Source organism: Schistocerca serialis, chromosome 5 (assembly GCF_023864345.2).
Source record: "Schistocerca serialis cubense isolate TAMUIC-IGC-003099 chromosome 5, iqSchSeri2.2, whole genome shotgun sequence".
NCBI lineage: Eukaryota > Metazoa > Arthropoda > Insecta > Orthoptera > Acrididae > Schistocerca > Schistocerca serialis.
This window is the reverse complement of record NC_064642.1, coordinates 600060448-600348805: the sequence shown is the minus strand read 5'-3', so window position 1 is coordinate 600348805 and position 288358 is coordinate 600060448. Positions and strand designations below refer to the sequence as shown.

General features: G+C 42.5%; 2 protein-coding genes across 2 annotated transcripts; one reads left to right on the top strand and one right to left on the bottom strand.

Moving 5' to 3' along the window:
* Positions 1-15483: 15483 nt before the first annotated feature.
* On the top strand, positions 15484-104710 carry LOC126482126 (clavesin-2-like). Its single transcript, XM_050106102.1, has 6 exons — positions 15484-15631; positions 43132-43291; positions 51701-51947; positions 65573-65683; positions 65816-65921; positions 104580-104710. The coding sequence occupies exons 1-6, from the start codon at positions 15484-15486 to the stop codon at positions 104708-104710; spliced, it is 903 nt and encodes a 300-aa protein (XP_049962059.1).
* A 54484-nt stretch (positions 104711-159194) lies between these two features.
* On the bottom strand, positions 159195-287148 carry LOC126480921 (alpha-tocopherol transfer protein-like). Its single transcript, XM_050104330.1, has 7 exons — positions 287085-287148; positions 234116-234315; positions 213213-213372; positions 188974-189223; positions 182470-182580; positions 177042-177147; positions 159195-160344 (listed from the first exon to the last, which is right to left on the bottom strand). The coding sequence occupies exons 2-7, from the start codon at positions 234252-234254 to the stop codon at positions 160193-160195; spliced, it is 918 nt and encodes a 305-aa protein (XP_049960287.1). The 5' UTR covers positions 234255-234315; positions 287085-287148; the 3' UTR covers positions 159195-160192.
* Positions 287149-288358: the final 1210 nt, after the last annotated feature.

Genomic DNA, 288358 nt, shown 5'->3' with positions numbered 1-288358 from the left:
GAACAATGTCTACACAATTTACAGAAAAAATGTTCAAATTTGTGTGAAATCTTATGGTACTTAACTGCTAAGGTCATCAGACCCTAAGCTTACACACTACTTAACCTAAATTATCCTAAGGACAAACACACACACCCATGCCCGAGATAGGATTCGAACCTCCGCCGGGATCAGCCGCACAGTCCAGGACTGCAGCGGCTAAGACCGCTCGGCTAATCCCGTGCGGCACACAATTTACAGACAGATGGCTCACTAGGCTTCCCTCCTAGACTTACCTCTCTTAGATTAACTTGACGACTGTGGCGTCCACAAGAGCCTCCAAATTAATTTTACATATTTCCAACGCCTGAAAAAGCAAACCCATTCTCGACGGAATAAATGCTAGAGAAAAGACAGAAAGACCAGTTGTACCAGATTCGAAAGATTATTCAAAACTTCTCCTAAGCGGTTTCTACGTACACAAGAATATCCACAAGTGTAGCTAATGCTAGGTGACAAGACAACTGAAGTTCACAATAAATTTATGATATTTCTCAGTACAGGCGAATAATGAATATGTTTATAAGAGACGCATATGTGTGGAATAGGTACCTAACTGAATTTTTGTCCTGTTATAGAAATATCAACAATTCATATACATCCCACACTAAGGGACATGACTGGGAAGAGTTCACCGTAGAGTTGATAGTTATATTATACTATTATAACAGTCCACTTCACCAAACCAGTCTGCTGTAATCGTCATAAAACAAATTAGGATCAGGTTCTAAAATCTACTTGACAACAGCTTCCTGAACGTTAGCATCGGTTTTGAAGTGAAGGCAGACTAGGTGCATCTTTAACAGCTCGAAGACGCGATAAACGTTTGGAAGGAGATCTGGGCTGTGTGGAGGTACTACAATACAGTTCATCGGAAAACACAGTACCAAATCGCACGTACCGAGGCACCATGCGGTCAGGTGCTTTGGCGGAATACGACCCCTGTCGAAAGCAGTCTCAGTCGTTTCCTCCTGATCGCCTTTTGTAGCGGGATGTATGAAAAGTGGTGAAATTTGCACCTAATCAGGAATCTGTGAAATTTACGACATGTTTACCAGAAAACTACCTGCTAACTACGAAGCAGCCCACCTGCACACCCACTCCACGCTCACCCACTCCCTCCGGTCGCAGTGGGGTGTTAAGAGGCCCTGTCCGAGCTACGCAAACGACCAACGTAAACAAAATATCCTACTGCCGGCAGAAGTGCAAAAGCGCGACCAGTTGTCTCCATAACGCTCTATTTTATTCCCCCTTGCTTACGCTTGTGACACTGGTTCTGCTTGCTTTAACGTTTATACGGGTATTTTCATGTCCTTTTATGATGCATATTGCATGGGAGCTTAATTATATAAATATGAAATACAAATTCTTCTTAAATTTTTAGTAGCTGTATGTCCGATTACGAAGTCTCTTAAACGGTTGGCCCTGACTAGTTTTTGTACGCAATCTGACTGCATGGAACAACAACAAAGAATGAAATGAAAATTTTCGTTAACACAATTAATTAATTAATTAAGTCCCCAGCAACTATAAAACCTACGAAACCAAAGCACAAGTCTAACTGTTCTGTGTGTGGAAGTATGACTCAACGTACACATCTGGCACGGTTCTTCTTCAATAAGACAAGAAATTTCAAATACCATTTATACTGACGTGATAAAAAAAATTAGAAATGCTATAATTGCCCAAGAAAACCAGAATTACACTCTAATACAAGAACACAAGCCAGATGCTTTGTTGACTGAACCTGTAATGACGCATTATTCAGGACATTGAAATAACGAGAAAAAAAAGAAAATTAGTTCGTTACCTTCATTTATATTGATGAAAAGCACTCTAATCATTACAATATCTCCACACCGACTCGCTACTACCACATCTCAACAAGAACTCCCTACTACGACCTCTCGACAAGAACTCTTCACTACATCTCAGCAAGCACTCTCTACTACGAGTTCTCAACAAGCACTGCCCTCCGCTACTTCTCAATAATCACTGCCAGTGGAGGCGGCGAAACAAAACTCTCTGGCGCTGTGGCTCAGTGTAGCCACCTTTCAATATTTACACACACAACAGTGCTCTGCAATTCACTCTTGCCGGCTTCTGTGACCGAGCGGTTCTAGGCACTTCAGCCCGGAACCGCGCTGCTGCTACGATCGCAGGTTCGAATCCTGCCTTGGGCATGGGTGTGTGTGATGTCCTTAGGTTTGTTAGGTTTAAGTAGTTCTACGTCTATGGGACTGATGACCTCAGATGTTACCTCCCATTGTGCTTAGAGCCATGTGAACCATTTGAAGTCACTCTTAAGTGACTGTCAGAGGGTTCATTGATCCACTTTCACACTGTTTCTGTATCGTTCCACTTTCGATAAAAGCGCAGGAGACAACACCTAAGTATTTCCGTACAAGCTATTATTTCTCTTATTTCTATTATTAAGATCACTTCTTCCTACGTAGGCGTTTCGTATCGGGAGAGAAAGTAGGAGATTGAGATTTGGTGAAAATATCTCGCCGCAACAAAGAACGCCTTTGTCTTAATGATGGCCACTCCAACACGCGTATCATGTCCGTGACACACCCTCCCTTATGTCACTTTAATACAAAACAACTTGCCGTTACATGGAGTTTTTAGATGTCCACTGACAATACTGTCTGCTATGAATCGCATACCGCACAGCTATACTTTATGTAGGGAGTCTCTTTAGTAGACCTGCTGCATCTTCTGTTCTGCCAATAAAACGTCGTCTTCTGTTTGCTTTCCCCACGAGATTATCAATGTGATCGTTCCAATTGATGTTGTTTGTAACACTTATTCCTGTCCACTTAGACGAACTGAGAGCAATTGGATTTGTGCGGTTTATCGTATAACTGAATATAACCGAACTCCTTTTAGTAGTAGTGTGAACGACATCACACTTTTCCTTATGTAGCGCCACAATTGTAACTTTTAGTATCTTACAGACATTTGTGTAAATCATATTGCAGTTGGTTTTCATACTGTGTTGACTTTCCCAGAAGATGACAGCATCACTTGCAAACATTCTAACATTCTACCCAGATTTTCTCATAAACAATTTGTATATATTAGGAACAGCAGAGGATCTATAATGCTTCCTTGGGCAGCGCCAGAATCACACCCATTTTAAAGGATGACTCTCCATCATTTACTACGAACCGTGACCTTCCTGACAGGAAATCGCGAATCCAGTCGAACAACTGAGACGATAATCCATAGGTATGCAATCTGATTAGAAGCCCAGAATGAAATTTTCACACTGCAGCGTCGCAGAAGTCGCTTGTGGGAAACGGTATCTAAAGTCTACTGGAAATCTGTAAAAATGGAGTCAATTTGAGATCCCTTGTCGATAGCGCTCATTACTTGATGAGAAGAGAGAGCTAGTTGTGTTTCGCAAGAACCATTATACTGCAGCCATGCTATGTGTCAATGGATCGTTTTCTTGGAGGTAATTCACGATGTTCGAAAACACTATAATTATGTTCCAAAGTTATACCGAAAATCGACGTCCGCAACATGAGTCTGTAATCCGGCGCATTAATCCTATTTCCTTTCTTAAGGATTGGTGTGACCTGTGTAACTTACTCTTTTTTGGTACAGATATTTCGTCAAGCGAGTGGTTGTATATGATCGCTAAATATAGAGCTATTACATCAGCGTACTCTGAAAGGGACCTAACTGGTATGCAGGCGGATCATAAGACTTGTCTCTATTAATAGATCTGAGTTTTTTCGCCACTTCGACGCTACCTATTTCTGAGTTAGTTGGCAGCAGTTCATGATTCGAAATACAGATAACTGACTTCGTCTTATTTGACGAAGGAATTTCAGAAAACTGAATTTAGTAACTCCCCTTTAGCGGCACTGTCGTAGGTAGCATTACGTGCATACTCCGTCTTAGTGTGAAAAATCGTTATTCATTGTCACCTCAAAAATTTTGGTTCCTTTGCTACGTAAGTTGTAATGACACGTAAGTGGTAATGGATACGTTGTTCTTTGAAAACGTATCTTACTTCTAAAACAGTTTTATAATGATCATTTATCTTCCTTTCTGCAGTAACGACAATTATATGCAGAATTATTCCTACATAATTCTGGTACCACCGAAAAGAGAAGTGATGCAGATATTCAGGACTCGATGGGATTCCTATCAGATTTTGTACCAGATTTCCGTCCGATTTAGCCCCAGTTTAACCATCATCTATCATAGATCCCAAGAACAAAAAACAGTGCCCAATGGTTGGAAGGTAGCATTGGTCACAACCTTATGCAAGAAGCGTATCAGAAGTGAACCATAAGGCAAATGTCCAATATCCTTCAGATCCATTTGTTGTAGAATCTTAGAACATATTTTGAGCTCAAACGTAACGCGATATCTCCTTCACTCAGACAGCATGTATTCCGGAAACATCAAAAAAAGAAGTATTCCGTCGTCAGACCACGAGTGGCCTACCGGGACCATCCGACCGCCGTGTCATCCTCAGAGGAGGATGTGGATAGGAGGGGCATGGGGTCAGCACACCGCTCTCCCGGTCGTTGTGATGGTAAGCTTCACCGAAGCCGCTACTATTCGGTCGAGTAGCTCCTCAATTGGCATTACGAGGCTGAGTGCACCCCGAAAAATGGCAACAGCGCATGGCGGCTGGATGGTCACCCATCCAAGTGCCCGCCACGCCCAACAGCGTTTAACTTCGGTGATCTCACGCGAACCGGTGTATCCACTGTGGCAAGGCCGTTGCCCCAATTCCGGAAACATCAACCATATCAAACCCAATTCTGCAGCCTTTTCACATGACATCCAGATAGCCATGGATCAGGACAGTTAGGTAGACGCATAATTTCTTCATTTCCAGAAATCATGAGAATATGTATCACATCTAAACTTATTATCACAAGTACGATCGTGTGGAGTATCAGGCGAAATTTGTCACTGGACTGAGGAACTTTTGGTAGGGAGGAAGCAGCAAGTTAAAAAATGTTCAAATGTGTGTGAAATCTTATTGGACTTAACTGCTAAGGTCATCAGTCCCTAAGCTTACACACTACTTAACCTAAATTATCCTAATGACAAACACACACACACACACACCCATGCCCGAGGGAGGACTCGAACCTTCGCCAGGACCAGCCGCACAGTCCATGACTGCAGCGCCTAGACCGCTCGGCTAATCCCTCGCGGCAAGCAGCAAGTTATCTTGGGTGGAGAGTCGTCACCGTCAGATATAGAAGTACCATCGTGTGTGCCTCAAGTAAGTGTGCTGGGACTCCTGTTGTTAACGAAGAAATGATCTTGCGGACAATGTTCTAGCAACAAATTTTCTTAGATGATGTAGTCATATATAATGCAGTACTATCTTAAAAAAAGTTGCACAAATTTTCAGTTAGATCTTGATAATATTTTAAAGTGCTAAAAGGCTGATAACTTGCTTAAATGTTCAGAAATGTGACACTGTACACTTCACAAAATAAAAACAATGTGGTACACTTCGCCTACAATAATACCGCGTCATGGTCGAAATCGGTCAACCAATACGAATACCAGCGCCCAACATTTCGCAGGGATGTGAAATGAAGTGATCACATAGGCTCAGATATAGGTAAAACAGGCGGCAGCCTTTGGTTCATTGGTAAGATACTGGGGAAATGCAAATGGTATACAAATAGACCATACAGGCACTCGTTCGACCCATCCTAGAATATTGCTCAACTGTGTGGGAGCCGTACCAAATAGGATTGCCATGTGTCATTCAACGAAAAAGAGAAAACTGGCATTAAAGGCCACAGGTTTGATTGACCAGTGGGAGAGTGTCACAGAGATGCTGATGAAACTGAACTGGCATACGCTTCAAGGTGGAATAAACCTATCCAGAGTTTCTTCAGAGTTTGTTCAGATATAGTTTCTGAGTGGTTTCGTTTGAGTACCCGTAGCCTCCGATGGTTCGTTGCAGAGTAATAATGTAATTATGGGTTAATAGGATTACATGCCGACGTCGCAAGCTGAAGATGAACAGATAGAGAAAGTGTATGAGGATATTGAAAGGGTAATGCAGTATGTAAAGGAGGAGGAAAATCTAATAGTCATGGGCGACTGGAATGCAGTTGTAGGGGAAGGAGTAGAAGAAAAGGTTACAGGAGAATATGGGCTTGGGACAAGGGATGAAAGAGGAGAAAGACTAATTGAGTTCTGTAACAAGTTTCAGCTAGTAATAGCGAATACTCTGTTCAAGAATCACAAGAGGAGGAGGTATACTTGGAAAAGGCCGGGAGATACGGGAAGTTTTCAATTAGATTATATCATGGTCAGACAGAGATTCCGAAATCAGATACTGGATTGTAAGGCGTACCCAGGAGCAGATATAGACTCAGATCACAATATAGTAGTGATGAAGAGTAGGCTGAAGTTCAAGACATTAGTCAGGAAGAATCAATCCGCAAAGAAGTGGGATACGGAAGTACTAAGGACTGACGAGATACGATTGAAGTTCTCTAACGCTATAGATACAGCAATAAGGAATAGCGCAGTAGGCAATACAGTTGAAGAGAAATGGACATCTCTAAAAAGGGCCATCACGGAAGTTGGGAAGGAAAACATCGGTACAAAGAAGGTAGCTGCGAAGAAACTATGGGTAACAGAAGAAATACTTCAGTTGATTGATGAAAGGAGGAAGTACAAACATGTTCCGGGAAAAACAGGAATACAGAAATACAAGTCGTTGAGGAATGAAATAAATAGGAAGTGCAGGGAAGCTAAGACGAAATGGCTGCAGGAAAAATGTGAAGACATCGAAAAAGATATGATTGTCGGAAGGACCGACTCAGCATACAGGAAAGTCAAAACAACCTTTGGTGACATTAAAAGCAACGGTGGTAACATTAAGAGTGCAACGGGAATGCAGGGGAGAGAGCAGATAGGTGGAAAGAATACATTGAAAGCCTCCATGAGGGTGAAGATTTGTCTGATGTGATAGAAGAAGAAACAGGAGTCGATTTAGAAGAGATAGGGGATCCAGTAGTAGAATCGGAATTTAAAAGAGCTTTGGAGGACTTACGGTCAAATAGGGCAGAAGGGATAGATAACATTCCATCAGAATTTCTAAAATCATTGGGGGAAGTGGCAGCAAAACGACTATTCACGTTGGTGTGTAGAATATATGAGTCTGGCGATATACCATCTGAGTTTCGGAAAAGCATCATCCACACAATTCCGAAGACAGCAAGAGCTGACAAGTGCGAGAATTATCGCACAATCAGCTTAACAGCTCATGCATCTAAGCTGCTTACAAGAATAATATACAGAAGAATGGAAAAGAAAATTGAGAATGCGCTAGGTGACGATCAGTTTGGCTTTAGGAAAAGTAAAGGGACGAAAGAGGCAAATCTGACGTTACGGCTAATAATGGAAGCAAGGCTAAAGAAAAATCAAGACACTTTCATAGGATTTGTCGACCTGGAAAAAGCGTTCGACAATATAAAATGGTGCAAGCTGTTCGAGATTCGATTCTGAAAAAAGTAGGGGTAAGCTATAGGGAGAGACGGGTCATATACAATATGTACAACAACAAAGAGGGAATAATAAGAGTGGACGATCAAGAACGAAGTGCTCGTATTAAGAAGGGTGTAAGACATGACTGTATCCTTTCACCCCTACTCTTCAATCTGTACATCGAGGAAGCAATGATGGAAATAAAAGAAAGGCTTAGGAGTGGAATTAAAATACAAGGTGAAAGGATATCAATGATACGATTCGCTGATGACATTGCTATCCTGAGTGAAAGTGAAGAAGAATTAAATGATCTGCTGAACGGAATGAACAGTCTAATGAGTCCACAGTATGATTTGAGAGTAAATCGGAGAAAGACGAAGGTAATGAGAAGTAGTAGAAATGAGAACAGCGAGAAACTTAACATCAGGATTGATGGCCACGAAGTCAATGAAGTTAAGGAATTCTGCTACCTAGGCAGTAAAATAACCAATGACGGACGGAGCAAGGAGGACATCAAAAGCAGACTCGCTATGGCAAAAAAGGCATTTCTGGCCAAGAGAAGTCTACTAATATCAAATACCGGCCTTAATTTGAGGATGAAATTTCTGAGGATGTACGTCTGGAGTACAGCATTGTATGGTAGTGAAACATGGAATGTGGGAAAACCGGAACAGAAGAGAATCGAAGCAGATGAGATGTGATGCTATAGACGAATGTTGAAAATTAGGTGGACTGATAAGGTAGGGAATGAGGAGGTTCTACGCAGAATCGGAGAGGAAAGGAATATGTGGAAAACACTGATAAGGAGAAGGAACAGGATGATAGGACATCTGCTAAGACACGAGGGAATGACTTCCATGGTACTAGAGGGAGCTGTAGAGGGCAAAAACTGTAGAGGAAGACAGAGATTGGAATACGTCAAGCAAATAATTGAGGACGTAGGTTGCAAGTGCTACTCTGAGATGAAGAGGTTAGCACAGGAAAGGAATTTGTGGCGGGCCGCATCAAACCAGTCAGTAGACTGATGACCAAAAAAAAAAAAAAAAAGCTTTGTTAAGACGATTATCTTTGCTTCTGTGAAGATAGTTTCACAGCAGTGAAAAAGGTTGTAATACGCAACCACGAAAATGTAATACCAAAAAAGGATCGGGTTACTGTTTGGCGCCTGTGTACAGATGCAAAACTGCTGTTTGGGGTTGCCTTCGCTGTGGGAAGAACTGAGCATATCGTTGTCGCGCCGTTTCCCCACTGCTTTCGGTGAACCCGTAGACGAGATACGTAGCGGCCGAGTCTTCGTCAGTAAAACTATCCATAATGATGTGTGTCAGTCTTAACGTAAAGCTAACGATGCTGGAAAAATCATCTAGACCGAGCAGTACTAGCTGCAATTTAGAACATCAAAACTAAAGGGGGTCTTACTCTTGTCTACAGGATGTGCCGTAAGTGAAAGGAGCAAGTTTGTTTCCGAACAAGACACACAAAGCATTTCCATCGACATTTTCACTGCTGTTTTCAGTACAATAGCGAAATAACGGGTAACAACGCAAACTAATTGCAATTACACTGTAACGAACCACTACAGACCCCAAGTCCCTTACTTCAAAACATTAAGAAAATATCCCTGAACATTCTCGAAAATTTTGTCAGTGAAGTTCTGGTTCACCCAGTATACATATGAAATCGCTTTTTCGTTAAAACGACAACGCCTCTTATGCACATTATATGTACCATATGCTGACTCAATGGTACAGGCCGTATTTTATTTTATAGCAAGCTTTGTCTAGTAGAAGAGATACGATATTTAATATCTGTTATCAATTCGCTTTTAATATTGTCCATAGTGTTTTCTGGAAATTCGATAGTTCAAAATGGTTCAAATGGCTCTGAGCACTATGGGACTTAACATCTTTGGTTATCAGTCCCCTAGAACTTAGAACTACTTAAACCTAACTGACCCAAGGACATCACACACAACCATGCCTGAGGCAGGATTCGAACCTGCGACCGGAGCGGTCACGCAGTTCCAGACTGAAGCGCCTAGACCACACGGCCACACCGGCCGGCAAATTTGATAGTACGTAAATAAAATTACGAGGATTATTGGGTCTGAGAGAAAAAAAAACTGTGTTCAGTTTTGATTCTAAAAATTTAGGCATTACAGTTATTAGTTGAGCACTTTCAGTCCCTTTCAACAGCGCTCCGCGTGAAGGGCCGGCCGGGGACAGCCCTCGGCGCTTGAACCCGCCGGGAAAGTCTCGGAGTTGGGACGAAGGTATTAGTGGTTCCTTCATCGACCTTTCCTATGTGATAATTTCACTGGGTGGAAATTCCACTGGGTGCTATTTACAGGACACCGTTACCACAATATCTAGAAGTATTCCCCGTCTGTTCATGGATAAGGAAACCGACCTCACGCAAAAGTTGGTGGCCATAACTTTCTTCGTGGATGTCATTGTTTAGAACTTTTTGTGGGACACAGACAATGGGTGTTGCTATGATCTTGATACTTTCTCCATCTCAAATACCACATGATGCTCCCTCGTCTTATCCTCTGTAACAAACGTTGCAGAAACGGAACGCCCATTGCCTGATACTGCATTAAGCTTTGGAAAGAGTAGCCCATTCGCTTGGCTCCCCATTGCAGAACAGCCTCAGTCGCTAGCGACACCATTTCTTCAGACCGCCCAGTGTACTGTGCACGATGACCACTACTCTGCCAATGGAGATGTTGAGTTCGTGTACAATGTGCCTCCAAAGATTGGACAACTAAAGGTATGCCACCGTACGTAAGTAATTGTATGGCTATATGTAATAGAACGTAATTGATGGTGTGGCCATGTGACACGTAAGTCCGATAAAAGAATATCTCGGAAACTGTGGAAGCCGAAATCGAAATACAACTACGAAGGAATGGAATTTTGGAATTTTTGAGCTCATATAGAAAGGAATGCTGACAGAATATTCGTGTACAGATGCAGAGCTGTGGATATTAGCTTGCGGAACTGGTCAACAAAGTTCTAATTAACCAGTGCCATAAAAAATACGGTTTCTATGAAGAGAAGTGTGTGTCAGATTCAGTTATGTACAAGCAACGAAGCAGCAAGGGATAGATACACTGAACGGAAAAAAATCGCCGGCCGGAGTAGCCACGCGGTTCTAGGCGCTACAGTCTGGAACCGCGCGACCGTTACGATCGCAGGCTCGAATCCTGCCACGGGCATGGATGTGTGTGATCTCCTTAGGTTATTTAGGTTTAAGTACTTCTAAGTTCTAGGGGGCTGATGACCTCGGAAGTCCCATAGTGCTCAGAGCGATTTGGATTTTGGATTTGGAAAAAAATCGTGAATCCAATGCATAATAAATGTTAAGTAAGGTAATTTTGGGAATATGTATGTGTAGGTAATGTATTTAAATGATAAAAAATGCACGGTCACAGCTTAATGTAAGCGCGGAATAAGTCATTGTAAATGTGAAATGCTGATACATTAACAACAGGTGTAAGAACCGGCGCAAGTATTCATATGTGCATGCGTTGTTTAGTAGACGCTGGATGTCAGTTTTTGGAATGGAACTGCTCTTGATCTGTCAATACGGGGACGGTTAAAGATGGTTGTGAACTTCACTGTAGTTGTCATCCGATGATGTTCCATATGTGCTAGATTGGAGTCAGATGTGATGACCAAGGAAGTCAAGGCAACACGTCGATATTCTGTATCTTGGGTACAACAGCGGTACGTGGGCGAGCGATAGTCTGTTGAGAACACCCCTTAAATGGCAGCACAACAGGTCACATGATTAGACGTACAAATTAGCAGTCACGGTGCGCGGGATAACCACGAAAATGCTCCTGTTCTTGTATCAAATCGCACCCCAGACCATAACTCCAGATGTAGGTCCAGCGTGTCTAGCACGTAGACGGGTTGTGCAGGCCGTCAACTCCTCCTTACCAACACGCAGCCATCAATCGCTCCCAGGCAGAAACAGCTTTCATCAGAAAACGCTACAGACCTCCGTGATGTCCAGGACGTCCGGATCGGAGCTGTCCTTGAAGTATCCGATTTGCAACAGATCGTTGTGTCACTGTGGTGCCAACTGCTGCTCGGATTGCTGTTGCAGCGGCCGAACGGTGAGCCAGAGCCATTTGCCGAACAGGATGGTCTTTCGTCTCGGTGGTGCAATTTGGCCGTCCACAGCCCAGTCTTTCTGCGGCTATAAATTTTCGAGTTCACCACTGCCAGCAATTATGTACAGTGATTACATTCCTGCCAAGTCTTCCTGGAGTTCCACAGAAGGAACGTCCAGCTTCTAGAAACCCTGTTACACGGCATCGCTTAAACTGAGTGAGGTACTGATAACAGCGTCTTTGTCGTCTTGAAGGCAATCTTGACTGACATCAACTCAACACGTCCAACCTCAAAGGTAACTAACGCTAACGACCGTTACAGCGCGTATTTAAGGCAAACCTCATTTGGAACCTCGTAGTAGCGTTGCTGGCGCCACTCTTTTGTGACTGGCCCGAAATTTGAATTGACAAGAACTTTCAGATGTAGAAATGTGCCACACAACTTTGGTTTATGTCGCACAACTCCTTCTTGGTGTTGCGATTTTTTGCCGTCTTTGTATGTAGACTATGAAAAAAGCTCACCATGAAGAGGTCGCAATCATCGTAGATGAGACCGAACCGGAGACAATGTCTTGTCTATTATGGTAACGTATATTGTCGAAAATGTAACATAACTCCTAACACAATGAATGAAAACATTTTTTTTACAAAATTTGAAATGTGAATAAGAAGTGAATGCAACGGCCAAATAACCACGACCCGGATAATGTAACGGCGAAAAGCAAGCAGCAAGCTTTAAGAAGACAAAAATAATCATGGACGGATTTCAGTTCATTTACTTAAGCTTAGTTAGTCCTTTACGTACATGAATTACTAACCATAATGTGCGACGGAAACCTCAAGCAAAGGTTCGAATTACCAGTTTTATGGACACTAGTACTGATAGAAAAGAAGAACCGCAAAATAAGTTCAGATGAAACGTTTTACAAGGCACAACAAATTATATGATCCAGACTAAACTAAAAGAGGTAAAAGAGTAGGTAGCTTTATAAAGGAATAACAATGTTTTCGTAATAAATATAAAGGGGGAGCATCAAGAAAGAAATACTGGAACTTTACAGGCTTCATAGACATAGGGAGGGTATACGAGACTGAAACACGAATAAAGATAAGATATTGCACTTTAATGTGGAATATAAATATTGGGAAGTTTCTTAGGCCAACCATGTAATGCCTCAGAAAATGGGTAAGCTCATACTGAATAATTTGAATGAAGGGACGCTATAGGTTTAATTACACTACTGGCCATTAAAATTGTTACAGTAACAAGAAATGGAGATGATAAACCGGTATTCATTGGACAAATATATTATACTAGAACTGACATGTGATTACATTTTCACGCAATTTGGGTGCATACACCCTGAGAAATCAATACCCAGAACAACCACCTCTGACCGTAATAACGGCCTCGATACACCTGAGCTTGGATGGCGTGTACATGTACAGCTTCAACACGATACCACAGTTCATCAGGAGTAGTGACTGGCGTATTGTGGCGAACCAATTGCTCGGCCACCATTGACCAGACGTTTTCAATTGGTGAGAGATCTGGAGAATGTGCTGGACACGCCAGCAGTCGAACATTTTATGTATCCAGAAAGGCCCGTACAGGATCTGCAACATGCGGTCGTGCATTATCCTGCTGAAATGTAGGTTTTCGCAGGGATCGAATGAAAGGTAGAGCCACGGGTCTTAACACATCTGAAATGTAAGGTCCACTTTTCAAAGTGCCGTCAATGCGAACAAGAGGTGACCGAGATGTGTAACCAATGGTACCCCATACCATCTCGCCGGGTGATACGCCAGTATGGCGATGACGAATACACGCTTCCAATGTGCGTTAACCGCGATGTCGCCAAACACGGATGAGACCATCATGATCCTGTAAACAGAACCTGGATTAATCCGAAAAAATTACGTAAGGTTCGTCGTTGAGTGCACCATTGCAGGCGCTCCTGTCTGTGATGCAGCGTCAAGGGTACCCGCAGCCATGGTCTCCGAGCTGATAGTCCATGCTGCTGCAAACGTCGTCGAACTGTTCGTGCAGATGGTTGATGTCTTGCAAACGTCCCCATCTGTTGACTCAGGGATTGAGACGTGGCTGCACGATCCGTTACAGCCATGCGGATAAGATGCCTGTCATCTCGACTGCTATTGATGCGAGGCCGTTGGGATCCAGCACGTCGTTCCGTATTACCCTCCTGAACTACCGATTCCATATTCTGCTAACAGTCATTGGATTTCGACCAACGCGAGCAGCAATGTCGCGATACGATAAACCGTAATCGCGATAGACTACAATCCGACCTTTATCAAAGTTGGAAACGTGATGGTACGCATTTCTTCTCCTTACACGAGGCATTACAACAACGTTTCACCAGGCAACGCCGGTCAACTGCTGTTTGTTTATGAGAAATCGGTTGGAAACTTTCCTCATGTCAGTACGTTGTAGGTGTCGCCACCGGTGCCAACATTGTGTGAATTCTCTGAAACGCTAATCATTTGCATATCACAGCATCTTCTTCCTGTCGGTTATATTTCGCGTTTGTAGCAGGTCATCGTCGTGGTGTAGCAATTTTAATGGCCAATAGTGTTTTTAAAATGCGTATGTTATTTGATTTTAGGAACAGGGCACAGAAATTGTTGAACAGTGTCCCTGCAAATGGACGGGCCATATGTATACATACTTCTCATTGATATACCGACAGCAATCACAAGAAACTTTGTGTCCACGGTAATACGACAATAAATCTTGCAGGAGGTGTGGTAAATTTGGTTTAGAAAGAACATCTTATCTATGTGGACCATTTAAATATTGAAAGAAGCTAATATCAAGCTGCAACGAGGAATGAAATAACCAAAGTTTTTTTTTATAATAAAGGATCGAGGTGCGAAATGTAAATTGAATATATAGATAAGCAGAAACGAAATGTCAGGCGGCAAGTCAATAGCAGCTGGCTGCCCAAAGCCTGAAAAAATACGCCAGTTAATATTAAGAGTAATATTTAAACAATTCAGAACTGTAGTGTCATAGGTAAAAATAAGAGAAAAGAGGGAAAAACTTAGCGATGCGTGCGACAGAGAGAATTTGCAAATTCATCAGTCTAGAAGATGTATAACAAATTGGATCGTTATGTACAGAATGAAGATGATGGTCAGTCGTTAGCGGAAAAGAAAGAGAATGACTGATTTGGTACGGACACCAGACGAAAATTGGTGAGAGACGAACATCCTGAATAGCAATGAACTGGAATCTCCTATGAAGAGAAAAATGTTAGCTACTGTCAAACAGCCGAGGAAGAGCAATGCAGGAAGTAATGACGCAAATAATGGAACAGCAGAATGCTTGGCATTTTGTTCAGATGCATGAATCGAGAACGACGTCATCCGCTTCCATACAAATGTGCTGTCCTCTGTTTTTCAGTAAAGAAATGACTCAAAACCTGCAACTTTCTCTCACATTTCATGACGGAAAAGACAACAGATATTTTGGAAGCCTAATTACATGAAATCTGATGCAACAATACATTGCACTCTGTCTGTGACCTGTGCCAACAGTTCACAGAAAATACCAACCAAATGTATGGCATGAGTGGAATTTTCTTACATGTGCTTTCCGCAGGACGTTTTCGTAAAGGGAATTCACACGCAGCCTTTTAACATTTTTAAGAATAGGATGCACCTGTTGCGAACTAGCCCTGGAGCTTTGTGCTCAGACTTTGAATAGTAATCGCGTGACACGTGTGTAAAAGTAAGTCGCTCTCACTGCAAATGACATTAATCACGATCGGTGTTTCAGGAGGTGAACTGCGCAGGGCACCATGGAAGCCGACCCATACAGGCCTACTCGCAGCCAGATAGAGTTCGTACGCCAGCAGCTGGGCACCAGCGAGGAGGCCCTCAAGAGTGACGTCACAGCACTGAGGGAGTGGCTACGCGACCAGCCCCACCTGCCGACGGATGGCATGGGTCAGTCAGCTTAAAGCGAGCCATGATAGCGGCAGCTTGGTCCCTTTGCAGCAGTGAATAAGAAAACAACATGTGTGTTTCATCCACTGAACTTACCGTAAAGTAATCGAGTTGATTATGAACGAAATATTATCTGCGATAGTGTGCTGTTAGTTGGTTTTGTAGAAATGATGTCTTCTTAACTTTGCATCTGACTATTTGCAATAATTTATGATGGTCGTAACCTTGTAATTTGTACACTGTAAGTATAACTCTTGCGTAAACAAGAGAATTATTAGCTAATTATCACTCACTGTAATGCACATCCCCTGGTTTTAACGTTCCAGGAAACAGTTCTTACTATGTATTAGAGAATCTTCCTGCAGAATAATGATGTGTGTTAGAGTGTGACTCGAGCCCGAAACCCAGCCTTTCGGTTGCATTGCTCCAGTCACAACCCACGACCCTCCCTCACAGTATTTCTCTCCTAGATTCCGGGTTCGAGTCCCAGTACAGTAAACGGTTTTAATTCTCCAGGAAGTTAAAAAAAACCACTCTCTTGCATGTGTAATGCAAGATCATTTTAGAGGTATTTCTCTTTCCGTCCATTTTAGCCACCTAGGAACGAGCTGAAAACTTCAGTAACATTGGAGTCGATGTTTTCTTTCTTTCATACATCTATCATTGAACGACGTCGTTCCCTTTCTTCCTTCAGGCCACTTATCATCTGTTGTGTTACTGCTTCTACGTTGGAATTCTTGCTTCTAAAAATATCGTTTTTTGCTGCTCATCCTGCTTTCTGTATTCTGTAATTCTAAATCTTTGTCAACTTCCCAGATTCAGTTTGTTAATTTTTTTTCCTAGATATATATGACCATGTGTCGAACTATTGCCATTCATGCTGTACAAATGTCTAAAATGTATGTCTTCTTTCCCTGACGGTGTGTACAATTTTTTCTACGTTTTTATAATTGATTACTTATTTCCAGGCTTTTGTGTTTTTAATTTCTTACTTATGTAATTCATAGCAGAGAGCGAGGCATTCACCAGCCGCAGAGCCATTCTGATTTCACTACCGCGATATAAAGCATTATTTTTTGCATTTCTCAACGTTAAACGTTTGTATTGTCGTTCTTTTCTTATTTCATATGTTTTTTCGATTTTATGAACATTTAATTTATGGCAGATTTTTCTAACCCATTTATTGAGTTATTTCTCCAAGATACTTGAACTTTTCGACCTTTATTGATCTATGCTTGTCTGCCAAATATTTGTTTTTTTATTCATAAATTTGGTTCTCTCTGCACAGATTCAAACACCTCCTTTAGGATCCGTTCCAACAGGGTGATTCTATTTCTGCATTTGCCAAATTTTTAGATAGTAGAGCAAATCGTCTGCAAATGCCAGACCATTTACTTGAAAACACTGTTTCTCTCTTGCGACTGTATAAGTGATACTTGGTATTCCTTAAATTTTTTATTGCATATTCTTGCTTTTTTCTGTCATACAATTTAAGAGCACTGGAAGTAAGCCATCACCTTGTCTTACACCAGAATTTATTTTAAAGAACTTAGGAAAATCACTCATCATTTTTCAGAATTAGATTGCCCAACTCTTGGATTTTCCTACTAACATAGTCAAGGCCCTTATCTGAATCTACAAATCTTACAACTGTGTCGTTACAGTCTACTAACCAGTGAAATATTATAGGTCTGACATTGAATGTCAGTTCTGAGCAGGATCTGCCTTTTCAAAAGCCCGCTTGACAATCGTTTGGTTGTCTATCGAGATATCTTTTTTTACTTCTGTTAGTAGAATTGTTAAGCAACTGGTAGGAGACGTATTCCTTTGTAGCTTTTGACGTCTTTCTGTGACCTTTCACGTGAAAAGGAGGCGCTAGGGCGGCTTTCCATTTTCATGGACTCTACATCTACATCAACATCAATAATCCGCGAGCCACCATACGGTGTGGCGGTGGGTTCTTTTGCTACCACTATCTGATCTCCACATCCTTGTTCCATTCGCTACCAGCGCGTGCGACGAATGATTCAGTTCTGAGTAGGTTACTTTCTAGTTATAGAAAGTGTGTGATCTATTTACCGTCACATATTTTGGGACTATATTATACCATTATGAAGTTCAATACAACGAACAAACGCAAATCGTTACATCACGTTTGCCATGCAGTGTAACACGCATTAAAATTAATATGTGACTATGCAACGTCAAAGGTAAAAAGCAAGCAGCAAACAGACACTGTTAAACATATAAAACTCTTCCTCGACATGTCACGTTGGCGGACAGCACTCTCACAACGACCGCTTATTAATTAAGAGCCGCCCAACTGTGCTGCTGCTTACAGTAAAGATACGTGTATAGGAGGAAGCAATAGTCAGCTTGATTCTTTCTGGAACGTACTATTTAGGTATTTCAATCATCCTTTCCGTCATGCATAACTGCCTCTGGATATCCTCCGTAACACACTCGCACTGACTTAAAGAGCCCATGATGGAACGCGCTGCTCACCGTTCTATCTAGTCTATCTCTTCTGGTAAGGGTCCTAGACTGGTGCGCAATAGTCAAGATTCGAACAAGTGTTTTGTAAGCCACATCTTTTTTTGGAAGAATTAAATATTTTTCCAAAGATTCTCCGGCGGGCTTCTGTTTTCCCTGCAATTTCTTTTGTGTCATCATTCCACTTCAGGTCGCTCCGGATGGTTACTGATCTATATTTTACGGTACTTACTCTTTGCAACGACACTTCACCAACTGTGTAATAGTTAAGCAGTGAGTTTCTTCGCCTATTTGTGTGCAATGCCTTACATTTATTTACGTTCAAGATCAACAGTCAGTTCTTTCACCAATTTACGTTCATGCCATATTTTCTTCTTGATGCGATTGTCTGAGAATTTTTATTTATGGCTTGGTTCTGAGCAATTTAACAGTTCATCAAACTATTTTACAAGTATTTCGCAAATTTCAGTATTATTTATGCCAACTGTACAGCATTTATTCTTGAATCAAAAAGTTTGTTGAAGCTAATTTCTGTTGAAGGTCTGACAAAAATCTCCATTTCAGGAAGTTGTGATTTAATTGATGATACTTTAATCTTCCATATTTTCATGGGTGTTTCTATTTTTTGTTCTTTAAATTGCTTACAATATTCAATTTTTCCGGAGCCGCGCGGGATTAGCCGGCGGTCTAAGGCGCTGCAGTCATGGACTGTGCGGCTGGTCCCGGCGGAGGTTCGAGTCCTCCCTCGGGCATGGGTGTATGTGTTTGTCCTTCGGATAATTTAGGTTAAGTAGTGTGTAAGCTTAGGGACTGATGACCTTAGCAGTTAAGTCCCATAAGATTTCACACGCATTTTTAGCAATTTTTCCGGAACTTTTCATTTCTCCAGTTTAATGACATTTGTGTTAGAACTTTTAAACACTTCTCATTCCACCAAATTCAATTTTTTATTTGTGAGCGAACCAGGAGGTTTTCTTACTGCGGTGTTGGTTTGACTATACAACTCTGCTAGTTGGCAGGCTTAGTTATTGTTACCCCATCTTGGGATTTTTAAGTGTTTATTGTATAACAACCAATTAATTTGTGTTATCTTGTATTAATTTCTATTGCGTTTCCTAGTGTTTTAAAACGGAAAGGAGGTATTTTGTTGTTATTCTGGCGGGAATGTCACACTGAAGCACACTAAAGAAGTAACTTCAAAGCATCTTCGATAATCTCTGCTTTTCCTAAGTTCTTCTCATCATAAATCGTACTCAGCAATTGCTTTCTCGGCCGCACCACTTTCTCCGAACCGGCTTTCTCGTTTCGATGCGCTTTGAAAAATGTATGAAATTGCCTGTGGTTCGGCAGTGAAATGTAGGCACTGGAAACCGTTAAAAAGCGACGACGAACCGATTGAGCTGAATATTTTAGAGAATCCGTCTACCGACACGGCAGACTGCAGAACCAGCACCCGAGTCTCTGTCTTCTGTCGAGTGTGTTCACTACGCCGAAAACAAAATAGTTTGTTCACTGGTACTCTGGGCGCACGGTGGCTTCACTATTTGTCTATATGGTTAAGCCTGTGCGATAGGTCACTGCTACAGACGTAAGTCACGCCTATAAAATGTCCCATCTACGCAACCGATTATTTCTGCTGCTGATTTTTACGCCTAACTTCCCATCTGCCATTAAGCATACTGCCGGAATTTCTTACCGTGTATTATTTAATCCTGCTAGATACGTCGTAATCTCAGTACTACTTCGACATTTCACCAGATGATCTATTCCCCCTTTCCACCCTTTTGTATATATTTCGTGTCGGTTTGTTAAAAAACATTTTTTTCCTAAGTGATGGTGCCGCAATACTCGCACTTACCAGCACACTCTTCCTTTGGTGTGGGGATTATTATATTTTCACTGATGTCTGACGGCTTTTCACCCTATTCCGCATACCGAAGTCGAAAAGCTAGTTCATATTTGGTTCTCCCTAGTATCTTAATAATTATAATAGAATTTTGTCGACCTCAGTGCCTTGTTTCAACATAGATCTTCATAGCTTTGTCTGATTTCTCTCACAGTATTGTCAAATTTGTTTTACAGTGTTGTATCACCCATCTTGTCTTCATCCACATCCATACTGACGATATTGTTGTCAAGTTTATTTCCTTTAAATAACCCTTCTATATATTCTTTACGTTTTACACCTTTCAGTTCGTTCCTGGTTTGCCATCGGAGCTCTCGAATTCATACAGATGCCCCTCTCTTTTCCGCAGCTGCCTACTATTGTCCTACAAAAATTATCTACCTTTTATTCTACAGCTTTATCCGACGTATTTGATAGTGTATGACTTTTAGTAGAAGACCAAGAACTGAGTGCTCGAATTAAAAACGGTTTAAGACAGGGTTGTAGTCTTTCGCCGGGACTGTTCGGTATACGTATCGAATAAGCAGTGAAGGAAATAAAAGAAATGCTCAAGAGTAGGATTAAAATTCAAGGTGAAAGGGTATCAGTGATAAGATTCGCTGATCACTTGGTATCCTCAGTGAAAATGAAAAATGTCATGACCTATTGAACTGAATGAACAATCTATTGAGTACAGAATATGGACCGTGAGCAAAGAAACCCGAAATTGTGCAGTACCAGATACGTCAATAGCGAGAACATCAGAATTAGGATCACGAAGTGGATGAAGTTAAGGAATCCTTCTCCCTAGGATGCACGACAACCTACGTTCGGCGGAGCAACGAGGACATTAAAAGCAGACTAGCAGTGCAAAAAGAGCATTCCTGGCCAACAGAAGCCTACTAGTATCAAACATAGGCCTTCAGTGGAGGGAGATTTTTCTTAGAACGCACGTTTGGAGCACAGTATTGTATTACAGAAAAACATGGACTGCGGAAAAACTGAATCAGAAGAGAATCGATGCATCTAAATGTGGTGCTACAGAAGAATGTTGAAAATTAGGTAGACCGATAAGATAAGGAATGAGGAGGCGAGGAAAGAAACATATGGGAAACACTGACAAGACGAAGGGACGGGATGACAGGACATGTGTTAAGACATCGGGGAATAACGTTCATGCTACCGGAGGGGGCTGCAGAGGTAGAAATTATAGAGGAAAACAGAGATCAGAACACGTCCAGCAAATAACTAAGGACGTGGTTTGCACATATAGGAGAAGAATTCGTGGCGGGCCGCATCACATCAGTCAGAAGACTTATCACGTGCACACACACACACACACACACACACACACACACACACACACACACACACACACAGAACTCTGACTGTTTAGATGCGTCCTGCCACGATTTTCTCTTCTATGTCAAAATGTTCTTCTGAGAGTACCACTAACACCCAACGTCCTCTATTATTTGGGTTCTACGTACTCCAAACACTGTCTTCCCCTGCAAAAATTAACCCTCCACAACCTATAATAGTACAGTGGGAGTTATTACCTGATGCCTCAACATATGAACATAGCACTATGTATGTGGAACGTTCACGGTCGAAAATAGTCGGTGTTGAATAAGGAGGACCGCTGCGACTATTTAAAATACGTATTCAAAGACACTACCGGTTTCGCAAAATGTTTGCATCATCAGGCGTTTATAATCAATACATGAAAGCTATCTATTTAAAAGCTGCTAGAAGCACATTACCCAACATTAGATCAGATTAGATTAATAGATGTGCAATAGATCATGAATACGACACTTCGTAATGATGTGGAACGTTTCAGGTTAATAAAAGATGTCTGTACAAGATATTACTTTACATACAATACTGCATGACTCTAATGTTTAAGTTGTTGTTTTTTCCCTTAATTTATATCTAAAAATTCAGCCAATGAGTAGTAGGAGTTGTCATCTAGAAATTCTTTTAATTTATTTTTAAATGTTAGTTGGCTGTCTGTCAGGTTTTTTATGCTGTTTGGTAGGTGACCAATGACTTTTATGACAGCATAATTTACCCCTTTCCGTGCCAAAGTCAGATTTAACCCGGCATAGTGAAGATCATCCTTTCTCCTGGTGTTATAGCTAAGCACACTGCTATTACTTTTGAACTTGGTTGGATTATTAACAACAAATTTCATAAGTGAACATATATACTGTGAGGTTACCGTGATGATTCCTAGATCCTTAAATAGATGTCTTCAGGATGACCGTGGGTGGGCTCCAGCAGTTATTCTGATTACACGTTTTTGAGCAATAAATACTTTTCTACTCAACGATGAATTACCCCAGAATATGATGCCATACGAAAGCAGTGAATGAAAGTAGGCATAGTAAGCTAATTTACTGAGATTCCCATCAAGCCATTCAAAATTTCTGACTCGCAGATGTGGGAACGTCCAAATATAAAAATATTAGGGCAAAGGCCATTGCGAACCCTTCAATGTAGGCAGCCTGGGGAGTATTAAACTCACTATTTCCTATTCCTTTTTGTCTATCAACGCTCGCACATTCGCGAGCTAGAAATTTTAGATACCCTGATGAAAGTGTTAAGACAGATGGGTTTTACGGACTGACTATAAACACTTGATGAGGCAAATACAGTTTGAGAAACCAGTTGTGTCTTTAATAAAAATTTTAAACTGTCGCAGCGATCCTTCTTATTCAGCATGGTCTCAAAATATATTCTGTCACTATGTCCCTCTTCTTCTCATTGCTTTCCATATATTTATGCACTAGATCTGTGGGGAGTCTTATTTCTTGTGTTAGTAGCCCAGATAATTTTAACCATCCTTCTGTACCCTCAGATCTCAAATGATCTGGTTCCTATTTTTGCCCGTTTTCCCATAGTCAACTATTTACTTCCGTACAAAACAGCGCTTCAAACATACATACTTAAACATTCGTTTATTAAATTATGCCCTATATTTGGTACCACTAGACTTCTTTGTCCTTCCTTATCTCCTTCCATCTATAAAAATTCAACACCCAATGTTTTATCCAAGAAATTTCATCTGCTTCTTGCCCCTCTGCATAATTTTACATCTGCTACCTTCACTTCTCAAAGCTACTCAAACTTTTACTACTTTATTACTTTCATAGTCTCCACAACCTGTGACTGTTGAACTTTATTCAGCTTTTGCCTCCTTTATTTTATAACGATTTACAATGTCTTCATAGCTATTCTTCACGTCACATAATATAATAAAGACGTACGTAAGAGTCGACAATTTTTCATCGAAAAGTTTTGCAAATTTCAAGCCTAGCTTCTAAATCTATGTCTTGAATTATGGAAGTAGTCGTTAATCTACTACCATGCAGAGAAGTACCTGTTTTTCTGAAATCTCACGATACATTGAAACAGTGGAAAATCATGAGACGTATATCGCGTTCAAACACTAAAGCTAATCTGAATTCATGCAGAAACTCGTTATCTTCAAACTATTCTCGGTGACGTATGTTGAAAAAAAAAAAAAGCGGCGCAACCAGTCACGTGAGCAGCTCCTTTCCCCTGTTCGAAATCGTGACCGGAATTTCACACACCGGCAGAAAATGTTGCCTTGAAGCATGTGGTGTACACGTTGTCTGACGGCTTCTACTTCAAAAGCTGAAGCGGTAACCTTTCGCCACAGACCAGACTCGTTTTGGAGACCTCAGGGTCAAAGCAGCTGGTGAGGGCATTGAATAACCGCGACAGATCGCAATGCAGCAGCGTCGGGAAAGTACCAGTCTATTCCACTCTGCTACCGCACAGGTGGACGCAACTGTAGAGGTACGCACACGCACACGCACACGTTGCCATAGACACAAATACGCTTGCTTCCTTCATTTCAGTTTGAGATGCCGCGTGCAAATACTGATTCAGATGAAGTAGTATCGCCTATAGTCGAAATTCGACTAAGTGTGTTTATAAAGTAACGCAAGTCCATTATGTTATATAATTAACTGGAATTTATTCGTCTGCAGATTCTTCCTTCTTAGCCGAACACAGTCTCACAAAACAACAGTAGATTAAGCATCATCAGCGTCCACATTGCTCATGTTCTCTCTAGCTCTTCGTCTTTCAGTCCGACCCGTTAGTGTTCTTCTTCGAGGCATAGCCTAAAACACAATAAGGAAAGTCGTAGCCATTGAAAATGAAGAAACTGAAACTTAGGAGCTTACTTCAATTTTCATAAGTAGAACGTTAGTTCCGTTTACTCTCAGACAATGTCAAAAACAACGTTATGTACTGTCTATGTTGCCCCGATAGCTTCGTTACTGTGTTTTGCTTCCCGTTGCTGCCAACAGCAACAATCCAGCAATTGTGGTATGGTAGATGCCCGCTGTGCGTGTTTACTGTAAATAAACAATGTAAACGCGTACGTCTCTAGAATGCGATTTCACGAAATCTTCTTTCTTTCGTCTGTCATTTTTATATAAATGAAATATTTTTTATGTTATTGAAATAATTCTTTGATTTATGTTCAATTCTTGGGTCGTTTGAATGTGTCCTTAATAGCACACGTTGAAAAATAAATTTTATGTTAACGCAGACAAATTAAATTTTCCCTTATGACAACGCAACAACGTGAATGCCGTTGTATCACGTACAGTATCCTCTGATACTAAATGTTTTGCATTACAAAATCTGCATTGTAAATCCAACAAATGGCAATTGTCACTGTCAAAATTATGTGAAGTTGCCTTCAGTGCACAATGAAATACATCGTTCAATAAAACAGGTGCATTATCACTACGAATCTTCACATTCCTCTTACTTTCTCTGCGACAAAACTGAGTCTGTCTAGTTCTGCTTCTGTCTGTGAGATCCGTTGGCGTTCTTCTTCTAGGCATAGCCTAATATAAGTATGTCCGAACAACATCGCTTTGGACGCTTCTCTTGTAGAGAGCCCTTCCTGGCACAAAGTAAGAATCCGGACGCGATCGAACGGCGGTATGGACCGTCTAGGCATGGTTGAACTACAGACGACACGAGCCGTGTACCTCCTTCATGCTGAAATGACAGGATCTGATCAGGGGTCGGACCCCCTCCGTCTAATAGGCGACGCTCAACATCGTTGTTTACATCTTTGGGAGGCTTTAGTGACATCTCTGAACAGTCAAAGGGATCTTCAGGAGTTCTGGGAGCCGGGGTGATAAAAAAAATTTTTTTATGTGTGTAGTTTCCGTCTAATACGGGGAGCCAGAAGGCGTAGACATTCAGAATGGAGAAATTAAATATTAGGTCTCACTTCAAATTTCTGGTGGCAGACGACTACAATGTTGCTGTTACAAGAAACTAAGTGAAGTAACGACGCCAGTATACAATGGTATTCACATACTTCATCACTACGACATTTTGATTTCCACTGCTGACAACATTATCGACCTAACAGTCGTCGTATTGTAGAGGTCTGGTGTGCATGCGTTAACTGCAAATGAATCATGTAAGCAAGAACGTCTCCAGAATGCGATTTCACGAAACGTTGTTAGTTCCCGTATTATTTCTATCAAGGCACCAGATCGGTACATATGACAGAATTTGGTAGAACTTCAATTTTTGATGTTCACATACTGGAGATTTTGATGTGTGGTGGAGAAGGTACAATCAGAGTTACGAATATGAAAGCATCTACTTCTGTTATACCACTCTTAACGACTAAGTACACAGAAAATTTTTTTCTTTGTGCACTTCTATGGCAAAATGTTTCGATGTGTATAAGTTTCATTGGCCTTCTTTGCTTTTTAATGCCCAACATCGGTATAAGATTACGTGTTCAAGTAGCAAAAATAATGTCGTGTGAAGTTCTCATATTTCCTGCGGTAAATGATGTACTACGCTTCAGAGTAACACACACACACACACACACACACACACACACACACACACACACGGTCCATTGATCATGACCGGGCCAAATGTCTCACAAAATAAGCGTTTAACGAAAAAACTACAAAGGACGAAACTTGTCTAGCTTGAAGGGGGAAACCACATGGCCCGCTAGATGGCACTGCCATTGGTCAAATGGATATCAATGCTTTTTTTAAATAGGAACCTCCATTTTTATTGCCGTGTAGTACGTAAAGAAATACGAATGTTTAAGCTGGACCACTTTTTTCGCTTTGTGATAGATGGTGCTGTAATAGTCACAAACATAAGGCTCACAATTTTAGACGAACAGTTGGTAACAGGTAGGTTTTTAACTTAAAATACAGAACATAGGTACGTCTGAACATTTTATTTCGGTTGTTCCAATGTGATACATGCACCTTTGTGATCTTATCATTTCTGAGAACGCATGCTGTTACAGCGTGATTACCTGTAAATACCATATTAATACAAAATGATTTCCGTCAACCTCAGTGCATTTGGCAATACGTGTAACGACATTCCTATCAACAGCGAGTACTTCGCCTTCCGTAATGTTCGCACATGCATTGACAATGCACAGAAGCAGGTTGTGAGGCGTTGTTGGTGGATCACGATAGCAAATATCCTTCAACGTTCCCCACAGAAAGAAATCCGGGGACTTCGGATCCGGTGAACGTGTGGCCCGTGCTACGATGACTAATCCACCTGTCATGAAATATGCTATTCAGTACCGCTTCAACCGCATGCGAGCTATGTGCCGGACATCCCTCATGTTGGAAGTACGTCGCCATTCTGTCATGCAGTGAAACATCTTGTAGTAACATCGGTAGAACATTACGTTGGAAAACAGCATACATTGCACCATTTAGATTGCCATCAATAAAATGGGCGCCAATTATCTTTCCTCCCATAGTGCCGCATCATATAATAACCCGCCAAGGTCGCCTACATTCCACTTGTCTCAGCCATCGTTGAATTTCCGTTGCCCAATAATACATATTGTGCCGGTTTACGTTATCGCTGTTGGTGAACGACGCTTCGTCGCTAAATAGAACGCGTGCAAAAAATCTAGCACCGTCCCGTAATTTCTCTTGTAGCCAGTGGCAGAACTGTACACGACGTTCAAAGTCGTCGCCATGCAATTCCTGGTGCATAGAAATATGGTACGTGTGCAATCGATGTTGGTGTAGCATTCTCAACACCGACGATTATGAGATTCCCGTTTCTCTCGCAATTTGTCTGCTACTGATGTGCGGATTAGCCGCGACAGCAGCGAAAACACCTACTTGGGCATCATCATTTATTGCAGGTCGTGATGGACGTTTCACATGTGCATGAACACTTCCTGTTTCCTTAAATAAAGTAACTATCCGGCGAACGGTCCGGACACTTGGATGATATCGTCCAGGATACCGAGCAGCATACATAGCACACGCCCGTTGGTCATTTTGATCACAATATACAGCAACACGATATCGACGCTTTCTGCAATTAATAAACGGTCCATTTTAACATGGATATTGTATCACGAAGCAAATACCGTCCGCACTGGCGGTATATTACGTGATACCACGTACTTACACGTTTGTGACTATTACAGCGCGGTCTATCACAAAGCGAAACCAGTCGTCCAACTAAAATTACATACTACACGAATATGTAATAAAATATGGGAGTTCCCATTTTAAAAAACCCATTTGATGTCCGTTTGACCTCTGGTAGCGCCATCTTGCGGGCCAACCACAGCGCCATCTGTTTTCCCCCTTGAAGTTAAACGAGTTTCGTTATTTGTAGTTTCTTCGTTTGATGCCTATTTCGTGAGATATATGGTCCGGTCACTATCAATGGACCACCCTGTATGTATTGTGATGGATTATTCTTGCAAAGTCTCTGCAGCTAGAAAAATGTACTTATAATCAGAAACAAATCGTAAGGAGATTGGATGTCTGACAGTTTCGTGAAAAAGCAGAGCACCAACAATAAGAAATCACAATAACTTCTAGGGTCTGCCCTGTACGACAAGTGGAGAACCGTCACAGTGCCAGTCCAGAACCGCTGTGTGAAGAACATTGTCATCGTTGAAAAACATCTTTGCTTCCATATATTCTTACCTGATTGCCTGAGCTCTGTGGTTTGTGGTCGATCTCTATGGCCTTCCAACCAGTCCAGCATCGGCCACGTCTGTGAGGCCTGGGGCCAAGTTGTTGACAGAATTTCACTGCTGCTGGACGCAAGGTTGCACTTTGTGCGTGTATCACCCGAATTTTGCTGTGAATCTATGCGTAGTTTGTACTTTTAGCCTACAAGAATCGTACTGACCTGCGTGCTTCAGTTATGGATAAAGTTCCCAGTTGATGGGCCGCTCCACTCCCACACTGTGGTGCACCTGTTAGCCGTACCGCAGCAGAATTGTGTCTGCTGGAAATCCATAACATCTACCCTCTTCTTACAGTGCACCGCTCTTTTATTTAACAACGGAATTCGCCAGACAGCAGTGCGAACTGAGAAGTTATTTTATTTTGTTTTCGTTACCAGTTTCGGCAATTCAGTATGTCATTTTCAGGCCCCATCTGCAGCTCTCAGAAATTATCGATACTAGCATACAGGGGCCACCTGTTCCTGAATGTCGTAAATTTGTACCCCAGGTCCTTCCTTTCGAAAACTTGACTGCATCCAAGCACACCTGCAGTCCAAGAATGTGGTCAAAGGTATTTGACCATGCTCTTGGACTGCAGATGTAATCAGTTGCAGTCAAGTTTTCGAAAGGAAGGACTTAGGGTACAAATTTACAACATTCAGGAACAGGTGGCCCCTGTATGCTAGTATCTACAATTTTTGAGAGTGCAGATGGGGCCTGAAAATTTTGAAATGTCCCTGATGGATTTGTTACTCAGATGACTGTCAGTGTCTAGTCCACCTCAGAACTCATTGAGATCACCTGACCATTCTGCTGTTACTGCTTCTCTACTGACAGCAAAATATTCCCCACCACCTTTTGTAGTGGCGAGTCCACTTATCGAGATATCCAATTATCCAATTTTCGATACTGCTTTGAGGGTTGCCAAGTACTGTTGATTTTATTTTGATTTTATACACACACAGGTGAACAGTGACCACACCACATACTAATAATGTCTGCTAATACACGTCCAGATACTTTTGGTATGGCTCTGTTAAAAGACGAAATGCCTGCTCCCATACAGAAACCACTGGTATCATCGTTTAGGGTGAGCTATGACGTCAATTTCGGTCCACACCCCAGCGCTCAACATCACTGTGCCTCTTCCGGTTTTACGGAGGAAAAATGGGCTGACATGCAGACACATCATTGAACGTGTCTCAGACAGAGTTCAATCCTGCATTGAGACAGTCACGGCGAACGTCGCAGATGCGAAAGGAGGAAAAGCCGTGTACCTGGCGTGTTTACGCCAACTTCAGTGGTTCCTGCTCATGACAGGTGTTTTCATTTACCTATTCTGACCCATACAGCGCCATCTACTGATCAATTTTCACACTACTTTTTTCTTCCGCCATACGTTTTCTCCCTTCTCTGAAAATATTCCGTTGCAATTTGATGTCACTCTGACCAGTGGTGTTATTTCTACAGCGCTTTGAAAGTTCAACTTAAATTGTAATCACCCTTTATATAAATATTGTAAAACACATCCAAGCGATGAATGAATTTTGTGTGTGATAATCTTCTCACTGCCGAGGTGTGAATTCGCAGTCGGTGCATAGTTACGTAAGTATTGTTATCACAATAAATATTATGAAGTGATTCTCCATACATTTTGAATTTCCTTGCCTGAAACTGGCCACTTATCATGAATTCAGGAGAAAAGTAGTTATTTTTCATTGACATATTTTTTTCGCGAGATCAAAAGTAAGCAATACGGCCCGTGGTGTAGGTGTAGCGTCTTCGACTATTAATCGAAACATAACTGGCCCGGGTTAGAACCCCACCACCGTTGATGTTTTCAATATAAATCACCAGCAATGGCGGCCGAAGATCTCTGGAGTAAGAAGGCACCCTCAGTCTGCCAAGGCCCTTGTCAAAGAGAGCGGAGGAGCGGTCAGGGGGTCAGGGCACTCTCTTGCCTTCTGGTTGAAAACTGCCCCTGAACGCGGAAGAATCACCAATTATCAACGGCATCAGGATCCAGAAGGCAACGGAAACCATTGCATTAAAGACAATTAATGTGTAACAATAGGACATGTGGCCTGTTGTTGAAAAAGTGTCATGATGATTTCTCTATTGGCAGAAATATTCGGAATAGACCCCCATTTGGATCTCCGGGACCAGAGAGGCAAGGCGAAGGTGACCATGAGAAAAAGTGTGAGCAACCAACGAAAGGATAACGTTCTAAGAGATGGGGTGTGAAATGTTAGAAGTTTGAACGTGTTTGGGAAGCTAGAAAAACTTAAGGGAGAAATGTTAAGGTTCACTCTATATACAGGGTGTTACAAAAAGGTACGGCCAAACTTTCAGGACACATTCCTCACACACAAATAAAGAAAAGATGTTATGTGGACATGTGTCCGGAAACGCTTAATTTGTCCACATAACATATTTTCTTTCTTTTTGTGTGAGGAATGTTTCCTGAGAGTTTGGCCGTACCTTTTTGTAACACCCTGTATAATGCTAGTCAGTCAACTGAAATGGAAAGAAGACAAGGATTTCTGGTCAGATGAATACGAGGTAATGTCATCAGCAGCATAGAATCGTACAACGGGAGTAGGATTCGATATGAATAGGACGGTGGGGCAGAGAGTGTATTACTGTCAACGGTTCAGTGATCAAGTTGTCATCAGAATGGAAAGCAAACAAAATGAAGATGAAGATATAGATAAAGTGTATGAGGATACTGAACGAGTAGTTAAGTACGTAAAGGGAGATGAAAAACTAAGAGTCATGGGGAAATAGAATTCTGTTGGGGGGGGGGGGGGGAGGGAGAGGGTAGAAGAAAGGTCGCATGACAATATGGGCTTGGTACTATGAATGATAAATGAGGAAGACTAATTGGGTTCTGCAATAATTTTCAGCTTTAATAGCGAATACTTTGTTCAAGAATCGCCAGAGAAGGAGCTACACTTGTAAAAGCTCGGGAGATAAGGAGAGACTTCAGTTAGTTTCATCACCTCACGGTCAGGCAGATAATCCGAAATAAAATACTGGATTATAAGTGGTGCCCAGGAGCAGGTACAGATTCGGATCACAATTTGGTAGTGACGAACAGTATTCTGAAGTTTATAAGAGACTAATCAGGAAGAATCAGTGCACAAATAAGTTGGATACGTAAGTGGTAATGAATGAAGAGATATGATTTAGATTCTCTGCGGCTACAGATACCGCGATAAGGAATAGATCAGTAGAAATTTCAGTTGCGCAGGAATGGACATCTCTAAAAAGGGCGATCACAGATGTTAGAAACAAAAACATAGGCACAAAGAAGGTAGCTGAGAAGATATAACGGGTAGCAGAAGAAATATTTCAGTTCATCGATGAAAGAAGAAAGTACAAAAAAGTTCGGGGAAATTCAGGAAAACAGAAATATAAGTCGCTTAGGAATGAAATCAACAAAAAGTGTATGAAAGCTAAAATGAAATGGCTGCGTGAAAAATGTGAACATATTGAACAAATGACAATCGGAAGGACTGACTGAACATATAAAAAAGTCAAAATAACCTTCTGTGAAATTAAAAGCAACGATGGTTACATTAAGAGTGAAATGGGAATCACACTGTTAAGTGCAGCGGAGAGAGAGGATAGTTAGAAAGAGTACATTAAAAGTCTTTGTAAGGGGAAGACTTGTCTGATGTGACAGAAGAAGAAACATGAGTCTACTTGGAAATGGTAGGGGATTCGTTATTAGAATCAGGATTTAAGAGAGCCTTGGAGAACTTAAGGTGAAATAAGGCAAAGAAGATTTATACCACTCCATCAGAATATCTAAAATCATTGAGGCTAATGACAAAAATCTAATGTTTATGGTGGTGCATCCAATGTATGAGTCTGACTATATATCATCTGACTTTCGGAAAAATATGATCCACACAATTCGGAAAACAGCAAGAGCTGACAACTACGAGAATTATCGCTTAACAGCTCATGCATCCATGCTGGGTACAGTAGTAATACGCAGAAGAATGGAAAAGAAAATTGAGGATACGTTAGATGACGATCAGTTTCACCTTAGGAAAAGCAAAGGCTCGAAACAGACAGTTCTGAAGTTGCGGCTGATAATGGAAGCGAGACTAAACGTAAATCAAAACACGTTCTTAGCATTCGTCGAAGTGGCAAAAGCGTTCGACAATTTCAAGCAGTTCAAGATATTCCAAATTGTGAGGAACACGGAGAGACGGGTAATGTACAACACGTACAAAAGCAAAGAGAGAACAATAGGAGTGGAAGACCAAAACGGAGTGCTCGGACTGGTTCAAATGGTTCAAATGGCTCGGAGCACTATGGGACTTAACATCTGTGGTCATCAGTCCCCTAGAACTTAGAACTACTTAAACCTAACTAACCTAAGGACATCACACACATCCATGCCGGAGGCAGGATTCGAACCTGCGACCGTAGCGGTCACGCGGTTCCAGACTGAAGCGCATAGAACCGCATGCCCACACGGGCCGGCGGAGTGCTCGGACTAAAAAGGGTGTTACACACGGATATAGTCTTTCGCCCCTACCGTTCAGTCTATACACTGAAGAAGCGATGATGGAAATAAAAGATAATTGGCATTGTGGAGTTTCCAGGTGAGAAGATATCAATAATAAGATTGGCGAATGACATTGCTATCCGCAGTGAAAGTGAGGAAGAATTACAGAATGGGTTCAATGGGATGAACATTCTCATGAGTACAGAATATGGACTGAGAGTATATAAAAAAAATGACAAAAGCAATGAGAAGCAGCAGAAATGAGAACATCGATAAACTTAACATCAGGACCGATGGTCACGGTGTGGAGGAAGCTAAGGAATTCTGCTACCTAGGCAGTAAAATAACGCATCATGGGGAAAGAGGACATCAAAAGCAGACTAGCAATGGCAGAAACGGAATTCTTGGCGTAGAAATGTCTTCTAGTATCGGTCATAGGCCTTTGTTTCAGGAAGAAATTTCTGAGAATGTACGTTTGGAGTATAGCATTGTATGGTAGTGAATCATGGACTACGGGAAAATCGGTAAAGAAGAAAAACGAAGCCTTTGAGACAGACGAATGTTGACAATTAGGTGGACTGATAAGACAAGGAATGAGGATGCTCTGCGCAGATTCGGAGAGGAAAGGAATATATGGAAAACACTGACACGCATAATGGACAGGATGATGGAAATCGGCTAAGATATCAAGGAATAACTTTCATGGCTATAAAGGGATCTGTAGAGGGTAAAAAACTCTCGAGAAAGAAAGAGATTAGAACACATCTAGCAAATAATTTAGGACGAAGGCTGCAAGTGCTACTTTGAGATGAAGAGACTGGCACAGGAGAAGAATTCTTGGCGGACCGCATCAAACCAATCTAAATAGCAAGCACGCATTCGCTTCTCAGTCCTTTCTCATATTTATTAACTGTGTGACGAAGATAGAGCTTCTGTCTGACTTTCTGCAGACATAAATGTGTAGAAATTTAAATTCTGTGTGTCGTGTCTAACGCTGCTTTACTTGAAATAAGTAATGATTATGTATCGTCTGTCGATCCAATTAAGAAATTTAATTCACAGCACTAGGGAAATATCATGTCACATCGAGTTCGTGGTTACGTAATGTGATCCTGAAGCAGCTCATTTCGGTGCTTGAAAATTTCAGTATTGATGTTCACCTACGTAAACTCAGCGGACTGGTCCATAATCCTGATGCCCTTCGCTGTACCTGACCGGTTTGTATTGTGAGTTCTTCCTGCTTATACCGGATTTAGGAATGCTGTACGAAAATATGTGCAGGGCTGTTGTCCACATACCCCTTCACGTATAGGACATAGAGTATTACTGCTATTACTGTTGTTTAGACGAGTAATTTACTGTATTCTTGTTTCTACATCTACGTTTCTCGTACGAATCTCTCCAATAGTACTGTCGTGCTAGTGAACTGCCTATTGGTAATTGTTTTTCTGTAGTATTTATTATTCCTAAGGATACTTGGAAGGCATTCGTTCAATAAGTTTGTCTTATTTTATCCAACACTGACATATATTCTTTGTTTTATTGTTTAATCTGAGGTTGCTCCCACTAGTCAACACTTCAGGCTTTTTGATTTTCCTCATTACATTTCATCAGCTTGCTCATTGAAGACATTTTGTACAGTTAGATGTATTTTGTTACCGGTTTCCAAATAGTTTTTGAGCGACCTCTCGCGTCTAGATGACTCAATGTTCTTTGTTCCTTTCGAAGTTAGTGTTCTTTGCTCAATGTGGACACGTAGTACACAAATTTCTTGCGTTTCTTAATAATGTTAACTTCAGTCCATAGGTTTTCTCTATGATATCGGAAGACCTTATATTCTTTCCATCTCTTCATCCCTTCTAAACGTGCCGGCCGAAGTGGCCGTGCGGTTAAAGGCGCTGCAGTCTGGAACCGCAAGACCGCTACGGTCGCAGGTTCGAATCCTGCCTCGGGCATGGATGTTTGTGATGTCCTTAGGTTAGTTAGGTTTAACTAGTTCTAAGTTCTAGGGGACTAATGACCTCAGCAGTTGAGTCCCATAGTGCTCAGAGCCATTTGAACCTTCTAAACGTAATTTTCCATATTCGTTTAAGGGTTTCACACGCTAATATTATCAGAATCATGATGGTCTAATATCTGACATTAATGCGTGGAAATTTAAGTTCTATTGCCAGATTTCACGTGTATAGAAACACAAAAGCCTTACGCGTCATACTGTGTTCAACAATAATAGCTTTACAGCAACTGATTTACAGTTCTAAGGTTTATGCAAGTAACGTTACCCGACTTTTGTAGGAAACGGCGGCACTGCGTTCACGAGACAGTCAGACAAAGTTGTTACCTGTAGTTCCCCATAAGTATGTGTTCTATGCTAACGCAAAAGCTTCCGTGTCTTCTGCTTAGGCCACCATAGATGTACTGAACACCGTGCGTGATCTTACACGGCTCCTCTCCCGTTTATGATATTCGCTACCGATCTATCTGTCTACTTTGTACGTATTTCGCAATTTCAAAACCTAATCGGTTTTATTCATTTTCTCCTACGAATCTATTTTTAAATTCATTTTATACAGAGTGTTTATTTTTTACGCATTATCATCCATGATATTTAAAAGTCATGAGACTTTCGTTTATGAGACCCTCGAAGACTGCCGCGAAAGTGGGTCATACACTTTATTACATAACCTTAACCGGACAATATTCATGATGAGATACGAGAAAATTTACACTACGAAGGAGATATACTAGCCCAAATGATACCAATCTCTGTTGCTTAGTTTGAAGTGAAGGGATTGAAGACCGATCAACTGATTAATGACGGCAGGGGGGTGGCAGTCTTTTCATAGCAACTTTTTTCTATGTGGTGGTAATAGCGAGATTGCCAAACTTTCCCGTGTAAGGGCACGAGTTACAATGTGACATACGTTGGTACTCGCTGATTTTCGGCGCTTCCAAATTACTCGTGTCTTCGTCCTTTGTCTACTGAGAAAGCCCGTATTTGGTAGATCTGGCCTTGTATCTGTAATATAATATATATTTCTCAAGGTTGCTCACCTACCTCTAACCGTAACGACAATAAGCTGATATCACCTAAAAACCAGTTAGCAAAGAAAATGTATGCAGAAGGGCATTAAGAGCTAATTTTTTTCCATACGAAATTCTTCTACAAATTCTTTCAAATGCTTCACATTACATTCCTACATATTCGTAGTAATCATTATTCTAGAGATGTATCACTGGAGATAATGATCCATTCCGTTTTATGATATTGTAATTCTGTACAAATTAATCTCAGTGTGGTTGCAAACAGATGTAACTGTTCTGCACTACGATTTCATATAGCTTTGGGACTTGTTCTTAAATTGCATATTATGTTAATGTTTTAATTTCTGTTGAGGTTTTATCTCAGTAATTACGTGGCAGCGGGCTATGGTCACATAAATGGATGATAATGAGTAACCTTACCCATTACCGATGTTGAAGAACTGTGACTGTTTATTTAAAATAAATTCAGGAATCAGTCTAAAATTTTACTATAAAAACAAGCTTAGTACACTACTGGCCATTAAAATTGCTACACCACGAAGATGACGTGCTACAGACGCGAAATTTAACCAACAGGAAGAAGATGCTGTGATGTGCAAATGATTAGCTTTTCAGAGCATTCACACAAGGTTGGCGCCGGTGGCGACACCTACAACGTGCTGACATGAGGAAAGTTTCCAACCGATTTCTCATATAAAAACAGCAGTTGACTGACGTTGCCTGGTGAAACGCTGTTGTGATACGTCGTGTAAAGGAGGAGAAATGATTACCATCTCGTTTCCGACTTTGATAAAGGTCGGATTGTAGCCTATCGCGATTGCGGTTTATCGTATCGCGACATTGCTGCTCGCGTTTGTCGTGATCCAATGACTCTTAAAGAATATGGAATCGGTGAGGACAGGAGGGTAATACGGAAAGCCGTGCTGGATTCCAACGGCCTCGTATCACTAGCAATGGAGATGGCAGACATCTTTTTTTTTTTTTTTATGTGCATGGCTGTAACGGATCGTGCAGCCACGTCTCGATCCTTGAGTCAACATATGGGGACGTTTGCAAGACAACAACCATCTGAACGAACAGTTCGACGACGTTTAAAGCACCATGGACTATCAGCTCGGAGACGATGCCTGCGGTTACCCTTGACGCTGCATCCCAGACAGGAGCGCCTGCGATGGTGTACTCAACGACGAACCTAGGTGCACGAATGGCAAAACGTCGTTTTTCCGGATGAATCCACGTTCTGTTTACAACTTCATGATGGACGCATCCATGTTTGGCGACATCGCGGTGAACGCACATGGGAAGCGTGTATTCGTCATCGTCATACTGGCGTATCACCCGGCGTGATGGTATGGGGTGTCATTGTTTACAGTCTCGGTCACGTCTTGTTGGCATTGACGGAACAGTAGTCGTTACATTTCAGATGTGTTACGACCCGTGGCTCTACCCTTCAATCGATCACTGCGAAACCCTACATTTCAGCAGGATAATGCACGACCGCATGTTGCAGATCCTGTACTGGCCTTTCTGGATACAGAAAATGTTCGAGATCTCCACTGGCCAACTCATTCTCCAGATCTCTCACCAGTTGAAAACGTCTGGTCAAAGGTAACAGAGCAATGTGCTCGTCACAATACGCCATTCACTACTCTTGATCAACTGTGGTATCGTGTTGAAGCTGCATGGGCAGCTGTACCCGTACACGCCTTCCAAGCTCTGTTTGACTCAATGCCCAGGAGTATCAAGGCCGTTATTACGGCCAGAGGTGGTTGTTCTGGGTACTGATTTCTCAGGCTCTATGCACCTAAATTGCGTGAAAATTTAATCACATGTCAGTTCTAGTATAATATTGCGTGAAAATTTAATCACATGTCAGTTCTAGGACAATATATTTGTCCAATGAATACCCGTTTACCATCTTTATTTCTTCTAGGTGTAGCGAGTTTAATGGACAGTAGTGTATTAAGGATAGGAAAGGAAATTGGACATGTCTGTTTAAAGGAACCATCCCTGCACTTGCCTGGAGCGATTTATGGAAATCACGGAAAACCTAAATCTTGAAGACTGGACGTGAATTTGAACCTTCGTCCTCCCGAGTACAAGTCTAGTGTGCTAAACACTGCGCCACCTCGCTCGGTATCGGTTTGTGACAGGGGACAGGAAAGGCTTGGGGATGGAGGAGGCAGAGTGCATGTGATTAAATCATCGGGTGTTGGTCAAGTTCAGGGTCGAAGGTCGTTTCTTCTTGGTGTGACACTTTTAATGGCCAGTAGTGTATAGAATCTAGCCTTGTCACACATCCTGCCCAAAACAGTTACTCTATAAACAGCATAGGAAGGAACCTCCAAATATTTCATATAGCCAAAAAAGGCACGACACTTGACATTCTTGCAGAAACTGAAATATTGATCAACACACAGCATCTGGCTACCTACTCTATGAACAGCAGGCTTAAGAAACAAATTTTTCCTTCAGAATTTTGAAGACTTAATAGTTTAAAACAGCTAATTAGTCAACCAACTACCCTCCCCCCCCCCCCCCCCCTCTGGCCCACACACCCAAATCTCCCCGCCTCTCTCCCTCTCTTTACATACTAACTACTAGACTTTCATCTCCCTTTTCCGTACAGTCTCAACGTAAATAACTTTAAATATCCTACCATAGAATACATCCTGTACTGTATGTCTAAATGTCCCAGCACTCTACTAAAAATAAATAAGTACCTGTATACGTATTACCTTTAGCTGCTATAAAAAGAATGTGCTTTTACTGATATTCTAGATATAATGTTAATGTAAGAACAGACATAAGTCAGCAGATTTTCTACTGTTGTCTTTCAAGTTTAAGTACAAACAGCTGCAGTTCTCTACAAATAGTATAACTTCATTTTATTTTATTTTATTTTATATTTGAGCATTCGTGTTACCGCCAGCTTTGATTGAAGTATTTGTCCACACATTAACTGTATTATACACTGAAGGCCAAAGAAACTGGTATAGGAATGCCCATTCAAATACAGAGATATGTAAACAGGCAGAATACGGTGCGGTCGTTTACTGCTGCTATAATGGCAGATTATCAAGATTTAAGTGAGCTTGATCGTGTTACAAACCCCGCACGAGCGATGGGACACAGCACCTCCGGGTTAGCGACTAAGTGGAATTTTCCCGTACGACAATTTCAAGAGTGTACGGTGAATATCAGGATTCCGGTAAAGCAACAAATCTCCGACATCACTGGGGCCGGAAAAAGATCCTGGAAGAATAGGGCCAAGATGGCTGAAGAGAATGGTTCAACGTGACACAACAGCTACTCTTCCGCAGATTGCAGCTGAATTCAATGCTGGGCCATTAACAAGTGTCAGCGTGCGAATCATTCAACGAAACACCATCGATACGGGCTTTCGGAGCCGAAGGCCCAGTCATATACCGTTGATGACTGCACGACACAAGGTCCCGTCAACGCCGACATTGGACTGTTGATGACTGGGAATATGTTGTCTGATCGGACGAGTCTCGTTTCAAATTATATCGAGCGGATGGACGTGTACGGGTACGGAGACTGCCTCAATACCCATGGACCCCGCACGTCACCAGGGTACTGTTCAAGCTGGCAGAGGCTTGATAATGGTGTGGGGCGTTTGCAGTTGGAGTGATGTGGGACCGCTGATACAGACGATGAGACCATGACAGGTGACACGAACATAAGCATCCCGTCTGATCACCTGCATCCAGTCATGCCCATTGCGTATTCCGACGGACATGGGAAATTCCAGCAGGACAATGTGACACCCCAACACGATCGGAATTGCTACAGAATGGCTCCAGGCACACAATTCAACTGGCCATCAAATTCCTCCGACATTAACATTATGGAGGATATTTGGGATGTCTTGCAACGTACTGTCCTCCACCCCTTCGTATTCTTACGGGTTTGTGGACAGTCCTACAGGATTCATAGAGTCACTTCCCTCCAGCAGTAGTTCAGACATAGTCGTGTCCATGCCACGTCGTGTTGCGGCATTTCTGGGTGCTCGCGGATGTCATACACGATAAAATGCAGGTGTTTCAGTTTCTTTGGTTCTTCAGAGTATGTTAATGTAAGAATAGAAATAAGACACCAGATCAGCTGAAGTTTGTTCTTTTAGTTTTTTAATGATTTATTCTATTTTTGGGCATTGATGTTAATGACAGTTTTGATTAAAATATTTCCCCTCACATTGATCTTATTAGATGAAAACAGAAACATATAACGTCTCTGCGTAAATTACGTTATATTTTCGTATGAAGTCCTTTGTAACGAGCGCAGGTTGTACTACACGTACTGGACGCTGCCAAAGTTTCGTAACTACGGTATATATGTGAGTAATGTGATACCAGCTGTCCATTACAGTGGAAGCTGATTCGGGGGTTTTGACAACCAAGCAGCCCATAGAGCCGCAGTAAATACAGATCTCATTTTCGGATCTTAATCGCCATATAAACAGTATACATGGCGATACATTGAAGCATTTTCCATCTCCTCGTTAGAGAGCCAGCCCCAAGAGTTGTGCTTTAAAACAGTCTTGTAACCTGCTGTGCACCATCTGAAGAAAAGCCTGAAAAAGTTCGAAAACCGGTTAATGAAATAAATATCTACTTAAAAACAGTGACTGGTTGCAGTTTTCTATATTTATGTTATGTTGGACGATTCCTCATCACGAAGACCTTGAATGGATTGGGTTAAACTTGATCTACATCTACATCTACATCCACACTCCGCAAGCTACCTGACGGTGTGTGGCGGAGGGTACCTTGAGTGTCGGTTTTCCCTTCTATTCCAGTCTCGTATCGTTCGTGGAAACAAAGTTTGTCGGTATGCCTCCGTGTGGGCCCTAATCTCTCTGATCTTAACCTCATGGTCTCTTCGCGAGATATACGTAGGAGGGAGCAATATACTGCTTGACTCCTCGGTGAAGGTATGTTCTCGAAACTTCAACAAAAGCTCGTACCGAGCTACTGAGCGTCTCTCTTGCAGAGTCTTCCACTGGAGTTTCTCTATCATCTCCGTAACGCTTTCACGATTACTAAATGATCCTGTAACGAAGCGCGCTGCTCTCCGTTGGATCTTATCTATCTCTTCTATCAGCCCTACCGGGTACGGATCCTACACCGGTGAACAGTATTCAAGCAGTGGGCGAACAAGTGTACTGTAACCTACTTCCTTTGTTTTCGGACTACATTTCCTTAGGATTCTTCCAATGAATCTGTCTGGCATCTGCTTTACCGGCGATTAATTTTATATGGTCATTCCATTTTAAATCACAGCTAATGCCTACTCCGAGATATTTCATGGAACTAACTGCTTCCAGTTGCTGATCTGCTATATTGTAGCTAAAGGATAAAGGACATTTCTTCCTATGTATTTGCAGCACATTACATTTGTCTACATTGAGATTCATGTGCCATTCCCTGCACCAAGCGTCAATTCGTTGCAGATCCTCCTGCATTTCAGTACAATTTTCCATTGTTACAACCTCTCGATATACTACAGCATCATCCGCAAATAGCCTCAGTGAAAATGGCTCTGAGCACTATCGGACTTAACTTCTGAGGTCATCAGTCCCCTAGAACTTAGAACTACTTAAACCTAAATAACCTAAGGACGTCACACACATCCATGCCCAAGGCAGGATTCGAACTTGCGACAGTAATGGTCACGCGGTTCCATACTGAAGCTCCTAGAACCACTCGGCCACTTCGGCCAGCTAGCATCAGTGAAAGTCCGATGTTATCCAAAAGATCATTTATATACACTCCTGGAAATTGAAATAAGAACACCGTGAATTCATTGTCCCAGGAAGGGGAAACTTTATTGACACATTCCTGGGGTCAGATACATCACATGATCACACTGACAGAACCACAGGCACATAGACACAGGCTACAGGGCATGCACAATGTCGGCACTAGTACAGTGTATATCCACCTTTCGCAGCAATGCAGGCTGCTATTCTCCCATGGAGACGATCGTAGAGATGCTGGATGTAGTCCTGTGGAACGGCTTGCCATGCCATTTCCACCTGGCGCCTCAGTTGGACCAGCGTTCGTGCTGGACGTGCAGACCGCGTGAGACGACGCTTCATCCAGTCCCAAACATGCTCAATGGGGGACAGATCCGGAGATCTTGCTGGCCAGGGTAGTTGACTTACACCTTCTAGAGCACGTTGGGTGGCACGAGATACATGCGGACGTGCATTGTCCTGTTGGAACAGCAAGTTCCCTTGCCGGTCTAGGAATGGTAGAACGATGGGTTCGATGACGGTTTGGATGTACCGTGCACTATTCAGTGTCCCCTCGACGATCACCAGTGGTGTACGGCCAGTGTAGGAGATCGCTCCCCACACCATGATGCCGGGTGTTGGCCCTGTGTGCCTCGGTCGTATGCAGTCCTGATTGTGGCGCTCACCTGCACGGCGCCAAACACGCATACGACCATCATTGGCACCAAGGCAGAAGCGACTCTCATCGCTGAAGACGACACGTCTCCATTCGTCCCTCCATTCACGCCTGTCGCGACACCACTGGAGGCGGGCTGCACGATGTTGGGGCGTGAGCGGAAGACGGCCTAACGGTGTGCGGGACCGTAGCCCAGCTTCATGGAGACGGTTGCGAATGGTCCTCGCCGATACCCCAGGAGCAACAGTGTCCCTAATTTGCTGGGAAGTGGCGGTGCGGTCCCCTACGGCACTGCGTAGGATCCTACGGTCTTGGCGTGCATCCGTGCGTCGCTGCGGTCCGGTTCCAGGTCGACGGGCACGTGCACCTTCCGCCGACCACTGGCGACAACATCGATGTACTGTGGAGACCTCACGCCCCACGTGTTGAGCAATTCGGCGGTACGTCCACCCGGCCTCCCGCATGCCCACTATACGCCCTCGCTCAAAGTCCGTCAACTGCACATACGGTTCACGTCCACGCTGTCGCGGCATGCTACCAGTGTTAAAGACTGCGATGGAGCTCCGTATGCCACGGCAAACTGGCTGACACTGACGGCGGCGGTGCACAAATGCTGCGCAGCTAGCGCCATTCGACGGCCAACACCGCGGTTCCTGGTGTGTCCGCTGTGCCGTGCGTGTGATCATTGCTTGTACAGCCCTCTCGCAGTGTCCGGAGCAAGTATGGTGGGTCTGACACACCGGTGTCAATGTGTTCTTTTTTCCATTTCCAGGAGTGTATATTGTTGACAGCAACGGTCCTACGACACTCCCATGCGTCACACCTGAAGTCACTCTTACTTCGGAAGACTTCTCTCCATTGAGAATGACATGCTGCGTTCTGTTATCTAGAAACTCTTCAATCCAATCACACAATCGGTCTGATCATCTATGTGCCCTTACTTTGTTCGTGAGGTTGTTGGCCTGAGAGTAAAGACGAATGATGGTAAAACTCAAAATACTCTCTAGTCGTATTGCTTCTGGTCAGAGTTCTATCTCTACTGACATCATGCTTTCCACCTTCACGCAGATGACGACCGACTGGAGCGCCTGCACATAATCTACAAGTGCAAGATAGAACGTACAAAGAAGGCGCTGGACGCCTACTTTTCTTTGAAGAACGCCTTTCCTGAGCTGCTTCTGAACAGGGATCCCCATGATAGCAACATCCGACAGAGCACCGAAACTGTGTGAGTATTTTTCCCTGTCTACATTCTGTCATTTCAATAGTTGTCACGAAAGGTAAAAGGACAGTATCTCTATTACACAGCTTTAGAACATTAACTTTATAAATGTCAGGGCTCTGGTGATAGATATAAGCGAATATATTAAGGATGTCTCAAGAGAGATACCGTTCTGCTTTCTACCGGTATCTGCAACGGGTGGTTTTACTGGTGGATAACATGTTTGTAAGTGATCAGTGTCTTTGTTAAGTCGCGGTTGCTGAATTCGAAAAATAAATCCGTTCTTGCCTGTTGGTGTGTTATGACACCCTCTGTTCTATCTATTGAAATCCTTGAAAGCACTGTATACTAGTTAGTGTTCTGTACCTAAATATGTGCGCAGGAGACAGAGGGCGTGGAAAGTGGCTGGGAGGTGAGAGGGCGCGAATTCTTACCAATTAATAAATATGTTTATTAGTCTGACTCAATTACTCCGACGATATACACAGGGTTACATAAGTAAGGGGTTCAACGCTCAGATTATCAAAATGCCTAACTTATACCCCATGAAATAGAAGACTCCGTAAAATAACCTGCGCCTTTGAAATTTTTTAACCTTAATGTAGAAGGAGCATGAACAAATCACCACCAGTAATAAACAACAGTAAAAGCATGACAAGAAAAATAGGCAATAATTAATTCTTGGCCCAGAATGAAATACAGGGCGAGTCACCAACTCCATGGACACCTTCATAAGTTGGAAGATTAAAGTGGAAATAGAAATGTGATATGGGAACATAGGTTTGATGTGAAATCCGATATTTTGGATTCAAGTCTTTTTTTTTTTTTTTAAATGGGAATGGGAGTGTATGACACATCAAATTACACTCGCTTGAGCTCTGGGATTTAGTGGTGTAACTTGTTTTTGTCTATCTTGTATAGTTTAGGGGTTATTATTGTCCAGATTTGGAAAATTACCTTCATACCGACTGCAACAACACATGTTCTACGTGTTGTCCACTCCGTGCAACGCACAACTGTACTCGCCGTAACCACTCTGACTACACACGGAGGAGAGTGTCTCCTGCAATTTGGTCACAGGCGTGTTGTGTGCGTTCCTCCAGATGTCTCAAACCACGGTTGCTCTCAGCCTACACTATCTGCGTAAGATGTCCCCATAGGCGGCCAGTCCACGGGACAACGGCGACGAATCCACTTTCGTGGCAGTTGTTCCTCCAACCATTCACGGACACCAATGCCATAGGGTGGAGGGGCTCCATCGTGCTGAAAATAAGATTTGAGAATGCCGTCAGCGTTCAGTGTGGAAGGGAACATAAGGTCCTGCAGAAGCATCAGAATTTAAAAAAAATTAAAAAACCGACCAAAGGTTAACATTCTAACTAACAGTATAAATCATTTTAAAGAGAACAGGATATAAAAATGGATCACGCCAACAAAGGCTACCAGGTGATCATCTCAGCCACGATAAATAAAAACTGCATGTCAGTGGAGGCTAGCAGTAAGGAGAGATGAAAAAAAAATTCACTGAACACAACAAACAATAAAACATCAGTTCTCAGCCTTAGTTCACTATACCCTACAGTGGCCTTTGCGCAGTGGCACTGTGATCTCTTTCGGAATCCAAATTTATGCAGGAAGACATAGTTTCTGCTGTACAAAGATTTGAACTGATCACTGTCGGTACATTTTCTTTAACAGTCATAGAAAGACACCCACCGCAGCTCACAAAATCTGTATCCTGACCATGCTACATTCCCTGGATCTGCCCTCTTAGGAACTTGGCAGATGTGTTGACTTCTTGCTGGCTTTCTTGATACAGGGTCTACACTGTGGCTCCATCTTATGACGAAAGCGGCCACCCTGTCCTCCACATACATGTGCCTGCTATCACTGGCCAACTCCGTAGGCTGGTAAAACTGGGATATGAACAGACTGGTTAGCACGCCATTCGTTGTCCAGCACCATGGAAAGTCTCACCCGCCATTGCCCATGCTGCTGCCGACGTTCGCTACGTGTAGTCCTCACTTCCTTTACTCGGCCGCGACTCCATACCCACTGTCTCATAAGGCCGCGTCTCATTTTAGCGTGGCGCTGCATTCGTCAGACTAAGAAAATATGCGGGCCCCTGCTCCGGTAAGACTCATCAGCTGTACCAGATCCAACAGCTAAATCGGGCGGAATTCCATACTGTCGCGAACAGCTAATTCACAGCACATTTTTTTCTTTTTTTTGTAGATTTAACTGTCGAAAAATAATCGAAATATTTACAAGGAGTTGCTGCACCTGACCTTCAGTTCAGCAATCCCTCTGTTGAAATTGAAGGTGGTTTGTCACACAAATACCGGTGAATCATGCTTGAACATGTATAATCATACTGTACTCGTGTTGCTATACCTCACCACTGAGACTTCTGACAGTTATTGCGAATATTGCCGTAAGTACGTAAAAGTTTGTGTTTTCTACATTGTATCAATTTTTTTATCATATATGTGGAGTATTAAGTCTGAAATCATAAAAATGAAAACTTAATGACATTGTAGAGAAGTGCTGTGACATTTCTTTCAGGAGAGAGACTGTGACCAGGACGAGATATGGAAATTCACATATTCTGTTCATCATGTACTGCACTCCTAATAGGCTAGTGAAAAGAAACTTATCCGTTAATTAGCAGACTCTTGATAATAAACTCAAATTATCCTGAAAAGACAACTTAAAAAATTTCAGAAGCAAGTATTACGTGAAAAACTCAAAAGGAACTGTGTATCCCTTACTTACCACTCCCGTAGAGGACCGTGAAGATAAAATCAGCATAGTATGCACAGAGACAGACGAGCAGTGGCTCTTCCCGCACTCCCTACGTGAGTGGAAGACAAGATCCATAAGATGCTAAGTACGCTTTGACACGAAGTTCAGAGTGGTTTTCAGAATATGCACATCGATTTACACTATGTGACCCAAAGTATCCGGACATCCCGAAAAATCTACGTTTTTCATATTAGGTGCATTTTGCTGACACCAATTGCCATGTGCTCCATATCAGCGACCTCAGTAGTCATTAGACATCGTGAGAGCAGAATGCAGCGCTCCGCGGAACTCAAGGACTTCGAACGTGGTCAGGTGATTGGGTGTCACTTGCGTCACACGCCTGTACGCGAGATTTCCACACTCCTAAACAGCCCTGGGTCCACTGTTTTCGATGTGATAGTAAAATGGATACGTGAAGGGACACGTACAGCACAAAAGCATACAGGCCGACCTCGTCTGTTGACTGTCAGAGACCGCCGAATGTAGAATAGGGTCGTAATGTTTAATAGGCAGACATCTATCCAGACCATCACACAGGAATTCCAAACTGCATCTGGATCCACTGCAAGTACTATGACAGTTAGGCGGGAGGTGAGAAAACTTGGATTTCATGCGAACGGCTGCTCATAAGCCATACATCACGCCGGTAAATGTCAAACGACGCCTCGTTTGGTGTAAGGAGCGTAAACATTGGACGATTGAACAGTGGAAAAACGTTGTATGGAGTGACGAATCACAGTCCACAATGTGGCGATCCGATGGCAGGGTGTGGGTATGGCGAATGCCCGGTGAACGTCATCTGCCAGCACGTATAGAGCGAACAGTAAATTTCGGAGGCGGTGGCGTTATGGTGTGGTCGTGTTTTTCATGGAAGGGACTAGGACCCCATGATGTACTGCGTGGAGGTATTACAACACAGGCCTACATTGATGTTTTAAGCATCTTCCTGCTTCCCACTGTTGAAGAGCAATTCGGAGATGGTGATTGCATCTTTCAACACGATCGAGCACCTGTTCATAATGCACGTCCGGTGGCTGAGTGGTTTCACGACAATAACATCCCTGTGATGCACTGACCTGGACAGTGTCCTGACCAGAATGCTATAGAACATTTCTGGGATGCTTTGGAACGCCGACTTCGCGCCACGCCTCACCGACCGACATCGATACCTCTCCTCAATGCAGCACTGCGTAAAGAATGGTCTGCCATTCCCCAAGAAACCTTCCAGCATCTGGTCGAACGTATGCCTGCGAGAAAGGAAGTTTTCATCGAGGCTAAGGGTGGGCCTACACCATATAAAATTCCAGCATTACCGATGGAGGGCTCGCCGTGTATGTCATTTTCAGCCATTTGTCCGGATACTTTTGATCACATAGTGTACGTGTCCTCCGCAATTCCCCTGATTATGAGGGATCCAAGGGATCACATAATGAACTACTATTTTCGTCTAACAAAACTAAATGGAATCACCGCGGAAAAAGGAAAACCATGCAATATCCTAAATTTGTCGTCCGCTGTTAGGCTTGTAGCCCATCGTGAATAACTGCTGCACCATTGCCTCCTGAGAATGTGACAATGAGCGAAGACGAATACAGTGAGGAAAGTGCAAGATTCAGCGAAGGAGATATGCACCCGAAAATAATATCTCAAGGCCATTATGAATCAAATGACCTACGCCTCTTGTTTAAAAGAGATCTCAACTCCCGTGTTCTTGATTTAAATTTGTCAAAGCAACAGGCTGAACTATTAGCTTCATGATTAAAATGATATAAACATGTCCTTTGCGATAAAAAGTGTTTTCCTTCTGAATTATTCTCCAAAGTTTTGGTAATGATACCGAGTTAGTTATGTCAACTCTTAGCCATAATTTCATTATAAATGAGTCTTGGATGTTCATAGATTCCGGGAAAGTTAGGCAGCACTGCTTCTCCCCAACGGGAACAAATTTCGTTCCGTTCCGTCTGCTTATGCTCAAATGGCTCTCAGCACTATGGGACTTAAAACCTGACGTCATCAGTCACCTAGAACTTAGAACTGCTTAAACCTAACTAACCTAAGGACATCACACATACATCCATGCCCGAGGCAGGATTCGAACCTGCGACCGTAGCGGTCGCGCGGTTGCAGACTGAAGCGCCTAGAACCGCTCGGCCACACCTCTGCTTACGCAGTTAATCTGGTGGAGACATATGAGAGCTTTAAACTGGCTGCTCGTGCTTGTCCAGTGTTAAGATGCTTTTAGACCTGTGCGATTTCCCGTGTGCGCTAGGTGCATGGAGCCATTGCACGAAGAGGTAAGGAGTCGCATACATCGGTGCAAAGTCGCGTATGCCTCTGCACTGTGCGCTCGGGGACGCTGGAGTCTTCCCTTACGAGACGGGGCGACACATGCCTCTTCTTGCTTGTGGAGTAAGTACATCCGCGCGGCAACTAGCCGCAAAGTGCACAGATGTAAACGCTCCATTACAAATACGTGTGGCGTATAAGTGGATGTTGAAGGTATTAACGGTTTTTCTCGTCATATAGGACTGCTACTTTCTGTGCGAGTGAAACAGCAGAAGCTGAAAACAAGGAACCATTACTGGAAAAAAAATGGCCTGCTTTGGATAGACTACTGCCTTGGCAGACGAATGTGGTTAATGCTTCTGACCCCAAAGATGTGTGCCTTCAGCCGCTTCACACTGAACTGAGTCCCGCCAAGAACTTTGCGAAGAAATCCATGAACATAACTTCATGTGAATTCATGTACTTGTGAGAGTAGATTTCAAGGACTGGTGAAGTAAAAATAAAGTGATTATGTGTGTGTGTGTGTGTGTGTGTGTGTGTGTGTGTGTGTGGTGGGGGGGGGGGGAGGATTATTTGCGTCTGCGAATTGGGAACTAAATATTTGATGAACATTTCCTTGATTTGTTGAGCAATGTTCAAAAAATGGCAGGGCTTTCTTTAGCAAGTGTCTGTAACGGAATTTTTAGCAATTGTAAGGCAGAGAACTGTCACACTATTATATAAAAACTACAGAGATATTTCTACCTTTTGGGATGTAAGATGTCACTTAAAATATATTTCTTGAATGATCGTTTGTTCTTCCCGGATAACAATAGCGCAGTAAGCGACGATGCGTTATCAAGGCAAGACGGAGTGACGTAATGTTCTCCGATTACTACTAGCTTTTACAAAACTATGTTCTTGAGGGAAATTATCGCAGGAAATAGGAAGGAAAATAATTTTCGGAACCATTATTGATTCCGGAGTTAATCGTTTGTTTGATTCCTTTGTGCTGTGAAGCATGTCTTGCAGTTTGCTCTTGGAAATCACGTTGCGAGAGCGTGTCACTTTGCCTGAAACAAAAATACATAGGCTGCTGTAAACCAGAAGAGGAGCGGGGCAGAGAGGGGATGAGGATATGGACAGAGAGAGGGGACAGCGGAGACGGGCACAAAGAGTGGGTGGTAGAAAGGGGGGGGGGGGTATTGGACAGTGAAGGAGGACATGAACTAACAGAAGACTGGGGTATGTATAACGGTCGATCAAAAGGTTTTGGTTTGAGGGCGTTGCTACAGCCTATATGCAACTCAGCGTGACTCCGATGTGGGTATACAAGCACCGACGTATGGGCAAGGTGTTGAGAAAACCCTTCGGAAGAAAAATTATTTATCGCCCTTATATCTATCCGCGTAGCGCCGAGTACTCAGCTGGTAGAAGAATTAAGGAATAACTAGAAAATAAAATTACTCAATTATATAAATATACGTTGTACATGTTACGCCCTTTGTTGATATTCTTTGCAGCTACTGATCAAAGTTATATAATTAATCATAGTGATCTATGCTCACCAGGTAAAAGATCATCCACTCCTTAAAAAAGCTCACTGGTCGCTCCACCGCTGACGCAGGTCTAGAAAGTTAGGTGGTCTGTATGAGCCAGTGGATTGTATCGAATCAGCACAGTAAGATGATGTCGACATGGAGGCACCACTGAATGTTGTGACGGGTGCTGATCACCCAAAGCATGGGGACAGAAGTCAGTGCACGTGGTTATTTCATATATACTCGTACCCAGCCATTCCTCCGGTTTTGCCTTAACTAACACGTCGACGAAAGGTAGCGCTTTTTTAAGTTATGCCATGGATTATTAGTAGGTTGTACAGAGTACAAATAATCCAGGAACTCTTCGAGATTTTTAACGTGTCATGAGTGTATCAATACGAAGACGTAGGATTGGCCTTGGCGGATTTTAGAGCTTTTTCTTCAATGTTTTGTATGTGTAAGTGCGCCCTGACATGCAGTAACGATTTCCCATCGCCATGCCATCGGTTGGTTCACAATGTTTCCAGTCGGAAAAGAAATAAGTTGACGTCAGAACGTGCCTATAAAGTTCAATGAAACAATCGTCGAACTTCCCCCGCGAATAGCACGAAGAATTCGGAAAGTAGGACTATCGTATGCGAGATACTGTATCGATGCTGAGTATAATGCGCGTTTACCGGAGACGCATCTGACTCTGGTGGTGTACAATGAGAATAAAGTTGCGAATTTGGTGTTCGCATTGCCTCAGATATAAGATATCCGAAGAAGACGACTGGATGAGCATCAAAATATTGTGCGTAAAATGGAAATAACAAATCGGTTGAACATCCTGAAGCACACCATTAAAGATTCACACTGGTAAAAACAGACATCGCACGAGCCATGGCGTTTCTTTGACATTCACGGTATGCACGTACTTCTATCTTCAGGATCTTCATGTTGAGTATGCTGTGAACAATCACGTTCTTCAGTATGACAGTAGCAATGTCCAGAGGGCTGCACACGTATACGTTTCTGGTCCGACAACTACTCAGGTAGCTCGACTGGTCTGCCAATTCAGCAATCTGAATCCTATTGAAAATGTGTGGGACTATCTGAAAAGTAGCAGCCAATATCCCCACAGTTTAGTAGTTCTACGGCATCTGTTCATCAATGAGGCCGGCCGCGGTGGCCGTGCGGTTCTAGCGCTGCAGTCCGGAACCGCGGGGCTGCTACGGTCGCAGGTTCGAATCCTGCCTCGGGCATGGATGTGTGTGATGTCCTTAGGTTAGTTAGGTTTAAATAGTTCTAAGTTCTAGGGGACTGATGACCACAGATGTCAAGTCCCATAGTGCTCAGAGCCATTTCATCAATGAGTGGCCACAGCTGGAAACGGCATACCAGAAAGAATTTTTGAGCTCTCTTCGTCGTCCAAATGGTTCAAATGGCTCTAAGCACTATGGGACTTAACATCTGAGGTCATCAGTCCCCTAGACTTAGAACTACTTAAACCTAACTAACCTATGGACATCACACACATCCATGCCCGAGGCAGGATTTGAACCTGCGACCGTAGCAGCAGCGCGGTTCCAGACTGAAGCGCCTAGAACCGCTCGACCACAGCGGCCGGCCTTCGTCGTCCAGTTGAGACCATTATTGAGGCAACAGGCGATGTTCTAAGGTATTAGCGTGGTATCTCCTAGGGGTGACTAATTTTTGCACTGAGACCTCTCGTTTGAGAGACAGACACGATATCTGCATCATGTAGCTACACCTTTCATGGTTTCTATGTAGACCAGTGATAGTCACTATGTTTCTCTTGCAGGATGTTCTACGGAATCCCTCAGCTGACGCCCGATGGCTTCCGCGTAACAACGATCGTGTTCATGCCGCCAACAAAGGAGATCGACGTCGCGGCTATCTGCAAGCACGTGATCATCGCCACAGAAACTATGCTGGCACTTGACTACGCTCTTGGCAATATTCTCATCGTCGATCTGAAGCACTTGGCCATGTCCCACATTCTGGCATTCGGGAGCAGTCTAGCTCGAAAAACTGTTTCTATTTATACGGTCAGTGCTAAATCCACTGTGAATTATACATTCCCTCAGATCTGGTACGCTAGCAGAGTCTTTCAGTTTACCATCATCGTACCCCTTCTTTCTAAGGTCTGGCCGGTGTGTCTGACCTAGTCGTTGAAACTTTGATATGCGTTTTACCATAGGGCGTTATTAAGATCAGGTGAAAAACGCTGCCATAACCACAACAACGTGTATGTTTCACTATAATCACTAATCAGACTCCTTAAGGTCTTCCACCAAAATCATTATCTGTAGACTGCGAGATCTCCTGGCGAAATACCCAGAGAATTAGCGAACCATGAGCACACGCACACACACACACACACACACACACACACACACACACACACACACACACACACACACATTTACAGGGTGTCCCTAATTAAAGTTCCAGTTTCAAAAAGGTGTAGGAAGAGAACCACTCCTCAAAATCGCATCGCATTTGAACAGAGTATTGCTGACTCAGGGGAAACGTCATGGAATCAAAAACATTGAACAGTAGTTAGGTAAGCCCATCAACTACGGCAAGATCGTAACATATCGGATGGGAAAAATCGCTTTTTAATTGTTCTGAGACCAAACACGGCGTAAAAAGCAAAATTACATCGATTTTTCACTGTCCTAGGACCAAAATCCCCCCCAAAAAACAAAATTACAGCAGTTTCTAACTTTCGTGCAACTGGTGCTAGAAATGTTCAGTATGCTGTGCACCGTTTTGTGTCACAAGTTGAAATCGAGGAACAGCGTCTTCCACAACACACTGGAGTGTGTCGGGGTTCACGATCAGAATGCAATGCACAATACGTGTCTTCAATGCGGGTACGTTTGTAATTATAGCACTGAACACAACACCACTCAGACAACCCTACAGCCAGAACCCACACGGATTATGGTCAGGTGATCTGGGCAATCAGGTTGCGGGGAAATGACGGCTGACAATTTTAGCATTTCCAAAATGTCTCTCGAGCAGGTACTTCACTGGCTGTGCAACCTGCGGAGGGACACCATCTTGCATAAATATGATTCTTCCCACGTATCCACGCTGTTGAAAGGTTGAAATGACGCTGGTGCGCAAAAACTTTCACCACGTTAACCAGTAACGGCATAGGTAACATGACTCATCTCCTCGAGAAAATACGCCTTGCGACAAACGGTGCTGTCAAGGTACACCAATCGTCAATTGTGTAGAATGAAATGGTACCTGTTGATGTGCGTACGGTTTTTGTTTTGCCTATGTTCTGCAATTGTGAGTACTGAAATGTCCACTGTGGGCTTCGTCTCTCCACAAAATGTTCAATGACCATTCACTGCCCGCATCCATGAGAGCAAGACATTCCAGAGCGAACGTTTACCTTGCTGGGTCATTTTATAAGGACAACAGTGCAGGATGTTTCGTAGGATATTATGCACGGAGATAATGGGCATGCTGAACGTTCGGCCGTCCGCGCAGCCCATGTTTGCACACCACTGCTCGACATGTTCAGCAGTGTTGTAGCCACATCATCGACAAATGTACCAACTGTTTTCCTCCCTCTGCCACATTGCACTTAAAAAGAACCTGTGTTTTAGAATTTTGTAAACATTTTCTCCAGGCCGTTAGTAGACATCGGACCAATGCCTTTTTTTCTTTCCCTTGAGTGTCTGGCACTTCTGCAGGACTACTGGCGCACAGTCGCCGTTTTTGTGAAAGTACACCAGCAGCGCGCGATCATTCAGAGACAGTCAGATTGGGCATCTCGGACGCATCTCTTGGGTTCATATTCTGACGCTTACAGCGTTACCTATCGGTCAAATATTCGTTAATTTTTTTCCCTTGCATCGATAACATGCTGTTCATATTGGAGGTCATTCTATGCAGTGGTTCTCTTCCGATGGCGTTTTGAAACTGAAACTTTAATTATTGGCACAAACAAAAAAAATTGTTGCACTGTAAATTATTCTTCAAATTTATAACAACAGCTCCTTATTACCACACAAATAATTACAAAGTACCAAGAAAGTTAAATGCAGTTCACATGTATTCTTCCAAAATAACGATAATAATGATTATAATAATCTGTACATGCAGTGCACGTCATAATTCCGTGAATTCAAATCCCTGAATTCACTGTTTATCATTATGTTCATGTTGTGGTCCCCACTTCGAAGACTTGTTTGATGCAGCTCTCCATTCTACTCTATCTACGAGTAACTACCGCAGCCTACATCGCTATGAACCTGCTTACTGTCTTCATCTCTAGGACTCCCTCTACTATTCTTGCACTCCCACATTTCCCTTTAGTACTAAAGTCTCAGAATGTGTCCTGTCAACCAAGCCCTTCTTTTAGTCAACTTGTGCTACAAATTTCTATTCTCACCAATTCTTTTCATAATCTCCTCATTAGATACACGATCTACCCATCAAATCTTCAGTATTCTTCTGAAGCACCACGTTTGAAAAGCTTCTATTCTCTTCTTGTCCAAACTGTTGGTCATATATGTTTCACCTTCATACATGCTTACACTTGCCAGAATGAGATTTTCACTCTGCCGCGGAGTGTGCGCTGATATGAAACTTCCTGGCAGATTAAAATTGTGTGCTGGAAGGAGACTCGAACTCGGGAACTTTGCCTTCCACGGACAAGTGCTCTATCAAATGAGCTACCCAAGCACGACTGACGCCCCGTCCTCACAGCTTTACTTCCACCAATGCAATATCCTTTCTTTCAGGAGTGCTGGTCTTGCATGGTTCGCAGGAGAGCTTCTGTAAAGTTTGGAAGGTAGGAGACTAGGTACTGGTGGAAGTAAGGCTGTGAGGACGGGGCGTGAGTCGTGCTTGGGTAGCTCAGTTGGTAGAGCACTTGCCGCGAAAGGCAAAGGTCCCGAGTTCGAGTCTCGGTCCGGCACACAGTTCTAATATGCCAGGAAATTTCGTGGTTACAGTTCATATAAATTCCAGAAAAGACTTCCCGACACTTAAATCTCTCTTCGCTGTCAACAGATTTCTCTTCTTCAGTAACAGTTTTCTTGGCATTGCGCGTCTACATTTTATTTCCTCTCTATTTTGGCTATCATCAATTACTTTAAGGCCCAAATAGCAAAATTCATCTACTCTATTTAGTGTCTCGTTTCGTAATCTAATTTCCTCATCATCGCCTCATTTAATTCGACTACGTTCCATTACACTTTTTTTTTTGCTTGTGTTAACGTTTATCTTACTTCTTCCTTTCAACTTCCGTTCAACTGCTCTTCCAAGTCCTTTGCTGTCTCTGACAGAATTACAATGTCTTCGGAAACGTTTTTTTTTTATTTCTTTTCTCAGACGTTTAATTCCTTCTGCTAAATTTTCTTTGTTTTCCTTTTCCACTTGCTCAACGTACAACTTGAATAACGGTAGAAAAAGGTTGCAACCTTGTCACATTCACTTCTGAACTCCTGCCTTCCTCTCCCACTCTTCTTATAACTGTTATGTAATTTCTGTTCAAGCTGTAAACAGCCTTTCACTCCCTGCATTTTAACCCCTGGGCCTTTCAGAATTTCCAAGAGAGTATTCCAGTCAAAAATATCAAAAGTTTTCTCTAAGTCTGCAAATCCAATTAACGTAGGTTGTCCTTTCCTTAACGTAACTCTTAAGAGAAGTCATAGGGCACGTACTGGTCGGCGTTTTCCTACACGTCTCCAGAACCCAAAGTGGTCTTTTCGGAAGTGTACTTGTACCAGTTTGTCCATTGTTCTGTAAAGAATTTGTGTTAGTATTTTACAGCCATGACTTATTAAACTGGTAGCTCGGTAATATGACATCTGTGAGCAGCTGTCGCCTTGCGAATCGGAGTTATTACAGTGTTCTTGAAGTCTGAGGATATTTCGTCTACATCGTAAGTCTTGCATACCAGGTAGGATAGTTTGTCACGGCTAGCTCTCTATCAGTAGTTCTGACGGAATGTCCTCTACTCGCGGCGCTTTGTTTCGAATTAGGCCTTTCACTGCTGTATCGGTTTCTTCTCGCCTTGTCATATCTCCCATCCCATCTCCATCTACATCATCCTCCTTTTCTATAATATTGCCTTTAAATTTATTTCCCGTGTATCGCCGCTTTATATCCTCCTTCCTACTTTTAGTTTTCCCTTACTAGCAGAGTGCTGGTTTTCCCGTCTGAGCCCTTGATATTAATGCAGCTGCTTGTCTTTTCTCCAATGGCCAGTTTATTTACTTACCGGTAGTATCAAACTTTTCTATAGTGATGCATGCTTCGGTATCCTTATGTTCGTCCTTGAGCTATTCCTGCTTAGCATGTTGCACTTCCTGTCAATCTAATTGTTTAGACGTTTGTATTTCTTTTCTGCAGCTTTTTTGCTGCATTTTTATGGTTTCTCGACGCTCGGTACTGCCTTGTGCACTGTTCCCTGCTGTCGCCAAAGACGCAGTCGGATCAGTGAAGTTAATCTCTGACGGGCTGGGTTAGCACTTGAGTGGGTAACCATCCGGACTGCCGAGCGCTGTCGGCAAGCTAGGTGGACTCAGCCCTTGTGAGGCAAACTGAGGAGCTACTTGACGGAAAAGTAGCGGCACCAGTCTCGTAAACTGACATAAGGCCGGAAGAGCGGTATGCTGAGCACATTCCTCTCCATATCCGCATCCAGTGATCTCTGTGGGTTGAGGATGACACGGCGGCCGGTCGGTACCGATGTGCCTTCATGGTCTGTTCACGCAGAGTTCAGTTTTATTTTCGGACGTTGCTGGTGCTCTTAGATATTCTCTTTCTGAAGCTTCTTTTAAAAACAAATATAGAATCAATCCCATACTTCATCCGTCCGCTCAGCAGTGTTCCTTAATACATAATTCTATCTCCGTTATTTATAAGAGCGGTACAAGTGAAGTACTAACGTTCGTCGTAGGAGAACCGTTACATATACAAGGTGGTCCATTGTCGTGACCGGGCCAAATATCTCACGAAATAAGCGTCAAACGAAAAAAACAACAATGAACGAAACTTGCCTAGTTTGAAGGGGGAAACCAGATGGAGCCATGATTGTCCCGTTAGATGGCGCTGCCATGGGTCAAACGGATATCAACTGCGTTTTTTTTTTTTTTTTTTTTTGAAGGAACCCCAACTTTTTAATACATATTCGTGTTTTTCTGCTAGCAGAAGAGCCAACATCGTGTTACGAGTGGAGGCCGAAATGCACGCGTTTTAGCTCACTCAGTCTGGCGCGAGGAGGGAAAAACTATACTGACGTGAGGTCTGTAACATGACAAGGAATGAGAACTCAGGGAGCGGACGTAATTAGTTTGATACTTAACTTTAATCTATTAATGATGAACGTCGCTCTTGACGGTACATGATTCACAATATTATCTGTTCAGAATACATTCTTGAAGATAGTAATTATAGTAACTGAATATGGCGCTTTGCTAGGTCGTAGCAAATGACGTAGCTGAAGGCTATGCTAAACTGTCGTTTCTGCAAATGAGAGCGTATGTAGACAGTGAACCATCGCTAGCAAAGTCGGCTGTACAACTGGGGCGAGTGCTAGGGAGTCTCTCCAGACTAGAACTTCCGTGTAGCGGCGCTCGGTCTGCTATCACTGATAGTGGCGACACGCGGGTCCGCGGTAACACCACACGTGTAGTATGTAAAGAAATATAATTTTTGTGTTGGACCACTTTTTTCGCTTTGTAATTTTCATAAACATATGATTCACAATTTTAGACGAACAGTTGGTAACATACAGGTTTTTTAAAATAAAATACAGAACATAGGTACTTTTGAACATTTTTTTTCGATTGTTCCAATCGGATACATGTACCTTTGTGAACTTATCATTTCTGAGAACGCATACATGTAACGACATTCCTCTCAACAGCGAGTAGTTCGCCTTCCGTAATGTTCGCACATGCATTGACAATGTGCTGACGCATTTTGTCAGGCGTTGTCGGTGGATCACGATAGCAAATATCGTTCAACTTTTCCCACAGAAAGAAATCCGGGGACGTCAGATCCGGTGAACGTTGGGGCACGGTATGGTGCTTCGACGACCAATCCACCTGTCATGAAATATGCTATTCAATACCGCTTCAACTGCACGCGAGCTATGTGTCGGACATCCATAATGTTGGAAGTACATCGCCATTCTGCCATGCAGTGAAACATCTTGTCGTAACATCGGTAGAAGATTACGTAGGAGATCAGCATACATTGCACCATTTAGATTGCCATCGATAAAATGGGGGCCAATTATCCTTCCTCCCATAATGCCGCGCCATGCATTAACCCACCAAGGTCGCTGATGTTCCACTTGTCGCAGCCATCGTGGATTTTCTGTTGCCCAATAGTGCATATTATGCCGGTTTACGTTACTGCTGTTCGTGAATGACGCTTCGTCGCTAAATAGAATGCGTGCCAAAAAATCCGTCATCGTCCCTTAGTTTCTCTTGTGCTGCAACCTCCCCTTAGGAAAATTTATGAATGATTGTGCTGATAAACTTCTTACTTATTTGATTTTCAAACAGCTGAGCAAACCTGAACGTACTCAGACAGTTTTCTTTTTAGTTACTCTGATCATCACTAAACTGACACACAATATTTTTAGCGCAACGCAATCTGACTTTCAATAATCCCTACAAAAGAATGGCCCTGACTAACAATAACCTATACCTTTCATGAATCACTTACCTCACAAAAATCTTCGCTCCTCAAACTACTGCAATACAGCGAGTGCCAGTACTGCCAGCTAAATAAAAGATTCTAACTACTGAAGGCACTAACTACTGATAGGCATAGTTAGCAAATGAAAGATTTTGATAGAGAACAAACAATGTATTTACCTTAATAGTGTTCAAAATACATGTTGTTGTTGTTGTGGTCTTCAGTCCTGATGCAGCTCTCCGTGCTACTCTATCTTGTGCAAGCTTCTTCATCTCCCAGTACCTACTGCAGCCTACATCCTTCTCAATCTGCTTAGTGTATTCATCTCTTGGTCTCCATCTACGACATTTACCCTCCACGCTGCCCTCCAACACTAAATTACTAAATTGGTGTTCCCTCGATGTCTCAGAACATGTCCTACCAACCAATCCCTTCTTATAGTCAAGTTGTGCCACAAGCTCCTCTTCTCCCCAATTCTATTCAATACCTCCTCTTTAGTTATGTGATCTATCCATCTAATCTTCAGCATTCTTCTGTAGCACCACATTTCGAAAGCTTCCATTCTCTTCTCGTCTAAACTATTTATTGTCCACGTTTCACTTCCATACACGGCTACACTCCATACAAATACTTTCAGAAACGACTTCCAGACATTTAGATCTATACTCGATGTTAACAAATTTTTCTTCTTCAGAAACGCTTTCCTTGCCATTGCCAGTCTACATTTTATATCCCCTCTACATCGACCATCATCAGTTATTTTGCTCCACAAATAGCAAAACTCCTTTACTACTTTAAGTGTCTCATTTCCTAATCTAATTCCCTCAGTATCACCCGACTTAATTCGACTACATTCCATTATCCTCGTTTTGCTTTTGTTGATGTTTATCTTATATCCTCCTTTCAAGACACTGTCCATACCGTTCAACTGCTCTTCCAAGTTCTTTACTGTCTCCGAGAGAATTACAATGTCATCGGCGAACCTCAAAGTTTTTATTTCTTCACCACGGATTTTAATACCTACTCCGAACTTTTCTTTTGTTTCCTTTATTGCTTGCTCAATATACAGATTGAATAACATCGGAGATAGCTACAAACCTGTCTCACTCCCTTCCCAACCACTGCTTCCCTTTCACGCCCCTCGACTCTTATGACTCCATCTGCTTTCTGTACAAATTGAAAATAGCCTTTCGCTCCCTGTATTTTACCCCTGCCACCTTCAGAATTTGAAAGAGAGTATTCCAGTCAACATTTTCAAAAGCTTTCTCTAAGTCTACAAATGCTAGAAACATAGGTTTGCCGCTCCTTAATCCTTCTTCTAAGATAAGTCGTAGGGTCAGTATTGGCTCACGTGTTCCAATATTTCTACGGAATCCAAACTGATCTTCCCCGAGGTCGGCTTCTATCAGTTTTTCCATTCGTGTGTAAAGAATTCGCGTTAGTATCTTGCAGCTGTGACTTATTAAACTGATAGTTCGGTAATTTTCACATCTGTCAACACCTGCTTTCTTTGGGATTGGAATTATTATATTCTTCTTGAAATCTAAGGGTATTTCGCCTGTCTCATATATCTTGCACACCAGATGGTAGAGTTTTGTGAGGACTGGCTCTCCGTCAGTAGTTCTAATGGAATGTTGTCTGCTCCTGGGGCCTTGTTTCGACTCAGGTCTTTCAGTGCTCTGTCAAACTCTTTACGCAGTATCATAACTCCTATTTCTTCTTCATCTACATCCTCTTCCATTTCTATAGTATTGTCCTCAAGTACATCTCCCTTGTATAGACCCTCTATATACTCCTTCCACCTTTCTGCTTCCCTTCTTTGCTTAGAACTGGGTTTCCATCAAAGCTCTTGATATTCATGCAAGTGGTTCTCCTTTCTCCAAAGGTCTCTTTAATTTTCCTGTAGGCAGTATCTATCTTACTCGTGGTGAGACAAGCCTCTACATCCTTACTTTTGTCCTCTAGCCATGCCTGCTTAGTCATTTTGCACTTCCTGTCGATCTCATTTTTGAGACGTTTGTATTCCTTTTTGCCTGCTTCATTTACTGCATTTTTATATTTTCTCCTTTCATCAATTAACTTCAATATTTCTTCCATTACCCAAGGATTTCTAGCAGCCCTCGTATTTTTACATACTTTATCCTCTGCTGCCTTCACTATTTAATCCCTCAAAGCTACCCATTCCTCTTCTACTGTGTATCTTTTCCCCATTCCTGTCAATTGTTCCCTTATGCTCTCCTTGAAACTCTGTACAACCTCTGGTTTAGTCAGTTTATCCAGGTCCCATCTACTCAAATTCTCACCTTTTTGCAGTTTCTTCAGTTTTAATCTACAGGTCATAACCAATAGATTGTGTTCAGAGTCCACATCTGCCCTGGAAATGTCTTACAATTTAATACCTGGTTCCTAAATCTCTGTCTGACCATTATATAATCTACCTGATACCTATTAGTATCTCCAGTGTTCTTTCATGTATACAACCTTCTTTCATGATTCTTAAACCGAGTGTTAGCTGTGATTAAGTTATGCTCTGCGCAAAATTCTACCAGGCGGGTTCCGCTTTCATTTCTTAGCCCCAATCCATATTCACCTACTATGTTTCCTTCTCTCCCTTTTCCTACTCTTGAATTCCAGTCACCCATGACTATTAAATTTTCGACTCCCTTCACTACCTGAATAATTTCTTTTATCTCATCATACGTTTCATCAGTTTCTTCGTCATCTGCAGAGCTAGTTGGCATATAAACTTGTACTACTGTAGTATGTGTGGGCTTCGTATCTATCTTGGCCACAATAATGCGTTCACTATGCTGTTTGTAGTAGCTTACCCGCATTTCTATTTTCCTATTCATTATTAAACCTACTCCTGCATTAGCCCTATTTGATTTTGTGTTTATAATCCTGTATTCGCCTGACCAAAAGTCTTGTTCCTCCTGCCACCGAACTTCACCCATTCCCACTATATCTAACTTTAACCTATCCATTTCCCTTTTTAAATTTTCTAACCTACCTGCCCGATTAAGGGATCTGACATTGCACGCTCCGATCCGTAGAACGCCAGTTTTCTTTCTCCTGATAACAATATCCTCTTGAGTAGTCCCCGCCCTGAGATCCGAATGGGGGACTATTTTACCTCCGGAATATTTTACCCAAGAGGACGCCATCATCATTTAATCATACAGTAAAGCTGCATGCCCTCGGGAAAAATTACGGCTGTAGTTTCCCCTTGCTTTCAGCCGTCAGCAGTACCACAACGGCAAGGCCGTTTTGGTTAGTGATACAAGGCCAGATCAGTCAATCATCCAGACTGTTCCCCCTGCAACTACTGAAAACGCTGCTGCCCCTCTTCAGGTACCACACGTTTGTCTGGCCTCTCAACAGATACCCCTCCGTTGTGGTTGCACCTACGGTACGTCTATCTGTATTGTTGAGGCACGCAAGCCTCCCCACCAACGGCAAGGTCCATCGTCCATGGGGGGAAGTGGTAACAGGTAGGTTTTTTAAATTAAAATACAGAACGCAGGTACGTTTGAACATTTTATTTCGGTTGTTCTAATGTGATACATGTACCTAATGTCTAACGACATTCCTCTCAACAGCGAGTAGTTCGCCATCCGAAATGTTCGCACATGTATTGACAATGCGCTGATACATATCCTTCAACTATCCCCACAGAAAGAAATAGGGGACGCCAGATCCGGTGAACGTGCGGGCGATGGTATGGTGCTTCGACGACCAATCGACCTATCATGAAATATGCTATTCAATATCGCTTCAACCGCACGCGAGCAATGTAACAGACATCTATTATGTTGGAAGTACATCGCCATTCTGTCATGCAGTGAAACATCTTGTAGTATTATCGGTAGAACGTTATGTAGGAACTCTGCATACATTGCACCATTTAGGTTGCCATCGATAAATTGAGGGGCCAATTATCCTTCCTCTCATAATGGCGCACCATACATTAACCCGCCAAGGTCGCTGATGTTCCACTTGTCGCAGCCAGCGTGGATTTTGCGTTGCCCAATAGTGCATACTAAGCCAGTTTACATAACTGCTGTTGGTGAATGACGCTTCCTCGCTAAATAGAACGCGTGCAAAAAATCTGTCACCGCCCCGTAATTTCTGTTGTGCCCAGTGGCAGAACTGTACACGACGTACAAAGTCGTCGCCGTGCAATTCCTGGTGCACAGAAATATGGTACGGGTGCAATCGATGTTGATGTAGCATTCTCAACACCGACGTTTTCGAGATTCCTGATTCTCGCGTAATTTTTCTCCTACTGATGTGCTGCTTGGCCGCGACAGCAGCTAAAACACCTACTTGGGGATCATCATTTGTTGAGGTCGCGGTTGACGTTTCATATGTGGGTGAACACTTCCTGTTTCCTTAAATAACGTAACTTTCCGGCGAACGGTCCGGACACTTGGATCATGTCATCCAGGATACCGAGCAGCATACATAGCACACGCCCGTTGGGCATTTTGATCACAACAGCCATACATCAACACGATATCGACCTTTCCCGCAATTGGTAAACGGTCCATTTTAACACGGGTAATGTATCACTAAGCAAATACCGTCTTCACTGGCGGAATGCCACGTGATACCACGTAATTATACGTTTGTGACTATTACAGCGCCATCTATTACAAAGCAAAAAAAAATGGTCCAACTAAAACATTCATATTTCTTTACGTACTACATGAATATGTAATAAAAAATGAGAGTTCCTATTTTAAAAACCGCAGTTGATATCCGTTTGAACTATGGCAGCGCCATCTAGCGGGTCAACCATAGCGACATCTGGTTTCCCCCTTCAAGCTAGACAAGTTTCTTTCTTTTCAGTGTTTTCGTTTGGTGCCTATTTCGTGAGATATGTGGCCCGGTCACTATCAATGGACCACCCTGTATATGTGTGTTTAGTGTAGATCAGTGTTATGGATGTGTGTATAGATATGTTTGTGTCTTATGATGACTATGAGAGTAGGGAGAGGGCGGAACCCGGTGAAGGCACACAGCCTTTGCACGTCGGATAGCAGCAATGGAGCCAGCAAGGCCCCCACAAGACGGGCAGATCCTCGCCTGGAGCTAGAGCTACCTATGTACTCCGCAAGCCATTGTACGTCGCATGGCGGACGGTGCCCCGTGCCACCACTCGTCATTCCCATTCTTGTTCTACTGCCACATAGAGCCTCCACATGAGCCCTGATTTCTTGCATCTTATCTCATTGGGACTTACGCGTAACCTTCGATGGCTGCAGTAGGATCGTTGTGGAATCAGCTTCAAATGCCCCTTTTCTAAATTTTCGCAATAGTGTTCTTGCTTCAGTGTCTTCCTTTAACCTAAACTTGTTCGTATCCAGAACACTCGAGCAGTACTCAAGAACAGATCAACTAGTTCCTACACGCAGTCCCTTTTACAGACGGTCCACACTTTTCTAGAATTCTCCCAATAAATCGAAGTCGACCATTCGGATTTCCTACCGCAATCCTCATATGCTCTTTCCATTTCATATCGCACTGCAGCTTTGCTTCCAGATACTTAAACTATGAGAATGTGTCATGCAGGTCACAACTAATGCTGTACCCGAAAATTACATGCCTGTTTTTCCTACACAACCGCATTAACGTAATCTTTCTAAATTTAGAACTTGCTGCCTTTTGTCGCATCAGCTACAAATTTTGTCTACATCATGTCATATCCTTCTACAACTATTCAACTTCGAGACCTTCCCATACGCTACAGCATCATCATCAGCAAACAACTGCAGATTACTGCCCACCTTGTCCACCAGATCATTTATGTCTATAGAGATTAATAGCGGTACTATCAAGCCGGCCTGAGACACTCCTGGCGATTCCCTTGTCTCTGATGAACACTAGCCATCGAGCACACTATACTGAGTTCTATTACTTAAGAAGTCTTCGAATCGGCGTACCTTCGTGTCTGGCATCAACGGATAGGCATGCATTAGCGACCTCGGCAACTGGTACGGTTCGATACGAGTAGTTAGTGTTTCTGAGGAAGAGGATAACAGTATTCGAACTTTTTCACTCTTAGTAATTATTCGCTCAACTGTCTATACCCTGTTTCTTTTATGAAACAAACAAAACAAAAAATTAATCATGTCTGATTTGTATTTGAAGAGTCACACGTCATCACAACTAGATTTATCAGAAACTAAATTATTATTTCTTACAATTATTAAAAATCTAGTAACATGGTAATACTGCACGTAATGCTATTTACTTCCTGTGATGTTTTCTGCTTCATGACAGCTCATGGAATGTTGGGGTCGATCAGAAAGTCTCTAACCCTTGATTGTAATATTAGAACCTGCCACATCACACAACTCTACCATGTGAAAGTGAAGATATGAAGCAGAAATCGGTTTATTAGGGGCAAAACATAATTAGAATGCACATGTTCTAGATTTACACCTCCCTCTGAAGTGTTATGACAATTAACTGAAATACACAAAAACCTGTAGTTAGGTACTCTAAAGTAACTGGTTGCTAATATTTGTGTGTTCCGCTTGAAAATAATTTTCTGCGGTATATGTATAAGCCTAGTAATAAATTCACTAAAATTCAATAGATGGTTGCCTATATTTTTGTATTTCCTTTAAAATATTATTCTATAAATACATTTCTAAGTCTAGTAATAAATTTGGTACAGTCCACAATAATTGTTCTTTTGTGTTTGTGCTGTCCTCATTATTTCATCATCATTCATGCAAGTGGAAGATTGGACTGATAAACGGTTGGGAATTTGTTCGGGAGCTGATAACCGTACAGTTGAGCGCCCCACAATCCAAACATCATCTTCATCATCATCATCATCAATCATCAATCATCATCATCATCATCATTTTTTCAATTAATTTTAGAAACTTCTCATTATGACATTGGATTCTGAGTAAGTACTTCACCAATGTAATTGTCTTTTTTTTTTTTTTTTTTTTTTTTGGTGAATGTGAAGACGATATATAACCGGAGCGTCAAGCGAATACATCTTGTAAATGCTCCGGCGCTGGTGGACAAACTTGTTGCTGTGGTGAAAGTCCTGATGCCTGCTAAGCTAGTGAAAAGGGTAAGTGGCATGACAATGCTCTTGGAATAAGACTGGAAAAGAGTACAGTGTCATTAAAATTTTTGATGTAAAGTGGTAGTGAGCAACTTGAATGTGAATGCCAAGGCAGAATATTTGCTTCGATTTCCGCAGATACTCATTCACCGCGCTGGAAAAGACACGTTGTTCGACCACGTGCCCCGGGAATTTGTACCAAACGAGCTTGGAGGCACTGCCGGGACCAGCGAGGAGCTGTTTGGTGAGCACCCACACTTCCAATTTCTGCCGTAGAACGCCAGTGTGTGAGAGAGGGACGTAGGCTATTGTCATAAATTTTGACACATCGTCGGTGGCACAGTGGACTCTAGTTTCAACTAGGACGTAATTAAAAGTCTAAAATTGCAATTCTAAATTTTATTCACTGGTAATCAATTTCAGTGATTTACCACCAAACCATCTGTTTCCTGCCAACATGGATTGAAAGTAAGTTGGTACCTAGACAAGTATACCACACTTGGCTGCAAACTGATGGTCTGATGGTTAATAGCTTAAACCAGTTAGCAGTATACATTTTAACTGAAGACATTGATATATCTCGAAGACTTCACATTGGATCAAGAAAAGTTTTAATTCCAGTTTATTTGTTTCGCAGACAGAATCCAATGACACCGCACTCGACCCCCCTCCCCACCCCTTACGTGGGTGGTGGTGGGCATCTTTGAAATGTTCAATGGAACTCCTGTTTTTTTATCGCAGATTATGATCCTACAGCAAAATCTGCAAACGTTTCTCTGAAACATTTTCTTCGTTTCGCCACAGATGGCACTGTGATCGGTGGAATAGAAATGAGTACACAACCGTAATTTATGACATGCTGCTCAATGAGCCTTGAATATCCAATGGCACGTGGGATCCCACCTCCATGCTAAGAGGGTAGGACCGGCCAGTATTTCATAACTTCTAACAAAAAAAAAACACTCGCAACATTGTATTCCTCGAACAATGCGGCCGAGGCTCGAGGCGAACGCTACCTTACATTTACAATTAGAGTAAGTGTTCAGACGTTGTACCACCAACTTCAATACACTTAGTGATCCACTTTTCAAGTGACCGTACGAAGGAAAGAGGCATATCTGCGGGAATATCAGTACAGACGTTTCTGTAGTAGAGAAAATATTTTGTTGATGCTTACCTACACTGGAAGAAACAATAATGATATTATAGTAAGAGAAATCATAGCTCGTACGGAAGGATTTAATTGTTCGTTGCTCCCGCGTGGTTTTCGAGAGTGGAGTGGTAGAAAAATAGTCTGAAAGTGTTTCGATGAAGCATCAGCTAGGTACTTACTGTGAATTACAGACTTGTCATTCAGAGGTAGATGTAGTAACAATGTGACTTACTGTAGGAGATCTAAGCCATTAATTAATGTGTTCATTAACAAGTTAGGTTTGAAATTTGAACTCTGGAAATGACGCCCTCTAAAGTTTCAGAACTCAAGTGCACTGAAGTAAGCGTAGACAGTGTAACACTACGGCAAGCTGTTTGAAACACAGTGCACATGACTGAACTAAAGAACCACTACACAGGATCTTTCTCAATTCGTACTTAAAGCTGCTAGGGTTGTAGAGTGCACTTAGTACATAAAGGTTTAGTCAGGAATCCACAGCAGCAAATGTACCGTTTGGATGTAAAATAGGTTTGTAGATCGAATCACTTACAAAGCTCCCACTTCACGGTACATATACGGCGGAGACAATAGGTTCTGACCTGTACGCTCTACAGGGGCCGTACGCTCTACAGGACCCCGTGTGTGGAGTACTCGTCGTCGGATAGGCCTTACAGGTGACGAAGTTCGACCTCTTCAAGGCCGAGTTTGCGGTGCGTCCATGAAGCGCCTCTCAGTTGAGAACGTAACAATACCTCACAGCTGTTGCCTTAGTCGGACATGACGTCATAACTCTTACAGGGACGACAGGCCCACTTCTCAGTTTGCGAACCGTGAAAAGGAAAATTTGAAAGTGATGCGATCTTCACGCAGACACTACTGGCCATTAAAATTGCTACACCACGAATATGACGTGCTACAGACGCGAAATTTAATCGACAGGAATAAGATGCTGTGATATGCAAATGATTAGCTTTTCAGAGCATTCGCACAAGGTGGGCGCCGGTGGCGACACCTACAACGTGCTGACATGAGGACAGTTTCCAACCGATTTCTCATACACAACCAGCAGTTGACCGGCGTTGCCTGGTGAAACGTTGTTGTGATACCTCCTGTAAGGAGGATAAATGCGTACCATCACGTTTCCGACTTTGATAAAGGTCAGATTGTAGCCTATCGCGATTGCGGTTCATCGTATAGCGACATTGCTGCTCGCGTTGGTCGAGATCCAATGACTGTTTGCAGAATATGGAATCGGTGGGTTCAGGAGGGTAATACGGAACGCCGTGCTGGACCACAACGGCCTCGTATAACTAGCAGTCGAGATGACAGGCATATTATCCCCATGGCTGTAAAGGATCGTGCAGCCACGTCACGATCCCTGAGTCAACAGTTGGGGACGTTTGCAAAACAACAACAATCTGCACGAACAGTTCGACGACGTTTGCAGCAGCATGGACTATCAGCTCGGAGACCGTGGCTGCGGTTACCCTTGACGCTGCATCACAGACAGGAGCGCCTGCGATGGTGTACTCAACGACGTACCTGGGTGGACGAATGGCAAAACGTCATAGTTTCGGATGAATCCAGGTTCAGGTTATAGCATAATGATGGTCGCATCCGTGTTTGGCAACATCGCTGTGATCGCACATTGGAAGCGTGTATTCGTCATCGCCATACTGACGTATCACCCGGCGTGGTGGTATGGGGTGCCATTGGTTACACGTCTCGGTCAATTCTTGTTGGCATTGACGGCACTTCGAACAGTGGACGTTACATTTCTGATGGGTTTCGACCCGTGGCTCTACCGTTCATTCGATCCCTGCGAAACCCTACATTTCAGCAGTATAATGCACGACCGCATGTTGCAGGTCCTGTACGGGCCTTTCTGCATGCAGAAAATTTTCGACTGCTGCCTTGGCCAGCACATTCTTCAGATCTCTCACCAACTGAAAACGTATGGTCAATGGTGGCCGAGCAGCTGGCTCGTCACAATACGCCAGTCACTACTCTTGATGAACTGTGGTATCGTGTTGAAGCTGCATGGGCAGCTGTACTTGTACACGCCATCCAAGCTCTGTTTGACTCAATGCCCAGTCGCATCAAGGGACGTTATTACGGCCAGAGGTGGTTTTTCTGGGTACTGATTTCTCAGGATCTATGCACCCAAATTGCCTGAAAATGTAATCACATGTCAGTTCTAGTATAACATATTTGTCCAATGAATACCCGTTTATTATCTGTATTTCTTCTTTGTGTAGCAATTTTAATGGCCAGTAGTGTATTACTCCCAAACAGTAAATTTCTGAAAACGCCTTCCTCATCAAAACTGTACCTACTAAGGCTCGTTTACAACATCTGGACGACTGTAACAGGAATTTTATAAAGAAAAATATGTTTTCCACATAATAATTTAATGTAATGACGTTCCGTCTACATAAGTTACATGTAGTTGCGAGCTTGCTTATTTAAGCTGGAACTCGAATGTTGTTGGGACAGTCAAAATCAGCCTAGTATTTTTGGAGAAGTGTAATTTGACGCTTTGAAAACCTATCAGTATATTTTAAGCTGTGCCTTCACAAGGTGCTATGACCCCTAGTTTCCATGTCCTGAAACATTCCCCATTAGGTGGAATCTGACCCAAAAGTGAACTAAAAGCAATCTATCATCTTCCATTTTGTAGTGACATCGACTTTCTCATTGTGCAATGGAATAGGAAATTGTAACGTGTACCAGAGCTGCAGTTGCATGATACCCTCTTCCATCCCTTACTCCTATCACCACCTCTAGAATTCTAAGCAGGGTCCTAGCACACCAATATTTTTATCCATATGGTAAGTTTGGTTGAAACTGCACCTATATTCCTGAGTTTTACACGTATTTTTCAGCTTCCTCTTCATCATCAGCACTAATATTTATGCTGAGTGTGCTCTACCTGCACTGTAAATATCTTCTGGCAGTAAGTCAGGAGTGGGGCATGGTATGCTCCGGTCCTGATAATAATTTTAACTCGAAGTCACGAAGCAACCCAGTGCACTGCCCCTGCCTCTAGGGCAACTGTACTTGCTAAATTCAAGGTCAACCATCATGACACATGTCAAACTCACTCGACTTCCAGCTTGCCCCCCCCTTCCCCCCCCCCCTTCCTCCCCCCCTCCCCCATAACTCTTCGTCAAGTTTCTAGATCAGCTGTGTGCCTTTAAAACTGATGGGGAGTTCTTCCTAATGCAGGGAAAATAATAACAGCCGGATTTGTCCACCCCCGTCCTTCACTTAAACCTGTTGAGTGGATACATAAACTTAAGCATTTAATGACGAATCCATGAACATTTCTACATTTTGCAAACATTTCTATTATGAAGTTGAATTGGAAGCATATGTTTTAATGGTGAATTTCTTTCTAACATGTCTTGTGTGGTTGACCTTTTCTCTATTCGGTTTGTATTTTATTTTTTGATTTGAAAACAAATTTATTGTATTCAAGTTGTTATATCGACTTAGGACATCCATCCCTCTTCAAAATTTTCCTTCCCGATACAGGAAAATGTTGCCCAGAATTGTCAGATCATCTTGACGTTGACTGAGAATCCTTATCTCAGTATTATTATCAAACACTCCTGCAGCAAACCCTTTGTGGGAGAAATACTTCTAGCAAATAATTCACTCATCGTATTGAATTGAGGCTGTTATACCAAATGTTGCCTTTGCATGATTTCAATGCTATCAGTTTCAGGAAGCTATAATTCTCCTGTGTTTTCATGTTGTGCTTCCACTGTGAAGTGATGTACTGGTAGTTTCGTGTGTCTGTTTTATGTCTTCCTCCCATGTGCCTTCAAATGTAGATGTCTCATGATTTCCTCTCCATGAAAATCAACTACACTCCTGTCCTGGTCCAACTCACTCAGCTCGAGAAGGACCAATGTCTGAACAGTCACTGGGAGGTGTACAGTGATGGCCAGCACTTTAAACAGTTTTATATACTGGGCCTACCGTAGGAGAGAATCTGCAGACTAGGTGATTTAATCTGCCTTTGAGCTGTGAATACGTTGCAATAATACTATCGTCATGACCTGAGCTAACTGCTTGTATAACCAATTTCTGTCCAACTTGTTAAATTTATCTGTATTTTTCTCCATGATGTGTCTCCTTATGAAGCCTAATAGTTATCCTATTGAATCTTCCTGGCTAAAGACTGTATTTAGTTTTGTTGTTTTCTTTGAAATATGTAACTCAAACACTTCTACCTACTTTTTAAACGAATGCATTGAACTCATCAATATCATATGAGTCATAGAATACATTGTATTGTATTGTATTCTACTGTATGGAACTGGGGACCTAGAAACGATGGAGAGGCTTCGCCCCTACTGTAGCCCTCTGTGGTTCACAACCCCACAATAGGCTACAGCAGTCCTCTCACTCTACTGCCGCCCCACGCCAAACTCTGGGTTATTGTGTGGTTCGGCCCCCAGTGGATCCCCCAGGAAAGTATCACACGAGCCGACTGGAACCGCAATGTTCAAGTGGTAGAGTAATGATGGTGAACGCGTACTTGCAGAAAGTGTTTGCGCACCAATCGCCGAAATAGTATCTGATGCGGAATAAGGGGAACCAGCTCACATTCGCCGAGGAAGATGGAAAACCGCCTAAAAACATCCACAGACCGGCCAGCGCACTAGAACTCGCGAGTAGTCCACTGGGCGGATTCATGACCGGGACTGGCATGCCTTCCTGCCCGGAAACCCGTGTGTTAGACTGCAGGGCTAACCGGACTTTTTTTTTAATGTATGCAACTGAGTGCTCTCCAGATCTCTCTGCAACACCTAAATTCTTCAGTCACACGTTCTTTAGATTTCCACATTGACTTATGCATCATGTTCCATATAAATATTCCACAATGTCTTGGGCATTGAATATCATGATAAATCTAAGCACATCTGTATTTTTGCAAGGTTTGGTGAAGGCATCTAAGAGCTTTTTGTATGAGAGCCCAGTGCATTTCCATCGTCATAACCCCACAATAGGCTACAGCAGTCCACTCACCCCACTGCCGCCCCACGCCGACCCCAGGGTTATTGTGTGGTTCGGCCCACAGTGGATCCCCAAGGAACGTCTCACACGAGATTGCGAAGCCTATGGCTGCTGCTCCTGTTGCTAAATGTACAACGGCTGATGATCCTGCAAGCGCATGGATTAGGAATAGGATAATTCCAAATCTGACAAGGGGAGGCCGCCAATTGTGAAATTCAGATTCGATTCGTACTGCACATAATAAAAGCTCATGGCCAGAGGTGTAATGTGGCAAAGCACCAAGATGCACTTCTCAGCCGTTGTCGAGAAAATCGACAGTTAAAAGAAACCGTTGCGGTAAAATACTCTCGACGATTAACAAATTTGTACAGCGTCGTGGCGCAGCGGTAAGCGTTCGGGTTCGTAATCGGAAGGTCGCCGGATCGAATCTCGCGCCATGAAATTTTCTTTATTATTAGTTTTTTGTAATTCATATATATATGTATATATATATATATATAAAGTATTAATGAATTGCTTATGCATGTTGGTGAAGGCGGATCGGTCTCCAATTGTACCGCCTCCATTTTTCCGTTTTTTTAACAGGGTGTACCAAAGCTCTCCCGTCCGCACTGATTTTCGACAATGTTATAAGTTGCGCTAGGGACCGCATCTACCTTCTTTCGAAGTTAGCAGGCAACTACGCTGTTATGCGGCGGCTCGTTTCGGCCCATTCAACATCTGTCATTCAAGTGTAACGAGCGAGTAACGGAGTTTATATTTCATACCTGCCACAACAAATTTGTGTTCGTGGGGTACTCTATTCTAATTCGAACGTTTGACTTACGCTATACGTATTCGTTTCGGAATACCGTTTCTACGTCTTCCGTTAACTATACGTGGTTAAAATTATGAAGACAATTAATAACATTTGTGAAATACAACTTTGTTTGCGGAAAACATAATGATGTTCGAAGTCGCCAGTTTTTTCACGACAAACGACTTTCAACAACTTATTATATGCGTAATGGTTGCAAAATTATAGAAAACAAATACTAAAAAAAAAAGGTTGCATTGCGCGAGATTCGATCCGGCGACTTTCGGATTACGAACCCGAGCGCTTACAGCTGCGCCACGACGCTGTAGAGAACTATTAATCGTAGAGAGTATTTCACCGCAACGGTTTCTTTTAACTGTCGATTTTCTCGACAACGGCTGAGAAGTGCATCTTGGTGCTTTGCCACATTACACCTCTGTCCATGAGCTTTTATTATGCGCAGTATGAATCGAATCTGAATTTCACAATTGGCCGCCTCCCCTTGTGAGTGATAGAACACTCCACAACGATGATTGGATACAATTTCCTCTGCTTTTTTGGTATATGATGAGCTACATTCATAACCTGTCGAAAATTTATTCCAGCACACGATTTAAGTTGCATTATAAACTGTAAATGCTGAAAAACATTGCTCTACACTTACGTCCCTTCTTCAACATATTTGCTTAGCTTCACTAGCTAAAACTCGATCAGCAGATTGACATTCTCTCTAATTTATTTGCAGTGTATACTACATCGTAATTCTTGCATGCCTCAGCCAGCAGATTAACCCCCTTACCACCATGAGCAAGTCGTTTTTGAAGTTCATTCCAGATCCACAGCAGTTTTATCTACAGATATGAAATTCAACTGGTAGCTTGTCGAGAATACTGCCACCATCTGTGGTGCAATTCCTACTATTCACGTTATGTTTGAGGTTTTCATGCCACGTTTTATAACAAATCATGAGCATTCATGTAACTGCTGTCTGATGAAGGGAAGCCGAGCCATTTAACTAGAACCTTGTACCCTCAGTGTCTTACGTCACATTCTAGAAGGGAAAAGGTTGGTTTAGAACTTCTATGTAAATTATCAGCAGAAAACTCTTCACGTTCATCATCTTTGATATGAATGTTCCAGCGTTAGTTCGTTGCACATAAATTGTAAATGTCTCTATTAAGTAGTTCAGCAGCTATGATTTCTGAAATACAATTTTGTATTTTTGTAATACATAGTAAATCACTGATATTAAATTTCTGCCTGCATGAATCCACCACATTAATACAGTTGTATACCATGTTTAGAAGCTTATTATCCCTCCTTTCAGTTTCATTTCTGCTGTATGCTGTTTAGTTTACTTATATTGTCCAGTTGTTTGTGGGAGAATTTCTGGCTATTTGAATCTACCACGTAGACTGAAACACATCTACATATACGACTAGGAAATAATTGCCCAGCATATGCAGAATTGAAGGTCTATTAACAATTGCCATGGTTTTGACAAATACAAATTTGATTTCTTCAGAAGCACATAGACTCATAAAGTCATATATTGACATAAACAGATGTTAAAGCCATAACGCTCTTGCCTATAACAATGTACATGCCAGCCAAAAATGTCAAGAGTTAAAATACAGGGAAAAGGGTTAATCAACCTTTAATTCTGCTAATGCTTGGCTGTTATTTTCCACTCTTGTGTGGATCATTGCTTCAGTGCAGCCATGTTTAAAATTTTAACATCTGTCATTCTGTTCAAATGTCTCATTATACTTGCTTTCACATGGGACAATGTTGTGGTGTATTCCATGCTGAAAAAAGTACCTTCATATAATACTTTGTGTATAATTCACCTCCATGGTCAGTTTGAAGATTATCTGGGGAACGATTCGCCCCCATCTGCAGCAATTGTTAAAACATACATGCAACATCCATCCCAGTCACTGCTAACACAGGTAAGGCCGTGGAAAATTAAAACATATGTGAAACCTCTATTCATTCATGAATATTGTCTCATATCTATGAGATCTGTATACCAAAAATAATTTAATCTCCACATAACTCATATATGTGAGAATGTTTAGCACACTGGTTTGAGGACTTCTTATGCTACTATCTCTGTAATAATTATCCTGTAATGCACCTATCTTGAAGCTCAAAAATGACCATTTTAAAAATTTTATGTACAATAACATTGGCCATGTATGCATATAGCTCTTACTGTGATGCTGCCAGTACCCAGGACAACATTTGGCATTCCATTTTAATCTATCTTATTGACTGAGGACATAGCAGCAAGGGAAGAAGTCACTTTTTTACTTCTGTTTTTATTGTTTACGGATGCTTTTAGATGTTCTTGTACGATTATTGTGATAAAGAAGGTTTGACCTCTAAAATGCATAGTTTCTAGCGTTTTTACACTGTAAATAGGTGGTTGAACCTCATTGATTCCAAAATGATTCATATGACTTCATTCATGTGAGTTCTATTCCCTACACCAGCTGATACCATGACCAGTTGTATCCATCCTATCATTTCGTTAGGTTCATCAAGTGTATATATGCTTCAGTAATCGATTTGTCATTTTTTTATACTGAACATCAACACCTTTATATTTGGCAAATACTAATCATCCTGTGAGTCCAGCCATCTCTGGTTATAAATTCATTCACCTCAGTGAACTTGATAAAAGTGCATTAAATTACTATTGTCAGCGCTTTTAATTAATATTGACCTGTTTCAAAGCGATAATAATGTTTGGCTTATCCCTTAGCAACTGCTTTGGAGTCCTGGAATATGTTTGACTCAAATAAAAGGCGTCAACTTCCATAATCTGGCGAAACCAAAAATATTTTTTTAATTGTCCTGGTTTACCCCAGCTACGTCATCAGCTATACTGCGAGGCTTCACTCTAGGTAGTGGTGGGAAATCACTGATTTTGCGGTATGTCAGGTGTGTTACATCCTCGGTTCCATGCAGGTATCTCCTATAATAGCTGGTATTCGGGATAAAATAGTATGTTTGAAAATATATACATGTACTTGAACCAAATCCCATCAGGACATATTAGCAAAGATATAACAATATTTGTCTTGGAACAGTCTCGTTATAGCTCTTATATTATCAGAAAGGAGTTATCCAGTTTTCATCTTCTTCTTATGGCCTTTGGTAACACTGCAGCATTCAGTTACTACAAAGTCTGTGTAATGTGAGTGTTTTATTCACTTGTGTGTTTACACTATCTTACAGAGGATTAGATGGAGAAATATAAACACACAAGTAGCTCTTACAAATTTTTTGATTGTTATCAACTCTAATGTATAGCTGGATATGTGTACGTACTTAAATAACAAGTTCTGTGTTAACATCTGGCATAATTGGTTCAAATACATTTGTATTTATTAATGCATAATATGAATCATGAACCTGAGCTGTGCTTTCTCCCAATGGATCAAGTGTTTGGCATTCTACCTCAAACAAACTGGTCCATCTTTTCTCATATAATCTGTATACAAATAGCTGCCAGCTTCGTAGCTTCTCTAGAGTATACTGGAACACTTAATTGGCATATATTACATTTCTAACGATATGCTTTGTTTGATGAGTTCACTCTCTCTTGTCAAATAGTGTAACTTGTCATGGGAAGTCCCCTTCAAAGATTGTATGATTATCTAGTGTCACTGACAGAGACTCTACATTTCTGTGGAATATGGAAGCAATTTGAATCAAGCTGCCTCACAGGCGAATTCGCTCATCAAAGGATAACACTACCCTCCTGTCACTATATCAAGGTTTTTGAAAAGGAACCACAGGGTACAACCCACAATCGAACATCATTCCCACAGTGACAATTTTTAGCTGCTACTGCTAAAACTATATGTAGATTTGAACAACATTATTTTTGCGTCAGACCACTGCAATGGATTTGCCTCACGTGCTTGGAAAAGAAATTAGTTACGAATATTTTTTTGCTACTATGTTCTTATTCATCAACATCACTGATGCTTACATGGACTGATGTTACACTTTCCAGCATGTCCACTCTTTGAGAGTTCTTATGTGGTATAGTGAACAAGAATATTTATCCGCCGCTGTAAATATTTATCCGCCGCCACTGTTGAAAGACAAAAAATGTGTTTCGTTATATTTCATCTTTGTTTTTGGTGTAAAAGAATAAATACAGTAAATACGCACAGTGAAATACCTTAGCAAGTTCGCGTGAGAGTGGTAATGATTCTCTTTCTGCATAAACCTCTGTTTACAAACAAACACCCTTCCCCATAAGCTACAGTAAGTGTACTTCTTTGTAAACTCTTAACGTGCATTTGAGTGAGGGAATGGTTTGCGAAAATTTTGAAAGGAACGATTTTGTAATGAAATATTATCACTTATGGCTTCACGTTTTTATACATTGGATATGCGAATTCTTTCCTTTTTACATCAGCAATCATATACTGGGTGTAGCAGATAATCACCTTTAAATAAATTTACTGATCCTTTCCTACTACATCAACAGCTCTGCAGCTTTTCCCAAATAATTGTTTTTTTCTAAACCTTAAATTCGCCGTTTATCACATCCAGAGCTATGGGAACAGTATTATGGAAAAGTATCCAAGCTCTTATGGATTTAATAACTATGGGGCGGGTTGTAGGAAGGATGGGCATTAACTGGGCGCATGAATTTATACTGTTCTAAATCATTCAAATGGACAGTACTCTTAAACAGGTAGATTACAATATCACTGTTTAGGGCAAAGACAAACAACTCCAGCGACTCAACCTATCTGCTGCAATAAATGTACTTTGTAGACCAAATAGGTTCATTACACTCAGATGACTTAAATAAACGGGAGAGTCACTAGATATTACCTCAAATGCTGCATTCCTATACATATCTATGAAAATACCTTCCTGCGAAAGAAGTAGATACTTCACTTTAACACATTGTTAATAGCTTCGCTTTCCATTGCCAGACAACAGTCGCTGACTGCTTCTATGCCCATATTTACATGTTTTTATCTACTGGCAGTCAAATTACGCGTAGTAAAATGGGACCATTTAGTGACTGCAAATTACGTTGAGGTGGTAGTGGAAACTCGAATGCCCGCGCCTCATGATGCCATACGTCAGATATGCAGACTGTGGAATGCTGTCATGGTGATGCAATGCCAGGAACTCGAATGGCAAATCCAGTAAATCGCATAGGTGGGCTGTGGGGTACCGCTGCGGCTCAATGAGTGATGGTACAGCGAACAGGTGTACGTCCTATCTGCTAGTGCCGTATCAGAGGGCTATTGTTCTGTTGAAAACAGGAAAATCGTATGTATTTGTTAAATAACACATAGATACAATGAGGGAGAGGAGTGAATTAACACTTATTTTCGAATGTGACACTATTCTTATACTTTTTATTCTACTTGGAGGCGGGGGTTGCTCTCTGGTGATGCAGAGGTGTGGGCAGACATCTGTCCGATGGGTGAACTTGCCAGGTGTAATTTACCACATGCAACTGCCCTAGAGCTGTGGGTGGTGGTGGTATTTGTGTGTGTGTGTGTGTGTGTGTGTGTGTGTGTGTGTGTGTGTGTGTGTGTGTGTGTGTGTGTGTGCGCACAGGGTTTCCATAATTAAAGTTCCAGATTCAAAACGCTGTACAAAGGGAACCTGTGCTTAGAATGACATCAAATGTGAACAGCATATTACCGACGAAGGGGGAAACGTCATGGGTAAAAAATTAACAGAATGTTTATTAATAGATGGTACCGTAAACTAGTTAGCTTAAATGATGTCAGCTGTAAATAACAGATGAGTCGGTGTACGACGGCTACGGCTTGAGTTGCACATCATACCCTCCGTGCTGCTCAGCGTGCATGACCACACAAATCCGGCAGCAACAGTTGTGGCACTTTTAGTTAGGTAAGCCCATCCAACATGGCAACGCCGTACTACAGTAGATGGGAAAAATCAATTCTTAATTGTGCTGAGATCAAAAACCACAAACATAGTGATATTGGTTTTATAATTTCCCTGACGCTGAAAACTTCATAAAAACAAAATTACAGTGGTTTTTATCATCGTCAGACTTGGGTTAAGATCATGTGATCTGGACGGACAGCTGACAATTTTAACATTTCCGAATTGCCTCTGCAGCACCCACTTGATTGGCTGTGCTATGTGCTAAGGAGCGCCATCTTGTTTAAAAATTATCCTAGTCACACATCCTCGCTTTTGAAGAGCTGGAAGTGACGTTGGTGCCCTAACGACTCTCATAGTGCTTACCAGTGACGGTACAGGAAATAGGAACCACAGGACTCATCGAAAAAAACGGCCCAACGATAAACGATGCCTTCAACCGCACAACACCGTCACCTTTGCACAACGGTATCGACTGATGTGCGTGAGGGCTTTCATTGCCCATGGAAATGGGCGATTGTTCCATAACCATTCTTTGTCTGCTACCATTCGAGCAAAAGATTCCGTAGCGAACGTTTATCTTCCTGACAGGTCAACTGAAAGCAACTCCTCAGCATGTATGGTTTTGTATGAATATCAACGCATGACGTTTCGAAAGATTTTATGCACTGTTCTCGCAGGCATGTCCTACATCTGGGAATTCTCCATGCCCTGCATGTTTGCACACAACCGCTCGAACCCTTCTGCAATTTTGTGACCACATTTTCGCCACTCGTCAGTTCAACTGCTTTCCTCCCTTTGCCTGACTGCACTTCAAAAGAACCCGTCTTTTCTACAGACCATTAGGGGGACATCGGATCAATCCCTGTTTTTATACCCTTTCGTGTCCCAATCTCCTGCGGGGTTACTAGTGCACAGTCACTGTTCTTGTGAAGTAACTTTACCTGCAGGGCGCTGTCTTACATGGAGACAGTCATGGGCGTCACAGACGGAAACTGAGGAACAGCTGTGTGCCACTCTTCAGTTGGAGTTCTTATTCTGGCGTTTCCAGTGGAAGATATTTTGTAAAAATTTCGTCAGTCTTTGTTCCATGACATTTTCCCGCCTCACTAATTTGACGTCGTTCTCTGCAGTGGTTCTCTTTCTACATCGTTTGTATCTGGAACATTAATTACAAATGGCTCTGAGCACTATGCGACTTAACTTCTGAGGTCATCAGTCGCCTAGAACTTAGAACTAATTAAACCTTACTAATCTAAGGACATCACACACATCCGTGCCCTAGGCAGGATTCGAACCTGCGACCGTGGCGGGTGCTCGGTTCCAGACTGTAGCGCCTAGAACCGCACGGCCATTCCGGCCGGCATTAATTACAGACACCGTGTATATACACTGATAAGCCAGAACATTATGATCACTGTCCACCGCAACCGTGGGTGTCGAATACTGGAGATGCGGGCTTGTGATGCTGCAACGAAATTATGTAAGTGGAGCAGATGCGGACGGGCTGAACACCTTAGCGAGGATACGTGCTGCAAATATGGAAATACATTGAGATAAGGCACTTTGACAAAGATCATATCATTATCATGCAGAGCCTGTAATCGAGTACCTCGAAAACGGCGAAGCTGGTCGACTATTCACGTGCTACTGTAGTGAGCGTCTATGGAAGGAGGTAGAAGGCCCTAAATGGTTGAACTACCATGACTCTTCACAGAACTTAGGGTCTGGAGGCTTCTCTGGTCTGTAATGTGGGGTAGATGGTGATCTGTGACATCTCTACAAAAAGAACACAATGCTGGTGCACGCACAAGTGTTTCGACAAGTGTTTCGGTTCACGCCTTTCATCGTGCATTGTTGGACACTGAGCTCCACAGAAGAGTACCCCCACGTGTTTACATGTTCACTCAATGACATCGTCAATTACGACTGCAGTGGGCACGGGGCCGTCGGTTTCGATCGTAGATCAATGGAAACGTGTCGGGTCTTCCGGTGAATCACATTTTTGCTACACTAGGTCGCTGGTAGTCTCCACAAAGCCCTTCATCGAGGTAAACGGCGACACGAAACGTGAAGCGCGCCAGGGACACAGGCTGGTGGGAGCAGTATTGTGGAAGACATTCTCCTGCGTTTCCATGGGACCTGTGGTAATAGTCGAAGATACTCTGACACCTGCGAACTACCTGCATTCCTTTATGGTTGAGGTCTTCACCGAGTGCAGTGTCATCTTTCATCAGTATAATTGTCCGCATCTCGAAGCCAGAACGTTGCTACAGAGGTTTCAGGAGTATTGCAGTGAACTCACTTTGATGGCTAAATTCGCCTGATGTAAATTCTATGGAACGCCTACAGGTTGCTATCAGTTCGCCTGATGTATATCCTACGGAACCCCTACGGGTTGCTACCACATACTCCATACCCAAATCAGTCACTAGTTATTTACGTGATTTACATGAGCTGAGCGTAAACATTTAATGCCGAATACCTCCACGACCCTACCAAAAAACTGTCGGGTCCTTGGTACGTAGAATCAGTGATCTATTTCTTTCCTAAGACGGTCAAACAAGCTGTTAACTAGGTGGCCATAATGTTTTGTGTCATCAGTGTATATATGAGTATCCCTCCTAAGAGCCAACAAGTGCCTTTCTCCAGTGTTTCAGCAGATTACTGAAATTTTGTTACTGCAAATTGTGTTGGAGTCATCCCAAACACATACTGCTCATCTCGTCGTTCATGAGACTTCTATTGTAGACGTAAAGCGTCTGCTTCTTTGCCATTAGCAACATAATGATTTTTAAAGAGGAATTTTATATTCCCATTCGACAGCGTGGCCCCTAAATTAGCCTAGGGCGACACTTGTTTTATCGATATATTTTATTAGGGCCAGTAAAACACAGAGATAGGTACTCTCACGCTAAATGCTACCACCATGCAGTAGCGCTGCTCAGTCGCTGCTGGTGGTTTTTCTGGATTTACTGTGCCTTTTAACATATATCAAACAATGAGTATCACTCTAGACTAATTTCGAACCATTCTATACGGTGGTTGTATAAAATTCGGCTTCAATAAGACTTTTGTTTGTATCGGGAGACAAACTGACGCTTCCCGTGGAAACTGGACGTCGCATGAAGGACGTCATGAGCATTATTTGACTATAGACAGACACTGAAAAAACGAAACTGCAAATATCTGCCGAAATGTCACAGAAAATGTACCTGGCGTCTTTCTGAAAGAACACCATATCCATATAATACGGTTCAATTTCAAATGTTTCCGTACCAAAATTTCTGGTACTAGAGTGTTTGTTTCAGATGATTGTTCGGCAATCGTTTAATCAAACAATAGTGATTGTCCCCGCATAACTATACACAGTCGGCAGTCTCTGCTCCAAGTGACGTTTATCTATAGATCTTCCTGGGTTTCGCTACAATTTTCTGGGTATATCTTCATCGTCCGCGAACAGCGTCTGATGGTTCCAACTTTCTTCATTGGCTCATTTATATACCTTGTGATTAATAGGTCATTTACATATATCATGGACACTAGCAGTCATGAACACTCTGCTTGTGTACGTTACTTAAATGTCTGAAGATTTTTCTTAGAAAATTTAGAAAGGGAAATGGAAAGATTGAATTAGTGAAGTTCGATGGCAAAAGGAACAGGACTTCAGGTTAGGTGAACACAGGGTTATAAAGACAAAATCAATTAGGGGTAATGCAGGAATAGGATTTATAATGAATAAGAAAATAGGAATACAGGTAAGCTACTACGAACAGCATAGTGAACGCAGTATTGTAGCCAGAATAGACAAGAAGTCCATACCCACCACTGTAGTACAAGTTCATATGCCAAATAGCTCTACACATGATGAAGAGATGGAAGAAATGTATGATGAGATAAAACAGATTATTTAGAACGTTAAGAGAGACGAAAGTTTAATAATGATATTGGACTAGAATACAAATTGCGAAAAGGAAGAGAAAGAGAAATAGTAGGTGAACGTGTACTGGGGAAAAGAATGAAAGAGGAAACTGCCTAGTAGTGTTTTGCACAGAGCACAGTTCACTCATGGCTAGCAGTTGGTTTAAGAGTCATGAAAGAAGGTTATGCACTTGGAAGGGACCTTGAGATTGATTATGTAATACTAAGACAAGGATTTCGGAACCAGATTTTAAGTTGTAAGACATTTCCAGCGGTAGATGTGGACTGTGAACACAATTTATTGCTTCTGAACTGTAGATTAAAACCAAAGAAACCGTAAAAATGTAGAAAATTTAGGAGATGGGACCTGCGTAAGTTCAAAGAACAAGAGGTTGTTGAGACTTTCAGAGGGAGCATTAGGGGACGATTAACAAGAACAGGGGAAAGGAATACAATAGAAGACGGTAACTTTAAGAAAAGAAATAGTGAAGGCAGCAGAGGATCAGACAAGTAAAAATATGAGACATAGTATAAATCCCTGGTTAATACAGGAGATATTGAAATCAACTAGTGCAAGGAGAAAATATAAAAATACATTAAACGAAGCAGGCGAAACGGAATACAAATGTCTAAAAATGGTGATGGAAGGAAGTGTACAATTGCTAAGCGCGAATGGCTAGAGGACAAATGTAAGGAGTAGACCACGCACGGGAAAATTAAAGAGGCCTTTGGGGAAAGGAAAAGCAGCTGTATGAATATCAATAGCTCAGGTCGGAAACCAGTCTTAAGCAAAGAAGGGAACGCTGAAAGGCGGAAGGAATATTCAGAGGGTCTTTACAATGGAGATTTACTTGAAATCAATGTTATATAAATGGAAGAGGACGTAAATGAATATCCAACAGAGCACTAAAAGACGGAAGTCGAAACAAGGCCCCAGGAGTAGACAACATTCCGTCAGAACCAGCCATGACATTTCCATCTGGTGTGCGAGATGTATGAGACGGGGAAAATACCTCAGAGTTCAAGAATAATATAATAATTCAAGTTCCAAGGAAAGAAGATGCTGACTGGTGTGAATATTACCGAACTATCAGTTTAATAAGTCATAGCTGGAAAATAATAACACGAATATCTTACAGAAGAATGGCAAAACCAGTAGAAGTCGATCTCTGGGAAGATCATTTTAGATTCCGGAGAAATGAAGAAACACGTGAAGCGAGACTGACCCTACAACTTACTTTAGAGGATAGGTTAAGGAAAGGCAAACCTACGTTTATAGCATTTGTAGACTTAGAGAAAGCTTTTTAGAACGTTGACTGGAACACTCTCTTTGGAACTGTGAAGGTGGCAGGGATAAAATACAGGAAACGAAAGACTATTTACATCTTGTACAGAAACGTGTAGGCAGTTAAAAGACTCGAGGGGCATGAAAGGAAAGCAGTGGTGGAGAAGGGAGTGAGACAGGGTTGTAGCCTATCACCGATGTCATTCAACCTGTACACTGAGCAAGCAGTGAAGGAAACCAAAGATAAGTTTGGAATAGTAATTAAAGTTCAGGGAGAAGAAATAAAAACCTTGGCTTTGCCGATGACATTGTAATTCTGACAGAGACAGCAAAAGTCTTGGAAGAGCAGTTGGACGAATGGACATTGTCTTAAAACGAGGATATAAAATGAACACAAACAAAAGCACAACAAGGATAATGGGAATGTAGTCGAATTAGATGATGTGATGATAAGAGGATTAGATTATAAACGAGACACTTAATGTGGTAGATAAGTTTTGCTATTTGGGCGGCAAAATAACAAATGATGGCCGAATTAGAGAGGATGTAAAACGTGGACTGGCAATATCAAGAAAAGCATTTCTGAAGAAAAGAAATTTGTTGACATCGAATACAGATTTAAGTGTCAGGAAGTCTTTTCTGAAAGTATTTGTATGGCGTATAGCCATGGATTGATGTGAAAGATGAACTATTAATAATTTAGACAAGAAGAAAATAGAAGCTTATGAAATGTGGTGCTACTGAAGAACGCTGGAGATTAGATGGTTGGATCACGTAGCTAATGAAGAGTTACTGAGTAGGCTTGGAGAGCAAATAATTTTGTGGCACAACCTGACCAGACGAAGGGATCGATAGGACACATTCTGAGACGTCGAGAGATCACCAATTTGTATAGGAGGGAAGTGTGGGAGGTTAAATTTTTGGAGGTATACTAAGAGATGGATACAGTAACCAGATTCAAAAGGATGTGGGTTGCAGGAGTTATTCGAAGAGAAAGAGGCTTCGACAAGATATGATAGTTTGGAAAGCTACATCGAACCAGTCTTCAGACTGAAAACCGCAACGAGAACAAAGAAATAACTGCTGTACTCCACGTGCTGATAACTCTTCAGCCCAGTCACAAAGTCGGACTACTGTTCTGTACACTTAATTTCTCCTCGTTAAGTGACACTGTGGTAGTGTACCGAAAGGCTTTCGACAGTGGAGGCAGTTGGCATCAGCCTGGTCATCGGTATCTACAGCCTGAGTCAAGTGGACAAAAGTAGCGATTTGCCTTCCAGCAATGGTAGTTGATCTCGAGAGAAGATATTTTCGGTACCTAGTAAGATCATAATACGCGAGCATAAAACGTGTTCAAAATATTACGCCAGATCCATATTAGTGATGTAGGCCCGTATTAGGCATGTGCATCTGTTTGAAGCAAGCTTAATTCGTCCGTTGGCCAGCGACAGATTGTTGCTACAGCTGTACCTACCTATACATGGCTACTCATTAATTCACACCTAAGTGCTCGGCAAAGGGTTCATGGAACAACTTTCAGGCTGTTTCTCCACCGTTCCAACAGCACGTGGGTTAAAAGAACACTGAAATCGGAGCAGAACGTTGGAGACTAAAATTTCATGCAACTTGTCGCAAAGAAATACGCCACTACAACTCATGTATAGTATACGGTACACTTTCTCCCTTATTTTGTGATGATACAAAACGAGCTGCCCTTCTTCGTACTTTTTCCATATCCTCCATCAATCTTAAATGGTCAGGATCCCATACTTCACAGCAGTACTGTAGCAGAGGCCGGACAAGCGCAGTGTAGGCAATCTCTTCGTAGCCCTGTTGCATTTTCTGAGTGTTCTGCCAATGAAGCGCAGTCTTTGGTTTGCCTTCCTCACAACATTATCTGTGTTATCGTTCCTATTTAAGCTGTTCGTAATTATAGTTAATAGGTATTTGGTTGAAGCGGCAGTCTTTAGGTTTGTGTGATTTATCGTGGAAGTGAAGGTAAACTAGTTTCTTTCAGTACTCATGTGAAAGACCTCACACTTTTAATCACTTAGGATCAATTGCTACTTGTCGCAACATACAGATATCGTGTCTAAATAATTTTACAATTGGTTTTGATATTCTGATGACATTACTAGACGGTAAATGATATCATCATCTGCAAACAACCTAAGTGGGTTGCCCAGATTGTCTCGTAAACCGTTTTTATACATAAGGAACAGCAGTGGACCTATAACACTTCCTTGCGGAACGCCAGATATGGGTTCATTTGACTCGATGCTTTTCCGTCAATTATTACCAACTTTGATCTTTCCAACAAGAAACCCCGGTATTCCATAGGTACGTAGCTTGATTAGAAGTCGCTTTCAAGAGATGTTATCAAAAGCTTTCTGAAATTTAGAAATATAGAATCAATTTGAGATCCCCTGTCGACAGCACTCACTATTTCGTCCGAATGAAGAACTAGTTGTGTTCCACAAGAACGATTTTTTCTGAATCTTGCTGACTGTGCGTGTCAACAAATCGTTTTCCTCGAGGTAATTCACAAAGTTAGAACACAATATATGTTTCAAAATCCTACTGAAAATCGGTGTCAGTGATATGGATCTGTAATTCGTCGTACTATTCCTACATCTGTAATTGAGTACTGGTATGACCTTGCAACTTCGCAGTCTTTTGATACGGATATTTCGCCGAGCGAGCGTTTGTATATGGATCGAACAGCAATATAAAAACATAAGTATCCCAACCGGCATAATCTTTCCTCTGGTTAAGCATTTCAGTTGATTTACTACCCTGCAGTTGCTTATCTTCAAATGTCATATGTTCGTGCAATGACTGAAAATGAAGCGAACAGTACTATATTCTTCAGTGAAACGATTTCGGACTCCGAACATAATATTTTGACATACTCTCTGTGATTCCCCATCTTCCATTTACTGATTTAACATACGACGAAGCTCTTAGGCTTTCCTGTGATATCGGTATGTTGAATAACACTTTGTTATCCACTGAACGCATCAGAGAAGGCTATCCTTAGGTCCATTTGATATTTATTCAGAGTTTGCTTGTCTGTGAGGATTTGACGGCTTTCAGATCTGCGATGAAACTGTTTTTGCTTTTGGAGTGGATTTCTAAATGACTGTTGAACCACGGAAGATCTTTCTCTTCCCTCATAACTTCGCTCAGAACATATCAATCTAAGACGTACTTTACAGCACTTTTGAAGTTTTCTCCACTTGAACTACACATTTTCAATCGCAGAGGTGAAAGCTTGATTTTCATTACCCAGGTAATTCGAAATTCGTTTCTGGTCGCACTTGCTTAGCAGAAACATTTTCCTACTTGTCTATACATTCCTATCCCCACCGGTAGAAATTGATGCTCCAACAGTCGTATCATGAATGAGCCTCTGCTCTAAAAGTTCTGTCTTTGGTTAACCTTTCATGTAACAAAGGGACCGTCAGACTTGTTAATCACGGGTATGTTGTAGAGGAGCCTTCCTCGAGTGCCTGGATAGGGGCTTTTGATAATACGGCCATTAGTTTTCGAGAAAATCGAAACTGAAGTTTCGTGCGTGACGACTATAACCGTAACGCTCTCGTCGTTCGACCAAGTGACGGTAGTACAAAGGCCAAGGTTCATGATTCCCACGCTGCAGGTGTAGATTAGGACTTTTACAGTGCTTATTCGTGGGAAGCGTGAACTGGCCAGACACCTCACAGTCAACTTTTTGTAGATGAAACGGAAGCATCCATCTGAACCGTAAAAAGTACGCCACTCAAATGTACTCCGCCTTACCAACGCTGTGATGTATGTTTTTATGGGCAAGTTAAAATTTTCACGAAAAAAATCAAAATACAACTTGCTAAAGGCTGATAGAAAAATAGCTACGAGGGAAGACGGCGCAAAAATACATTCTCTGATTCTGTATCAAATAAGTGCATCTACGGCCGAGGAATTATCAAATATACGTCGTCCGTGTCGAAGTTGACCGAAGAAAGAACAATGTTTTTGAATGCAACCGATCTGTGTTTTCAGTAACACTTCTGGAAGATCCGTGTGCCGGCAAGGCAGTAGCTTTCATTACGTGTGCGGTTTGGTATACGAATTTGTTTTTCGGTTGCTTCTATGAAAAATACCACCTGGAATTCCGTTCTAGCACGCAAAGCGATGGAGCGAGTAAGACAATACTGTATCCTATACTGTAAAAACGGAATACATATTTGAAGAAAATTTGTTGTAATGATTGATTTGTTAATGAAATTAATATGACGAAGAGGACTATTTATTAAAATTTTTAGTGTGATATATATTTTTTATTTATGTAGATGAAATTTAAAAAGTGAGTCATAGCCGTTGCAATACGCTCGTTTGCTGTAAACTGTGGATAACGTTATGGTATAAAATATCAACATCTAATTTCTTGGAAGATAGTAGCCGTCACATAAAAACCTGCTATCCAAGTACTCAGGATAGTTCCCCCTGCCATATGCCCTCATCCCTATCCCTGTTTAATAAGTCTGAGGGTCTCCTTTAACATACAGTTCCAGAAGTCGCTTCTCAAATTAACTGCTCCAAGGCATTACCAAATTATTTATTTAGAACATCACATGAATGTTCGTCCTTAACAGCCGCTCTAAATACACTGAAGAGCCAAAGAAACTGGTACACCTGCCTAATATCGTGTAGGGCCCCGGCAAGCACTCAGAAACCGCCACAACACCTGGCACGGACTCAACTAATGTCTGTAGTAGTGCTGGAGGTAACTGACACCATGAATCCTGCAGGCTGTCCATAATTCAACAAGTGTACGATGGGGTGGAGGTATGATTTGAGCGGCAAGTTGCAAGGCATCCCAGATACGCTCAATAATGTTCATGTCTGCGGAGTTTGGTGGCCAACGTAAGTGTTTAAACTCAGAAGAGTGTTCCTGGACCCACTCTGCAGCAATCCTGCACGTGTGGGCTGTCGCATTGTCCTGCGGGAATTGCCCAAGTCAGTCGAAATGCACAATCGACATGAACGGATGAATGCAGGTGATCAGACAGGATGCTTACGTGTGTGTCACATGTCAGAGTCGTATCTAGACGTATCAGGGGTCCCATAGGACTCCAACTGTACACCCTCCACACCATTGCCGAGCATCCACCAGCTTGAACAGTCCCTGCTGACATGCAGGTCGATGGATTCATGTCGTTGTCTCCATACCCGTACACGTCCGTCCATTAGATACAATTTGAAACGAGACTCGTCCGACTAGGCATCATATTTCCAGTCATAAACAGTCCAATGTCGGTGTTGACGGGCCCAGGCGAGGCGTAAAGCTTTGTGTGGTGCAGTCGTCATGGGTACACGAGCTCCGAGAGCCCACATCGATGATGTTTGTTCATTGGTTCGCACGCCGATACTTGTTGATTGCCCAGCATTGAAATCTGAAGCAATTTACGGAAGGGTTGCACTTCTGTCATGTTGAACGACTGTCTTCACTCGTCATTGGTCCAGTTCTTGCGAGATCTCTTTCCGGTCGCAGTGATGTCGAAGATTTGATATTTTACAAAATTCTTAAGGCTTTCGTGGCCACTTGTCGACAAACTGCCTATTGGCTTCTGTGTCGGGACAGAAGCCATTTGATATTTTACCGGATTCCTCATATTCAGGCTTGTTGTTGTTGTTTTTGTTGTGGTCTTCAGTCCAGAGACTGGTTTGATGCACCTCTCCATGCTACTCTATTCTGTGCAAGCTTCATCTCCCAGTACCTAATCCAACCTACATCCTTCTGAATCTGTTTAGTGTATTCATCTCTCAGTCTCCCTCTACGATTTCTACCTTCCACGCTGCCCTCCAATACCAAATTGGTAAACCCTTGAGGCCTCAGCTTCTATTCTCTTCTTGTCTAAACTATTTATCGTCCACGTTCCACTTCCATACATGGCTACACTCCATACAAATACTTTCAGAAACGACTTCCTGACACTTAAATCTATACTCGATGTTAATAAATTTCTCTTCTTCAGAAACGCTTTCCTTGTCATTGCCAGTCTACATTTTATATCCTCTTTATTTCAACCATCATCAGATAATTTGCTCCTCAAACAGTAAAACACATTTACTACTTTAAGCGTCTCATTTTCTAATCTAATTTCCGCAGCATCAACCGATTTAATTCCACTACATTCCATTATCATTGTTTTGCTTTTGTTGGTGTTCATCTTACATCCTCCTTTCAAGACACTGTCCATTCCGTTCAGCTGCTCTTCCAGGTCCTTTGCTGTCTCTGACAGAATTACTATGTCATCGGTGAACCTCCAAATTTTTATTTCTTCTGCATGGATTTTAATTCCTACTCCGAATTTTTCTTTTGTTTCCTTTACTGCTTGCTCGATACACAGATTGAATAACATCGGGGAGAGGCTACAACCCTGTCTCACTCCCTTCCCAACCACTGCTTCCCTTTCATGCCCCTCGACTGTTATAACTGCCATCTGTTTTCTGTACAAATTGTAAATAGCCTTTCGCTCCCTGTATTTTACCCCTGCCACCTTCAGAATTTCAAGGAGAGTATTATAGTCAACATTGTCAAAAGCTTTCTCTAAGTCTGCAAATGCTAGGAACGTAACTTTGCCTTTCCTTAATCTATTTTATAAGATTTGTAGTTGGGTCAGTATTGCCTCACGTGTTCCAACATTTCTACGGAATCCAAACTGATCTTCCCCGAGATCGGCTTCTACAAGTTTTTCCATTCGTCTGTAAAGAATTCGTGTTATTATTTTGCAGCCGTGGCTTATTAAACTGATGGTACGGTAATTTTCACGTCTGTCAACACCTGCTTTCTTTGGGATTGGAATTAATATATTCTTCTTGAAGTCTGAGGGTATTTCGCCTGTCTCATATATCTTGCTCACTAGATGGTAGAGTTTTGTTAGGCCGGGCTGTCCCAAGGCTGTCAGTAGTTCTAATGGGATGATGTCTTCTCCCGGGGCCTTTTTTGACTTAGGTCTTTGAGTGATCTGTCAAACTCTTCACGCAGTATCATATCTCCTATTTCATTTTCATTTACATTCTCTTCCATTTGCATAATACTGTTCTCAAGAACATCGCCCTTGTATAGACCCTCTACATACTCCTTCCACTTTTCTGCTTTCCCTTCTTTACTTAGAACTGGGTTTCCAGCTTAGCTCTTGATATTCATGCAAGTGTTTCTCTTTTCTCCAACGGTGTCCACAAGTGTTCAGGGTACACTCGTGAAATGGTCTTACGCTTCCTCGGAAATACAGTGTCCTGTCGCTCGTTTGCGACTATAACAACACGTAACAAACTCACTTAAACCGTGATAACCTGCCATTGTAGCAGCATTAAACGATCTAACAACTGCGCCAGACACCTGTTGCCTTCATAGGCGTTGTCGACCATAGCGCCCTATTTTGCCTGTCTACATATCTTTGTATTTGAAACACTCATACCCATACCACTTTCTTTGGCGCTTCAGTGTATTTGTGAGCCCTGTAGTAATACAGAGCTACCATAAACGAGTCATTAGTTTTCAAAGTTCTTTATTTTCCGAAGTATTACATGTACAAATGTGACTGATGCATGAACAGAGTCGTAAACTCCACCCCCCCCCTCCTCCCATCCCTCAGTGGACGTTACGAGTGTAGTGCTTTTACAAAATGGTTGTTAAGCAAAGAAAGAGTTTGTGTGTTGAAATATGCTCTTACAACAGGAATGCGGGAATTAAGGAAAAGAAATACCATGTAAACAGAGAACTGTGCGTTGATATCGACAATTTAGGGGCACATTGTCTCCGTAACCGGGGAGGAACCGGTCGACATAGTGTGCCAGATGCAACCGTGCCTTGGAGAGAGTGAGAGAAATTTTCGTATGCAGTTCTCCCCCGCCCTCCCCAACACCGCCTGTCCCCAAAAAAATCAATTGCCAGAGCAAGCCGTGAACCTGCAACGTTGCAGAAACTGTCTGAAATAACTTGCGACAGCGATTACATTTCAAACCGTAGCGTCTGTAGCTCTTGCAACAGTTAAAACCGGAATATTACGACCAGCGCCTTCAGTTTTTCATTACACTGCAGGATGAAAATTTCACCTCCGACCTGATTTTCAGCGACTAAGTAGCTTTCCCTTTATCTGGAAAGGTTAATCGTCACATTGTGAGAGTTTGTGTGGCAGTGAGAATCCTCGTGAAACTGTGGCGCATGGAGGAAATTCGCCGCAGCTGTGTGGATGGTTTTTTTTTTCCTTTGTGAAAAGACTGTGACGGGTACGTCTTACCTTGGTATGCTGCAGTTGTTGTTGTTGTTGTTCCCACTAATGACTACTTGCTCCGGAAGTTTTACCTTCCAAGACGTAACACCCACTTACATCCATGTCCGAAGCAACTTCGCATCGTAATTCAGAATATTGCAGCCAACGCAATATCGTATTTATGCGCCGATACCGGGCAAGCAACTTTTAAGTAAAATTTGTCACCTGTACTGGAATATACATGTTGAGTACAGGTTGTAGACACGTGCTTGACGACCTATGAAAGCTTAGGTCTGTCCATGAGCCGTGCTCGGGTAGCCAAATAGTAAGGCGACCGCTAGCGACAAGTGGAAAATCTGGGTGCTAGCCCCAGACAGGCACGAATTTTCACTGTCGACATTCCATTCAGCAACGGCGAAAACATTTAATGATGAAGACGAAGTGCCTCTGTTTCTCTTCCCCCCCCCCCCCCCCCCTCACACGTCGTGTGACCTTACGCTACGCCTTAGGTCTTTTTCCTTTGGGGTATATTGGAACATCCCTCCTCCCCCTTCTTACTGCCAAGAAGCTAGTACAGCTCAGAGAAAGCATCAATGCCATTGGCAATGTATTGCTACATAATCCATGGAATGAATTTGGGTACCGTTTGGAAGTGTGTCGTGTGACCAGAGGGGTACTCATCAAATATTTTGTAAAATGTAAAATGCAAACTTGGTGAGTTTACTGCTCTATTCATGCTTCGATCATATTTGTAAACGTAATAATTTGAACAATATATAGAGCCCTTCAAACAATTGAATTATTTGTAATAGCCTTTTACAATAAAAGCATGACATTCGCGGCGGTCTGAGGCGCTGCAGTCATGGACTGTGCGGCTAGTGCCGGCGGAGGTTCGAGTCCTCCCTCGGGCATGGGTGTGTGTGTTTGTCCTTAGGATAATTTAAGTTAAGTAGTGTGTAAGCTTAGGGACTGATGACCTTAGCAGTTAAGTCCTATAAGATTTCACACACATTTGAACACTTTTTTGACATTCGCGGGCTTCTTCCTTCAGAAATTTTCTGAAATGTTCCGCCTTTACAGCTAATGCGGAAGAAGCCCTATAAAAACGCATAATAATTATGCTGGATTAATCTTTAACACGTCTTATCTTCATTCAAATTATTTAAAAAATGGTTCAAATGGCTCTGAACACTATGGGACTCAACTGCTGAGGTCATTAGTCCCCTAGAACTTAGAACTAGTTAAACCTAACTAACCTAAGGACATCACACACATCCATGCCCGAGGCAGGATTCGAACCTGCGACCGTAGCGGTCTCGCGGTTCCAGACTGCAGCGCCAGAACCGCGCGGCCACTTCGGCCGGCAAATTATTTCACATCTGGCATAATTTACGGCTATAAGCACATCTCTACCGTCGTTGATATTTGCGTCAAATGTTCCAAGAGGAAATTAAAATTGTGTAGTATCCATTTCTAGTTTTAGCTAGTTTTCTGTTCGTAACAAATTGCGTTCAATAATAGGGTTTACAAGCGAGATTAATTCTGGGATCTATCCATGGACACTTCTGCAGTTAAGTAGTATTATATCGTTATTTTCATTTTCCGATCTGCTATCGCAAATGCTACCCTGTGCAATTTATGAGATAATATTAACACTCAAGAAACAAGTTATAAGAGGTGTAGAAGGGTTTGTCTATTCTAAAAATACCTACATATGCACGCCACATCTGCTCGGCTAACATTCTATTTGGACAGTAGAACTCAATACATTCTTTAAATTCTGTGCCGGCCGCGGTGGACTAGCGGTTCTAGGCGCTCAGTCCGGAACCGCGCGACTGCTACGGTCGCAGGTTCGAATCCTGCCTCGGGCATGGATACGTGTGATGTCCTTAGTTAGGTTTAAGTAGTTCTATGTTCTAGGGGACTGATGACCACAGATGTTAAGTCCCATAGTGCTCAGAGCCATTTGAACCTTTTTTTTAAATTCTGTGTATAGACATCTACTGTTCATTTCGTGTTTTAAATGGTCCGCCGAGTAATATGAGACATAATGCGCCATATGTATTCACACAAGCACACGCAAACACTGTAAGACATTACCTGCAAGTGCCTGATGATTAGTAACAATCGATTTTGACGGCAATAATAAATACTCGTAATGGCTGACAGTAGTGAGATACGATATGAGACAAAAACTGTACTACTTACCGCATTTGTGAAACTGTATAAAGGCAAAGACAAAGGAACTTCGTTCGCTATGTAAAGGTGAATTAACATTGGTAACATTCTAAAAATTGCACATAAATGCTACTTTTAGGTAGTTTCAAAAAAATAAACAAACCAAGTGTGTCTCTCTATTAATTATACTATCATCTGAGCATCTTTTATGTTCAATTAGGACTTAATACCACATGTTATGACTGAGATTTACTATTTCATCCATTTCATTTAATTAATCTAGAAACAAACTGTAATGTTAACAGCCTTAATCATAGTACATAATATTTAAAATATTTTACTAGATGTGGACTGAAACTTAGAGAAGTAGTGTTCTTCCAGTTTGAGAATAGCAAGCAGTTCTAAATCAAAAGTTTGCACTTAGAAAAAAGTTATCAAATATCCAATTTAATAATTGTAATTTGGGTACACTGTTTCCTGTCTATCTTTTGCTATAACCACATAAGCTGCAGTCCCTTGCAGCTGTTCTGCCTGTATAGAACTACTCTAGGGATTTTGATACAGTATTTACAAATAAACAACTGAATTATTAGGATGGTTTGTATGAAAAATGTATGTATATTTCATGCAAACCGGTTAAACTACAACGACTTGTAGTACACCTCTACAGTGAAAACAATGCCCCTGCCATCTAGCGGTGGATGGCAGAACTCGAAAGGAAAGCTCCCGATGGCATGATGATATACTTACAACAGGCGGAACGTGTTCGCTTCGATGTGCTCAGTTTAGACATGCCATTGCGTATTCAGATTTGTATTGACACTTTCGTGGTAAACGTATCTCCACAGGTGAGGAAGGGATGTAGCGTTTTGAGATTACCAAGAAATCGATGCGTTAGCTACATTTTGTACACATCAACTGAAAAATTGTGGCATTGCTCACAAACTGGTAGATTCGCGATCTTCTTAAGGAAGAAAACAGACATGGGTGTGAACGATTCGATGGTTGGATTCCCTCACTTCTTCACCGAAGACTCTCACTGCCTGGGCTACTCTCAAGGTGGCTTCGACGTGGAAGAGCCCCACCATTTCCTTGCCGTGTCGCCTGCTCGCCGTCACTACTGCTCGCCGTCCGGTCCTCCTCGCCGCCGCCGCCGTCTGCTGGTGCTCCCCGCCGCCTGGTCGCCGGCTGCCGGTGCTCGCCGCCGCCGCCGCCGCCGCCGCCACCACCTCCGCCGCCGCCGCCTGGTCGCCGCCGCCGTCGTCGCCGCCTACCGCCGTGCCGCCGCCGCCTGGTCCCCGCCGCTCGGTCGCCGCCTGCCGGTGCTCGCCGCCGTCTCGCCGCCGCCGTCTGCCGCCGCCGCCGCCGCCCCCGCCCTTATAGCGCGCCGCCACCATGTCCCAACCCACCACCACTGTCATTTTCACCTCTCCCTCCGCTGCTCCAACCACAATCCCATCCTTCCTTCTCTCCCTGTCCACCCCACCCCTGCGCCACTTTCGGCTGTAACCACCCCCAACTCCCCCTCCCTAGCACTGTCGCCCCATCGACAGCTACTGACATTCCGCCGCTCCCTGCACCGCCTCCGACGGGCTCCAAGCCAGCGCAGATTTCGGCTCGACGTTCCACGGTCTCTGTAACACCCACACCCCCTCCCTCTGCGTCATCCGCTGCTCAGGGTGGTCCTGCCCACCACCATCTCCCCCTGCAACCCGTCCCCCAGCCCCCTCTCCACCCAGTCGTGACAGACGAAACCTTCAAAGCGCCCGAATGTTGACCCTTCCCCCGGAATCTCCTCCAAAAAAACCCCCAATCCCTGTGACCCACCCACCCCCATGGACGCGACCCCGACCCCCGCCCCCGCCACGCCTGCCATCCACACCTTTTTCCTCTCCAATCCTGACCCTCAATTCCTTGATGCCCACTCCCTCACCCTCGCCCTCTGGAAATACTACCCCAATGCCCCCATCTCCCTTCTGATTCCTCGCAAGGACTCGGTCCTCATTAAATCCCCCAATGCTTCCTTCCACACCGATCTCCTCTCCCACATCCCCCATATCCAATTTGGCCAACGTGCAACCCTCACCCCCTAACACACCCCGTCGTCTCCCCATCAGCCTCAACCTCCCCGACGTCCGCCAACCTTCACCGCTGTGATCACGAAGCTTAGCCCCATGATCACGGAGGCTGAGGTGTTGGCGGAACTCAACTCCCGGCCCGACATTGAAATCCGCTCGGCCCGTCGCATCTCCAATGATGCCGAGCTGACTTTTCTCATGTGGATATTCACCGAATCCTCCTCCTTTATTGACCGCCTCCTCACCGAGGGAGCCCTCATCTACAATCGCCGTCGTAAGGTGGACCCCTCCTGTTCCCCAGTCCAATCCTACCGCTGCCAATGCTGTCTCACGTACAACGACCACGTTACCTCTGCCAGCAAGAACCCCCCTACTTGTCCCCACTGCAAAGCTTCACACTTCCTCAAGAATTGCCCCAACCTCACCTCTCCCCCCTCCTGCAACACTTGCAATGAACCACATCCTACCTACTCCTCGAAGTGTAAAGCGATACCTCCTCCCGTCACCCCTGAGCTCACCGTCCCTGTCTGTCCTGTTGATGACCCCATCCACCCCAACAACTCGTTCTGCCCTCCACCTACTGCAGAGGACATCATCCGTTTCATCACCATTGTGCTCCAAAACATCCACCCCTTCCAGCACACCCACACCCTTTCCCAAATCGTCCTCGCTGCCCGTTCCATCTTCCATCTTACCACCTATGCCACATACTCCCACAACCAGGTCCACTACACATTCACCCCCCTCACTACCCTCGTTTAACTCTCCCCTCCCATGGTACACCAACCCTACAGTATCCTGTACCACAACATTCGCTCCCTGCCCACCCACAAACTCCTCTTCCTCCACACCCCCCCGTCAGCACTGCGTGGATGCCTTCACCCTAAATGAAACCTTCCTTCAACCCCGTATCTCCATCTCCATGGCTCCTTACACCCTTCACCGCACCAATAACCCGTACCCGCTGGCGCGTGGCGGAGTTGCTATAGGCCACCTCAAGCACCTCCCTGTCCAGCCCCAACCTCTCCTTAACAATCCTGCCAAGCATCTCACCCTCAGCCTCTTCTTCCCCACCCTTACCATTACCTGTGCCACCATTTATGTCCGCCCTCGCACCCCCATCCTGTACGATTTCCTGGCCCACATTGACCGCTCCTTCTCCACCTACATGATTGCCGCCGACCTCAATATCCACAGCTGTGATCCTGCCGATCTCCAGCGGTGGCATCAGTTTCTCACCACCGTCCAGGGAGACCTGGTTCCCCTGCCTCAGCACACCCGACCTGAATCCAACACCACTCCCGATGTAGTCCTTGCCTCTCCCAACCTCCCTGGGCGCATCACCGCAGATGTCCTTGACCTCATTAGCAGTGACCATGCTGCTGTTCTCCTCACTATCTCTAATGGTCGCCATCCCCTCAACGCTCCTCGCCCTGTCGTCCCTCCTAAACGTGTCCATGATTACTCCCGTGCCAACTGGGATGCCTACCGGGACTCCATTCACACCCAGGTTGCCGGCCACGACCTTACCCTCCAATCTCCTGATGACATCTCTCGCACTGCTGCCTTCCTCTACCAGACCTTGTCTGACGCCGTCGCCACCCATATCCCCACCAAAGCCATCCACCCTCACCGCCCTGCCCTGCCTCCACAGGCTGTCCTCGTCTTTCGAGAGTCCCGCTGCCTCTACCGCTCTTTTCTCCACACTCGTGACCGCGATACATTTACCCGCCACCGGCAATTACAAGACATATCCGCAACCTGCTTACAGCGAAGAAACGCCGTGCCTGGCGCCAGACATGTACACAACTGAACACCACACTCCCCATATCCTCTCCCAAGTATTGGTCTGCTTTCCACCGCCTTACCGGGAACCGCCCCACCCCCCAGTACCCTCTCCTCCTTAATGACCGTCCCTTTCCTGACAACCTCAGTAAGGCCAACCACTTTGCCTCTCACCTCTCCGATGTTTTTTCCATTCCAGATTATCCCCACTTTGATTATTCCCTCTTCCCTGACGTTTTGGACCGTACAAATACCTCTGTTCCTCCCCTTGCTCCTAGCTTCCAGTACTTGGGCCACGCACCACCATCTGAACTTAACACTCCCATCACTACACAGGACATCAGCCTTACACTCCGCACTAAACGCAACACTGCTCCCGGCCATGACTGCATTACCTACTGCCACCTCAAACACTGCCCTCCCTCCTCCCTTTCAATCCTTTCCACCATCTACAATGTCATCCTTGCCACTGGCTTCTATCCTGACCTGTGGAAAACCTCCCGTATCCAGATGCTCTCCAAACCCAACAAGCCTCCATCTGATGCCTCTTCCTATCGTCCTGTGTGTCTCACATCGGTGTTCAGCAAGCTCTTGGAACCCATCCTTTCCCAGCGCATCCATCACCACCTCCGCCAAAACCACCTCCTCCCCAACACCCAATGTGGCTTGCGATCTTCCTTCTCTGCTGATGACCAACTCCTCTGCCTCAGTCATCTCCTCTCCCTCCAGCTCCGCCATTTTTGTCTCCCTTGACCTCGAACAGGCCTACGACCCTGTCTGGCATCCCAGTCTCCTGTTTAAACTCCAAACCTACGCCCTTCGTATCAACTACATCCATCTGATGGCCTCCTTCCTCTCCCACCGCCCCTCCTATGTTACCATCCATAATGCCACTTCCCACACCTTCTACCCCTCTGCAGGTGTGCCCTCTCCCCTCTCCTATACCTCCTGTACATGGCAGAAATGCCTCAACCCCCCCCCCCTCCAGTACACCTCTTGCAATATGCTGATGACACCGCATTCCTCGCCCTCGCTCCTACCCTCCAACGGTCCCAACGCCTTCTCCAGAGTCACCTTGACCTTTTTGCTGCATGGTGTAACCAGTGGCTCTTGAAAATCAATCCCTCCAAGACCCAGGCAATCATCGTAGGTCGTACCACTCGCTCCTTCTGGCTCCTGGATTTCTCCCTTATTGTCTGCACCCGTCCTGTCCGCCTCACCCCCACCCTCACCTACCTTGGCCTCACCATTGACCGTCACCTCACCTGGATCCCTCATTTCCGCTCCATCCAATCCAAAGCCCACAACCGCCTCCAACTCCTCAAACTCCTCTCTGGCCGGACATGGGGGTTGCACCCCTCTACCATCCTCCACACCTACAAATCCTTAATCCATCCCATCCTCTGTTATGCCAGTCCTGCCTGGATATCTGCCCCCCACCCCCAAATTCTGTGTCCCTCGAGATCCTTGAGCGTCATGCACTCCGCCTCGCCTTCCGTATACGCCTCCCGTCCCCCATGCGGATCCTCTATGATCTCATTCCTTTCCCCCATCTGCTCCTATTCCTCATCCTCTACACCTCCCGCCGCCTTGAACCCCCTTACCCCCTGGTTGCTCCTCTCCTCTCCCACCCATCCCTGCCCCCTGCCACGTCTTCACTGTTGTATCCCCCCCTACCCTCCATCTCTACACCCTACATCTCCTTTCCCAAGGTGGCTTCCATCAACACCCCTCCCAGATGATGCCCTCTCTCCCTCCATTTATCCCTCCTATCAACTCTGATCCTCACCCCCCTCCTTTCCTCTGTCCTTTCCCTGGGCTCCCTCTTCCTCCCCCCTTCCATCCTGTGTTTTCTCCCCGCCTAATCTCTCCCTATCTCCATTCTCCCCCCTCCCTAAGTCGGTTGTATTCCCCTCCTTTGCTTTCCCCACTCCCTGGCACGTCTGCTCAGCAACCCCCACCCCTCTTATGGATCCTCAGCTTCCATTGGGTCCTTTCCCCCCTCTCCCCTTCACTTTTCCTCCCCTTCCCCCCTTTTTTTCCCCGTCATCTGTCCAGTTTCCCCCCACCTGCTCTCGGCTGTGGTATGCCATATTTGCGCCAACTTTTTAGTGCAGTATTCAAGTGAGTGTTCAGTGTTGTGCGTCTTTCCACACTGTTGCGAACAGAAATCATGCTGTCACTGGGTGTGCATTTTATATCTCTTGCGAGCAGAAACCAGACTGCCGCCGTGTTTTTTAATTGTCTGTGTCTTATTTTTCTGCTTCCTCTGTATTTTATTAGCATCATCAACCCTGTGTTTTATGTTTTACGTTCCAGAATTTTCTGCCATTTTACCTTTAAGTCACCGTTTTTATCGCCAACTGTTATTTTTTTTATTATCTTCATCTTTTTAAAACAAATTCTGTAGGCTGAGGAGCGGCGTAATAAGCTGCTGCCAGCCCGTCCCCTTCAGGGGGAATCGAAACTCAATAAAGGAAAAAAAAATGGGTGTGATCTCCTTGAAACGTTAAACACACGGAATGGAATGGGGTTCAGAAATGAGAATAGACGGTTTACAAAGACTCCCACAGACCATTGGGAGACGCATTTGGAAAAAAGACGATATCTTCAGGTTGCCAACCTGCACTTCCCCCGCCGGCCGGAAAGGCCGTGCGGTTATAGGCACTAGAGTCTGGAACCGCGTGACCGCTACGGTCGCAGGTTCGAATCCTGCCTCGGGCATGGATGTGTGTGTTGTCCATAGGTTAGTTAGGTTTAAGTAGTTCTAAGTTATAGGGGACTTTTGACCTCAGCAGTTGAGTCCCATAGTGCTCAGAGCCATTTGAACCATTTTTTGCACTTCCCTCAGATTAGCAGTCGTATTACTCATTAACAGTTCGCTGGAAATTCTTTGAAGATGGGAAGTTACTTAACTTCCAAGCTAAGGTAATAAATATGAACAACAACGAAAATGTAACACCTTCATCATCGTGCTACAATGAGAGGCTGCGAAATACAAAACAACCAAGTATTTGTATCGTATACTTCCCCTGCAGTCATTTTAGAGCAGCTGCACCACTAAAAAAGGCGTATATCTAAAACTAAGAATTTTCAAAGAATTACTTCATCAGGGATTACAGCTTTGCTTCGTTTAGTTAAAAAAAATTTCTCCAGCAGCACAGCAGATGTGTCAACTCTCAGATCTCTGATTTTCTTGAATCAAACCTAGATGCAGACACGATTTTTTCTGTGGCCGGATGAAAAAGTGTGCCACAAACAATCCATGGCAAAGAATTGCGGCAATGAATCTGCACAATGAATCAGTACTTTGCAAGGGGAATGGTGTCAGATGCTGCACTCCTACAACAGGTGTGGCTCATTTTACTTCATTTGTGACCTTAGACATGATGCATTATCATGCGGTAAAACGCCAATTAAAAGTGGAACACATGCCATTCGTACCTCCTGAGAACGTTTCTGGTGTGTGCCGCTTACATTGTTTTAGTTATTTCAAAGTGAAAATATTCAGTTACGTAAAGTTGGTCTCTAATTTTTATTCAAAACTCTGCGCAGTGGCCCACAAAAAACATTACAACTAAGTCACGTAAGTAGTCCAGCAGTATCTACTTGGTGCTACCTGTGCGAAGCCGGGGCTGGTCGTTATCTCAACATAATTTGCAGAATATGTACTAGTGTCTTCAAGGATTTTGGTACCATATACAGGGTGGTCCGTTGATAGTGACTGGGCCAAATATCTCACGAAATAAACGTCAAACGAATAAACTACAAAGAATAAAACTCGTCTAGCTTGAAGGAGGCAACGAGATGGCGCTATTGTTGGCCCGCTAGATGGCGCTGACATAGGTCAAACGGATATCGACGGCGGTTTTAAATAGTAACCCCCATTTATATTACATATTCTTGTAGTACGTAAAGAAATAGGAATGTTTTAGATGGACCACTTTTTTCGCTTTGTGATAGACGGCGCTGTAATAGTCACAAACGCCTAATTACGTGGTATCACGTAACATTCCGCCAGTGTGGACGGTATTTGCTGAAGTGGACGAATACCATCCAGAGAGAGTTGAAACCCCAAGTACGTGATAGATGCCTGAAAAAATTGTGATTTCTGAAGATTACACTTAAGACCGGCAGTCTGTAAGACATGAAAAAGTGTGCGGAGATTTTGAAGATGTTCGTCAGTGGTGGAGCCAGTGACAACAATGTCGTCCTGGTAATTTATACACCAGGGACAGTGAGCAACAATTGTTCCAAGAATCGCTGAAAGAGAGCAGGGGCACAAATGGACAGTTTACCAATTGCGGAAAAGGTCGATATCGTGTTGATGTATGGCTATTGTAATCAAAATGCCCAACGGACGTTTGCCATATATGCTGCTCCGTATCCTGGACGACATCATCCAAGTGTCCGGACTGTTCGCCGGATAATTAAGTTATTTAAGGAAACAGGAAGTGTTCAGCCACGTGGGAAACGTCAGCCTCAACCTGGAACAAATGATGATGCCCAAGTACGTGTATTAGGTGCAGTCGCGGCTAACCCGCACATCGGTAGCAGACAAATTGCGCGACAATCTGGAATCTTAAAAACGTCGGTGTTGAGAATGCTACATCAACATCGATTGCACCCGTATCATATTTCTATGCACCAGGAATTGCATGGCGACGACTTTGAACTTCGTGTACAGCTCTGTCACTGGGCACAAGAGAAATTACGGGACGATGACAGATTTTTAGCATGCGTTCTATTTAGCGTCGAAGCGTCATTCATCAACAGCGGTAACGTAAACCGGCGTAATATGCACTATTCGGCAACGGAAAATCCGCTATGGTTGCTACAAGTGGAGCATCAGCGACCATGGCGGGTTAATGTATGGTGCGGGATTATGGGAGGAAGGATAATTTGCCCCCATTGCCGTGAAATGTATGCTGATTTCATGCGTAATGTTCTACCGATGTTACCACAAGATGTTTCACTGCATGACAGAATAGCGATGTCCTTCCAACATGATGGATGTCCGTCACATAGCTCGCGTGCGGTTGAAGCGGTATTGAATAGCATATTTCATGACAGGTGGATCTGTCATCGAAGCACCATACCATGGTCCGCACGTTCACCGGATCTGACGTCCACGGATTTCTTTCTGTGGGGCAAGTTGAAGGATATTTGCTATCGTGATCCATCGACAGCGCCTGACAACATGCGTCAGCGCATTGTCAATGCATGTGCCATCATTACGGAATGCGAACTACTCGCTATTGAGTGGAATGTCCTTGCACGTATTGCCAAATGCATTGAGGTTGACGAACATCATTTTGAGCGTTTATTGCATTAATGTGGTATTTACTGGTTATCACGCTGTATCAGCAAGCGTTTTCAGAAATAAGTTCACGAAGGTACATGTATCACATTAGAACAACCAAAATAAAATGTTCAAACGTACCTACGTTCTGTATTTTAATTTAAAAAACCTATCTGTTACCAACTGTTCGTCTAAAATTGTGAGCCATATGTTTGTGACTATTACAGCGCCATCTATCACAAAGCGAAAAAAGTGGTCCAACTAAAACATTCATATTTCTTTACGTACTAAACGAATATGTAATCAAAAACGGGAGTTCCTATTTTAAAAAACAGAATTGATATCCATTTGACCTATGGCAGTGCCATTTAGTGGGCCAACCATAGCGCCATCTGGTTTACCCCTTCAAGCTAGACAAGTTTCGTTCTTTGCAGTTTTTTCGTCTGACACTTATTTCTTGAGGTATTTGGCCCGTTCACGATTATTGGACCACCCTGTATAATAAGACAGTGTCAATTAAACGTGTCGCTAGCCAGTCTATCAACCTGCGTAGGAAATATCAACCATAGATAACACAGACATCAATCGACGAAGTGTGGAAACGGCTAAGATGCCATTATGAAACTGTTGTGTGTCAGAGACCAAAAGGTAATACCCACCCAGTAACCTATCGGCAAATTTCAGAAAGTTTTCACTAGTAAGGGCACTGCAAGGAGCAGAACATGTAGATGACAGTCTGAGAACGAATAAAGCAGATGGATAAATAAACCAAAGTATAATAAATTCTGCAGTCAGGCCCCCAAGGTAAGATAGAACCAACCATCTGCTATTTCATAGTCAGCCTGTAGCGGCGTTGAACGCCAAGTGTGGAGGGACACATAGCTCTCCCAGTCGTTGATGATCTCAGCGGTCTCTTCATCAAACAGTTCCTAAGTTCTCCTACTACTGAAACCTTAACCTCATTGATACTATCAACTTCACTGCCTGGTAGTCGTACAAAAAACGAAAAACTGTTTCTTTAATAAAATTTAACTCATTTTTTTCCACTACAGTTATGTGTCTGAGTCTGTTTGCGGTCAAATGTTGATTCGTAGGTAACCTAAGAATGTCGGAATATCTCATAGTTGTCCAGGATCGTCGTTACGTAGAAACGCTGCTCAGGACTCGGCCGGTGTTCGGATGCTAAGCCTCCACCTGTTGCATTGTTGCAGAGCTCAGTTTGGCGACAATGGCCGGCATCAGGGAGTGGCTGGTCCGCCAGGACGAGATGGTGTCGGACGAGAGCAGGCGGCCCCGCAGACAGCCCGGGTTCTCGCTGCTCAGGAAGCTCGACGTCGACTGATGGCGCACTGGGCACCGCCAGCTACACATCGCGCCGCGTCCGTCACCAGCTGAGAGCGACGGCCGCTGGAACCCACTGACACGTACGCTAGCTGGAGACTGCTCAGATTTAGCGAGTGTGATTGCCAAGGATCTTACGGTTTCTCGGAGAATAATATTCTCCACAGTGACAGTAATGAAGGTTCTCCACATCTATTCTGAATTAGTCTCACAAATTCAGGTCACAGTTGATTTGGAGTCAGTACTAGCTGGTATCGTCTACTTCATCCATCCCTCAGGATTTAAGATTCTCGGAGTTTTCCTATATAATTTAAGGTGACCCCAGTATAATTGCTTAACCAAAATGCTGACGATATCCGTCGCAAATGTGATCTAATCCAACACTGTGCCGTTTCGGTTGTGACCCTGATGTTGACAGAACGTTACACTCTATGAACAGCTGTAGAATTCACACTCCAGCTAGTGTCACAACTAACGTCGGAAGAATTCTTTTCCTCTGTTTCACCTGTCAAGTGGAAATTCCCATACCTACACTTAGTAGTGCAAAACTTACGGACGAAAGTAACTTTCGCATTAAGTGTCACTGCCAGTTAACATAGCTCAATGAAAGATGGACCATACATAGAAAGAACTGCTACAGTATTATATAGAATATATTCCTGATATTGTCAGTCTGTGGGCGAATTGCAGCGTATGATAACTGAAGAAAACTTCACAAACCAAGATCAGAAAAAAAGCATTTTTTAGGATGACCGGTTTCGATAGAGTCATCATCGCGCCTTATGGTTTGAAATTCTTACAACATATTGTCCATTTTCCATCGCAGCACATGTGGACAAATATTGTAAAAATTATAAAGCCTAAGATCCTATGACGACAGCATAGAACTGTCGAAACTGGTAATCCAACAAAGTGCTTTTTTATGATCTTGACTTGCGAAGTTTTCTTCACGTATCGTACTCGCCAGAAGGTAACTGGGAGAAATACGCCGTCAGACGAACAGATATGGCACTTTTAATTCATAGAAAATAATTTCACTGTAGTCTCTTTCCAAGCACGTTACACAGCAAGCATTGCTGTTGGTGGTGATAACACCTGCGAGGCAGCTGGGTGTTAGTCATGCCAACATAAAACCTGCGCAATGATTGCAGAGGAGCTTGCACACGACATGGCTGATTTCACAGGTGGCCTGGAATAGGATGTGCTGGGTTCATGCATCTGGCAAGTCTTGCACCTTTCACTGGGATACGGAAGTGGCACTCCAAATCACAGCCTCCTGCCACAATATGAATGCTCACCGCCGAACTGTGGAAAACAACGAAGTCGACCACTCTGTGGCACCATATGCTGCTGAACGTAACAGGCTTGATATCAATGGCTGCTTCGCAAACCGGGCCATCTTGGTGTTCCCCTCCACCACCAGGGTTTTTGAAACGCGATTATGGGAATTATCCCTACAACTCATTCTCCCGGAATTAACCCGGCCCCAATCTATAATAACCTCCTGTAGTTTCCACCCTCTCTGTCCTACAAGCCCCTCCCAGTCACGACTGTTCGTCCTAACTGTGTACTACTTTCTTCCAGTGCAACTACCAGTCTTTTCCTCTGTCTACTCCTCTCCTTTTCCGCTCCCTACTTCGCCCTCACCTCCCGCAGACTCTCCTGACCCTTTGCCTGACTGAGAGCCTAGTCCTGTCTTCTTCTAGTAACTGCTTGCTCCACCAACAGCACTCTTCTCTCCCTCCACCTGTACTCTGCTGCCTGCCGAAGTGGCCGTGCGGTTAAAGGCGCTGCAGTCTGGAACCGCAAGACCGCTACGGTCGCGGGTTCGAATCCTGCCTCGGGCATGGATGTTTTTGATGTCCTTAGGTTAGTTAGGTTTAACTAGTTCTGAGTTCTATGGGACTAATGACCTCAGCAGTTGAGTCCCATAGTGCTCAGAGCCATTTGAACCATTTTTTGTACTCTGCTACCCATCCCCCTTCCCTGCTTTCGTTCAATGAAATAGTTGTAGTCTGATCAGAGTGGCTAGAGATAGTGGCCATGTGTGCATGAGGTGTGATTGCTTGTGTGAATGTGTCTGTGTTTTCCTTTCTTTTCTGAAGAAGGCTTTGGCCTAAAGCTTAGTGTAATAGTCTTCCCATTGCGCCTGTCCGCAACTCTACGTGTCATCTTTACTGTGGGTAACACTCTATCCTTTTTACATGCCACAATTTACAATTTAAATCCACCGTAAACTCATATCTCGTGAAAAACTGAATGGAAGCAAAGGACGAGGAAAAATGAGGAAATATCATCCAGTGGTGTTGTTCTTATTGTTTGTGTGGTGTGTGAATCCTGCTGCTGCATCTCACTGATTGTGGGTTTGCACAATAACGCTTGTGTTGTATGTAAGAAGTTATTTTTGCATCATTTACTATGTTGTGCTGTTTTTTAAGCATTCATTATCCAGTGATGAAATATGTCGTATGTAAAGTTTAGCATTTTTGTATGGTATATTTTCATAGTACTGTGCAACTCCAAAATAAATGCGATGCAGCATCCTCAGCCCCACAAGACAACAACTCATAATGTCGCTAGACATGGAGAAAGGAGCCCCATTATAAAACTAACAGTCAATTAATGTAAAGAAGTGGAAGAGATGCAAATTCTGTTGTGGAAATTATACTCTACATTCATAATCAGACAGTGTTAGTGGTAATAGCTGATCAATCTGTATTTCATCATATTACACAAACCTGGCTCTGTATACATATGCTCGATGGGATTGAGGAAATATACTTTTACCAGCGTGGCACACCAGCATTTTCCACCAAATACCGCTCTTAACTAGCATGGGATGCAATGGCAACTCGTTAGTGAGTTTCCGTCATATTCTTCAGCTTTATCATCATTAGTGCATTATGTCCAAGAAACTTTAAAGGAGTTGTGAACATATTAATGAAGTTACGCAGAGTTGCATTCGAGGTAAAACTGAAGCGAAATGTTCCAAGAATGCTGTAATCATTTTGATATACTTTTCTGAAATAGAAATCCATAATAAATAATTGTGGTATCTCTGGAATCCAGCAATAATTACAATTAATCTTGTTATGTTTGAATACATTTAGTGTTATAATCCCTTACACTGCCTCCCCATTCCTGAAAAGTGGATGCAGCATATTGGCATACTCTGTATATCACGAATATGAGCCACACATTTGTGAACATTCAACATAAATACAGAATAGTACAGGTTCATATTAGATACGAACATTGCTAATATTCAGTCTATTGTATGAACCATTAACATCAAATAATTCTTTTCTCCAAAGGAAGAAGAACTGCACAACCAAAATTTAATTGCAGTTGGAAATGTTTTACCTGAAGAAAACTCTTCTTACACCTCTAAACCGAATGCCAGAGAACCCACATCTGTGTCATGTCGTTATTTCCACCGAGTAGTCAAGCAATTCTACAATTGTCTGATTTGCTATGTGTTGCAAGTGTAAATGTTTTGGATACTAAAACACAAAAGTAGAGTTTTGTTGCGTTTAGAAATATTTACTGCTGTGATTTTGTGATTTATATTTTACTTCTATATAGAGGGTATATACAAGGGCGATGTACTTGAGGACAATATTATGGAAACGGAAGAGGATGTAGATGAAGATGAAATGGGAGATATGATACTGCGTGAAGAGTTTGACAGAGCACTGAAAGACCTGAGTCGAAACAAGGCCTCGGGATTACACAACATTCCATTAGAACTACTGACGGCCTTGGGAGAGTCAGTCCTGACAAAACTCTACCATCTGGTGAGCAAGATGTACGAGACAGGCGAAATACCCTCAGACTTCAAGAAGAATATAATAATTCCAATACCAAAGAAAGCAGGTGTTGACAGATGTGAAAATTACCGTACCATCAGTTTAATAAGTCACAGCTGCAAAATACTAACGCGAAATATTTACAGACGAATGGAAAAACTGGTAGAAGCCGACCTCGGGGAAGATCAGTTTGGATTTCGTAGAAATGTTGGAACTCGTGAGGCAATACTGACCTTACGACTTATCTTAGAAGGAAGATTAAGGAAAGGCAAACCTACGTTTCTAGCATTTGTAGACTTAGAGAAAGCTTTTGACAATGTTGACTGGAATACTCTCTTTCAAATTTTAAAGGTGGCAGGGGTACAAAACAGGGAGCGAAAGGCTATTTACAATTTGTATAGAAACCAGATGGCAGTTGTAAGAGTCGAGGGACATGAAAGGGAAGCACTGGTTGGGAAGGGAGTGAGACAGGGTTGTAGCCTGTCCCCGATGTTATTCAATCTGTATATTGAGCAAGCAGTAAAGGAAACAAAAGAAAAATTTGGAGTAGGTATTAAAATCCAGGGAGAAGAAATAAAAACTTTGAGGCTCGCCGATGACATTGTAATTCTGTCAGAGACAGCAAATGACTTGGAAGAGCAGTTGAACGGAATGGACAGTGTCTTGAAAGGAGGATATAAGATGAACATCAACAAAAGCAAAACGAGGATAATGGAATGTAGTCGAATTAAGTCGGGTGATACTGAGGGAATTAGATTAGGAAATGAGACACTTAAAGTAGTTCAGGAGTTTTGCTATTTGGGGAGCCAAATAACTGATGATGGTCGAAGTAGAGAGGATATAAAATGTAGACTGGCAATGGTAAGGAAAGCGTTTCTGAAGAAAAGAAATTTGTTAACATCGAGTATAGATTTAAGTGTCAGGAAGTCGTTTCTGAAAGTATTTGTATGGAGTGTAGCCATGTATGGCTGTGAAACATGGACGATAAATAGTTTGGACTAGAATAGAAACTTTCGAAATGTGGTGCTACAGATGAATGTTGAAGATTAGGTGGATAGATCACGTAACTAATGAGGAAGTATTCAATGGGATTGGGGAGAAGAGAAGTTTGTGGGACAACTTGACTAGAAGAAGGGATTGTGTTAAGTAACAAACTTCATGATCTTCGTTTTCACGCTGCATCTACATCTACGTCAACATCCGTACTCCTCAACCCTAGTGACGGTGTGTGGCGGGGGATGCTTCGGGTACCACTAACTGATCCACCCCTTCCCTGTTTCACACGCCAATAGCGCGTGGGAAGAATGATTATCGGGAACCCTCTACATTAGCTCTAATATCTCGAATTTACTCGTCACGTTCGTATCGCGAGTTGTATGTGGGGGGAATTAATACACACATCATAAAAAGTTTTGCATCACCCCTGTTCCCAGAACTCCTGAAGATAGATATTGACTGTTGATATTGTATCACAGATACAGTCCCTTTGACTGTTCATAGATGTCAATAAACCCGACCAAAGATGTAAACAACCATGCATGAGCAGCGCCTATTAGACGGAGGGGGTCCGACAGCTTATCAGTTCCAGTCATTCCACCAGGAAGGAGGTTCACCGCTCGTGTTGACTGTAGTAAAACCATACCTAGACGGTCATTATCGCGGTTCAATCGCGTCCACGTTGTTACTTTGTGCCAGGAAGGGCTCTCAAAATGGGAAGTGTCAAGGCATCTCGGAGTGAAGCAAAGCGATTTTGTTCGGACATGGAGGAGATACAGAGAGACAGGAACTGTCAATGACATGCCTCGCTCAGTCCGCTCAAGGGCTACCTCTACAGTGGATGATCGCTACCTAAGTGTTATGGCTCGGAGGAACCATGACAGCAACGCCACCAAGTTCAATAATGTTTTTCGTGCAGCCACAGGACGTCATGTTACGACTCAAACTGTGCGCAATGGGCTCCATGATGCGCAACCTCACTCCCGACGTCCATGGCGAGATTCATCTTTGCAAACACACCACGCAGCGCGGTGCAGTATGTTTACTGAATGGACCGCTCAGGATTGGCATCACATTCTCTTCACCGATGAGTGTCGCATATCCTTCAACCAGACAATCGTCGGAGACGTGTTTGGAGGCAACCCTGTCAGGTTGAAAACTTTAGACACACTGTCCACCTAGTGCAGCGAGATGGAGGTTCCCTGCTGTTTTGGAGTGACATTATGTGGGGCCGACCGTACGCCGCTGGTAGTCATGGAAGGCGCCGTAACGGCTGTACATTACGTGAATGCCATCTTTCGACCGATAATGCTACCCTATTGCTGAAGGCAAGTAATACGGCATCAACCTCAGCGCCGTTGTCTACAGCCTATGGATCTCATGGAGCAACAGAGCGACCTGAGTTTTGCAAGATCTCTGTTTGCGGGATCCATGTTGATTGTTATAAAGGAGATACCTGTTCTCCAAAAACGTCACAATTCTTGAACATGAAATACATTTCATAATTCCTCAAAAGACTGACGTCAACGATATAGATCTGTAATTCCGTTCATCTGTCCTACAACCCTTCTTGAAAACTGGAATGATCTATGGTTTTTTCTTTCCAGTCGCTGCGTATCCTTCGTTGCTCCAGCGATCTGCGATACATCTACATCTACACGTACATGGATACTCTACAAATAACATTTAAGTACCTGGCAGAAGGTTCATCGAACCACCTTCACAAGTCTCTATTATTCCAATCTCGCATAGCGCGCGGAAAGAAAGAACATCTATATCTTTCCGTGCGAGCTCTGATTTCCCTTACTTTATCATGCTGATCGTTACTCCCTATGTAGGTCGGCGTGACCAAAATATTTTCACATACAGAGGAGAAAGTTGGTGATTGGAATTTCGTGAGAAGATTTCCCCTCAACGAAAATTCCTTCGTCTTAGTGATGTCCATCCCAAATCCTGTATCATTTCAGTGACACTCTCTCCCCCATTCCGCGATAATACAAAACGTGCTGCCCTTCTTTGAGCTTTTCCGATGTGCTCCGTCAATCCTATCTGGTAAGGATCCCACACAGCGCAGCAGTATTGTAAGAGAGGACGAACATGCGTAGTGTAGGCAGTAGCATTGGAAGACATGTTACATTTCCTAAGTGTCCTGCCAATAAAAGGCTATCTCTGGTTAGCCTTCCCCACAACATTTTGTTTGTGTTCCTTCTAATTTAAGTTGTTCGTAGTTGTAATCCAGAGGAATATAATTAAATTTACAGCCTTTTGATTCGGCTAGTTTATTGTGTAACCAAAGTTTAATGGATTCCTTTCAGCGCTCGTGTGGATGACATCACACTTACCGTTATTTTTAGTCAATTTTCGCACCATACAGATATTTTTTCTAAATTGTTTTGCAGTTTGTTTTGATCTTCTGATGACTTCGCTAGTCGATAAACGACAGTGTCATCTGAAAACAACAAATGACGGCTGCTCAAACTGTATCCCAAATCGCTTACATAGATCAGCAACAGCAAAGGGGCTATAACACTACTTCGCGGAACGCTAGAAATCACTTCCATTTTAATCGAGAACTGTCCGTCAGTTACTACGAACTGTGACCTCTCTGACAGGAAATCACGAATCCGGTCACATAGCTGAGACGATATTCCATAAGCACGCAATTTCGTTACAAGCCACTTGCGTGGTACAGTTTCAAAAGCCTTCCGGAAATCCAGAAATACGGAATCAATTTGGAATCCCTTGTCAATAGCGCTCAACAGCTCATACGAATAAAGAGCTTGTTGTGTTTCACAAGAACGGTATTTTCTAAATCAATGTTGACAGTGTGTCAATAGACCGTTTCCTTCGAGGCAATTCATAATGTTCGAACACAATATATGTTCCAAAATCCTGCTGCGCATCGACGTTAATGATATGGTCCTGTAAGTTAGTGGATTACTCCTACTCCTTTCTTGAATATTAGTGTAACCTGCGCAACCTTCCAGTCTTTGGGTATGTATCTTTCGCCGATCGGACGGTAGTATATGATTATCAAGTATGGAGCTAATATATCAGCATACTCTGAAAGGAACCTAATTGGTATACAGTCTGGACCACAACACTTGCTTTTATTAAGAGATTTAAGTTGCTTGACTACTCCGAGGATATTTACTTCTACATTACTCATGTTGGCGTTGTTCTTGATTCTAATTCTGGGATATTTACTTCGTCTTCTTTTGTGAAGCATTTGACGTAAGGTTGTGTTAAGTAATTCTTTTTTGGCAGTACTGTCTTCGATAGTATCTCTATTGCTATCGCGCAGAGAAGGCATTGATTGTTTCTTGCCGCTAGCATACTTCACATACGACCAGAATCTCTTTGGATTTTCTGCCAGGTTTCGAAACATAGTTCCGCTGTGGAAATTATTGTAAGCATCTCGCATTGAAGCCTGCGCTAAATTTCGAGCTTATGTAAAAGATAGCCAGAGTTGGTGATTTTTCATCTGTTTAAATTTCGCATGTTTTTTTCGTTGTTTCTGCAACAGTGTTCTGGCCCGTTTTGTGTACCAAGGAGGAACAGCTCTGTCGTTCGTTTATTTGATATAAATCTCTCAGTTGCGGACGACATTGTTTCTTTAAATTGAAGCCACATCTGGTCTACACTTCCATTGTTAATTTGGAAGGAGTGGAGATTGTTGTTATTAACTCGGGATTATTTGTTGCTAAGAGGTCAAATGTGTTTTCACAACCTTTACTATTCCCGTGGGTTCATGAACTAACTGCTCGAAATATTTTCGGAGAATGCCTTTAGGATAATTTCGGATGATGTCTTAAGCGTACCTCCAGAATTAAACATGTATTTTCGCCAACATATGGAGGGTAAATTAAAGTCACCACCAACTATAATTGTATGAATCGGGTAGGTGTTTGAAATAAAACTCAAGTTTCCTTTCAAACTTTCAGCCATTGTATCATCTGAGTTGGGAGGCCGGTATAATGGAAATGTCGTGTGGCTAGGGCCTCCCGTCGGGTAGACCGTTCGCCTGGTGCAGGTCTTTCGATTTGACGCCACTTCGGCGACCTGCGCGTCGATGGGGATGAAATGATGATGATTAGGACAACACAATACCCAGTCCCTGAGCGGAGAAAATTTCCGACCCAGCCGGGAATCGAACCCAGGCCCATAGGATTGACAGTCTGTCACGCTGACCACTCAGCTACCGGGGCGAACCGGGAGGCCGGTGAAAGGATCCTTTTATTATTTTTTCCGGTTGCCAGGAATGACCTCTGCCCATACTTATTCACAGCAACTATCTACTTCAATTTCACGATGAGATAAACTACTTCTAATAGCAACAAAGACGGCACCGCCAACCGTGTTTAGCCATTCCTTTCGGAGCACCGTTAGGTACTTAGCAAAAATTTCGGCTCAGCTTATATCCGGCTTTAGACAGCTTTCAGAGCCTATAACGATTTGAGCATCAGTGCTTTCAATTAGTGCTTAGAGCTCCGGTACTTTCCCAACACAACTACAACTACAACTGTTATATCGTATCTACGTTCTTCCTGTGTTCGGCCTGCAGCCTTTGTGACTGAAGCCCTTTCAGTGTTTTCCCGAGACCCTCTAACCTCAAAAGCCGCCCAGTCCACGCCACACAGCCTCTGCTGCCCTGTAGCCGACTCCTGCATGTAGTGGACTCCTGACCTGTTCAGCAGAACCCGAAACCTAACCATCCTAAGCCGCAAGTCGAGGAATCTGCAGTATGCACTGTAGCGGAACCGTCTCAGCCTCTGATTCAGACCCTCCACTCGCCTCTGTGCCAGAGGTCCTCAATCGGTCCTGTCGACCATGCTGTAAATGGTCAGCTCTGCTTTCATCTCGCAAGCAAGACTGGCAGTCTTTATTACTTCTGTTAGCCGTCAGAAACCAGAGAGAATCTCTTCAGATGCGAAGCGACACACATCATTGGTACCGATGTGAGTCACCACCTGCAACTGGCTGCACCCTGTACTCTTCATGGCATCCGAAAGGACCTGTTCCACGTCTGGAATGGCTCCACCCGGTATGCACACGGAGTGCACATTGACTTTCTGCCTACTCTTGCCAGCCATGTCCCTAAGAGGCCCCATAACGCGCCTAACATTGGAGCTCCAAACTATTAACAATCCCACCCTCTGTGATTGCCCAGATCTTGCAATCTGAGAGGTTTCTTATGAAACAAGACAGGCGACTGCATCTGTCTGAGCAACAGTGTCGGCCAAAGACAGCACCAGGAAACTGTTCGTCAGACTAACTGTGGAGACCTTATGTGCGGCCCCATGGAAGTATTTCGCCACCTGCTACGCTCCGGTGCGACCTCCCACTCGACTACGGTTGAGGGGTCAACCTCAGTCCGAGCAGTAACTGGTCTGGCCACAGGTGAGGACCGATCGGAGGACTCGGGCGTGCTGGACGCCTGTTCGATGCCCACGGCCGGCCCACAACATGATGCCCATAAATAAAAATGGTTCAAATGGCTCTGAGCACTATGGGACTAAACATCTGTGGTCATCAGTCCCCTAGAACTTAGGACTACTTAAACCTAACTAACCTAAGGACATCACACACATCCATGCCCGAGGCAGCATTCGAACCTGCGACCGTAGCAGTCGCGCGGTTCTGGACTGAGCGCCTAGAACCGCTAGACCACCGCGGCCGGCTGATGCCCATCGACTGCAGCTTCAAGCTATATATCCGAAGCTGAGAGCGAAGTGTCACCAACTTTGCTCGCATCCGCACACAACTCTGCTCGCATTCGTACTAAAAAAATGTGGAATACTAAACTACCCAGATAAACGGACTATCGGCACGTGCTGCGGACTCTACTGTAGACGCTGACGGAAACAGAGGAACTGTGCCCAATCAGTTATATTAATATGGAGAAACTGAAAAGCCTAACTACCGAAGCACTCACGTGAAACTAAATTATTCCCCCTGATTAGGAACGTGTAATATGTCACAAAATCGGTTTACTTCTTGACGCAAACGAAAATAAGAGGACTGTGGCTATTAGATATTCAATGACTACGCAGAAACTCAAACAATTAAACTATAAAAGCACACAGATGAAATTATACAATTCGCTCCTGGTTAGGAACTCGTAAAAGTCACAAAATCGTTTCCCGTTGCTGCGTCTGTCTCGGCCGGCTGTTGCTGCCTGGTTGCTGCTAGAAGGGCAGCAAGCTCTTTCGCATAATCTGTATAGAATCTCATCGGTATCTCATCTGATTGTGATGCATTTCCCCTACTAAGCGATTGTAGTTGGTTTTCTGTTCCGTGATCTGTTATCTCAATACCTTACATTTCTAGGTTCGTACAACGATTGAAAGGAGGGACCGAGTTACGATCTTCCACTTTGAGACAGTTTCAGAAAACCGAATTCACTATTTAGGATTCCTCCCCCTTATGTTCGGTTTAGGTGCTAGTATGGTGACTCACTGAATGAACGAAGGATTTCGACTCTCTTACTTACTTAACATCGAGTATAGATTTAAGTATCAGGAAGGCGTTTCTGAAAGTAATTGTATTGAGTGTAGCCATTTATGTAAGTGAAACATGGATGATAAATAGTTTGGACAAGAAGAGAATAGAAGCTTTCGAAATGTGGTGCTACAGAAGAATGCTGAAGATTGGATGGGTAGATCACATAACTAATGAGGAGTTATTGAATAGAATTGGGGAGAAGAGGAGTTTGTAGCACAAGTTGACTAGAAGAAGGGATCGGTTGGTAGGACATGTTCTGAGGCATGAAGGAAGCACCAATTTAGTATTGGAGGGCAGTGTGGAGGGTAAAAATCGTAGAGGGAGACCAAGAGCTGAATACACTAAGCAGATTCAGAAGGATGTAGGCTGCAGTACGTACTGGGGAATGAAGCAGCTTGCACAGGATAGAGTAGCATGGAGAGCTGCATCAAACCAGTCTCAGGACTGAAGACCACAACAACAACAAAATCTGTTTTTACGTAAGACCAAAACCTGTTAAGGTTTTTATTCAACTTGTTGGACAAAATTTTACTTTCAAAGTCGTTGTACGCTTCTCACATTGCTTTCCTTACACTCATTTTCGCTCCGTTCAGCTTATGTTTGTCCGCTAGGTTTTGACTTCTCTGTGTGATGAAGCTGTCTTTGTTTACGTTGTTGTTTCCGAACATGGCTGTTAAACCACAATGGGTCTTCCCCATCACTTAAGACCAAGCTAAGATCATACATGTCTAATATTAATGATGGTTTTGATTTTTTCCCCACCGTGCTCCACATTTCTGTCCTCAGCAATGAATTTTGCGGCCGACACCACAGATACTCACCCATTCCTACCTCCATGTTAATTGATTCCCTATGCTCTGGTCTGTTTGTCTCTAGGAGGCTTAAGACGATACCTTCACGATTCGGAACTCCAATTATCTGCCACAAGTAATTTCCAAACAAGACATTCAGAGTAATGTCACACGTATCCCTGTCCCTGGAACCAGTTTTGATAGGGTGATTCTCCCAATCTACACCAGTCAAGTTGAAGTCATGCCTTCCCTTCCCCCCCCCCCCCCCCCCCCCATTACAACGGCATGGGCATGATCAGGAAACTTCGTCGATATTCTACTTGCTGTGTCTGTAGCGCTCTACAATCACAGTTCACGACCCAAGCGGTCTATAAAGGCATCAGATTACCAATTTCATCCACCTTTGAAGCTTATCTTCTCTCAGGTTAATTCACGTTAGGAAACCGTGAGAACTTCGCAGGATATTATCGAATTTGTTGCTGCAATTACTACGCCTTCACCAATAGCGACTAACTATCCTTACACGACTAATATTCTAATATGAACTCAGGATTTCGTTGCTATACGCTTCCGGTCCCAACCGTCGTTTTGCTCCTAATACTATTCTGCACATTGTAAATTCCAATAAGCGATACTAATTGCGGAATTTTTCGTTGAATGCTCCTGGAGTTTGCTAAGATAATAAAAACGTTTTCTATAGCTAATATTTAGACCGAAGACAGCACGATGACTTTCTCGTAGCTTTTTCGTCACAGTACGTTGAAGAATCTGCATTTTTTTCTTCGTCAATGCACTGGTAATTTATTTATTTTTTTAATGGGACCTCCCACGGATTCCTCTCCTGCACTGTCTCTTCACTTCAGAGTGTCACTTGCACCCTACGTCCTCAATTATTTGATAGATGTATTCCAGTCTCTGTCTTCCTGCACAGGTTTTACCCACTTAGCCCCTCTAGTAGCAAAGAGGTCATTCCCTGACAACACACAAAGGAATATAAATTTTACATTAGTATACGTAAAGATAAATACATATACATGTTCATTTCCTCTAGAGTGTATACTGGTTTGGAAATACATTCAGTTATAATTTCAGTTCTGTTTTTGAATCTTAGCATTTTATAGGTATTATTTACATTTGTTTTTATTATTGTGACTGAAAGACTGCCTCACAAGATTATCATTCTTTGTTTCATATTTACAATCGGTTTACAGTATTTGTTTTCGTTTCTTGACGATGACAGGAAGTTGAGTGTTCATTAACATATTGTGGAGGGACCAGGTTTTCTTCGCCCTGGCAGTAGCCCGTTGGTTGTGGGGAAATCTCTCCGAAAATCCACAACAGAGCGACATTCGGCATCGTGGAATCATCAGAGCACATCATTGTTGGTACAGTTTGACATCGGCAGCGCAGGACAGCTCTACAACAGCGACGAAGGCGTTGTTAGCAGGAAAGTGTGTCTGCTATAACAGATGTGGCTCACTGTGTCATACATGGTACAGATCATTTCGTTGTAATAGGTCTACTGGTTACTGATAACTTCTATGCGACACGTAGATACTAGTCCGCGGTAGTTACATGGAAAACATAGGCACAGGAGGTGACAACACAAATAAAGAATATTAACTAAGGAAAAATATGACCAGCCTAATGGTGCGCATTTCATACTGCTAACGTCAGTATAGGGTGGATACATTTCTGACAAGGCGTTGTTAGATCGTCACAAATAAATGTGCTGATGCTTCTACAAAATCGAAATATATCTAAAAATAAAACGATAACACCGCCTGTATGTCTGTTTGCACACGCTAATCTCCAAAACTACTAGACGAATCTTCATTAGGTTTTCCACATGTAGCTGAGTAGCTTGGGACAACGTATTGTGGGTATTGTTTCATCAAACTCGGAGCACGGAAAAAAAGATACCGTAATTCAAAGTTTTATAAATGTGAAAGTGTGTTTTTCTGTTATCTTTTCACAACTAAACACCTGAACCAGTTTTATACAAAAATAGTATGGAGATATCTGGAACGCTGAAAAACAACGTAAGCTACTTTGGGAAGTTTTTGGTGCAAGGTATTTATTGATAGGTAGAATATTACGCGATTTAGGGAAATACATTTACTCTTCGAAAAAGCGATTTGCTGCTTGACTTTTGAACTTTATCATGTTTGTGAAACTGCTTTTATTAACTGATATGTTGTACCTAATGCAATGCAACATAACGAGTATAATGCTTCTACAATCCTCAAAGTCTGTTATCCGTACTTCCCTAGTATAATATAATATCTGCAAAAATTATTTTGTATGTTTTCACGATTAATCCGCTGAACTACTTTTGATGAAATTTGGAGTGGGGAGAGCTTTAACACTGAGAAAGAAGATAGGCTACCTCAGAAAGTAAAAAAGAATAGTCAACACTTAAAACTGTGAAGTAGAGGGATGGAGTACATTTTTTACACCAGTGAACGCGAACTATGTTTAGAAACGTATTACACTTGTTACTCAATTTGTGAGGTTATGGTTAGGTGGTTTCTTATTCTATGACTGAGCACAACTGTGTAAGCTGTAATCAAATTGTTTAATATTGCAATTTTTGTCACAGAAATGCAATATGACAGTGTTAAGACAGTTGTCAAAGTGATGCATCTCGGCCTCTGAAAGTCAACTAATCCTAAACACAACAGTATTAAATTGTAACTCTCAGAAAGTTAAATAATCCTAAACACAACGATATTAAATTTTAACTAGTAGTTTCTTTACAAAATTATTCTTATGCGTACGTTATGATGTTGGCCAGTACTACGATAAATCATCCGATTCTAGTTCAGAGTTCAGTACTATTTTTAGGATGACAACGAAGTCTACGGAGGATTGTTAGTTTTGTGGCAAAAGATTACCGAAGATTGTTCGAGTTTACAGTGGACGAAAGCTGGTGAACCAACAAGTTTTCTCCTCTGCAAGCGGTATTTACCTTAGCTGTGATGAACTGTCATCTGCATGGCTGCTCTCGCCCACTGAAATACCTATAAAATCTAATTAAGATTTTGCTGAATTTTCCAGCAGAAACTCTCCCTATGTTTCTCGATATGTGAGAAAACATGAAATCATCCCTAGTCTCAGACCATAGCAATATACAGGCGCATGGCTGGAGCAGCGTTCGTATTATAATGCCCTCACAGTTCTTGCAAGAACAATTAACTAACTGGCTGGTTAGTTTCTCCACAGCTGGAGCTCAACAATGCTACAGCTTATTTCTAGCTGAAGGTCAGCAGCTGTGAACGCAGTGTTCACACAAATTTCTCCTCTGCATCATACAAAGCATTATGCACTCCGTTCTGCTCTTGATGCGAGTTCAGAGAAGAGTCATACAATGAAGGCTTTCATGACCAGATGTTTCAGCTGCCAAAAATTCTTCCGGGTTGTATGGCCATGGTCCACACAACTCAGAGAAGAGTCCCCGGAAATTTTCGCTCTTGTCTTTCTCGTAGCCTAACTCTCTCCCCACCTGGGTTCTTTCGTACGCCATGTCACATATTTTTTCGTCCAATAGGAGCATTCCTTTTATTTTGTGGAAACTCTATCAATCGCAAGGGCCATAGCATTGAACTGTATCGAAATCTCAACACTTTACTCCTTCTCGGTGCATTTCCGCCAATGGGAAGTTTTGTGCCTGCTCCTGACACCTAAAAAGTTGCATGTGTCTATCACGTGTGTACCACTTGCAGTTCACGTGATCGAATGCATCACTGGTTCTGTTTGTATCCCTTTGGCATTCCGAAACGCGGTTTTCTAAAGCTTCTTTCTGTCCTACTTCTGGTGGCCCCTTATTCGCCCTGCAGCATGCGCCACCTGCCCTGTCGCTGACCTGCTGTTGGAAGTGCCCCCTTAAGAGCTTTCTGTAGTGCCTCGCAGGCACAGCCTCTGCGTCTGCCCACACTGGTTCCCACACAAAACGTTTCCTCTCGCTGCTTGTTTCACCTTCTGCTCATTGACATGCAATATATAAGAGTGGTGTGTTAATACCGTCGATTGAGAGTCATACTTTTTGCATTACATACTTATAGGCAAATCTGCTCATTACCGCCAAAGTAAATTTGGTGTCACATTCACCTTCCCATTACAGTGTATAAACTCTTACGTAACGTGCAAAATTGGCCTTCATGATTGTGTCACCTTACAAATTATGTATAGCTACTACAATAGCACAATACATAGATGTGTGCATCTTCCTATGCCCGTCCTCGTGCACCACTTGGCGGCAACACTGTGTACATACCATGCCATCGTGTGTCATTGTAGTTTGAGGATGAGAGGAGGGGATGTGCATCTCTGCATTGTGATACTGAACTAGCTATACATTATTGTGCTTTATTACTCGAAAAGGCAGACACGTATCTGATGTTACTGCACGTGCCATCGCTTACTTACAACCACTCATCATGTCTACCGATGAGCTAGCAGAGCCACAGGAAACTGCCAGTTAACGTAATTTGTATGTTTGACTCCCCCCACGAATGCAGATAGTTCGAAGCATCTCAGTGTCATTTTTAAACACACCAAGGGATGTGAGTAGAGTTACGCTGTGCCAAAACTATGTTTCGGTAATTTTGATACACTACAAAAATGACATTGTCAATGGACATTGTCAATGGTAGGATTTCAGGCAGAATTGCTTGCATTGGTATGGATGAAACAAAGGAATGTGGAAAAGAGAAACTGTGATCCGACAACTCCTCTTTGTTTTCTTGTTTGTTGGTTTCGCACTTAATTAGAACTGCTCATCGTCAGGTTTTAGTCCACTGCGTATTTCATAGCTTTACAGAATATAATTTGCATTTTATAAGTTATAAAAATTAGCTGATTACGTACCGGTTCTTCGTCGCTTTTATATAACCAAAGCAGTAACTTCTGTTATTAATGATAAATGCAAAAGATGTTTACAAATAAAAGAAACATCTTTTATACAAGTTCGACGAAGTATTGAAACGATGTTTGATGTATTTTTGTTTCGCGTTTTTAATTTACTTTTACTACAACATTCCACTTTTTCATATAACAAAACAACAATTTTCGAATTAAACCTGCATGAAAGCCTGACAGTTTCATTTTGCTATAAATACTGTTTACTTTTAAGCAACAGATAGGGAGAGAACTGTGTAAAATATCAACGTTCGGTATGTTACCCGCTTCTTTATATACCCTCTCTCACTTTCTAGAAGGTTCACCGCTTCCGGCTTTTAGGGGAATCTAGTAGGATACTGATCGCTTACGTAAAGAAAGCAATCGTTATGAGGTAACGCCCGAGGGGTATGCAACATACGTAATGTAATGCGTGAATGATCTTCACTGACCAAAGCTACTTGGGAGACCACCGTACCCTACGCTTACTTACTATAGCCTATGGTAGTTTTGCAGCACTAGATACGTGTCAACACTTCGCCTCTCGCAGTCATTTTCAGCCTAGTTTTAACAGTGAATGGACACACAAACAGTAGGCAATTCGCAGAAACAGCCAAGAGATAGCAGTGATATACACACTCATAGCGTTTAACTGTCTGTGTGGCTAGTGATTAAATACATCGCTCTTGGAAGTGTACGCTAGTTCACAGCCAAATGTGTACTTCCAGAAAATCTTCAGTCCACGAACCTCACACCGCGGGTCAACTGGAAGCAGTTAATTCCATAAATTATCTGGGAGTACGCATTAGGCGTGATTTAAAATGGAATGATCATATGACGTTGATCGTCGGTAAAGCAGATGTCAGACTGAGATTCATTGGAAGAATCCTAAGGAAATGCAATCCGAAAACAAAGGAAGTACGTTACAGTACACTTGTTCGCCCACTGCTTGAATACTGCTCAGCAGTGTGGGATCCGTACCAGACAGGGTAGATAGAAGATATAGAGAAGATCCAACGGAGAGCAGCGCGCTTCGTTACAGGATCATTTAGTAATCGCGACAGCGTTACGGAGATGATAGATAAACTCCAGTGGAAGACTCTGCAGGAGAGACGCTCAGTAGCTCGGTACGGGCTTTTGTCAAAGTTTCGGGAACATACCTTCACCGAAGAGTCAAGCAGTATATTGCTCCCTCCTACGTATATCTCGCGAAGAGACCATGAGGATAAAATCAGAGAGATTAGAGCCCACACAGAGGCATACCGACAATCCTTCTTTCCACGAACAATACGAGACTGGAATAGAAGGGAGAACCGATACTCAAGGTACCCTCCGCCATACACCGTCAGGTGACTTGCGGAGTATGGATGTAGATGTAGATGTAGATGAAGTCGTCAAAATAAGGTAATTCTATAAATTTCACACTGTCAGTCAAATTGGTGTATATATGCCTGTATGTTGTGAGACGTAATGAGTAGCTGTGAAAGTAAACATCGTGGCCGCGAGAACATGTGTGTAGATAGAAACGTTAGCCCATAAGGCAACCATAATGAGTTATAATGAGTTACATTCTTATGAAAATTAACAATCTAACCTAACCTAACTGTAACGTATGGCCGTACCTCTCCGTATACAGGTCATACTTTGTTAGCAGGAAGAAGCTTACCGATTATCTTAGTACAACATCACAAGTTTGACCCAGACAATCAAGGCCAATGTATTGAAAACGCTATCGGTCATTCACAGCCAAACTCCGCACTGAGTACATTCTAAATAATTCTTTGCGTACGGGATGCAATCACGTCCGTTCTTGACAAGATAGCGTACCATTTACAAACTGAGCACAACTGCCGCTGATCGGCGTTGAACACACGTGACCATCATGAAAAATGAAGTTACCTTACTCCCCAATGTGTTCTACCTCTACAGTAAAGTTTACCTCTGACATGCCTAGTCCAGCCAGATAACAAGTGGGGTTTCTGTCTTTAATAAAACGTCCTAATCTTATCACGAATAAAATCAGAACATCTTACTAAAACACACGTGTCGACCCCGGCAAGAATAGTGACACAACTCAAAAATCCAATACTTGAGAAATGTCGACGTAAATGAGTCTATAATACTTATAGTGAAATAGTATAAGCGTCCTTTAAATTCAAAATAAGTAATTTTGACAGTAAATTGCAGCATAATCCATACAATTGTAATACAGACGTATAAATCTGTTGTCTTCGAATGTGAGGCGTTATCAGATAATTATTAATTAATTCTTTTAGTTGTGTCAGTTGCCACGATTTTCTAAAAACTATTTTGTTTTTCTTACGACCCTTCGTGTAATACTTTTACCACTTTCCCACCCCAAAAAATATGTATTTTTTTTACTTACATCAGGCAAAATTAGTGCTTAAGTTAAAATGAAAAACGAAAAACAAGTTGAAACTGTTATATTAGAAAATTACAAAAGACAAACATATAATTGTTCCATAAAATTTCGGGCGAACTGCCAAATGTTTGCAACTTCCGGCCGGGAAAGTTTTAAATCGCACAAACTTATAATTTATGAAATTTAATAAAATTTAAGAAGGAACATCAGTTAGATGCAATTTAAGCAAAGCAATTGACGAACACATGGAATTATAAACGGGCATATATGGTGTGGGAATCCCTCCCATGAACGATGGACTTTGCCGTCGGTGCTGTGATTTACGTGCCTCGGCGATACAGAGACCCTTACTGTGGATGCAACCATAGCCCCGTAAATGAGGAAGGGACCTGGAGACACCGGAAGCTTTCAGGTTGATTCTGTATTGGTAAGATAGATTTAGGATGTAATAATTTCAATACCAAAGAAAGCAGTTACTCACAGGTGTGAAAATTACCGAACTATCAGTTTAATGAGTGATGACTGCAAAACACTAACACTAATTGCTTACAGATGGACGGAAGAAGTGAAAAATTGGTAGAAGATGACCTCGGGGAAGATCAGTTTGGATTTCAGAGAAATGTAGGAACATGCGTGGCAATATTCCTCTCTCGACATATGTCAGAAGATAGGTTAAGGAAAGTCAAATCTACGTTTATAGCATTTGTAGACTTAGAAAAAGCCTTTGAGAATGTTTACTGGAAACCCGTCTTTGAAATTCTGAAGCTAACATGGGTAAAACACAGGAAGCGAAAGGCTATTTAAAATTTGTTCAGAAACGGGACGGCAGTTATGAGAGCCGAGGGGCATGAAAGGAAAGCAGTGATTGAGAGAAAGGAGAGAGACAGGGTTGTAGCCTATCCTCGATGTATTCAATCTCTACACTGAGGAAGCAGTACAGGAAACCAATGAAAAATTTGGAGAGGAACTAGTGTTCAGGGAGAGTAAATAAAACTTTGAGCTTCGCCGATGGCATTGTAATTCCGTCAGAGACAGCAAAGGACTTGGAAGAGCAGTTGAACGAAATGGATATTGTCTTGAAAAAAGGATATAAGATGAACATCAACAAAAGCAAAATAAGGGTAATGGACTGTAGTCGAATTACATCAGGTGACGCTAAGGAAATAGATTAGTAAATGAGACACTTGTTGTAGTAGACAAGTTTTGCTCTTTGGGCAGCAAAATAACAGATGATGCAGAAGTAACGAGGATATAAACTGTAGACTGGCAATAGCAACAAAAGCATTTCTGAAGAAGAGAAATTTGTTAACATCGAATACAGTTTTAGGTGTTAGGAAGTCCACTCTGTAAGTATTTGCCTAGAGTGTAGCCATATTTGGAAGTGAAACATAGACGAAATGAGAATAGAGCCTATCGAAATGTGTTGCTACAGAAGAACATTGAAGATTAGATGCGCAGATCAGGTAATTAATGGGGAGGTACTGAACCAAATTGAGCAAATAAGAAATTGGTGGCACAGCGTGACCAAAAGAGGGACCGGTTGGTAGGACACATTCGGAGTCATCAAGGGATCACAGATTTAGTATTGGAGGGGAGTGTAAGAAGTTAACCTCGTAGAGAGAGTTGAATGCAGTAATCAGATTCAGAAGGGTGTAGGATGCAGTAGTTATTCGGGGATGAAGAGGCTTACACAGGATGGAATAGCATGGAGAGTTGCATCGGGCTGAAGATCACAACAACAACAATGTGAGAATGCTTTTGCGGAGAAAAGAGATTCAGTATGAACTTTCTTTATAGCAGAAATTTCCGTTTTTTTTCCTCGTATTCCATAAGTTATGGAAATTTGTGGTAGAGTCTAATGGGACCAAACTGCTAAGGTCATCGGTCCCTAAGCCTACACACTACTTAATCTAGCTTAAACTAACTTACGATATGGACAACACACACATCCATGTCCGAGGGAAGAGTCGAACCTCCGACGGGGGAGCCGCACGGACCGTGACAACGCGCTTGAGACCGAGCGGCTACCCCGCGCGGCTATTCCATAAATTTCGTAATATTTATGACAGGAGTGACCGTCAAAACAGTGTCTCCCAGGACGTTGCAATAGAAGGTACGGACACTGTTGAAACACTGGCATTACATTCAACTTACGTTATAGTCGACAAATTTCGAAAATCATAATGTGCCTCTCTTCTTAAACGACGTACGCGGATGTGCCATCAGCAACGCTGAAGTGACGCTGTTCTTGTCGTGGCGAATCATGAAGTAGCCTGCAACTAGACTGACACATTGTCCTGAAGTGGACAAATTGCCAGATAGAGATGTGACGTTTTTCATGCATGTTGGAACACTTCACACGTATTTTTCAGTTGCAAAAATCAAAAATTGTCCTTTTTTTTTTTTTTTTACTTGCGGCACTTTTCTCGCTGGAGTCTGATACATGAAGTAAACCTAAACTGTACGATAAGGCACGTAAACTCATATTTGGAAAACTATGTACATATGTCACACATGGCGTTGTTTACTCGTTTATAGAAAAGCTTCTTATTTTGGACAAGATATAAACCAAGTTCTATAATTCCCCACTAGTGTGATATAACTTTTAGGAGACGGCAGATCGTTTCACCCAAGAGATAGAGTAAGACAGCAGATAGAACGGTTCGTGAGGTATGACGTACATTATGCACTCGTAACAATTAATTACGCCCGGCTTTCCTTTAAAAACATCTCTGTGTTCGGTCAAAACAGCTCGGTCGTCGGCCTGCTGCTGACTCAGCTAACTTTTCTTCAATGGCAGTTATCGTGTTACTTAATGTGAAACAGTTACAAGTGCTGAAGCGAATGGGCTTCCACTTAGTTCCCACAGTCTGTATGCGAACCTGGGGACACAATCGGCTGTGGCCTTAGGCAGAAGTAAGGTACTTGATCTTTAAGGTACGGCTCGCTGAACGCAAAACAAATAAATTACACTGAAATGAACACTCTTAGCTGCTTACAGGCGTTCACATACGTCAACGGGGACAGATGAAAAAGTATGCCACACCGAGACCCGAACCCGGGTTCTTTTTTTTTCTTTTTTTTTTTTTTTTTAGATCTCATTATGTTCGCTTTCGTTCGTTGCACCTGCTCGGGGCGGATGTCGTGACATACGTTTTAAGTTCGTTGTTGATCTATTACCTCAGTTTCTTTATTACAGAGGGCAACTAACCCTCTGACCGAACACGCTGAGCTACCGTGCCGGCTGTCCATCTGAGCCACCGAGGACACAGAGGATTTCGCGACTGCAGAGATTTATCTCTAGCACGCCTCCCGCGAAAGCCACATTCTCAGCGTATTGTCACGCACTACATTCGTAGTGCCCCCGCCCATTATACTCATTACTCGCGGCGCGTTGCCGATACCGGTAAGAGTTCGTCAACGCCTGTAAGCAGCTAAGGGTGTTCATTTCTTTGTAATTTCATTCTAACGAGCTGCATGGTCACCGATGGTATCTGTTCTTTCGGACATGTGGCGAAGGTGTGAAGCTGTTCCTCTAGTTTCACTGCACACTGAGCTCACAGCCGAACAGTCTTTCTACGTGTGCCTATGGCACAGACAGTTTTGCCTGCGCTAACAGGTAGCGCTGGCAACGGCTTCCGCTCAGAAATTTGTCTAAACCATCAAGTTGACATCAGCATCATTTCTGCACCTGAATCAGTGAAGGCCACAGTACTATTTCCCTCTATTTCTAGCGCGATAGCCGATCGTTCTCCTGTGTGCTGGACCTAACGAAAAAGTATTGCCGACAGCTTGCAAGCCATGTCGCATGTCAACTACATCTTTGTAACGTAAATTACTGACATCAGTATCTACGTTCCTCACACTCCCCTCGACCAGAACACTTGGGCTAATCGGTTTCGTCGGAGCCAGATTTCTGGCGCTGAACGGTCAGAGGACTAATTCGGCCCTTCATTCTGATAACGATTCATACTAGTATTATAACAGGCGCGTGACGCCCGTTTCTTTTTAAGCATTCCCTGCCTCAGTCCGTACAAACGGAAACCTTATAGCATGGCGTTGCTGTCCGTCTGTCTCTCCGCCTGTCCGACTGTTAAGAAACCTTTTTCCCAAGTATCAAGTTCAAATTTGTGTTGCATATTATCGTCAATGATCCCCAGAAGGTGCAAAAATTTCAAGCTTCTAGCTCAATTCAACACTGACATTTAAGTCACTTATTTTGATATACGTAAACAGCCTCGTCATAACGTACAGTGTGCTTCCCGTTGACCGAGAATCATGAACTTAGCGAAAAGTAAGGTTTGGCAGTAAAATTGAAGGAAAAATCCGAAAATTGCTAATCTGTAGTTACATCAGACGAAAAAAATATATTTTCTTTTCCTTTTTTCATCCACCTGTCAGACAGTTCGTCTGTTAAGACCCTTTTTCTCTGGAACAGTTTGATGTATCAAGTTGAAATTTATTTCACTTACTAAGCTCTATGGTCCCTTAGTGGTATAAGAACTGTAAGCTTCTAAGTCAGTGCACTCAAAAGACAGGCACATTATGTCGCATGTGCCGATATCCGAAAATTCGCTCATCAAAACCTTTTGACCTCGAATCATGAAATTTGGCAGGCGGAAGGATTTCACAGTACGAGTATGGAACAAAATCCGAAAACTGATAATTTGTAATTACATAACAGGCCGAAAATATTTTTTTGTCCCTCTGTCTGTTTGTCTGTCCGTCTGTTAAAACCCTTTTTCTCTAGAACAGTTTGGTGAATCTGGTGCAAATTTACGTCGCATACTAAAGTCTATGGCCTCTTCGTGGTGTAAAAATAGTCAGATTCTAAGTAAATGTAGTCAAAACGTACGGCCATTTATCTGACATATTTTCATTCTCAAAAACGCACTCACCAAAACCTAAAGGATGCTTCCTATTGACTTACAATCATGAAACCGGGCAAGAAACAAGGTTTCACAGTACAAGTAACGCAAAACACCGGAAAAATCTCTGTAACAGTTTGGCGTACCATGTTAAAAAGCATGTCACATATTAAGGTCTATGGACCCTTGGCAGCATAAAAATAGTAAATTTCTAAGTCAAGGTTATCAGTAGGGACGATCACATGTGTCACATATTTTGATATTCGTCAAAAAGTGTAGGAAGCTTCCTGTTGACCTACAATCATGAAATTTCACAAGAACGAAGGTTTAATAGTACAAGTGAAGTAAGCAAACTGAACCTTGCTTAATTACAATTATATCACATAAAAATATATCTTATCAGCTGAAGATACATTGTATTCATCCGTGAAAAGTGTAATAGGCGAACATTACTTCATGCAAATGTGAAATGTATGTTGTAGTAATGCTTGACTAACTAAATAAAAATATTTCATTATATCTTGTCTTTCTACATGTGTAAACTGAAGTACCCTGGTCGCTTATTTTTGTATGTCCGGTCTAGTCTAAGGAACTACTATGGAGATTTTTATACAGTCTTGGAATTATTGACACCAATATCTTGCCAGTATCGATAGCGATAACATATAAAAATCGTAGAGATTTTCATAAGTTCTTGGAATTCCTGGTACAAATATCTTGCCAATATCGATATCGATAACAGACCAAAATCGTTGAGATTCTCGATTCCTAGGTTGGATGAACTGTCTATATACATAATTAACTTTGTACGTAACCGTCAGTGCGCACGTCATACTCGCAGTTGGTCGGATTTTTACTGATCAGCCACATCCTGTTATTTCTTCTCCTACAGTTCTGTTCACTACTACTGTCACTGCACGCATCACTTGAGTTTCATTACTGCGGTGGTGTTTGGCGATCTCACGAATTATCACGCGCCTTCCATTGTGCCTGTTCGTGCGATGGCGTATGTTGTCTTGAGGCGCCTCACTCAGGCCTAAAAGTCATAGAATTTCCGAGATCTCGGCAGTGTTAAATTTGCATTTCGAGAATCTTTGCTAGAAATTCTGTAATGAATAAGAAGTCTATACCCACATTGGAGGAACGTGCGTGTACCGCCCATGTACAACCCCACCTCCTCCTCCTCGTACATACCAAGGACACCAGTGGCGGTAGGTGAACAGAAGGTGTGGTTTGAAATGCAACACTGCGGGTCGAACGCCATCTTTGGACTGAACTGTCAACTTCACGAACAGCTTTCACTCTAGAGCCAGTACCTGCCGCCAGATGGCGAGCAGATGCAGTACGTGCAGTGTCTTTCCTAGCCATCCAGTTACGTGGCTATCGAGTCACGTCTCCCATTCTACTCCGCTGTTCGTAGGATACTATTGTGTGTCGTCTACTATCTTTCTCCATTACACGTCATTTATTTTGTATATCTGAAACCACCTCCATCTCCAAATCTGCTTACACAGGATGTCCCAGGAGGAATCGACAGTATTTTAAGGATGTGACAGGAACGATCATTCGAAGCAAGAAAGCCCGGTACATAAGGAATCTAAAATGCATACCTTAAGGACTATGAGCATTTCTTCATCTTCAATACTGTGAAATATATCTCTTCTACTGCAATCTTGTTTTCTATATTTTGGGAGCAGTTGGTATGGACCCAAAAAAATTGTATATTAAATATATTCTCTAAAATTCATACCTTAACCGTCATGAGCACTTGTTGAGTAGAAGTGTTCCACAGTACGAAGACAGACAAGTGCTCATAGCTCTTAAGTTTTGCACTTGAGAGCCCATATTTATGGACATTTTCTTTTTGTTTTGTGTTCTGGCGTAACGTCAAGCGCCGGGACGTCGGTCAAGAGACGACGGCAGCCAGTAGTACACTGACCGCCCCCTCTCTAGGACCGCAGCGCCCTCGACACGAAGACGTTGTAAGCGCCGCGCCGACGCGGTCCAGTTGAGGACGAGCTGTTCTGCGAACGCTGCAGCAGTAACGTGGGGACTATATTGTTGCGCTGGTATTACGAAACCAAGCCACTGCTGCAAAACACTAACACGAATTCTTTACATACGAATGGAATAACTGGTAGAAGCCGACCTCGGGGAAGATCAGATGTTGGAACACGTGAGGCAATAGTGACCCTACGGCTTATCTTAGAAAACAGATTAAGGAAAGGCATACCTACGTTTCTAGCATTTGAAGACTTAGTGAAACCTTTTGACAATATTGACTGGAATACTCTCTTTCAAATTCTGAAGGTAACAGAGGTAAAATACAGGGAGCGAAATGCTATTTACAATTTGTACAGAAACCAGATGGCAGTTATAAGAGTCGAGGGGCATGAAAGGGAAGAGTGGTTGGGAAGGGAGTGAGACAGGGTTGTAGCCTCTCCCCGATGTTATTCAATCTGTATATTGAGAAATCAGTAAAGGAAACAACAGAAAAGTTTAGAGGAAGAATTAAAATCCATGCAGAAGAAATAAAAACTTTGAGCTTCGCCGATGTCATTGAAATTCTGTCAGAGACAGCAAAGGACCTGGAAGAGCAGCTGAACGGAATGGATAGGGTCTTTCAAGGAGGATATAATATGAACATCAACAAAATCCAAACGAGAATAATGGAATGTAGTCGAATTAAATCAGGTGATGCTGCAGGAATTAGGTTAGGAAATAAGACCCTTAAAGTAGTAAATGAGTTTTGCTATTTGGGGAGCAAAATAACTGATGATGGTCGAAGAAGAGAAGATATAAAATGTAGACTGGCAATGGCAAGGAAAGCGTTTCGGGAGAACAGAAATTTGTTAACATCTAGTGTAGATTTAAGTGTCGGGAAGTCGTTTCTGAAAGTATTTGTATGGAGTGTAGCCATGTATGGAAGTGAAACGTGGACGATAAATACCTTAGACAAGAAGAGAATGGAAGCTTTCGAAATGAGGTGCTACAGAAGAATGCTGAAGTTTAGATGGTAGAGGAGGAGTTTGTGGCACAACTTGACTAGAAGAATGGATAGGTTTGTACGGCATATTCTGAGGCATCAAGGGATCACAAATTTAGTACTGGACGGCGGCGTGGAGTGTAAAAATCGTAGAGGGAGACCAAGAGATGAATACACTAAACAGATTTAGAAGGATGTACGTTGCAGTAGGTACTGGGAGATGAAGAATCTTGCACAGGATAGAGTAGCATGGAGAGCTGCATCAAACCAGTCTCTGGACTGAAGACCACAACAACAACATACTGAAAAGATAGCTTATTTAATCTGTTGCTATTTGCGTGTAACACTTCTGTATGTCACAAAGTTAAGTATTGTCAGTTATCTCACTGTAATAAAATGTCATTAATACGATTTGCTTGAAATGTTGTCTAGTTATCCGAGAAAGCATGTTTCCTAGGCACCCTATATTAGACGAGTGGGCAGGACACAAAAATTTGGCCCGTGCTACCACCTCTCATAATGTGGAAATCAAGTAGAAGAGATTTGTTTCGTAGAATCGAAGACGAAGAAATGCTCATAGCTCCTAATTATGCATTTCAAAGCCAATGTTTACTGGCTTTTTTTGCTTCGAATGATTGTTCCTGTCATACCTCTCAATATTGACCATTCTTCCTGGAACCCCCTGTACAACCGCACTCATGTGCAACCCCTGTGGCAAAGGGTCATTGCACCCCTAAGTTCTGTTACGGTGACTACTCCCGCCTCTGTTAAAAGTTACCGCTTTTATTGGCACAGCAAACGTTACGCCACAAATATTTTCTACAGTGCCACGGTGATCTTGATGTGTCAGTGGGGAGCATTGTTTCCACTGGGTAATTTATGTAAACACATTCCTGCAGTAAAATACTGTAATGAGGTCTGTGATCTGGATTAAGAACTTCTCAGTATGGTTTAGGTGACTGCATTGCTCATGATTTCCTGGTTGTGCTGACAGAGTCCATCAATTTATGTGTTTACCATACTGTAAATACAGACCTACTTTGTGAACATGTTCGAAATGAATTCTGATCCAGTCGTACCAATCAGTAATCTAAATGTTGACAACAGTCTCATTTTTAGAGCACCTACAATGCTTCAGTTCGCTGTTTCTAATATACCACATAAGAATATTTCACAAAATATAACCAGTTAGCTTATACAAATAGACACATGTATGTAAATATTGATATAAATGTATTTCAAATTAATGCTACTGCTACTGTATTTTACGAAAGTTTACCAGCTGTACAGAGCGTGGTGTTGGTTACTAATCAAACGCAATGATTTCATAAGTTTTTATAAGGTCTGCACTGTAAACTTTTTTGCTTGCTCAGGTCAGTTAAAAATTAAGCACTATGTTTGTGTGATCATAGAGTGTTCTCCTCCTCTTCCTAGTACAGTATGAAATATTTCAATGCGAATATAAGTAACACTGTTCTTTAGATAATTTCATAGCTGGGAATTTGCCCAGTGATAAACATCCTGAACAACATATTACACAGGATACTGATTGCACTGGTCATTAAAATATGATAAGATATTTTGCGTTCCTAACCAGAGCGATATAACTGTCTTCTTGGAGGGTATCATTAGTTGCAACATTTGCTTTAAGATTAAAGGAACAGTTCTCTTGTCTGCAGTCGAATAGGATTCTATGATCTACCAAGTATTGTTTCTTTAGGACTACTTATACTGTCTCCTCTAACCACTGCCTGTCTAGCCCCCAGAACTGATGGTGGTTTTTGGTATCGTACGTTTCCACAATAATTGACCTACTTCTTATCAAAAAAGTAGTCCGACTTAACTGCATAATATCGATAATTACAGTTCACGATATTTAAAGTGGAGATAGGTTTAAGGAGATGTACAACAGAAAAGGTGTATTCAGTGCTACAAAGAAATGTTTGAACTTTATGACAGAATATATGCTGAGAAGTTATGTCTGTTAAGACACTACCACAGTGTTTCACCGTAGAAAATACTAGACTGAACTTATACGATGCTCCAGAAGTACCAGTCTATCAGGGTATAACAGAAAGTCCGACGTCTTATGACTTCCATCGTTTTTACTTTCGTAAGCAGACGATATGTCACTTTCTGTTTCGTAGCACACTTGTGCTTTAACAGCGTTTATTGTTCTCTTATTTGTTGGAGTATTTTCACTTTACTTTGTCTGATAATACATAACGAACACTAACGCATTAAACAGACGGATGGAATGTGCACGACAATGCAAAACGTTGCAGTCATTTGTTCAGAATAATAATAAAAACGTCTCTTTCCACGAAATATAATGTGACACGTTCATTTATTTTTTACGTTTTGCTAACCAGCACCTAAAAATAAAACTCATTACCGTTCAAAAAATTTAATTTCATAGGGATTAAATAAAACACATTTGAAGTAATCAGCTTAGCGCACTGGAAATATTCTCTTTGTATGGAGCTTAAATATGGGCCTCTAATTGATAAAAATTTCGAGAAGAGTTACACATTTGTCTGCAGGTACTTAGTATTGCCAGATTATTTTATTGTCCACTGTCACTATTTACGGCATATTTTATCCAAATTAGTCAAATTAACATTCGAAGCAATTCAAAGTTCGTTTTATTAGACACAGATCGAAGGAAAACACTGCCACAACTTCAACAGCAGGTTCTACCAATACTGACAATGTAAGACATTTGATAACTGCAGAACTCTGAATGTTGAATGATGCACTGGACATTTAGATTGCATTTCAATTTATGCTACCACTCATAAACAACGATTAAACTTAAAGTATTGCCCAAAATTTCAAGTACGTTATTCTAAAGAGGAGATGAAAATAATAGTTTCAAGCAGCAAGCCTACTCGTATATCTTCACTTTCTGACAAACTATTTCTGAGCTTGGCACCGAAGTCGTCGGTTAAGTCACTAGCCTCAACCAGCAGCCCATGACACACATAATACAGTTGCTGTACCGCTTATCCGCCTCTAATATTTGTGCGTAATTCGAACGCATATACTATAAAGACATTGAAACTACAGTATAAAATATTAACGACGCTATTGTAAATGAGCATGATATATTTAAAAGTTTGGCTATAATATTAAAACATTATTTTGTACACCAAAATCTAGTTTGTGCATGATTTTTTATGTTTTCGGTAGCTTTTCTTTTTAATTTTGTATGTGCATCAACCACCAGAGAATAAATCTGTCAGAAATTAATTTCTTTGTACAGGAGACATGGATATATCTCTGTTAGTCTCTGGTGGCAGTTTGTTTCCACAGGGAATGTTTCTGAATGTACGCTAGTTAGTTGGGAAGAACTGTTGTTTGGTTGACTATTACAACGAGATGATATCATAGAGACCAAATATGTCACTATTTGCTATGTTTGATACTGTGAGCAGCAACAATTTGTTATAAGCCTGGATAAGTGAAAGTTCTGAAGTTCTTATGTAGCACAACAATTTTGTTAAACTTTTGTGTTTGGCTGTTTGTGGTGCATAAACATCCTTATCAGAATACAATCGTTAAATAATCGAATTTCTTTCACCCTTTTGAAAATCATTCTGGTATGTGAATTTTCAGAATTTACACAGAAGGAGCTCTAATGGAAAAGAAAACTATATCGAAGTTATAATAAACATATTACAGATTAAATGAAATGCTCCAAGGTTTGATTCAATTGACCGTCAAACGATATGTTTGTAAACCAGTACTGTAAGAAGACTGCAGACGACCGTCTCTGACAGAAAGCAGGAATCAAAATTTGAAATGCATACGAGACGCATCATTTTCACAATAGTAATCTACGGCTATTCAGACACCAAATTAACACTGAATAGAGAATAAAGAGATTGAAATCCTAGAAAATTAATTTCAAGATCTTCAGTTGCCAAATGTTTGTATGACGTTACGTACATTAATTATTTTCGTAAGTTTACGGCGATATAAATTAATCGTCAAGTACGTCAGTCAGTGCACATAGGCTACTTTCTCCTTGTCTCTTTATGAGATGGTTTCATATTAATCTATTCACTCAATAAATTATTTATGGGTCGTTACTCCAAGAACTTGCTCCATCCTTAGGAGTAGAGAATGAAATGTATTAAAATTAAATTTGTGGTGTCGTTCGCGGCACCTGTGATGAAAGCGATAGACTGCACACGTGGAATTGCTCACTCATAGACAAATATACATTTTTATCGGAGAAACATTGTTCGAAAATTAACCCAATGGGCTCTGCGTTAAATGAATGGTACAAGGGACACTTGGACAACGATGAAACTCGTCAATAACTTATGGTTATTTAATGATTCTTGAACATCTATTCTTTCATTCCTTTATCATTAGTAATGAGAAGCAATCCACAACAAGGAACAACTGGCAAACTGAATTGCACTATTTTTACTATAGGCTGAATCTCATCACACAATGTATTTAGAGTCAGTGAAAATATTTTGTCATTCAGGTACAAAAACTGTATTTGCTTAATGCACCATAAATAACATGCCATTTATTTAAATGTATGCAACATTTTCTACCTTATTGTATTATGGCTTTATGCCTATTACTGCTGTGATTCAGCATTATTTATGGAGGGCTGGGACAGAGACAGAAAATTGTATCCACCAAAACTGCCTCCTTCCAAGGAAGGAGACAGAGAGACGTGAAAGAGATAACATTCAGTCTATTATACAAAAGAAAACTGTCTCTCTCTACGTAAATTGCATGACAGCTTCATTGTTTCTGCAGCATGAAATCCTGCTGGTGTGCATCCAGTAACTAATGTTAAAAGATATCCTCAGCGATCAAGGAAACACACTGTAGTTTCTGGACCCTCCATTCTGACAGAATACAACGAGCATATGGGTGAAACTGATCAAGTGTCTCAATAGGTGAAATAATTAGCGTAAATATCTGCAACAGTAAATGGTACTGGTCTCTTTTCATTTGGTTATTTCGTGCCACTGTATACAATGTCTGAATACTCTACCGCGGAAATGAAAATACAATCTCTCACGTGAATTTCCGAAGAGAAAATTGTGCAAGTACACGTGAGGTGGCATGCGACGCTACCGAAAGGGTATGGGCGATCTCATCATTCCATTATGGTAGCGGATGAGCTTCAGTTTGAGGAATGATGCACGTGATTGTGAAAATACAGGAACTCAGAAGAAGGCGATATGTTGGGATATAAGACATCAATACAGACCCAGTGCAAGAAATGTAATGTCGACCTACGTCTTGAAGGTTTGCTCCTTATCAAACTGAGACATTTTGTTTTTTATTGTGATTTTTTAATTTGCATTTGTTTCCTTCATACGTTTCAGCACAAATATTTATGACCTTCTAATTCAAATACTTGTTTTGCTCTCAATACTGCTTAGCCTTACATAAATGGTACAGTATAATATACTATAACTAGAAAGTAAAATGGTTTTTTCACTTTAAATGCTTATTTTTCGGTGTAAAAAAGGAGGTAAAAGTAGTGAAAGTAAGAAATAAAAACTCAAGCACTAATTGATTACATCTAATTCTGTTCCCAGCTCCATGTTCTAACAAAGGATTTCGACAGGCGTCTTTTGGCTGTGAAGCATGTGTTGTGGCTAGAAATCCCTTCTCAGATATTTTCATATGAGACACTATCCGCCCCACTATCAGTTCGCCTGGTATTAGGTTGAAGGTCAGTGACTACAGGCGGTCAATACTCGACCAGGGGCTGAAAAGATTCTATTCTTCAAAAAAAAAACTTAAAGACTGCAATAGTCAATGCAGTGGATAGGTGTGTCATGTTGATATGTGTCCGTAGGCTGGTCCTTTCCGTGTCAATCAATTTCAACCATCGTTTAAGGTTTATACCACCAGTAATTCATGGAAGAACAAGTTCATAACAGACACATCAGAAACAGTTGTGGTATAACAAGTAGACAGCGCACTCACTCAAACCTTTTATGTACATGGCAATGCAGCAGCTATAGTAATTTCTTTTAAGTTATGAACGTTTCCACTATGTAGCGACGTGAGATTTGGTATGTTAATTTCGAAGACCCTTCTACTGTGGGGAATCCTTGAGTGGCCGTCTCCACCTGCACTGTGAGGTCACAACGACGCGGTTTCGCGCCTCTATACACGCAAAAATTTGAGGATAAAAGCAACTTTCGAAACGGGAAATCTCTGCCCATATCGATTAGGCAGTGATGAAAGGCACCGCACCTGGACACAAAACCTGGCCGCAACTCTAAGGAGATCCGCTTGTGTCTGTCACGTCTGAGAATTTCTCACAGAACAACTCCAGCAAGAACAGTCCCCCTCCCACGAACTGTGTATGGCCAATGTGTGTTAAATGCGCATTTCATTCACCGGGACACCAGCATGTGGATTAAGTAAAGTTTTTCGGAGCTACAGAAGATCAGGGAAAGATGTGGACTTTCTACTCTACTGCCGAACTCTACGGCCGAACGGAGAGAAGCAAATAAACTACGGCCGAACGGCGGAGAAAACACAGGATCAGACTGTCTACCCGAAAGCAGCTCAGATGGTCGGTAAGCAGTGCTTCGCTTCAGTATTAGGTTCTAATGTAAAATTGGAACGATGTAGCTCGATGAGGCATCGATTGATTCTCAGATCCACAAAGCGACGTTATATTAATGCCGGCTTAAAGATTATCTTATTCATTTTGGATGCATGGTTCTCGAGTGGTTTGTACTTAATTAGTCTTTCTTGGAGATAGTTCATTGCAGTGCAAAGTGGATAACATTAGCTCACTTCCATGCCTGACATCCCCCCTCACAGCACGTCCCGTGCAAGCATTTCAGCAGTCGATAAATTAGATATGGATGCGATTTGTAGAGATACAACCATTTGTTTGGCTTCCATTGCGGCCCACATCTAAGTGTCTAGTGACGGCTGTTTTGATAACGTATGGTGCTATTACTTAAACTAGCAGTACTATCATAACGTTTCGAACTTAAAGACGTGACCCTCGTCACATACGCCGTAACATATCAATATCCTCCAGTTAGGAACTCTTGAAGTTCATGACAGGATCTCAGTCAGCTTAGTGTTCAGTTAGGCACTACGTATGCTCTGCGTACTATCCGGCAATATACATGGTATCAACGTTGTTTCCTTTATTAAGTGTCAAGGATTATTACGTTTCCTTAGCTTTTGTAAAATAGTCCTTGTCTAGGTTTTTTGGGTATAAATATGATGGGTAATGGCGAAAAGCAAAAAACTACGGATTAGCAAATATATACAACATATATACAGTAAGTATATATATACTTACATATATATATATATATATATATATATATATATATATATATATATACTTACATATATATATATATATATATATATATATATATATATATATATATATACTTACATATATATACTTACATATACAGTATATATATATATATATATATATATATATATATATATATATATATATAAAGCGTAAGTATCAAAGTCAACGACCGAGATCGCTGTCGTACCGATTCACGCTCTCGAGAGACTCGCTGCTGAAGGCAGCCCCGTGACTTGTCACCGCTCATCATTAAGCACCCGTGAACATCCCTTCTCTACAGTTACTGCATCTACACTGCGGAACAAATTAATGGATCACTTTTTCGGAACCTTGTAATTCTCTCCCGTTGCCAGTTGCCAAGGATAAGTTATTAATTTGGCAGTCTTTAAAGTGACCGGCTGCCGCTTTGCCGTTTTATTCACTCACATGTTAATGTTGCACACGTCATCGCACCACAGGGCGATGGAAAATAGTGTGTGTGCGTGTGTGGGAGGGGGAGGGGGGATTCGTGGAAAAAGTATAAGAACCGTTTTCTGCTTCGGGTCATGTTCAAAATTCGTTGAATGGTTTTGAACGTTAATTGAATATGAGACCAGAAATTACGGTCGCACTGTACTCGTTAGGTGTGCGATCACCTTCAAAGGCGATGGAGTCCCACAGTCACATTAGAGGAGCGTTGAAATGTCCGAGCGTGTCAGCGGTGTCAAAGGCTGTCAAGAACATGATCCTGTAGCTCACCGCTTTTAGAACTGTCGTTTTCGACAGCGAAACGTGTGGGAAACAATGCCCTAGGGAAACGGGTGGTTTCAGTGACGCCTTTTACACCCGCTGAGGCCTTTTCGTGTCGATGCCGAGCGGCAGTGTCTCTTCCTTGGCTACTCATAACAATTCCGCGTGGTTTCAGTGATGGTGCAGCGGTTCTCCAACGCAGAGACTTCAAAAGATCGGTTGAAACGTGCGTAAGATGGGCTGTGACGACCATCTCATCTTGTGATACGCCCACGATGGCGTTGGGCAGATTTGTGTTGATGCCATTGCGGCATCATTACTCCACCTTGCGGTACACATGAACATCTGAGCTGTGGTTGTTGTTTTTTTCTTCTCTTTTGTTTTCGCGTGTGTCGATACGTTGCTGTTTGAAGTATCGCCCAGCCCGAGGGTGAGTCGCAGAGTCCCACGTTTCTGCGCCATTATAGAGGACGCTTGTAGGCATCTTTGAGCCAGACTTAAAACTTATGCATCGCGATGTGAGGCAGTTACGAGATTTCGAAAAACTGAGTCTTTAATTCTGTTGCGCAGTGTTTTTAGTTCACAAATTGTAAACAGATTATGCTACTCAAAATCTGCAAGCATTAAGGAAGCGTGGTCTTATGCTGCTGTCAAGTGGTACCTTACATTACTATTATCGTATCATAATATCACTGCAAACATTCATTTATACCAAATTCTGCACCATTATCTTAAAACAAAGAAATTCCTTAAGTTCTAATCAAGATCAAAATTTACGCATTTATGCATTTCATTTCGCCTGACATGGTTTATTTCAATGAATCTTGTACTGTTGTAAAAACCAACAGCACATTAAATAGATGATCTAAAAACATTTAAATACTTGTTGAAACTTAACAGTTCAATAGGTAACGTCATTGCCCACGAGCGTTGCGGGTTCGAGTCCCGGTGCGACAAAGAGATTCTGATTAAAATCTGCCCGCAAGTTCCATGTTGTTGTAGTTGCTGCTGTTTTTGTCAACCCAAAATTGATTTTGCTGCTGCACATTATAGGCTCTTCTGTGAAGATCTCTTTATCTCTGCATAATTACTGTAATCTACATGCACTCAACCTGCTTACCGCAGTCTTCAAGAATTTTTAACCCCACCCCCACTGCTCTCCTTACCAAATGAATAATAACCGTTCCTCCGGCCAAGTAGTCCCATACATTTCTTTTCTCCCTATCCAATGTAGCACCTCTTCGTGATATACTCGTTATAGCTATCTAATCGCCACCATTCTTCTGTAATACCACATTCTAAAGGCCTATACTCTCTTTTTGTTGCCCCGTGTCTCGTCCTCTCTCCATGAAGTATCACAGTCGCACCAGCCACCTGCTACTGTTTCTTTTTAGCAATTGGCGTTAATTAAAGCACTTACTGTTGCTTCTACGGGCAATGAGTTATGAGTTGTGAGTTGTTTCCTTAGCTCCAACATTTTCCACAATAGGTAAAGTAAATCCCTCCATAAAATACGACTCAAACAGTAAAGAAACCGCCATCAGTTACAAATTACGACTTGTATTTCAGTATATGATAGATGGCGAGCATATGGGGCACATCTTCAGCTGCTTTGCCAGTCTACATATTATTTTTTTAAATGTTGGTTACTAATGGTCCTGTTAAAGAGTACCTAGGTATATTACAAGGGTGCACCTGTAGTATCCTAAATGAAAAAGAGATTGATGTAGACAGGCGCATAAAGATGTGGTGCAAAAAACTCGTCTTCTGTGGAAGAATGCTGCTCGTGTTTGGAACGCAACCTACGACCAGCTTAGAGACAGAACTGATGACACTTTCTGCAGGACCTGACCATCATTTGGCAGGACAATGCTCAAGCACGTACAGTGCAAGCCGTTACTGATTTGTTTGACTGATGCGGCTGCTAAGTGCCATACCACCTACTGCACTCCCCTGACTTAAGCCCTCGTGAGTTCAACTCGACTTCTAAACTGAAGGAAACACTTCGCGGCATTCGCTTCAGAACTGCTTCAAATTCGTCGGGCAACAGACGGCGCCCCTCGAATTGTCGACACAAGTGGCACTGCTAAGAGTACCCTACTACTTCCACGTCGCTGGCTACGGGTTACACACAATGCTGGTGACGACTTTGAAGGCCAGTAAAACTTTGTAACACGTATCAATTTTGTACGAGCTGTAAATAAATAGTTGCCACTATTATAGTTCCAATCCTCGTATAAGATTTATTTGAGCCACTAACGTACCTTAGAACGTAGTGCGTCTCCTCATACCTTCGTTAAACATCTGCAGAGGGGTACCGGGTCAAAATCTAGAAATATGGAATCTGTCAGTTGCTCTTCATCCGTAGTTCGCAGGGCATCAAGCGAAAAAAGGGCAAGCTAAGTTTCGCACAAGCGATGCTTCCTAAAACCGTGCTGATTTCAGGACAGAACCTTTTCCTTCTCAAGGAACGTCATTATATTCTAACTAAGAATATGTTCAAGCCTACAGCAGCAAACCTATGTTAAGGATATTCGTCTATAAATTTGAGAAGTCAGTTCTCTTACCCTTCTTACATACAGTAGTCATCTGCTCTCTTTTTGCAGTCGCTTGGGGCTCATAATTGGTAATCGGTAATCTGTTGAAAGGCTGTATCACACACCTTGCGATATAAAGTTCTGTAATTTTTGTTCTTCTAAACCAATATCAAAACGAGGACAGAGTGAAACGTTCTCGAATTTACCGAAACGACTAATGTTAGGTGATGAGGCTCTGGCTCTGAGCACTATGGGACTTAACATCTATGGTCATCAGTCCCCTAGAACTTAGAAGAACTACTTAAGCCTAACTAACCTAAGGACATCACACACATCCATGCCCAAGGCAGGATTCGAACCTGCGACCGGAGCGGTCGCTCGGTTCCAGACTGTAGCGCCTAGAACCGCATGACCACTCCGGCCGGCTTACTTTAGGGTCATTCCACGAGAAGTGTTCTAGGGCTCCCAGCTCGACCATCTTCAATTTTGATGAAATTTGTAAAGGATGTACCTGAGGGCCCTATATGCAACGTTTTAGGCTCATCTGTAACTTGGTTGAGGCGCTAGAGCCATTTTCGTGAACACCACTTTTACAGAGACCGAAAAGTCGTGAAGAAGTGGTGAACTTTGGCATTCCACTGTTCCTAATGTGAGAGCTAGACTCTTGCTTCTGGGTATAGTGGTAGAACTTTGTGTACTCTACACACAAATGTAGCAAGTAGAGTTCAGAAAGCAATGCATTTGGCATACTCTCAGTTCAAAGAGGGCAACAAATCATGTCGCGTGAAATTTGCCCATAGTTTAACGAAGCATATGTAGTGGAGAAAGTGCGCTATTAACCTGGTCTTTTTGCCAAACAATTGCCTGGGTGTTTAGTATATCACAAATTTTGGCTTGGCTCTGCTACCATCCTGTAAATTTGCTAAAAGACATGAATGTATCAAAATATACATACCCGTGTTCAAAGTCATCTATCTCAAAATGGACACATACCACATTACATTCATTAACACCAAACAACAGAACACATTTCATTTTATTAGAAAAACTTATTTTCATTTTGGTGTCTCTTTGGGTAAGGTACCAAAATGTCGCCTAAAATTGGGAATTTTGTTGATTATGTCTTCATTGTTTAAATGTTCATTTTGCTGTTTATTCGGTGATTTTAAACCTATTTGTGACAGGTTCATTGCTAAATTTAACCATTTAACTGTACTAGAGACTTCTACATAATTTTTGGGAACCTGAATGCTTATTAATTTTATTTCTTTCCTTAATTGGGGCTCGACAATCTGATTTTAGTGGCTGAAGCATATCAAGTTGTTGCTAAAATGGAAGAATAAGATCAAGTTAATGTATGCAGTTTTGGAAATACTAATTCCCCATGCCATTTAACGACATACAGTGCCTTAAAAGGACTGAAAGCTGTAAAGCAAATTTCCTTAGAAGAACAAGAATTACTTACTAGACAGGGTGCTTTACACTTCACTGAAATTACTCAACAATGTTTCCATCATGAAGATTTACTCCTAAAAAGATTTGAATTTTTGCAAAGATCATGCTGCAACCAATCTGGCAAGAAAAACGACACTGCACGAAAAAGCTTGCGCCCAGTCAACGTAGAAACAGTTGACCTACTAAAAAAGATAACCATGTCTGATATTAAGCCAGGCCAAAAATGTGCCCTTCCTGTAGAAAAGAATTTGATACACTGAAATATTCACAAATGGACGTTACCTATCAGTCAGATGAAGATGATGAGACTAATGTTGGTCGCAATTTGAATACAAGCTTAACATTTGTTGCAATATCACCATTAAAATTTCAACGAATTGGTACGAGGGATACAAAAGGACATGCAAAGCGCCAAATACATCAAGTTGAAGGTGCAATTATTAAGAACATTGCAGAAGTGGGAGGACTTGATACCAGTGAATTGGAGCAACCATCCACAAGCAAGCAATGCTGGACTTGTTCAGATTACATTGAGCTGATCCAAGAATTGAAAGAAAAATTACATATATATGCAATAATAACGAGAAAATTCAAATTTCGACCTTAGTTCCCCAAAGCCGGTCTATCAAAAAGACTGTGGAAGAATTTTGTGTTTCAGAAAGAATGGTAAGGAAGGCTAGAAAATTAAAAGCTGAACAGGAAATATTGGCACAGCCCAAAGATAAATCTGGGAAAAAGCTTTCTGAGGAAGTGAAAGCAAGAGTTACAGAACATTTTTATGATGAAGAGTTTAGTCGGACTTGTCCAGAAAAAAAGGACTATATTACTGTTCGGATGGATGGAGATAAGGTTACAAAACAGAAATACTTCTTACTGAGCAACTTTAAAGAAAAGTTAGTTGCGTACCGCAATAAAAATGGACCGGAAATTTGATTTTCCAAGTCATGTGAATTAAGGCCAAAGTGTTGTGTGACTGTAAGCACACCTGGTTCACATTCAGTTTGTGTATGCACAATACATCAAAATGTGAAACTAATGTTGGCACATAGCCCAATAAAAGAAAATTACAAAATCTTACTGAGCAAAATTGATCCTGAAGATACAATTCAGTTCAAACAATGGACTCTCACTGATAGAGATACACTTGAAACGAGACGAATGACAGTTGAACAATTCATTGAACTATTAGTTACAAAACTGCCGGCCCTTTGTACTCGCCACTACATTTCAAAGCATCAGCATTTGCAGTTCACTCAAGAAGGTCTCAAACCAGGAGAATTGATAATGTTAAAGATCCTTTATTGTCCAAGATGCAGTGCTGGGATCCCATTGGGAAAATAGTCAAGCTACAATACACCCATTTGTCATTTACTACAAAGGTAATGAAGACCTAAAAGTGTGTCAGCTACCGCATAATCAGTGATTGCCTCCGACTTGACACAGTTGCAGTGCATGTGTTTTTAACTTACTTGATCAAATCCCTTAAGTGTATATTTAAAGAAAATAAGCATATTCATTATTTTAGCTACGGTTCTGCAGCGCAGTACAAAAATTGTAAGACCTTCCTAAATCTTTGCCATCATCAAAAAGATTTTGGCATTAATGTAGAATGGAATTTTTTCGGAACAAGTCATGAGAAATCATCATGTGACGGAACTGGGGGCACAGTTAAGCGTTTAGCAGCAAGAGCTAGCCTTCAATGCCCAATTAACAATCAAATCTCAACACCAACTGATCTGTTTGAATATTGCAAAAAAAAAAAATGTTGATGGCATTGAATTTATTTATATTAAGAAAGAAATTATTGAAGATGCAAAAATTTATTAAGAGAAACGCTTTGAGATTGGATGTACAGTGTCTGGTACGAGAGCCCATCACCATTTTGTTCCAATTGATAAAAAGCGACTTAAGATTCATACAGTATCAAATGACACATTTTCCTTTATAGCTAATGTTAACTGACATGCTAAAGTTGCTACTAAACATGTTTCCATTAACATTAGCTATAGATGACATGGGATGACCCTTTAGGCGGACCCAAGCAAGTGATTTGGGACCGCTAATCTTACCAACAATATTAATACTAACCTTAGGCTTTTCACAAATTATGCAGCACTGCCTCACAAATATTCAGTCAGTTTTGAAAACACTTCAACCTCGTATGAAGATCAGCAACTTGTTTTAAATGTTCAGAAATGTAAAATTGAAATTTGGAAAACGAAAACAAACAGTATTCTGTGACTACAGCATCAATGAATAGCAACTGAAATGTGTCATCTCATACAGATACCCGAGCATCAAAATTTGAGAGAGAATGATGTTATATGCTCATTGGTAAATAAGGCAGGTGGAAGACTTTGGTACACTGGAGGGGGAAAGCGGGCAGTCTAAAAATTACACTTCTTCCAAAACACTGGTTCGTCCTGTAGTAGAATGTTGCTCATCTGTGTGTGACCCATACCACAAGCCCAACAGGGATTTTGAACGTATAGATAGAAAAGCAGCACATATCATCACACGTTTGCTTCACCCGCGGCCGAGTGTCACGGAAATACCGAGAGACCTGAACTGTTAGACGCCAGTCGCCTCGCGAAACTTACTTACAAAGCCTGAACAATCAGTATTAAGTGAAGAATCGAGGAATATACTACAAAGCCCTCCTCCCTCCCTCCCACATCGACCACGAAGACGAGGACAAATTACAGCGCTATGGAGGCATTTAACCTATCATTGTATCCGGACACGAAGAAGCCATAATAACAATAGCAAACACTTTCTGTCATGCAGTTCACATTGGATTGAGGTGAACAGGTGAAGATGAAGTTGACACAATTTCCAGTAAGCACATTCCATCCCTGAAGCTCAATTATAGGAATCGTTCTTGTGCGAACTACTGATACACATTTGGCATAAACTCTACAATGGACCCAAAATGTTGACGCGTCACCAATATGTTTAGGAACAGGTGGAAGTCACAGGAAACAAAAAGTGGAGAACTGGGACAATATTTCAACAATTTGCTTTTGATACTCTTCTTGCACAAAGGATGTTAATGTTTCTGGTTTTAGAAACTCGAAGAAATAAAGAATTTATTGAGACAAAATTGGAAAAAAGCATTAACCTCAATCGGGCACTGAAATAAATTCAGTGGTGACAAATGAAAATTTGCTGCCCGACCGGGACTGGAATCGTGTTTCTTGCTTCATGCTAACTGTCACTTTACCTGCTTCGGCTATCAGATCACGTTTCCTGTGCAACCCAAATTCCCAACTTTTTCCAGAGTACACAAGTTGCGTCCACTGTCCATTTCTCTCATTGCTTGCAAGCTCATGCTGATTCCGGCAAGAGGTCGGGCCAAAAGTGCACGTGCACTGGACGAATCGTTAATTGCCGTCGGAGCGAATATATCTATATATGTGATGCCTGTTCTTTCAGGCGTGTCAGAAAGAACACACAATTAAGAATTTACCGTTATTCAGTACTCCTGTTCATCTACGATACTGAGACAGGCTGAAAAAAAGAACTAAAATTTGTTCCAGTGCCGGGATTCGAACCCGGGTGTTGCTAGGCAGATTTGAAACTAATAGGGTACCTGCTTCATAAGCAGGAGACCCGGGGGTTCGGATCCTGGCAGTGATACGAAGTGTAATTCCTTGCTTCAGTCTACATCATTATTGCACATAAAGGTGAGACTCAGAATATTTCAGAAACATCAGCTGTATATGATTAATATATCTTATTCATCTGTTTCAGTACTGATTAATAACAATGCTCTGTCTATGTCTGATTTTGTTTACACGCTATGTTAATTGTTGCTTTAAATACTGTCTACTTCGCTTCCATTAATAGCAGGACCTGGTTCAGCTTTCTGAAATTAAATGACTGCGTTTTCGGTACTGTACATCCTCGGTGCTATGAAGAGACAAACTCCTCACTGCGATAAGCAATAAATATTCATCAGGTCAGAGTGGGTGTACCAGTTGCATCATTCATCGTGGATGTAACGTGCTATTGCCAAATGTCGAAATCACGTTGTTAATGAACGATGACGAATGCGGTACTGTCAATTGCGCACTGCATTCTCGATGAATTTCACACGTTGCAGCAGCGAAGATTGACAAAAAAACAGCAATTTTCAGTGAATTTGTTTCGAACTGTCGTGCAAGCCCATGGAATGGCAAGTCTGCGGTCTGTCGAGAAGCTTTGAGTAATTGTGAGAATATAACTGACAAACACTTGACATGGGGTGTCCTATGGTGAAGATATTATTTCTTTGTTTCGTTACCTGCGGGTATGTAGCACTGATATTTTACGACAAACGAAGCTGACTTCTTTGTATACAGACAGTGGTAGCCTTTTAAGGGCCTGCCACATATTTTTTAATTTTTAATTATTACGTACATCGCTCTTTGACAACTAAAGTGCTGTATCAGTTCTTGTAATGAAATTAAGACAAAATGGTAAATTCAACAGATGTACGTATTTAAGATTCCTTTTTATCAAACTTTTTCAAAATTTTGAGTTCCACTAAATTTTTTCGAGTGTAATTTGTTAAAGGTTTAAAACCTCTACTATGAAATTCCATATGTAGTGGTTACACATTCTCAAACATTTTAACGCATACAATTGCTTTTATCAGTCTGTGAGTGTCCGTTGAAGCGGTGCTATGGTAAGACACTGGATCCAAATTTGGGAGGACGGTGCTTCATATGGACATTCGACCAGTCAGGTTTAGGTTTACAGTTATCTACCTGAAACATTTAGAACGAATACGTTTCCAATCCGAACTTCTGCTCCGCCTGCAATAACTTCAACAACGGGACTTTAAACACGAATATTCTTTCTTTCAACAAAGCACGACGGAACTGGCTTTATAAGTGAATCGGAAATCGAGTTAAAAGAGCAGTTTATGATTCTCAAAACTGCTCAGAACTACTGAAACTGCCTGAAAGCTAGAAGCGTTAAAATCTAAGAAATGAATAATGATAAAACTAATCTGCAATTTTACACAGATACTGGAAGTTTTCAATGGTGCTTTTTTTTCTTTTTTTAAAAAATATGTATATTACCGTAATCATAAAGCATTCTTTCATTTGATAGACACCATCCAAATTACTGAGTAGTGTGCACACATTTTAGCTGCCACATTTTTTGAGCTACTAACTGTACCACATCCGCTGCTCGTGGTCTCGCGGTAGCGTTCTCGCTTCCCGAGCACGGGGTCCCGGGTTTGATTCCCGGCGGGGTCACGAATTTTTCCTGCCTCGAGATGACTGGGTGTTGTTGAGTCGTCTTCATCATCATCATTGATCCCCATCACGGTCGGAGGAAGGCAATGGCAAACCACCTCCACTAGGCCCTTGCCTAGTAAAGCGGTGCGGGTCTCCCGCATCGTTCCCCTTTTTTCAACTGTACCACGCCACGCTTTGCTGTGGCTAAGTCTGCTTTAATGGAAAACAAAGAAATAAGAAAGCACACGTAGCAAATATGTATGGGAATTGGATACACGTCCTAATATCCTTCTCTCCCGCTCTATCTGTCATCTCCTCCGACCCCTGATCTCCGTTTCCTCCTACCCGTTTTCTACGTCCATTGCCTCTCACCCTTGTGTCTATCTCCTCTTCCACCCCCTCTCTTAGCTTCAGACTTGTTTATTGTTACTACGAAATCAGATTCTGTAATAGTTGCCTGATCATAAACCAATAAGCTATAAATACAACTTCCCTGTTTGCTAACTGTTGCATCCAGCCTAGTTGTCAAATATGGTCTGTCTAGGAAACCTGGATCGCTAAACAACAATTCAAGCAAATCATATTAAAGAGTTTTAGTACAGAAAATAAATGACATTACTTTGAGAAATACAGATGTGTCGCAGGCAAAGGGCGACATGCAATACAACCAATGTCCTTCAGTATAACGATTCCAACACAGGTTAAGTAATACAGTGGATTCTTCTATCCTGGTCGCTGGACTTGAGGCATATGTAGATGCACAACTGGGTTGCGGCCACTCGGAGCGGCGCTTCTCTTCGCCTACAGGCCGCCGCAGTCGATTTGTAGTCCTGGAGAGAGGTCGGTCAGCGTGCAATTGGCGAACGTATTGTTCACAGACCTCTCTGCTCCAACGTTCCTGACTGGCGCGCCGGCGCTTAACTTTACGCACACTAACAACGTTTCACTACTGTCCAAAAACGGACAGTCACCGTCCAACGGCACCGACCGGCCGCCGTGTCATCCCTATAGCTGTTGTCAGTTTTCTTGACCTGTGCCGCTACTTCTAAATCAGATCCTCAATCGTCCTCACAAGGGCAGAGGGCACATCGCCTGCCAAGAGCACTCAGCAGTCCCGGACGGTGACCCATCCAAATGCTAGCCAAGCCCAACAACAACTAACTTCGGTGATTTGACGGGAACCGGTGTTATCGCTACAGCAAAGCTGTTGGCTTAATCCAAAGTATGTTACAGTTTCAAAGCAATCCGTCAATAACTTTCGGAGATACATGATATTTTGAACAAACGAGATTTTCGTCTGTGTAGATCAAACGATGGGGGGGGGGGGGGTGGTGGACTGGGGGGGTGGATGTCACGTGGTTTGGTAGCTGGGCGGTATGCTATGCGGAAAGAACTAACCTCGCGTTTCTCACTATGTGCACTCGTAAACATCACATTTGTACTTAGTGCTTCATGTACAGCAACTACGGAGCAGAACTGGCGTATGTCTCGTGTAAACCGGGCGCAAACTGAATTGTCTCCGTAGAGTGGCATGTGTACAGGCAACAAGTATTGTTACTTATTGCTACAGATGAAAAATTAGCGAAACGAATTACGATACTCAGCAACATGACAGCTAAGGTCGGCCGTGAACAACACACCAACTCCACGAAGTCATCAGAATTTTCCATTATTAATAGGGGTTTACTGGTGCCAAAATATAGCAGGTATTTAGTTGATCTACATTTCCCCACTCTCAGTTACATTACCACGCGCAACTGTCTGCAAATATGAAGCAGTGTCACATCATGTGTAGAGTTGAATGGAGGATGCACCGCATAGTTTCTGACAACAGCAGCTCTTAACTACAGCGTAGGCCGTACACACTGAGTATTTCGGCTATTACCACAGGCGGATACAGTCCCACTACGTAGATTTATTTTGGGCCCAGTTTTCGTTCACAGGTATATTATTTAAAATAATTTTTCCTGTAAAAGAATCGAAGGGGTTTAAGCTAGCTGTCCCAAAAAAGCATTGCGGGAACATCTGATCTATTAAGGCGATGCTATACCGTGCAGCAAAAAAAAATGTGTCCTTACGGACAGTCAGTAATAGCAGTTGTAGCTGTTTCCACTGAAAGCTGTTATCAATAAGTGTTAACTACGATGTTCCTGTGACCTGTATCATTCTGGACTGTAGACCGATGTAATCTTGTCTTTTGCATGTTCATAGGAAAATTACTTGGAAGAGGTGATGCTTAGTAGATACTTTTCATTGCACAGTTTCGGCTGCTGTATACCAACAGCACAGACGTAATGTAAATATTATTTTCTTTGAAAGACTACATTCATAGTCCACATGTTGACAATATTCGTCCGTTTATTTATTTGTTTAATGTGAATGAAGTTACAGAATTTGTTTCGCATTACTGTGAAATTACACACTCTAATTTACGTTTTCACTAAGTTTCCAGTCACACAGAGACATTAGTCGCAACATTTAATGAGTTTTGGATTCCCGCAGTCGCAGAATTCTTCCGCCTGCACCACACACTTGGCATTAAACTTCTGAAACCCCAAAACTCCGATAATCACTTTGTCCAAACAGTACGATTAACGTGTGGAAAATGAAACCAGAGCTCCTTTATGGTGAATCTGCAGTTTTCCTAACACTTTGACGAACGAAACAAATCAAATCTGCATTTACTACGTTCAGTCTACCACTTTTCTCTTCATCAGCGACACTGATTCGCCAATTTCTGTAAACATGGCACCATTGTCGTAAACTACCTTCACTCATTACCGATGATTTGGGCTACTGGAAATTTAATGCATGATGCATGTAGATGGCAGAATTCTACGATTACGGAAGTTCAAAGAACGTACGCTGCTACGACAGAATTTCTCAGCGTGGCAGGCAACATTCTGGAAAAATAACAGTTTCCAGAAAGAGATTTTCACTCTGCAGAGGAGTGTGCGCTGATATGATATTTCCTGGCAGATTAAAACTGTGTGCCGGGCCGATACTCTAACTTGGGACCATTGCCTTTCGTGGACAAGTGCTCTACCATCTGAGCTAGCCAACCACGACTCACAACCCTTCCGCCTCCAGAGTTCGAGTTTCGGTCCAGCACATAGTTTTAATCTGCTACGAAGTTTCATAAATTGCAGTGTTTACTCTCACAGAATTCCAAAACAAATTCTATAACTTCAGTCACATGTTTTTAAAAATAGATTGAGATCACGTTAAGAACGTCCCTCATAGATATTCGTATATAACATAAATCGATTATTGATGCATAAACTTTGCACTGTAAGGTTCTTTGCATTGTAGGTTTTTTGATGTGTGTGTTTGATGTATTTGTATCAACGGAGGTCTGTCCTTGTATTACCACTGTAATGATAATTCTGTTTAATCACAGTGAACACTATTTTGAGCTTGAATCTAAATCATAGCCTGCTATATGTTATTCTGTAAACATTTCATCTGTGATGGTTTTCAGTTCATCCAATGGAAAGTTGAATTGCATATCTATCTAATGTAAGCTACAGATCTTTTGTAAGTACTTCCGCATGCTTACCTTGATCAACTTGACAACTTAGTTGTTTTATCCTATGTGTACGTTGTTCATTGTTTCTTTTCATGTAGTTTTTATATGACAGTGATTGCAATGTACTAAAACGGTAGAAAATGATGAATTTGAACAGATGAAGGCTTACACGCCATTCCTCAAACAATCATTTTTGATACGCTAGCACTTATTCCTATTTATATGGAGGTATAAAGACTGGCTAAAAATGCTCAGTAAATCGCACTGGAAGTGGTTTAAGGCCATCTTTAATGTATTCAGTGACATTCAGTGTGTTCTGTATTTTGAAACAATGACAAACATATAACAACAACAACAACAACAACCTGTTAATATTATTATTATCTCCTTTCCTCTCTCAGACCTTATGTCTCGTTAAAAATAGAAAGTGATGCGGACCTTCATCAAGCGTGACTTCCTTTTAACTGTACGGTATATGTTACATTGCATTTAGGAACTTTAGGGTCATTCAACATGTATCAATAATTACAGATTTTTGTAGTTGTATATATATGTTTGGATGTAGCTGTATTGCATTGATGTACTGGTGGATATTGTGTGGTATGACTCCTGTAGTTGATAGTATAATTGCTATAATGTCAACTTTATCCTGATGCCACATGTCTTCGACTTCCTCAGCCAGTTGGATGTATTTTTCAATTTTTTCTCCTGTTTTCTTCTGTATGTTTGTTGTAATGGGTATGGATATTTCGATTAGTTGTGTTAATTTCTTCTTTTTATTGGTGAGTATGATGTCAGGTTTGTTATGTGGTGTTGTTTTATGTGTTATAATGGTTCTGTTCCAGTATAATTTGTATTCATCATTCTCCAGTACATTTTGTGGTGCATACTTGTATGTGGGAACGTGTTGTTTTATTAGTTTATATTGTATGGTAAGCTGTTGATGAATTATTTTTGCTACATTGTCATGTCTTCTGGGGTATTCTCTATTTGCTAGTATTGTACATCCGCTTGTGATGTGATCTACTGTTTCTACTTGTTGTTTGCAAAGGCTGCATTTATCTGTGGCGGTATTGGGATTTTTAATAATGTGCTGGTGTTTATTGTTTGATCCTGTATTGCAATCATGAATCCTTCCATCTCATTGTATATATTGCCTTTTCTTAGCCATGTGTTGGATGCGTCTTGATCTATGTGTGCCTGTGTTAGATGATACTGGTGCTTGCCATGTAGTGTTTTCTTTTTCCAATTTACTTTCTTCGTATCTGTTGATGTTATGTGATCTAAAGGGTTGTAGAGGTGGTTATGAAATTGTAGTGGTGTAGCCGATGTATTTATATGAGTGATTGCTTTGTGTATTTTGCTAGTTTCTGCTCGTTCTAGAAAGAATTTTCTTAAATTGACTTCCTGTCCATAATGTGGGTTTTTTATGTCGATAAATCCCCTTCCTCCTTCCTTTTTGCTTATTGTGAATCTTTCTGTTGCTGAATGTTTGTGATGTATTCTATATTTGTGGCATTGTGATCGTGTAAGTGTATTGGGTTCATCTAGGTCTCTGTTACTCCATTCCACTACTCCAAATGAGTAGGTCAATATTGGTATAGCATAAGTATTTATAGCTTTTGTCTTGTTTCTTGCTGTCAATTCTGTTTTCAGTATTTTTGTTAGTCTTTGTCTATATTTTTCTTTTAGTTCTTCTTTAATATTTGTATTATCTATTCCTATTTTTTGTCTGTATCCTAGATATTTATAGGCATCTGTTTTCTCCATCGCTTCTATGCAGTCGCTGTGGTTATCCAATATGTAATCTTCTTGTTTAGTGTGTTTTCCCTTGACTATGCTTTTTCTTACATTTGTCTGTTCCAAAAGCCACATTTATATCATTGCTGAATACTTCTGTTATCTTTAGTAATTGGTTGAGTTGTTGATTTGTTCCTGCCAGTAGTTTTAGATCATCCATGTATAGCAAATGTGTGATTTTGTGTGGGTATGTTCCAGTAATATTGTATCCATAATTTGTATTATTTAGCATGTTGGATAGTGGGTTCAGAGCAAGGCAGAACCAGAAAGGACTTAATGGGTCTCCTTAGTATATTCCACGCTTAATCTGTATTGGCTGTGATGTGATATTATTTGAATTTGTTTGAATATTAAGTGTGGTTTTCCAATTTTTCATTACTATGTTTAGGAACTGTATCAATTTAGGATCTACTTTGTATATTTCCAATATTTGTAGTAACCATGAGTGGGGTACACTATCAAAAGCTTTTTGGTAATCAATGTATGCATAGTGCAGCGACGTTTGTTTAGTTTTAGCTTGATATGTCACCTCTGCATCTATTATCAGTTGCTCTATACATCCTCGTGCTCCTTTGCAACAGCCTTTTTGTTCTTCATTTATAATTTTATTCTGTGTTGTGTGTCATTAATTTCTGTGTAATGACTGAAGTTAATATTTTGTAGGTTGTTGGTAGGCATGTTATGGGGCGATATTTTGCTGGGTTTGCTGTGTCTGCTTGATCTTTAGGTTTCAGATAAGTTATTCCATGTGTAAGTGTGTCAAGGAATGTGTTTGCGTCTGCAATGTAACTGTTAAATAATTTAGTAGATGCGAATGCGTTGAGGTGAACTTCTTTAGCCAGAAATTTGCTAATTTATCTTTTCCAGGGGCTTTCCAATTGTGAGTAGAATTAATAGCTTGGGTGACTTCATGTTGTAATATTATCACTTCAGGCATTTGTGGTATCATCTTGTATGTTTCTGTTTCTGCTTGTATTCACCGTACATGCCTGTTATGTTGTACCGGGTTTGACCATATGTTGCTCCAGAAGTGTTTCATGTCTGTTATGTTTGGTGGATTGTCTATTTTAATGTGTGTGTTATCTATTGTCTGGTAAAATTTCATTTGGTTTGTGTTGAATGTTTGGTTTTGTTTCCTTCTATTTTCACGTTTTTTTGTATCTTCTAAGTCGTTTTGCCAATGCTTTTCATTTCTGCTTCTTTTCATCTAATTGCTCTATCGCTTCTTCTTGTTAGATTTTACCTAACCTTTTTCGTTTTTTGTCTGACATTTCATTTCTTATAAATTGTGTTAGCTGTCTGATGGCTTTTCTCAGTTTTTCTATTCTGATCTGTAGCCTGTGTTGCCATGCAGCTTTTGTGGGTTTCTTCTGTGTGTTGGCTGGTTCTGATCTGTGCCTAGTGTGTATATTTAGTGTAGTGAGTGCTCCTATATAAACCAGTAGTTGTAACTCTTCCTTAGTTGTGTTTTCATTTATTTTGTTGTGTATGATTGTGTTGATAGTTTTTATTGTTGTTTCGACTTGTGGGTTATTTGGCGGTCGGTCTATGCAAGAATGGTCTAATGTCTGTATTTGTGTCTTTGTATTCTATATATGTCAGCTGAAATTTTTCTTCTATGTCTAACATGTGTGTTACTTCGAGTTCTATTTGTGCTTGTTCTGGTGGCTGTCTTAAGATTTCGTTTTCCTCTGATTGTTTAATTGATGCGTGTTGTTCTTCATTTGTTTGCTCTGGGATGTTTCAGTCCATTACTGTATTTTCTTCTTCTTCTTCTGATTGCACATTATTTTGTTCCAGTATTTGTTGTACTTGTTGTTTGATGTTTTCTAATTCTGACTGGAATATCCTGTTATTTTTGATTATTACATTATTACATTATTATTATTATATTATTATTACTATTATTGCTGAGGAGGAGGAGAACGTATAAATAGACGAAAATCTCTTATTTCGTATGGGGAGCTAGTTTTGGAGTTTACAGTTGACCTTAGAGGCCGCTGTAAGCAGAGTTTAGGTGCTAGTTAGTTTCATTTTCTATAGGTCATTTTGGACAATAGATCGTAATGATCTAAATGACCCATTCTGCATATACACTGCAAATTCATTTTTAAATATAGCTACATGCTGAACATTTGTGTTTTTCTATTTTATTATTTTTTTATATGCAGGTTTGATTAATTTATGTGTATCACCTCTTACACATTGCAGTAACAGAAATTCTTCTACGATATAGTAGGAGGTGACAGGAAGAAACTTTTTCATTTTGGTTTCAAATTATCATTTTGTGTCATTCAGACTTTTATATCATAAATTATTGTTGTAGCATTGTACATCCCTTATTTTGCTAAAAATAGCCTTAACAGAAAGTAATTAATGCCATTTTTCCTTTTGGTATTGTGATTTTGTTCATCATTGTTCGTTTTGAATTGTACTGGATTATTTACAACAAACTCCATGAGTGAATAGTAAGAATGCCCAACTCCTCAAACGTATGTCTGTGAAATAATAATGGGTGAGCACCACACGTTATACCTACAGCATGTTTTTAAGCAATGAAGACTTTCTTTCTTAAAGAAGAGTTACCCCAGAACATCATTCCACATGACATTGATTGAAAATATGCAATACATATCAATTTACTGATTTGTCTCTCCCCAGAATTTGCAATGACTCTTAGTGCAAATGAGGTTTAGATAAATTTTTAGGAATTTCAAGATGTGCTTTTTCCAGTTAAAATTCTCACCCCTTCTAATTATTATTTCCTCACCATGGTTTACTCTTATCAGTGCAGTATCCCTAGATGTGGGGAACTTGAAACATTGTGTCTTTTTAAAAGTTAGAGCATTTGCAGAAAACCAGCCAATGATACTTCTAAGAACATTGTTTACAATTTCTCCTGTTTCTGTACATATGCTTGGATTGATTACATTACGAGTGTCATCTGCTGAAAGAACTAATTGTGGTTGTTCATTAGATGGAGATCGTTTACATATAGTGAGCCTAAGATTGAGCTCTGGGGGAACCCCATAAGTGATTTCTCCCCAGTCAGAATTATGTCCCCCGACTGTGTTGGTTGAATTAGCAAGTACAGATTCCTGAGCTCTTTTGGTTAAATATCACCACATCTATAGCAAAAGCTGAAAATACTTATACATTTCATTAGGAAACAACGGAAACATTTCCCCATCACTTCTTTCATTCAGTCCCATGCTAACCAAGTCTTCAACAATTACTAATGTAAAATTGCGACCTTCTGAAGAAGACAAATTTACATTTGTTGAAACCTAGGTAAAGAATTCTTTATCCATTGCAACTGGTCGGCTGTTCATAATTTTATTAATTTTGATTGGTTATTATTCAGTTCACGCAGAATTTTGCCTCACGTTGAGCCATTAGTGGTTCTGGAGCTCTTGAGTACATGTTAGAATTGCTCGTACAACAGATATTGATGGGAGGTGCTATATCACAAATATTAAAGTTTTCCTCAACCTGAAAGTTGATGTGAACATTACCTTCGTTAATACATATGGTCCTTTTGGACGTGTTATGCCCTTTAATTCCTCCATCCTCTGAACTTTCAGTCTGACATGGACATCGCGTCGTTGGGGCTGGAAATTCGAACATTTCTGCTATATACCTGGTTTTTAATTCACTAAGCCACCAGAGTAATAACCGCCACATTGTACGATGTAAGGTAGAAGTTGGGGGAATGTGTACAAGAAGTGAACTGGATATTTTTAATAGTAATCCTTTTGTGTAGAAGTCATTGTATGTACACATGTATGAAAGTGATACCAAGATCCTACTGTTAAAATTTAGTCACGCTTTTATTTATTTTACACTTACTACGCTAGTTAGAATTAACACACCTATTGTGGAGAATTTGGTGAAGAAGGCATAGTCACAGTCCCATCAGGATACAGCTTGAATCTCTATGAAACTTCAGTTGTCTACAGATGTTTGTAGCAGGAGTCCCCCACAAGATATCTAATTCCAAGGAATTCCATAGTTTATTATGATATTCTGGCTACCTGTGAAGTGTGGCTGTGTTTGGGAGACAACATGTGGTGACACAAAAGCAGGTGTAGACTACTTTTTCGGTTACAAATACATTTCAAAGACATTGATTATTGGACAGTGTATTGTTACAGGTATTGGAAGAAGGGTTCATAAACTCATTTAAGTGTTCAAGTGACAGAACAGTAAGAAGAAAACGAAACTGCTGCTGTCAGAGAAATTCCGTGTTCAGCTATCTCCAATTCATTTGGTAAACTCTGGCACTATGGAACTCTTGCTATAGCACTGGCTGCTATGCTCTAAATTGTATTAAACATCTTTAGCACAAAGGTTGGTTGGTTGGTTGGTTTGGGGAAGGAGACCAGACAGCGAGGTCATCGGTCTCATCGGATTAGAGAAGGACGTGGAAGGAAGTCGGCCGTGCCCTTTGAAAGGAACCATCCCGGCATTTGCCTGGAGCGATTTAGGGAAATCACGGAAAACCTAAATCAGGATGGCCGGACGCGGGATTGAACCGTTGTCCTCCCGAATGCGAGTCCAGTGTCTAACCACTGCGCCACCTCGCTCGGTTTTAGCACAAAGAAATGAAATGTAAATAACTTAGTAATAGATATATTTATTAACAAATAATTAAATTTTGTAAAATAAGTTTATGTTAATGTAATTTTTACGTTTTTATTATAGCTCTGCTAAATTCCGTTACATGGCGGGTACTAAAATGTGAGAACACTGAGGTCATGTAAGTTCATGTGTAACTTCTTATATTTGATACGCCATCGCTATCTTCTCTGTCTGTTGTCAGTAAACATTTGGTATCTGTCCTAAGGTTATCTGCAATAATTTCCTTCGTGGTCCAACTGAACGTCAGTATTCGATTTTGTTTATCTTTTGACAAATAAGTGTTCACCGTCGCCAAACAGCTGCGGAATACTCAGCTACTAAGTAATTTTTCGTTTCCTTATGACTTACGGGGCTCATTTAAAAGGGAACGAACGTACGTTAGAGAAGTGATGTTGGTTTGTACAAAGAGCTTATTTTTATCTCGTTGACAGTTCTTTAAACTGTATTTTTCTCCATATTTTGTAGTACAACATTTGGTGTTACGCAAATAACGAGCATGTTCTCTACACTACCGTCTACGTGTCTATCACTTACGTATATGGTTCTGGACTCTCAAAGAGATTACATATGTTCTTAATCGGTCATATTGTTGTTGTCCTCCCGCAAAATTTTCAAGGGTAGTACACCGTCACCACTGTTAAAGTTTTACAAATATTGGTGACTAAGTTTACACTTACGTTCTTGCAAAAGCGTTTGTTGTGAAACGTTATTTCTTCCAACAGATGCTGATGCCGATTAATTGTTGGAAAATGAGTTCCATGATTAAATATATATCATACACTTTAAGAACAAAAGGTATTCACTATAGCAAATATAAATAAATATATTCCTTATCCTTGTGCGTTTTCTTTTTTATCTGTAGGAATGGTGCGTGCCTTATTTTGATAAATGCAGGAACTGAAGCGTATATCGATGCTACTCAACGGCAAGAGTATGCAACCCGAATGTGTGTGAGGCCCCTCCTGCCCAAGCGCTTATCAGTCCAGCTGTAATTTTCTGAAAGACCCTTCACAGCCGAAGAGTCCTTCGCCATAGGGGTCCTTGCCAGGCCGCCTTGTCTCGTCAGACGTCACGCTGTCCTGCTTCAGGAACCAGTCCCTGTACGACAACAGCTTCGACTGCCACGCTTCTGCAACACATGAAAACAAGAGAACACTTTCAACAACAACAAACAAACAAACCAACACACACACACACACACACACACACAAATATATATAGACCATGTGCGTTCATAGAGATATAATTAGGGCCCCAGCAATGTGATTACCTGAGACGTCATTTGATTAGAATTTAAATATCTGGTAATTTTCTTAGGGTTTGTCTCTCAGCCAATTTTATGGACATACAGGAAGTATAAGTTGTATACGCAGTCTGGATGGGACCTTCACATGGCTGCAATACAGACTCGGGAACTTCTTGCTACCTTAGAGCCACGTCAATATTTGGTTAGGGCAAGGAAGGCTGCAGTTCCTGCTATAACTCCAGGGATAACTCATCCTCTCAACTATTATCCGCAATAAAACCACCCTGTCCTCACAATACACATACAAAGGATGTCATGGAAAGATGTGACAGTATCAGGACGAATAATGTTGGCGGTGGCGGTAGCTTCAAAAAAACGAGGTACTAAGGGAGGTCCAAATACAAATGTAAATAAAGACATTAATTAATAAATATTTGTGATGGAAACTTCCTGTGATCAAGCTGCCTCAAACCTTTACAGAAGGAAACTTGTTCCCCGACAAGATTAAAAACACATGTAGGCTGTCTCTCAACGTCTGATCATGAGCATATCTGGGAACGTAGTTGTAGTTATAAGAGATTGGTTCCAGAAGTGTTTCTTTTTTTCCCTAGTGAGAATATTATTTTATTGTTTGTGAATTCCTTAACTCGACTGCTATGTAACACTTCCTTGCCCACCAAAGTTTCTCTGCTCATCTGTTTCCATATTACATTTTAAAATTTAGGGTAAAATCCATGCTGTCATACCCGTACAGATGTTGGAAATGGTTGCTGTCATCGCATGTAAATTTGTAAAATTCTGTTCAAGCTTTTGGAATACCTCAATATCGTGTGAACTGTGTACGTAGGTTTGAAAGTTAAGGACATTTTCTCTGTGGCAATATGACTAAATGCCGCTCAATTAGTAAACTGGATTTATCTACAATTAAATGTTTTAAATGTAGCCCGAACACACAAAATTATTATGTAAAGCAAATTGAACTATGGAACAGAAACAGTTGTAAGGTCGATACGGTTTCATACCTTTTAAGCCGTTGTATGCCAGCATGAGAGATGGTCAGATATTTTTGCGGCTGCATATTTTGGTCGTTTCTGTGCAAGAGTAAGTTCACGATGTGGCTTGTGGAAGCTACTTTTGTTTCTTGTTGTATATTAATGAAGGCTGCTGTTATTTTGAAACTGTGGTTGGCATTTCACAACCTTCCCTCGAAGAATAATGTATATTATTAGGTAGTAGTTAAGCCTAGCATTATGAACATTTGTTTCCACGAGATTCGATGGTACACATCACTCGAGAGCACATTCTCTAAGCTGAACCTGTTCACAATATTTCATATATATATATATATATATATATATATATATATATATATATATATATATATATACAGGGTGAGTCACCTGACGTTACCGCTGGATATATTTCGTAAACCACATCAAATACTGACGAATCGATTCCACAGACCGAACGTGAGGAGAGGGGCTAGTGTAATTGGTTAATACAAACCATAAAAAAATGCACCGAAGTATGTTTTTTTAACACAAACCTACGTTTTTTTTAAAATGGAACCCCGTAAGTTTTGTTAGCACATCTGAACATATAAACAAATACGTAATCAGTGCCGTTTGTTGCATTGTAAAATGTTAATTACATCCGGATATATTGTAACCTAAAGTTGACGCTTGAGTATCACTCCTCCGCTGTTCGATCGTGTGTATCGGAGAGCACCGAATTACGTAGGGATCCAAAGGAAACGGTGATGGACCTTAGATACAGAAGACACTGGAACAACATATTACGTTCACATGCTAACATCTTTTTATTGGTCTTTTTCACTGACGCACATGTACATTACCATGAGGGGTGAGGTACACGTACATGCGTGGTTTCCGTTTTCAATTACGGAGTGGAATAGAGTGTGTCCCGACATGTCAGGCCAATAGATGTTCAATGTGGTGGCCATCATTTGCTGCACACAATTGCAATCTCTGGCGTAATGAATGTCGCACACGCCGCAGTACATCTGGCGTAATGTCGCTGCAGGCTGCCGCAATACGTTGTTTCATATCCTCTGGGGTTGTAGGCACATCACGGTACACATTCTCCTTTAACGTACCCCACAGAAAGAAGTCCAGAGGTGTAAGATCAGGAAAACGGGCTGGCCAATTTATGCGTCCACCACGTCCTATGAAACGCCCGTCGAACGTGTACTTCACCCCTCATGGTAACGTACATGTGCGTCAGTGAAAAAGACCAATAAAAAGGTGTTAGCATGTGGACGTAATGTGCTGTTCCAGTCTCTTCTGTGCCTAAGGTCCATCACCATTCCCTTTGGATACCTACGTAATTCGGTGCTCTCAGATACACACGATCGAACAGCGGAGGAGTGGTACTCAAGCGTCAACTTTAGGTTACAATATCTCCGGATGTACCCAACATTTTACAATGCAACAAACGGCACTGATTACGTATTTGGTTATATGTTCAGATGTGCTAACAAAACTTACGGGGTTCCATTTAAAAAAACGTAGGTTTGTGTTAAAAAACATACTTCCCTGCATTTTTTATGGTTTGTATTAACCAATTACACTAGCTCCTCTCCTCAGGTTCGGTCTGTGGAATCGATTCGTCAGTATTTAATGCGGTTTACGAAATATATCCAGCGGTAATGTTAGGTGACTCACCCTATATATATATATATATATATATATATATATATATATATATATATATATATATATATATATATATCAGCACAAGCAATTTTATTTCGTGAACTGAAACTGTATTTCTATTCATATTTGATGAGTACCTTCGGTAAATATTAAAATAATCCGGCTGTTATACATCTATGTGGACCCAAATTCATCCTCGTTTTCACAAGAGTTATTTGATTTCTGAAAATCAACTTTCTGTAACGAAAACTACATTTTTCAGTAAGATGAAACAGATCATACAAGTGTAATTGTGTTCTGCTGAAACACTCAATGATCGAACTCACTGCACAAGACAAATGGACGCTGTTTTCAGAGCGTGTCTTACGCTTAGTCTATAACTGTCGACAGACACAGGGCTTTCACTAATAAACATGACTTTAGAAATGTCCATGTCAAAAACCTTATGTTCGAAGCTATAGATAAAAGAAAAGCTGATTGCGACTGGGTACAATTAAATCGGCGCTGACGCCGTCAGTGTAATTCGAAGTACTCACAACAGTAATCTGTAAAAATACGATTTAACAGATAAGACGATTATGCTGCATATTTTCATTTCAAGTAATATCTCGTAAAAAGCTTGAAAGTATTATGAAAGAACAAAGCATATTATATGGATAGAACGACAACGTGCTTAAATAAGATGAAGCTCTGTCTGGTGGTCCTACTCGCCCGTTCAGCACAAACCGACTCCCACTTCATCCTCTGACAATGTTCATCATTCGAATGCGGTATTAGGGGACATTTCAGCACACTGCACTCCCGCCCGTTGTGAGACACCCAGATTCTGTCACTCAAGTCATGTTCTCAATTGGCATCAGGTGGCTGAGTGCACCTGGTTCCAATCCTCCCAGCAAGGAAAAATCTCTGGAAGTACCGGGAATTGAACCTGGGACACGAACAGAGTAATCCATCCGTATACTGCAGTTAGGCATTTATTACAATTATGGAATGTCCTACATATTGGTAAGTGATTTAGAAAACACACAACGCAGTTTCATATTCTTTCCTAAATGTACGATCTGATTCGAAATGCACATCCCACAAATAAAGTGATGTCCCATTAAAATGTTCTTTATCTTCTAAATCACCAGTATAGCAAGCAGTTACGAAATTCAATTAAGGAACAAAAAATTCTGGAACTCACTTTCGTAGTCATATCAGGAATTTCCTACAAGGAAGGGAGTCAAACGCAGCAGCTGGGTTGGCAGGTCTCACATTGTAACATCTGAATTCCAGATACGGGATAACACTGCTTGTCCTAAGATTTTGTATGATAGCAACAGGTATCACCTCATGTTGTGATTTTCCAAGCACTTGCATTTTGCCGCCGGCATGTACACCCAGTCATATGTTCCACGACCCATCGTTCTAGCTAACATTATTCTGTTATTCTAGCATTCACCCAATCTGTCCTTAGGCAAGCGTTATTCTGCGTGCCATTTTATTGTGGATGACAGAGGTAGGTGTGTGTGTGTGTGTGTGTGTGTGTGTGTGTGTTTTTCAGCTAAAGATGATATGTGGAAACAACATATACGCCGCTAACGTAGAGGACCGCAAACACATTAATAAAGAGTACCTTCCTATGGATGCAGATATTAGAAGTACACTTCTGTTGTAACGAATACTGTATCTGACGTACGAAAATAGTGTTCCGCAGTTTCGAGCATAACTAAGCCAGGAGATTATCAATGAGCAGTATACTACCGCAATATTATACTAAGATTACAAGCTCTGCCACAGAATTGTCCAAAACGTTGTACACAAGGTCAGCATTGATACCAGTGGATGAAATGTATTCCCATTTGCGAATTTGGACAACCATCGGCTGTACAATGGACTGACGACAATGGAAATATATGTTGGACCGGGGCTCTAACCTAGATTTCCCACTTATCACGAACGGTCGCCTTACCGTTAGACTATCCGAGCATTAGCCACGGCAAAACCGAGAATTCCATATGTCAACTATGTGTGTGCAATCAGTACTTTTACATCCATTATGGATATCCCCGTACAGAGTATCCATTTTAATTGAAAGCCGCTTGGCCGGTGTCCGTGGACAAATGCGACACTACAGTGACTGCGTTGTCCCGAAGTCAGTCTTCTAGCTCGTTAGATGCAGCCCTCACGAATTGTTCTGTGGAAACGTTTTCATTCTGGAGTAGCACTGGAAACCAAAATCTTTAATTATTTTCTGGATGTCTATCTCTATAGTTTTTACCCTCTACAGCTCCCTCTAGTACCACTGAAGTTATTCCCTGGTTCAAATGGTTCTGAGCACTATGGGATTCGAACCTGCGACCGTAGCGGTCGCGCGGTTCCTGACTGCAACGCCTAGAACCGCTCGGCCATACCGGCCGGCAGTTATTCCCTGTCTTAAAAGACGTTCCGTCATCCTGTCCCTTCTTCTTGTCAGTGCTTTCAATATATTACTTTCCTCTGTGATTCTACGCAGAACTTCCTCATTCCTTACCTTATCAGCCCACGTAATTTTCAAAAATTGCTCTGAGCACAATGGGACTCAACTTCTGAGGTCATCAGTCCCCTAGAACTTATAATTACTTAAACCTAACTAATCTAAGGACATCACACACATCCATGCCCAAGGCAGGATTCGAACCTGCGACCGCATCGGTCGCGCGGTTCCAGACTGTAGCGCCTAGAGCCGCTCGGCCACTCCGGCCGGCACCTAATTTTCAACATTCGTCTGTAGCACCACATCTCACAGCTTCGATTCTCTCCTGTTTCGGTTTTCCTGCAGCCTGTGTTTCACTATGCCTTATCGCAGTATCTAAAGTCTGGGGAACTTTAAAGCGTATCCCTTCATTCCTTTCCAGTATTCCTCTTGATAGCTTATTGATTCTTTCTGATTAGTCTCTTAAACTTCAGCCAGTTGTTCATCGCTACTAAATTGTAATATAAGTCTATATCTGCCCCTGAGTACGGCTTACAATCCAATAATTGATACTGGAATTTCTGCCTGACCAACATGTAATCTAACTGAGATCTACTTGTATCTCCTGCCCTTTTCAAAGTATATCACCTCCTCTTGTTCTTCCTGATCAGAATATTCGCTGTAACCGAATGAAATTTATTGCAGAACTCAATTAGTCTTTCTCCTCTCTCACTACCAAGCTCATATTCTCCGGTAACCCATTCATTACTCTTTCTCCTATAAGCGCATTCTAGTCCCCCATTACTGTTAGATTTTCATCTCCATTTACGTACTGAATTACCCGCTCATTATCCTCATACTTTCTCTGTTTCTCAAATTTCTGCTAGTAACTTCGAGATGCGTACCTGAAGTACGGTTGGGGTGTTCGTTTGCTACCAATTCTGATGGGAACAACAGTATCACTGAACTTTCGTAGAAACCCACTCAACTACCTTTCTATTTATAACGAATCATACTCTCGTTCTACCATTTTCTGCCACTGTTATACTACCCAATACTCGTCTGATTATAAATCCTTGACTTTTCATTTTACCTCACTGATCCTCACTATATGTAAATTGAGCTGAATCATTTCTCTTCTCAGATTTTCTAACTTCCCTACCACGTTCAGTTTTTCGACATACCATACCCCGACTATTAGAATATTATCCTTTCGTTAGCCTTTCAGACTTCTCCTAAAGGTTGCCTCCCCCTTGACAGACCGCCCCCAGAGATTCGACTGAGGGACTAGATCGTGGAAAGATCATGATGACAATTTTCCCAGTTATATGCTACATGTCTTATGGATACGCGTTGTGTGTATGTCATGCAGTTATTTCCATTGCCTTCTGCATCCTAATTCCGTTGATCTCTGCTGATTCTTCCGCCTTTTAGGAGCATTTTCCCACTCCTAGGGGAAGAGAGTGCCCTGAACCTCTGCCCGCTCCTCCGTCTTCTTTGACAATGGCGTGGATAGAGTGAGGGTGATTTCTTGTTACGAAAATCTTCATCCGCTATTGCTGATAAAGTTTATTCAAACCGTCACCAGTGGCTTGGTTCGTATCCAGGACCGAAGACGTTTTGATTTCTAATCAAAGACACTACCCCTTTTTTTTTTTTAAGAATGAAACAAAACTGGAGTTTAACCTACATGGCTTCCGTCACTTAAAAACAAAAAAAGGATGTTTCATCTCCATTAGTTGCCTGCACCAGTTTCTTTTATTAGCGAGGAAAGACTACCAGGGCCACAAAAACGAATAACTGTAACAACACGCCTGACAAGGAGCCATAATGAGAATACATAAAAGGGCAGGTTAATTCGACCGATACGTTCAAGGCGACATACAAGGTTCAACATTTTGGCGAATAGGTCGCGATACCATAGCAGGCGCAAACTCTCGAATATGCAGTGGCCATATGTTGCTGGAAGACGTGTGGCTCTCTTTCAGCCCCTCCATCTACAATGTAATGAACATAGTGGCCTAACAACCATGCAATGGTATTAGACTTTCTCCTCAGAAAGAAGGAGTAGCCTAAACGCAGTAGGATATCAGCTGAAAAGGCGGTATCAAATGGTTCAAATGGCTCTGAGTACTATGGGAATTAACATCTATGGTCATCAGTCCCCTCGAACTTAGAACTACTTAAACCTAACTAACCTAAGGACATCACACAACACCCAGCCATCACGAGGCAGAGAAAATCCCTGACCCCGCCGGGAATCGAACCCGGGAACCCGGACGTGGGAAGCGAGAACGCTACCGCACGACCACGAGATAAGGGCAAGGCAGTATCAACGGATCGAGTTAGAAAGGCTGATTGTTTTTAAGCCATTGCCAGCTCGCTCCTTGGTAACAGGTAAATCTATGCCGTAGCGTGTCAATGGCGGGACAGCCGGCTACACTGATCCGTGTCACGTAAGTCCAATACGAAACAGGCTTCATTGGTGGGTAGCAGATTGTTTACCATGTGCTACCACGAGGACGCAAACGCCACTGGCAGAACAGGAAGGCTAGGATGAAACCAAAACGTCCTCCAAGAAGTTCTGAGGAGATGCCAGTTCAACCAGCGCCGTACAGTCGATTCATCTCCCCCCATCAACAAAAATATGGTAACGAGATGCTGCATACGTAAAATTTCAGCTTCCAAATTACTGACAGCAATGCAAATTCACAGACATGTTTTAACTTTAAATTCACTCGACCAAGATCGACAGGCGGATCAAGGCTGTCCGGCTGCTGACAGAAAAATAGCCGAGACGTAAATGTGTGTATTGCGTAACATAAGTCAGCACGGTGAGCCGAAAAAATAACTCGACATTAAATATCGGGAAGTCCCAAATCCCCGAGTGAACGCGCTTGCCCGATCACCTCATACCATAATAGAAAAATGTGAAATTTCCATAAAAAACGACTAGGCCGCTGTTTTAGTATCCTGGCCATCATCCCAGGGTGGGAAAAGATCTGAGCGATGTAAAATGCTTTGCACAGCACGTAGGTATCGCGAATGCTAACTTTCTGAAGAAGGTTCAGGAAATGTCGTTCATGTAGTAGGATTGCTCTCTATGTCTTCTTCGTAACTAGTTAACTGTAGCCATTTGGATTGGAGAGTGGTCAATTACGACTTCCAAAGATTTATGTCAATCCACCACTGCCTCCCACGATATGTCAGCATTATCAGCATTTTCCCTCCTCGATGCGGGCACCAGATACAATGCAAAAGATATATAACGTAGAGAACGGTGTAACACCAGCATATCATCCGCGTATGTACGTAACGATATCGTCTCGCCCTACAGTGTCCATACTAGTAACTGAGCGAGGACTCTTCGAAGGAGTAGGTCAAGTGATAGAAAAAACAATGACATTAAAAACGGACTTCATGTGGAAAACCCCTACGAATGGTAATCTGTAGTGTCAGCTGGCCACTGAAAGCAACCGAAACTTGGGAATCCATATACAAATTATACAACACTGTACGCGCTTCAGTTGTGTACCAACGGCTTCCACACTTGCAACAGGAAGCGATAGCTGACCCGATCGCACGCCTAATCAAAATCCAAAAATGCCATAGTACAAGGAACAGACGTAACATCGGCTACCGATATGATGTCGCGGCTTTCAGCTACCGCGGTCTAAATAGTATGGCCGGGAACACAGCTCTGATCAGCAACAATTTTCCCCAGCAAAATTTAATAAGATAACGGAATGAAGTGTATCAGTTGCTGCTTGACTAGAACCTTTAGGAATTAATACATCTTGCACAACTTTAAACGAAAGGGGCACAATCCCTCCCCTCAACACTTCGTTCAAAAGCAACGTAAAAGTAAGGCCAGAAACTCAAATAAAACGCCTTGGGCAGACCGTTCAGTCCGGCGACTTACGAGAAGGCGATCTGATAATAAGGTCATAGACACACTGAAAAGCTTCTAAAAACGCAGCATTATGAGCAGATCTAATTCTGCTATCCAGTGTCTGAACAAATAACCTGGATGACGTATCGACAGTAGCGGGAATCTCATGCAGCCCAACGTAGAACATCCAGTATGTCCTTCTGTGCCGTCACAGCATTTCCATTCTCTGTCTTAAGAGACGTGATATACACACGTTGATGGTGAGTCTGATGTCGGATCACATGACACAAACAATTCAGTTAATCTGCTACTACTGGACGTGATTTGGATCGCATCTTTAACTCTTGCATTTGACGCTGCTTCTATCGTAACAATCCTTACACGCCTTACGTCTGCAATGCGTAGCGGAGCCAGATGAGCACTTTCATATAAGTCGCGTTAGACAGAGGGATAGAATTAAAACTCTTGTGGCCTCCGAGAGTCCCACACACTATCAGCGCAGGATCGTATCAATGTTTATCTGAGCCTCGAATTTGACAGTTGAACCCACCGTTCCAAAACAGAGGCGTATCTTGCAGCTGAGGAGAGAGTGCAGTCTCGCCAATCCCGGATCACCTCATCGAGAGAGGGATCCTACAAGTGCGCTACACGTAGCATCCAAGGCGATCGAAACAATTTCATCGACTGTCATGAGTGGTTTAAGGTAACAGTCACTGCACTGAGGTCCATGACGCTGGCGGGGATGACATCGACAGACCAAATCCTATTACGTATCCTATCACATAAAACCAACCTGTCAAGCCTAATGCTGGAAGTAGCATTAAAATAGGTACTCGTAAAATCGGGAGAGGTCCAAAGTTTGTCCGGTACCGGTCAGTGACTAAAGGAGAATGAAGGTCAGATGAAGGAAATTACATTCTATTTCTCTATCATCAAGAACTTCTATCCCTTCAATGGGAATGCACTCTGTAAAAATCAAGGAAGTCCCAGTGGAACATTCGAGAGCAACAAAAATCACAGTGCAAAATCCAGGATGAGAAAAGCGAGTAGATTGAACTTCTTTTAGAAACATGACATCATCACGGGAATCCTAGGCAACCCGACGCAACGAAGCGACCCGCAGGAACGATTCCAGGCTATTAACATTCAAAGAAAGAAACGTGTATACCTACATACTTTAACAAGAAACGAAATTCGAGCTGCTGACCAACTGAATTACGCAAATCTGTGTTTGTCAAGATCCACTAGGCGGGGAGGGGGGAGAGCGGGGGGTGGGGTTGGACGAGATCTTGCACCCTGCCTCTGATATATTTGTGTTTCTTCTTTTTACGAACCAACGTGCGCTCAGATTAGATGCTTTGCTTACGGCGACTACGAGACAATACAGCGTTGGCAGTCGAGGACGTAGGCGGTTCTTGAACATCAACCAAAGACGGCGACAATCAATGAGCTGCAGGGATCCACTCCTTGCAATCCAGATCGACACACAAGAGAGGTGTCAGGCATCACAACATCTCGGTCCACTCCACTGGAGTAACAACAATTGGCCTTTTCGATGACAACTCAACGAGTGCCATCAAGGGAACAGGTAATTTTAGAGGCGTCTCAATTTGCTGCTACTGAATCACTGGAAAATGGGAAAGCCCCACCCATGGGTAGTTTCAGAGGAAGTACCTCAACCGCGGGACCAATACTATGAGAAACACTTGCAACCTGAGCAGTTCTTTTCGCGCTATCGACCCCATGAGGAATCCAGAACTCAGAACTAAAAGATACATCAAACAACAAAGTTACTTCAGGAAGATATGGGTATGGAGCAGACGCATCACACTCTTCACCATCCTGCGTGCTACATCTCTTACGTAGCACTGCTGTCTCTGTAGGCTTGGCAACAACAATTGCAGAACAGTGCTGCAAGAGTGAAGGCAGAAACTCAGGACCAGTAAGCTGTTCCGGTGTACCACTGCACCCGAGGAACACCTGGCACCAACATCGTGAGTAGTAGAAATGACATCAGCTAACGTCTATTTCCAACGCTGTTAAGACTTCAGTACACATACCCACCGCATGCAATTAGATCTAAGGTGGCCACTTTCATTGCTGAGAAAGCATATCCCCGCATGCCCACTGTACGTTACAGGAATGCGGTGACCACATACCTATATACGGGAAGGAATCTTACGTGTGATTATCATCTCCACTAAACGGATTCCGCTGTAATGTTGCAACCGATGTTGAGTGGACCAGCGTTCACTTCGTACAGCCCTCACATCACCATAATGGAGCAACACCTCCTCAAGTAAATTGTCAACTTCTGGCGGTAGAGTGACCGACCGCTCTGATATAAAACAGTTCCGCGTTAGCAAGAGGCACTACACTAATGGAACCATCACGATGCTTAATGCGCGTGACAACCGTGACAAAAAAGCAACCTATCAACTTCTAGCGGATCATTAAACTTTACAGAAAAGATATAGTTATGAGAATCAGAATAGGAGGTGTGAACCTGATCAGATGTTACACGACTAGTATCAATGATCCAATCATTAGTTTACAAAGATCAGCGTTGCACGGAACGCATGGAATTGTGGAAACTAAAGTTGACTGCACCTTTTCTTGTAACACACTTTAAGCACGTGGCGGACACTACGATTGGACTACGGCGCTGCCAACAGACACACACAGTAACTAACACCAAGGAGCAAACAGTGATCCGACAGACACGTAGAAGGCTGAGGAAAAGCTGTCCAGGCGCTCGCGACGGTACGGTGAGATGATAAACCAACAACATTTACGCTTCACATGCCAATCTTCTCTGTATAGTTCCAATTTTAGTATATGAACCGCTGAAGCGAGGAATACACGTTATGTGTTTTTAATGCCGCAGTTTCCATTGCCTTCTGCATCCTCATCCCGTTGATCATTGTTGATTCTTCAGTCTTTAGAGGCAGTTTCCCACCCCAAAGGCTAGAGAGTGCCCTGAACCGTTGTCCACTCCTCCGCCCTGTTTGACAAGGCCGTTGGCAGAATGAGGGTGAGTTATGCCGGAAGTCTTCAGCCATCATTGCAGGTGATATTTATTCAAAATTTAAGCAGTGGCTGGGTTTCGAAACCGGGACCGAGCACGTTTTGACTGCTAATCAACACCATGGGTATGTTAACAGCCGTCATGAAACACATGAAATGTATTGAAAATTGCATATTTATCCGCCCCAACCGGGCAAGCTATATTCAATTAAAACGTTTTCCCTGCACGGGAATACACACAATGGGTGTACGAGTACAGGTTGTAGATACGTGGCTGACGTCATATGGAAATTTGGGTATGGCTGTGAGTCGTGCTCGGGTAGCCTAATGGTAGGGCGACCGCCCGCGAAAAGCGGGAAATCTGGTTTCGGTTCCCAGTCCAGCAGAAATTATCATTATCATTCCATTATACAGGTGGTGGACGTCCACGTTCACAACTTCGAATAAGTTTTATGTATTTCACAAAAAAAACGGCTGTGATCACTGCAGTGTCTATCCCTTCAGACACTGTACTTCGCAACAATACCGGAGCTGCAATATCGTATTGATAGCAGTCGTCTGAAGTGGAGCACGTGATCCTCGTCTTAGGTGGACCATCGCATCAGGAGAGCAGCCGCTGATGATGATCGCACAGCAGTAGTGTAGGAAAAGTAACCGGGATAGATTTTACACTCTGTGTCACGATCATCGAAAACAACTAGCTGGGATCTGGTCTATGGGATAGGGTGTTCGTATCCGGTGTTTCCTTGCACATTTTGTCACTGTGCGGATCGCACGGATTGGGTTTGTCTCTAAGAGTAAACTGTTTCTTGCTGTCAGTGATGATCACCTGAGATTAAAGCAGCAGCGACCTGGAACGCAGTAGCTCTGTAAGAGTAGGGCATCGAGGTACTGCACAAAGGCATCGTTGGAAGTGGAGGGTCTGGAAGAGCGAGCATAAGAGTCGTACGCTTCTGGTTTTTCTCAAGGCAAATTTGAACACTCAACATTACCTGAACCAATTCATCCCGTGGTACACATGCAGCTTTCCTATTACTTATGGAAGTGCTCACCTACACCTGTGGCCAGTTGTTTTTTTAAATAATGGCTTTTAGTACATGCCCATACAGCCGTCTCAACAAAGGAAATATCATTGACTTTCTTTTGCGACAATTCAGACGACCCATTAGGGTAAAGCCATACCATGGTACAAGGTTACATAGGCTCACACTTTTGATGTGAGCCCCTGCAGATGACGATACGAAGCTAAGCACAGCACACACAACACCCAGTCACTAAGCGCAGAACATCTACGATGCAGTCGGGAATCGAACCCAGGCGTATTAAGTCAGCGATCTCCCGCGCTGACCACACATGTAATAAGGCGGAAATAGCATGACATGAATTATTTGTGTATCATTTCAATCTAATTGAATTCAGTCCGTGGGAGCATTGTAATATCTACGACAATATGTTCTAGCCACGAGATGTTAAAATGAACTAAGTGTACAAACTTCAACCAATATTACCGATACTACGTATAAAAAGACTGAATCGTGTAAAAATGACGATAATTATGTCATTATTTCTGTAATAATTTAATTTCGGTGTGCATTAAAACTATTATCAGAGAACTACATTCATAGACAACGACAATTATAATCTTTTTTGTTATCTGTGTGGTTCTTCCTGTGCTAACCGATGAACGTCAAGTGGAGATTTCTTTAGCAGAGTGACAAATATTAGCCGGGATAATCATTTTGAATATTAGCCGGGATAATCATTTTGATATCAAACGAATTGTTAAACTGACAATAGGTAACTGGTTTTATATTTCTTTAATCTACCTGAAATATCATTTATAAGTAATTAAAGTCACGAAATACTAGAAACTGGTTCTGCCACAGCATGTATACCAACGCTACCGTATCGTGGAAAGAGTAAGGACATTATTCACGCAAATTGATAAAAATGAAACGTTTAAAACTGAAAATGAGAAAAAAGATGTGTACGATAGTTGATTCGAACAGGTAAAACGTACCAGTAGAATAATTGTTATCAATTAATATATTTTTATTGTCTGGTAACCAATGTAGGAATGTTTTGTGAATGTGTGTCGTTAACAGTCACAAACACGGGTATGATGAGATTATAAACACAAAACACAAGGCTAGACTTAGAGAGTACGCCATCTTACACCGGAGATGTTCCGACCTATGAATATGCATTCTGAATGCATAAAGTTGCTACGCAAAATGTGATAGCAAAGGAGACATCCTTGTACAGTCAGCACAAAACGTCTAAGTAAATCGAAAGACTGACATCCCAGTGTCGTCTCTATGTATGATGGCAGGACGCCACAGTAACTGGAAGAGGCTACTGGAATGTGCTGAAATTGTCGTCGAAAACAGTGTTTCCAGAGGTGTATCAACGGTGGTGTTGTCGTGCCCAGAGAAAGCGTAATGCTTGAATCACATTGTCGATATCATTTACCGACAATCTAACACTGACCAAAAAAAGTCGGGACTAATTATGAGAAATCAAAATTTTATGTAGTACTCACAGAAGACATGGATGCAACATAATTACTGCGCATATATAGTTAATAAGGAATAAGAAAATATGGTGCTCCCCCGAGCAATCAATTTTTCTTGTTTTAGTGCCCGCGTGAGCAGAAGTTTATGCATCTTCACGGTGTTTTATTTATCAATTATTGAACAATATATAAAGAGTTTATGTGTTATGTTACTGACCAGTTTTTTGAGATTACGGTGTTTAAATTACTCTATCGACAGAAATATTAAGAAGAATAGTTCTATATCTTATTATTACATAGAAGTGTTCACAAGTCTGTATGGTCTTTGCAACACAGGTAGAATTATTGTCTTGTAGTATGTCATCTGGAACAGATGTTTTGTTACGTAACTTCTCACAATATTTTTTTGGCTTAGTATGGTAGTACCTCTTTTTCTTCCTATAGCACTACTGTCGTTATTTATGTTCTCTTGTAAATAAAGATTAGCTATTTTACTATCTGAACTACTTTTCGGAATATGTGTTGAAATGTATGCTGACTATGTTTAGGCTTTTTAAAATGTTGCTTGGGGAGGAGGAGCAATTTATGTATGTAAATGCGTGTATTTGTTTTTTCTGTAGAAGCACGAAAACGCTATGTCTGGATACTGGAAGGCAAAATTTGTAGTTGTTCTGTAACTACCAGACAGACTTATAAACACTAACACGTACCAATAACGTATATAACTGTTGCTCATGTTAATGTTCCATCTATAATTATATTAATGTAAATAACACAACACAAAAAACTGATAAATATCAATGCATTAATTCCTTGCATATTCTTCAACATATAAATAAGAGGCACTGAAAATGGGGAAACTTCTCTGAAACATGCGTGGGCAATAAAACAAGAAAAATTGTGTTTGTTCAAGGCAAAAACCACATTTTCTTACTACATATTAGGAAGCAAACGCCGTCGAAAAAAGAACTTCAACCACAAAATGGTCATAGGTAATAAGATCTTAATTGAACCTTTCTGGCAGATTAAAACTGTGTGCCGGACCGAGACTCGAACTCGGGACCTTTGCCTTTCGCGGGCAAGCGCTGTATCATCTGAGCTACCCAAGCACGACGGCTGTGAGGACGGGGATTGAGTCGTGCTTGGGTGGCTCAGATGGTAGAGCGGTTGCCTACGAAAGGCATAGTTCGAGTCTCGGTCCGGCACACAGTTTTAATCTGCCAGAAAGTTTCATATCACCGCACACACCGTTGCAGAGTGAAAATCTCATTCTGGAAACATTCCCAGGCTGTGGCTAAGCCATGTCTCCGCAATACCCTTTCTTTCAGGAGTGCTAGTTCTGTGAAGTTCGCAGGAGAACTTCTGTAAAGTTTGGAAGGTAGGAGACGAGGTACTGGCAGAAGTAAAGCTGTGAGGACGGTGTGTGAGTCGTGCTTGGGTAGCTCAGATGGTAGAGCACTTGCCCGCGAAAGGCAAAGGTCCCGAGTTCGAGTCTCGGTCCGGCACACAGTTTTAATCTGCCAGAAAGTTTCATATCAGCGCACACACCTCTGCAGAGTGAAACTCTCATTCTGGAAAGATCTTAATTGTTCACTAGACCAGACTTGCTATTCTTAACAGTAGTTTCGAAAATTAGACACTAATGCGTAAAGAATAGGTGACATCGTTAGCGAAACTTAAATTTACAAGAGTGTTTATGACAAAAGTTTGTAATTTGTAAAATAAAAAAAAAACCTGTCAGGATTTTACAAATGCATATGAAGGTTCTATACAATTACCTGTTCCACTCGAGGAAAATAAAATACTTTCCATCTCCGTCTTCTATTCGTTAATTTCGCATACACTTTCTCCCACACCTTTCATTTTCACGCCAGATTATTAGAATATATCGACATGATGAACCCACAAACGCGCATCTCTTTTCTTTGAATATGAGAAACGTCTAGTTCGGTGTTTCACCTGAGGATGATGCCTTGCTGGTACCTTTAATGTGTAGGCCTCGCCTCGACTCGTTTGCCTTGACCTTGAACTCACCCCAAATCTCTCTGGCAGGCCCGGCGTTGCCGCCCAGCTCGTCTGGCAGACACTCCGCCGGCAAGTGTTCCAGTAGTGCGTTGGACGCCTTGGAGTGCACGTGCACCTGCAAAGCAAGTCATCCGAACATCTGTCTCAGTGAATCAATGGGCATTATCCATTAAAATTTTACTTAGTACGAAATATACATAGCTAACAAGGGAAGCAACAATTGCGCGCCTCCTATCACACAAGATAGATACCATCCTACACGTTTTCGATACCTGTTTGAATCCAGTTAAGGTCATATTCTTCGTGATAGCTCTCTTAATACTATAATCCTCCTTTAATTTTTGACGCTATTCTGCTTCACGCGATTCCCTTTCTCTGGTTTCTTAATAACTGTTAATATGTTCTGAAGAGTTCATGATATTTTAACCCCTGATAGGCTTTTGTAGAAAAATGTCTGTTACCTTGACAGTGTTATGTCTGGTTACATAGTGGAAGTAAGAAAACAAATTCTGCTTATTGGAAGGACGTTGTACTTGTGAGATAACACTTTTTGGAGTATACCTAATGTTTACAGATCAATAAATCATGGGCCACACAAGGCACTGGAACTTGTGTTAGCACATTCTTCTGTCGAAAGACATCAGAAACGAACACATGGAAAATAACTTTTCTTTTGTGGCCTAAAAATTCAGCAGTACGTGTAGGAGACAACGGAATTTTGTTATACATATCTTTTAATATGTTCTTTTACACGAAACCGTAGCAAATGAAAATGAAAAAAAAGTTTTGTTACGATCTAAAAATTGAAACGAACGTACCATACCTTAGAAATTAATACGTACTTTTACAGAGATGCATTCAAAATTAAAATTAAACTGTTGTTTTACGATCTAATAACTTCAATGTGCAGCAGATAAAATAAACACTTTCGATATTAATACGTGAATCTATAAGAATGCGTAAGAAATGAAAATGGAGCAGAGATTTCGGTGCACGAACTGATAACTAAATACAGACGAACAAACACAGAACTGGATTTACTATTACATAATTTTACAGACTGGTGGGGAAAAATCAAATTTGTGTTATAATCTAATAGTTAACGTGTAAAGCATTACGGCCTGTGTAGCTAGATGCTGCATAATGAAGTGTACACAATGTCTTTAATCCATATAAGGGCTGAACAGTTTTGTACAGCTACTGCTCTCACCATAGCTCTTTCTAACGGTATATCGATAGAACTGAACTACGTTATTTATTAAAACATTTCATCTGAACCTACTCTCCGATAACGTACATTTCCGCGATAACTATACATTTCAGCAGACGCCAAGAATACGCATCAGTTGTAATATACTACTGTATCAGTATGACTTGACTGTACAGCGCTGAGCAGCCTGGGCCATTCGGGTATTGTTTAGTATTTTCGGGCGCCTTCGGTCACGTCTGCACGTAAAAAAGGATGTTCCGAGTTCTGCCATCGGCAATTGTAAAATAAACAGGTAATACGTAGTTGTAAATCCAATGAATGTCCTGTAAGTTATAATAAAAATCACATTATAATCTTAAATTTTCGAAACTAATATGAAAAAATAAACTCATCCATCAGTAAAGTTTGCATCTAGCTTTGACGGCAGAAGACTCGTTGATCGTAGTTCAGACGAGGTCGGTTTCGATGTGAAGACTGGACAGGGCGTTCAATCTCTCCTAATACAACGTGGAACGTAATACGATTTCAGTATTTGAAGAGCGGAAAACGAGCGTTCTACCGAAAATTTTTAAAGTGCCATACAAAGAAATATTCTAAAATCAATGTTAACATTCGGAAACACGGATTGTAACCTCTCTTTTCGTAAAAATTTACTCATTTCGACTGGTATATCTCTAATCTCAGAAGATTTCAATAGTTCCGCGATATGTACACATTCACTAGGGAAGGAAGGCCTTAAATCTGTGTCATATGATGCTTGGAGTTTTGTTGCACGTTCAGCAATATCGTCAGGTGAACTGTTCTTAAGGTTACTTGAAACTGTGAAGGAGTCTAACACTGTGCTACAGCTTTCTTTCCTCCTCACTAATTCGGCGTACAAGTTATCGAATACTGGGAGAAATGTTTCGACTCTAAGTTCTTCCCTTCCAGTCATAAAAACTTCGTTAGATTCCGCTTCTTCGTCATCATGAAGTACACGTTTTCATGATCTTTTATAGGTGCATTCATAGTCTATATCAGTGACAATCACCATGGATTTATTTTAATAATAGTCGAGCATGCCACGAAAAGATGCAATAAATCCCACAAGTGATTCATATAACTCATGCACTACTTTAGTATCAGTATTTATACATTGCAATTTCAGATTTACACTATTAATTCTCCGAAGTATATCCTTCCAAACTGTCATCATGAATACTGTTTCTAGTCTGCTGATTTGATTCAATAAAGCTCAAGCCTTCTTTAGCACAAGTGGTTTTTCAAACGTATTACTGGCATTAAGTGTGAGGGCATTGATAATGCCCTCCCAGTTTTCATGTAGACTTACACACGCTTCCTCTCATGCTGACCATCGTGTTTTTGATAAACTTTTTACTGGGTTTCATGAAAGAAACAAATTTATCCCAGCGCTGAGTAGAAGCATTAGAAAAATTATAAAGGTTTTGCACTATACTGAAAAATGAAGACGCTTCCCGACAACACCTTGCAGCACTAGTGCCGACTAAATTCAAAGAATGCGCAGCACAAGGCACATAATACGATGTCGGATTTCGTTCTATAATGCGTGCCTGCAAACCAGTGTAGGTTCCTGACATATTGTTTGTATTGTCATATGACTGGCCTATACAGTCAGTAATATCAACGGAATTTGTATAGAGGACTTTTAGTACGGCCTCAGCTAAGTTCTGCGACTTGTATCCCGATTTACTAAAAACAGAAGCAAACGTTCAACAGCTTCACCATTCTCGTTCACGTATACTAATATGAAAGATAATTGATCAATATGTGACATGTCCGCAGTAGAATCTACTATTATACAGAAATATTTGGCCTGCTTTATTTCACTCGTGATAATTCTTTTCATTCGCTCAGAAAGAAGCTCTATTATTTCATCACAGACTGTCGAAGAAAAGCCAAAGAAAAAAATTGTAAAAGGCAAGAAAGAAAGACTGTATCCAGTTCCAATCGTACTACACCACACATCAGCACAAAGCTTTTTGCTTTAAACACGGCACACACGGACAAAGATTCTTCCTTTAAACACGGAATGATGAACTGACCAACTGGGATTCCTGTAAGTAACTGTGCTATGAAAGAACAACAATGCAGAATAATTTAATTTTATTGTCACCTGCTTCTCTGTTGTCAGTGAACAGTAGAAGCACACCTGGCATCTGTTTCCCTGGTCACCGGAATAATAACAGGGACTCTAATATGTTCTGAATATCCTTGATACTGTCCTTCTAATTTCAAAAGCAAATAATTTTTATAATTTCTTGCAGTGAGGTGTACTGGATCGACTCTTGTCCCACTTATTCTTACAACATTTTAGCAGTTTCTGTGGACAGAGAAGACAGACTACAGAGTTTAAGTAGTCTTGTTAGCAGCTGATGTGGTGTGTTGTCATTTATGTGAACACTGCTGTTATGTCTATATGCAAATGCACCTTTGTCCAAAATAAAATTAAAATAACCTTTCCTCGAAGGAAAAAAACTTAGTTAAGACGTTTAATATAAAATTTGCAATGCCACGTACTATTCGATTGCACGGCGTTGGAACTTTGATATCGTGCAGGCTGCAGCACAATAAATGAGACAAACGAAAGTTGGTTTCTTCTTCTTTTTTCGCCAAAAAAAGGAACTAAATAAATAAATAAAATTTTTAAATTGTTGTGAAGTGTATTTCACACATTATTAGATACTCACCTTATGTTCTTTTCGTATAAGCATGTGTTTAAAAATGTAAAACATTCCCAGTATCATCATGTTTTATTAAACTAGTGTCATTAAATCAAAACCAAGATATTAAAGACCACAGAGCTTCCACATTATTACAGTGATGGAGGGTTGACATGATACTTCCCAGTAATTTTTACAAGAAACTTAAGTAGATTCGCGTTTTACACACTGAGGTTCACACACGTTACAGTATTTAAGAAACTGCTGATTACTTCATCACAGGTGTTCAAGGGTCCAGGTATTTTCACGGGGAAAATTCGTAGGGTTAAGTAGAAGCCGACAACATTCTCGGAATATTAACGTTTCTAACATTGTGTTGTAGATTGCCGTCGTAACAGCTTTTGAACACTCATAAAGATGATACCAGAGAGAAACCCAATGTTAAATTTCCATCCAGTTAACTACGTATATTTCCAGTCTTGTATTGTCGAACTGCGTTCTCAAGGCTTATTTAAACTAGTAAATTGTTTAACAATATTATAAAAGTTTGTCGTTCGTAAGCGCAGGTATTTTAAAACGTAAAAGTTTAATTAAGTACAGAGGAAAAATGCCGCCCCCCTTAAGGTGCCGCCCCTAGGCCCCTGTGTAGCAGGCCTATATGTAAATGCGCCACTGAATAGTTGTTAGTATAAGTATGAAATGAAAGCGTTGTTGTTACTAAAAGTAGCCTTCCCATCCCTCATGTCAATGTTTTGAACATTTAAACCATTTGTGGCAATTTATAGCTGCCGCGCAAACAGAACCTCGTTGGTACGCAACAGTCAGCCACCATTATGTGGCAATTTCGAGTATTACAAAATATTTCATGTCTTTTTTTCACAGCGGCAGCCACAATGCAGTTTAAACCATTTCGTGTAGTAATAGCTTGCATAGCAAAGTGTTTATTTTATTACAGTGTCAGTATTTACAACATTTTAGATCCAAGCTGGATATACAGTAGCTTTGGCCTTGATTACGAATGAAAGAAACATAAAAGGTATTTAAAAAATTGTAAGGCGCCATGTATGATAAAAGTGAACCCACCAACAAAAAGGAAATGTAAAGATAGTATTTTATTCTCCTTAGATATGCCTATTTCATTAGATTGCCTACGGAAGTCTGACCTCTATTATGTGCAAGTTTACGTAATTTAAAGGCAGGCTTGGTGTCGGAATATCAATTGAGCGACCCACAACCAACATTACCATTTTTTCTACACCTACATTTAAGCGCAACGCATTTAGAGTGATTTCTATTCACCACAGGGAGAACGGCTGCTGGTGATAAATTATGATAACAAACTCACGGGTAACACGTCGTGCTTATAATCTAATCATAGCCTTGTCCCATTATAATCATTTTGACAACTACTACTTATAAACTACGGATGAAACACATCAACCCAAAGTAAATGGTACAAATAAAAAGAATTTCTGATTCATCAAAATTACATCAACACCTACCCAGCTAAAATAACAAATCAATAGGAAAGGCTGAATGTTCTTACCCTTTTAGCAAGCTTTGACGAAAAAGAGTTGACAACAATCTTGTACAGTAAGTCAACAACTTGTGACATGTTGACGAAGTGGAGTGCCTTTATTCGAGAGCAGTACGCCGTCTAAAAAAACATAAAAAGACAACTCAATATATAATATTGCCTCTCTAGTGTTGTGTTAATAATTAGAAATGGCTCTGAGCACTATGGGACTTAACATCTGAGGTCATCAGTCGCCTAGAACTTAGAACTACTTAAACATAACTAACCAAAGGACATCACACTCACTCATGCCCGAGGCAGGATTCGAACCTGCGACCGTAGCGGTCGCGCGGATCCAGACTGTAGCGCCTTGAACCGCTCGGCCACACAGGTCGTCAATAATTAGAGCTAAGATGCATATTACAGCTGATGTTTGTAAGAGGCAAGAGAAGACCAAATATGCGGGCTCAGCAGTTCTCATTCTCCAACATTTATCTTCCTTACTGCAATGGTTGAAGTTATCATCAGCTCTTCCCCTAAAAACAGCTGTTTACAAACCGTTTAATTCGAAGAATCTTTGACAAGTAAACTAACATATATTAATTACGGCCCAGAATTTATGCAACTGTACAGAGCCAAAGGGAAGGTTATTTTGATTAACTCTCACTTTTAGGTACAACATACTTCTGAAAGACGGCTTCTCAGCACTTCTTCTCACTGCAGAATATTATTATTATTATTCTTTCTTTCTTTTCTCAGACGATACGTCTGGTCAAAAATTGAAAGTGACGCGGACCTTGATCAAGCGTGACTTCCTTTTAACTGTACGGTATATGTTATATTGCATTTAGGAACTATCGGGTGATTGAACATGTATCAATAATTACGGATATCTGTAGTCGTATATATAAGTTTGGATGTACCTGTATTGCATTGATGTACTGGTGGATATTGTGTGGTATGACTCCTGTAGTTGATAGTATAATTGGTATAATGGCAACTTTATCCTGATGCCACATGTCCTTGACTTCCTCAGCCAGTTGGATGTATTTTTCAATTTTTTCTCCTGTTTTCTTTTGTATATTTGTTGTATTGGGTATGGATATTTCGATTAGTTGTGTTAATTTCTTCTTTTTATTGGTGAGTATGATGTCAGCTTTGTTATGTGGTGTTGTTTTATCTGTTATAATGGTTCTGTTCCAGTATAATTTGTATTCATCATTCTCCAGTACATTTTGTGGTGCATACTTGTATGTGGGAACGTGTTGTTTTATAAGTTTATGTTGTAAGGCAAGCTGTTGATGTATTATTTTTGCTACATTGTCATGTCTTCTGGGGTATTCTCTATTTGCTAGTATTGTACATCCACTTGTGATGTGATCTACTGTTTCTATTTGTTGTTAGCAAAGTCTGCATTTATCTGTTGTGATATTGGGATCTCTAATAATATGCTTGTGTAATATCTGGTGCTTATTGTTTGATCCTGTATTGCAATCATGAATCCTTCCGTCTCACTGTATATATTGCCTTTTCTTAGCCATGTGTTGGATGCGTCATGTTCGATGTGTGGCTGTGTTAGATGATATGGGTGCTTGCTATGTAGTGTTTTCTTTTTCCAATTTACTTTCTTTGTATCCGTTGATGTTATGTGATCTAGAGGGTTGTAGAAGTGGTTATGAAATTGCAGTGGTGTAGCTGATGTATTTATATGAGTGATTGCTTTGTGTATTTTGCTAGTTTCTGATCGTTCAAGAAAGAATTTTCTTAAATTGTTTACCTGTCCGTAATGTAGGTTTTTGTTATGTCGGTAAATCCCCTTCCTCCTTCCTTTCTGCTTAATGTGAATCATTCTGTTGCTGAATGTATGTGATGTATTCTATAGTTGTGGCATTGTGATCGTGTAAGTGTATTGAGTGCTTCTAGGTCTGTGTTACTCCATTTCACTACTCCAAATGAGTAGGTCAATATTGGTATAGCATAATTACCTATAGCTCTTGTCTTGTTTCTTGCTGTCAGTTCTGTTTTCAGTATTTTTGTTAGTCTTTGTCAATATTTTTCTTTTAGTTCTTCTTTAATATTTGTATTACCTATTCCTATTTTTTGTCTGTATCCTAGATATTTATAGGCATCTGTTTTTTTTACATCGCTTCTATGCAGTCGCTGTGGTTATCCAATATGTAATCTTCTTGTGTTTTCCCTTGACTATGCTTTTTCTTACATTTGTCTGTTCCAAAAGCCACATTTATATCATTGCTGAATACTTCTGTTATCGTTAGTAATTGGTTGAGTTGTTGATTTGTTCCTGCCAGTAGTTTTAGATCATCCATATACTGGAAATGTGTGATTTTGTGTTGGTATGTTCCAGTAATATTAAATCCATAATTTGTATTATTTAGCATGTTCGATAGTGGGTTCAGAGCAAGGCAGAACCAGAAAGGACTTAATGAGTCTCTTTGGTATATTCCACGCTTAATCTGTATTGGCTGTGATGTGATATTTGAATTTCCAGAATGAGATTTTCACTCCGCAGCAGAGTGTGCGCTGATATGAAACTTCCTGGCAGATTAAAACTGTGTGCCGGACCGAGTCTCGGTCCGGCCCACAGTTTTAATCTGCCAGGAAGTTTAATTAGTTGAATTTGTTTGGATATTAAGTGTGGTTTTCCAATTTTTCATTACTATGTTTAGGAACTGTATCAAGTTAGGATCTACTTTGTATATTTCCCATATTTGTAGTAACCATGCGTGGGGTACACTATCAAAAGCTTTTTGGTAATCAATGAATGCGTACTGTAGCAACCTTTGTTTCGTTTTAGCTTGATATGTCACCTCTGCATCTATATCAGTTGCTCTTTACATCCTCGTGCTCCTTAGCAGCAGCCTTTTTGTACCTCATTTATAATCTTGTTCTGTGCTGTATGTGTCATCTATTTCTGCGTAATGACTGAAGTTAATATTTTGTATATTGTTGGTAGGCATGTTATGGGGCGATATTTTGCTGGGTTTGCTGTGTCTGCTTGATCGTTTGGTTTCAGATAAGTTATTCCTTCTGTAAGTGTATCAGGGACTGTGTATGGGTCTGCAATGTAACTGTTAAATAATTTAGTTAGATGTGAATGTGTTGAGGTGAACTTCTTTAGCCAGAAATTTGCTATTTTATGTTTTTAGGGGGCTTTCCAATTGTGTGTAGAATTAATTGCTCGGGTGACTTCATGTTGCAAAATTATCACTTCAGGCATTTGTGGTATCATCTTGTATGTGTCTGTTTCTGCTTGCATCCACCGTGCATGCCTGTTATGTTGTACCGGGTTTCACCATATGTTGCTCCAGAAGTGTTCCATGTCTGTTATGCTTGGTGGATTGTCTACTTTAATGTATGTGTTATCTATTGTCTGATAAAATTTCTTTTGGTTTGTGTTCAATGTTCGGTTTTGTTTCCTTCTAATTTCACTTTTTTGTATCTTCTAAGTCGCTTGGCCAATGCTTGTAATTTCTGCTTCTTTTCATCTAATTGCTCTATCGCTTCTTGTAGTGAGATTTTACCTAACCTTTTTCGTTTTTTTCTGACATTTCATTTCTTATAAATTGTGTTAGCGGTCCAATGTCTTTTCTCAGTTTTTCTATTCTGATCTGTAGCCTGTGTGGCCATGCTGGCTTTGAGGGTTTCTTCTGTGTGTTGGCTGGTTCTGATCTCTGCCTAGTGTGTATATTTAGTGTAGTGAGTGCTCCTATATAAACCAGTAGTTGTAACTCTTCCATAGTTGTATTTTCATTTATTTTGTTGTGTATGATTGTGCTGATAGTTGTTATTGTTGTTTCGACTTGTGGGTTATTTGACGGTCAATGCAAGAATGGTCTAATGTCTGTATTTGTGACTTTGTATTCTATATATGTCAGCTGTAATTTTTCTTGTATATCTAACATATGTGTCACTTCGTGTTCTATTTGTGCTTGTTTTGGTGGCTGTCTTAAGATTTCGTTTTCCCCTAATTGTTCAGTTGATGCGTGTTGTTTTTTGTTTGTTTGCTCTGTGATGTTTGAGTCCATTACTCTATTTTCTTCTTCTTCCTCTTCTGATTGCACATTATTTTGTTCCAGTATTTGTTGTACTTGTTGTTTGATGTTTTCTAATTCTGACTGAGGTATCCTGTAATTTTTTTGGATATTACACGGATCTGATCAGCTAGTCGTTGTTCTGTTAAAAATTTTAATTCTGAGTATCTGGTAATAAATGTTGTGTATACTTGTGATCTGTATCCACTTGTGTTGGTTCCTAAGTTTGTTGCTTGGTAATAACAGGACATGAGGTGTCGGTTAACTTCATCTGACCATCTCATCCTCTGTTTTCCTTCTAGGGTGGTTGCAGGAAGCATATCCTGCAAATCACCTCTGTTTGGATTTAAATCATTTTCCATGTGGCTAGCAGGGTCGTTACTATTGTGGACGGGCATAGGGTTCAAGCGTCGCCCCCGACCATGACAGCGCTTGTCCGAGGCTTCATTAGTTCTGTCCTGAACCAACTAATCACACTACAAGGGGGGTTAGCCCTATTAGTGGTTTGTTCTTCTCGTCGCCTTTTACGACTAGCAGAACATACCGGAAGCCTATTCTTTTCCCGGGCCTCGAAGGGGTTTATTATTATTATTATTATTATTCATTTCTTTTTGAAATGTCTTCTCAGATATATGTCTACTGCCTAGCACAGCTGCATGGCACTTGAGGAGTCGTTATCTTTTACTAAAGTCAGTACAACCATGACAGACGTTTGCAGGTATTTCCGTTAATCTGTCCTGTTTTAGCTGTTTGCAGCTGTCCAGGAAGTCAGTGTCTTTGAGATAGTATGCACTGTTTATCGTAGCACAGACGTTTGTACCGCACGTTTTTCGTGAAACAAATGGTACTTGTAAGATGGAGAGCGAAAAGGGACCTCTAGTCGGAGAAGTAAAATTTTCAGTAAAAGCAAAAACTTTCGGCAATGTATATACCTGTTTCGGTAGTTTTTATTTCGTAGTAATTTAGGTCATTCTGTACACTCTCGTACCGATCTGTAAACTGTTTGAATCGAACAGCTATCAATAATACCATTAAAGGTAATCGTAGTACTTCTGAAAACGAACTTCTTGTCTTGCAGAAGTAACATTGGCCCAGCAAGAGGTCCCGTTTCTGAATATCGCAGCTGCGTATGGAAAGTTTCACAAAATAGTATCTCCTAAATTTTGTAGTAACTTGTGGGTCTCAAAGGCACCTTTGTGCAACAGGAGAACGTCTTGTTAGTACAGTAACGCTAAAACAAGAAAAGTGGTCCCTCTTTACATGACAGTCATAGATCAGCCAGTACATTATTACCACCTACCTAATAGGCGGCATGGCCGCCTTGGGCACGGATAACAGCGGCAACCCGTCGTGGCATGGAAGCAACGAGGCCTTTGGCTGGAGGAAGTTGCCACCACAGCTGCACACACGAGTCACATAATTTCGTGGGGGTGACGATGAGCTCTGACGCCAATCACATCACAGGTGTGTTCGATCGCGTTCAGATCTGGCGAGAATTTTGAATTCGCCCAGCGAATGCAGCAAGGTGGAGGTTCTCTGCTGTTTTGGGGTGGCATTATGTGGGGCCGACGTACGCCGCTGGTGTTAATGGAAGGCGCCGTAGCGGCTGTACTATATGTGATTTCTATCCTTTGACCGATAGTGCAACCATATCGGCAGCATTTTGGCAAGACATCGTGCACATCTTGTGAAGGACATCCTTCAGGACAACGGCATCGCTCGACTACAGCGGCCAGCATGTTTTCCAGACATGAACCCTACCGAACATGCCTGGAATGGATTGAAAAGGGCTGTTTGTGGACGACGTGTCCCACCAACCGCTCTGAGGGATCTACGTCGAATCGCTGTTGAGGGGTGGGACAGTAAACCATGATGAATACAGGTATGCATCAATGCAAGAGGACATGCTACTGGGTATTAGAGGTACCAGTGTGTACAGCAGTCTGGACCAGCACTTCTGGAGGTCTCGCTGTATGGTGGTACAACATGCAATGTGTGGTTTTCATGAGCAATAAAATGAGCGGCAATGATGTTTATGTTGATCTCTACTCCAATTTTCCGTAAAGGTTCTGGAAATCTCGGAACCGAGGTGATGCAAAACATTTTTTGATGTGTGTATTAGGACGACTAAGAGTAACCTAAGTAAACATTTGGAGCCAAGTTATTCGACTTTAAGTGTATCAAGTTACAGACAAAGTGCCGCACTAATGCTAACTAATTCTGTGGTTTTACTTTTCCATGTCCAGTGCCCCAAGCCAAAAATATATTTTCTGTCAACTGAACTTTTGTCGCATGTGGTAACTAACACTGTACGAACCTGTCATATTTACTTTGGAAAATTTACATTTATGAAAGAGTCTCTAATATTCCTAAATATGATTAGTACCTGAGCTGATAACACAGATCATAATTTATCATTTGAATAGCTCGTCACTTTTCGAAGGACGCGACACACAAAGCCGCTGGCAGCGAGCAGACTCACCCTGACGCACATCTCTATCTTGCGCACTCGCGCCGGTCCGAACGAGGCAATGTGGGCCATGGTGAACTGGCCGCAGTCGATGACGTAGACGTCGCCCGGCGTCAGGTCTTCAGCCAGGCGCACCTCCAGCATCATCAGGAACAGCTTGACGTACGTGTCCGGGTTATATTTTGACAGATCACTGACTGCCCCCAGCGACAGGTGGACACGGTACCCCTCTGGTGTGAGTCGTGGCATCGGAAAAAGCATCCTGTAAGCGATAAAAACGTGCATATGTAGTTCCATTAGAGAAAATAGGCGCCGTAATTTGGCAGTTATAAAAGTTAAACATTTCTTTCCATTGTCCGCAGTTACTTGTTGATATCCGAGTATTCACTATTTCTAGATACATTCTGGGTTGCCTGAAATTTGAGATACAGAGAGTATTTGAGATGCAGAGAGTTTTCGCCTTTGGCTAATTCAAAGTCAACCAGCATTCCAAGAAGGGCGATATCGGGACTCAACTTTTACTTGAAATGGGCCTCGTACCATTTGTATTTAACCGTAAAGATATAGTTCACCGTAACTTCATGATATCTGAACGAATGTGTAGTTTCTATAAAAGTGGTATGCTTGCAGTTACTTCGTTTGTCTTATGAAATTCTTCAATGAGCCATTTCCAATTCCTGTCATTACTCACATCCGACAGGAAACACTGGTAGAACTGACATCATCATCATCATCATCACCACCACCACCACCACCACCACCACCACCACCACCACCACCACCACCAAACTGCTCACGTAATTTTGACTCACTAAGGGTGTCTGGTAAAAAGTGAATGCCATCATTTATAAAAGGAATAAGAAATTATATTAAACTCCTGATATGATCCAAGATACAACACCTCCCCTATCAATTGAGGGTATTTATAAACTTGCGTATCATTGTCATTAGCTCTCGTTTCCCAGAACATCATGTTTCAGCTTCTTAGTGTTAAATAACATAACCGTTATGGTTTTTCTACAATTTGGAAACAAAATTTCAGAATGAATTTTCGCTCTGCAGCGTAATGTGCTCTGATATGAAACTTGCTGTGAAGTTTGAAAGGTAGCCTGTGAGGAGCGATCGTGGGTCCTGCTTGAGTAGCTCAATTGTAGAGCATCAGCGCGCGAGTTCGAGTCTCAGTCCGATACTCAGTTTTAATCTTCCAGCAAAGTTTTGTTTCAAAATTATTGAAATTTCATTAATTTCATTATTTTTCCATAAAAATGTCGCCATGTGTCCATCGTAAGTTAAAATACCAAAATTTACGTGAAATTACAGTTGTATTAGAATTCTCTGTATGTGAGTACAAATTACTTTCGTAAATTCCTTATTATTGTAAAAAATTTAAATATAAAAATAAGAAATTATCAAATCTCACTATGTTCAAGAGAGTCACCTCTTAAGTTGACGCGACGTGGAATGTCAAAGTAGTGGATTTCTGTACTCTGTTTGACTGGCATTTATGCCTTGTACTCAGATTATTTATGGTTTTAGTTCTCTTGTCGAGGTTAGCAGTAGTTTTGTATCAATGAGGACGAAGTCATAGTCGGGAATAAAACCAACAATGAATCAACATAAATGGTATTCACAATTTATTTACAAATGGGGCTGTGTTCGAAAAATTGGAACTTTTCTGGAAATGATCATACCCCTGAAGAGTACGTTGTTAACGAATTTAACGTAAGTACTATCTGCTTATCCAATTTATTTATTTGATTCTTCAGAATTCTTAGGATTACAGGCAGTGAAATACTGAAATTTCAATCGTATTCTGTGAATAATCAGTACCATGCTACCGAGAACTAAAATCTATATTTGAACTAGTGAACCACTACGGCTTCGCAAGGGTAACACTAAATACATTACTGGCCTTTAAAATTGCTACACCACGAAGATGACGTGCTACAGACGCGAAATTTAACCGATAGGAAGTAGATGCTGTGATATGCAAATGATTAGATTTTTAGAGCATTCACAAGGTTGCCGCCGGTGGCGACACCTACAACGTGCTGACATGAGGAAAGTTTCCAACCGATTTCTCATACACAAACAGCAGTTCACTGGTGTTGCCTGGTGAAACGTTATTGTGATGCCGCGTGTAAGGAGGAAAAATGCGTACCATCACGTTTCCGAATGATAAAGGTCGGATTGTAGCCTATGGTGATTGCGGTTTATCGCATCGCGACATTGCTGTTGGCGTTGGTCGAGATCCAATGACTGTTAGCAGAATATGGAATCGGTGGGTTCAGAAGGGTAATACGGAATGCCGTGCTGGATCCCAACGGCCTCTTATCCCTAGCAGTCGAGATGGCAGGCATCTTACCAGCATGGCTGTAACGGATCGTCAAGCCACGTCTCGATCCCTAAGTCAACAGATGGGGATGTCTGCAAGACAACAACCATCTGCACAAACAGTTCGACGACTTTTGCAGCAGAATGGACTATCAGCTCGTAGACCATGGCTGCAGTTACCCTTGACGCTACATCACGGGCAAGAGGCCCTACGAGTGTGTACTCAACGACGAACCTGGGTGCACGAATGGCAAAATGTCTTTTTTCGGATGAATCCAGGTTCTGTTTACAACATCATGATGGTCGCATCCGTGTTTGGCGACAACGCGGTGAACGCACGTTGGAAGCGTGTATTCGCCATCGCTATAGTGGCGCATCACCCGGTGTGATGGTATGGGGTGCCATTGGTTACACGTCTCTGTCACCTCTTGTTCGCATTGACGGCACTTTGAAGAGTGGACGTTACATTTCAGATGTGTTACAACCCGTGGTTCTACCCTTCATTCGATCCATGCGAAACCCCAGCAGGATAATGCACGACCACATGTTGTAGGTCCTGTACGGGCATTTCCGGTTACAGAAAATGTTCGATTGCTGCCCTGGCCTGCACATTTTCCAGATCTCTCACCAATTGAAAACGTCTGGTCAATGGTGGCCGAGTAACTGGCTCGTCACAATACGCTAGTCACTACTCTTGATGAACTGTAGTGTCGTGTTGAAACTGCATGGGCACCTATACCTGTACACGCCATCCAAGCTCTGTTTGACTCAGCGCCCAGGCGTATCAAGGTCGTTATTACGGCCAGGGGTGGCGGTTCTGGATACTGATTTCTCAGGACGTATGCACCCAAACTGCGTGAAAATGTAAAATCACATGTCAGTTCTAGTATAATATATTTGTCCAATGAATGCCCTTTTATCATCTGCATTTCTTCTTGGTGTAGCAATTTTAATGGCCAGTAGTGTATTTGTCCCCAGATGACTTTTCTGGCGCAGGGGGTCATACATTATATGCAGAAACTTTCCTCGTGAAACAGTCTATCAGCGAAAACGGTATCAGTAATCCTGGAGTAGTTCATCAGATTAGCCTTCACATAAAAACATTAGCTTTCTAATTATATGTTGTAAAGACAGATAATTACAATTTTTATCTGTATTGAAGAAAAAAACTTGGAACTGAGAAGTAGGAGACCATCTAGAAACTCCATGACTAAATTCAAATTAACTCCGCATTACAGCTGGCTCAGGAGTTAAATCTTTCCGTTAATTTTGTGTCTTAAGCACAGTTTATCGGTTTTCCCCGAAATTCGACAGTAAATTATATTCGCGTCAGTTCGGTGTCCGACTCCATTACACTTCACTCAAAAACCTGCAGATTACGACACGATACGTGACATACGCACGCCTGTGTAGAATCAGGTAGCCGGTAACCACAGGTACATCCTGGCAGTAGGATCCTGCATTGCGTTGGATTGGAGGCTTCGTTCGCTGGTAATCGGAGGAATACTTTCAACACCCAGAAATAATAAAAGTTACGTTCTGTACCGAGAGATGCGGTTTTTAATTTGTGTGGTTTGTCCAGACTTCTTCATTTGCGATGATTCAGCTTGCAGGTTTGGTAGGTAAATTTGTTGCTTGTGGAAAAATGAACCCCGTGATTTCTCCGGATACGAAATGCGGAAAGTCGGTGAGGCACTCGATAGAACAGCTATTCCACATTGAATCTGAACGGAACTTGTTATCCACTGCATGAGTAAAGCGAACAGTCGCTGAAACAGAGAGATTAATGGAAAACAGGGTAAGTCGAGTAAATAATCAGAAATGCGTTAGTAGTTATTTCGATACAGTTTATTACTCCGGAGTCGGACGTGTGCATTGTCGCCGTGTTTTATAGATTACACTACTGTCCATTAAAATTGCTACACCAAGAAGAAATGCAGATGATAAACGGGTATTCATTGGACAAATATATTATACTAGAACTGACATGTGATTACGTTTTCACGCAATTTGGGTGCATAGATCCTGAGAAATCAGTACCCAGAACAACCACCTCTGGCCGTAATAACGGCCTTGACTCGTCTGGGCATTGAGTCAAACAGAGCTTGGATGGCGTGTACAGGTACAGCTGCCCATGCAGCTTCAACACGATACCACAGTTCATCAAGAATAGTGATTAGCGTATTGTGACGAGCCAGTTGCTCGGCTGACGTTGCCCAGACGATTTCAATTGGTGACAGATCTGGAGAATGTACTGGCTTCGGCAGCAGTCGAAATTTTCTGTATCCAGAAAGGCCCGTAGAGGTCCTGCAACACGCGGTAGTGCATTATCCTGCTGAAATGTAGGGTTTCGCAGGGATCAAATGAAAGGTAGAGCCACGGATCGTAACACATCTGAAACGTAACGTCCACTGTTCAGAATGAAATCAATGCGAACAAGAGGTGACCAAGCGTATAACCAAACGCAATCCATACCACCACGCCGGGTGATACGCCAGTATGGCGATGACGAATCCACGCTTCCAGTGTGCGTTAACCGCGATGTCGCCACACACGGATGCTACCATTACGATGCTGTAAACAGAACCTGGATTCATCCGGATAAATGACGTTTTGCCATTCGTTCACCCAAGTTCGTCGTTGAGTACATCATCGCAGGCGCTCCTGTCTGTGATGGAGCGTCAAGGGTAACTGCAGCCATGGTCTCCGAGCTGACAGTCCATGCTGCTGCAAACGTTGTATAACTGTTCGTGCGATGGTTGTTGTCTTGCAAACGTCCCCATCTGTGGACTCAGGGATCGCGACGTGGCTGCACGACCCTTTACAGCCATGCGGATAAGATGCCTGTGATCTGGACTGCTAGTGATACGAGGGCGTTGGGGTCCAGCACGGCGTTCCGAATTACCCTCCTGAACCCACCGATTCAATATTCTGCTAACAGTCATTGCATCTCGATCAACGCGAGCAGCAGTGTCGCGATAGGATAAACCGCTATCGCGATAGGCTACAATCCGACCTTTATCAAAGTAGGAAACATGATGGTAAGCATTTCTCCTCCTTACACGAGGCATCACAACAACGTTTCACCAGGCAACGCCGGTCAACTGCTGTTTGTATATGAGAAATCGGCTGGAAACTTTCCTCATGTCAGCACGTTGTAGGTGTCACCACCGGCGCCAACCTTGTGTGAATGCTCTGGAAAGCTAATCATTTGCATATCACCGCATCTACTTCCTGTCGGTTAAATTTCGGGTCTGTAGCACGTCATCTTCGTGGTGTAGCAATTTTAATGGCCAGTAGTGTATATGCCATAGAACCTGTTATGACAAATATTTAGAAACCGTGGCACTGGAGGAAGGGCAACAGGTTGACACACAGGAGTTTAGCATGTAATGTTGATGGAGAAGTAAGTATGGAGGTAGCTGACCGGATACCGAGCGAGGAAGCTGGTGGTGCGAGTCAAGAAATTTAGCAGTGCCATAGGATGGCAGGAATCTCTCTTACATAACAGTGAGCCGTCGTGTTTCTTGTGTTTTGTAGAAAGGAAGCAAGGACAGTCATGGCCGTGTCAGCTACATACATATCGTTTTCTGATGTATTTCCATATTAATCTTCCTTATTGTAGACCATTTGTCGAATGCCCAGCACAACGACGTGGAAAAATTATGCTTTGGAGGACCACTGAAGGACTTCAGCGATTTAGGCATCCACTGAATTACGGGTACGCTTAACATCAAAACTATATCAGGAAAATAGAGGTCATATAGCAAATTTACTGTATATTTCAAATGCAATATTGAACAAACAAAACATGTGCCGCAAAATGTTCTGCAACCGATGGTCCACAGACCGAATCCGCCCCACTATTGGTTTCAATCCCGCCCGCGGAAGGAGTGCTTGGGGGAGAAAGAAGGCGCTGCAAAAATTTTAACGGAAGTTCTTAAGACAACTGTTGCGAAACGGGGTATGTAAAGAAATAATGTTCTCTAATCTTTATGTCGAGTGGCCAAGCCCCATTACTACTCTTAGCGCTTCCCCCAGAGTTTTTCTATATGCCCCTACTGATCTCAAGAGCATATTTCGCTGCACTCTTCTTACAGCCATGGCAGGCATGACCCTCGTGAACCTGTGAGTCCAGACGCTTGAACCGTATCCAGCAAATGATGTCAAAATACTGTGTGAGAACAAGCAGCATGGTACTGGGTCAAAAAGGGAAACAGGGACAAAATAATTGAACTAATGGGGATTCACGTAGGGAACAAACTAGAAATCAGACGTAAGGGGGAGGAGCTTTGGCAAGAACAGTGGGACAATGAAGACACCGGTCGCAGAACACACGAACTACTGTCCAACGTCCGGGAGCGACTACAATTAAAACATTTGAAGCCTTCAAGAGGACTGCTGCACTTCCTTACGGGACATGGACCCTACCCGGCATACCTATGCCGGTTCGGGAAACTGGCTACACCAACGTGTGACTGTGGGGCCGCACCAGGCAGCACAGAACATGTGCTGTATGAGCGCCACCTCTTCGATGACGTAGCGGCACAATTACGTCAACAGTTACCCAGCTAGGACACGTATCACCTGCTCAGGCATGATGACCTCTTCCCAATCATGAACAAGGGAGCAAATGAAATTTTACACAAAGTCCTAAAGGAATTCCTACGAAACAATAACTAATAATAATAATAATAATAATAATAATAATAATAATGGCGTGTGACGAGGGCCTCCCGTCGGGTAGAGCGCTCGCCTGGTGCAAGTATTTCGATTTGACGCCACTTCGGCGACCTGCTCGTCGATGGGGATGAAATGATGATGATTAGGACAACACAACACCCACTCCCTGAGCGGAGAAAATCTCCAACCCAGCTGGGAATCGGACCCGGGCACTTAGGATTGACAGTCCGTCGCGCTGACCACTCAGCTACCGGAGGCGGACGGAACTATAACTAAGATCCCACATTTGATACCGACCTGACTTCGTGCACTTGTCCTGTTCCGCCGAGGCGTGGGCTTGGCCAGCCGCTTCACGGTTGGAATCCGCCATGTCTGGGATTAGGGGGAGGGTGCGCCTTTCTTACCGATTCTGACACTCACCGGATTTGATGTAAGATTAAATATTAGGTTGGATGTAGGATAAGCTAGGATAGCAACTGTAGTGTCGTACTGCAGCGATCAACCACTCCAGGCCAGCCCGGTGCCAGGGGCATGTCCACCGGGATTAGCTCAGTGAACACGGCCAACAGTGTACGTTTATATAAACGCTGGCACGCCTGTAATGCTGCAGGTAAAGTAGACTAGTATAAGCAGCAAAAATAATCAAACTTTGGTAACCTGAGACATAGCAGCAGTGCCCACAGTGCATGAGTAAAGGAACTAATATTCTTAGAAATAGGCTGCAGTAATAATAATTGTATCGTATCAATTAGGACCCACTAATTGTTTAAGGTCGTGGGTTGTTGATGTGTCGTATATATTGAAGAATAAAGAATTTTTTGAAAAATAAAAAAGAAATAGTCTCCATGACGTGTAAATAAATGTAAACATTTCAACATGGGGTGAACATAAAGTAAATCTACTCTCAAAACCGCGTATTTCAAGGCATAATGTATTGACGTAGCGTGTCGGGGAAAGCGGTGACATTCTAATCGGTGCTTTACCCTACGAACACTAACTTCAAGGGCGTTGATGTTTTGACCTCATGCAATAAGAGGACTGCTGTTGCGTCACATGCTGTGACGGCCTGCGAGGTGAAGCAGCTTAGTGAATCAAGCCCTCAGATCACCAAAGGTTGCCCCGTGTCTGCCATCGGTTTTCGTTCTCTTTTGGTGTACGCGAGTCTTATTCACTTTCCTGTCATGACATTATCATTTACCGTAAGATATGTAGGAAAGTCGTGCACACTGGATACCTCAAGTACATTAACTTTATGAAGTTTGTTCTCTTCTTAATGACAAGAATATTTTGGCAAACCGAAAATATGTCAGATTGTAAAACATCCTAAAATCACCCAGGCGGTTTGACACCTCATAACAGTGGTGGTTAATCTACTTATGAATGACATCTGGGCCTGTTTCACGTAAGTGCTCCCGTTACGGACAAGCCCAATAACTCAAAATCGTTACATTTATCGCCGGCGATGCTTACTGTGGTTCGCTTCATTATCCTTCTACTACTGCTAACTATTCTAAATCCATCGCTATCAGTTTGCCATTGAGGGGAAAAAAAGTGTATTAACAAACAAAGACAATGTAATACACTACATTTCGAAACCCTTACTTTACATTAGAACATGGACAAGATTCATTTGTAGCATGCTATATCCAGGTAAAGGCACTCACTCATTGATCCCAAAGAGCTATCAAATTGGGATGGTGTGTGATATGTTTCACTCGCTGTTCCAAATAGTTCCAGAAATTTCCTCATGGATTCCAGTCGGTCGCAGGTCAGTCGAGGTGCGATAAAGTGCCTGAGCATACGTCAGTCCAGTGAAGTATGTGCGCAGCCTCTGAATACGGCTGTTGTTGGAGTATCAGAAACGTACTGAATATGAGGATGTAGAAGAAAGGGCAACATGGTTCATCAACAATACTGAAATAATAACCCTGACTGATGTTCATTTTTATCATTTGAAAATAAGCAAAATCTTGTTTCATAGGACCACATTAAATGTGTCCAGTACGCCGTTTTCCAGTTTCTTTTTTTTTTTTTTTTTTTGACACTTTGACAATGTGGAGCATTTTGTGCCGCTAAGTGCAATGGTCTGTTTCAAGGTATCTGATTCAGACTGTCTATTCCATGTTCTCTCTGACCTGCATTCACTTACATTTCCTGTCAGCTTGTAAAACAAAGCGTAGCATTTGCCTTCGTTCCCCGTGTAAGGTGGCAGAAGAAATGGTCAGACTGGCACCTTACATGTGACCTTTACAAATCGCAATGAGAAGGTGAAGAGGACACCTAACGTAAATCGGCAGTTATGAGAACATTTGCCTATCAATATGTAAGGCAAAAAGGGATGGCAGTCAATCAACAGTAATTAACACACCATTCCTATACAATACATGTGTCTGAGCGGAAGGTAGAACAGAGAACACGAGTCGAGTCGTTTTTAGCTTCGAAAAGCCAGCTCCACAATATCGTAGTGAAGCTGCGCTGTGGGAGTTATGCCAGAAACCACTTAAAGAGGTGGCAGGAAGGAGGACAGCGACCCTGGACCAGGTGATTCAAGCCAGAGGACGGCCTGTAGCAGGGGGCATCTGCTCAAGGGCAGAGAAGAAGCTTTAGAAAACTGCGTTTCAGAATTCTAACGAGATACGAACAAAAGCAAGCGACGCATTTTCGTCCAGCGAGTGCGACACACGGAAAAGTCAATGTACTTTAGGCGTCTGGAACGGGCACAAAATGTCAGATTGGCGTAAACTGATTAGGAAGGAGAAAACTACTGGTTTCGACGCAGTATGATAGAATGGATGCTGTGATTGGTAGAGGGTGTTTCTACAAAATAAGAGGAATGCTCCTATTGGTCGAAAAACTCGTGACGTGAAAAAGGAACCCAAGTGGAGGGAGGCAGTTCTGCCACAAGTAGGACAAGAGAGAAATTTTGGGGGACTCTTCTGTGAACTGGCGTCAAGTGCAGAACAGAGCACTTAACGCTCCGTACGACGCAGAGAAGAAATTGGTGTGGACACTGCGTTCAAAGCGGCCGCACTCCAGCTAAAATTAGCTGTAGCAACGTTTAGCTCCAACTGTGAGAAACGAACCAACCAGATTAGTTAATTGTTCTTGCGAGAACTGAGATGGCACTATAATATGCACACTGCTCCAACCATGCGCGTGAATATCGCCACATAATAAGACTAGGGCTGAGTACATGTCTTCTCGCATAACGAGAAACATAGCGGAAATTTCTGCTGGAAAGTTGAGCAAAGGCCAGATTAGTTTTGTAGGAATTTCACTGGGAGAGAGCAGCCTTGCAGACAGCAGCACGTCGCAGCTTAAGGTAAATACCGCGTGCAGAGGAGTAAACTTTGTGGGTTTACCAGCTTACATCCACTGTAAACTCGAGCGGCCTTGGGTAATCTTGCGCTCAAATTTGTCACTTGACTAACCATCCACCCTAGACTTGATTGTCATCCTAAACAGTTCCGAACTTTGAACCGCAATCGGACGATTTTCGTAGTACTGACCAACATCATAATGTATGTGTAAGAGCAATTTTGTAAAGAAACGTCCAATTAAACTTTCATATTATTGTGCTTAGGATTAATGTAAAGAAACTTCTAACTAAACTTTCATAATATTGTGCTTAAGATTAATGTTCTTTCAGAGAGTTAATATTTAACATTGTTTCACTTTTTGTTGTTGGCGATATGCGTTATCCATTGCGCTGTTTTTATGTTGGCGAGTTGAAAACTGTGTGAGAAGCTGTAATGTGGTGAGAAATATTGCGACAATAAACTTGTCATTTTATCTCAGACAGTTGTACTCAATTCAAGAGTAAGCAAAACAAAACGAACCCCCGCAACCTTACACACGGTTATTAGAATATTTTACGACCGTAGTTCTCACGTAATGTTACAATATTCCAAGTCGTATGGCATTCCTTGTACACAGGTTTGACTGTCCACGTTCATACACAAAGAAATCGGGCAACTTTATTCACTTTATGTTCATGGGCATCTCCAAACACGGTAACTCAATTTGTCTACTTGTCACGTCTCTGCGCTGACCTATAATGCAGAGCTGACTCCTTACAACTGACTGGTACAGGACGATACTTCACTGCCATGACCTACGTCACCTGTGGAGGGTCACATGACAGCATGGTACCAGTTCTATACTATCTACAGCATCCCACATCAATCAGTCTGTTCAGCGTAACTAACGTTCTATTCCGCAGGGCTTACCCATAAAACAAAGCAACGCGTTGCCGAAATACGAAGAAATAACAATGCGTGATGTAAACATGACGAAAAATATGACAGAAAATTTCATTGCACGAATAACATGTGTTTTATAAATGGGTTAATGTAGTGTAATGATGCACTCATTTAATACATGTCGTTCTTCTGGAAGTTTGAATCAAACTGGGAGGTTTTATACAATTATTGTCTGACTCCTCTGCAGCACGAAACTAAGGACATAGGAGATTGTAACACTTACGCAGAACAGAATTTAGGAAGAAACTCCTATGTAGTAGTCGTTTGAAATCTTGTGATAAATGGTACAGCAGTCGAATTGTCTCGCTGTGTCTTAGTTTTCTCAGTGACGATCACAACTTTTATGTACAGCGCCCCCTCTTTCATTGCCGACAGCTTTAGATGTTTCGCGTTTAGCTAGTGAACAAAATACTAGCGCCTCGAATACCCGTAAGCTTGTGAAAGCATGCGATACCTGTTACGTTCCGGAACACCATGCATGGTATTCATCAGGGGCTCCTACTTCTGATTCTACTGGTGACGGAAACATAGCGTCAAGTTCTGTGGGTAGCCATTGAGGTAGGATGCATTCGTATACCCAACAGAAAGATCGTACTACTGTAACTGTCCGACAGTATACGGTTAAAGTTTTAATATGACACACTTCCTCCAGCCGGCCGCGGTGGTCTAGCGGTTCTGGCGCTGCAGTCCGGAACCGCGGGACTGCTACGGTCGCAGGTTCGAATCCTGCCTCGGGCATGGGTGTGTGTGATGTCCTTAGGTTAGTTAGGTTTAAGTAGCTCTAAGTTCTAGGGGACTTATGACCTAAGATGTTGAGTCCCATAGTGCTCAGAGCCATTTTTGAACACTTCCTCCAGCTTAGCTAAATGAAGCAAATTGGTTAGTTCTGTTTGTATTAGATGTGGTTCACGGTGCGCGTTGACAAGGTTTGTGGAGTAACCATGTAGTTAAGGGACTCTTCCTGAGAACTCGCAAATCACGATTTTGAGTACCAAAACCACTCCGCGTATTACAAGATGGCTGTGCTCAGCAAATGGCTGAAATTTTTACGGTATATTGCTAATATCCCGATCTCTAAAAAACTTGAAAATGTTTTTTATATCTTTATTCGTTCCCTAGATACAGAGATTAAAATTTACCCTACTTGTACAAGTAAAATATGCACGTAAAATTCCGTGTGAGGCGGAAACGTAGGTTATTAAGTGATGTAGTACGGATAAATATGCTTTAAAGTGTCTCTGTTATCATCAGAAGGGATCGGGGACCCCATGTTATTGTAATACTAAAGCACTTGCTAAATTGTGGTGTATGTAAAATCCGGTATGAGGTGCGAAATTATACAGTTTTGCGTTATTTCAATCTCATGCAAGTAAAGTATCACAATTTTACTGAACCACAAAGCTCTTTTCCTATGAGTGACGTGGCCTGTTTTGGCAGGGAAAAGAAGACAACCAGCGGAAAAAAAATGTTCTTGTCGGAGGACAGATAAGGTTAACATGCTCCCGTATATTAAAAGGCTGACTCTAAAGTGGGGTACAAGCCGCCTTGATACACCTTCGTTACAACCTTTAAAAGTTTCCGTATAGTATTTGGCGTACGAACGTATTTGTGCTTTATTTATGCTGAAAAAGAAGTAGCAGTGCCGATGGTAAAGAGGCGGAAAAGTAATAAATAATGGAACATAGTGGACATTAGATGTGGTATAGGAAGAGGGAAGGAGACAGAGGCAGTGTGAGAGAAAAAGAGGGAGGCAGTATGTAATAGGTCTAAGTATAAGGTAGTTGATGAATGCTTCGATACCATTAAAAAATTAGCAGATTAGCTGGTACCCGATACAAAATAGGTGATGAACTAAACTTACAAAGTACGTTTTTTCTTAATTCGTATCAGCAAATTAATCTGTATGGTTCACCTACATACCGAATCAAGATGAGTAACATTATGTCAGATCATTTCACTGTAATTAACATAAAGTTGCAATTAGAACCTGATGTTGTAGATTAACATATTGTCGTAAATGTCAGAAAGATTTATAATTTTACTCTCGTCATAGCATTATTATATTCCTACAGAAATTACACAAGGAAATATCTATGCTGTACTGAAACCAATAATTGATTTGGTAAATTCGTAAATTTCAACTTACCGATGAGACAGACTTTTGGAACATTTATCACTCATATGATGTATTTAACGTGATTTGTGCACTTTATGTATCATATCAGTATCGAAAAACCAAGTAGATCAATTGTAATTAACTTTTTCACTAACGATTCTCTAACATTCTGATGTAAACACTATCGATTTTCAGCCTTTTGATAATACGAAATTGTCATACGGAATTTTAACCTGAATTAAAAAAAAAATGGTTCAAATGGCTCTGAGCACTATAGGACTTAACATCTATGGTCATCAGTCCCCTAGAACTTAGAACTACTTAAACCTAACTAACCTAAGGACATCACACAACACCCAGCCATCACGAGGCAGAGAAAATCCCTGACCCCGCCGGGAATCGAACCCGGGAACCCGGGCGTGGGAAGCGAGAACGCTACCGCACGACCACGAGATGCGGGCAACCTGAATTCCATCTTGGCATTTTGTACTATACATCAGTTAATGTGAGGGATAAAACTGAATGTGAAAACAAGATTTAATTAATGATTTTACAATAGGCATTGCTATTGTAGCTTCATAAACAACTTTCTGCACCAAGTATTTAGAAATTTATTCAGAATGAATAATCATTCATTGCATTTAACACTGTACTATAATTTTGTTGTAAATCATTAACTTTTCATTATAAAATTAGTAAACGTAATTGTTTTTGTCAATAGGTCTAAGAATATCCATTGTTAAGATAGGGTATATATCGATCAGTGCAAAGTATTTGGAGTAAGTCGCAGTTTGGCCAATGTCAGGACGCAAAGTCTGTAACAGTTGATGTTTTCTTAGTCATTCTGACAGAAGACAGTTTACTTGTGAACATCTGTGGGAATGCTTATGGAAAATACATCGGCTGTTGAAAGATTCATCAGTGTGTTGAAAGATTCATCAGTGTGCTGGAAAATTTTAAGATCGAAGTTTTCATCACGTCCGAAATCCAGCCAAATCAATATACGTCCCCTAATGAACGTTAGTGGAGGAGAAGATTCGACGGTTCAAAGCTATGTATTCCATTCTCGTAATGAGAAGTATTTTAGCTGGAACTGCAGTTGGAGTAACATTAGAAATGGTAGTGGAACATAGTTGAAAATGGCAGAACGGTGCTAGGAAAAGAGTGAAAGAGACAGCGCTAGTGTGAGACGAATAAAGAGAAGTCGAAAGTGAAAGTAGGTGAGATCCAGTGACAATGAGAGAGTCTACGACAGTTACAACAATAGAGAGATAGTGTCAGTAAGAAAAGATAATAATAGGAAGGACTGAATGAGATGAGAGCAATAAGAGAGAGCAAGAGGGAGGGAGTGAGACAAAATTAGTGGAACAGCGGCTATGATACATCAGACAGTGGCAGTTAGAGAGATATTGAGAAATAACGACAGTGAGTTGGCTTGAGTGAGTGAGTGAGTGAATGAAGATGGGCAAGTGGGAGTGGATGGTTATGAGCGACTTACAGCGATGTAGTAATGGATGTGAGTGAGCTACAATTAGGGTGGCTTGTGGGAGTTTGAGTTGCACGTTAAAAAGAGCACAAGTCTGTTCACACGCCAGTTTCTTGGGAAAATTTTGAAGACGCTAAAGACGGCAGAATAAGGCAGGTGGTGCTCCACTTTCAGAGTCTTTTAATAAACAGGAGCATTTTCGCTTATTTTGTGTTTCGAAAACAGCATCTTTCCGTTGGTCGGATAAGGTTCGTGGTTGGATTAAAGGGTAAACATCGTGAGATGTGAAATTAAATTCGCACGTACAGCTAGGAACAGTGATAGTACCATTACTATAAATAATATTCATTAATGACTCGAGTAAGTTGTCGGAAACTCCATAAGACTGTCCGTAGATTTATTTGTCCTATGGCATCTAAGTAAATTTTAATATCGAATCAAATGGTTCAAATGGCTCTTAGCACTATGGGACTTAACATCTGAGGTCATCAGTCCCCTAGAACTTAGAACTACTTAAACCTAACTAACCTAAGGACATCACACACATCCCTGCCCAAGGCAGGATTCGAACCTGCGACCGTAGCGGTCGCGCAGTTCCAGACTGAAGCGCTTGAACCGCTCGGCCACACCGGCCGGCAATATCGAATCACTTTATTTTTAATCCCGAGCAAACATCTAATTGTACATAATTTGGCCTTCGGGGTTGTTATCAGAAATACCTCATAAACCTCTGTACGTGCTGTGGCACTGCTATCTTCCGTGGTTTTTTTGGATACTCTGCCTCGGTGCTACCCCGCCTACGCTGGTGAGGACAGCATCCTCCATGTAAAAAGTCAATCTGCTCATCTTTTATTTACCGTTTTCCGTCGCTAGAAAATTGAATATATTTTTCGGGGGTGGTCAAGCACGGGAGCTCTCTTAGTACTACAAGGTAAGAAATGACATTTGTTGGGACATTTTGGAGGTATTCTCTCCGCCAGGAGCTGGTGATGTTAAATTCTGTTTGCAAGTACAAGATCAGAAAGTCTTTAATGAATTTTATTGACGATGGAATCAGGAAGGTTAAAATGTACCCACAGTTCGGAATTTACAAAGATCAAAGCATCGTTCCTCCGCAGATCTAAGGAGATTATATGACTCAGTAGAGGTAGCCAGTTGATGGGAGAAGACTTAATTGCTCCTGAAACTATAGGCCTAGTATTATTAAGTTAGAGAGCAATTTTATTTACATAAGCGCTGTTCAAACACCTGAGGACAGTACTCCACCGCAGAGTATACCACTCTCTGTGCATCATCGTGATGTGAGTCCACATTTGAAAGAGATTAATTCTTGCACTCATCTTCAGTTCGAAAGACAGTTCTATCTAGCCCATATATTTTGGCTCCTTGTGGCTATTATGTGTGTCATCTGCACAGACATTCAGATCTCTAGTGATTGCCTGTTATTAAGGTAGAAGGAAGACATTTCTGTATTAACAGCTTTAGCCCCCATTTACGGAAGTATTCTGCCAGTGCAGACAAATCAGAAGTCAGGAATTCTTCCATAGTTTCAAACAGTGCGCCATGGTGCCCTGTATGTGGTCCCTGGATTCTGCTAAGATCGCAACAGCTGTCCGTCTGAAAATCTCTTTAGATCTCCTGCTCATACGAGAAGAACGCAGGAAAGTGTTCGTAGATGGTGCTATTGGTGTAGGGTTGTTGCAAAGCCAGATAGAAGTAAATCGCAGAAAGAGATGCAGAGAACCAACGTTCTGTAAAGCGACTCAGTATACTGGTAGTTATTGCCGCAAGCAAGGGGAAAGACTTACTTTTGTTTGATCACAATGATGCTAGTTCACTGGGAAAAACCACAACCTTGAAATATCTAAAAGAATGCGTTCGATGTGATTTACAACACAAACACCGTGTAGGACAAGGCCTAGTAAAAAGAAAATCACTGTAATATGCCAAGGAATTGTGCGTCGTACACGACAGAGGCAGCTTACATAAACTTACATCCATCATTTCTCAAGTACAGCTCGTTATTTTAGGTGTCTTACAAGGTAGAACTAGAAGAGGACCCGAAATAAATCCAAATAACAGCAGACAGTCACAGCTTAGCTTACCAGGAACAAGAGCGTCTTCGCTGCTCATCGAACTCAAGAGGCAGACGGAACAATTCACGCTGTGGAAATTTCGATATCGTACATCCCACACACCGATGTTTTTGTATTGGACAGTATGTGAAAATCATTGGTGAAAGCGAGAGGTGCATACGTCATTCACTTCGGAACTGTCCGCCGTTTCACTAACACTGGAATAGTGGAAGACAGAGTATGCGTTTCCGCGTACGATGCCTTCGTTCTAAATGCTGAGGGTCTGTCGTTGCATCACGGCAAATATTTCATCGCAAAGCTCCACCCAAGTCGCAATATACTCTTGTGATAGGTTACAGCTTTCAGAATAGGAAATATTTTTAAGAGGAAGCAACTATGTCCTGATGAAACGGCGGGCACAGCTGGACAAAAAAGGCGGGCACGTGTGGACACGTCGGCATTGTGACAGGTGTCCGAGATCATTAGCACATCAAGAAACAAACTGTCTATGGATGCGCCGTGTGTCTGAGAAAAATATTACTCTGGGCGTCCACCAGATCAAGGTTAGGAGGGACTTCCAATAATGAGGTTGGTATACATTTTTACGCGATCTTTGAAGGAGGCCCAAATGCAATAAATAATGTTTATGAGCGATGAGACGGATTTTCATTTAAGTGGATCAGACTTACCTCTGCACGGTGACTGGGTGGTTTGCCTTAGCTGCTGCTGGTGTAGCACCGACAGTTCTTTCTACCAGAATTCCGGAGTTAAAGGATAAACAGAGGAAGCGTTTATTTTCAGCAGGATGTTGCAACATCGCTCGCTGCAAATACATCCAGTTATGAGGAACAATTTCCCTGCACACCTCATTTCTCGTTTCGGCGACGAGTCGTGGACTAAGTTCCCAGTCTTGTCCATGTGAGTTCTTCTTGTCAGGGTACTTGAAACAGCTTCTGTGCCATCGAACCCAAATGCTAAATGGAATGGAAGGCTGACATTAAAGCAGAGGCGTGTTTGATTGGCCATTAACCAACGCCTGTTGCCCCGATTTGTGAGCACGTTCCGGCGAAGAGTTGAAAATTGTATTCGAGACAATGCCCGTCACTTGGATGACAATTTTCTGTAAGTGACCAAGTACGTGTTGACCTTTGATTTTGTACAAATAAAAGATTTCTCTTAAAAAAATCAACATACTCTTATTCATTTGAAAGCCCGTGAGAAAGCTTACCCAATTTCCTGCTTAAAGGTACTTGTTGAGTTATTAAGACTAACGGTAGTAAAAAATGGGGAAAATGTCTGGGTTATAATTGACAAAACTGTATTACTGGTCTACACGAGTGTATCAGATTCTTCCGTCATCAGACATCCCATCCTTTTGAATCGCTCATCAACGGGAAGTCTAATGGCCATACGGGATTCTATTCACAGAAAAATGAACCATTTAAGCCATGAATTTAGGACAGAAATCTTAATCTAATGCTGTACGTGGGTAACGCTAACTTTGTAAAGCCTTACGGAGACGACTACCAGATCTTTGCTTGTAACTGACAACTTTCTGATTTGTGTTACCGACTACATCTACGTAGAACAGAGGAACTGTCAGTTTAAAAGAAGCATTGCAAACTGCAACATTTATTGATATTACCTTGACCATTTTACGTTGTATTTGACAATAAATGAATAGAAAATTCTTCATCTAACTGCGTTAAGGCTCTGAGCTTATGGGACTCAACATCTGAGGTCATCAGTCTCCTAGACTTAGAACTAACCTCAGGACGTCATACACTTCCATACCAGAGGCAGGATTCGAACCTGCGACCGTAGCAGCAGCGCGGTTCTGAACTGAAGCGCCTAGAACCGTAGGGCCACATCGGCCGGCTCATCTAATTGCCCCTTACGCATGCACAACTGAGTGAATACTGACAGGGGAACCTCCCCATCGCACCCCCCTCAGATTTACTTATAAGTTGGCACAGTGGATAGGCCTTGAAAAACTGAAAACAGATCAATCGAGAAAACAGGAAGAAGTTGTGTGAAACTATGAAAAAATAAGCAAAATATACAAACTGAGTAGTCCATGCGCAAGACAGACAACATCCAGGACACTGAGAGCTCAAGAGCGCCGTGGTCCCGTGGTTAGCGTGAGCAGCTGCGGAACGAGAGGTCCTTGGTTCAAGTCTTCCCTGGAATTAGAAGTTTACATTCTTTATTTTCGCAGAGTTATGATCTGCCCGCTCGTTTATTGACGTCTCTGTTCACTGTAATAAGTTTAGTGTGTGTTTTGCGACCGCACCGCAAAACCGTGCAACTGATAGACGAAAGTACGTGCCTCTTCAATGGGAACTGAAAACATTTGGTCGCAAGGTCATAGGTCAACCGATTCCTCCACAGGAAAACACGTCTGATATATTCCATACGATACAGTTGACGGCGTGTGCGTCACATGACAGGAATATTTTGTCGACCCACCTAACTTGTACACCTGGCGAATGGGTTAAAAGATTCTTCTACTTTGCCCGATTTAGGTTTTCTTGTGGATGTGATAATCACCTCCCAAAAAAGTGATGAAAACATAAGAGTTTGTGACATAAACTGTAAATAAAAATTTAAACTTTTCACCCGAGGGAAGACTTGAACCAATGACCTCTCGTTCCGCATCTCCTCACGCTAACCACGGGACCACGGCGCTCCGGAGTTCACCCTCTCCTTGATGTTGCATATGTTGGACATGGACTTCTCAGTTTGTATATTTTGCTTATTTTTTCATACTTCCACACAACATCTTCCTGTTTTCTCGATTGATCTGTGTTCAGTTTTCAAGGCCTATCCACTGTGCCAACTTATAATTAAATCTGAGGGGGGTGCGATGGGGAGGTTCCCTTGTGAGTGGTAGAAAGTTCAGCGTGCGGCGTTCTCCGTGTAATGAGGAGACAGCTTCTACACTGGAGAGGATGTTAATCACACAAAAACGAGGCATGCTCTGTTAAAGGAATTCATGTAAACCAAAACTGAACTCTGATACTTTAGGAAAGAAGCCTACAGAGCACGTAAGAGACAAACGGAGGGAGGCAAGTTGGAGCTCCACTAATTAAAGCTTTGGTGGTTAGTAACGGGACGGATCGTTTGGGAACCAAGTCTTTCTGCAAGAAAAACCGGACATTCACACTAACTGAAAGAATGAGTCCAAATTATCTAATTATTTAATTATTCTCCACGAAAAATGAAATACTCATGAAGCTATCAATTAACCTGTGGTCTAGAAATCACCGCTAATCACATTTACGATTACATGTCTGTTACCAATTTTGTTTGAAGCTGGTGCAGGTCCATACGGCAGCAACCTCTGCGGTCTTCCATCATTTATCCACTTCATCAGACAAGAACCTGATTTGTGCAGCGCCCGACGTTTATCTGAAAACTTCAGCACTGAATTTACTCCCAGTCGCTGCCCGCTTTCCTTTGACTATAATCAACAATGACGTTATTCTTCATTATCTCCGTAACTCTCCAACACTACATGGACGACCTACGAGTCATGTAGGCCACACAGAAGTATGTCGTTTGGCGTTCCTCTTTTTTTTCGTGTCCATCTCACTATTGTACCACGAAAGCTAACGGAAGCACCCTGCCATACTTCAGCAACGTAAAGTAGAAATCCCTTCTAACACTCAGCTGAACTTACGTTCTTATGCGCTACAGTGAACAGACACGGAGTTGGAATTTGCTGACCAGAAAGGACACGTAAAAATTAAAAACAAAATTCAGATTGTGCGGAAATGTCATCTGGGTATCGCTGTTGCCCCACAGATTTGAAAACAGGCAAAAACGTAATGTGATATAAACTAAATTAATGGATCCTACAACCAGTGAAGGAGGTACAGGATGACAATTACTGAATTACATGAGACACAGTCATCTTAATTTCTGAATGGTTAGCGTTAGGGCGTTCAAACTGTACGGTTGCCCGCTGCGCATGATGTGAATTAGTATGAGCATTATGGTTTTTTTAGCGACGAAGTCCACTTTCATTTTTCTGGGTTCGTCAGTAAGCCAAACCGACGCTTTTGGTGGACTGAGAAACCGCATTTCATGATCGGGAAGCCGCTTCACCCTCAACGGGTGACTGAATGGTGTGAAACGCACTGTCATGGAACAATCGGTGCGATATTTCTTGATGGCGCTGTGACTACCGAATGGTACATAAACGTTTGGGAAGATGATTTCATCCCCATTATCCAAAGTGACCCCGATTACGACAAGGTGTTGTTCACGCAAGATGGAGCTCAACCCCATCGAAGAAGGAGAGCGATGTCCTTGAGAACACTTTGGGGTCCGCATTCTGGCTCTGGTGTATCCAGAGGCCACTGGCATGGGCCTCGATTGGCCGCCACATGCTTCGGATCTGCTCACATGTGACTCCTTTTTGTGGAGCTATGTTAAATACAAGGTGTACAGCAATAACCGCAATTTCATTGCTGAGCTGAAAATAGCCATTCAGGAGGTCATCGACAGCATGGATGTTCCGACACTTCGACGCGTCGTGCAGAATTTCGCTATTCGTCTGCGCCACATCATCGTATTGATGCAGGCATATCGAAGAAGACATAACCTAAACAGGAATATCTGAAGTGACGTTTACATGTTCAGTAAAGTGTGTGCACGCCGTAGTTTCTAACTAATTTACGTTTTTTTTTTTTATACACTTCAATAATTGTCATCCCGTATGGAGACAAATAGACAACGTACGGCTTACAATACTTCATCTACAGTTGATGTGCGGTAGGACTGTTGACATATTTAAAAATATCTAAAATACGATATATCGATATTTAAAAAAATATCATCATCGGCTCTCGACGTATCGATGTGTTGACGGAAAAATGTCAGCGTACCGGGCTACAAAAACAACGATTGCAAATTGTAAATATACTACAGTTTTAGAGCTGTATTTTTAACTATTGATTTTGTTACTAGAAGTTCTGTACATCAACAAGGGAGCAGCCTGCCTATCCCTCTTAGAGGAAGAATTGAAAGAGAAACTATGCACATTCATGCTTGGCGACAACCACTTTGCTAACAGTGGTGTCTGCTTGTAAGTGGCACAATAAAAGGTGCCTGATGGGTCCGTCGTTCGGTTTGGTCAAGTATCGCGTTTGTCCGGAACACTTCATTTCGACCGTCCTGTTTTTTAATTTCTGCCAACGCTAACAACCTAGTAGTTGTAGTGTCAAAAATGAGTCGTGAAGCTAAACGTCACAGTTTCTGTAGGTAGCGCCGACAGCCGATTGCGTCAGCATTTCCCCTCACACATCTCCGCCCACAGCAAAGACCAATCTTTCCATTCAGAGTTTTGTTCATCAATTTCAGCAGCTGTTTTTGAACAATGGCGATGTAAAGAAATAACACACTAGTTGCGTTAAAAATTGTTTTTTTAACCCAATTTCTTCACATCGGAAACCTTGTTATTCCATTACCAGCCCCCCCCCCCCCCAGCGCAATCTGACTACTATATTTGTGCCACCTACACTTGCTTCACACAGTCAAAGAGAAAGACTGGACATGATGAAAGCTTAAAAAGTAGTATGACTCCTTCACATAGTGAAAGTAAAATTAAGTTCTACAACAATTTCAAAAGAACAACGTCAAATACTTGCCGAAAATAGCGAAAAAAAAAACAAATTAAAATTATCAGCACTAGATATTGCCATTTGATATCTGTATATCGAAACATCGACGAAAAATAATCGGCGTTACACATCGATATTCAAATAAAAATAACTACACTACCGGCCATTAAAATTGCTACACCACGAATATGACGTGCTACAGAGGCGAAACTTAACAGACAGGAAGAAGATGCTGTGATATGCAAATGATTGGCTTTTCAGAGCATTCACACAACGTTGGCGCCGGTGGTGAAACCTACAACGTGCTGACATGAGAAAAGTTTCCAACTGATTTCTCATGCACAAACAGCAGGTGACCGGCGTTGCCTGATGAAACCTTGTTGTGATGCCTCGTCTAAGGAGGAGAAATGCGTACAATCACGATTCAGACTTCGATAAAGGTCGAATTGCAGCCTGTCGCGATTGCGGTTTATCGTATCGCGACATTACTGCTCGCGTTGGTCGAGATCCAATGACTGTTAGCAGAATATGGAATCGGTGGGTTCAGGAGGGCAATACGGAACGCTGTGCTGGATCCCAACGGCCTCGTATCACTAGCAGTCGAGATGACAGGCATATTATCCGCATGGCTGTAACGGATCGTGCAGCCATTTCTCGATCCCTGAGTCAACAGATGGGGACGTTTGCGAGACAACACTTATCTGCACGAACAGCTCGACGTCTTTTGCAGCAGCGTGGACTGTCAGCTTGGAGACCATGACTGTGGTTACCCTTGACGCTGCATCACAGACAGGAGCGCCTGCTATGGTGTACTCGACGAAGAACTTGGGTGCACGAATGGCAAAACGTCATTTTTTTTTATGAATCCAGATTTTTACAGCATCATAATGGTCGCATCCGTATTTGTCGACATCGCAGGGAACGCACGTTGGAAGCGTGTATTCGTCATCGCCATACTGGCGTATCACCCGGTGTGATGGTATGGGGTGCCAATGTTGCACGTCTCGGTCACCTCTTGATCGCATTGACGGCACTTTGAACAGTGGACGTTACATTTCAGATGTGTTACGAGCCGTGGCTCTACCCTTCATTCGATCCATGCGAAACCCTACATTTCAGCAGGATAATGCACGACCGCATGTTGCAGGTCCTGTACGGGCCTTTCTGCATGCAAAAATGTTCGACTGCTGCCCTGGCCAACACATTCTCCATATCTCTCACCAATTGTAACGTCTGGTCAACGGTGGCCGAGAAACTGGCTCGTCACAATACGCCAGTCACTACTCTTGATGAACTGTGGTATCGTGTTGAAGCTGCACGGGCAGCTGTGCCTGTACACGCCATCCAAGCACTGTTTGACTCAATGCCGAGGCGTATCGCCGTTATTACGGCCAGAGGTGGTTGTTCTGGGTACTGATTTTTCAGGATCTTTGCACCGAAATTGCGTGAAAATGTAATCACATGTCAGTTCTAGTATAATATATTTGTCCAATGAATACCCGTTTATCATCTGCATTTCTCCTTGGTGTAGCAATTTTAATGGCCAGTAGTGTATATATCGTTATTTTATCAACAGCCCTAGTGTTCGGGAAGGAATGGTTACAGTTATAACAATGCTGTAAGGAACACCGTTCGACTTGACGTCTCGTGTTTCTGTGAGTGACTCACACGTGTTGGGCCATGGCCTGCACGTCGGGCCGCAGCAGGTCCCTCTCCTGCAGCAACTCCGGCAGGCGACTCCTCAGCGAGAAGTACGCGTCGAGCGCCACCTTGGTGCGCTCCAGGCTGCACTTGCAGTTGATGTACAGCCGTTCCAGCCGAACCTCATCTGGACAAACACACATGTAACATGTTAGTCTGCAGACTTTCGTGGTCTTTTTCACTAAAATTAAAATCTTTTGGGTTGTTAGGCCGCGTCATATTTCCTTCTAAGGTAATCGACGTTTCGACCCCTCTGCTGGGATCTTCTTCAGGACGAAACTCTTATGAATATAATTGGTGTCTCATCGTGATTGGATATAAAGGTACTAGTGTACACTTTCGCTGGAGAAGGGTTGTTGGTTGAAATTCCTTCTAAGCTATTAGCTATCCATCATCATTGGCTGGATGCGAAACGGACGGAGCAACAGAGGGGGAATGTTTACCAAAAATGTTATTGTCCGCCGAGGTGACTTGCAGCGCGTTGTTCGTATTGCTCGCACACCGCGGCCGCATATTTACTTCCTTGATGCCGCGGAGCCCTGATGCCCAAAGGCTATAGCCGTCCCCTCTATAGAAATTACAAGTGTTCTTGGCAATTTCAACCACTTCCTGGGCCTTTCTTGTATAAATGTAGGTTTCTTCAGCCAGCACACGTACTATATTAATATCTATGCCTGAGCCACAGTTCTCATGATGTTCCTCAACTGCCGATTTTATACTTTGTTTTTGCCGCATGTGCTGTTCGTGCTCCTGATGCGTTCTTTAACCGTTCTTCCCGTTTCGCCTATATGCGCATTGCCACAGCCACATGTCACTTGATAGACGCCTGCATTGTGGAGGCAACCAGGTGGATCCGCCGGAAAAGTCTTTTATTTTGTTTTGATTAAAGAAAGACGTCTGGATAACATTTTCTTTAAAATTCTGCTTATGCGGTCGGTGACCCCAGAAACGAACGGTAACCTAACGGAGTGAGAAGGCTGTATCTCGTCATTCTTATTAGCGTGGCTCCCCGCCATCAAGGAAGTAAATATGCGGCAGCGGTGTGCGAGCAATACGAACAACGCGCTGCAAGTCACCTCGACGGACAATAACATTTTTGGTAAACATTCCCCCTCTCTTGCTCTGTTCGTTTCGTATCTAGCCGTTGATGATGGCCAACCAATAGCAGTAGGAGGAATTTCAACCAATAACCCTTCTCCAGCGTAAATGTGGAATAGAGCCTTTCTATCCAATGACGATCGTCCACCAGTACTATCCATAAGGGTTCAGCCAATAACGCCCTTTATTCTGCATCAGCGCGGGAGTAACAGCCTCTGACGATGGCCCACCAATGGTAGCTACGAGAATTTTAAACGATGCTCCCACTTCTCCAGCACAAAATCGGGGGAAGTCCCCTTTATAAGAGAATGTTACACTGATCTCTGACAGTATTCTAGCAATAGTCGACACAGTACATCCTGAAGACGACCCCAGCAGATGGGTCGAAACGTCGATTACTTTAGAAGAAAATATGACGCGGGCTAACAATCGAGAAGATTTTAACTTTACACACGTAACACCTTTTCACATTCACTGAGCATTATTTTCACAACGAAGATTGTTACCGATTGTACAGACACAATGTACTCGTATCATCGTGGTAGCAGCAGCTCCTTTTTTTGTGTCTGTGACCGATGAATATGAGCGTGAAACTCTAAAGGAACTATCTTGACGCAAAGTTACTTCACAGTGTAAACGTTATGGTACTCATCCGAGACAAAACAAATTTCAGTTACGACCATTCTCCGTTAAATAGTTCAAATTGTTAAGAACCGTACAAGAAACTCAGCGCGCGCGCGCGCACGCACACACACACACATTGCCGGGGACTCCATGATAATGGCTATGACTCCAAAAACAAATCTGGTAAGTATCACAGTTCACATGTGTGCGGTAGGGCAATGCTAACACGACTGTCTGCTAAAATGTAAGATGGTGTCTCATGAGCTGCAGACACTTATATTACTGTTTTAGATATGGAATCATTGCTTTGGCTATTGCTGGTATGCTGATACTGTTGTTGCAACTGAGCTACAGAGGGGACTATGTTTATTATTATAAAATGCACATTTAACGGCTTTTGACAGTACCTACAAAGAGTAACGCAGCTACATAATGCTTTCTGTAGTTACCCGTTCCCCAGTTTCCTAGCAGAGTGGGTGCCATCTGCTTGTCAATCGTAGTTTTAGGCCCATTCCAGCCTCATGTTTTGTCCATTTCACAGCAACCCACAACAAGCTATACCGTTACTAAGGGCTATCCAATTCCATTTATAAAACCATAGATCAAGAAATATCTCATTTGATAGGATACTATGACAGCAGACACAGTAAACTACTCTATTTTCCGCTATAACCACTTTCCAGGCACGTCGTTTTTATCCACTGAACTTCTTATGAAACCCTACGTCGTACATTTTGAAATAACGTGTTTCGTTGTTACAAAATAGACTAATACGAGGGACATATTAATCGTACACCTAAGGTCAGAGGAGTCATAATCTAAAACATCCAATAAATGTTTCCGTAACAATACAGTAGGGTAGTGCCCGAGTCTTACATATCTTCAGCAGTTGATGACAATTTTCATGTTATAGCATAAGACTCTTGGAGCCCATTGATCTCATGAAGAAATCTAGCGACTTTTGTTTCAGAGGCGCACAACTGATATAAAACTGGTAGCACCATGCGGTTGATAACGCTGAGTGGCTTTGAGCCATGGGGGTAGTCATTGTTATCGCTTTCTTTTCCCAATTATATGAACACAACAAAGAAAACGTTTTGCATCACATCCATACTTTGGAACGTGTGGAAGTTAGACTCAAAGAGATCAGGTAGCTAAAGAAAACGCTTCATTAAACTAGAAAATATCTTTGCCGTAAGTCATGAACCTAATTTTCAAAATAAATGTTCTACGTTCGAAAGTTCACATATTACCATATCTGTAAAATCAAATTCTGTTACTGCCTAATATTCCCCACCAACGATGGTCTACCTCCTGCTTCGTAAAATATTTAGATCATCCTTGGCATGCTGTTCCAAGGTTTCCGAGATGACGATGTCGCTGGCCGTGGTGGCCGAGCGGTTCTAGGCGTTTCAGTACAGAACCGCGCGACTGCTATTAGCATTTATGATGACTTACTAAGATGATAACTGTTGCGTGTGGAGGTCCAGGCCAAGCGACGGGAAATGGTGCGTTGCGGAGGAGCCGGAAGATGTGTACAGCGCCCGGCGTCGTTGACGGGGCCCTCCTGCGCGGCCCTCTTGCCCACGGCGATGGACGTCACACAACTGAGCGAATCGCGGCACAACACCGAAATGGCGGGAACCACGGAAGCAGACCGCAGAGGACAACAATTCCACACCAACACCATAGATATATAAATCGCCCTATGTTTTTTAGATCGTATAAAAATGATAATTTTACTGTTTTTTAATTTTGTTAAGTACAGATTTTGACCTTGACATCTACATATTTTAAATAAGTATTCTTGAAGATAAAAGTTAATCAAAAAAAATCTACTGAATACAGTATGTGCAAATGGAAAGTAACAAATGTACCGGACGCCACCTGTCGGTAATAGTGTTATAATTATTATAAATAACGTGCATTCTGCCAACCAATTTTATGTGACGCAGCATGTGAAAGTTGCTGGATTTGGACGGGTTACTCCTGTAACTGAAATATCAGGTACGTTCTGGTACATTTGATGTTGATTAGATAGGATGAAAAAGATTTGCTTCCGTGAAATAGTAAATTAGTATCATTATCGTTACAGATCTGAAAATGGTTCTGAACGAACCGAAACCGGTCATATGAATAAAAAATTTTGCAATCAAGACGGATTATAAGTAACATTAAGCTTGCACAGGATAGAGTAGCATGGAGTGTTGCGTCAAACCAGTCTCAGGACTGAAGACCACAACAAAAACATATAAAAGTTGTTAAATTATTTAAAAATCTCTTACTTAAATATATTAACTGTAAAATGTGAAGAAGTTGGGGGTGATACACTTTTTTCAGTATCATCTTCGGATTTCCCACCCTAAGAAACATAATAGTAAGGTGTTTTGAGCTAAAAAGTTTTGGCCTGTCTTATCATCTACTGTGTAATCTCAACAATCGATTTTTTAGCGCGAAGTAAATAAAGAGAAAGCCGCTTGGAAGTATTCCATTTCGTAACTACAGGTTAGTATCCACAACTGTGGTGACATGTGGGTCAGTATACTACGACTTGAGACACAGGCAAGCCATGTCCAGCAGAAAACTGGACCACCAATGGCAATGGCGCTTAGCAAGTGGGTCAAATACCACCACACAAGGCAAGTCTCTTATTATAGGCGACGTAAGTACGGACTATGTTTCAGTGAAAGATAACATTTTTGTGAAACAGCGATCCTTGTAAATAATATAAAAATCAGTGAAGATCGCGATGAGTATTTTATTAAGAGTGACCGGTTTAGGCCATCTTCAGACAGCACCATTAGCTGAAGCCAACTGACCTCATTCGCGATCTAGACTGTTTTCTCATTGATTTTATTAAGTTAGAGAAATGTACCTCGTAGCTGAATTTTGGGGCGGAAGCATTCTGATTCGCTCACTGCCAGTGTGCAGCAGCACCAGTAAGACGCCGAGAGCCATGCCCGGCGCAGAGAAACCCGGGCAGCGCCTTGGGCTGTGCCTGCTACAGCCGCCACCAAGTTCCTCACGGGATTTGGTGCCGCAAACCCACCAAACTGCCGTCCACACCTGGTGCCGTCTGCACCGGCAGCGAGTCGAATGCCAATCACAGCTGTCCCCACATGCCACCGAGGAAGACGCACGTAGAGTCGAGAGGCCACCAGGGCTCCACAGTGCCCAAGGAAATACAATCGCACCAAAAAGTATTGGCACATGTCCGTATTTATCGCTGCTGGTTACAAACGCCACACCTTCCGGTACACAACACATGTACGTGCTACCTCACATACCAGACATTACAATTCTGCCCACAGTGCCTACTATTAACAAAGAAATGCAGTGTTAAGGGCAAATATGTATCTCCTCTGCACACAAAAATTACTGGCACAGAGCGTGGCTTCTCGGTATATTGCTGGGTTTTGAGGTACCGAAACGCCATCTGCTGACGCAATAGACACTGCGTGTTGTTGACGGCCCAGTCGCTGGTATGTTGCTGTATTGCGCCATAGTGGTCAGCATGGGGCCGAAGAAAAAGGAACGTTCAGTGGCGTTGAGAGAGAGATTGGTATTGCTCCATTCACAAGGGAGAAGCTATCGACATATCGGAGCAGAGGTGTCTGTTAGATACACCACGGTACGAGATATCATTCATAAATATAAAGAGAATGGAACAACAGTGAATAAGTGTCGTCCTGGACGTTCAAAAGTGCTTACAACCCGAGAGCGTCGCCGTATCATCGCACTTGCTCGGAAGGAACCTGCTACAAGTGCCGCAACTATTGCTGAGGTTGTTCAGACAACGTCCAACAAGACGGTTAGTGTTCAAACTACACGAAATGTGTTGAATGAGGCTGACATGCATGGACGTTCTCCCAGGAAAAAGCCATGCATATCGGAAATTAACCGGCAGAAACGTGTTCAGTTTGCTAAGGACTACATCAGCAAGCCGATGGAGTTTTGGAACACTGTGATATTTAGCGACGAATCTAAGTTCAATGTGTTCGAATTTGATGCAAGAAAGAAAGTTTGGCCAAAGCCGAATACACACCTCGACATCAAACACATGCATTCCACAGTCAAACACGATGGGGGCGGTATCATGGTCTGGGGCTGTATAGTGGCGTCCAGAGTTGGGAATCTAGCTGTAATCCACGGTACAATGGATCATATGAGATACATCGACGTGTTGCGAGGTAATTTACACTCTAGTGTACATACACTGGGGTGTTCCGCCATGAAAACCTGGCAGTGGTTACTGCACAATGGCCCCAGAAGGGTTCTAACACCAACTCAGAGCCCTGATTTGAACCGCATTGAGAAACTGTGGGCTCATCTTTAAACATAAATCAGAAAAAGGAGTCCGTCCGGTAAAAACGACTTGGAGAAAGGGCTCTTTGAGGAATGGGCGAAAATTACCCCTGCCATCAACCAGAATTTAATACAAAGCATTCCTAGGCGTTTACGTGCTGTTATAGACGCTAAAGGGATGCACACTAGCTATTAGAAGGTGAACATCAATGAAGAAAACGAACGCACTCTCCAATTCATACGCGTGTGCCAATACTTTTTTGGATGTAGAAGAGCGATGTTTATTTTCATAACACTGTATGTTACTTTACCGACAGGTGATTTGGACATATTTGTAACCTATGTAATGTAAGGTGGCACGTGTCTGGGTTCTGTTCTGAAATATATGGTTCGCTTAACTTACAGCCACTAAAATGTAGCTGTTCCAATACCTTTTGGTGCGATTGTAGGCCGCCACTGACGGTACAGCCACAGCCAACAGGAGGCCACCGCATGCCACGAGCCTTCTGTCAGCAATGCAGGTCGGCTAATCAGCATCGAGGGCAGATGCTGCTGCCCGTACATCAGCAGCAGACTGACACAATGGACAAAGGCGAGATCGCCTCCCTGAGCCACGACACATCAAGTACTGCAACTGAACAGACAACAGCGTTTCTACTCGGTCTACTGGCCTTCCACCGCCACCCACTTAAACCCCAGAGAGCAACTGCGTTCTTCAGAGGGCGCCCGAGTCGTCGTCACCACCGGGCGCTCTCCATTAAGGACGAAACGCATCTGACATCAGTACATGATACTGTCCCAAACATGACTGACCTCTCTACTAGATTCGTGAGACTACATACCCTGAGATATGCCTAGTAGAGCTGTTCGTAAGATAACTTGACCCCTGCATGGAGATGCATTGTCGTTCTCAGTTCTGGGCGATTCCATCCGCCCTGTGCAAAGGGGCGGCCACCTCAGTTTTTTGTCCCCTGTTGAGCTGCACATTTCATCTGCTATGACCGAAATTCTCTCCTCCTTTTGGCTCCATTTCCGGAACAGTTTGCACTACAGATGCTCAGTAGTCTTTCTCAAACCATTTCGGAAGCAAATTTTGTTCTGTCGTGTTTTATAGCCTCATTTATCAGCTTCATGGTTAACTGTTTATCATTTCGTTAATGGTAATAGTTATTGACCTATTTAAATTTTACGTAAGATATGTACCTATTTCCAAACTCGAGAAAATGTGTAGAGCCCTCCCTTCTCATTGCCAGCACAAAAAAATTATTGATTTAGTGATAGTGAAACATTCATAGCATTCCTGAGATCTCGAACTGTTCGAGATACTGAAACGATTTTTTTGGAAAATGGCAGCACGTAAGGCGGAGAATATTTTGCCATATATTTAACAGCCAAATCTCTGGTATCTATTGTGATATACGAGTAACACGGACTTTTTCAATAAAATGAGTAATTACTTCAAGGGCCATCGACACTCGGTGAAATGGAAATTATCATGAGCTTACAAAAATGTACCTGAAGGAATCAGACGTTTATTTTTATTCTTGTCATGAGCTTCTGACCTTATTCCTTAATTAGCAACATACCATGCCTGTAGTCTGTCGCAAATACAACTACATTATCGTAATAGTGAGATGAAATGGTGTATACCTACAGCGTTTTTGCAAAAGAAGCTAATTTTAAAATGGCAACAAGAGAAAGGAAGAAAGGTTTACATGTCAAAAAAAAAATGGTTCAAATGGCTCTGAGCACTATGGGACTCAACATCTGCGGTCATCAGTCCCCTAGAACTTAGAACTACTTAAACCTAACTAACCTAAGGACATCACACACATCCATGCCCGAAGCAGGATTCGAACCTGCGACCGTAGCGGTCACGCGGTTCCAGACTAAAGCGCCTAGAACCGCACGGCCACACCTGCCGGCATTTACATGTCAGACAAAAATAAATCGCTGCTTCTGTTGCAATTTCAATGCCAGCAGGTGCTTTTTTTAATAATAAGAAATTGTTTCCAGTTAGTCATACTTGCATAACTTGTTAATATGATCTTTTGTAGACTCACTAGATGTAGAATGAAAGTTTCAGTCTATAGTGGAGTGTGCGCTGATATGAAATCTCCTGGCATATCATAACTACATGCCGGATCGAGATTAACTCTGAATATTTGTCTTTCGCAGGCAAGTGCTCTACGGACTGTGCTGCCCAAACAAACCTCACGAACCCTCCTCACAGCCTTAGTTCCTCCAGCACCTCATCTCCTACCTTCCCACTTTCACAGTAAGTTTAATATCAGTGCACACTCAGCTGCAGAGTAAAAATTTCAGTTTGGAAACGTCTCCCAGACTTTAACAAAGCCATGTCTCCGCAATATCGTTTCTTTCAGGAATGCTTGTCTTGCAAGTTTCATTGGAGAACTGCTATGAAGTTTGGAAGGTATGAGACGAGGTACTTGTGGATGTGACGCAGTGAGGAGAGGTCGTGAGTCACTCTTGGACTCAGTCGGTGGAGCACTTGCCCGTGGTAGGCAAAGATCCCGAGTTCAAGTCTCGGTCTGGCACATAGTTTTAATCTGGTAGGAAGTTTCTCTAGATGTGGTTTAGAAGATGTGCATGACAAGAGTTTGTCTGGATGCTTGAGGTTTTAATTCTACAACCCAAGCATCCAGGCAAGAACCACAAATCCACTACCGCGCTACCCCCTCCGCAAGGGAATCCCAACACTACGGTTGTCTCCTCTCCTACCGGATCGTCTCGGCAGATAGGGGCCAAGTAACTCTGTACTCACTTTTACGTGGCCACGTGCCACAACCGGTTCAGTAAATTCTTGCAATAGACACCATCGACCTTGCTTGTTTTCAACATGTTCCATGCTCACTTTCTTTGTACTCCATGGTGTGTTGGGTGAAACGGGCGCGTAGAGACCAAATTGATCGTGTGGAGAGGTTTATGTATTAGCTGGATAAATACACCATCCAAAACTTCCTCCATGAAGAGAGTATATTCCTCCATTCCGTTCTAGGGTACCTGCGAGCCATAATTTGTAAATAGGGATCATCATCAGTAGTTCCTTATAATGGACCATCACTACAGCGCAGATCTCCCATGTTCGAGTGCTGTCACAATGTTGTACACCGCTTAGGTGAGGATTTCGTGCCGTGAAGTAGCAGTGGGCTCACAGTCTACTCTATCAATGCTCCTTTGAGGAATACTGACGCAGTGAACATCGCACAGATATTGCATTCGCAGTGGGAGACACAGTGAGTTTAACAGCTACAACAGTGAAGCTTTGCTTTTACTTCGATTACACCAGTGGTTCTATGTAGTGACTAACCATTGCCAAGAGAATATTGAGAATGAAGTTTTTCAATTAAAACAATCACCAAGAATGTAAATCAAAATGTGGTGCAAAGTTTTTCTGTCGTTTCATTAAGGACTTAAAATACACATTATAGAAAACTCATTCTGCAACAATCACTACTAATTATAATGTATTTCTTACTTAAATTATATGTATAGGATAATGTTTGAGGCATAATCACCGCACAACAACTGTAACAAGACAAAGAAGTCTTGCTGTCACATCATGTTAATGATGAATTACACAGCATCCAGACAGAGATCGCTGAAATAGAATCAGTTATATTATTGGAAGAAAGCATTGCGGAATGAGAAGAACTAAACGTCTGATGAACACAGCTTCGTACAGAACGCGCCATGACGAGATCACTGTAACAGCTCTTTCTTACGTGGCCTGTTTTTGGTGTTCTCATGACTGCCTGAGGAAACGTATACCACGAATAAAAAGTAATCAGGAAGCAGAGACGAGGTTTTTTATTTTGTTTTGGTTTTAGGGTGCAAAACTGCTATGGTCATTAGCGCCAGGTCCGTGACTTAGGAAACAGTAAAAAACCGAAAATGGAAACCAGCAGCAATGGGAACGAAACTCAAAAAATTGGAGAAACTAAAAGCAGAAGGAAGGCTTAAAAATCCACTACAGAAAGGGGTTGGTTGTCCCCAAAAAAAAGCTTCAAATGACTGACGTCATTTCACTGGCACTAATAAACTCGAGAACGCGATCGGCCGCGCGAGTGTCATCTGCTAAAATGGAAGAAATATCAGGCGACAGCTGGAGACGGGCTCGTAACGGAGTAAAATAGGGGCACTCAATTAAAAGGTGTCTTACCGTCCACAGCTGAGAGCAGTGGGGACAGAGTGGGGGAGGATCACCGCTTAAAAGATGTCGATGGCTAAAAAGACAGTGCCCTATCCGGAGTCTAGTTAAAATTACCTCCTCCCGACGACGCATTGGGGAGGAAGAGGTCCAAGCACAAGGAAGAGCTTTCATGTCCCGCAATTTATTATGGGGAAGTGTCGACCAATGTGCGTGCCATAAAAGAACAACTCGACGACATAAAACGCTCCGTAGATCGGCGAATGGAATCGATTGAATAGCTGGCCGAAGAAGAGAGACTGCAGCCTTGGCCGCTATATCGGCCGCCTCATTTCCACAGATACCAACGCGACCCGGGAGCCAGAGGATCGCCACCGAGAGGCCCCCCAGGTGGAGCAAGCGCAGACAGTCCTGTATCCAGTGGACCAGAGGGTGCACAGGGTAAAGAGCATGGAGACTGAGGAGAGAGCTGAGAGAATCTGAACAGATAACATACTGTATCCGCTGATGGCGGCGGATGTAGTAGACAGACTGGAGAACAGCGTAAAGCTCCGCAGTATAAACCGAACACTGGTCGGGAAGCCGAAATTGATTTGGGGTGTCGCCAACAATATAGGCACTCCCTACACCTAACGATGTTTTTGAGCCATCAGTGTAAATAAATGTGGCTTCCTTAATTTGTGCACATAGAGCAGAAAATGCCAGACGATAAATAAGTGAAGGGGTACCATCCTTTGAAAAAGGTCACGGAGCAGGAAGGTCCGGGGACGGAGCCAAGGCGGTGCTGTACCCCAAGTTGTCAAGAAGGTTTTAGGGAAGCGGAAGGAAAGAGAATGGAGCAGTTGACGGAAGCGGACTCCCGGTGGTAGTAGGGAGGAGGGGCGGCCTGCATACCCTACATCAAAGGAGGCGTCGATAAAAAGGTCATGGGCTGGATTAGCACTCATGGAATGCAGATGGCTAGCATAACGACTCACAAGGACTGCTCGCCGATTGGACAGCGGAGGATCAGCAGTCTCAGCATAAATGCTTTCCACAGGGCTGGTGTAAAAAGCTCCAGACACTAAACGTAATCCACGGTGATGGACAGAGTCGAGACGCCGAAGAATAGACGGCCGAGCAGAGGAGTAAACTACGCTTCCATAGTCCAATTTCGAGCGCACTAAGGCGCGATAGAGGCGGAGAAGGACCACTCGGTCCGCTCCCCTGGAGGTACCATTCAGGACACGGAGGGTGTTGAGGGATCGCAGAGAGCGAGCCGAAAGATAGGAAACGTGGGAGGACCAGCACAGTTTTCTGTCAAACATAAGACCCAAGAATTTAGCGACGTCCGAAAACGGAAGGTTAACAGGTCCTAGATGTAAGGAGGGTGGAAGAAAATCCTTACGTCGCCAAAAATTAACACAAACGGTCTTACTGGAAGAAAAACGGAAGCCGGTTTCGATGCTCCAAGAGTGGAGGCGATCAAGACATCCTTGAAGACGTCGTTCAAGGAGGCTGGTCCGTTGAGAGCTGTAGTAGATCGCAAAATCGTCCACAAAGAGGGAGCCTGAGACATCAGGAAGGAGACAATCCATGATTGGATTGATGGCAATGGCAAACAGTACAACACTCAGCACGGAACCCTGGGGTACCCCGTTTTCTTGGGACAAAGTACGGGAGAGGGTAGTGTTCACCCGCATTCTAAATGTGCGCTCTGCCATAAATTCGCGAAGAAAAAGGGGCAGCCGACCTCGAAAGCCCCAAGAGAACAGTGTGCGGAGGATGCCTGTCCTCGAACAGGTATCGTATGCTCTCTCCAGATCAAAAAATATTGCTACTGTTTGGCGTTTCCGGAGAAAATGATGTAAGTGGAGAGGGCAACAAGATGGTCAACTGCAGAACGATGCTTTCGGAATCCGCATTGGGCAGGTGTTAAAAGACAGCGGGACTCCAGCCACCAAGCTAAACGGCAATTCACCATACGCTCCAAAACCTTACATACACTACTCGTGAGAGAAATGGGGCGATAGCTAGAGGGGAGATGTTTGTCCTTTCCAGGTTTCGGAACAGGAAAGACGATAGCTTCCCGCCATCGTCTGGGAAAAGTACTGTCGGTCCAAATTCGATTATAAAGGCGAAGGAGGTAACGCAGACTATGGGTTGATAAATGCAACAACATTTGGACGTGGATACCATCCGGTCCTGGGTCGGAGGAGCGAGAAGAAGAGAGTGCATGTTGGAGTTCCCGCATGGAGAAAACAGTATTGTAGCTTTCGCGATTTTGGGAGGAGAAAGCAAGAGGTCGCACTTCCGCGGCACATTTCTTCGGGAGAAACGCTGGCGGGTATTTTGAAGAGCTCGAAATCTCAGCAAAGTGCTGACCCAATGAGTTAGAAATTGCGACGGGGTCCACTAATGTATCATGCGCGACAGTGAGCCCAGAGACCGGGGAGAAACTAGGTGCGCCTGAGAACCGTCGAAGCCGACTCCAATCTTCCGAGGAGGGAGTGAAGGTGTTAAATGAGCTAATAACGAATTTCCAGCTTGCTTTCTTGCTATCGCGGATGACACGACGGCATTGCGCACGGAACTGCTTATAGCGGAAACAGTTGCCCAAAGTAGGATGGTGGCGGAAAACGCGAAGAGCACGTCGCCGCTCACGTATTGCGTCACGGCACGCCTCGTTCCACCAAGGAACTGGGGGGCGCCAGGGCAATTCGGAGGTGCGTGGTATTGAACGTTCCGCAGCTGTAATAATAACGTCGGTAATATGTGTGACCTCATCGTCGACGCTGGGAAAGTGACGCCGAATGTCGCTAGAGACGAAAAAAGTGTCCAATCGGCTTGGGCAAACTTCCAGCGTCGCGGGCGCATATATGGCATTTAAGGCTGCAGTCAAAGGATACATGGAAAGTGGTCATTCGAGTGTGTATCATCAAGGGCGAACCATTCGAAGCGCCGAGCTAGCGGAACAGTACCGACCGAAAGGTCCCAATAAGAGAAATTTGTCGTGGAGGCAGACAAATATGTAGGGACCCCAGTGTTGAGGCAAACTAGATCCGCTTGGTGGAAGACGTCTAGCAATAGTGAGGCACGTGGACAAGGATGTGAAGATCCCCAAAGCGGGTGGTGGGCATTGAAGTCCCCAACCAGCAAATAGGGGGGTGGAAGCTGACCAAGAAGATGAAGGAGATCAGCTCGTGCCATTGGAGTGGACGATGGAATGTATGCAGTACAAAGAGAAAAGGTGTATCCAGAAAGGGAAAGACAGACAGCGACAGCTTGGAAGGAAGTGTGTAACTGGATTGGGTGATAATGGAGGGTATCATGGAGAAGAATCATGAGTCCTCCATGGGCTGGAGTGCCTTCAACAGAGGGGAGATCAAATCGGATGGACTAAAGATGGGGGAGAACAAAGCGGTCACGGGGACGCAGCTTTGTTTCCCGAATACAGAAGACGACCGGCGAGTATTATCGTAAGAGGATCGACAATTCATCCCGATTGGCTCGAATACCGCGGATATTCCAGTGGATAATGGACATAGGGGCACAGAAAATGGAGGAATGTAACCAAGGTTGCCGTCAACAACGACTGCTCAGAGCTTGCGACCGACAGCATGGAATGGCATTCAGCCGAAGGCAGAAGATCCTGATCCATAGGTTGTTCAGGAGCAGCTCCTGCCACCCTCGATCGGCCGGTTGATCGGCCGCCAGCAGTGCGCCTCGGCGACACAGGAGACGGCCGATTGCGATTTCCGCCAGGTGATGCTGTAGATGGGACACGCCTTGGCGGAGAAGGAGAGGAACTGGCTTTCTTAGTAGCCTTCTTGGAAAAATGATGTTCAGATGAAGGAGTATCCGATGGTTGTGAAGTTAGGGTACGTAAAAAATCTTCACGAATATGGTCTTTTTTCGAAGTCTTGGTGTCGGACTTTTGGGCTCGAGATTTAGCAGAACCCGATGAAGTGTGAGCCATAGAGTGGGCAGGCGAAAGTGGTGAGGTTGAACGGGCGATCTTTGCGCTGGCCGATCTGACGGCCGTGGCACTAAAGGTGAGGTCGCAAGTCTGTGTGGCTGCCTCCTTTGTTGGCCGAGGAGAAGCAAGGACAGTGCTGTATTTTCCTGTCTGAGGCACGGTGGGTTGTCGACTGGCGAATAATTTTCGAGCAGCAAAGGTCGACACCTTTTCCTTCACTCTGATTTCCTGGATGAGCTTTTCGTCTTTAAAAACGGGGCAATCTCGAGAGGAAGCAGCGTGGTCACCCATAAAGTTGATGCAGCGAGGGGATGGAGGTGGACAAGCACCCTCATGGGCATCCTTGCCACACGTAACACATTTGGCCGGATTGGAACAGGACTGGCTGGTGTGATTGAACCACTGACACCGATAGCAACGCGTAGGGTTTGGGACGTAAGGGCGAACGGAAATATTCTCATAGCCTGCTTTGATTTTCGATGGGAGTTGAACTTTTTCAAATGTCAAGAAGACAGTGCGGGTTGGAATGATGTTCGTGTCAACCCTTTTCATAACTCTATGAACAGCCGTTACGTCCTGGTCAGACAGGTAGTGCTGAATTTATTCGTCAGACAATCCATCGAGGGAGCGTGTACAAACGACTCCATGCGAGGAATTTAAAGTGCAGTGCGCTTCAACCCGGACAGGGAAGGTGTGGAGCAGTGAAGTACGCAGCAATTTTTGAGCCTGGAGGGCACTGCCTGTTTCTAACAACAAGGTGCCATTCTGTAATCTGGAACAAGACTTTACAGGACCAGCAATTGCGTCGACACCTTTCTGAATAATGAAAGGGTTGACCGTGGAGAAGTCGTGACTGAGAAACAAAAAGGAACTGTGGCAATGATGGAAGAACTGTCTGTTGCTGAGACTCAGTGAACTTACGCTTGTGAGCAGACATAGTGGAAGGTGAGGAAACCATTGCGGAAGAATCCTCCATGATTACCGGTGTCTCCGATGGCGCGCTCCTCCCTTGTGGGGGCCTCTCTGAGGGCACTCCCACCTTAGGTGATTGTGCACACCTCCCGACAAACGGACGGAGGGACCAATCGGCACTTTCGGAAGGTATCAGCTCGGGTAATCACCCCTCCCTGGGCCTCGCCGTTATCAGGGGGTACGTACATGTCTTACCTGTCTACCTGGGGCGGGGAATTACGCGTTACCCCGTCACTGGCTACACACAAAAATGCGTGGATTGGCATTCAGACACGCACAGGGATGAAGAAAGAAAAAGAGAAAAACAAAGAAAGGGAAAGGAAAGAAGAGAGGTCTGAAACGCCACAGCGGAGAAAAGGGGAAAGAGAAAAGGTAAGGAAAAAAGAAGGAAAAAGGAAGGATGAAGACATACAAGCAGAGAAGGCGAAGAATGCGTTACATTTATGAGCATCCGTCTCCAGACATAGGCAGAAACCATACTGCCAGAGGGGGAGGAAGGGAAGGAAAGAGCCAGTGGTGAGGGGAGGGGAGGGAGGCAAAGACGGGGGATAGGGAAGGATGCGGAAAAGGAAGGTATGCAGCCCAGAAAGGAAGGAGGGCCACATTAGCTCAGGGTCCCGTGCTCGCTACGCACGTATCCACAAAAGAGTTGTGGACCCCCTGGGGGGGGGGGGGGCAGAGACGAGTAAAATGTATGCTGTATCACCAGGTCATTCTGAAATGGGATAATTTTTAAATGTATTCATTAATTTCAATTACAACTGAGATCCACCAATCTTGTTTTAGATTACTTCTGGTTTTTGTTTTATTACATGATACGTAATAACTAATTTCATGATCATATATCAAACACAAAGCCCCAATGAGATGATAATAAGAAAAAATGGAAAATGGTGCAAGTTATACTCACGCCTTGAAGGACTAATATTTATATTCCAGCCTGCAAAATCTGATAAATATCTACTGTAACTTTTGTAATAAATACCTTCCTGAGGAACTTCTCCATGTTATCTTCCCAATATGGTATAGGTGCGCAAGATATGAATTTATATGTATCATCATTCTATGAGACAACACGTAAGAAATACCGTGTATCACTGTCAGTGACGAGATAGTTCATAAAAGGGAATTTGTTTGATGCACAGAAATATTGGCGAATCTATAAAAATGCCGAAGTTCCCACATTACATTACAAACAAGAAAGTATCCTCATTCGATACACAACAAAATGTATCTCACAGAAAAGAGTCCCCCAGACGCTAACTACGCAGAGTAACAATTTTAAAGTGTCAACCGCAAATATAGATACGTTTTTACTTTGCTACAAGAAAATTAGCCTCATTGGCTGAAAGATGTCTGGGTTCTGTCTGTTGTACATGCAAGTAAGTAGCAAGCTCGTTGTGTATTTGACCTGTCGAGGGGGACAAGTTGCAGTACATTATACACTGTTGTCCACTCGTGGCTTTGCTGTCTATACTACTATAGTTGGAAACCCCACTTGACTACTTCTTTACGACACGGTGTTATGAAAGTCACTGCACAACTTGAAATAACGATCAAAGGCAGCCATCCTTAATTCATTATTAATGTTCTGTAAGTAGGGGAACTGAGTTCTAAACTCCTGTATGATGGGATAGTAGGTATTTTAATAGCGGCATGTTTAGTTAATCACTTGTTGCTTACTTACGTAACCTGCTGTGTACATGAACCCAAGGATGAAATGTTGTACAGCAAAGTACGTGGAATGTATCTTGAAAGGGGACGATGTTTTATTGATTAGAGAAAGAGAAATGTGGCGTTTATTGAGCAGATGTTTGGTTAAGTTGAGGAATTTGAGAAAATGTGAGCTTTGAATCTAGATATTAATGGCATACCTTGCATGTACGATAGAGTTATACAGCCACAAAACATGTTCATTGTGTGGATTCAGATCAGTGCGAGGTCACGCGGGGCGATAAAGAAGAGAAGCAACTGGCCAGAGGCAAGCACTGTCCAAGGTCATTAAGTCGACGCTGGATGGGGTGTTCCACACTGCATTATGAGCCAAGGCCATCTGAAAAACAAGGTCGTACAGCCTTTCAGAGTACTCACTGCCATCACATGCTTCACACGATCTGGTGGATAACGGCTAACCCAGGGGGCGGAGGGAAGTGGGGGAGGAGGCGTTGGGGTGCGAGTTGGGGGTAGCATAGATGGTTCTCTAAATCGTTGGAATTTAGGAGATGTATTTATTTTTAATAGTTGAGTCAATATTTGTACTGGTGAACAGGTGTTGCGTTACTGGCTGTGCCAGTAAATGCGACGAGAAAGACAAAGTTCACGTTTTATAATTTCCAGCTGTGAAGAAGTGCTTAAAAGGGGTAAGGCATTTTATGGTAAGAATATTCTTTCCGAAGCATTTATTGGTACCAGTAGACTGACGACAGTAACTGATAACAAGTTTAAAACATGGTACTAGTTACAACAGCGAGGACACAACATAATTTGATGTATTTCCTAGATTCGCCAGCTGCATTTCTTCAAAAGTGACATATTGTGAGAAACTTCCACTACTAAAATTTTGAATATTCATTGTGTGGACTAGTGTGAGGATTTTAACTGACGGCCACAATAAAACGATGCGAGTTGTTATTAAACAAGAAAACACTTTAAACATGTTTTAGACAGAGAAACTAGAGAACTGTGCATCATTTTAGTTACTACAATTTCGTTGCATCCTGCATGAAGTAGATACTTAATGTACGGTGTGTTGGAAAAAAAGTTTGGATTTGTCTTTGCTGTTTAGGTGTGGTCATTTACTGGAAGGGTGAGGCGTCTGCTATTTCGAGTTCTGATAATTCTTATGTAAGTTCCCCGTTGGTGGTTGGTGCACTTGCTTTTAAGTGCCGCCGGCCGGAATGGTCGTGCGGTTCTAGGCGCTACAGTCTGGAACCGAGCGACCGCTACGGTCGCAGGTTCGAATCCTGCCTCGGGCATGGATGTGTGTGATGTCCTTAGATTAGTTAGGTTTAATTAGTTCTAAGTTCTAGGCGACTGATGACCTCAGAAGTTAAGTCGCATAGTGCTCAGAGCCATTTGAACCATTTTTTTTACGTGCCACCAGTATGCAAAGGGCTGTTTTAATCTACGGGATTCATTGAATATTACAAATGACGATCTGCTAGTCATTCCCAGATACATCTTTTACAGTTTTGATAGTTTGAATGGTAGATTGCCTACGTCTAAATTTTGGTGCAGGCGTCTGTATCAAAACCGCTAACTTTGAAAGTTACATCGATGTCCTCACGAAATACGCTAAATTGTATTGGTGGTGTCCTGATACGTTGATCTTCCTGTGGTTTCTCTTCTATTGTTTCGATTACTGTCTGTTAATGTGCTCTAAGAGTGTATGGATATTTATTTTTATTGTTACCTCGTGAATGTGGCTGATGTGTTGATATAGCAGCTTCTTTCTTTCTCGTAATTTTTAGGAACGTATAGATAGACCGGTTTCTCGTGTACGATGTTTGTAGAATTCGAGACAAGTGTGTCCTTGTCTATTCTGTTTGCACTATCTGCTGTTAATGCTACTTTGTCAGCCTGCTGCGTAATGTCAATTTGACTTTGAGGACTATACAATCAGATATACAATATTTGCTCTCCCATCAAATGTTAGTGCTGTTACTGGATGTGGTTTAACTCTTTCAGATGAGTTATAGTTTCGACATTAGTATCTGCCATTTTGTCATTGTATTGTGTTAGATGAGAAATATTAGCAAATGGTTATCCAGGTGGCATCTAGGAGCTGTTTTCAAAGTAGCTGTTGGTCTGTATTTTTCATGGTCTAGAAGCAAAATGTTGTTTTAGCAATGAAAACACTAATGCCTCTCTATATTGTGCTTTAGCGTAAGTATAACTGAACATTACAGTGTTAAATCTCAAGAGTTTTTGTGAACTGAAACTAAAAACGTATATATAAATTTGAAACTGTGTTGACAGCTGTTCTTTCTACCCAGACGACATATATTAAGGTACTTTTCCAACAATGTCTGTATCTATAAAAAGCTAATTGTAGAGTGAAATAAAGCAACTCTATCTTCGATGTTTACATTTCCTATGAAGTTTTTAGCGTTTCCTAAAGCATAATACCGAAAGAGTGATTTTGCCATTTTGCTTCTTACAGGTAAGCAGCAAATGTAAATCACAACTCAATGCGGATCGTTTAGTTGGTGTCATTGTTTTAATGGCTGTGGTTTGGAGCTATTTCATCCGTTTTCTCAGCACTATATACCGCACTTCAAAATTATTTTGTAAAGGATTTGCATACAGTAGATTTAATACGCAGTTACACTTCTTGTCTTGTAATTTTTGAAGGTTTTAGTTCAATTTTCATAATTATTTGATAGTACAGAATGTAAATTTTGTACCTCTGGTTTCTGTGTCAATGTTTTGTAAAGTGTCATGAAAATACCAGCAGTGCGAAACAACAGCAAATAATATTTTGTACAATGAATCACCATTTTAAACTGCACAAAATATTCCAAAAAATAACAGTATGGGCTCCGTTTCAATGATAAAAAATTCTAAGGAACTTTGTTTACATTGGATGGGTCATCATATCGAAATTGAGTGTGAAGTACTGCCATTTGCCTAAGTGCTGACAGTGGAACGACTTCTTTAAGTTTACCACAAGCAGTGCCACTTCGAACGCAATTTGCATGTCCATCCCGGCGTTAATAGCTCCTCGCCAAAGACTTTCGGAGAGGCTGACCTGTGGGAAATGCATAATATGAATGCAGACTTTAAGGCAACTTATTTACCAGTCGGTTTCAGTCCAGGACCACGTTCACAGTATTCAAATATGCAGTTATGTAACCAGCTATCGTGAACAGGCACCGGGTTGAAAGTGGTTGCTAAATAAGTTGCATTAAAGTCAGCGTTCATGTCATACATTTCCTACATTCCTGAACAAGATGTTTAAACGATCTATTGGCTCTACATGAATTAGTAGAGTACTCCACATGATTTTGTGTGAAATACATGAACTTCTACGCAGATGCGCAGGTCGTACCATCCAAGGCTTCAGTTGTATGAAGGTACGAAGTACACACACATAGGCAACTTGCTCCAGGAGGGGAATAGCGGTTTCCGAATGGAAAGGCTAGGTTGTTATGTCCCGTTCAAATGAAGAAAGCTGTACTCTCACTTCTCGTTAGACTCTGGGACATCTGACTTCTAGGCCGACACTTCGTTTGGATGGACCACGTTTGGATAGCCACTTTTCTCGCCCGATGCAGCTTATGTCAGGTTCCATACTGGTAACAGCAAGCGGTGGTAATTAGCTTTAACGCTCCATTTCTTTTTTCGGGATTAGGTTAATCCACGAGTATTTGTAGGTTTAAGCTTGGATTAAGATTAGGTATACGATCAAATGCGTAATTCGTTAATATACTGCACATTAAGTGGTTAAGTGTGTTAATAATGAAACTTATTAAAATCCCTAACAAATATTTACTTTCCTATTTGCTGGAAGGTGGCGACGCTCTCCCGTTTCGAACATTGTGCTCTGCTGATTGTTTGCTACAAATCGTAACGAGTGGTTCACTGAGTATTGCGAAACAGAGCTTAAACACAGGTGGTGATGTAAACTCGCAGAGCCGACCTCAGTTGTCTTCGCACTTTAGCAACCTTCAGTTGAGATGTGACTTTGCGGAACCCCATGACAACAAAGAAATAACGAATGAACCCAGACTTAAGCCTTACCTATGGCATCGGGCAAATGCGGCTGCGTCTTCAGCCAGCTTAGGAGAATCTCCTTGGCCTCCTTAATGCTGTTTTCGTCGGCACCGACGTTCTGACGAGCTCGGACAATTTGCTCGGCTGTGGGTGGCGTGAACTCCATGGCCAGACGTGAGAGGTCGCTGGCACTCGTAGAAGGTTGTTGGTACTGACCACTCTCAGATCTGAGGAAGAGAGCGATAAATGGAATTAAAACAGCTCACTTTTAAGAGCAGAGACTAAAATTTCGTACAGGGCAACGTCACAAGTGTTTATTTACTAAGCGGTCCTTTGATGGTTTATAGTATTACACAATACTACTGTACAATATTATTGACGTTCCCCCTAGATTAATCAATAAAACTGCCATTTACGTTGTAAATAATATTGTTCTCTAATACAATGGTTCATAACACTGGATGATATACACGCTACTACTGTGATAATTGCTGTACTTTGTTTCAATTAGAGGAAAAAGGTAGAGGAAAAATTGGTTCAAGGAGCGTCAAAGACCACCCAGAGAAACTTGTTGAGAGAACTGAGGTTGACCAAAAAAAAAAATCATCATTTGATATTCTACGGGAAATACACTCCTGGAAATTGAAATAAGAACACCGTGAATTCATTGTCCCAGGAAGGGGAAACTTTATTGACACATTCCTGGGGTCAGATACATCACATGATCACACTGACAGAACCACAGGCAAATAGACACAGGCAACAGAGCATGCACAATGTTGGCACTAGTACAGTGTATATCCACCTTTCGCAGCAATGCAGGCTGCTATTCTCCCATGGAGACGATCGTAGAGATGCTGGATGTAGTCCTGTGGAACGGCTTGCCATGCCATTTCCACCTGGCGCCTCAGTTGGACCAGCGTTCGTGCTGGACGTGCAGACCGCGTGAGACGACGCTTCATCCAGTCCCAAACATGCTCAATGGGGGACAGATCCGGAGATCTTGCTGGCCAGGGTAGTTGACTTACACCTTCTAGAGCACGTTGGGTGGCACGGGATACATGCGGACGTGCATCGTCCTGTTGGAACAGCAAGTTCCTTTGCCGGTCTAGGAATGGTAGAACGATGGGTTCGATGACGGTTTGGATGTACCGTGAACTATTCAGTGTCCCCTCGACGATCACCAGTGGTGTACGGCCAGTGTAGGAGATCGCTCCCCACACCATGATGCCGGGTGTTGGCCCTGTGTGCCTCGGTCGTATGCAGTCCTGATTGTGGCGCTCACCTGCACGGCGCCAAACACGCATACGACCATCATTGGCACCAAGGCAGAAGCGACTCTCATCGCTGAAGACGACACGTCTCCATTCGTCCCTCCATTCACGCCTGTCGCGACACCACTGGAGGCGGGCTGCACGATGTTGGGGCGTGAGCAGAAGACGGCCTAACGGTGTGCGGGACCGTAGCCCAGCTTCATGGAGACGGTTGCGAATGGTCCTCGCCGATACCCCAGGAGCAACAGTGTCCCTAATTTGCTGGGAAGTGGCGGTGCGGTCCCCTACGGCACTGCGTAGGATCCTACGGTCTTGGCGTGCATCCGTGCGTCGCTGCGGTCCGGTCCCAGGTCGACGGGCACGTGCACCTTCCGCCGACCACTGGCGACAACATAGATGTACTGTGGAGACCTCACGCCCCACGTGTTGAGCAATTCGGCGGTACGTCCACCCGGCCTCCCGCATGCCCACTATACGCCCTCGCTCAAAGTCCGTCAACTGCACATACGGTTCACGTCCACGCTGTCGCGGCATGCTACCAGTGTTAAAGACTGCGATGGAGCTCCGTATGCCACGGCAAACTGGCTGACACTGACGGCGGCGGTGCACAAATGCTGCGCAGCTAGCGCCATTCGACGGCCAACACCGCGGTTCCTGGTGTGTCCGCTGTGCCGTGCGTGTGATCATTGCTTGTACAGCCCTCTCGCAGTGTCAGGAGCAAGTATGGTGGGTCTGACACACCGGTGTTAATGTGTTCTTTTTTCCATTTCCAGGAGTGTATATCAGCGCTGCCCCCCCTCGTCCGCCCCCCCCCCCCCGTTATCTCCCTCCGCCCAACTACAGATAAATTTAAATTTCTGCTGTCACCCATATCCCCATCATCAAAAAACGAAATGAAACAATGACAGATGCAGTTACATCGCGGCAGGAGCAATCACCGTTTAGTTGTGATACCCTGCTACTGGCAGTTCTTTCGAAGAATTCAAGTTTACAAGTGCAGTTAGAACTAATCGTTTTTGAGACATTATTATGGGAACGTGTCATGCATTAGTCTGTTAATTAAACGATTATGTTGGACTAAGTAAAGTGTGCACACCGATGAACGTCTTTATGCTTTTATTCATAATATTCCATTAATGAAATTTTAAGAAGCTTGTCTTCGTGGCCGTTCCCCACATTTTCTGAGCAACAAATTATATGATCGTGCATTCTGGCGTAACATTCCACAATGCTAGCAATGATTTATACATTTCGATGCACTCTAATACTAATAGTCTACATCTACATCTACATTTATACTCCGCAAGCCACCCAACGGTGTGTGGCGGAGTGCGCTTTACGTGCCACTGTCATTACCTCCCTTTCCTGTTCCAGTCGCGTATGGTTCGCGGGAAGAACGACTGTCTGAAAGCCTCCGTGCGCGCTCTAATCTCTCTAATTTTACATACGTGATCTCCTGGGGAGGTGTAATTAGGGGGAGTAAGTACCTCATCCGGAAACCTGGACAACAAGCTACAGAATAATGGTTCAAATGGGAGGTGTAAGTAGGGGGAAGCAATATATTCGATACCTCATCCTGAAGCGCACCCTCTTGAAACCTGGCGAGCAAGCTACACCGCGATGCAGAGCGCCTCTCTTGCAGAGTCTGCCACTTGAGTTTGTTAAACATCTCCGTAACGCTATCACGGTTACCAAATAACCCTGTGACGAAACGTGCCGCCCTTCTTTGGATCTTCTCTATCTCCTCCGTCAACCCGATCTGGTACGGATCCCACACTGATGAGCAATACTCAAGTATAGGTCGAACGAGTGTTTGTAAGCCACCTCCTTTGTTGATGGACTACATTTTCTAAGGACTCTCCCAATGAATCTCAACCTGGTACCCGCCTTACCAACAATTAATTTTATATGATCATTCCACTTCAAATCGTTCCGCACGCATACTCCCAGATATTTTACAGAAGTAACTGCTACCAGTGTTTGTTCCGCTACCATATAATCAAACATTAAAGGATCCTTCTTTCTATGTATTCGCAATACATTTGTCTATGTTAAGGGTCAGTTGCCACTCCCTGCACCAAGTGCCTATCCGCTGCAGATCTTCCAGCATTTCGCTACAATTTTGTAATGCTGCAACTTCTCTGTATACCACAGTATCATCCGCGAAAAGCCGCATGGGACTTCCGACACTATCTACTAGGTCATCCTCGCCGGCCGCTGTGGCCGAGCGGTTCTAGGCGCTTTAGTCTGTAGCCGCGCGACCGCTACGGGCGCAGGTTCGAATCCTGCTTCGGGCATGGATGTGTGTGATGTCCTTAGGTTAGTTAGGTTTAAGTAGTTCTAAGTTCTAGGGGAGTGCGCTTGCCGAGGAGCGTCGGGTGAAATAGTCGATGACGGAGCCACCGATGGGGACCGGTGCGCTGGCGACGGCGCGTTGAACCCAGCAGTTCAAGAGTGCCCTTGGCTTTTGGGCGAGGTCCGGTCCAGGGCAAGAGACGGGCTCCCACCTTTTTATCACTCATTACCAATGATGGCTGAAATCGAAATGAGTGATTCGAGTGCGCCTAAACGGGCATCTATCGTGTCTGCTCCCTCTCCGCAGGACGACATGGGACAGGCAGAGGACGAAACAGTAACACCGAGACACGCGAGGATTACACTGCTCTTGGAGCAAAACATAAAAAACGTCAAAATAAGTCAAGCGGCTTTGTCTGTAATCAAAAACGAGTTATCAGCATGGTCTATGGCCGATGCAAAACTTGAATGCCGCGTCATAGAGTTCGAAAAAGAAAATGACAGATTGAGAAAGCAACCCACTAAGGCCTGTGCGGGTGTGGCTGCGCAAGGGCCAATCAAGCCACAAAGGACTAAAGAAAAGACACTATCGAAAGAGTCACCAAACGGCCAGACACGGCAGTCCTCCTCAGGACCCTGCCTGGCCAAGACACTAGTGTTAAGAAAATTCAAGAATTATTAACAACCACATTCGATCCCGTCAGAGACAAAATTAAAATTAAAGTTAAATCTAGTAGGAACTCGGTGATCGTAGAAGTTGCCACCGAGGAGGATAAAGAAAAACTAATAAACAATCAAAAGTTGAATTCGATGGTCAAATGCGAACCTAGGAAAGGGAACCCATTAGTCATTTTGTACGATGAACCGATAGTAATGACAAATGATGAGCTATACGAGACAATCGGGACACAAATCTTCGATGAAATTGATGACGAGGAATTTAAGAATTCTTTCAAGCTGAGATTTAAAACGGGGCCTCGGGATCTTGATGTACACCACATCGCCGAGGTCTCCGCGCAAGTGTGGAAAAGAATCAAAACAATAGGCAGATTATTTGTAGGCTTCCACGCGGTAAACCGAGGGATTATGTCGTGGTATCTCTTTGCCATAACTGTGGTGACTTGGACCACATTCTGAGGCACTGCACCAGGGGGTCAGCATGCTCCAAGTGTTGTGAGAGTGGTCACACTCGGAAAGAATGTAGAACAGTAGGAGTTAGCATTCTGTGCAAAAGTCGCGGCAAGAAATCCTGTAGTGCTACGGGATGGAATGGCCCAACCTACTGGATGCTCGAACAAAGGTTAATTTCAAGAAGTGATTATGGCTAAGTACGGCTCAGTAAACAGGATGCCTAAGCGTAAAGGAGGATGTATGCCATGAGGACAAACAGATTTAAAGAATTTATAGCACGTAGGAGACTGTCCGCAGGGGGAATGCCCTCATAGCGACAATAGTAGTCACAAAACAAACCCTACGGGTAACAACACTCTCGCAACACTGCAACAGTCGCTGCTGCAACAGTCGCTGCTGCAACAGTCGCTGCTGCAACAGCCACTCCAACGCCGTGGAGATACAATCTCCTGCGGGGGTTGCAACTATTGTAAACATGTATTTCCAATATGGAGATAACATCGAACAACACCTAGATCACTTAATAAGAGTAGCCACGGCGTTGCGAGGGTGGAAACTGGTTATAACAGCTGACATAAATGCAAAATCCCCCCTGGTACAGTGGCACAAGAGGTGAAAATGGTGGTAAAGTGGAGGAGATTATCATGGCTTTACAACTTGTGGTGGCTAACAAACCTGGTAATCCTCCCACCTATATGGCGGGAGGGGGCCGAAGTCCCAACATCGATGTGGCATTAGTCACACTGAATGCTGTAAACATGATACAAAACTGGACAGTTGAAGAGAATGCCACCACATGCGATCACAATTTTATAACCTTTACTTTAGGAGACAGAGAGTGCCACTGGGCCATGGTGTGGGAGTTGCAACCGAATTACAAAAGAGAATGGTGGGAGCGACTAGCGAGAGAGAGCAACATTCCTGCATTGCCAGAAGGTGACGTGCAACGGGATGTTGACGTAGACAAGAGAGCTGAGGAACTGTTGAGTACAGTAACCAGAGCGATGAAGGCAGCTGTTGTAACCAGGAGGAGGACCATGGCAGCCTCCCCATCACCATGGTCAGCTGAGCTAGAGGCATTGCGTCAGTCAGTCAAAAGGCTCAGGAGACACTGCCAGCGCTGATTTTGTTTTTTGTTTCGTTTTGGTTTTAGGGTGCAGAACTGCTATGGTCATTAGCGCCCGGTCCGTGACTTAGGAAACAGTAAAAAACCGAAATGGAAAACCAGCAGCAATGGGAACGAAAGTCATAAAATTGGATAAACTAAAAGCAGAAGGAAGGCTTAAAAATCCACTACAGAAAGGGGTTGGTTGTCCCCAAAAAAAGCTTCAAATGACTGACGTCATTTCACTGGCACTAATAAACTTGAGAACGTGGTCGGCTGAGCGCGTGTCATCTGCGAAAATCGACGATATATCAGGCGATAGCTGTAGACGGGAGCGTAACGGATTAAAATAGGGGCACTCAATTAAAAGGTATCTTACCGTCCACAGCTGAGAGCAGTGGGGACAGAGTGGGGGAGGAACGCCGCTTAAAAGATGTCGATGGCTAAAAAGACACTGCTGTATCCGGAGTCTAGTTAAAATTACCTCCTCCCGACGACGCGTTCGGGAGGAAGAGGTCCAAGCACAAGGAAGAGCTTTCATGTCCCGCAATTTATTATGGGTAAGTGTCGACCAATGTGTGTGCCATAAATGAACAACACGTCGACATAGAACGCTCCGTAGATCGGCGAAGGGAATCGATTGAATAGCTGGCCGAGGAAGAGAGACTGCAGCCTTGGTTGCAATATCGGCCGCCTCGTTTCCACAGATACCAACGTGTCCCGGGAGCCAGACGAACGCCACCGAGACGCCCCCCAGGTGGAGCAAGCGCAGACAGTCCTGAATTCGGTGGACCAGAGGGTGCACAGGATAAAGAGCTTGGAGACTGAGGAGAGAGCTGAGAGAATCTGAGCAGATAACGTACTGTATCCGCTGATGGTGGCGGATGTAGTGGACAGCCTGGAGAACAGCGTAAAGCTCCGCAGTATAAACCGAACACTGGTCGGGAAGCCGAAATTGATTTGGGGTGTCGCCAACAATATAGGCACTCCCTACACCAAACGATGTTTTTGAGCCATCAGTGTAAATAAATGTGGCTTCCTTAATTTGAGCACATAGAGCAGCAAATGCCCGACGATAAGCAAGTGAAGGGGTACCATCCTTGGGAAATCGACAAAGGTCACTGAGCAGGCAGATCCGGGGACGGAGCCAAGGCGATGCTGTACTCCAAGTTGTCAAGAAGGTTTTAGGAAAGCGGAAGGAAAGAGAATGGAGCAGTTGACGGGAGCGGACTCCCGGTGGTAGTAGGGAGGAGGGGCGGCCTGCATACCCTACATCAAAGGAGGCGTCGAGAAAAAGGTCATAGGCTGGATTAGCAGGCATGGAAGACAGATGGCTAGCATAACGACTCAGAAGGACTACTCGCCGATTGGACAGCGGAGGTTCAGCAGTCTCAGCATAAAGGCTTTCCACAGGGCTGGTGTAAAAAGCTCCAGACACTAAACGCAATCCACGGTGGTGGATAGAGTCGAGACGCCGAAGAATAGACGGCCGAGCAGAGGAGTAAACTGTGCTTCCATAGTCCAATTTCGAGTGCGCTAAGGCGCGATAGAGGCGGAGAAAGACCACTCGGTCCGCTCCCCAGGAGGTACCATTCAGGACACGGAGGGTGTTGAGGGATCGCAGACAGCAAGCCGAAAGATAGGAAACGTGGGAGGACCAGCACAGTTTTCTGTCAAACATAAGACCCAAGAATTTAGCGACGTTTGAAAACGGAAGGTTGACAGGACCTAGATGTAAGGAGGGCGGAAGAAACTCCTTACGTCGCCAAAAATTAACACAAACGGTCTTACTGGGAGAAAAACGGAAGCCGGTTTCGATGCTCCAAGAGTGGATGCGATCGAGACATCCTTGAAGACGTCGTTGAAGAAGGCTGGTCCGTTGAGAGCTGTAGTAGATCGCAAAATCGTCCACAAAGAGGGAGCCCGATACATCAGGAAGGAGACAATCCATAATTGGATTGATGGCAATGGCAAACAGTACAACACTCAGCACGGAGCCTTGGGGTACCCCGTTTTCTTGGGAGAAAGTACGGGAGAGAGTACTGTTCACCCGCACCCTAAATGTGCGCTCTGCCATAAATTCGCGAAGAAAAAGGGGCAGCCGACCTCGAAAGCCCCATGAGAACAGTGTGCGGAGGATGCCTGTCCTCCAACAGGTATCGTATGCCCTCTCCTGATCAAAAAATATTGCTACTGTTTGGCGTTTCCGGAGAAAATTGTTCATGATATAAGTGGAGAGAGCAACAAGATGGTCAACTGCAGAACGATGTATTTCGGAATCCGCATTGGGCAGGTGTTAAAGGACTGCGGGATTCCAGCCACCACGCTAAACGGTAATTCACCATAAGCTCCAAAACCTTACAGACACTACTCGTGAGAGAAATGGGGCGATAGCTAGAGGGGAGATGTTTGTCCTTTCCAGGTTTCGGAACAGGAACGACGATACCTTCCCGCCATAGTCTGGGAAAAGTACTGTCGGTCCAATTTCGATTATAAAGGCGAAGGAGGTAACGCAGACTATGGGTTGATAAATGCAGCAACATTTGGACGTGGATACCATCCGGTCTTACGGCGGAGGAGCGAGAAGAAGAGAGTGCATGTCGGAGTTCCCGCAAGGAGAAAACAGTATTGTAGCTTTCGCGATTTTGAGAGGAGAAAGCAAGAGGTAGCACTTCCGCTGCACGTTTCTTCGGGAGAAACGCTGGCGGTAATTTGAAGAGCTCGAAATCTCAGCAATGTGTTGAATCAACGAGTTAGAAATTGCGACGGGGTCCACTAATGTGTCATGCGCGACAGTGAGCCCAGAGACCGGGGAGAAACTAGATGCGCCTGAGAACCGTCGAAGCCGACTCCAAACTTCCGAAGAGGGAGTGAAGGTGTTAAATGAGCTAATAAAGAATTTCCAGCCTGCCTTCTTGCCATCGCGGATGACACGACGGCATCGCTCTCGGAACTGCTTATAGCGGATACAGTTGGTCAATGTAGGATGGTGGCGGAAAACGCGGAGAGCACGTCGCCGCTCACGTATTGCATGACGGCATGCCTCGTTCCACCAAGGAACTGGGGGGCGCCAGGGCAATTCGGAGGTGCGTGGTATTGAATGTTCCGCAGCTGTAATAATAACGTCGGTAATATGTGTGACCTCATCGTCGACGCTGGGAAAGTGACGGTCATCGAATGTCGCTAGAGACGAAAAAAGTGTCCAATCGGCTTGGGCAAACTTCCAGCGTCGCGGGCGCGTGTAGGGCAGTTGAGGCTGCAGTCTAAGGACACATGGAAAGTGGTCACTCGAGTGTGTATCATCAAGGGCGAACCATTCGAAGCGCCGAGCTAGCGGAACAGTACCGACCGCAAGGTCCAAATGAGATAAATTTGTCGTAGAGGCAGACAAAAAAGCAGGGACCCCAGTGTTGAGGCAAACTAGATCTGCTTGGTGGAAGACGTCTAGCAATAGTGAGCCACGTGGACAAGGATGTGGAGATCCCCAAAGCGGGTGGTGGGCATTGAAGTCCCCAACCAGCAAATAGGGGGGTGGAAGCTGACCAAGAAGATGAAGGAGATCAGCTCGTGCCATTGGTGTGGACGATGGAATGTATACAGTACAAAGAGAGAACGTGTATCCAGAAAGGGAAAGACGGACGGTGACAGCTTGGAAGGAAGTGTTTAAATGGATTGGGTGATAATGGAGAGTATCATGGAGAAGAATCATGAGTCCTCCATGTGCTAGAGTGCCTTCAACAGAGGGGAGATCATATCGGACGGACTGAAAATGAGGGAGAACAAAGCGGTCATGGGGACGCAGCTTTGTTTCCTGAAGACAGAAGATGACCGGCGAGTAGGATCGTAAGAGGATCGACAATTCATCCCGATTGGCTCGAATACCGTGGATATTCCAGTGGATAATGGACATAGGGTGAACAGAAAATGGAGGAGTGTGACCAAGGTCGCTGTCAACTCAACGACTGCTCTGAGCTTGCGACCGACAGCATGGAACGGCATTCAGCCGAAGGCAGAAGATCCTGATCCATAGGTTGGTCAGGAGCAGCTCCTGCCACCAGCGATCGGCCGGTTGATCGGCCACCAGCAGTGTGCCTCGGCGACACAGAAGACGGCCAAGGGCGATTTCCGCCAGGTGGTGCTGTAGATGGGACACGCCTTGGCGGAGCAGGAGAGGAACTGGGTTTCTTTGTAGCCTTCTTGGAAGTATGATGTTTAGAGGAAGGAGGAACCGATGGTTGGGAAGTTGCCGTACGTAAAAACTCTTCACGAGAATGCTCTTTTTTCGAAGTCTTGGTGTCTGAATTTTGGGCTCGAGATTTAGCAGAACTCGACGAAGGGTGAGCCAGAGAGTGGGCAGGCGAAAGTGGTGAGGTTGAACGGGCGATCTTTGCGCTGGCCGATCTGACGACCGTGGCACTAAAGGTGAGGTCGCAAGTCTGCATGGCCGCCTCCTTTGTTGGCCGAGGAGAAGCAAGGACAGTGCTGTATTTTCCTTTCTGAGGCACGGTGGGCTGTCGACTGGCGAATAATTTTCGAGCAGCAAAGGTCGACACCTTTTCCTTTACTCTAATTTCCTGGATGAGCTTTTCGTCCTTAAAAACGGGACAATCTCGAGAGGAAGCAGCGTGGTGACCCATACAGTTAATGCAGCGAGGGGATGGAGGTGGACAAGCACCCTCATGGGCATCCTTGCCACATGTAACACATTTGGCCGGATTGGAACAGGACTGGCTGGTGTGATTGAACCGCTGACATCGATAGCAACACGTAGGGTTTGGGGCGTAAGGGCGAACGGAAATTATCTCATAGCCTGCTTTGATTTTCGATGGGAGTTGAACATTGTCAAGTGTCAAGAAGACAGTGCGGGTTGGAATCATGTTCGTGTCAACTTTTTTCATAACCCTATGAACAGCCGTTACGCCCTGGTCAGACAGGTAGTGCTGAATTTCTTCGTCAGACAATCCATCGAGGGAGCGTGTATAAACGACTCTACGCGAGGAATTTAAAGTACGGTGCGGTTCCACCCGGACAGGGAAGGTGTGTAGTAGTGAGGCACGCAGCAATTTTTGTGCCTGGAGGGCACTGACTGTTTCTAACAACAGGGTGCCATTCCGTAACCTGGAACAAGACTTTACAGGACCTGCAATTGCGTCGACACCTTTCTGAATAATGAAAGGGTTGACCGTGGAGAAGTCGTGACCGTCAGACCGAGAAACAACAAGGAACTGTGGCAACGATGGAAGAACTGACTGTGGCTGAGACTCAGTGAACTTACGTTTGTGGGCAGACATAGTGGAAGGTGAGGAAACCATTGCGGAAGAATCCCCCATGATTACCGTCGTCTCCGATGGCGCGCTCCTCCCTTGTGGGGGCCCTCTCTGAGGGCACTCATGCCTTAGGTGATTGTTCACACCTCAGGTCACACCTCCCGACAAACGGACGGAGGGACCAATCGGCACTTTCGGAAGGTATCAGCTCGGGTAATCACCCCTCCCTGGGCCTGGCCGTTACCAGGGGGTACGTACGTGTCCTACCTAACTACCCGAGGCGGGGAATTACGCGTTACCCCGTCACCGTCAACGCATGGAAGTGCGTGGGTCTGCCTTGTGCCACGCACAGGGAGGAAGAAACAGAACGGGAAAGGAAAGAAGATAGGTCTCAAACGCCGCAGCGGAGAAAAGGGTAAAGAGAAGAGGTAAGGAAAAGAGAAGACCAAAGGAAGGATGAAGACATACAACCAAGGAAGGCGAAGAATGCGGTACATTTACAAGCGTCCGTCTCCGTACTTAGGCACAAACCATACTCCCAGAGGGGGAGAAAGGGAAGGAAAGAGCGAGAGGTGAGAGGGGAAAGGGAGGAAGGCCACATTAGGTCGGGGTCCCGTGCTCGCTACACACATATCCACAAAAGAGCTACCAGCGCTCTGGGGGCTACCAGCGCTGTGTTGTCTGGTGGGAAAAGCAAAGATGTCTATTGCAATACCGGGAGGCGAAAGAGAAATTTCAAAACGAACAGACTGACCACACACTGAGTGCTGTGCGGGATGAACAGCAAGCAATTCAGCTTCAGGCCGGGGCGATCTGCTACTGATGCAATCGCCCTGGCGGCTGAGATCTGTGGCTCTATCCCGTATAAGTACGTTGTTGGCATCGTGGTCGACATCACTGGCCCCTTTGACAACCTGTGGTGGTCTTTGCTCTTCTCCTGCTTGCGGGAGAAAGAGTGTCCAGGGCCGCTATGTGGTTGCCTGAGGAGCTATTGTGAGGGTCGAGAGGTCTGGTTATCATCCCCTATCGGTCAAGTTGGAAAACCTTAACAAAGGGATGTCCCCAGGGTTCCGTTTTAGGTCCCCTATTCTGGGATATCCATACGGAACCACTTCTAGACAACTTGCAACAGAGTGAAGAAGTGCTAGAGGTGATAACCTACGCCGATGACCTCCTGTTGGTTGGCGGCCGGAGTCGCGAAGACATTGAACCAAAATCGAAGGGGCCATGGCAAAACTGCAACTATGGTGCCGTAATACTAAAATGCCCATTTCACCAACTAAATCAACATACCTTTTGCTGAAAGGACAGCTAGTAAGAAATCTAACAGTAAAAATTGGGGGCTCACCAGTTCTCAGGCGACATGAGACACAATACTTGGGAGTTATCATCGATGAAAGGTGGAACTTCTGGAAGCATATTGAATCCGTAATCTAAAGAGCATTACGAGTACTCAATAACCTCATCTCCATAGGACACAAAAGATTTCACCCCCCACCCCCCACCATCTGATAAAATTGTACCGTAACAGTATACTAACTTCAACAGTAGGTTACAGCTCGGGAGTCTGGGCACACAGGTTGACAACGGTGGTGCCCACCATGACAATGAAAAGAGTACAGAGGAACATGCTGTTGAGATGTGTGGGGGCTTATAAGACATCTCCAGGGGGTGCCCTATTAGTGATAAAGGGGCTCTGAACTCTGGACATCGAAATTAGAGAGCAAGCAGCATGGTACTGGGCTAAGAAAGGCAATGATATGAAAACAAAAAATATTCTGGGAGTTCGGGCTAGGGTCAAGGGTGAGATAAGGGGGCCAGGATCTATGGCAGGAATCATAGGATATTGATGAATCTAGCAGAAGAACCTTCAGACCCTTGTCAAATGTTATAGAAAGGTTAGGCATGAGGTATTTCGAGCCAACCCGGGGCTTAATTCATTTTCTCACTGGTCATTGGACCTACCAGACATATCTATGCCGGTTGGGGAATAGGGCTACACCTAAGTGTGACTGTGGTGCATCGGAGGGTACTCCCGACCATGTGGTTTAAAAGGGACCCCTTTTCGATGGTGTAGCAGTACATTACGACGACAAGTACCAAACAATGATACACACAACTTATTAAGACACGAAGAGACTTTCGAAACCTTGAATAACCTGGCAAACGAGGTATCACGTAAAGTTCTGACAGCATACCTGAGGGACATTCGCGATTAAAAACCAACTACTGAACGTGTCCTAGTATCTTAATCCTGTACCGCCCATACGTGGACAGGTCGACTTGCTAGTTGGAATCAGCCACGTGCAGGGCTAGGGGGACTGGGGTACATTAACTTCACGATTATGACAGCACCGGTCTTGACGTAGGTTAGTTAGTAGTTAGGAGGATTAGAAGTGGATACCAAAATAGGAACCTGCAGCGACTAGTAATTTTGGCCTGCCTAGTGTCAGGGGATTAGCTCGATGAGCAAGGCATTGCAGTAGGTTTATATTCACACTGACACACCTGTAACGCTGCAGACAGTTTGGATTACTAAGAAGTAGGTAGTAGTGTGTATAGTTTAACAAAAATCGTAAGTTTGCCCATTAACCTGTACTGTTTATACTGTCTGTAGTTTACAAATTTACAAATTAACTGTAATAGCTGCAAATAACATAACATTGTATCACATAGGACTCACTAATCATTAAGGTCGTAGGTTATATTGTATAATTATTATGTACTGAAATTAAAGATTTTTTTTAAGATCTAGGGGTCTGATGACTTCAGATGTTAAGTCCCATAGTGCTGAGAGCCATTTGAATCATATGAACTAATAGTCTTTTATCTTATTTTGGACTTACTTTCCACGCAACAAGAGAAAACCTAATAACCCAACCACCTTGGTTTTTGCCTCGCGCCCACAGACGGCACAATATTTTCAGACAGCACAACACATTGCCAATGTTTTTAACGTTCTCAGTATTATTGCACAAACTCTCAATCCCTCTCAGAGACGATTAATATTACTGAACATTCGCAAAATATTCTCCATATTATTGATCGTCTAGACAACGCATTGAATACCGGGCAGTTGTAATTAGAGTGCAGCTACTCACTAAGGCGCGAAGTGGGCTGTAACTATCGTATGGAAGCGAAACTTTCTAAATATTGTGAATGTGGAATCGATTTACTCTCGGGAAAAACCTAATTTCAATTTTGGCCTCCAAGGGAAAACTGGCGCTGAACAGCATCTCGTCGATTTCTATGCTGCTCATATTGAACGTATTTTACAAAAGTCGGTTAATAATAATTTCAACATTACGTCTTTCTCACTTGGCTGACCTTTTCTGCCCACGTCTCATTCCTAATCCTTCACATTCGAATAATTTCTATACCTCTTCCTCGCATTCACAGCAACAGATTTGCATTTGGTGGCGAAAATTGGAACTCATTTTTTCCAAATGTTTATCTTTAAATACAGCCCACTCTAAACCTCTGTGAGTACCTACACTTCAGTTATAATCACCCAGTATCACGAAGTTAAATTATCAATGACAGTTGCCGGCCGATGTGGCCTAGCGGTTCTAGGTGCTTCTGTCCGGAACCGCGCTGCTGCTACGGTCGCAGGTTCGAATCCTGCCACAGGCATGGATGTGTGTGATGTCCTTAGGTTAGTTAGGTTTAAGTGGTTCTAAGTCTAGGGGACTGATGACCTCATGTGTTAAGTCACATTGTGCTTAGAGCCATTTGAACCATCAATGATAGTCATCTGTTTCAAGAATGAATTTTGATGAAACCTGTTTTTCAAATTTTTTTGATATCAGTCTATTTAGTAACACAGAAAAACACGTGTTATAGTTATGGAAAATACAATCTTGTATTCAAGGTTGTCCACTGTAAAATCATTTCCAGAAGTTATCTTTACTAAACGTTCCATTTCTCAATGATATTAATTCAAATTAACACGCCAGTAGACGTTGTATGAATGTGGAACGTTTGTAGTTTATTTCTTTTCCTCTGTTTTTGCAGTGTTATTGCTTGCTTTTTAATCAGGAATCTACTCTCAGTAGTTGTACAGTACTGTGGCAGTGGTTTCATAATGTAAAAATTAGAAACACGTTTGAGTACAAAAACACAAAGAAACTGACGACACAATGTTGTTGAGAAAATAGGATCTAGATCTTCAATAGAAGAGGCAAGGCTACTAATAGAAGAGGCCATACCTGTGCAGTTTGAAACAACTGTATTTCCACCAACCTCTCCCTCTGAAATGAGTAAAATAATAAACTCACTGAAAAGTAAAAGCTCTTACGGAATGGATGGCATTTCCAGCAAGGTACTTAAAGCTTGTTCCCCACAGATAAGTAGGATTCTCAGCCACGTATGTAATAGCTCTTTGGAGCATGGTGTTTTCCCCGATACACTGAAATATGCCATTGTAAATCCATTGCATAAAAAGGGGGATACGTCGGATGTCAACAACTATGGCCCGATCTCTCTTCTGACAGCTCTATCAAAATTTTTTGAGAAAGTAATGTATTCAAGAGTAGCCTCCCATATTTGTAAAAATAAAGTACTAACAAAATATAAGTTTGGTTTTCAGAAAGGCTTTTCAACAGAAAATGCTATATACGCTTTCACTGATCAAATAATAAATGCTCTGAATAACTGGACATCACCCATTGGTATTTTTTGTGATCTCTCAAAGGCCTTTGATTGTGTAAATCATGGAATTCTTTTAGATAAGCTAAATCATTATGGTTTGAAGGGGGCAGTGCACAAATGGTTTAATTCATACTTAACTGGAATAATGCAGAAAGTTGAAATAAGTGGTTCATGTAATGTTAAAACAACAGCTGATTCCTCAAACTGGGGGGGCTATCAAGTATGTGGTCCCACAGGGTTCGGTCTCAGGTCCTTTACTGTTCTTGATATACATTAATGACTTACCATTCCACATTGATGAAGATGCAAAGTTAGTTCTTTTTGCTGATGATACAAGTATAGTAATAAGATCCAAAAACCAAGAACTAAGTGAAGTAATTGTAAATGACGTTTTTCACAAAATTATTAAGTGGTTCTCAGCAAATGGACTCTCTTTAAATTTTGATAAAACACAGTATATACAGTTCTGTACAGTAAATGGCACAACTCCAGCAATAAATATAGACTTTGAACAGAAGTCTGTAGCCAAGGTAGACTTTTCAAAAATTTTAGGTGTGTCCATTGATGAGAGGTTAAACTGGAAGCAACACATTGATGGTCTGCTGAAATGTCTCAGTTCAGCTACGTATGCTATTAGGGTTATTGCAAATTTTGGTGATAAGAATCTCAGTAAATTAGCTTACTATGCCTACTTTCGTTCACTGCTTTCGTATGGTATCATATTCTGGGGTAATTCATCGTTGAGTATAAAAGTATTCATTACTCAAAAACGTGTAATCAGAATAGTTGCTGGAGCCCACCCACAGTAATCCTGCAGACATCTATTTAAGGATCTAGGGATCCTCACAGTAACCTCACTGTATATATATTCACTTATGAAATTTGTTGTTAATAATACAACCTAGTTCAAAAGTAATAGCAGTATGCATAGCTATAACACCAGGAGAAAGGATTATCTTCACTATGCAGGGTTAAATCTGACTTTGGCACAGAAAGAGGTAAATTATGCTGCCACAAAAGTCTTTGGTCACCTACCAAACAGCATCAAAAGCCTGACAGATAGCCAACCAACATTTAAAAATAAATTAAAAGAATTTCTAGATGACAACTCCTTCTACTCATTGGCTGAATTTTTAGACATAAATTAAGTGAGGAGAAAAAAAAACCAACTTAAACATTAGTGTCATGCAATATTTTGTGTAATGTAATATCTTGTACAGACATCTTTTATTAACCTGACACGTGCCACATCATTACGAAGTGTCGTATTCATGATCTATGGAACAAGTATTAATCTAATCTAATCTACTTCGCACGCCATTTTTCCTTAAGCTCCTTCACGTGCTTTACGAGAGTTGGTTTTCCAATTACATCGTTCATCTTCCATTTTATTTCTTGTTGAGAAAATACGGACTTTTATTCTTACCATCCACTTAAATGCTTCTGGAGAGAAGAGCGGGTTACGAAAAGGTTGGATTCTCGGAATTTCGAATCCTTAACCGCAGATACGACATTACAACAGACCGTTTCTAAAACTTCTAATGACACCTAAGGCTCTAAGAATTGATTTAGCAGTGTTCTTGCGAATAAAGCCTTTGGGAGGCTACGGCTATGTCCATATTGTCATTTAATATATTCGTCTGGTGATGGTACCATTCAGAAAACAAGGGACATACAGAAAGCCCTTTCGTTAACAGCTGGCAGGCAGTCCTCATTTATCTTTACAGGGATTTTCTGTTGCCGACTACCATTCCATTTCTGTGTTGTCATGGACTGACAAGATTTTTTCTCACGTCCCATAGATGTTGAAATAGCTAGTGATGAACTGTATCTTCTGACTGCACAAATCTGATGCTTTCGAAGGAACAGTCGTGTCATTTGTCATAAAAGCCTCAGATAACCACGAGAAACCCGATCTGGATAGCAGTACAGTAATTAGTTCCCTCATTACGTCGATCACGCTTTTAGTATATTGTTCCTTGCCTGGTTTTTGTTACTAGAAACCTTTCTTTTAACTTCAACTATCTTCGCTTCCGTGCGGTGTTTGTGCTTTCAAATCTTTTACCAGCATCTCGTACCTATATCCTGTATGTCAGATACTTTCAACCTCGTGGGCACAGCTCACGTCAAGTTATAAAAAAGAATTAAATACAGCTATGAGGGAATATTAGTTTCAAAACACTTTTCATACAATACGTTTCTAGAATATACGTTTTGTGACGTAAAGTATCATGTTTCCCCTGAGACTTACTTCAGTGAGTGAGAGGTGTCACGTCTTTCAGTGTCACACAAATTTTTGTTTTTAAAGGGGATCACTTAAGACTATTTCCATTGGTTCGCCCCTCAAATTTCTCCCTCGTATCACAAAACTGTCGTCTGTTGTAGTACAAACTGAAAAAATAAATTCCTTTTAAAGCACAGTTTCGTATATAATTTATATTCAAAACCTTACACCTGTGTCACAGAACAAATCCTACACAAGTTTAAGGGAAGAAATGCTTCCGATAATTATTACAGCATTTAAAGAACATCAAAATATGAACAGGCTGAAATGAACAAACAGTACATGAGACTGTGTAAATCAATTCAGCTGTAAAAAGCTAAGGAGCATATTATCAGCAAAATGAGAAATATGCAAAAGTGAAATGCCAAAATGAGCACTTCTCATTTGGGAGTAAATCAAAACAATCAGAATGGCTGAAAGAGAGCACAGTAACATGAGCCATAAACGAATAAGAGCTAAGCAACTAAGAAAATAAGAGAATAGGCAAAAATGAGATGCCAACAAAAATGAGATCTAGCCAAACTCTGTCGGCACTTACATACGGTTGCGCTCGTGGCGGCACCTCGCGGCCCGTACGCGACACGCGCGCCTGCGACCGCAGTGCACTCTTAGCGCTCGCGGCGGCGTCTAGCGGCCCGTACACAAGTTGTGTGATTGCTGTCGCAGGTCGATCCTTAATCTATGATGTTACAGAGGGACTGGTAACTAAGTTAACAATATCTTTAGAGTAAACTGCAGAATAGTGTCTTCTCATTTTATTTCTACTACCATTATACAAACTGAAACTAACGTTTCATGGCGCCTGTTCACGAAATCAAAATACACACGGGGATCATTTCTTTAAGGCGTTACGAGATTGTGATCCTAGATACTTTGTCAGTGTGTAATGCACACTACTACCCTATGACGCCACAGTGCAATATTATTTCTCTCACTATCAACAATTATTACTTGGTTCCTTAGTCCAATAGATTTGACTTAGTACCCGGCAGCTAGGAAGCATTTTATTCGTTGTTTCTAATGTATGCTGAAATAATCTTTGAATCCTGGTCCTGTTCACAGCACTGCCCCATTTGGTAATGTGTTATACCTCTTACGAGGTACGTAAATATCCAGCATGAAAGCTTTATACAAACTGCTTCCTTTTACGGCGATTGACAAAGAGTACAGGTATGTGAAAAGTTCATGATACTTAAGGCGCGACAGGAAGACAATATGCTGTCAGCGGCTCCCTGAACAGAAGACAAAAAGCTTCTCTTACAAAAATTCAAAGAAGATACTTTCACCTGAAAAAAAAAAAAAACATGTTCTCGACGTTTCCTAGAACAGATTGGCACGAAACGTGCTGTTATCACTTTATTAAAAATAGCTCTGTGCGGTAGGCGAACCTCGCTTCTGTAAGTTTAAATAACGTATATGATGGACATTGAGATGTAATATTTTTTTCGTAAGACGCCTTGACGTAGTAGCTTGCCACTAATAAACACCACATTTAAGAGAAACTGACTCTAAACGGAACTAAGGGCTGTGCCGTATAAGGGTGGACACGCTTGACGAAAATAAACTTGCTCTGCAGAATACATTAAAATTACTTGGGTGAAATTGAAAGATGTAAGATTATCACCGCTCGCGTATTTCATCCGTGAGTTTCAAACAAAATTTTAGGCTCACGACATTGGTTGATTTAAGGGTACGAAGAAAATATTAGGCAGCAATAAATAACAACTCCAATGACGCTCGTAGAAGTGTACTTGACAGACAGGATACGTCAAGACCTTCCGTTTGCAACGAAAGGCCGGGATTTCAAAGTAATAAGATTCTTTAGAAACCAAAGCTTAACATTTCCAGTAACTCGTCGTTAGACAAGGAAGAAGTTAATTACATGTTCTATAGATCATTTGAACGATTCTTTTATCGATATAATGTGGAACGAGTCAGTGTCAGGATAATTATACATGATTAGTATTAACACTAATGAACCAGTTCTTAGTCATACTCGTGAGCTACGGTAAAAAATACTTTTTCGCAGGCTACCAGTTCTTCTTTTGCTTATTTTGTACTTGCATCAATTTTCAAATAGAAATTCGTCAATGTAATTCAAGTTGTAAAAGTATAAATGATTTCAGGATTTTTTAAAACTTGTCTTGCTAAGTGTCAGACATTTTATGATACTAGGCATAAGATCAAAAATTTTTGTTGCTGCATATTGAGTTCCTATCTTCAGTTCTGGATCAAAGATCTTCCTCCCTTAAGTGTTGTAGGTTTATACATCACTGTTCTCAACTTTTGAGGTATTACTCATGATGTATATCATTACCGAAAGTATATATTGTGACGGCGCGGTTAAATTGCTGAGTCCTTGAACAGGTAGCTACATGATATCCGTGACGCACGTACGTATTACTTCACTGTTGTGCAATCAATACTTTCTTCCTAAGTTGTGAGTTACCCCAGAAAATTATTCATTGAAACATTACCTAGTAGAAATACGCAAAGCATCTCAGAAGGTTAATTCGTTTGTTTCCAAAACTCAATTAAACAAAAACCGAAGGTAAGTGAATTCAACTGTTTGAGCAGGTGAGGGATTTTTTCTTCCATTCGTGGTTTTTATCGACATGTACGTCTCTACCACTAATTAGGAACTATATAAAAAAGAATAACAAATATACACAAGACGAGGTCTTAGAGAGAAAGGGCATACAGTTTCGAGGTAAAATATGAAGTAAATAGGTCCTCTCTTTTTTCAAAGAAAGGGTCACTGTTTTTACCTTAATGTCTTTGGGGAAGGCACGGAAAACCGAACTGTGGGGAGTATGAAACCAAATTTACTCAAATACTAGTCCCGTTACACTGTTTAGTGGGACTTTGTAGCAGGTAATTTAGTTGTACGTGATAGGATGCTGAGCGTTGATTACGGTGGTTCTAAACATGTTTTAGCCACACTTCAGATCAATAGAAATGCTCGTGCTGAGTTGGGAATTACGCATCTCTGTTATTCGTAGTGGTAAGGGTGGTTCTGTGAACGTTGCGGAGGCGGTCCTGGTCATAAATCCAAGCCCATACAACACTGGTTTGAGAAAGGGGAATATTATAATCATGATCACCGTCATCGTCATCGTCATCGTCATCATCATCATCATCATCGGTTCTTACAAACTGGGTAAGTGGGATTATAGAGGCATCAAGTGCCCTTATTCTACTTGGTTTGTCCCATAAGATCATTGCATCTCTTGACTGTCTCACAAGACCATCCACGTCGGTTACATTTAAAGTCGGTTGGTTGCGGCAGTATAGAACAAAATATTCTATCGATCCCGGAGCAACTGGTGCAGAGATTAATTTAGGCCAGGATGTGGCCAACTTCCTAGAATTTTTTTTAGTTTTCTGACTGGTCTGATGCGACCCGACACGAATTCCCCTCCTGTGCCAACATCTTGATCTCGGAGTAGCACTTACAAACTACGTCCTCAATTACTTCCCGGATGTACTCCAATCTCTCTGTCTTCCGCTACAGTTTTTCCATCTAGTTCCCGTAGTACCATGGAAGTAATTCCCTGACGTCTTAACAGAGGTCTTATCACCCTGCCCTTTCTCCTGGTCAATGTTTCCCACATATTCCTTTTCTCACAGATTTTGTGCAGAACCTTTCCTCATCTTATCACTGCAGCTAATTTTCAACATTCGTCTGCAGCACCACATCTCAAATGTTACGATTTTCCCACAGTCCACGTTCCAGTACCATACAACGCTGTGCTCCAAACGTACATTCTCATAAATTTCTTCCTCGAATTAAGGCCTATGTTTCAGACTAGTGGACTTCTCTTGGCCATGAATGCCGTTTTTGCCAGTGCTACTCTGCTTTTTATGTCCTCCTTGCTCCGTCCGTCATTGGTTATTTTGCTGCCTAGGCAGCAGAATTCATTGACCTCGTCTATCTCGTGACCGTCAATCCTGATATTAAGTTTTTCACTATTCTGGTTTCTGCCTCTTCTCATTACTTTCGTCTTACTCTCAATCCGTATTCTGTACTCATTAGACTGTTTATTCCCTTCAGCAAGCCGGCCGCGGTAGCCGAGCGGTTCTAGGCGCTTCAGTCCGGAACTATGCGACTACTACGGTCGCAGGTTCGAATCCTGCCTCGGGCACGGATGTGTGTGATGTCCTTAGGTTAGTTAGGTTTAAGTAGTTCTAAGTTCTAGGGGACTGATGACCTCAGATGTTAAGTCCCGTCGTGCTCAGAGCCATTTGAACCATTTCCATTCAGCAGATCGTGTAGTTCCTCTTCAGTTTTACTCAGGGTGGCAATGTCATCAGCGAATCGTATCATTGATATCCTTTCACCTTCAATTTTAATTCCGCTCCTGAAACTTTCTTTTAGTTCCATCATTGCTTAATCGATGTACAGATTGAACAGTAGGGGCGAAAGAATACGTTCTTATCTTACATCCATTTTAATCCGAGCATTTCTTTCTTCGTTTGCACTCTTATAACTCCTTCTTGGCTCTTTTACATGTTGTCTCCTTAGAGTTTACCCATATTTCTCTCAGGCTTTCGAACATCTTGGACCGCTTAACATTGTCGAACGCTTTCTTGAGATCGACAAATCCTATAAAAGCGTCTTGATTTTTCTTTAATCTCGCTTGCATTAGCAACCTAAAGGTCAGAATTGCCACTCTGTAGGCTTTATCTTTCCTAAAGTGAAACTGATCGTCATCTAACACATACTCAGTTTTCTTTTCCATTCTTCTATATATTATTCTTGTCAGCAACTTTGATGCATGAGCTGTTAAGCAGCTTGTGCGACAATTTACGCACCTGTCCACACTTGCAGTCTTCCGAATTGTGTGGAAGTGTGTGGAAGTCAGATGATATATCGCCAGATTCATACAGGCTACACACTAACGGGAATTTTGTTTGCCACGTTCCCAAATGATTTTAGAAATTCAGATAGAGTATTCTCTATACCTTCCGCCTTATTTGTTCTTAAGTCTCCCAAAGCTCCTTTAAATTCTGATTCTAATACTGTGTCTCCTATCTCTTCTAAATCAACTCCTGTTTCTCTTTTATCACATCAGACAAATCTTCCGCCTCGTGGAGGTCTTCAATGTACTCTCTCCACCTATCCGCTCTATCCTCTGCATTTAACAGTGGAATACCACTTGCTTTTAATTTCACCGAAGGCTGTTTTGACTTTTCTATATGGTTAATCTTCCTTCCGATCTTTCGATAATCATTTCATTTTCGATTTCTTCATTTTTTCAGGCAGCTATTTCGTCTTGAGTTACTCGCACTTCCAGTTTATTTCATTCCCACTGACTTGTATTTCTGTGTTCCTGCATTTCTCTGAACGTTTTTGTGCTTCGATCTTTCTTCGATCAACTGAAGTTTTTCTTCTGTTACCCCTTTTTTGGTCGCTGTTAACTTCTGTGCACCCATGGTTTTCTTTCCAACTTCTGTGATTGCCCTTTTAAGGTATGTTCGTTTCTCTTCAACCGAACTGCCTATTGAGCTGTTTAGTATCGCAATATCTATATTTTAGATAACATCAAGCGGATCTGTTCATCGCTTACTTCTTCCGTATCTCTCCTTTGAATATTGATTCTTCCTGACTAGTCTCAAATTTCTACCTCCTCTTCATCACCACTATATTGTGATCTGAGTCTCTATCTGCTCCTGTGTACGATGCGTGATCATGCTGTAACCCAACTGAAACTTTCCCGTATCTCCCGCCCTTCTCAAAGCGTACCTGCTCCTCTGGTGATTCTTGAAAAGAATATTCGCTGTTACTAACTGAAATTTATCACAGAACTGAAGTAGTCTTTCTCCTCTCTGATTCCCACTACCAAGCCCACAGTGTCCAGTAACTGTTTCTTCAGTTACTTTCCACACAACCACATTCCAGTTGCCCTTGACTATTAGATTTTCATCTCCGATTACGTACTGAACTACCCGTTCAGTATCACATATACATTATCTCTTCATCTTCAGCTTGCGACTTCGGCGTGTATACTGAACTATCGTCGTCGGTGCTGGCTTTCTGACGATTGTGATGATGCCAACTCCGTCACAGTAACACACTCTTAGCGCTACCTTACTATTCATAACGATTACTACGCCCGTTACGCCGCTGCACCGTTGATGTGCCATACGCTCATCTGGGCAGAAATTCTTGTCCTCTCTCAATTTCTCTTCAGTGATCCTCACTATATCTAGACTGAGCCTTTACATTTCACTTCTCAGATTTTCTAACTTCCTTACCACGTTCAAGTTTGTGGTATTCCACGCCCCGACTCGTAGAACTTTATCCTTTTCTTTAGTTATTCGATCTTTTTCTCACACACTTTTTCTCGCACACTTACCGCTCCTCGGATATCCGGACGGGTGTCTAGTCCGGAATCTTTTGCCAAAGAAGACAGCATCATGACATTTTTTCACTTAGAGCCCACATGTCGTGTGTGTACACATTATGTGTTTGTAATGCAGTGGTTTCCATTGCCTTCTGCATCATCATACCGTTGATCGTTGCCGATTCTTCCACTTTTAGGAGCAGTTTCCGACCCCATGGGCACGAAGTGCCCTGAACCTCTGTCGACTCCTCCGCCCTCTTCGACAAAGCCGTTGCCAGAACGAGGGTGACTTCTTATGCCGGAAGTCTTCGGCCGCCAATGCTGATTTTTATTCACTTTTTAGCGGTGGCTGGATTCGAGATCGGGACCGAGGACGTTTTTATTATTAATCAAAGATGCTATCCTCGGACCACGGCATTCACTGGAAATACCCAGTCATCAAAAGTGCTATAGCGTATTTCTCCAACCTACTCCGTAGCTTTAAAGATGATGCAACGTATCTAGAAATGGTTGCTAGCAGGGTGAGTCTGTACCTATCAGGGACTCGATGATACGATGGTCTTGCCTTTCGTCTTATAGCCTGTTGTTTCTTACGAACACTTCAGCGCCTTTGCTACATTCCTATCATAGTGTCCAGTCAGGGTGTCCACATTACCGTGACTATATTCGCCGACATTACCCAAGAAACCCCCACGGCTACACCCTGTGAAGTAACAACTTCCAGGAAACATTGCTACTATCAAGTTAATCGACTGCCATGTGATATGAAAATGTCGATCGTTTGTTACGTTCTTTTCAGTTAACCACTTTGCTTTGAGATAATATCTCAACCTTTATATTCTATTTACACTCCTGCTGTACCTAATTCTTGAAGAACTTCACTTCACAACTGTATTTCCCCTTAACTAATATATGCCGATGTGTGTTATTACGCCGAAAGCCTCACTAAATTCTCAATCCAATCATATACTTTTGTTAATATTTCTACTAAACAACCAGTTTATTAAAAAAAGAACCGTAAGCTAATCTATCACGCTTGACTTCCTTCTCATGCAAGATCTCCTAATACTGTTAAGTCATGTTGGTACATGTGTGTTACTCGTCAGTTGCTTGTTCGTGATTATACAGAGTAGAGTTACTGCTATTATATCGCTTAGAACACTACTTCTGGGCGCCAATCCCAAAATTTATCAGCTTTAGTGGTTTCAAAAGCCTTTTGTTACATATGTCTATGTATGTTGCACATTATTATCTCAAACTTCAATGCTAAAGCATTGTTTTCTTGAAAGGCAAAGTGGTTTCTAATTTATCGGATCACGACCGTGATAGTCTCCGACAGGGTTTCAATTCGTTGTGGAAGCATGAGTACTATGACGACGCTGAAATGAAATAACCTGTTGAAATGCGACAGTTTTGCACTCTCATACTCTACACTAGAACATAGGCCACGCACAGAGTGTTATTCTCTACAACGCGACGCAACATACTGTCTGCCGGACATAAGAAACTCTAAAGCAAGAGCGTAACGACGTTCATGCAGTTACATTAGTGGAGGGTCACATTAAGACACGATTTGTGTATCGCACATCTTGTAAAGAATTGTTTATTCACTTCAGAAAATTCGTACTTCGGTTTATTCAGTAAGTTCGTCTTCTGGAATCAAATATCAGAGAAATATAACTATGCCACTATGTTTTGAATTACCAAAATATTGCTCCTCTCTGCTCTTTGAGGTAAGGACGAACGAGCTGTCAGTGTACTAACGCAGTACGCCCAGCCCGTTTGCAGCGCAACTGCACCAAAACTCTTAAGCTACGTTAAGTTCTGTTTTGAACCACGGCGTTTGTTTACTGTTTACTTACACAAAGATAAAGTATTCATAATTTCAAGTAGCTGCGTCGGTTTACAAGTACACCGAGGTACTGAGTCTCAGTTTGTCTAAAAAAATTACCGAATTACTTTTATTTGAACCATCTGGCGAGTGGAATTCCTTTATTTGCAGTTACGACACAGAATATAACAATAAAATTCTCTAACTGCTCTCAAGATATTGCAAAATTACTGAAATACGCTCCAGATTTACTTTAAAATACGCTGAGGTGACAAAGGTTATCGGATACCACCCAATATCGTATTGGACCTTTCTTTGCCCGGAGTAACGCGGCAACTCACCAAGTCTTTGGAAGTCCCCTGCAGAAATAATGAGCCACGCTGGCTTTACAGCTGTCTAAAATGGCGGAAGAGCTTCTGGTGCAGGATTTTGTGCACGAACTGGTCTTAAGATTATGTCCTAAGTCGGGTGATCTGGGTAGCCAGATCGTTCACTCAAATTATACAGAAGGATCTTCATACCAATCGCGAACAATCGGAACCCGATGACATGGTGGACTGTCATCCAAAAAACTCCCATCGTTGTTTGGGAATATGAAGTAAGTCAATGGCTAAAAATGGTCTCCAAGTAGCCGAACATAACCGTTTCCAGTCAACGATCGGTTCAGCTTGACCTGAGGACTCAGTCCTTGTAAACACAGTCCACACTATTATGGAGCCATCACCAGCTTGCACAGTGCCTTTTTGACAACTTGGGGTCCATGGCTTCGTGGGGGCCTGCGCCCCACTTGAATCTTACCCTCAATTCTTACAAACAGAGATCTGAACTTTTGTGTGAAACGATATGGCCACGAGCACAGGGGAGGCACTGAAGGCGACTTCGTGCTGTTTGCAAAGGCACTCGTGTCGGTCGTCTGATGCCGTAGTTCATTAATTTCAACTTTCGCCGCTTTATCCTAATGGATACGTTTGTCGTACGCCCCACTTTGATTTCTGCAATTATTTCACGCAGGGGCTTCAAATGGTTCTGAGCACTACGGGACTTAACATCTGTGGTCATCAGTCCCCTAGAACTTAGAACTACTTAAACCTAACCACCCTAAGGACATCACAAACATCCATGCCCGAGGCAGGAGTCGAACCTGCGACCGCAGCGGTCACGCGGTTCCTGACGCGCCTATAACCGCACAGCCACAGCGGCCGGCCTTCACGCAGTACTGCTTGTTTATTGGCACTGACAACTGCATGCAAACGCCGCTGCTCTCTGTCGTTAAGTGAAGGCCGTCGGCCACTGCGTGATCTGTGGTGAGAGTTAATGCCTCAGATTGGGTATTCTCGGCATCTCTTTACACTGTGAATCTCGGAATACTGAATTCCCTAACGAGTTCCGAAGTGGAATACACGATGCGACTAGCTCCAACTAGTATTTCGCGTTCAAAGTCTTAATTTTCGTCATGCGGCCGTAATCACATCGGAAACCTTTTCAGATGAATTACCTCTATGCAAATGACAGCACTGCCAGTACTCTGCCCGTTTAAGCATTGTGTAGGTGATACTACCGCCATCTATATACGTGCCCTTCGCTATCCCATGACTTTTATCACCTTCGTATAATATCCCACTTAAGTTATATTTAAATTAGTCTCGTAGAGGGTACTGTTTTTAATCACGTACAAATAAAAAAATAGGAGTGCGGGTAAGCTACTACAAACAGCATTATTGTGTCCAAGATAGACACGATGCCCATGCCTAGTACAGTAGTACAACTTTATATGCCAACTAGCTCTGCAGATGACGAAGAAATTGATGAAATGTATGATGAGATAAAAGAAATTATTCAGGTCCAGAATGAGATTTTCACTCTGCAGCGGAGTGTGCGCTGATATGAAACTTCCTGGCAGATTAAAACTTTGTGCCCGACCGAGACTCGAACTCGAGACCGTTGCCTTTCGCGGGCAAGTGCTCTACCATCTGAGCTACCGAAGCACGACTCACGCCCGGTTCTCACAGCTTTACTTCTGCCAGTATCTCGTCTCCTACCTTCCAAACTTAACAGAAGCTCTCCTGCGAACTTTCTCTAAAGTTTGGAAGATAGGAGACGAGATACTGGCAGAAGTAAAGCTGTGAGGAGCAGGCGTGAGTCGTGCTTGGGTGGCTCAGATGGCAGAGCACTTGCCCGCGAAAGGCGAGTTCGAGTCTCGGTCGGGCACACAGTTTTAATCTGCCAGGAAGTTTCATATCAGCGCACACTCCGGTGCAGAGTGAAAATCTCATTCTGGGAACATCCCCCAGGCTGTGGCTAAGCCATGTCTCCGCTATATCCTTTCTTTCAGGAGTGATAGTTCTGCAAGGTTCGCAGGAGAGCCTCTGTAAAGTTTGGAAGGTAGGAGACGAGATACTGGCAGAAGTAAAGCTGTGAGGAGCAGGCGTGAGTCGTGCTTGGGTGGCTCAGATGGCAGAGCACTTGCCCGCGAAAGGCGAGTTCGAGTCTCGGTCGGGCACACAGTTTTAATCTGCCAGGAAGTTTCATATCAGCGCACACTCCGGTGCAGAGTGAAAATCTCATTCTGGGAACATCCCCCAGGCTGTGGCTAAGCCATGTCTCCGCTATATCCTTTCTTTCAGGAGTGATAGTTCTGCAAGGTTCGCAGGAGAGTCTCTGTAAAGTTTGGAAGGTAGGAGACGAGATACTGGCAGAAGTAAAGCTGTGAGAACCGGGCGTGAGTCGTGCTTCGGTAGCTCAGATGGTAGACCACTTGCCCGCGAAAGGCAAGGGTCTCGAGTTCGAGTGTCGGTCGGGCACACAGTTTTAATCTGCCAGGAAGTTTCAAATTATTCAGGTAGTGAAGGGAGACGAAAATTTCACAGTCATGGGTGACTGGAATCGATAGTAGGAGAAGGGAGAGAAGAAAACATAGTAGGTGATTAGGGATTGGGGATAAGAAATGAAAGAGGAAGCCGCCTGGTAGAATTTTGCACTGAGCATAACTTAATCATAACTAACACTTGGTTCAAGAATCGTAAAAGAAGGTTGTATGTAGACTGGCAATGGCAAGGAAAACGTTTCTGTAGAGAAATTTGTTAACATCGAGTATAGATTTAAGTGTCAGGAAGTCGCTTCTGAAAGTATTTGTATGGAATGTAGCCATGTATGGAAGAGAAACGTGGACTATAAATAGCTTAGACAAGAAGAGAATAGAAGCTTTCGAAATGTGGTGCTACAGAAGAATGCTGAAGATTAGATTGGTAGATCACGTAATTAATGAGGAGGTATTGAATAGAATTGGGGAGGAGTTTGTGGCACAACTTGACAAGAAGAACGGATCGGTTGGTAGGACATGTTCTGAGGCATCAAGGGATCACCAATTTAGTATTGGCGGTCAGCGTTGGGGGCAAAAATCGTAGAGGGAGACGAAAAGATAAATACACTAAGCAGATACAGAAGGATGTAAGTTGCAGTAGGTACTGGGAGATGAGGAAGCTTGCACATGATAGAGTAGCATGGAGAGCTGCATCAAACCAGTCTCACGACAGAAGACCATTACAACATCATTTTGCTTCGAAAACCGAATAATGGCAACACGTGACGTGACTTAAGCAGAACTTCGATCTATTTCAGTATACAGATGCTTAACCTACACCTACGTAACAATATAAGTTGATGATCTTGATGCAACAAAATAAATCAAAACTTCAAAATATCACAATACTTTAATAAATTAGCCTGCGACAACGGCGTCTTTTAAAAGTTGTTACTACGTGCATCCGTGTTCGCTATCTCACACCAAATGTTCAATTCAAATTAAGTACACAGACCACCCGTAACTGAAAGCTCGGGGGGTGAAATTGTTGGGGACGTTAAAGTAATTTTCATGCATGGAAAACAAATGACCTGTACGTCACAGTGTCGAGGACGGGGAGTCAGCATTTACGCTGCTGCAACTGCAGAGCTTTAAAAATGTAGAACACTCGTTTTGCAGTTTTGTAACAAAAATGAATGTATTCCACACCATCGCTACTAAAAAAAACTCTCATTTTATTTTTCATTCTAGATTCACACTGTTTGTATCATATCGAAAATCGACTTCTTACATAAATCATCATCAGATGGTGTTTAAATCACCACATACTCGAAATAACCTGTCTAATTATAAGCCGTGCTTTGACGAGTTACTATGTAACCGATTCAAATACTATCTGAAGACTTTATAGGGCATTCTTGGTATTCACATATCATCTGATAATGACTCTGTAAAAAGTTGAAACCCGTTACGAAACCAACTGTCTGTACTGAGAATGAATAATAAAATGAATTGTCTTCACTAGCGTTGGGATAGGACACTTCTTGTGATGTAACTTTATTGTATTAACAAAACAAAGGTTTTTAGTTTCAAGACTGTCACTGTGTTCCCTGTTGGCGGTTTGCCTAGCATGTACTAGTGAAGACACGCCGAAAATTGCGAGAATCACAGCCAATAAGTGATTAAGGCCTTGCGTTAATCCTGCACTTTCCGAAGATCGAGATGGTGACGTTAGGTTTATGAAATGAGCGTACGAGGTTCAAATGGTTCAAATGGCTCTGAGCACTATGGGACTCAACTGCTGAGGTCATTAGTCCCCTAGAACTTAGAACTAGTTAAACCTAACTAACCTAAGGACATCACAAACATCCATGCCCGAGGCAGGATTCGAACCTGCGACCGTAGCGGTCTTGCGGTTCCAGACTGCAGCGCCTTTAACCGCACGGCCACTTCGGCCGGCGAGCGTACGAGGGATAGTTTCTTTTTAAATGGGGCATTAATTGAGTAATGCCGACTGAAGAGCAAGGTAAATATTCATACTGCACTCTACTGCCAGGTAAATTCTGCCCCGGCGTCTTGCGCCTTTCGTTCTGTATCTCCTACCTGGTTTCCACTTTCACATGGGCGCCGGTGTTCTTGAATCACCCGACCACGTGGCTAGTATTTCCCGGCTCTCTCTAACGATGAAGGACACACTCCTTGTTATTTTCAACTCTCAGCCCACCGACCTTCTGCTGCACTATAAAAACTGAGACTACAAGTGCCTGCGCAACTTCCATCTTTGTGATGCTCACGTGCTTGTTTGTCTCGAGTTTCGATAGTGTGATATTGTAGAAATACGTAATTGCACCATCGCTTAGTAAACTTGAACACAGTGACACTGTCAAGCACAAAACGCCCGTGGCAAGGCGAGAGCGCCTGTCAAGAGCAGTCCTCACCACAAAGTAAGCGAGAATAATGAAATTTTGATCCTATAATTCTGATCACAGATTTTTAATAATGGTAGCAGGAAATACACGTCACTAATATTTTAATAGAGTGCCTGTTCTAAATTAATTTTTGATTCCAGTCATGCGTAGTTGAACATGAGACGAATATCAGAGCTGTGAACTGTTCCTGTACCAGTGACTGACGAGTAGGGTGGACTGGGTATGGTTGTGACAATTTTCATTTGATTCCCTATATTGATGTTACTATGCGAGTTAGATGGAGTAGAAGTGTTTTTTATAGTACAGTGTACATTTGTCTAAATGAAAATATTAAAATTTTGTCGCTAGTTACAATGGTTATCTCATAGAAGCAAATTAGGAAAAAATATGAAAAATATCACAACCGACCACACACCAGGGGCGGTTGTGACAGTACCTGGGGTCGATAGTGACACGTTAAATATTGCATCAAAATAATATAAAATCAGTTTTATTGCAACTAATGTCTAACATAATAGCAACATAATCTTCTTCTGTAAACATTTAACCTTTATGCAACAAAAGAAATATAGTCTTGGAACACTTTAATAGCTTGTGATTAATAAGGAATTCTAGCATCTATTGCTGTTATTATAACAGTCTTCATATTACGATCAGCAAAAGAATTTAACTAAAATATCAAACTATACAATATAATAAGTGTGTTGAAATACAAAACATATAAATAAATAGGCATTATAAAAACCAGTGAAACAAAAATCTTAAAATGTCTTATTCAAGGAAAATCTAAGCATTTGTGTAAATATGATCACAAAAAAACAAAGAACAGTAGAAATATAAGGTTGATTCTTAGTTCTAAAAGTGCAAAAGTATGACACTGAGCTCTAGTCTGACTCATCACAATTATGACAAATGTAAAACCGGCCGCTACCTGCACACTACAAGTGGGACCAGAGCTCACATTTTCCTTGACATTTTATCCATTTTTCGCCAGGCCTACTTTTTGGATATGGGCCTAAGCAAACCAGACAGAAATAATCTTCTTCATCCGATGACGATGGTGGTATCTTCCTTTTCTTTGCTTTGTTTTTTCCTTTTCCTTTATTTATTCCTCTTTATTCAGTAAGATGTTTCTTTACCTGCTGAGCCTTCAATCGTTTTTCTTTTTCGTCATATTCTTGCCTAACTGCCTCTTTTTCAGGCGTGTCTGTATAAATGGTTGACTTTTTATTTCTGGAACCTTTTGTTTTTCTTTGCGGAGCCTTAGGAAAAGGCCGAACAATTTCAGGCGAGAAAATAGGTGGAGTGGTTGAGAATGACGCAGTTAGCTCAATACTACTTGAACTTGGGATTGAAGATTCGCATAATAAAGAAGCTGAAAGTGGCTCCAGTTCTTCATTGCGTTCAGGATTGTTCTCTCCAGAGTCAGGTCTTTCTATTTCAGACGATGGTGAAAAGCCAAATTCTTGTGTTAAAAGCTGTGGTATTTCATTGTTAACTCCAGCATTGTTTTTCCAAGTCTCAGGGTTCGGTGTGTGCATTTCAAGAGATGGTGTTGCACAAGTGTTCTTTTCTGTGTCAGGGTTTGCTCTGTCCGTAAGAAAGGAAGATGCAAAGTCAGTTTCTTGAAATACATTACGATTATAGGGGTGAATACCAGTTTTGCAAAAAACAGTCTGAATGTTCGATTGTGTGAAAGCCAGAGGGATAGCAGTTTTGATAATACCTGGTATATCGTAGATTGTCATTGTTTTTCCAGGGTGACTCCGCATCCAGCCATCACAAGCAGTATTTATAGCTTTCTTGAAGGGTTCGAACACAGATCTATCCAAGGGTTGAAATTTGTGCGAACAGTGTGGAGGAAATGAAAGAAATGTGATTCCATTTGCTTTACAAAAATCCAGTGTGTTGATGTGGATGTGTGAGGAATGGTTATCCAGCAATAGCAACACTTTATGCGTTTGAGAAGCATTAGAGAATTTCTTAAAATGTTGGAGAAATACTAAGAACGATTCATCTTGCATCCATCCTGAAGGATTTGCAGTCCCAATTGATCCTACAGGCCCATCCCTAAGAAAATGATCACGATAACGAACCCGTGGAAATATAAATAGAGGAGGCATAGTATTCCCCAAGGCAACTGTGACTAATGTGCCTCGCTCAGCTGAAGTAAGAGCCCCCACTTGGCGTACCCCACGTCTTCCTACTACCTTGTCAGGTTTTTGTACAGTAGTGACGCCTGTTTCGTAAACATTGTATATATCCTGTGGCTCATATTTCTGTCTGTCCATAACAGTTTGAAAATTGTCATAAAAAGCTTTTACATTTGTTTTATTACAGCTCATTGCTCTTGAAAGGCTCGTTGCTTGAGCTACGCGAACAGAGAGTGAAGGATTTCTATTCATGAATGAACGAAACCATTCCTCGCCAGTCATCTCATTCTCGAGCCAAGGAGCAGGTCGCTTCAGATTGTATTTAGTACTAAGTTCGAAAGCTAGCTTCCGCACCTCTTTCGGAGAAAGGCCAAAATATATTTCTGCGCATCGTGTTATATAAAGTGCCAGCTGCTATTCCTGCTCCTCAGAGAACAATGTACGACATATCCCATGCTGACGCTGTCTTCATTCTGGCCTGCAGTGACTCCACCGCGTTTACGAATGTATCGTAGCAAAGACATGCGATTAACTTCGTACATTTCCGCGGCTCTAAGTATAGAACTTCCGTTTTTCACTTCTTTATAAGCGTCTTCATATTTTGTAATGCCACACTGCCTTCTATCAGTCTTCCTCAACCTCTTTCTGGGCATCTAGAAAAAAAAAATTATCTTCGTTTCACAACGGTACCCAGAAAATATGTCACAACCGTACGCTTAAAACATGTCACAACCGTACCCAACGCACTCCCCCACAAGTAAAACATCGCAATGGCAATACAAAATTTTCTACGTGCGAAGTAATCACTGATATTAAACTACTAATGTTTAACGTTTAACGAGAAGAAACTCTCATTACTTTATCAGTACACATATAGCAACAATCATTAAAAGAAATGGAATCAAGAAACTTACTTTCGACTGTTGAAAAGTAATGTAGACCGCTGCTAGCATTATTGTCGCGCGACGGCTGACGCAATACTGTGACAAGTCCAGACAGGCACGCCGCTTTTGTCTCCCTCCCACTCTCCACGTTATTCTTTTTTGTTTGGCTAATATGGCGACTGTCACAACCGTACCCTGGCACAACCGTCTACCCTTCTGTAATTGTCACGAGATGGTATTTCTCTCTGGCCCTGCAAGAATGTAGAAGCAATCTGCCACAACTTCAGGAATTTTCTTTTACTTCCTGATCCTCCTCTTTTTCACTTTCTGTAGTACACCATCAGTTGCCGTTTACGGTTCTCATTTCTTCTCTGTTTGCCGGGACCTCTTTTTTCTTTTTGGTCTAATTTCCTTTATCTGACATGCTATTGTCTCTGGATCCGTTCTTTGTAAATGTTGATTCAATTTCTTTTTTCAACCACATTTTCTTTCAATTTCAAATTTTCCAACTTCTTTCGAGTATTTTCATTTAGTATTCCGTCTATTCTCCTATACCTCTTTGCCGCTCTAAGAAATCTCATGTCAGTTCCGCGTATTTATTTTTCTTGTATTTTATTCAGTACCTACGATCACTTCTGCAACATAAGGTAGACAATGCAACTGTTTTACATAATTTCGGGTTTGTTTGTTTTCATGTTTTAGACTTTAGCTCTGGAAGCATGTGTGGAACAATTTATAGAACTTTATTCAGCTATTGCATTTTCTTCGTATTAATACATCTTACATCCAAGTACTTAAAATATTTCACCTGTTCATTTGATTATTCTTTAACTGCTATCTTCGTTCTCACTGAATGTTTTCCACACTATGCTACTGACTTCGATTTACTAATAAGTACTTTCATCTTTTATTCTATACATACTACTTTCAGTTCATAACTTTCTTTTTTGTAAAGTATCTCCTCTTGAAAAAATCACTGTTTATCAGTAGCATATATCAGTGATTTTAGAAAAATCAAACTGTTAGTAGTAACTCAGTGTCTATCGTATAATTCCTGCGAACACCATGTCAGTGTACACCACTGCCATTAAAATTGCTACACCACGAAGATGACGTGCTACAGACGGGAAATTTAACCGACAGGAAGGAGATGCTGTAATATGCCAATAATTAGCTTTTCAGAGCATTAACACAAGGTTGGCGCCGGTGGCGATACCTACAACGTGCTGACACGAGGAAAGTTTCCAACCGATTTCTCATACACAAACACCAGTTGACTGGCGTTGGCTGGTGAAAAGTTTTTGTGATGCCTCCTGTAAGGAGGAGAAATGCGTACCATCACGTTTCCGACTTTGGTAAAGATCGGATTATAGCCTACCGCGATTGCGGTTTATCGTATCATGACGTTTCTGCTCGCGTTGGTCGAGATCCAATAACTGTTAGCAGAATATGGAATCGGTGGGTTCAAAAGGGTAATACGGAGCGCCGTGCAGGATCTCACGGCCTCGTATCACTAGCAGTCGAGATGACAGGCATCTTATCACCATGGCAGTAACGGATCATGCAGCCACGTCTCGATCCCTGAGTCAACAGATGGGGACGTTTGCAAGACAACAACCATCTGCACGAACAGTTCGACGACGTTTAGCATGGACTACCAGCTCGGAGACCATGGCCGCAATACTGCCTTGAGGCTGCATCAAAGACAGGAGCGCCTGCGATTGTGTACTCAACGACGAACCTGGATGCATGAATGGCAGAACGTCATTTTTTCGGATGAATCCAGGTTCTGTTTACAGCATCATGATGGTCGCATCCGTGTTTGGCGACATCGTGGTGAACGCACATTGGAAGCGTGTATTCGTCATCGCCATACTGGCGTATCACCTGGCGTGATGGTATGGGGTGCCATTGGTTACACTTCTCGGTTACCTCTTGTTCGCATTGATGGCACTTTGAACAGTGGACGTTACATTTCAGATGTGTTACGACCCGTGGCTCTACGCTTCATTCGATCCCTGCAAAACCCTACATTTCAGCAGGATAATGCTAGACGCATGTTGCAGGTCCTATGCGGGCTTTTCTGGATATATAAAATGTTCGACTGCTGCCCTGGCCAGCGCATTCTCCAAATCTCTCACCAAGTTGAAACGTCGGGCCAATGATGGCCGAGCAACTGGCTCGTCACAACACGACAGTCACTACTCGAACTGTGGTATCGTGTTGAAGCTGCATGGGCAGCTGTACCTGTACACGCCGTCCAAGCTCTGTTTGACTCAATGCCCAGGCGTATCAAGACCGTTATTACGGCCAGAGGTGTATTATGGGTACTGATTTCTCAGGATCTATGGACCCAAATTGCGTGAAAATGTAATCACATGTCAGTTCTAGTATAATATATTCGTCCAATGAATACCCATTTATCATCTGCATTTCATCTTGGTGTAGCAATTTTAATGGCCAGTAGTGTAAATATCGAACAGCTTAGGGTGTGAACTAAAGCCTTCTAACACGCATTTATTTATTTACGAGGTTTGCAAGAAGAGTAATATGACTGATTTTCATCTATCAAAGTTATAACTTTTTTCAAACTATAATACTGTCCCTTTCAGCAGCTATATACCTGCTGAATCGCTGTTCCTAGTGTTGGCAGCAGCGCTGGAAGGCTTCAGGTTGTAGGGCCTTTAACATGGCGGTCGCATCCTTTTGAATTTCTCCTTTTAAGACATTTTTTAATTTCGGTAAAAGACGAGAGTCACAAGGGCTCACATCAGATGAACAGGAGGACTGTGGAACAGCTGGAACGCCTTTCGAGATCAAAAATTCCGGGATGGGTGTGGCCACGTGGCATGGGACGTTGTCATGATGCAGCATCGACGTTACTGCAATGAGCGATCTCACTAGATTCACCCGTTTCCTAAGCCTTTGAAGCATTCTTTGGAAAACACCTGAGTGACTGTATCCTGATGTGATTTGATCCCTCGGGCTGTTTTGGTCGAGGAGATGTCTCAGAATGCAACTCACTTTTCCGGTTTGTCTCACGATCGTACTCGAATGTCCAGGATTCATCACGTGTGATCACATGACTGAACCATTCGTTGTCAATAGCAGTCCTCTCAAGCAGATCAACGCACACATTTCTTCGATGGTCGCCCTGCTCAGTTGTAAGGTTTCTTTGGCACTATTTTGGCACAAAGATGTCGCATGTGCAAATCTTCGGACAAAATTTAATGTACGGTGAAAGTGTTTAATAGGTCAGCCGTCATCCTTATTGCTAGATGTCGATCTGATGTCAGAGGAGCATACTCACGTTCGACGTTTTCGTCGGTTGTTGAAGATGAAGGTCTCCCTGAGCGTGTTTCGACTTCAACGTGTTCACGGCCGTCCGAAAATTGCGCTCTTGACAAGGAATATCCCCCATAGGCCGGTTTCAACTTTTCAGAGATCACACTCGTGAATTTCTCGAGTTTAATACAAAACTCGGTTGCCTAATAAGACAAGTTCACTGACGGCGCTTTCAAAAAATCACGTGATGGCTGTACGCAGCTGAAGTACGTATGTTAATGGGTGAACACAACTGTCGATGCTAGAAGAATAACATATTGTCGCTAGATCGCTCGCAGTGTTGTCAGCCTCATTATCTTTCTTACGCACTTCGTATAATACTTCTGAATAGAGGGTGGTCAGAAACAGACTGATAAGCTTGTAAGGGTATCGCAGTGGAGGTTGTGCTGAATAATACTGGTTAAGAAGAAATTTTGGTACGTTACGCCGTTTTCCAGATATTTTAGCATTGAAGTTAGCTAGCCAGCGCTCAGATGAGATTCAACAGGTTCTGAAAAGTTTGAAAAACTGCAAGAGTTGTTGCCCGGACGGAAAAAGCGCTGAACATTACCCACCGAGGGGCGCCGTGCGAACTGTCACATTTATTTAATGAATGCTAGCGAAGATATAAAAGCCTTCATGATTGGAAAACCGCCTGGTAATTTCTGATTTTAATAAGGCCAAAGAAATGCACTTACCAATTACAGAGTCTCTCTAATATAGTTTATAAAGTTCACTCAAAAATAATGAACAGTCGGTTGAAAGTAATAACAGATTCACGTTTGTGAGATGAGCAGAGTGGGTTTAAGAAATGTGCTGTGATTTAGGAAAACGACGAGAGGTCAGTTTTGAAACTCCCGTTGCTGTTATTGATTTTGAGAAAGCATTTGACACAATGTTTAGATATACACCACAAACACTAATGGACAAGCGAGAATACCTCAAGTATGTTATACAGATAATAAAAATCATATATAATAACACCGAAATACAGTCACTTCAGTAACAGATAACGTAATAATGAATGAATGTTTCAGCCAGGGTAGTATCATGTCACCGACCCTTATAACATCCACAGTACACCTTATAAGAAACTGAAGAATGACGTCCACGGAGGCAAACAGCTGGAGAGGAGCCATCACCTAAATGTTGTGATGTGTGCATAACTAAAGACGGAGGTAGACTTACAACGCTCTCTGTATAAGCTATGTGGGCTAGGAAGAAAACATTTACAATATGTAAGTATCTACTACTAAACCAGAGGTGATGGCACACTAGGGAAATATCCCAGTTTGATCTAAGGCTGTTATTGAAAATAAGATACTCGAGCAAGTATCTTCCAGTTGTAAAGGCATAGACGTAAGAATGTATGTAGATAAAGACATACAAACGAAAATCAACAACTTCCAACATGTAGTTGGAACTAGAAACAAAAATTTAAGAAAGAATGCTAGAAAAGCCAAAAAACTTAAAACTGTGTAAAGCAATGGCGGTGCCTTTGCTACTTTATGGAAGCGAACTGTGGACTGATAGAAACAGATAAAAATAACATACAGTCAGCAGAAATGTTATTTTTATGAATTAAAGGTTGCTCAAGGAGCATCCACATAAAAAACTGATGATATATTGACAGGATTGCGAATTTATGATTCAAATGAGAAGATTGGAGAATATCGGGAAGAATGGAGACCTCAAGCGGATGACTGAAGACAGAATTTTGGTCGTTGTAAACAAATGCAAGACCTCAGGAGGAAGAGGTATGGGACGGCCGAGATAGAGATGGGGTTGATTATGTGAAGTCGGAAAAGGCATGTTACCTATGCACTGAAGTGCGGAAAAAAGTGATAATGACAAAAGACTATGCCAGCCGTTGGTGATGTTTCGGCCGCCGGTGTGGCCGTGCGGTTCTAAGCGCGTCAGTTTGGAACCGCGTGACCGCTACGGTCGCAGGTTCGAATCCTGCCTCGGGCATGGATGTGTGTGATGTCCTTAGGTTAGTTAGGTTTAAGTAGTTCTAAGTTCTAGGGGACTGATGACCTCAGTAGTTAAGTCCCATAGTGCTCAGAGCCATTGGTGATGTTTTGCCGACATTCCTAAATAGCTAAGTGCCGCTCTTGTGGCCTGCAGCGGAAGAAAATGTTCAAATGTGTGTGAAATCTTATGGGACTTAACTGCTAAGGTTATCAGTCCCTAAGCTTATACACTACTTAATCTAAATTATCCTAAGGACAAACACAAACACCCATGCCCGAGGGAGGACTCGAACCTTCGCCGGGACTAGCTGCACAGCCCCTGACTGCAGCGACCTAGACCGCTCGGCTAATCCCGAGCGGCTGCAGTGGGAGACTGGAGAATCTCTCCACGATCGTCTACCGCATGGAATTATACAAGTTCCTCGCCTGACAAAGAAGAACGAATCACTGTTTTCGCTGTCAGAGAAATGAGAGATATGTACATTTAGAACTACAACCATTAAATGCGTAACTCCTCCGTTCAAAAACAGTTTTACCTGTCAGGTAACACAATCAGACAAAATACGGAGACACTGATAACACAATTTCCGATTTCGAAATAATTTGAAATTAATATTGCGGCACCAGGAAAGGAGTACTTGCACCTCAATGTATTTCGAAATTTATGTCTAACACGCCCCTCGGTCCATTCTGTATGTACAATCTATGTAAATGTCAGTCAAGGAGATATTTCAGATTGTGATTTATGATTTTATAAATGTTGAGTCACTGCAGTACGAAGAAGTTACAGGTTCGCCATAAACGCCTTAACAGAGGAGTTAATGATACTTTCGTAGTGTTAAGATCTACCGTTATTACAGACTACTTAACCCCTTCAAACTGTTAGGGATATACTGTACTCACTATCTTGAGAATTAAGAATACCATTATACAGACGAAGTAACTTTTTTGCATGATTTCCTTTTCTGCTCTATCTCCAGTGTCACAGTTGCAAACAGGCTTGTACTTGAACGAAGCGAATGAGGTCACCTTGGAAAGTGGCCGTTACCTCGGCACACGTAATCAGCCGCCATTAGGGGTCATTAAGGGCCCGTTCTCAGCTCTTCATAGTAAACACATTTTATGTATGAGTTTCTCACTTCGTAGTCTGTCAGAATGTTTTCGACGGCAATATTTTAAACCAGCGTACCGCACTACAAACAACGTGACGTTTCAACGGTATCATCTGTGTATGATTTTTTCATTCTGAATATAAAGTGAAACCTTCCCCACGTTCCTGAAGCGGTAAGTGCCCAAATGTTGGTTTGGAGCCTCCATTTGAATCGAAGTTAGTACATTCATGTTCAGAAAAAAAACAGAACGCCTTGAACGACTAGAGAGAGGACGTTCGTTCACTGGAGATGTACCTTAGTATGTGCTGCAGAAATGATTAGCATTTCAGTCACCTAGGACGCGCATAAGGCGCGAATGACGTCCTGTGGTATGGCCATCTACGCTGCATTCACCTGGTTCCAAAGTTCATCTGTGGTGATCGGCATTGGGTCACAGCATTGCACCCGTTGTTTCACAATATACCACCCATTTAATATTGGCGACAAGTCTGATGCCGACCGCGGTGACCTAGTGGTTCTAGGCGCTTCAGTTTGGAACCACGCGACTGCTACGATCGCAGGTTCGAATCCTGCCTCGGCCATGGATGGGTGTGATGTCCTTAGGTTAGTTAGGTTTAAGTAGTTCTAAGCTCTGGGGGACTGATGACCTCAGATGTTAAGTCCCATAGTGCTCAGAGCCATTTGAACCATTGACAAGTCTGGTGATCTGACGGGCCATGGCAAAATGCTGAAATTCTGTGACACCAAGAACGCAGCAGCATGTGGTGTGCATTGCCTTGCTGAAAAATGGCGTCAGGGGTGTTGTGAAGAATGGGTATAGCTACGAGTCGCAGTATGTCATTCACGTAGGTGACACTTGTCACGTTGCCCTGGAAACGCACCAACTGCGATTTGTGGTTGTATCTAATGGCACCCCACACCATAAGGCCTTGAGTTGCCGCTGAATGTCTTGTGCGAACTCAGTCACTAAGATGCCATCCCTATGTCTACGGCGGGCCAAAATGTGGCCATCATTTTCAAATAAACGGAACCCGGATTCTTCCGAAATCAGTATCTGGCGCCATTCCTGTCTCCAGTGATGATGTTCCATACACCATTTGCCGTCTAGAATGGTTCTCCATGTTCGCCAAAGGTAGACGGAGAAGTAGACTACGCGCACGTAACACGTCCCGTAATAAACGGCGACGGACTGTCACCCCTGATTTTGAAGGTTTCATTACACTGTTGTGCCGGAGCCAAAGAGGACGCAGATCTGTCCTAAAATGTCATTCGGACAAGGTGTCGATCTTCGAGGGGGGGGGGGGGGGGCGCTTGTCTGGATGGTGCGACCTGACCCATCTCGTTGTGTCCTGCGGCCTCCCACGAACCACTCTGAACACAGCCGTTCACTGCCGAAACACTTCGTCCCTCACGAGTAGCAATTTCCCGGACGGATGCATCACATTCTCTCATGGTAGACGGCGCCCTCCTGGAAACTCATTAGTTCGACGGTAAGGTTCACGCATACGTCTGGGACGCATCCCACACGTCTGCTCAAGTCACACTGATCCATCACCTTCAGTTTATAGCGGCAACAAGAGCCGTAGGTACATTTTACCGGTAGGTGGTGTTCCACCGCGATATCGATGTTGACCTTGAACCTGCAGGCTGACATGGTTCATATGCTAATCATTTCTACAGGACATACTGATGTATGTGTCTCATGAATACGAACTCCCTGTCCAGTACTTGAAGGTGTTATGTTTTTTTCTGAACGCGAGTGTACAGCGCGATGACGCTGGAACTGGAGGTAGCCACTTTGTATTTGTATTTTTCTTGTTTCGACCTCGAGAATAGTGGCACGTGTGGCGTGACGCAAGTTATGAGGCGACATTGCGGCAGTATCTTAGATTAAATGCCAGATCTTTCTCCAGTTTCTCACGAAATTACGGCCTGCGACACTAATGATTGAATTTGTCACTCGTGAAAGTTGAACTCTGTTGCCCCTTCGTACAGTTTGACAGGAATCTGTCCCTCTCTCTTCCTATCACACACTTCACTCCTTCATTCGAAACACAAAGAGTGTATTACAAAAGCATCATTGTCATCATAAAGACAAGTATTTTTTCAAGTGTCGTATGAAGATAACGACCACCACATGCAATCCATACTATTAAACCGCTATCCTGGATCCCAGTACCAGTTGCACGTTTCCTGTCTAATGGCTTCCAGGGGAAGATAAATTTTATACTCGTATTTTGGGTAATTCTTGACCGAATGTAAGATTTTGAAGTACTGTCATAATCTACTCAATAAGAGGCATGCAGTTGTACGGTATTCAGTAAGTAATGCAACACCTTATCTTCTCAGACAATTTCGGTTGAAAGAAAGTGGGTTTTATTGTGAGACTTCGTGGAATACTCCTGCTTCAGCCCATATAGTTTGATGAATTTCCGATAGATGGTGGCGCTGTATGTAGATTTAAAAAAAAAGAGTCTGTTACCGAGGTGTGCCGAAAGCAGAGAACTGTCACTGAACTTCTTTTGGCGGATAACATGAGCCTCGCAGATATTCATAGGCGCTTGCAGAATATCTATGGAAACCTATTAATGAAAAAAAGCACGGCGAGTCGTTGGGCGAGGCGCCTGTCAGCTCTGCAAGGTCGCGTAAACATGTCCGTTTTCCCGCGTGCCAGCAGACGGCACACAGTTGCCATACCTGCAATGTCGGAACGTACGGACACACTTATTCGAGGCGATCGTCACGATCAGACACGTCACTGCTCAACTGAGCGTCTCTGTTGGTAGTACGTAAACACTCGTCCACCAATTGCGGGTACTCAAATGTATGTGCCCGCTGAATTCCTCGCCGCTTAAGAAAAGACCATAAAGAGCAACGAAGGATCATCCGTGCGGAACTGCTTCCGCGTCACTAGGCTGACAGTGACAATTATTTGTCAATCATAATGACAGGCGGTGAAACACTGTTTCTTCGCTTCTAACCGGAAACAAAACGGCAATTAATAGAATGGCGCCACCCACCTCTCCTCCGAGAAAAGGGTTCAAAGCCGCACCCTCACCTGATAATCATGGCGACGGTCTTCTGGGACTGTGAAGAGGTCGTTTTATGCAATATCCTCCCTCACGTTGCAAAGAACAACTCTGAAGTGCGTTGCGCTACTCTCAGGAAAATGAAAAAAGCACTTCAGCATGTTTGATGCCACAAAAATGCAAACGAACTTTTCCTTCGCAATGACAATGCAAGGCCTCACGCAAGTTTGCGCATCGAGACGAGCTCACAGAACTGCACTGAACTGTTTGCACACAGCATACCACTTATACCACTGAATGCACCCGCAAAATTATATTATTGAACGAGTCTTAGCCTAGCGGTCAAAGGCGCTGCAGTTTTGGACTGTGCGGCTGGTCCCGGCGGAGGTTTGAGTCCGCCCTCGGGCATTGGTGTGTGTGTTTATCCTTAAGATAATTTGGGTTAAGTAGTGAGTAACCGTAGGGACTGATGACCTTAGCAGTTAAGTCCCATAAGATTTCACACACATTTGATTTTTTTTTTTTAACGAGTCGTAGTTCAGGAGATATTAAGTCTGAAATATTGACATGCCTGAAAAACCAACTTCTGCCTAAAATGTTGCGAAAATTACCAATACTATATACATACAATATTTGATGATAAGAGCGCTTGGTAACTTCCACAGACTTAATCATAATTTGAAACCTTTCCTAGTTTTTTCTCGCTTACATGCTGAAAATCAGATATTTAACACTTTATCTCATTCGTAATCAGATGTTTGAAGCGGTTTTATAGATGGGCATTAGATTTTTCAAAGGCTCGTGGACTTACTGGTGTTACACTGTGCGGAGCATCAACATCAACGCAGGATACTGTAACTGTTCAAGAGATCATTGTGTGCACACGCGAACGTCTAGTAGCGATATTCAAGCATAACAATCAAATATTAGGTTGTTACAATTGGGGAATATACGAAGTAATAATTTGAAAGTTTGTCAACATTTACTGTATCACACCACAGAACCGTTACTGAGATGAAGGGGAAGACAAAGTAGCAGTGGAAACAAGTAAGCCACTTACCCTGATAACTATGGAAGGAAGGTAACAACAGCCTTCCATTATCGAAATATTTTATGAAGAAATTCAAACTATCCGGTAATAGACGTAGAAACTTCCTATGCAGTACTTAACGCAGTTCTGTTATGTTATGCAAAACTTACGGTAGGCAGCACTCAACATTTATGTCTCCACATGTTTCCTGGTGAATGTTGTTTGTGTACACACTTCTACATTAATGTGGCCATCATCGATTTTCGACGTCAATGAGCAACAAGCAGTCACAGACGGCAGATGCAACCACTGGCAGTGGAGGGCATATAAAACACGTCGGGAGGACCGGAAGGACATGATCATTGGCTTTCGGACCAAGGGTGGAAGCATTTCCGAAACGGCTGAGCTTGTAAACTGTTCGCACGCCGCCGTAGTTAAAATATATCGTGCATGCCAAAATGGCATTATCGGAAACTGGCGCAGAGGTAACAGTGGTGCACCACGGGCCATATGTGACAACCTGCGGGGGAACTAACGACCGTTCAGGGAACGTTACTGCGTGTGGTCCTCTGCGGCATGTATTCATACTGCCTCTTATTCATCGGCGACGGAGGCTGGTGTTTGTACGGCTCTGCCGCAATTTGGCGTCCACTGAGTGGTCTTTTCAGATAGATCAGTTTCTTTTGCTCCACTGTACAGGCAGCCGTTGGCGTGTACGGCCTGCAACAATCGTCGAATGGTTCAGGCCGATGCATAGAGCGTTACGATACCCTTACAGGCAATTTTTTTTCCCTCGGCATGATGGTATCTACCACCACGACAATGTAACCTTTGAACCAGCTCGAAGTGTACGTGCATGGCTCGAAGAACACCAGGTTGAGTTGACTGTACTCCTATGCCGTCAGAAATTCCCATGTTTAAATCCAATCGAGAATCTGTGAGGCCAACACGATTGTGTTGTGTGCGGAATTGTTCCTCAACCGAGAAACCGAGCGCACCTGCCCATGGCACTGGAGTCGACATGACTTCACATCCCTGTCTGTATCTTCCAGGACCTCAGTGACACGCTTCCTCCACGTCTGTGCCGTAAAAGCTGGTTATTCAGGACTTTCAGAGGTCGTTTCAATGTGACTGGACCTTTTATGTTAGTGATAATGTATAGTATTTATCACTGAAACATCTGACCACAGTTACCGTGAGCTTGAGAGCAGCACAGTATGTGTCACAATTATGTCGTTATTTCTGTGTAATAGCTCCGAGTACCTTCCGCCGACCGCTGCCTCACCTTGGCTAGCTCCAGTACTGAGAGTGCAAGAACGAACGACGTTGCCGCTAGCACCAGGTCATTAACGTTGGATTGAGAAATCAGTCGAGCCGCCAACACATCGTCCTAACGATTCTGTGTACTAAGTCCCAATCCTTCAATAAAAGTTACTTGCCGTTATCAGAAACTGATGCGTTACACTCTACACACACACACACACACACACACACACACACACACACACACAGGCAGAGGATCTAGCAATGGAGGTGAACGCTGCACGATTCGTACCTGCTTAAAGATTCACAGTATTTATCGCCACATTAAGCGTAAGGGTTTGCGTAACCAGTTCAGAGCATACAAGGAAATGAAAGCAGTAAACCACCGTTGTCTACTGGTCACCGCAACTCTGCGTCTTCAATCAGGGGGTTAGCTGCCCACTGTAATAAAAAAACTGAGTTAATGGATCAACGACGAACTTTAACAAGCTTCACGGGACGTCCACCCCTATCAAATACAACGACCAATAACGAACAGAATGAGATAAAAAGAAAGAAAATGGGATAACGTCTTTGAGTAGCAACGAAAACGCCCTCAGTCCCAGGTTCGAAACGCGGCACCGCTTAAATTTTGATTAATAATCGGCATTGGAGGCCGTAGAAGTCACCCTTATATCACCAACGGCATTGTCAAAGAGGCCGGAGAAGCCGACAGAATTTCAAGACACTCCTCCTTGGGGTTGTAAAATGCCCCTAAAGGCGGAAGAATCAACAATGATCAACGTTATGAAATTTCAGAAGGCAATGGAAACCACTGCATTAACGACACACAAATTCTATCTACAGGACATGCTGCCTGTAATTGCAAAAGTGTCATCATGTTCTCTCCACTGCCAAAAGATCCGGGGTACTCCCCCATCAGTTGGATTTCCGTAGTGGTGGTGGCTGTGCGTTGATGGGGGGATGGGGAGGAAGGAGGGGAGCGGCGAAGGGGGAAGGTAACCATGAGAAAGAGATTTAATAACCAATGAAAGGATAACGTTCTACGAGTTTGGACGAGGAATGTTAAAAGCTTGAACGTGGTAGGAAAGTTAGAAAATCTGAAACGGGAAATGCACAGCCTCAATCTATAGGGGTCAGTGAAGTGAAATGGAAAGAAGACAAATATTGCTGGTCATATGAGTATAAGGTAATATCAACAGCAGCGAAGAATGATATAACGGGAGTAGGATTAGTTATAAATAGGAAGGTAGGGCAGAGAGTATGTTACTGTGAACAGTTTCGTGGTAGGGTTCTACTTGTCAGAATCGACAGCAAACCAATACCGACAACGACAGTTCAATTATACATGCCGACGACGCATGCTGAAGTTTAAAAGATAGAGAAAGTATACTAGGATATTGAAAAGGTAGTACAGTACGTAGACGGTGACGAAAATCTAATAATGATGGGGAAAAGTAGAAGAAAAGGTTACAACATAATATGGCCTTGGGACAAAGAACGACACAGCCGAAAGTCTAATTGATTTCTGTAATAAATTTCAGCTAGAAACAACGAATACTCTGTTCAAGACTCACAAGAGGAGGAAGTATACTTGGAAAAGGCCAGGTGAGACGGGAAGATTGAATACATCATCGTCAGAAAGAGATTCCGAAATCAGATACTGGATTGTAAGGCGTACCCAGGAGCAGATGTCGACTCAGATCACAATATAGTAGTGATGAAGAGTAGGATGAAGTTTAAGACATTAGTCGGGAAGAATCAATAGCAAAAGAGGTTGGATACAAAAACAGTAAGGAATGATGGGATATGCTTTAAGTACCCTAAAGCTATTGATACAGCAATAAGGAATAGCTCAATATGCAGTACAGTTGAAGTATAGACCTCTCTAAGAAGGTCAACTGCAGATGTTTCTTTTTTCGATAGGTACAGAGAAGGTAACTCCAAAGAAACCATGAGTAACAGAAGAAATTCCTCGGCTGATCGATGAAAGAAGGAAGTAAATAAATGTTCATAGAAATTAAGGAATAGAGAAATACGAGTGGCTGAGGAATGAAATAAACAGGAAGTGCAGAGAAGCTGAAACAATATGGCTGCATGAAAAGTCTGAAGGGATCGAAAAACAAATGATTGTCGAATGGACTGACTCAGCATATAGGAAAGTCAAAAACATTGATATCCTGAAAGAAAGTGAAGAAGAATTACATGAAATGCTGAATGGAATGAACAGCCTAATGACTACAGAATATGGACTGAGAGTAAATCGAAGAAAGACGAAAGTAATGAGAAGTAGCAGGTTACATGAGAACAGCAACAAACTTAACATCATGTCTGATGGTCAGGAAGAACATTAAGTTAAGTTCTGCTACATAGGCAGCAAAATAGCCAATGACAGAAATAGCATGTAGGACATCAAAAACAGACTGGCACTGGCAAAAGGTCATTCCTGGCCAAGAGAGTCTACTAGTATCAAACATATGCCTTAATTTGAGGAAGAAATTCTCGAGTACAGCTTTGTATGCTAGTGAAGCATGGACTGTGGGGAAAATCGGAACAAAGGAGAATTGCAACATTTCAGATGTGGTTCTACGGACGAATGTTGAAAATTAGGTGGACTGATGAGGAATGAGAAAATTCTGCGCAGAATTGGAGAGGAAAGAAATATGTGGAAAACACAGACAAGGAGAAGGGACAGGATGATAGGACATCTGTTAATACGTCATGGAATGAGTTCCAAGTTACTAGAGGGAGCTGTGGAGGGCGAAAACTCTAGAGATTTGTTTACATCCAGCAAATAATTGATGACGTAGGTTGCAAGTAGTGCTCTGAGGTGAAGAGGCTGGCACGTGCGAAGAACTCGTGGCCGGCCGCATCAAACCAGTCAGAAGACTGGTGTCGCAAAAAAAAAAAAAAAATGACAAGGTGCTTCCGACTATCGCTCTATTATTCATACTTATGTATTAACACCCAAATTAATGAACATCATGTTCTCACTGGATCCAAACACTCTAAGAAACTCAACATCAGGTTACCTCTGTACAATCACGTTTAGACAAATTTTTCACGTAGTTCCTCGGAAACGGTAATAGAGCAAATGCGAGAATACCCTCAAACGGTCGGATCAAACGGCGCAAGGTTTCCATGACGTCAATGGCTTTCAAAACTAGTCCTGCAGAGTGAAAAATCAATTACCTCTGGTATTTCTGTTACGATAAGTATCGGAAGTGAACATTTGAGAACAATTACGCACCAGAATGTTATATGTACTCTCCTAATTAAAAAATTGTTATTTAGTTTAACAAAATAACTGCCACATATTAGGAGCAAAACTCTTAATTATGTAGTATGCGAAAGATGATTAGTTTTTAGCCTAGATTAATGTTTCATATCGTTCTAGATATTTCCGATCAATATACGACCATTTCCATTTGCACAGAGTACTGGCGGAGTACAGACAACTGTTTATCCGTGAGTCCTCGAAGCAGCTGAGTCACTGTTCCACATGTCACACCCAATTTCAAGAACCACATGTTAACGTACACTGGAAAATTAATATTCCTACTTTGTGGGCCGCCGGCCGCGGTGGTCTAGCGGTTCTAGGCGCTCAGTCCGGAACCGCGCGAGTGCTACGGTCGCAGGTTCGAATCCTGCCTCGGGCATGGATGTCTGTGATGTCCTTAGGTTAGTTAGGTTTAAGTAGTTCTAAGTTCTAGCGGACTGATGACCATAGATGTAAAGTCCCATAGTGCTCAGAGCCATTTGAAACATTTGAACTTTGTGGGCCATTATGTCTGTCGATACAGGACTACTTCTAACCCTGGGCATCTTTACGGACCACATATTTCATTTTGGTTTTATGTGAACTATCGTGTTCAACAAAAGGTCGCTGCGCTATTACTATTATAACCTATTGAAATTATACTGCACATGGGTATGAATAAAAGGTGCTCTGGTCAACAAAGGTCTTACACGCACACTAACAGTGCGGTGGGAAACTTTTAGAGATGGAAAAAGTCATGGCATAGAAAAGGGCAGTGTATTGGCGGAGCTGTCGTTTCAGATGATTCAGGTGGCTAAGTTTACGATGTGATTATGGCCGCACGACGGTAACTAACAGACTTTGAACGAGGGACTGTAGTTGGAGCTAGACGTATGGCGCATTCTATTTCGGGAATCGTTAGGGAATTCAACATTCCGAGATTCACAGCCGAGAATACCAAATTTCAAGCATTACCTGTCATCACGGACAATGCAGCAGCCGACGGCCTTCATTTAACGACCCACAGCAGGAGCATTTGCGTAGAATTGTTAGTGCTCACAGACAAGCAACACTGCAGAAATCAATGGGACATACGACGAACGTATCCGTTAGGACAGTGCGGCGAAATCTGGCGATCATGGGGTATGGCAGCAGACCGCTGTCGCGAGTGCCTTTACTGACAGCATGACATCCACTGCAGAGTCTTTCCTGCACTCATGACGATATCGGTTATCGGTTGGGCTCTAGAATGGAGTACCGTTGCCTTAAGAGGCGAGTCCTGTTTCAGTTGGTAAGAACTGTTGGTAGGATCTGAGTGTGGGGTTCAGACCCCACGAAGTCTTGGACTGAAGTTGTCAGAAAAGTACTGTGCAAGCTGGTGGTGGCTCCAAATGGTGTGGCGTGCGTTTACATGGAACTGACTGGGTTCTCTGGTACAACTGAACCGATCATTGACTGGGAATGGTTTGGTTCGACTACTTGGAGACCATTTGCAGTCATTCGTGGACTTGTTGTTCCCAAACAACCATGCCATGTCACTGCACCACAATTGTTCGTGACTGGGTTGAAGAACATTCTGGGTAATACGAGAGAATGATTTGGCCACACAGATCACCAGACAGGAATCCCATTGAACAGTTATGGGACATAATCGAGAGGTCAGTTCGTGCCGAAAGTCCTGCACCGGCAGCACTATCGCAGTTATGGCTCGATATTTCTGCGGGCGACTACCAACGACTTCTTGAGTCCTTGCCACGTAGAGTTGCTCCACTACACTGGGCAAAAGAGGTCCGACACTATATTAGGAGGTATCCCATGACTTGTCACCACAGTGTATCTGATACCCTAAAAATGAAATGTCTTAACATTTTGAATTTGCGTACTCCTGGGGGATACGACCTGTTTAGGGTCATTTCTTACCGACTTAGTTGCACAGGAACTCCTAAGATGTTTATTCTGCAGTTCCTCTCTCTCGTATCCACAAAATTTGTCCATCGTGCTAAGTGCCAACCGTTTACTACAGGATAAAAGGACTGTTCTAGAGATTTCCACGCATTATGGTATTCAGCGATTCGCATCTGTGACGCGCGTATGTGTTATCTAATGTTTTCCACCCCTCCTCTAGTTTCTATCCTTTTTCATACTTCTAAAACTACTAAAGAACTTTCTTTGATCATTCTCCTACATAAACGCCCCACCTGCATTAATTTTATGTTCATTATACACTGCCTGACAAAAGAAGCGAAGTATCGAGAAGACATTGTCGAATGTCAATGTAATTTCGTGCACGCGCATTACATCGGCTGGTATGCAAATACAAGGGTTGGAACTTCAGTAGTGGCAACTATTTATTTACAGCTCGTACAAAATAGGTACGTATTTCAAAGTTTTACTGACCTTCAAAGTAGTCACCAGCGTTGTGTATAACCAGTTGCCAGCGATGTGGAAATCGTAGGATACTCTTGACAGTTCGAGCGGCGCGATCTATTGCCCGACGAATTTGTAGCAGTTCTGAAGCGAATGCCGTGAAGTGTGTCCTTCAGTTTAGAAATCGATTTGAACTCGCGAGGGCTTAAGTCAGGGGAGTGCAGCAGGTGGTATAGCACTTCAGTCAAACAAATCAGTAACGGCTTGCACTTTACGCGCTTGAGCATTGTCCTGCAAAATGATGATCAGGTCCTGCAGAAAGTGTCATCACTTCTGTCTGTAAGCTGGTCGTAGGTTGTGTACCAAAAATGAACAGCATAGAGAAGTGCGAAGAAGCAATTTTTCCCGTAATTTAACTTTTTTTTTGTCTAATCGGAAATGTCATTGATACGCATTTGCACCGCTTGATAATGAGCCACGGTGGCAATAACTACTTCTGGAAATATGGAACAGTTGAGTAGCCACCTTGGAAGCTGTAATTGTGGTAGTCATATAATAAATAAAAGATGTGCAGCAGAAATGAAGATAATTGTCAAATATTTCAAATGTGTGTGAATTCCTAAGAGACGGAAATGCTGAGGTCATCGGTCCCTAGGTTTGCACACTACTTAAACTGACGTATGCTAAGAATAACACACACACACCCATGCCCGAGGGAGGACTCGGACCTCTGGCGGGAGGGGCCGCGCAATTGCGTGACATGGCGCCTCAAACCGCGCGGCCACTTCGCGCGGCTAGAAATAGTTCAGACAGCGTCTGTGTTCAGAAGCAACGGTACAGAGCATTTTCGCTCAATAAGCCTTCTACAATCCGCTTATAATCTTGTCGAGAGCTCTGAACCTAATGAAATATTCTATAAAAATACTTTGATATTTTTTTTCCCCCCGCTGCACAGCAATAATAGAGAACCTAATGTAATATTCTATAAAAATACTTTGATTTGATATATTTTTTCCCGCTGCACAACAACAATACAGTTCTTTCAGACTGAACGGAAATATAATTAAAAAATAGTATGTATTCATACATTTATTTATCACCTAGCATTAGATTAATTGGCTACTTACCGCAATGACATCGTTATGCTACTGACAATTAACGTGCAACGGAATCCAAACACCACACTCACCCAGCGGAGCTTTTCTGCCTACTGGCGGCTGCTAAGGCGATGCAGTCCCCGCAGGACTCGGAAGACTACTGGTCGGCCACGGCTGACTAGAAGGTACGCGGCTGCTGCAATCTTCCCCTCAACCCCCCCCCTCCCTTCCACTACCCCCCCCCCCTCCCACCTAACCACACTCCGCGGTCCTCTCGACCTGACTGCCTTCCTCCTACACTCCAGCAACACTCCTTTCTACTACACTGGCGCCAATGTAATTGTAGCGCGTCCCAAAACTACAAACATGCACAGCACACTAACTCGTCGTAAAAGACATAGAAGTAAAATGGGTAGTGGGTCACTGAATATGATCTCTGGTGTTGTCGAGCCCTGAACGGAGAGTAGCAATTTCGCCAAGACGCTCTGGATCGCTGTAATGTACGTACGGCACGACAGCTTTGAGTCACAGAATTGTACACTGTGTTCCGAAAAGAATAATCTTATTTCACAACACTACGTCTCCCATGTGGATGAAGACAGAAACTTGGGATGAATTATGTACTTTACTTACGACTACGAAGCCGTTATTTTCAGAAAAACTATCCGCTTATAGAGGGGCGTATCTTCCACAGGAAAGCGGACTTACGATTAAGAACGAAGACTTTCTTTACCGTTCACAAATGTACAATTAATCGTGCATCGGACACACGACAAACTCCAGATCATAAAGAACTTTTTATAGAAAAGACAGCGTTCAAAATTATTTATTGACTGGTTTCGATAGACACATCTGTTCTTCAGGTCTTCAGAAATGTCTTTGGCTGTACGTCATGTTCCACTGTGAGTTCATTACGCCACGTTAAGATTTTAGTGAAGAGTATATTTCACATTCCATACAGGTTTGTGAAAAATAAAATTAATAAAATTATGAACAGATTCGTCACAAGTAAATATATATATACAACTGAAATGCATTTCGTGGAACTTGGCATATATATGTATACACCACTCCTTCGATGCTTGTCAGTTGAAACCCACAATATATAGTAAAGTTGCACATTTGTACTGATGTTCACATTCACATGACGAGCGAGGCTTATCTTGGAGCCTTCTAACTCGACACATATAACGCAACTCGGGTAAGAAGGTGCCAAGAGCCCTTCACTAGTCATGTGAATGTAAACATCGGTATATATGTGCAGCCAGCCGGAGTGGCCGAGCGGTTCTAGGCGCTACAGTCCTGAACCGCGTGACCGCTACCGGCGCAGGTACGAATCCTGCCTCGGGCATGGATGTGTGTGGTG

What these genes read in the sequence shown, in the direction of transcription:
- LOC126482126 (XM_050106102.1), top strand. Translation starts at nt 15,484, where the DNA reads ATGGAAGCCGACCCATACAGGCCTACTCGCAGCCAGATAGAGTTCGTA. An exon ending in AAACTGTTTCTATTTATACG is followed by an intron (nt 51,948 to 65,572) that starts GTCAGTGCTAAA and finishes GTGAATGTGAAG; the next exon opens with ACGATATATAACCGGAGCGT. An exon ending in CTGCTAAGCTAGTGAAAAGG is followed by an intron (nt 65,684 to 65,815) that starts GTAAGTGGCATG and finishes CGATTTCCGCAG; the next exon opens with ATACTCATTCACCGCGCTGG.
- LOC126480921 (XM_050104330.1), bottom strand. Translation starts at nt 234,254, where the DNA reads ATGGAGTTCACGCCACCCACAGCCGAGCAAATTGTCCGAGCTCGTCAG. An exon ending in CAGGCCATGGCCCAACACGT is followed by an intron (nt 189,224 to 213,212) that starts GTGAGTCACTCA and finishes TATCGCTTACAG; the next exon opens with GATGCTTTTTCCGATGCCAC. An exon ending in GCCTGCCAGAGAGATTTGGG is followed by an intron (nt 160,345 to 177,041) that starts GTGAGTTCAAGG and finishes CATGTGTTGCAG; the next exon opens with AAGCGTGGCAGTCGAAGCTG.